Below are 219,403 nucleotides of genomic sequence, written 5' to 3'. Positions count from 1 at the left end.
ATACAGTACCCTCCACTAATATTGGCACCCTTTTGTAAATATGATCAAATACCTTTGTTTATCCTCTTGGTCTTTCATTCAACCAAAAAAATATAACCTTTTAATTAAAGTCAACCAATTGAAAGGATTTTAAAATTTTTAATTATAAAACAAATCTCAAATTGTGGCACGCATTTCATTTAATACTTTGTGCAACCTCACTGCTCTGATTCTTCTCCTATAATGTGTAATGAGGTTGGTGAACACATGGCAAGATATGAGACCATCCCTCCATGCAGAATCTCTCCAGGTCCTTCAGATTCCAAGGTACACGCTTGTGGACTCATCTTCAGCTCATCCCACAGGTTTTCTACGGCGTTTAGGTCAGGGGACTGGGACGACCATGGCAAAACCTTGATTCTGTGGTCAGTGAACCATTTTTGTGTTGATTTTGAGGTGTGCTTTGGATCATTGTCCTGCTGGAAGCTCCCACCAAGGCCCAGTTTAAGCTTCCTAACAGAGGCAGTCAGGTTTTGTTTTAATATCTGCCATGATATCATGTATCCAAACACGTTGTCCTGGGTCTTTGGAAGTAAAACTGCCCCACAACATCCAATATACTTCACAGTGGGGATGAGGTCCTTTTCTGCATGGCCATCTTTCTGCCTACGCTCTATGGTCTCATCTGACCATAGAACCCGGTCCCATTGAAAGTTCCAGTAACGTTCCGCAGGTACTTGAGTTTGACAGCAAAGGATTTGTTTATGGCAACCATCCCAAGCAGCTTGTGGTTATGTAGGTGGCGTCTGATCGTAGCCTTTTGTCACACATTTACTGTCTTCTCGTGTCATTCCCATAGTGATGGATGGCTATGGGAACTTGGCCTGTGTGTCACATTTATACCCCATTGAAACAAAGTCATGGCTTATCACTCGTATTCCTAATCACTCAGGTGAACTTAAAGTGAAATACAAATATGCTTCAGTTGGATTTTACTTAAGGATTTCTATGGGTGCCAATAATTGTGGCACATGTGTTGTAGAAAAATTGTGAAATAAAATAAATATTTCTCCCATTTTATTTCAATTAAAAGGTTAGATATTTTGAATGAAAGACCAAGCGGATAAACAGCAGACATATTTACCGAGGGTATATATATTAGTGGAGGGCACTGTAAACTGAGGGTTCAGAGAATGTAAATGTACCACACGATGGCAGCACTAGCTTTCAAATTACAGCTGTTCTGTATTTTCATTTACTGACTCGTGACTTGGGAGAGTTTAACGTCTTATGACAACAGAGGCTTATTGTGATTGCCAGGGCACATTTTTTAGAACAAGACAATGTCCCAATCCCTACCCTATTCAACCTACACTCCATGGCCAAAAGCATGTGGACAGGTGTTCATTGAACATCTCAATCCAAAATCATGGGCATTAATATGGACTCCCCTCCTCCCTTTGCTGCTATAACAGCCTCCAGGATTTTTTTCCTCACTAGATGTTCTAGCATTGCTGTGGGTACTTAAGCCACGAGCATTAGTCAGGCACTGATATTAGGTGTGGCTCACAGTCAGCGTTCCAATTCATCCTAAAGGTGTTCAATGGGATTGAGGTCAGGGCTCTGTGCAGGCCACAAGTTCTTCCACACTGATCTCGACAACCATTTCTGTATGGACCTCGCTTTGTGCACGGAGGCATTGTCATGGTGAATGAAACAGGAAAGGACCTGCCACAAAGTTGGAAGCACAGAATCATTTAGAATGTCAATGTATTCTGTAGCGTTAAGATTTCCCTTCGCTGGAAGAACTAGCTCGAACCAAGAATAACACCCCCACCAAACTTTACAGTTGACACTGCATTTCAGGCGGGTATTCTCCTGGCAAACCCAGATTCGTCTGTCGCACTGCCAGATAGAGAAACGTGATTCATCACTCCAGAGTCCAATGGTGGCGAGCTTTACACCACTCCAGCTGACGCTTGGCATTGCGCATGGTGATCGTAGGCTTGTGTGCGACTGCTAGGCCATGGAAACCATGAAGCTCCCGACGAACAGTTCTTGTGCTGACATTGCATCCAGAGGCAGTGTGGGACTGTGTGTGTTGCTACCAAGGACAGAGCTTGTGTGGCCTACCACTTTGCGGCTGAGCCGTTGTTGCTCCTAGACGTTTCCACATCACAGGGGCAGCTCTAGCAGGGCAGAAATTTGATGAACTGACTTGTTGGAAAGGTGGCATCCTACAACGGTACCACGTTGAAAGTCACTGAGTACAGGCCATTCTACTACTGCCTATGCTTGTCTATAGAGATTGCGTGGCTGTGTGCTCAATTTTATACCAGTCAGCAACGGGTTTGGCTGAAAAAGCCAAATCCACATTTTGTCCATGTCGTGTATGTTAAATGGTGTTGCATAGGTTTTTTTTTTTTTTTACCCAAGTGAAGTTTGGTTCAAGCTCTTGGATACATTGCAGTGAAATGTTTATTAATGTACACACATTCATAATATCTATTTGTGAGCAGATCCTTCCAAATAAGCCACAGTCACTATCCTGTTTTGGAAACGCCAGTCCCATCAGACGGTGATCATGTATATTGACTGTATCAATACCTGCGCTTGTCTTGAGTTCGGTGTGCTGGGGACTCTAATCAGAATCATGCATCTGATTATTTCCAGTAGTTCTGGTCACGATCCCTAGTAATTCAAGAACACAATTGGGGCCAGATTCCAACCCAAGTTAATTAAGCGCTTGTAAATGGAACGTAATTCCTTTCTTTTATGCACTTTTGTATTCTGACCTTGAACTTAAGTTTTAGACTAGCATTCTATTCACCTGCTATTCATTTGGGGTGGAGATCGAAAAAGCGGAGGTACACTATCAGTCAAGGGTTTTTCTTTATTTTTACTATTTTCTAGAATAGTGATTTCAAATCTATGAAATAACACTGATTACATGTGTTAAACAAATCAAAATATATTTTGGATTCTTCAAGTAGCCACCCTTTGCCAAGTGTGCAAAGCTGAGTGTGCAAAGCTGTCATCAAGGCCTTCTCTCAACCAGCTTCATGAGGTAGTCACCTGGAATGCATTTCATTTTGGAAGTCAGTCTTGTGGCAAGAACAGCTCAAATAAGCATTGCGAAATGACAGTCCATTACATGAAGGTCAGTCAATACAAAAAATGTCAAGAACTTTTAACATTTCTTCAAGCGCAGTCGCAAAAACCATCAAGCGCTATGATGAAACTGTCTCTCTTGAGGACTGCCACAGGAATGGAAGAACCAGAGTTCTCTGCTGCAGAGGATAAGTTCATTAAAGTTACCAGCCTCAGAAATTACAGCCCAAATAAATGCTTCAGAGTTCAAGTAACAGATGCATCTCAACATCAACTGTTCAGAGGAGACTGTGTCAATCAGGCCTTCATGGTTGAATTGCTACAAAGGAAACCACTACTAAAGGACACCAATAAGATGAAGAGACTTGCTTGGGCCAAGAAACACGAGCAATGGACATTAGACCAGTGGAAATGTGTCCTTTGGTCTGGAGTCCAAATTGGAGATTTTTTGGTTCCAACATCCTTGTCTTTATGAGACACGTGGGTGAACAGATCTCCATGCTCCATATAGTTGGAAATACACATTCGGAGGAGGTGGTGTGGGGGTGCTTTGCTGGTGACGCTGACTTATTTAGAAATCAAGGCACGATTAACCAGCATGGCTACCACAGCATTCTGCAGCAACACGCCATCCCATTTGGTTTGTACTTAGTCCCACTATCATTTGTTTTTCAACAGGACAATGACCCAACACACCTTCAGGCTGGGTAAGGGCTATTTTACCAAGATGGAGTGCTGCATCAGATGACCTGGCCTCCACAATCCCCCGACATCAACCAAATTGAGAAGGTTTGGGATGAGTTGGACCGCAGAGTGAAGGAAAAGCAGCCAACAAGTGTTCAGCATTTGTGGGAACTCCTTCAAGACTGTTGGAAAAGCATTCCAGGTGAAGCTGGTTGAGAGTGTGCAAAGTTGTCATCAAGGCAAAGGGTGGCTATTTGTTGAATTTTAGATAATGTATTTAGATTTTTTTTAACACATTTTTTGGTTACTACATGATTCCATATGTCATATTTCATAATGTGTCTTCTATTATTCTACAATGTAGAAAAGTCCAAATAAAATAAAATAACTTGAATGAGTAGGTGTTCTAAAACTTTTGACCGGTAGTGTATGTCTACAGACAAACCGTATTCTGATCTTAACTTAATTCTACCACCTTTAAGTGTGAGGAAACCAAGAATAAGGTCTATCGAACCTACCGGTTCCAAGTAGAAAAAGCATCTACTTAATTTTTTCCCTGATTAGAAATTACACCATTCTCCATGCACTGTAATTTACAATTTGATAAAATATATTAATAAACTGAGTAATCCAATTGGACAAGGGAATTGTAAATATAAATGACACTTGTTTTAGATATAGCGAGTGATCTCCAAAAGTATTGGGACGTTGACAGTTTGTTTGTTTTGGCGCTCCTAATCCAGCATTTTGGATTTGAAATTATATAATGACTGAGGTTAAAGTGCAGACCGTCAACTTAAATTTGAGGGTATTCTCATACATTTTGGGTGAAACCTTTAGATGACAGCACTTTTTGCACATGGTCCCCCAATTTTAGGGGACCAAAAGTATTCGCTTCCCTTGACTTTTTCCACGTTTTATTACAGCCTGCATTAAAAATGTATTTTGAGATTTTGTCATTGGTTTATACACAATACCCCAATAATGTCAAGTAGAGTTGTTTTTCAAGTCATTAAGTATTCAACTCCTTTGTTATGGTAAGCATGTCACTGTTAGTGTTAAACATGAGTTCTGAATGACTACCTCGTCTCTGTAAGATCCCTCAGTTGAGCAATGAATTTCAAACAGATTCAACCACGAAGACCAATTCCTCACAAGGAAGGGCATATCTCTTTGATTGTGGTGAAGCCTGTACATAATAAAAAATTTAAGGCACGAAACTAATTCTGTAAAAATGTGGCAATGTGTTATGTTTGAAGCCAGACCAATACAATGCATAGTGGTGGCTGCATCATGTTATGGGTATGCTTGTAATGGTTGAGGACTGGAGAGTGGAGTGCTAAGCACAACCTCCCTGACCCAGTCTGTAAAACCTCCATGTTTCAAGCAGACCACCATAGTCCCTGTGCCCAGGAATGCCAAGATAACCTGTCTAAATGACTATCGCCCCGAAGCACTCGCATCTGTAGCCATGAAATGCTTTCGAAGGCTGATTCACATCAACACCATCATCCCAGACACCCACCCAGATGACGCACTCCACACTGCCATTTCCCACCTGGACAAAAGGAACACCTATGTGAGAATGCTGTTCATTGACGTTCAACACCATTGTGCCCTTCAAGCTCATCACTAAACTAAGGACCATGGGATTAAACTCTCTCTGTAACTGGATCCTGGACTAGGCAACATGCAGCAAGTCTGGAACCAACAGGACACTGAATAGCTTATAGCTATAAGACTGCTAAATAGTTTATCATCTATCCCATCTATCCCATTACCTAGTCACTTTATTCCTACCTATATTTACAAATCTACCCCTGCACATGGACTCAGTACTAGTAACCTGTCCTGTGCAACCTGGTCCTGGACTTTCTGACGGGCCGCCCCCAGGTGGTGAAGGTAGGAAACATCTCCACCGCACTGATCCTCAACACTGGGGCCCCACAAGGGTGTGTTCTCAGCCCTCTCCTGTACTCCCTGTTTACCCAATGACTGTGTGGCCATGCACGCCTCCAACTCAATTGTCAAGTTTGCAGACACTATCGGTAGGCTTGTCTACCAACAACAACGAGATGGCCAACGGGGAGGAGGTGATGGCCCTCAGAATGTGGTGTCTGGAAAATAACCTCTCACTCAACGTCAACAAAACATAGGAGATGAATGTGGACTTCAGGCAACAGCAGAGCACCCCCTATCCACATCGACAGGATAGTAGTGGAGAAGGTGGAACGTTTAAGTTCCTCGGCGTACACATCACGGACAAACTGAAATGGTCCACCCACACAGACAGCGTGGTGAAGGCACAACAGCGCCTCTTCAACCTCGTCACCTACAACACTCACAAACTTTTACAGATGTACAATCGAGAGCTGTATCACTGCCTGGTATGGCAACTGCTCCGCCCACAACCGTAAGGCTTTCCTGAGGGTAGTGAGGTCTGCACAATGCATCACCGGGGGCAAACTACCTGCCCTACAGGACACCTACACCACCTGATGTCACAGGAAGGCCAAAAAGATCATCAAGGACAACAAACACCCGAGCCACTTTGTCTGTTCACCCCACTATCATCCAGAAGGCGAGGTCAGTACAGGCGCATCAAAGCTGGGAGCGAGACTGAAAAACAGCTTCTATATCAAGGCCATTAGACTGTTAAACAGCCATCACTAACATTGAGTGGCTGCTGCCATCATACAGACTCAAATCTCTGGCCAATTTAATACATTTAAAAGGTATCACTAGTCACTTTAAATAACGCCATTTTAATAATGTCTACAACCTACATTACTCATCTCATATGTATATACTGTATTCTATACCATCTTGCCTATGCCGCACGGCCATCGCTCACCATATATTTATATGTACATATTCTTATCCTTTACATTTGTGTGTATAAGTCAGTCATTGTGAATTTGTTAGATTATTTGTTAGATATTACTGCATTGTCGGAACTAGAAGCACAAGCATTTTGCTACACTCGCATTTACGTCTGCTAACCATGTATGTGACCAATACAATTTGATTCGATTCATTCCTTGTGTTATTACTTTTTCTATTTATTCCTTGGACTCTTATCATTTTCTCTCTGCATTGTTGGAAAGGGCCCGTAAGTAAACGTTTGACTGTTAGTCACGGCCATGTGGTTGTTGCTGTGGATCATTAGTAACAGTAAAAAAGACATGTAGGCTAATTCAATCGTTATGGAACGATGGTAACAGTTGGAACCCAACGAATGGCACAATACTTGGCTGTGTCATCACAGTATTGCCGGAACTGATCAGGTATATAGCCTACTATTGTACACTTCCCTCTCTTACAATTCTATGTACACTAATCTTCCAACATTACCTTGTGTTAAAGAACTGAATGTGGCAATTTTCTGAATGACTCAAACCACAGTTCTTTCTTTCGTGCGTAAAGGCTCTCCAAACCTGTTTTTTATGATTCGTAAACACTTTCCGAACCCTAAATAATCTACAAGATCTGAGTATTCTTAAATCGACCAATTGGTGCTGAAACAGACAAATATTCACATATTTAGATGGTTTTATTTAAATGATCCCTAACATTCTGTTCTCTCAATATATTCTATTGAGTCTTTCGACAAAATTCAAACTAAAAGGCACACCGTATTTAAAGTGATGGCTAATGTATTGAAAACCCTATTGAATGAAAACTCCACAAGAACATCTGTTGGCCAGGAAGTGGGATGTTAATTCAGCAGTTTAATTTATTCAGTGCGTGCAAGGGAACCACACCTGCAAAGCCCGGTAGGCACTTTCATAAGGTAAGTCGGTATACCAACTATTGAGAAGTGCGTAGGAAAGGTGTGCGTGAGAAATGCGCAATTTCTTAAAGTTGGAATCGGGCCCTTCTCCAAATTACTCAGTAGCTGCAAGAAACTGGACTGCTACTTTTCATCCCTGCTGATTTTCTCATTTGGACTGCAAGGAGATCCTGACGTTAATAGAGATACCATGATAGTACTACAATGTGATGCTGCAAGACACACAGTCTATAGTCATGGATGGTTGAAATTACTTCACAACCAGAGAATATAGATCACTATCACTATAATCTATATCACTATTCGAAGACTAAAATATGTAGCAAACTAAAAACAAAGATGTTCCATTAGTTGTTTGGCTGAATAATAAATATAATAAAGGCAATCAGATACAGCGCATTTGGAAATATTCCGACCCCTTTTTCCACATTACATTTCCAGTCTCATTACAAACGGTCAGAATACTTATGTAAATAAGATATTTAAAAAAAAATGTTAATACAATTGCAAACATTCTAAAAAAAAACATTTTTGCTTTGTCGTTATGGGGTGTTGTGTGTAGAACGATGAGGAAATTGTTTTATTTAATCAATTTTAGAATAAGGCTCTAACGTTTGTTCCATTACAGCCTTATTTTAAAATGGATCAACATAAATAAATAACATTCCATCAATCTACACCCAACACCCCCTAACGACAAAGCAAAAACAGGTATCTTTGCAAATTGTGGAGAAAGTCCAGGGGTCTGAATACTTTCCGAATGCACTGTATAATAGTATTTAACTAAATATATACACAGTATATACTGTACGTCAGTTAGTACATTTTGTGAAAATGTAAACGTATAATAGCTATGCATGACCCAAAACATCCCCTCCACCACCACCACCACTGTACCTCATATCCTGTCAACAATATAATTCAGAAGGACATCTGGAGAGACGGTGCCCCTCTGTGAGAATGTGGTTGTGTCTTCCTGTGCACCTCATCCATATTCAATGCAGAGGCAGCCCACTGAGATATTAGCATGAGGAGTTTGTAAGCTGGGTACAGCCCCAGCTTAATTATGTGACATCAATGCCAACCTAAGGACACGTCCCTGGAAGGAGGAAAGACCCCATCGGGAGATGGACAGTCGGACACGCCGTTGGAACCTAAAGAAAAAAACAGTGACGGAGTGGTATTACGACCGCAGTAAGCGGGGAAGGGAGTGATGGGAAATCTGTTTGCATGGAAGAGCTGAGGCAGACAGCTCCGTTCAGGAATGGTCGAAACTCCTTCCAAAGGTCGGGATGGGATAAGGATGGGTGGAATGGAAAAGTGGTAGGAAATCGGCTACTTCTAGTCATCAGCATTTGTTAAAAACAGGACGGGAACTCATGTGACACAAACGCATCTCTGCCATGATCACGGTTGTATTCCACCAACACTGCAATGGACTCCTGATCTGATGCCATCTGCATTCTGATGCTGCGTGACAAATAAAGGCGATTGGACCAAAATGGACCATGTATGTGTCAACACAACTGGTACAAAAGAAATGGTGGCAAATCATATCATACTGTGCATTTGCAAAAAAATATTGCCTTGGGCAAAGTGAAAAATTGAAACGCTCTACCTTCGAACACTATAAAAATCTATATTTGTCCCACTCCCACCCTCGTAGTTCAAGTGGAAACCACTTTGGCACCTTGATCCACATGAGTGTGTCCTTTGTCCGTGTCATTAAGAGTCAGTATCTCAGGTCCCAATAGAGAGTGGCATCACTCCCTCAATACGCTGTTCCGTCATTATCCTTCCCCTGGCCTAGTCCCTCATTTAGGGGGATAGAGGCACTCTGTTAGAGCAGTCTGGTTCTTGTGCCAGTGCGATTTCCACAGAGTATTGTGGTAGATCCAGCCTTCTCCCTAAAAGGCAAGAACAAAGACACAAAAACCAGATGAGCATCCGTGGTTCAATTGAGCCGGATTCACCTGGAGCCGGGCTCCTGCACCTTGGGACAAAGCACCCTTAGTGGAGGTACCAACAACCAGATGTATCCAGTTTTCAGGGATAGAGCTCATTCAACCTTGCTCCCTTTTCCACTGAAAACCGGATGTGGGACCTCCGCACAGGCGTTATCTTTCAGGTTAGGTCAAAGAGCCGAGCTCCAGCACTTCATGGGTCCAGAGAGACAAGCAGGGTACAAAGTCAGATAAAAGGTATGATCAACCAAGGTAAGGGATAAGATTGAACATATAGTTTTATATTTAACCCCGGCTCAACCTCCTCCTGGAACGGTACCTTTTTGCTGAAATATGTGGGTGTCCAGGGCGAGTTGTCTGCAGCTCTCTGCATCTCCTCCCTTCTCTGGCGCTCCTCTAGATGATGCTTGTGTTCCGTGGCCTCGTCCATGTTCCCCTCCTTCAGTGACTTGGTGACATGCTGCCATAACCGCCTACACAGACACATAAACAAAATGTATATAATTGGGTATCACGAGCCCAAGAGTGGACAGAGCATGACATTCCATTCCAAGACCTACAGCTTCTGAAATTGACAGTGCCCCCTTTCAACCAATCACAGAACAAACTGCTCTTCCCCATCATCCTGTTACAACTCTGAATGCGCTGCTAGTTGTCAGCAGACCCTTTTTCTGGCTTTTTAAGGTCATCAGAACCAAAGGACAACTAAACCCATTTCTTCACTGTATTAAAACTGTTGGACTCTTGACATGTTGATATAACCTGGAAATATATATACTGAACAAAAATATAAACACACAACATGCAACAATTTCAAATATTTGACTGAGTTACAGTTCATATAAGGAAATCAGTTAATTGAAATAAATTCGTTAGGCCCTAATCGATGGATTTCACATGACTGGGAATACAGATAGATATGCATCTGTTGGTTACAGATGCCTTCAAAGGAAGGGGTGTGGATCCCAAACATGCTCAATGTGTGAGATGTCTGGTGAATATGCAGGCCATGGAAGAACTGGGACATTTTCAGCTTCCAGGAATTGTGTACAAAAAGATCCTTGCTTACATGGGGCCATGAATTATCATGCTGAAACATGAGGTGATGGTGGCAGATTATTGGCACGACAATGGGCCTCAATAACTTGTCATGGTATCTCTGTGCATTCAAATTGCAATCAATATAATGCAATTATGTTCATTGTCCATAGTTTATGCCCATACCATAATTCCACAGCCACCATGGGCCACTCTGTTCACTGCGTTGACAATCAGCAAACCGCTCGCCCAACGTCTGCGGTTGTGAAGCCGGTTGGAAGTACCGTCAAATGGTAGAGAAATTAACATTCAATTCTCAGGCAACAGCTCTGGTGGACATTCCTGTAGTCTGCAGTCCAATTGCACGCTCCCTCAGAACTTGAGATCTGTGGCACTGCAGATTTTAGAGTAGTGCACCTGTGTAATGATCATGCTGTTTAATCAGCTTTTTGATATGCCACACCTGTCAGGAGGATGGATTATCTTGGCAAAGGAGAAATGTTCACTAACAGGGACGTAAACAAATTTGAGAACAACATTTGAGAGAAATTAGCTTTTTGTGCATATGGAACATATCTGGGATCTTTTATTCCAGCTCATTAAACATGGAACCAACACTTTACATGTTACTTTTAGATTTTTGTTCAGTTTGTTCATTGTGATACTTTTCCTCATGTTATTAAAAGGTATAATGTGGATTTTATAACAAAATGTCTGGACTTTAATCATGGTCAAATTTGGACTCCACAGACAACTTATTTCATCTTAGCGATTGTTTTTATTGATCAAAACTCCTTTAAACATTCTGTGAACACTTATGAGTGTTCAGTAAATGTGTTTTGTTCCCCGGGTCGACTGGGCGGTCCCAATGACATTGTCTGTCCGTTAGAGCCCGCCTTCTCAAAGAACCCCTATAAATTAGAGGTCTTACTAAACAGAAATCAGATCAGGTGCCGAAGGGCGAGGACACATCATTGGAAAATATGATCCCATCTTCTTGGAAACCACACGCAGATCAAGGAAGCCTTATCCAACTCAGACAGAACAATCCCCTAACAGGAACTCTGCTGAAACCGAAAAATGGATCACTCATTACGAACCACAGTCTTCCATACACTCAAAAGGGGAACTGAATCAAAATGATATTGCACCCGAGTGCCTTAAAACACTATCCGTTTGGACTGAACAAACAGAGCTGGACTGATAGAGACAGGGAGCCTATGCTTGAGCTCCGAAGAGGGCCTTCTTCGACTGAAAGCGCCAAACACCAGGACCCCTGACCGACCGTTTTTCCCTGTGTACCGCTCTATCACAACAGAAACTCAATTGAACCAGATGACAATCACATTCAAGTAAATACCTCATTGCATTGACGCTGTGTCTGTGTAAAAGTGGTGGCAGTAACTGATTATTGTAAGACTGACAGCCTAGCCAAGCCCACTGGCGACCCCTGGTGGATGAACCTATAATTTCACAGTTGTGAGGTTCTCATTATTTCCCTCTCAGTTGATAAGACCATCTCGCCCTCAAAAGTCTGGTGAATGTATGTACTGTAGTATTTTCTGAGTTCAAGTTCATGTATACTGACCTGTGGAGAATCTCACCTCGATAACTGTGTTGTATTCCGTTAGCCTATAACCCTGTTAACTACCTCATTTTCCAGCTTTAGTCTAGTGAATAAAGACGACTTTCAGAACGAGAATATAGTAACTGACGTTTTAAGACTGTTGTTGATATAGGATTGGTGCAACGGTTAAGGGTAACTACTGACAGAGTTAATTAAAAGGGACATTATGTAAAAACCCTTAGCGGTGCTCCAAATGAAGTACTAAACATTAGATCAATTCATTATTCCAGTAATTAGTCAATAAATTATCTTGAATATCCACAGCCAGCAAAAAACACACATAGGTAACAAGATGGCTACTGTTCAGTATACACCATAGCAAAAAACATTTTAAAACTTTCTGAAACGGAAAACACAAAATGTATATTTCTTATTGGACAAGTCCGGATAGTCCCTCCTCGTTTCAGTCCTGTTTACTTCTGTTTGGTGCCTAATGAACACGACCCTGGTCCACTAAGAAGGGACCGTAAATACAGCATTTTGGACCCGGGAGCATCTTACCTGGACTCATTCCGTCCCTGCTTTTCCACAGGCCGGAGCTTCTTCTTGATGATTGGCAGTTTGGTTGTGTCAATCACTTTGGTCTCCCCACTACTATAGGTGAACTCCAGGGTTCCGTTCCACTCCCCCTGGGCCTTGCACACAATAGTGTTGGTCGGATTGTGTTTGATCTCTGCAGTCACCCTGAGAGGAACATAGCAGCAATGTTCAGAAGATTCATTTTGTGGCAGCCCATCGTTGCTCAACATTACTCTTATGATATATTGTGCTGCCATAGTAATATTGAATGACAGTGAAGTCCAACAGTATTTGGACAGTGCCATGTTTGTTTACTTATTTAAATAAGAATAGAATGTTTGAAATGTATGTAACTTTCTCACTCATCATGATTCACAATTCACCCGTGATGATCCGTAATCATGGTAGCATCCACATTCACGTAGAAGTGTCGAGAAACATATTATATTCTTATTTACAATCAGAGTGGCTCCAAAATTAGACAACGCATTATACACCATTCATTTCTCGTCTGCTCAAAATAATCTGAAACGCAACCGAAAACAAACTGCAAATGCATCCAACAATTTTATAGTCAGAAGCTTGATGTGGTCATTTGCATGTTAGAAATATTGGACCAAATAACTTCACCTTTGACTACTTTAACACACATATAAGTGAATTTGTCTAAATACTTTTAGTACCCGAAAATAGGGGGCCTATGTACAAAAAGTGTTGTCATTTATTAACGGTTTAACCCTAAAAGCACCAACAGGTGATTGGAACAAAACTAAGGAGATGATTGTGGACTTCAGGAAACAGCAGAGGGAACACCCCCCTATCCACATCGATGGAACAGTAGTGGAGAGGGTAGTAAGTTTAAGTTCCTCGGCATACACATCACAGACAAACTGAATTGGTCCACTCACACAGACAGCATCGTGAAGAAGGCACAGCAGCGCCTCTTCAACCTCAGGAGGCTGAAGAAATTCGGCTCGTCACCAAAAGCACTCACAAACTTCTACAGATGCACAATCGAGAGCATCCTGGCGGGCTGTATCACCGCCTGGTACGGCAACTGCTCCGCCCACAACCATAAGGCTCTCCAGAGGGTAGTGAGGTCTGCACAACGCATCACCGGGGGCAAACTACCTGCCCTCCAGGACACCTACACCACCCGATGTTACAGGAAGGCCATAAAGATCATCAAGGACAACAACCACCTGAGCCACTGCCTGTTCACCCCGCTATCATCCAGAAGGCGAGGTCAGTACAGGTGCATCAAAGCTAGAACCGAGAGACTGAAAAACAGCTTCTATCTCAAGGCCATCAGACTGTTAAACAGCCACCACTAACATTGAGTGGCTTCTGCCAACACACTGACACTGACTCAACTCCAGCCACTTTAATAATGGGAATTGATGGGAAATGTAAAATATATCACTAGCCACTTTAAACAATGCTACCTAATATAATGTTTACATACCCTACATTATTCATCTCATATGTATACGTATATACTGTACTCTATATCATCTACTGCATCTTTATGTTATACATGTATCACTAGCCACTTTAACTATGCCACTTTGTTTACATACTCATCTCATATGTATATACTGTACTCAATACCATCTACTGTATCTTGCCTATGCTGCTCTGTACCATCACTCATTCATATATCTTTATGTACATATTCTTTATCCCCTTACACTGTGTATAAGACAGTAGTTTTGGAATTGTTAGTTAGATTACTTGTTGGTTATTACTGCATTGTCGGAACTAGAAGCACAAGCATTTCGCTACACTCGCATTAACATCTGCTAACCATGTGTATGTGACAAATACAATTTGATTTGATTTGATTTTGAACTGATGGCAAAATGACACTTTCTGTTAAACAGTAACACTTCTTATTTTATTCATCTTTCGTAACACAAGTAAATGGTTTCAATTGAATCCCCCAAAATAAGCATATCATTTAACATTTTCGCACATATAGTCAAATCTCACGTTTAAAAATAGACGGTTTTTTTAATGCGTTTTCATGTTTTGAACAGTTATTTTGATACATTTCATCCATAGCAACTTGCCATGAACATGTCTTTGTTATCCATTCAAAGTGTTGTGTTCCTGTGATACTCAGGAGGTTGAGAAATTGGCGATTGAGCTCATCTGACATAACGGTACAACCTTAAACAGCCACCGATATATTATCGATATGGACGCTGGTGCTGTCAGACTTTTAGCTCTAACTTTGGGATGCTATGGGCTATCAACTCAGTTCCAAATGCACCCGAAAGATGAGACTCAACTTGATATAGACACATCGACTGGAATCTAAATATGTATTTACATTTGAGTCCTCTTCGTTATACTAGTGGGTGCCACGTCCAAATCGACAATTTCCCAAATCTGGGGTGGCTCAATAACTATATCTTTTCAAGGTACATACATCTAGCTATATTCCAAATGCGGTGCTTTAATCACAAACTTGTTTTTATTTTATATATTAAGTCCATATTTTCAGGGACCATGATTATACAAAGAGAGATTATTTTTCGTTTTACACAGATATCAACCTTAAATTGTGTTTTTATGTCGGTAACTAGTTGCTTGACAAAAAATGTCAAGGATAAATAAAAAAGAGCATTCAAATAATCTCTCACACACACACACACACACACACACACACACACACACACACACACACACACACACACACACACACACACACACACACACACACACACACACAGACAGAGACCGAGAGAGAGAGACAGCGAGACAGAGAGACAGATAGACAGAGAGAGAGAGACAGAGAGAGAGAGAGACAGAGAGAGAGAGACAGCGAGACAGAGAGACAGAGACACAGAGAGACAGAGACACAGAGAGACAGATAGACAGAGAGACAGAGAAAGAGACAGAGAGACAGAGAGAGAGAGAGAGGGAGAGACCCACCTGTGTACCTTCCCTCCATAGAAAGGCTTGGTGTGGAATGTGACTGTGGCTGAGTATCCACTCTTGGCACAGTTGATGGTGACTTTGCCACCCAGCTCCACCCATGGCACAGTGAGGATGGAGCGGGCGTAGGCACAGGGCAGCGTGAAGACATACTCCTCGTCATGCTCCAGAAGGCATAAGGTACCTGGTGAGCAGAGAGGGAAAGATCAGGGTCAGGTCAGGTCAGATAAAGGTCAGCATCTTATTGGTGCTGGTCTGGTCCCAGGCTGTTTCCGCTCTCTTGGAACCTCTTTATAAAATTGTACAGTGCCTTGCGAAAGTATTCGGCCCCCTTGAACTTTGCGACCTTTTGCCACATTTCAGGCTTCAAACATAAAGATATAAAACTGTATTTTTTTGTGAAGAATCAACAACAAGTGGGACACAATCATGAAGTGGAACGACATTTATTGGATATTTCAAACTTTTTTAACAAATCAAAAACTGAAAAATTGGGCGTTCAAAATTATTCAGCCCCTTTACTTTCAGTGCAGCAAACTCTCTCCAGAAGTTCAGTGAGGATCTCTGAATGATCCAATGTTGACCTAAATGACTAATGATGATTACACACAGGTGGATTGTATTTATCAAGTCTCCGTATAAATGCACCTGCACTGTGATAGTCTCAGAGGTCCGTTAAAAGCGCAGAGAGCATCATGAAGAACAAGGCACACACCAGGCAGGTCCGAGATACTGTTGTGAAGAAGTTTAAAGCCGGATGCGGATACAAAAAGATTTCCCAAGCTTTAAACATCCCAAGGAGCACTGTGCAAGCGATAATATTGAAATGGAAGGAGTATCAGACCACTGCAAATCTACCAAGACCTGGCCGTCCCTCTAAACTTTCAGCTCATACAAGGAGAAGACTGATCAGAGATGCAGCCAAGAGGCCCATGATCACTCTGGATGAACTGCAGAGATCTACATCTGAGGTGGGAGACTCTGTCCATAGGACAACAATCAGTTGTATATTGCACAAATCTGGCCTTTATGGAAGAGTGGCAAGAAGAAAGCCATTTCTTAAAGATATCCATAAAAAGTGTCGTTTAAAGTTTGCCACAATCCACCTGGGAGACACACCAAACATGTGGAAGAAGGTGCTCTGGTCAGAGGAAACCAAAATTGAACTTTTTGGCAACAATGCAAAACGTTATGTTTGGCGTAAAAGTAACACCCTGAACGCACCATCCCTACTGTCAAACATGGTGGTGGCAGCTTCATGGTTTGGGCCTGCTTTTCTTCAGCAGGGACAGGGAAGATGGTTCAAATTGATGGGAAGATGGATGGAGCCAAATACAGGACCATTCTGGAAGAAAACCTGATGGAGTCTGCAAAAGACCTGAGACTGGGACGGAGATTTGTCTTCCAACAAGACAATGATCCAAAACATAAAGCAAAATCGACAATGGAATGGTTCAAAAATAAACATATCAAGGTGTTAGAATGGCCAAGTCAAAGTCCAGACCTGAATCCAATCGAGAACCTGTGGAAAGAACTGAAAACTGCTGTTCACAAATGCTCTCCATCCAACCTCACTGAGCTCGAGCTGTTCTGCAAGGAGGAATGGGAAAAAAATTCAGTCTCTCGATGTGCAAAACTGATAGAGACATACCCCAAGCGACTTACAGCTGTAATAGCAGCAAAAGGTGGCGCTACAAAGTATTAACTTAAGGGGGCTGAATCATTTTGCACGCCCAATTCTTCAGTTTTTGATTTGTTAAAAAAGTTTGAAATATCCAATAAATGTCGTTCCACTTCATGATTGTGTCCCACTTGCTGTTGATTCTTCACAAAAAATACAGTTTTATATCTTTATGTTTGAAGCCTGAAATGTGGCAAAAGGTCGCAAAGTTCAAGGGGGCCGAATACTTTCGCAAGGCACTGTACATGCCATAGAATACTGAAGAAGCTTTTGCAGAGACCACTAGGGAAATAAATGGCCACATCCTCTGCAAAATACAGTATTTCCATACCATAAATATATACATTCAGCCTCACTAACAACATGAATGGTGTGCATCATTAGCCAGGTCCCCCCCTGTTACTCAGGAAGAACAGAGGACGCCCACTGTGCACGACCCCACATCGCCCCATGCATTGATTTCTCTCCCTTTGTGATGTTCACAGTACCATCTTTTGGGATACGCGGACTGGATTCCCCATAAGAGAGGACATTAAAGTTAATGCACAACATCTCTTCACCTACGTCACCATAAACAGCCTGTTGGGTCATAAGGTCATGGGACATATATTTCAAATGAGCATTCCCACCAGCCCCTGCTCTGTGGGTTGCCCATCTATTGCTTTCATGTCTTACTCGTAAAACCAATTATCTTCCACTGCAAAAACACCTATGGGGGTTATCACTTAACCCAAGAGCAAACCATAGGAAAGCATAGAAAATGGCATAAGCATCTAGTCAATGCTATCGCCCTCTACTGTTAACTATTAGCTTTCGTATATGCAGTGCAATCTCCCTGAATGAAACCGGTTTGAGTTTGCAACCCTAATTACCACAGAACACATGATTAAATGAATGTCATGCCTGTGACATGCATGTATTACTATAATTGAGTCAGTAGAGAAATCATGTGGAAGTTCATCCCATGACTGGCTGGCATATACTCTTTTGGCTATATTACAAGTGGGGGGAAAAATGTATTTCGCAATCGATCCTTCTCCCCGACCCTCTGGTCTTATATTTAGATGCACTATTGTAAAGTGGCTGTTCCACTGGATGTCATAAGGTGAATGCACCAATTTGTAAGTCGCTCTGGATAAGAGCGTCTGCTAAATGACTTAAATGTAAATGTAATGTAAAATGTCTTACTCTGTCCACCTCTCCATACTGTGTATGCAATGTACTGTACTGTCCAATGTCACTGAATTAATACGGTCTTTGGTTGAGAGCATAAAAGGCACAAAAATCGAACATTTACAAACCTCACATTGACCCACCGTGCTGTCCATGACAACCCACAGCCACCGCAAATCACAGCAGGACAAGATTGTATCTGATACATGCTTACAGTACTCTCTTCTCCACCAAATATCATCTTACTCAGCACCAAGCAACGCAGCACTAAATATCGGCCGCTCCAAAAAGTTTGATCTTTTCATTAGAGGCGCATTACTCATCAAGATTCCAAACCACACAGGCCTCATCAAGATTCCAAACCACACAGGCCTCATCAAGATTCCAAACCACACAGGCCTCATCAAGATTCCTAACCACACAGGCCTCATCAAGATTCCAAACCACACAGGCCTCATCAAGATTCCAAACCACACAGGCCTCATCAAGATTCCAAACCACACAGGCCTCATCAAGATTCCAAACCACACAGGCCTCATCAAGATTCCAAACCACACAGGCCTCATCAAGACTCCAAACCACACAGGCCTCATCAAGAATCCAAACCACACAGGCCTCTAAATGTGAGAGGGTCACCGTCGTGCTTAGAAAGCAATCCCACGGTGAACGCACAAATCCTGTGGTATGATTCACCAGTTATTCAAAAATGTACGTCAAACATTTTCCTGGCATGGACAAGTAACAGGAATTTTTGTGGGAATTCAGGTAATCAATTTATTGTAAAATGTCAAAACGTTTTCTGAGAATGCATTCAAATATACATTTTCTAATGGTATCAAGGTTTTAAAAAATATATTTTGTGTAAAAATAAAGAAAATTATAAGTGCCTAATTTGCATAAATACATTGGAGGTATTTGCATATATGAAACATTAACATAAAGTGGTGGAACAGGACTTCAACCACCAAAAACTTGCTCTGTCTAGGCACCTCAAACTCAACTCTTGGACTTCAAAGCCTGTTCCGCTCCATTTTTTCATGGTTGCCCTCTAATCAGGGACTGATTTAGACCCGGGACACCAGATTGTTGCAATTAATTATCAGGTAGAACAGAAAACCAGCAGGCTCCGGGCCTTGTCGGGTAAGAGTTGAATACCCCTGGCCAAGGTCTACCTGCACCGTCTAGACTGCCTCATTAATTACTGTTGTTGTCATGTTCTGTTGCATAATTCAACAAGTGTGTGTCACAGCAGCCTTCGCTTTGGCTCCCCCTCCTGGCCAGCTCAGGCATTCAGCGTTGCCGTCCTTTTAGCTGATGCCGAACCTACTCCTGGCAAACGCCCTTCACTCATCAACCCTGGACTTGTGTAATGATGATGAGACACACCTGGTTCCAATCCCCACTCTATCACTATATACACTCCCTCTGCCATTTGCAAATGTTACTTGTTTTCCTGGGAGAAATCTCTTACTATTTCCTGAGTACTTTATATTTTGTACTTTGGGTTTGCCCTGTGCCTTTTTGTTTATGAAGATATATTTTGAGCACAACAGTGCTTGGGTTTCGTCCCGCTTTGATCTATGGTGCTTAAATAAATTCAGTAGTTCTACACCTGTGACTGCCTCCTGCCTACTCCTCTCTACACCAGTGACAGTGTGCCAATAGCAAGATAGAGGATTGGATTGGCTCTAGATTACACCTCTCTATACATACTTTATACTGTTTGCGAAACCAGAAATAATATCACTATGATCAGAGTGTTCATTTTCAGAAGTTTTAATTTCAGTGCATCGAATGTGTAAACATTTAAAATGTATTAAAATGATAAATCTTTTCAATTCCACAACACCCAACAAAATAAAGCTGTCTGTCTTTTGTGATGTGTCGAGAAGATGTGTTAAATGACCCTGTGCATCTTTCTTTTGGTGTTTTTCAGAGTCAGTAGAAAGGCCTCTTTAGTGTCCTACGTTTTCATAACTGTGACCTTAATTGCCTACCGTCTGTAAGCTGTTAGTCTTAACGGCCGTTCCACAGGTGCATGTTCATGAATTGTTTATGGTTCAGTGAACAAGCATGGGAAACCGTGTTTAAACCCTTTACAATGAAGAGCTGTGAAGTTATTTGGATTTTTACGAATTATCTTCGAAAGACAGGGTCCTGAAAAAGGGACGTTTCTTTTTTTGCTGAGTTTATGATTTGAACTCAATCATGTACGTACTTATGGTGTCAGCGTTTAACTTCTTATGGCTGGGGGCAGTATTGAGTAGATTGAATGAATAAGGTGCCCAGAGTAAACTGTCTGCTACTCAGGCCCAGAAGCTAAGATATGCATATTAGATTTTGGATAGAAAACACTCTGGAGTTTCTAAAACTGTTTGAATGATGTCTGTGAGTATAACAGAACTCATATGGCAGGCAAAAACCTGAAGTTTTTGCCTGCCAACCAGGAAGTGGGAAATCTGAGGTTTGTAGGTTTTTGCCTATCCAATATACAGTGTAAAATGTGGTCCAATTGCACTTCCTACGGCTTCCACTAGATGTCAACAGTCTTTAGAACCTTGTTTCAGGCTTCTACTGTGAAGGGAGAGCTAATAAGAGCTGTTTGACTAAGAAGTCTGGCAGAATGCCATGAGCTAAGTCATGCGCGTGGCCGTGAGAGCGAGCTCTGTTTCTTTTCATTTCTAAAGACAAAGGAATTGTCCGGTTGAAACATTATTGAAGATGTATGTTAAAAACATCCTAAAGATTGATTCTATCCATCGTTTGACATGTTTCTACGAACTGTAATATAACTTTTTTGACTTTTCGTCTGGACTAAGTTCCTGCACCTCATGAATTTGGATTTGTGAACTATACACGCTAACAAAAAGGAGGTATTTGGACATAAATGGACTTTATCAAACAAAACAAACATTCATAGTGGAACTGGGATTCCTGGGAGTGCATTCCGATGAAAATCATCAAAGGTAAGTGAATATTTATAATGCTATTTATGACATCTGTTGACTCCACAATCTGGCAGGTATCCGTATGGCTTGTTTTTGGTGCCTAAGCGCTGGACTCAGATTATTGCATGGTGTGCTTTTCCCATAAAGCTTTTTTGAAATCTGATACAGCGGTTGCATTAAGTATATCTTTAATTCCATGTAAAACACTTGTATTTTCATCAACATTTATGATGAGTATTTCTGTAAATTGATGTGGCTCTCTGCAAAATCACCAGATGTTTTGGAAGCAAAACATTACTGAACATAATGGATTTTGGATATAAATATGAACTTTATCAAATAAAACACACATGTATTGTGTAACATGAAGTCCCATGAGTGTCTGATGAAGATCATCAAAGGTTAGTGATTCATTTTATCTCTATTTCTGCTTTTTGTGACTCTCTTCGGCTGGAAAATTGGCTGTGTTTTTTCTGTGACTAGGCACTGACCCTAAACATAATCGCATGGTATGCTTTCGTCGTAAAGCCTTTTTGAAATCAGACACTGTGGTGGGATGAACAACAAGTTTATCTTTAAAAGGGTGTATAATACTTGTATGTTTGAGGAATTTTAATTATGAGATTTCTGTTGTTTGAATTTGGCGCCTCAACAAACCCGAAGCACATCAATTCACTCACCTTCCCCTATCATGGACACACCAATGGACATGCCCATGAACTTGCTTCTTGTCCACACATGGGTGTTGACACACATACTCCTCTCTGGGCACTCGCAGTAGAATCCTGAGACGGGCGGGTGGTGTGACACCTGCTCAGCCACGAAGCGAACCCGGTAACACTCAGTCCCCGATGGATCGTCCTGCTGTTGGGTGTTGTTGGGGCCCCTGGAGGCTGCTTCCCTGGGGCCCTGAGACCTGAGGGGCCTCACTCTGTCCCGAGGCACCTCCCAGGAACAGTGGAATGTCTCGCCCAGTGCCGGGTTGTAGGGCTTCTTGGCCACAGCTCCTTTGCGTCCCTCGTGGAAGGCGGTAAGATAGTACTCGACGAAGCGTACGATGCGGTCCTCCGCCGTGGCTCCAGCCGTGATGGACAGGAACATGTCCGGGTGGGCCATGAAGTTAGCGTACATCTCCAGCAGAGAGCGCTTCTCCAGGATGAACGTGGGCAGCACCACCTGGTAAACAAGGCGGGAGGCAACCGTTAAACTACATGAGGGAGACACTTCACTAGATTGCTGGTAGGGAACAGAAATAAAGAGGCGGACTCGTCATAACTCAAACTAAAAGCTATTTTTTTAGTGTCATTCCACTGCCGTTTTGATGCTATTGATGAATTTACTCAACTGAGAAGGCTAGTGAAATGTACATACCAGTACATAAACATGGCATTCCTATTCAGTGAACTGGTAAACATTGGCCATAGCAGCTCTAACATTCCAAGGGAAAACTACAGTGCCTTGCAAAAGTATTCATCCCCCTTGGCATTTTTCCTATTTTGTTGCATTACATCCTGTAATTTAAATGAATTTTTATTTGGATTTCATGTAATGGACATACTCAAAATAGTCCAAATTGGTGAAGTGAAATGAAAAAATAACTTGTTTAAAAAATAAATATTTCTTTGAAATACGAAAAGTGGTGCATGCATATATATTCACCCCTTTGCTATGAAGCCCCTAAATAAGATCTGGTGCAACAAATTACCTTCAGAAGTCACATAATTAGCTCAATAAAGTCCACCTGTGTGCAATCTAAGTGTCACATGATCTGTCACAGGATCACAGTATATATAAACCTGTTCTGAAAGGCCCCAAAGACTGCAACAAGCAAGGGGCACCATGAAGACCAAGGAGCTCTCTCCAAACAGGTCAGGGACAAAGTTGTGGAGAAGTACAGATCAGGGTTGGGTTATAAAAAAATATACAAAGCTTTGAACATCCCACGGAGCACCATTAAATCCATTAATTTAAAAAATGAAATAATATGGCACCACAACAAACCTGCCAAGAGAGGGCCGCCCACCAAAACTCACGGATCAGGCAAGGAGGGCATTAATCAGAGAGGCAACAAAGAGACCAAAGATGACACTGAAGGAGCTGCAAAGCTCCACAGCGGAGATTGGGGTATCTGTCCATAGGACCACTTTAAGCTGTGCACTCCACAGAGCAGGGCTTTACGGAAGAATGGCCATAAAAAAGCCATTGCTTAAATTAAAGAAAACAATAAGCAAACATGTTTGGTGTTCGCGAAAAGGCATGTGGGAGAATCTAAACATAATTGAGCTTTTTGGCCATCAAGGAAAATGCTGTCTGGTGCAAACCCAACACCTCTCATCACCCCGTGAATACCATCCCCACAATGAAGCATGGTGGCGGCAGCATCATGCTGTGGGGATGTTTTTCCATCGGCAGGGACTGGGGAAACTGGTCAGAATTTAAGGAATGATGGATGGTGCTAAATACAGGGAAATTCTTGAGGGAAACCTGTTTCAGTCGTCAAGAGATTTGAGACTGGGATGGAGGTTCACCTTCCAGCAGGACAATGACCCTACGCATACTGCTAAAGCAACTCTCGAGTAGTTTAAGGGGAAACATTTAAATGTCTTGGAATGGCCTCGTCAAAGCCCAGACCACAATCCAATTGAGAATCTGTGGTATGACTTAAAGATTGCTTTAAACCAGCGGTACCCATCCAACTTGAAGGAGCTGGAGCAGTTTTGCATCAGCTCCCTCCAGTGGCTAGATTTGCTAAGCTTATAGAGGCATACCCCAAGAGACTTGCAGCTATAATTGCTTCAAAAGGTGGCTTTACAAAGTATTAACTTTGGGGGGGTGAATAGTTATGCACGCTCAAGTGTTTTCTTTTTGGTCTTATTTCTTGATTGTTTCACCCCAAAAATTATTTTGCATCTTCAAAGTGGTAGGCATGTTGTGTAAATCAAATGATGCAAACCACCCAAAAATCTATTTTAATTCCATGTTGTAAGGCAACAAAATAGGAAAAATGCCAAGGGGGTGAATACTTTCGCAAGCCACTGTACGAAGAGAGCAGAGAGTGTTGGCTGTCTTAAAGAGAAATCATGACATTCCTACATAAATCTCTTCCGTGAACCAGTAAGTGTTGTGTTGGCCATACCAGCTCTAACATTCCAAGGAAAAGACATGAAGAGAGCGTCAGCTGTCTTACCCGGGTGAGGTCCATGCCCAGTTTGAGCTGGGAGAGGAGGTGCAGGATGATGCTTCGCTGGTCGTCCAACACTCCCAGGTCCTCCTCGTCATTGTCCTCCATGTCAGTCACCTCCTCACTGGGGCTGACGGCCTCCAACCCCGCTGGGTGCTGCTGAAACGACAAAGCCAAAAACACACAGACACAAGACTTAGAGTGATCTGACATACAGTGCCAGTCAAAAGTTTGGACACGCCTCCTCATTCAAGGGTTGTTCTTTTTTTTTTTTACTATCGTCTTCATTGTAGAATAATAATGAAGTCATCAAAACTATAAAATAACACACATGGAATCATGTAGCAACCAAAAAAAGTGTTACGCAAATCAAAATGTATTTTATATTTGAGAATCTTTGAAGTAGCCACCCTTTGCCTTGACGACAGGTTTGCACACTCTTGGCATTCTCACAAACAACTTCCTGAGGGAGTCACCTGCAATGCATTTCAATTAACTGGTGTGCCTTGTTAAAAGTTAATTTGTGGAATTTCTTTCCTTCTTAATGCATTTGAGCCAATCAGTTGTGTTGTAAAGGTAATTATGATGCAACTCTGATAGTGATACGATATGGATTACAATCATCATCCTGAATATTAAGCATCACTTCGTGTTAGACAGATAGACACTCAACCATGCAAATTGGCTGGGTTATTATTTATTTGGACATCGCATATTATAGTCTTACTCTTATCCAGACATCATACACACTAAATCACATCCAATATCACACACATCGACCTACTCAGATGTACTATACAGATAATATCTTGATTACATTTTCTGTGGCATTGGCTCACAGGCAAGGGAATAAAACCAAATATTGCTACATTTGTATCAGACATTTGAAATCTCTAATTTTGACCGTCATAATGCCTCTTACGGCAGTAACTTCACAAGCACTAATTATGGTAAATTTAGAATAGTGTCTAGCCATGGTAATTGGTGAAATAAGTATAGCCAGTTATAATTGTAACTGTTTAGCAAATGATAAAAAAGATCAGTCTTTATGTGGCTAAAAGAAAAGGAATATAGCATACACTGTTTACAAGAAACTCACTCTACATTCTTAGATGAAGTTGCATGGGAAAGGGTATGGGGCGGTAAATTAATTTTCTGTCGTGGACAAAGGAACCCTTTAAATACCAGGCAGGGAACACAACCAATTTAATAGTTCCATACACTCATGTTCCATTCATCACATCTTTACATTTCCTTCCCTAGAATGACGGTTCAGCAACATGCAGGGGTTCAAGGTAATCCTCAGAGAATTTCCCCGAGTGCACTGCCTGATTCCTTGCAACGGCTTAGCGCCTCCAGCACGGACTCACAATGCCTTCACAAGCCTTTGATATGGTTGATATGGTGCAGTGAACGTGGACAGGGTTGTGTCCTCCATTTGTGTTCCAGCATTCAGCTGGTGGCGAATCCAATATAGGTTAAAGAAGAGCCCCAGTGCCTTCGATATCTCAAAGGCACAAAGCATAATATATAATGTCAGAAAGTGCTCTGTGGCCAACCAAAACTGTCTTCTTCTCCTCCTTCCTTCCTTCTCCCTCCTTTTTCACTCTCCCTGCCTTTTTATTTTATTTTTTTTCAAACCATGTACAGTATGCATCTGACACGTGACAGACCGCAATGAAAAGTAAATGTAACAAAAAATGTCACCGAGTGTGGGACAGAACACGGTTCTCTGCAAATTACAGCCTGTGTGATGCATTATACAAACAGAATGAACCATTCCTTGGCAAATGCATACATGACTCACTCAGATATCAGGAGCTTTATACTACTTGTGTGGAGAACAGAGCACAGAGGTACTCCTAGAGCGACATGGCGGAGCGAGAACAGAGCACAGAGGTACTCCTAGAGCGACATGGCGGAGCGAGAACAGAGCACAGAGGTACTCCTAGAGCGACATGGCGGAGCGAGAACAGAGCACAGAGGTACTCCTAGAGCGACATGGCGGAGCGAGAACAGAGCACAGAGGTACTCCTAGAGCGACATAGCGGAGCGTGAAGAGAGCACAGAGGTACTCCTAGAGCGACATGGCGGAGCGAGAACAGAGCACAGAGGTACTCCTAGAGCGACATGGCGGAGCGAGAACAGAGCACAGAGGTACTCCTAGAGCGACATAGCGGAGCGTGAAGAGAGCACAGAGGTACTCCTAGAGCGACATAGCGGAGCAAGAACAGAGCACAGAGGTACTCCTAGAGCGACATAGCGGAGCGAGAAGAGAGCACAGAGGTACTCCTAGAGCGACATGGCGGAGCGAGAACAGAGCACAGAGGTACTCCTAGAGCGACATGGCGGAGCGAGAACAGAGCACAGAGGTACTCCTAGAGCGACATGGCGGAGCGAGAACAGAGCACAGAGGTACTCCTAGAGCGACATGGCAGACCGAGAACAGAGCACAGAGGTACTCCTGGAGCGACATGGCGGAGCGAGAACAGAGCACAGAGGTACTCCTAGAGCGACATAGCGGAGCGAGAAGAGAGCACAGAGGTACTCCTAGAGCGACATAGCGGAGCGAGAAGAGAGCACAGAGGTACTCCTAGAGCGACATAGCGGAGCGAGAACAGAGCACAGATGTACTCCTAGAGCGACATAGTGGAGCGAGAACAGAGCACAGAGGTACTCCTAGAGTGACATAGCGGAGCGAGAAGAGAGCACAGAGGTACTCCTAGAGCAACATAGCGGAGCGAGAACAGAGCACAGAGGTACTCCTAGAGCGACATAGCGGAGCGAGAAGAGAGCACAGAGGTACTCCTAGAGCGACATAGCGGAGCGAGAAGAGAGCACAGAGGTACTCCTAGAGCGACATGGCGGAGAGAGAACAGAGCACAGAGGTACTCCTAGAGCGACATAGCGGAGCGAGAAGAGAGCACAGAGGTACTCCTAGAGCGACATGGCGGAGAGAGAACAGAGCACAGAGGTACTCCTAGAGCGACATGGCGGAGCGAGAAGAGAGCACAGAGGTACTCCTAGAGCGACATGGCGGAGAGAGAACAGAGCACAGAGGTACTCCTAGAGCGACATGGCGGAGCGAGGAGAGGAGATAAAGAAACAGAGAGGGAGCAAAGAGAGAAATCACCAGGAGGAATCTGCCTTTGTCACCTGAATATTTCATTCCATGCAATGACACACACACACACACACACACAGTCCCGGGAGGTAGCATGCCCCAGAAGCAGAGGGATATAAATAGCTAGAAAGAGGAAAAAGAAGGAGGTGGGAGGTCTGTTGCGATTCACACTAACCATTTTTTTTTAACGGCTCTTAATAATGAGCAGAAATTCCTTGAGAGGCCAACTCAGTTCTACCTCTATCCATTGAGTCATGCAAGCAGGTCTACTCTCCTCAACACTGTCAACATGACATGTCGCTCGTCTCTGTTATTGTACAACAGAAACAGCCAAAGCATTCAGCTAGATAGGAATACCTTGTTGGCCGCCAATACCACTTGACTACCAGGTCACTAAATGTGTCCACTTGTTTTCATGGAATTGAGGTTTGGCACAAAGTCTTCGGGGTTTCTGCCTTCACTGTTTTAGGCTCTGACAGTTGGTCAAACTACAGAGGGATAGATAGCTCAGCAAAAGCACTTCACGGCATGGCTCATCAACTTCTATCCACAGCATTGATTTTTATCAGTGCAACAAACAAAATGAAAAAAGGACTGCATTCTGCGGTCAAATGGAGGCAGAGTAGACACTCCATTGGTCAATATCACAGAGACAGGCAAACTCATGTGTCAGGATGAAGGCTCAACGACCCGTAAAACAATCAAATGCTATTTGAAAGAAACACGCTGAGCGTCACTCTCCGTTCCATAAAACGTTAGAACGGACTTCAAAAGGTGTGCCACAAAATGTGCAAAGCACAGAATTAGCTCTTGCTGCAATCTCACTCTCTTTTACCTCGAAAACACTATCCCCCTCGGGCATACTAAATACTCACACACACACAGTCTAACTAACAGTCTAACTTTAAACACCCTCGCTTACGTTGCAGGGCTGAGAAGACACCGGCTTGCTCTCAGTACAGCTGGATCTCATCTCCGGTGTGCTGTTTGTGTATGGATGAAAGACGCGCCGATCACAGACACACAGTTCCACGCCAGGTGTCCACAATGTCCTGCTACAGTGTTTCTACCCACCGCCGTCACTGTTGCAGAAAGGGACGACTACAAAGACAACAAGAAAGTCTCCGGAACACAATGCTACCGTTAGAATGATGTTCAGTTAAAGCTCCTTCAGCCGTCTTCTCATGCCATTTGTAGAGAGCCTTTATTGAGAGGCTCGTTCTGCCGAGAGAACTTTGTGCAGAGGCAGAGTTGTCCGGCTGGAGAGAGACATGCGCTGTGTGTCGGAGGTTGTAAACACCCTAGTCCAGTGCGTGTCGAGGAGAGCGGAGTGAAAGTAATGGCACTGTATGACTGCATTCTCTCTCTCTCTCTCTCTCTCTCTCTCTCTCTCTCTCTCTCTCTCTCTCTCTCTCTCTCTCTCTCTCTCTCTCTCTTCTCCTCTCCTGGCTGTCACACAATGGTGTGGATCAGCCGGCTTAATTAAGCAGCAGTTTGGCAGCTCTGGAGACCTCATCAGCCCTGGTTCTGCAGGAGCTACTGTATCGCTCTTTTTCTCTCTCCCTTTCACACTCTTTATTTAGCACTTTCACTCTTTCTCTCTCTCATTTTTTGCGTCCCACAGTATGTCATTGAACACTGCAGGTCTTTTTCATTCATCCTTCCTCTCTCTCCTCATTCACCACACTGTTTTCTTATCACACGATCCCTCTTCTTAACTAGCTCCCTCTTCTGTTACCCTTCCCATGCCCCCCCCCTCTCTCTTTGCTCTCTCCCTCTCTTAAGGCGTCAGGGGAGTGTGTGGGCGGATAGCTGGAATAGGGAAAAAGTCTGGTCATGCTCTCACTTCAAAGGCAAACTCTTTCTTCCACTTGACTTGAGCAGATTAACCTTTTAGGTCCATTCAACATCCACCTTCATCCCTATCCTCTTCCTCCTCATCCTCATCCTCCACTTCTCCGCCAAATGTCATGACATCCCCCTGTTCCTCTGTCGCTGCTCCCCTCCCTCGCTCATTCCTTCCTCAAATACTGACCTTTTTGATATAATGGAAGTGTCCTCGTTTCACCTTCACCTTCTCAGCACACAACTAGCCCAGGAGCTTTTCTCCCCTCTGTTCCCCTTTGTTTCACATGCTGGAAAAGTCACTAAATTAGTTATTAGGTCTTTGGAAACGCAGTGAGATGTCAACTTTGTTGTGGTAAATGACATTTGATTTTCTTGTGTGCTCAGTCAGCCGAAACAACGTCTTCATTAGTTCTCAGCCTTTTATTTTTTTGTTGTTGTCTCTGAATGGCTCGCTTAAAACAGCTGCTTCCGTTTCTACGAATTTCAAACAAAAAGGAGCTAAACACCCGAAACTTTTGTCCGATAACAACCTAGAAAATAATGTCAACTCCGGGAGTGGAATCACCAGAGGCATCGTCAGAGAACGGATCAGCCTCGGAGCCCTCGACAGACACACCGAGAACTCCAGTTCATACTGTGCTGTCTCGCTCTGTTTGGATATTGACAGATATAACAGAAGCCGTGGGGTTTCACACCCTGGCACGTTGATCAGCACAGGCGGAAAAGAGCTGCGCTGTCTGCCCCTCCAACACTGATACATAGAGAGGAACCTGGATCAGATCGGAGCTGCTCAAGGCCCGTATTTATACTGATCTCGGATCAGGTCCTCCCCTTGTCCAAGTAAACTTATTCATCTTGATCTAAAAAGAAAAGCTGGTCCTAGATCAGCACTCCAACTCTGAGACGCTTTAGAAATACAAACTATGTCACTCCTGAGCCTATAGGCAAAACAATGACACATGTTATTGGATGGGTTAAAACAATTGATGACTATATCTTTAGCTGTCTATACTGTAAACGGTCTAATAAGCCATTATATATAAAGGAGCCACACAGGTCTTCTAATGGAGAGGTCATGAAGGGATGTAGGCTCTACTTTCTTACTTTCAAAAAAAGTGAGGAGAGTGCATCTTAATAAGATAGCAGGCATTGCTAGTGGGGAGAGGGGGATGAGCAGGGTAGTAGCAGCTGGGAAGGAAAGCCCTTGGGAAGAAGAAGAGTGGCAAGCGTGTTGGTGTTTTTAGATGTTGCATTTGGCCTAACAAGGAATTGCTATAAAAACAGAGCCAAAATCTAAGACAAAGAAAAGTACTACGAGCCCTCCAGGCTGAAGCAAAAAAAAAAAACTGAAAAAATAACCTGAGAAGGGAGCGTGGTTTCAACATGGCTACGTAAAAGACATGTTCCGAGGCCTCTCCGCTAAGGGTATATACTTTTATGTTTGAACCTTTTATCTATCAAAATGAGCACAGCTCCTGGCTCTAGCAACCTTTGGACGGCATTCTCGAATATGCCTGGAACTGGGAAAACCAGATGAAACGTTAAACAAGAGGACACGACGAAGACGAGCAACAAGATGGCGGATGCTAGCGTTATGGAGATGCTATTCACTATTTGCGCAGTAATGGCTACACTACGCTCTAGGGTTGAATGTCGGGAACCCGATTACCGAGCTTTATCATTTTCCTAGGATAAATACAGTGGGGAGAACAAGTATTTGATACACTGCCAATTTTGCAGGTTTTCCTACTTACAAAGCATGTAGAGGTCTGTAATTTTTATCATAGGTACACTTCAACTGTGAGAGACGGAATCTAAAACAAAAATCCAGAAAATCACATTGTATGATTTTTAAGTAATGAATTAGCATTTTATTGCATGACATAAGTATTTGATACGTCAGAAAAGCAGAACTTAATATTTGGTACAGAAACCTTTTGTTTGCAATTACAGAGATCATACGTTTCCTGTAGTTCTTGACCAGCTTTGTACACACTGCAGCAGGGATTTTGGCCCACTCCTCCATACAGACCTTCTCCAGATCCTTCAGGTTTCAGGGCTGTCGCTGGGCAATACGGACTTTCAGCTCCCTCCAAAGATTTTCTATTGGGTTCAGGTCTGGAGACTGGCTAGGCCACTCCAGGACCTTGAGATGCTTCTGTGTGTTTCGGGTCGTTGTCATGCTGGAAGACACTGCCATGACCCATCTTCAATGCTATTACTGAGGGGAGGAGGTTGTTGGCCAAGATCTCGTGATACATGGTCCCATCCATCATCCCCTCAATACGGTGCAGTCGTCCTGTCCCCTTTTTAGAAAAGCATTCCCAAAGAATGATGTTTCCACCTCCATGCTTCACGGTTGGGATGGCGTTCTTGGGGCTGTACTCATCCTTCTTCTTCCTCCAAACACAGCGAGTGGAGTTTAGACCAAAAAGCTCTATTTTTGTCTCATCAGACCACATGACATTCTCCTATTCCTCTTCTGGATCAACCAGATGGTCATTGGCAAACGTCAGACGGGCCTGGACATGCGCTGGCTTGAGCAGGGGGACCTTGCATGCGCTGCAGGATTTTAATCCATGACGGCGTAGTGTGTTACTAATGGTTTTCTTTGAGACTGTGGTCCCAGCTCTCTTCAGGTCATTGACCAGGTCCTGCCGTGTAGTTCTGGGCTGATCCCTCACCTTCCTCATGATCATTGATGCCCCACCAGGTGAGATCTTGCATGGAGCCCCAGACCGAGGGTGATTGACTGTCATCTTGAACTTCTTCCATTTTCTAATAATTGCGCCAACAATTGTTGCCTCCTCACCAAACTGCTTGCCTATTGTACTGTAGCCCATCCCAGCCTTGTGCAGGTCTAGAATTATCCCCTGATGTCCTTACACAGCTCTCTGGTCTTGGCCATTGTGGAGAGGTTAGAGTATGTTTGATTGAGTGTGTGGACAGGTGTCTTTTATACAGGTAACGAGTTCAAACAGGTGCAGTTAATACAGGCAATGAGTGGAGAACAGGAGGGCTTCTTAAAGAAAAGCTAACAGGTCTGTGAGAGCCGAAATTCTTACTGGTTGGTAGGTGATCAAATACTTATGTCATGCAATAAAATGCAAATGAATTACTTAAAAATCATACAATGTGATATTCTGGATTTTTGTTTTAGAATCCGTCTCTCACAGTTGAAGTGTACCTATGATAAAAATTACAGACCTCTACATGCTTTGTAAGTAAGAAAACCTGCAAAATCGGCAGTGTATCAAATACTTGTTCTCCCCACTGTATATGGCCTGAACACAGACTCCCCCAAATTTATGTCTGACATGACTTTATTATTTAATCAACTCCCTCAAAGGACTTGGGTTTATAGCAGGAGATTTTAACTGTACTGTGGGTAAACTGAATAAATCATCAACTGCTCTAGTCTTGAGTCATAGAGCCTGAAATACTCTTAGATGCATGTGTGATTCATCTGGTTTATAGTAGACATTATGGAGAGAGCTACACTACATGGCCAAAAGTATGTGGACACCCATTCAAAGTAGTATATTCGGCTATTTCAGCCACACCCGTTGCTGACAGGTGTATAAAAAACATTGGCAGTAGAATGGCCTTTACTGAAGAGCTCAAGTGACTTTCAACGTGGCACCGTCATAGGATGGCACCTATCCAACAGGTCAGTTCGTCAAATATCTGCCCTGCTAGAGCTGCCCCAGTCAACTGTACGTGCTGTTATTGTGAAGTGGAAATGTCTCGAAGCAACAATGGCTCAACCGCAAAATGGTAGGCCACACAAGCTCACAGACCAGAACCGGCGAGTGCTGGAGCATGTAGCATGTAAAAATCGTCTGTCCTCGTTTGCAAAAAAAACTGCCTCTGGAAGCAACGCCAGCACAATAACTTTGTCGGGAGCTTAATGAATTGGGTTTCCATGGCTGAGCAGCCGCACATGCCAAGCGTGGGCTGGAGTGGTGTAAACCTCGCCGCCATTGGACTCTGGAGCAGTGGAAACGCATTTCCTGCAGTGATGAATCACGCTTCACCATCTTGCAATACGACAGACGAATCTGGGTTTGGCGGATGCCAGGAAAATGCTGCCTGCCCGAATGCATGGTTTGGGCTAGACACCTTAGTTCCAGTGAAAGACAATATTTTTTTAAATTCTTAACCAACAGTGGCAGTTAACACAAATGGTAAGCTATCAGAAAGACTTATATATATATATATAAAAAAGACTTCCTATCGGAAGGGGCTGTCGTCAAGGCTGTCCTTTATCTCCTGCTCTGTTCTCATTTGTCATATACAGTAACCCCTGGCTGAGGCAATAAGGTCTAGTAATAACATCAGGGGCATCTATGTGAGTGACGAAGAGCATAGAATTTCATTATTTGCTAATGATGTGCTTTTATATATGTCTAAACCAGAGACTTCTGTCACCGCAGTAATGGACGTCATATCTGAATGTGGTAACCTGTCAGGGTACAAAATTAATGTGGATATATCCATGGCTTTACCTTTGAATATCCCCTCTACAGTCAAACGATATCTCCATTCCATTCCAAGTCTTAAAGACCTGTTCACTTCAAATGATATGCCTTTGCTCACAAAGATTAAACAGGACCTGGTTAACTGGTCTGCCCTCCCAAACTCTCTTTTTGGCAAGATTAAGGTGGTCAATGCCAAAAATATATAAATATATCTGGAACAATAAGAAACCTAAAACCAAATTGACCAAACTAATTAAGCCTAAGGATTTAGGAGGGGTCTCTGCCAAATCTGCAACTATATTACTGGTCTGCTCAAATCAAGCATATGATTAGTTGGTTCCTAGACAGGCTCAACTCACTTTGGGTTGGGATGGAATCAATAACATATCAGCCAAGACCAATAGCTTCCTTACCATTTATTAATAGCTTTGATAAGATCCAGGCCTTATCTGACAATTGTACAGTACATAAAACACTCTTAGCTTGGAAAGATGCAAGAAGACACTTGCAGATTCCAGACCATATTCAGTATCACTCTGGTCACCGATGTCCCGTAATCCTGACTTCCCCCCCACACATAAGGAGTAACGGACTTTTGGACTGGAAGATAAAGGGTATTGCTGACCTTACGCCTTTATTTACTCAGGACACTCTTAAATCATTCCAACAAATAAAAACCGATTTTGACTTACAAATAACAAATACTTTTTTTTAAGTACCTACAATTTAGACACTTCATAGAGGGTCAGAAGAAAGTAGATAAACAACGTTTTCAAATGACTGAAGTTGGAAAAAACGAGTTAACGAATCTTACTGTTCGGGGAGGTTTCATCTCCAATTGACATTCCATTTTATTGAACAGAAGTGTCACCCTATGATGAATTGAGACATGTTTGGGAGAGACATTGGACATGTGTTCGGTGAGGAAGACTGGACTTCGATCTGCAAAAGGGTCTACCCCAAATGCACCCCCATAAGCATACGATAACTACATTTTACCTGTCCCCCACATAATGTTTTCTGATGCATCAGTGTAGCAGAATCCACTTCTGTTGGAATTATATTAATTTACACTTCCAGAAGATCTTAGGTAGACAATTTGCTCTTTGACTCAATTTATATTTACTCAACTTTGATTGTAACGTTGTGTTTGACCCTGACTCTGAACGTCTGTTCAATACCCTTGTTAACTTATCCCAAAAATGTATACTGTTATTGTGGTCCACACCTGAAGTACCATCTGCTATTCTACCCCTAGAGAAACTTACCTTTGATTTACAACAGAAATCTGATCCATTTTGGAAAATCTGATCTCAATTGTGGTCCTATGTAGATAACCTCCCATAAATGCCCCATATTATAATTGTCGTGTTTGATTTTATGACCAACATTTTGTATAATGTTTTACTGAATCCTTATTCCTTTTATTGTACCTAGTCTGTGTGGTGCACTTTGCTTGGTTGTCTATGTAACCCCTGTTAAGATAAAATACAATTCTAATACAAAGATAATTACAAAAGAAAATCACCTAAGAAAACCATCCAGACAGAGAGTGAATGCGCGCACTCAACGCACACATCTCTCTCTTCACCCATCTAGCTCCATCAGCTCTCCAAAATTACAGTACCCCAGCAGATCTTCCACCCTCACACCCTTACTCGTCTGCCTCACAACAACAACAAAAATATACGTTCTGTTTTACAGTATATGTATTAGACTGACCTTTTTTAAGCTGCATGATTGGTCAGCGTGTCAGGCCAAATACAACATCTAAAAACACCAACACGCTTGCCACTTCTTCTTCCCAAGGGCCTTCCATCCCAGCTGCTACTACCCCGCTCATCCCCCTCTCCCCACTAGCAATGCCTGCTATCCTAAGATGCACTCTCCTCTCAGTCTCCATTCTCCACAGGCAGCAGCCCTGTCAGGACCACGGGTCCAAGCTGCAACCTCAAACAGCACAGGCTGCTACCCAACCAAAACAGACCGAGTGCCAACATGCATACAGAACAGCCCCCCAAAAAATGCACAGGGACATGTTACCTGCAAAATGAATGCATTTGAAATTTAGGCCATACTAATCTAACAGATCCAACGCCAAGACTAGAATGAGATCTACAATGATTACGGATGCATTGACTGCATCAAAGCCCATATCAATTGGGCTAGCTAGTATCAGACCAAGTAGAGCTGGGAGCAAGGCCTAGCTTCTTCATTTATAAATAATCATGAGGGGTTTCATCAGGGAGGCATTTCATGAGGGGACCTTTTCTCATACACACACAATTGTTTGACTAAACATATGCGCACACACACACACACACACACACACACACACACACACACACACACACACACACACACACACACACACACACACACACACACACACACACACACACACACACACACACACACACACACACACACACACACACACACACACACACACACAGACAGAGCGAGACAGAGAGAGAGACAGAGAGCTCAAAGACATTACACTGGACTGAATACCATTTTGTTACAGCGCATCATTCATTTCTCCCCATGTCGCAATTCAAATTAATGTGGCCGAAAGTTTGGGATAATGATTTTAGACTAGATTTTCTCATCAACATGATTATTTTTCTTAACCTTATGTGCTGCTCTGTGGTTCTCATTGGAATCACACAACTCATCATGACAAGTACAATGACAGAGTTCAGGGCCCTGCACAGGTCATGGCAGCTGAACTGACAATGAATCCATTGTTTCCATTTCTCCCACACAAATCTATGTTCTGTCTCAGACAAGCCAGCAGTTACGTAAAGGTTATAGTTTAACATTTTGACATTTCCAAAGTCCTAGTTGCTCTGATGTAAAAACCTGAATAAAGCCACACAAGAAGGATTAATTAATACATAACGATCACATTTTACAGCACACACTTGTACAAGCACCCCATATTCGAACAACAACTCCTAGCTAGAGGATTAGCGTACAAACATCACACCCTCAACCCCTTTGAAAACACAGGGCTGTCAAAACACAGTACAGAACCAAAACCTTTCTACTTTCTCTCAGAAGACACAGACAAATATAGACAGAAAACTCAAAATCAGAGACAGACAAAGTCGGTTGTGAGCCCTCTGAAGTCTCAGAGCCGTCTCAGCCAAAGTAATGAGCATTCTAAACACAGAGCGGGAGATGGTGTCGGAGCTTTGAAGTGAGACAACTTTGAGGAAGTGTTTCTAATTGTCAGGTGTCCTATTAGGTCTCGGTGACGAGGAGCATTGAGAGAGTTTATATAAGGGAGTGAAGATAAAGTACTCAGGATGAGTACTCAGGATCCCTCTACCCGTCCACCTGTCTGAAAGACGATAGAGGGAAGCGGCTGATGAAGAGGCTGTGACGTGCTTTCTGACAGGGATCTTGCTTACGGGGATACAGTTGCTTCTTTTTTTTATTCCCTCACCGAAATTAAAACCGATTAAGCCTCTGTTTATTTTACTCCCATAATGACGGTATATACTGTATTACCATGACAACTACGCAGTGAATGTTGTTTCAGATGTGACATCTCACGCTTGTACTTGGCAGTATCCATTCACTCACATCATCTTTTGCTACCCTCTACTGGAGAGGAATGATCACTGAATGTATTCGTGTGTGTGTATAGGTTCAAGTGCAATGTGCGAGGGCTGTGTGGGTAGGTGTAGGTGGGTGAATGTAATAAGCCTGTCAAATGCGTGTACCAAAGCCAATGTCTGCCTCGATGTATTTAGTTGAATGTTTTATCTTATACCCTGTGGGTTCCAAGTCAATAAAGGGGAAGATCATCCAAAAACACTTCTGGTCCCTTTATAAACACTTTCCCGAACGTTAGTCAGTACCCCAGAGAGTGTTTAGGTCCATTGCTTGAGTATTTAGATTTCTGTATTTTTATAACAAAATGAGACATTTCTGAAATGACCTCAAATGCATTAAAAACTATAGCCGTGTTTGAATACCCATACTAACATACTGTATACTTAATGAGTATATACTACATACTATTAGTTCACTTTACTGTAAACGAACGGTTTCCTTTCAGTTGAGCTTACTAGTGCCTCGTCTGTCTACCCGGAGTTGATGCTGTTGCTATGCAACATCTTGCTAGCGTAACAAATGACTAGCTATACATTTTGTGACTTGGGGTGTGCTCATAAATTAAATATGGAATGGCAGAGTGCGCTCAGAGTGGGGCGTTTAGCTCTCGGGGGTTCAGAGTGCACACTTGACGCTCTGGCCGAGGAGTAGGGTTGATTCGAGCATTCTGACCTTAAAACGGCAGTAAAGCACCCAAGCTAACTAGGTAACGTTGGCTAGCTTGCTAGCTCCTTCCAGACACAAATGAGAGAACAACTCAATGTGACTATTTTACTCACCCTAGCAGAGCTGGTTAGGCAGTTTTCATGTTCTCCAAAGCGTTGGTGACTGTAACTGTGGTGCTGGCAACAATTTAATTATGCTTTTTGTTTTGTATCGTGAGATTTTGAGTGAAAACCTCCTTCCATCAGCAAGGGCATTTGAAGATGAAACATGGCTGGGTCTTTCAGCAAGACAATGATCCCAAACACACCGCCCGGGCAACGAAGGAGTGGCTTCGTAAGATGCATTTCAAGGTCCTGGAGTGGCCTAGCCAGTCTCCAGATCTCAACCCCATAGAAAATCTTTGGAGGGAGTTGAAAGTCCGTGTTGCCCAGAAACAGCCCCAAAACATCACTGCTATAGAGGAGATCTGCATGGAGGAATGGGCCAAAATACCAGCAACAGTGTGTGAAAACCTTGTGAAGACTTACAGAAAACGTTTGACCTCTGTCATTGCCAACAAAGGGTATATAACAAAGTATTGAGATAAACTTTTGTTATTGACCAAATACTTATTTTTCACCATAATTTGCAAATAAATTCATTAAAAATCCAACAATGTGATTTTCTGGGTTTTTTCCCCTCATTTTGTCTGTCATAGTTGAAGTGTACCTATGATGAAAATTACAGGCCTCTCTCATCTTTTTAAGTGGGAGAACTTGCACAATTGGTGGCTGACTAAATACTTTTTTGTCCCACTGTAGTATGGTTAGTGTGGTTAGTATGAGCATTCCAACACAGCTTATGTGTACTTATCGTTACATAAGCAACAATTGGTGTCTCCGGATTGAAATTGCAAATAAATGTACATTTTTAATGTAAAAAGTATTTTTTTTAAAGAAAGACATGGGCTGTGTTCTGAGACCCATACTAACAACACTATGTACTATTTGTGACGTAAAATGAGTATGTAGTATGCTTTTTGGTCATAGTATAGATATAGTTAGTTCCCGGATTTCTCATTTGTGTCTGGAAGTAGCTAGCCAGTTAGCTTGTGTGCTTGACTGCAGTGCCGTTGTGATGGTCAGAACACTCGGATCAACCCTACTCCTCTGTCAGTGTTCACTCTGATAGCACCGAGAGGGGAAACACAGAATTTACAAACGACAATCTGACACAGTCAATTGCTTTCAGTCAGTAGGCCATTGCAAAACAATTACCAGTAGATCATTTGTAGAAAAGGTGACACAGTGTTGTTGATCACAAAGTCATTGTATTATCCTCATATTTCTCAACGGTAGGCTAGCTAACAACTAACGTCAAATGGATATATAAGGAAATTCTTCAAGACTAGTGCCAGCAGCTCTGCTGGAGACCAGTCCGGTGAGAAATTAAGATTTTACCAGTTCAAACAAACAAATTAAAACTTACTGATTAATGAGTATAATAACAACACATGTCAAAACACAGCAGACAAGGAGGGAAAGAAGATGGAGGGTGACAGGGCTGAGGGACCATGTCTGATGAAGGTTGGTGATAAGAAAAGCTAGTAGATGTTTAAGCTTTCAGTTAAATTTGTACAACAAATGGCAGCATACGTCTTACTTTTGTTAGGCATAAATCAATGATGTTCATGATATCTTAAAGGGTCAGGCGGAAAGAGAGGGTTAAACTTAAATATATTGTTTCTAATAATATTGTGTGTGTGTGTGTGTGTGTGTGTGTGTGTGTGTGTGTGTGTGTGTGTGTGTGTGTGTGTGTGTGTGTGTGTGTGTGTGTGTGTGTGTGTGTGTGTGTGTGTGTGTGTGTGTGTGTGTGTGTGTGTGTGTGTGTGTGTGTGTGTGTGTGTGTGTGTGTGTGTGTGAGATATATATCACACAAAAAAGTATTTTGGCTACATAGTACAAGCCATTGTTGTGCCTTTTGTTGGTGATGGATGGGGATAAAGTGGACATTATTTGAATAGAATTTAAGTAAGTCATATTAGATCATCAGTGTTTAACACAAACTATGAGACAGTTATACTTTTAGCCAAACTTGACCAAAAATAACCTTATTTTGATAGATTTTACACCCGCTGTTACTCTAAAAATACATGGTGAAAAGACGTTTTGGGGGCTTTAAAAAAAATCCTGGGGGAATATGCACAGACCCCCCTAAAAGAGGCTTAGCCCCCCTATCCATGAATCTCTAGTAACGTCCCTGGTATGTAGTATATACTTAAGTATGTAGTATACAATATCTTAGTATGGGTATTCGAATACAGCTCTACTTTGTGCTAGTGCTAATGTCTTCCATTAGGCTAGCACAAAGGTCTTTGGGTCTTTGGGCTTGCGCAAAAGGTCTTCCACTAAGCTACCTGGGGCAGCAGGTAGCCTAGTGGTTAGAACGTTGGGCCAGTAACCGAAAGGATTGAATCCCTGACAAGGTAAAAATCTGTCTTTCTGCCCCTGAACAGTTAACCCACTGTTCCCCGGTAGGCCGTCATTGTAAATAAGAATTTCTTCTTAACTGACTTGCCTAGCTAAAAAAATTATCCATATTGTCTGTAATTCGTTGATACTCTTGTTCGTGGATCTAAGATTGATAATTACGAAGGAGTGTCTTTACTATTGGTCTTCAAGAAAGGATGACAGGAAGTAAACAAAGAGATAGCTAGCACTAGTAGCTAGGCTAGCGGTTAGTAGTGGTTTCCAATCTCTGAAGTAAAGTAGTAGTTAAATAGTATTTCATTTATATATTCTGAAAACTCTGATCAATCTTTTTGATTACAGAGCCCTGTCCAGATCAATTTGGACCGCAAATACATGTGTTGTTCAGCCATTATCCATGTTTCAAAGTTACAGCAAAATACAGTTGAGTTTCTTTGCCTCTCTGGTATAAGGAATTGATTGAAATAGCTGTCATTATTCCTCTACTAGCAGTCTACTCTGTATACAGACTAGTGATGCAGGGGCTATTGTAGTATACCTGTCCGGGATTGCAATGGGTATTGGAAACGCTTAAACCCACCTGATTTCTGCAAACACAAGCACCTTCACTCACGTTTTTCCCCTGCACACTCTGGCCCACTGCCAGACGATGCGATGCTTTCTCTTTCAGACCACATAAAGAACTGATGTCAAATGCCATGCTTGTACTGCTTCTGTGTTCCTGAAGGACACAGATGAACAAGTCATCTGATGCTGCTCTAAAACAAAAAATAAGCATAGAGTCAAATGTTTACAGAAACTCCAAGAGCTATCCATTTAACCTTGGCTTGTGCATGTTTTGGGGTTACAAAGGCAATGCCACAGACTAGTCAAGGTCTGAAAGGACTTAAGATGAATACTTCATGGTCCCTCTGTAAATCTCTGTGCATTTAAGAGCCATCAAACCACATCTGCTGTGACACAGTAATGTATATGTCCTAGTAGGCTATGTTGAGTATGGCTGCCATAGAGTAAAAAGAACCTCAGCAAAGATGCTGTGGCTACGTTATATTTCAATGCCACCAGGTGGCAGGCTTGACACCAGCTCCTTCTGACAAGTTTATTCCTGCAGTTCTGACAAGCACATTTACCCTGTCATTCATTATATTCACCACATCTATCCGCTACCTCTATCATCTCAACTACTGAAAATCACTATATTTCAATGGCCCAAAAAAGAAAGGGAAAAAAAACACAAAAAAACACTTGAGATGAATCCTTTCCTCATATCTCAATCTCATTCTCTCCTTACTAAGGCAGGTGCAGAAGCTCTGTCTTCCATGATTGGGGCGAGAATGATGAAGAGCGAATATATGAGGGTGTCAGCTATCATTAGAAGATAAAAGTCTGTGTCAAGCTGGGCTAATGAGCCCTGGCAGTTAGCTCCATCTCCTGTCTGCCCTCTTCCTCGACAGGCCACTCCAGTACTAGACCCGCTAATGAAATTCTGATTTCCTATTTCAGAAAAAAGGGGTATTGGAGGAGTAGCTAGCTGCTAGTCTAGACACACAGTCTGGTTAAATTAGCAGAAAGTTGCGAGCTGTGATTGTTCTTGGTGGATTTCTGTGACCTACTGTATGAGTACATGTAGATATATAGACAAAGACTCTAGAGATGCAGTCTAGTCTAGATACACAGGACCGAAAGTCTTGACCTATGAACTCTCATGAAATATTTACTTTGGAGGTTGACCAATTAATCGACTTGGCCGATTTAATTAGGGCCGATTTAATTTGGGCCGATTTCAAGTTTTCATAACAATCAGTAATCTGCCTTTTTGGACACAGATTATGGCCGATTACATTGCAATCCACAAGGAGACTGCGTGGCAGGCTGACCACCTGTTACGCAAGTGCAGCATCAAAATAACCTTGTGGCTGCAAGGAGCCAAGGTAAGTTGCTAGCTAGCATTAAACTTGTCTTTAAAAAAAAAACAATCTTCACATAATCACTAGTTAACTACACATGGTTGATGATATTATTAGGTTAACTAGCTTGTTTGGCGTTGCATATAATCAATGCGGTGCCTGTTGATTTATGATCGAATCACAGCCTACTTCAACTTCGCCAAACGGGTGATGATTTAACAAAAGTGCATTCGTGGAAAGAGCACAATCGTTGCACAAATGTTCCTAAGTATAAACATCAATGCCTTTCTTAAAATCAATACACAAGTATAATTTTTTAAACCTGCATATGTAGTTAATATTGCCTGCTAACATTAATTTATTTTAACTAGGGAAATTGTGTCACTCCTCTTGTGTTCAGTGCAAGCAGTCAGGGTATATGCAGCAGTTTGGGCCGCCTGGCTTGTTGCGAACTTTGTGAAGATCGTAATTAATTTGCCAGAATTGTACATAATTATGACATAACATTGAAGGTTGTGCAATGTAACAGCAGTATTTAGACTTAGGGTTGCCACCCGTTCGATTAAATATGAAAAGGTACTGTATTTCACTGAATGAATAAACGTTTTGTTTTCGAAATTATAGTTTCCGGATTTGATCATATTAATGACCAAAGGTTAGTATTTCTGTCTATTATAATTAAGTATTTGATATTTGATCGAGCAGTCTGACGTTTTCGTCTTTTGAGCTTCTAGTCATGAAAACTATGCAGCCTACCCAATCACTTTTTATAGCTACTGTTTACAGGCCTCCTGGGCCATATACAGCGTTCCTCATTGAGTTCCCTGAATTCCTATCGGACCTTGAAGTCATAGCAGATAATATTCTAATCTTTGGTGACTTTAATATTCACATGGAAAAGTCCACAGACCCACTCCAAAAGGCTTTCGGAGCCATCATCGACTCAGTGGGTTTTGTCCAACATGTCTCTGGACCCACTCACTGTCACAGTCATACTCTGGACCTAGTTTTGTCCCATGGAATAAATGTTGTGGATCTTAATGTTTTTCCTCATAATCCTGGACTATCGGACCACCATTTTATTACGTTTGCAATTGCAACAAATAATCTGCTCAGACCCCAACCAAGGAACATCAAAAGTCGTGCTATAAATTCACAGACAACACAAAGATTACTTGATGTCCTTCCAGATTCCCTCTGTCTACCCAAGGACGCCAGAGGACAAAAATCAGTTAACCACCTAACTGAGGAACTCAATTTAACCTTGCGCAATACCCTCGATGCAGTTGCACCCTAAAAACTAAAAACATTTCTCATAAGAAACTAGCTCCCTGGTACACAGAAAATACCCGAGCTCTGAAGCAAGCTTCCAGAAAATTGGAACGGAAATGACGCCACACCAAACTGGAAGTCTTCCGACTAGCTTGGAAAGACAGTACCGTGCAGTACCGAAGAGCCATTTACTGCTGCTCGATCATCCTATTTTTCTAACTTAATTGAGGAAAATAAGAACAATCCGAAATTCCTTTTTGATACTGTCGCAAAGCTAACTAAAAAGCAGCATTCCCCAAGAGAGGATGGCTTTCACTTTACCAGTGATAAATTCATGAACTTCTTTGAGGAAAAGATTATGATTATTAGAAAGCAAATTACGGACTCCTCTTTAAATCTGCGTATTCCTTCAAAGCTCAGTTGTCCTGAGTCTGCACAACTCTGCCAGGACCTAGGAAATAAAGAGACGCTCAGGTGTTTTAGTACTATATCTCTTGACACAATGATGAAAATAATCATGGCCTCTAAACCTTCAAGCTGCATACTGGACCCTATTCCAACTAAACTACTGAAAGAGCTGCTTCCTGTGCTTGGCCCTCCTATGTTGAACATAATAAACGGCTCTCTATCCACCAGATGTGTACCAAACTCACTAAAAGTGGCAGTAATAAAGCCTCTCTTGAAAAAGCCAAACCTTGACCCAGAAAATATAAAAAACTATCGGCCTATATCGAATCTTCCATACCTCTCAAGAATGTTAGAAAAGGCTGTTGCGCAGCAACTCACTGCCTTCCTGAAGACAAACAATGTATATGAAATGCTTCAGTCTGGTTTTAGACCCCATCATAGCACTGAGACTGCAATTGTGAAGGTGGTAAATTACATTTTAATGGCATCGGACCGAGGTTCTGCATCTGTCCTCGTGCTCCTAGACCTTAGAGTGCTGCTTTTGATACCATCGATCACCACATTCTTTTGGATAGATTGGAAACCCAAATTGGTCTAAGTTCTGGCCTGGTTTAGATCTTATCTGTCGGAAAGATATCAGTTTGTCTCTGTGAATGGTTTGTCCTCTGACAAATCAACTATAAATTTCGGTGTTCCTCAAAGTTCCGTTTTAGGACCACTATTGTTTTCACTATATATTTTACCTCTTGGGGATGTTTTTCAAAAACATAATGTTAACTTTCACTGCTATGTGGATGACACACAGCTGTACATTTCAATGAAACATGGTGAAGCCCCAAAATTTCCCTTGCTAGAAGCATGTGTTTCAGACATAAGGAAGTGGATGGCTGCAAACTTTCTACTTTTAAATTCGGACAAAACAGAGATGCTTGTTCTAGGTCCCAAGAAACAAAGAGATCTTCTGTTGAAACTGACAATTAATCTTAATGGTTGTACAATAGTCTCAAATAAAACGGTGAAGGCCCTCGGCGTTACTCTGGACCCTGATCTCTCTTTTGAAGAACATATCAAGACCACTTCAAGGACAGCTTTTTTCCATCTATGTAACATTGCAAAAATCAGAAACTTTCTGTCCAAAAATGATGCAGAAAAATTAATCCATGCTTTTGTGTGTTTTGTAACTGCTATCAAACAAACACCAATTCTGACCACTCAATTGAAATCCTCGATAAATCACAGTTATAAGGGATATGATCATAGGGAAGCCAAAATATCACCATGGAAGCCCTAAGCCAAATGGGAGAGTCCAGATGAGACTGGCACCAGCACACATACTGTAAGGGTTGATTTGTCCTGTCAACACACACCAAGTCAACTGACCATGTCAAACATCCCTATTGATTTATCTAACATCCTCTGCAAAATGAGACAACGTGTGGAAATGACATCAGACGTAGCTCAATTGGCAAATGGACTGACATCAAAGTACATACACTACATGACCAAAAGTATGTGGACACCTGCTTGTCGAACATCTCATTCCACAATCAATGGCAGTAACATAGAGTTGTTCCCCCTTTGCTGCTACAACAGCTTCCACTCTTCTAGGAAGGCTTTCCACTAGATGTTGGAACATTGCTGCGGGGACTTGCTTCCATTCATCCACAAGAGCATTAGTGAATTGATGTTGGGAAATTGGCACTATACATTGGGGCAGGTAGCATTCTCCTGGCATATGCCAAAACCAGATTCATCCGTCGGACTGCCAGATGCTGAAACCTGATGCATCACTCCAGAGAACGCGTTTCCGCTGCTCCAAAGTCCAATGGTGGCAAGCGTTATACCAGTCCAGACTACACTTGGCAGTGTGCATGGTGATCTTAGGCTTGTATGCAGCTGCTCGGCCATGGAAACCCATTTCATGAAGCTCCAGACAAACAGTTATTGTGCTGACGTGGCATCCAGAGGCCGTTTGGAAATCGGTAGTGAGTGTTACAACCGAGGCCAGACGATTTTACGCAATACGCGTTTCAGCACTTGACCATCCCAATTTGTGAGCTTGTGTGAGCTACCACTTAGTGGCTGAGCCGTTGTTTCTCCTAGACGTTTCAACATCACAATAACATCACCTACAGTTGACCAGGGCAGAATTTTGATTAACTGACTTGTTGGAAAGGTGGCATACTATGACGGTGCCACGTTGAAAGTCACTGAGCCCATAAGTAAGGCCATTCTACTGCCAATGTTTGTCAGTGGAGATGGCTGTGTGCCGATTTTAAACACAAGTCAGCATTGGGTGCTGAAATAGCCAAATCCACTCATTTGAAGGGGTGTCCACATACTTTAGTATATATAACTACATTTGTAGGCCTTGTACATTTAAACTCAGTTTTTCACAAATCCTGACATTTAACCCTAGTAAAAATTCCCTGTTTTAGGTCAGTTAGGATCACCACTTTATTTTAAGAATGTGAAATGTCAGAATAATAGTAGAGAGAATTATTTATTTCAGCTTTTATTTATTTAATCACATTCCTATTTACATACACTCAATTAGTATTTGGTAGCATTGCCTTTAAATTGTTTAACTTTGGTCAATCGTTTCAGGTATCCTTCCACAAGCTTCCCACAATAACTTGGTTGAATTTTGGCACATTCCTCCTGACAGAGCTGGTGTAACTGAGCCAGGTTTGAAGGCCACCTTGCTCGCACACACTTTTCCCATTCTGCCCACAAATGTTCTATAGGATTGAGGTCAGGGCTTTGTGATGGCCACTCCAATACCTTGACTTTGTGGTCCTTAAGCCATTCTGCCACAACTTTGGAAGTATGCTTGGGGTCATTGTCCATTTGGAAGACCCATTTGCGAACAAGCTTTAACTTTCTGACTCATGCCTTGAGATGTTGCCTCAATATATCCACATAATTTCCCTAACTCATGATGCCATCTATTTTGTGAAGTGCACCAGTCCCATCTTTTTCCCCATGTGCACACCGTAGTCTGGCTTTTTTTATGGCAGTTTGGAGCAGTTGCTTCTTCCTTGATGAGGGCCTTTCAGGGTATGTCAATATAGGACTCGTTTCCTCCAGCATCTTCACAAGGTCCTTTGCTGTTGCTCTGGGATTGATTTGCACTTTGCGCACCAAAGTACGTTCATCTCTAGGAGACAGAACGCGTCTCCTTCCTGAGCAGTATGATGGCTGCGTGGTCCCATGGTGTTTATACTTGCGTACTATTGTTTGTACAGATGAGCGTGGTACCTTCAGGCATTTGGAAATTGCTCCGAAGGATGAACCAGACTTGTGGAGGTCTACAATTCATTTTCTGAGGACTTGGCTGATTTATTTGGATTTTCCTGTTATGTCAAGCAAAGAGGCACTGGGTTTGAAGGTAGGCCTTGAAATACATCCACAAGTACACTTCCAATTGACTCAAATGATGTCAATTAGCCTATCAGAAGCTTCTAAAGCCATGACATCATTTTCTGGAATGTTCCAAGCTGTTTAAAGGCACAGTCAACTAAGTGTATGTAAACAGTGAAATAATCTGTCTGTAAACAATTGTTGAAAAAAATACTTGTGTCATGCAAAGTAGATGTCTTAACCGACTTTCCACAAATTTCTTGTTAATAAACGATCGTTTTGGCGTGGTTGAAAGTTTTAATGTTTTAATGACTCCAATTTTAGCGTCTGTAAACTTCCGACTTCAACTGTATATCCTTTTTTTCACAATTTAAAATTAGATTGGCTTTTGGCCCAATATAATTGCCTTAAACATTTTACTCAGTCCTATTATCGATGTTTTACAAAGAAAAAGTACAGAGAATCTATCTTTGCTAAATGTTACCACCGAGCCACGTTCAGCGATTACACCATAGAGCCACATCAATCATTCTAAATTACAAGTCTGGTTTATAATACCTGCCGTAACCTCATGGTGGCATTTGTTCGTGTTGCAATTATTCTCAGCACGCATCAAGATAAAAATGTCCCTATCCCCCCCCCCTGCATTCAACCCTGATAATCTGATAGAGATGATGTGCTGACATGGGGTGTTTAATTAATCTAGCCTCGCGTGTCACCTGATCCCGTAAACGCTGCACGGATATGATAGCGCAATGGTAATCATGAGGCTGGAATTCATCTGTAATGACAAGAATTTATGACAAAGTAATGTTATCATTTTTACATTTGAGAGGGTTATTATGATCTAGCATGACAGCTAATATGTTAGAGGAGGCAATTTTATCAATAATCTCATTCTGAATGTAAATGATCATTAAACTGTGATGATGGAATAACAAAATGTCAAAATCAAAGTTCAATGTGACTCAAACGACAGAGCGATTTCTTTGACATTGTAACTCTACTGCTCTATTAGATATGAATTTTTCCTGACCAGGAAATAGCCCTCACTTTGTGCCCTATGCTTGCACACACACACGCACGCATGCATAACCCCCCCCCCCACCCTCAAAACACACACGTTAAACTGACTATCTATCATTGATACAGTCTAGACACAATTCAGTCATACCATGTAGCATTTTAACCCAGCATTTATAAAGCATCCTCCTGGGATCTACTCAATTCTAATTCATCTCCTTACTCTGTGACCCACTTATTTGACAGCAGCACTGTTAACATTTTCAGAAGCCTTGAGTGCCCACACCCCTCTGAGCAACAGTCATGGCAATGGAATTTCACAACAGAGGCTAAATGCAATCGCATCATCATGAGTCTTGGTTTTCATGGCCATTTCATCTTTTCATTGTTAGTACCATGTGCAGGGAAATGCTTCTAAGCAGTAAATGTGATTACATACTGTAGCTTTGTAACCAAGCCAAATCATCTGCTCCTACCTTTGTATATTACATATAAATGTTCAATAAGTGCCTTTCATTTGCATCACGCAAACTGCCTTTTTTGTAGTTTTTGAAATGCTCTAAGCACAGATATGCACAGCCATCACACCACAAAAGCTCAGCATTTAACACCATAGTACCCTCCAAACTCGTCATTAAACTCGAGACCCTGGGTCTCAACTAGGTCATGGACTTTCTGACGTGCCATCCCCAGGTGGTGAAGGTAGGAAACAACATCTCCACCCCATTGATCCTCAACATTGGGGCCCCACAAGGGTGCGTTCTCAGCCCTCTCCTGTACTCCTTGTTCACCCATGACTGCGTGGCCATGCACGCCTCCAACTCAATCATCAAGTTTGCAGATGACACTACAGTGGTAGGCTTGATTACCAACAACGAAGAGACAGCCTACAGGGAGGAGGTGAGGGCACTGAGACTGTGGTGTCAGGAAAATAACCACTCACTCAACGTCAACAAAACTTAGAAGATGATCGAGGACTTCAGGAAACAGCAGAGGGAGCACCCCCTATCCACATCGACGGGACAGTAGTGGAGAAGGTGGAACGTTTAAGTTCCTTAGTGTACACCTCACAGACAAACTGAAATGGTCCACCCACACAGACAGCGTGGTGAAGGCGCAGCAGAGCCTCAGGAGACTGAAGAAATTTGGCTTGTCAACTAAAACACTTTTGCAGATGCACAATCGAGACAATCCTGTCGGGCTGCATCACCGCCTGGTACGGCAACTGCACCGCCCCTCAACCGCAAGGCTCTCCAGAGGGTAGTGCGGTCTGCACAACGCATCACCGGGGGCAAACTACCTGCCCTCGAGGACACCTACAGCACCCGATGTTACAGGAAGGCCAAAAAGATCATCAAGGACAACAACCACCAGACCCACTGCCTGTTCACCCCGCTATCATCCAGAAGGCGAGGTCAGAACAGGTGCATCAAAGCTGGGACCGAAAGACTGAAAAACAGCTTCTATCTCAAGGCCATCAGACTGTTAAACAGCCACCACTAACATAAAGGCGCTGCGGCCAACATAGAGACTCAAATCTCAGCACACTTTAACCAGTTGGATTTAGGGGGCGCTATTTTAATTTTTGGATGAAAAACGTTCCCGTTTTAAACAAGATATTTTGTCGCGAAAAGATGCTCGACTATGCATATAATTGACAGCTTTGGAAGGAAGACACTCTGATGTTTCCAAAACTGCAAAGGTATTTTCTGTGAGTGCCACAGAACTGATGTTACAGGCAAAACCCAGATAAAAATCCAACCAGGAAATGCCGCATTTTTTAAAACCGCCTCATGCCAATGACTCCTTATATGGCTGTGAATGAGCTACGAATGAGCTTACGTTTTCCACGTTTTCCCCAAGGTGTCTACAGCATTGTGACGTCTTTTTAGGCATTTCCCTTGAAGAATAGCTGTAAGGGACCATATATGGCATGTGGTCACATAGTGTCTCCCGCAGAAAACCAGAAAGCCATTTTTCCAATCGCTTCTTATGAGAAACCAACTGCCTCGACGGATATATTATCGAATATATTTGTTAAAAACACCTTGAGGGTGGATCCTAAACAACGTTTGCCGTGTTTCTGTCGATATTATGTAGCTAATTTTGAAAAAACTTTGGTGTTATAGTTGTAGCATTTTTCGGTTGATTTCTCAGCCAAGCATGGTGAAGAAACCTACAAAAATTATATTTTGGGAAAAAAGGAACATTTGCTATCTAACTGGGAGTCTCCTGAGTGAAAGCATCCGAAGTTCTTCAAAGGTAAATGATTTAATTTGGTTGCTTTTCTTATTTTCGTGAAAATGTTGCCTGCTGCCAGCAGAGCCTAGCATAGCATTATGCCATGATAAACTTACACAAATGCTTGTCTAGCATTGGCTGTAACGCATATTTTGAAAATCTGAGATGACAGTGTTGTTAACAAAAAGCTAAGCTTGTGTTTGAATATATTTATTTCATTTCATTTGCGATTTTCATGAATAGGAAAAGTTTATAGGGGTATTTATGTCCGTTGCGTTATGCTAATGCATTTGAGGCTATGATTACACTCCCGGATACGGTTTGCTCGTCGCAACTGGTTAATAAATGGATTAATGAAGGTATCACTAGTCACTTTAAATAACGGCACTTTAATAATGTTTACATATTCTACATTACCCATCTCATATGTATATACTCTATACCATCGACCGCATCTTGCCATCACTCATCCTTATATTTATATGTACATATTTGTATTCATCTCTTTACATTTGTGTGTATAAGGTAGTTGTTGTAAATTTTGTTAGATATTACTGCACTGTCGGAACTAGAAGCACTAGCATTTCGCTACACTCGCATTAACATCTGCTAACCATGTGTATGTGACCAATAAAATGTCATTTGATTTGAATCAACAGTAGGTTGCATACTCAACTGCTGTACATACTAAAGTCAACTTATGAATACAGATATGCAGAGCAATTAAACATAATTTTAATTAGGCTTGAAGAACTGCACTAGACTTATGTGCACTGAAAATAGACCATCACCGTAAAGTAATACGAGCACATCTGATATGCAAATGATGTGCAGTAATGTGTGAAGATAGAAGTCAAACAAAACATGTACCATGACTGTCCCGTGAGGATCCAGATGGGTCGGATCAGCTTTGCAATGGATGACTTTGGCCAGACCCCCTCTCGCCCACAGGGGGGAGGAGAAGGGAGCTGCTGGGGGGGGGGGGTTGACAGTTCACACACTGTTGTAAATCAATGATTCGAACATTCAGCTATCTCCCTCTCCAAATTCACACAGGAATGTGCCTTTGTCTACACAGACATTTTTCCGCTGAAACTCTAACACGTTCCAAAGCAAATACTGGAACAATATTTCTAACATAGAACGTAAGGAACGGTCAGTGGCGATCTAAAGAATAATAATGTAATTTAGGGTTGTTAGGTCACTAGGGTAACAAAGGGTTCAATGGCGATCAAATCATAGCAGAGCTTCTAGAGAGCATCGGTCTAAGAGAAGTACACAAGCGCCAAAAATTTGAGAAAGAGCAATAAGAAGTCACCATGACTGGTCATGGAATTGCCGGAGAACAGCGCCGCCGAAATTAACACCATTAGTGAGGACGTGTAAACGGTCAATTTGCCCCCGCTCTCACTCAAGACCCTATCCAGGGGCCGCTTGATCAAGAAACAAGTCCCCGGGCTTTGACTATAGACTCAGATACAAATGTTACAACGCACAAGGTAAACTACATCACAACAGCCAATTCCAATCAAACTCCGATAAGTCGATCTGTTTTCACCATGAACACGAATGACATCAGACCATTGCTAACAATCACTCCACTTTGTGGGGAATATGACCACAACTCAGAGGTATGGCAACTCAGAGGCCATACCTCGAAACAATCCTTGACGACTGCTTAACCTGTGATTCGCTAATTGATTGGGGCTCGACAATATCGCTCATCTCGCAAACGTTATTCAATGATCTCAAAAGGGCTGGGAATCCAGCTAAACGTTGTTTAAAAACATAACGATGCGACACTAAAATTTGTGGTGCCTCTCACAACACGATTCATGCAGAAACTACACTTCCAAGACGTATCGCTTGTTCACCCCGTGTATGTTACCAACCTCGACATTGAACACCTGCTACTCAGAGCAGAATTGATGGATCGTTTGATCCCACTGATGGATTGGAAAAACAACCAATTGTGGTCAAAGGGTACCAGTGTCGTCTCCACTGATCACACTGTATTCTCCAAACACTGGCTGCAACAGTCAATGAGTATCTGTCGACAGGACCCCTTGGGAAACAAACGTCTCGACACCTCTTGATGCAGAATCTGACTCAAGCTGATTTTACAATATCTCGTCACAATTTTGATAGCCTTTAGCCGCACCCTCATCCGACTCCTCCTCTGTTCCTCGGGTGATGTGGAGGTAAACCCAGGTCCTGCATGTCCTGCTTTAGCACACTGCCAACCCTGATGTCCTTGCCGTGTCTGAATCCTGGTTTAGGAAAGCCACCAAAAATTCTGAGATTTCCATACCCAACTATAACACTTTCCATCAAGATAGAACTACCAAAGGGGGAGGAGTTGCAATCTACTGCAGAGATAGCCTGCAAAGTTCTGTCATACTTTCCAGGTCTATGCCCAAACAGTTCGAACTTCTAATTTTAAAAATGAATCTCTCCAGAAATAAGTCTCTCACTGTTGCCGCCTGCTACCGACCCCCCTCAGCTCCCAGCTGTGCCCTGGACACCATCTGTGAATTGATCGCCCCCCATCTAGCTTCAGAGTTTGTTCTGTTAGGTGACCTAAACTGGGATATGCTTAACACCCCGGCAGTCCTACAATCTAAGCTAGATGCCTTCAATCTCACACAAATCATCAAGGAACCCACCAGGTACAACCCTAAATCCGTAAACATGGGCACCCTAATTGACATTATCCTGACCAACTTGCCCTCCAAATACACCTCTGTTGTCTTCAATCAGGATCTCAGCGATCACTGCCTCCTTGCCTGTATCCGCTACGGGTCTGCGGTCAAACGACCACCCCTCATTACTGTCAAACGCTCCCTTAAACACTTCTGCTAGCAGGCCTTTCTAATCGACCTGTCCCGGGTATCCTGGAAGGATATTGACCTCATCTTATCAGTTGAGGATGCCTGGTCATTCTTTAAAAGTAACTTCCTCAACATCTTAGACAAGCATGCTCCGTTCAAAAAATGCAGAACTAAGAACAGATATAGCCCTTGGGTCACTCCAGACCTGACTGCCCTCGACCAGCACAAAAACATCCTGTGGCGCACTGCAATAGCATCGAATAGTCCCCGCGATATGCAACTGTTCAGGGAAGCCAGGAACCAATACACGCAGTCAGTCAGGAAAGCAAAGGCCAGCTTTTTCAAGCAGAAATTTGCATCCTGTAGCTCTAACTCCAAAACATTCTGGGACACTAAAGTCCATGGAGAACAAGAGCACCTCCTCCCAGCTGCCCACTGCGATGAGGCTAGGTAACTTAAATTAAATTAATAAATTTGTGATAATCGAATACCTCGGCTGGCCATGCCTTCCTCCTGGCTACTCCAACCTCGGCCAACAGCTCCGCCCCCCCCCGCAGCTACTCGCCCACGCCTCCCCAGCTTCTCCTTTACCCAAATCCAGATTGCAGATGTTCTGAAAGAGCTACAAAACCTGGACCCATACAAATCAGCTTGGGTGACAATCTGGACCCTCTATTTCTGAAACTGTCCGCCACCATTGTCACAACCCTTATTTACCAGCCTGTTCAACCTCTCCTTTGTATCATCTGAGATCCCCAAGGATTGGAAAACTGCCGCGGTCATCCCCCTCTTCAAAGGGGGAGACAGTTTGGGTCCAGGGTGTTACAGACCTATATCCATCCTGCCCTGCCTATCTAAGGTCTTCGAAAGACAAGTCAACAAACAGATCACTGACCATCTCGAATCCCACCGTACCTTCTCCGCTGTGCAATCCGGTTTCCGAGCCGTTCACGGGTGCACCTCAGCCACGCTCAAGGTACTAAACGATATCATAACCGCCATCGATAAAAAACAGTACTGTGCAGCAGTCTTCGTCGGCCTGGCCAAGGCTTTTGACTCTGCCAATCACCATATTCTTATCGGCAGACTGAGTAGCCTCGGTTTTTCTAATGACTGCCTTGCCTGGTTCACCAACTACTTTGCAGACAGAGTTCAGTGTGTCAAATCGGAGGGCATGTTGTCCGGTCCTCTGGCAGTCTCTGGGGGTGCCACAGGGTTCAATTCTCGGGCCAACTCTTTTCTCTGTATATATCAATGATGTTGCTCTTGCTGCGGGCAATTCCCTGATCCACCTGTACGCAGACGACACCATTCTGTATACTTCTGGCACTTCCTTGGACACTGTGCTATCTAACCTCCAAACGAGCTTCAATGCCATACAACACTCCTTCCGTGGCCTCCAACTGCTCTTAAACGCTAGTAAAACCAAATGCATACTTTTCAAACGATCGCTGCCTGCACCCACACGCCCGACTAGCATCACCACCCTGGATGGTTCCGGCCTAGAATATGTGGACATCTATAAGTACCTAGGTGTCTGGCTTAGACTGCAATCTCTCCTTCCAGACTCATATCAAACATCTCCAATCCGGCCTCCCGGGTGGCGCAGTGGTTAAGAGCGCTGTACTGCAGCGCCAGCTGTGCCACCAGAGATTCTGGTAATCATGAGGTTGTAGATTCGGGAGTTGTAGCGATGAGACAAGATAGTAGCTACTAAACAATTGGATACCATGAAATTGGAGAGAAAAATGGGTAAAATTCACAACAAAAAAAAACATCTCCAATCTCCAATTTCTTTGCCCATGGGAGAAATATATTTTGCCCCCCCAGTTCCTTTTTCAAAAACTTCATCTAAAATTGTTGAATGGGTTTCCTGTAAACAATAGATATTATATTCATTCTCTTTTAGCCAGGTAAATACTGATCGTCATTTCTTATTATCTGCTAGGCCATTACAATTGTAACTGGCTATACTTATTTCACCACTTACCATAATGAGACACAACTTTCTATTTATCAAAATATATGTTTGTAAACGTACCATTAAAACGTAACATGATGATTGAGTGTCTATATAGCTGTACCATGATATTTGCATTGCTACTAAGTAAACCTCCAATTGGTCCACAACATTCCACCCGCTAAAAGCCCTCCTCATCCCGAGCTGGGCCGCCATCCCAATGCCCGGAAGACCACCTCCGACCCCCGCATCCCATAGCCCTGAACAGACTGGGATCCATCCTACCGAATTGAAGTAGATCAACTGTCAAATGCATTTCTATCGCAACACACACACACACACACAAAAACATCTCCAATCCAAATCTAGAGTCAGCTTTCTATTTCGCAACAAAGCCTCCTTCACTCACGCCGCGAAACTTACCCTAGTAAAATGGACTATCCTACCGATCCTCGACTTCGGCGATGTCATCTACAAAATAGCTTCCAATACTCTACTCAGCAAACTGGATGCAGTTTATCACAGTGCCATCCGTTTTGTTACTAAAAGCACCTTATACCCCCCACCACTGCGACCTGTACGTTCTAGTCGGCTGGCCCTCGCTACATGTTCGTCGCCAGACCCACTGACTCCAGGTCATCTACAAGTCTATGCTAGGTAAAGCTCCGCCTTATCTCAGTTCACTGGTCACGTTGGCAACACCCACCCGTAGCACGCGCTCCAGCAGGTGTATCTCACTGATCATCCCTAAAGCCAAAACCTAATTTGGCCGCCTTTCCTTCCAGTTCTCTACTGCCTGCGACTGGAACGAATTGCAAAAATCTCTGAAGTTGGAGACTTATCTCCCTCACCAAATTTAAACATCTGCTATCTGAGCAGCTAATTGACCACCGCTGCAGCTGTACATAGTCCATCGGTATATAGCCCACCCAATTTACCTACCTCATCCCCATACGGTTTTTATTTGATTTACTTTTCTGCTCTTTCGCACACCAGTATCTCTACCTGCACATGTTCATCTGATAATTTATCACTCCAGTGTTAATCTGCTCAATTGTAATTATTCACTCCTATGGCCTATTTATGCATTTTGCACACGATGTATATAGATTTTTTTTCTACTATGTTATTGTTTATTGTTTACTCCATTTGTAAATCTGTGTTGTTGTCTGTTCACACTGCTATTCTTTATCTTGGCCAGGTCGCAGTTGCAAATGAGAACTTGTTCTCAACTAGCCTACCTGGTTAAATATAGGTGAAATATAAAATGAATAAATAAACAATTAAATCAGAAAACATTAGTCTATCAGGTTTTCATGATTTCGAGCCAGCAGTCTCCGTGAGTGAGCACTTTCACTCCTCCTTGGAGTCATGCGATACTGTGGATAAGATTAACTTCTCTTGTTCTTCAGACACTTCTGCAACTGTCTCAGGAATCAAAGCATCAATGTTCAGAGTGGAATGGATACATTTTTCACTTTGAGGATGGACTGAAACCCCTTACAGCGCAAATAATGGAGTCAGTCGTAACACTGACCCTGTGACGCCAACTGGTGAAACACTGTGCAATATCGCCGAAAGATATTCTTGTCCAAGTTAGCAGGTACTAGAACGATTGCCAAACGCAGACGCTGTGGTGAATGGTAGGCCACAACAGCCACTGAGCGTTTTGGAGCACAAACACTAGGAGATTTGGTTGAAAGGTTAAAGCCAATCTACTAACAACATGGCTGATGACAACTCAAACAAAGGGTCCAACCTTTTCGTTTGTACCTCGAAAATTCCAGAAAATTATGTCATGGCTTTAGAAGCTTCTGATAGGCTAATTGACATCATTTGAGTCAATTGGAGGCGTACCTGTGGATGTATTTCAAGGCCTACCTTCAAACCCAGTGCCTCTTTGCTTGACATCATGGGACAATCAAAAGAAATCAGCCAAGACCTCAGAAAACAAATTGTAGTCCGGTTCATCCTTGGGAGCAATTTCCAAACGCCTGAAGGTACCACATTCATCTGTACAAACAATAGTACGCAAGTACAAACACCATGGGATCACGCTGCCATCATACCGCTCAGGAAGGAGATGCGTTTTGTCTCCTAGAGATGAACGTACTTTGGTGCGAAAAGAGAAAATCAATCTCAAAACAGCAGCAAAGGACCTTGTGAAGATGTTGGAGGAAACGGGTACAAAATTATCTATATCCACAGTAAAAACGAGTCCTATATCAACATAACCTGAAAGGCCGCTCAGCAAGGAAGAAGCTCCAAAACTGCCATTAAAAAAAACTATGGTTTGCAACTGCACATGGGGACAAAGATTGTACTTTTTGGAGAACTGTCCTCTGGTCTGATTAAACACAAATAGAACCGTTTGTCCATAATGACCATCATTATGTTTGGAGGAAAAAGGGGGAGGCTTGCAAGCCGAAGAACACCTTCTCAACCGTGAAGCACGGGGGTGGCAGCATCCTGTTATGGAGGTGCTTTACTGCAGGAGGGATGGTGCACTTCACAAAATAGATGGCATCATGAGGCAGGGAAAATGATGTGGATATATTCAAGCAACAGCTCAAGACATCAGTCAGAAAGTTCAAGCTTGGACGCAAATGGATCTTCCAAATGGACAATGACCCCAAGCATACTTCCAAAGTTGTGGCAAAATGACTTAAGGACAACAAAGTCAAGGTATTGGAGTGGGCATCACAAAGCCCTGACCTCAATCCAAAATAAAATTTGTGGGAACTGAAAAAGCATGTGGGAGCAAGGAGGCCTAAGAACCTGACTCAGTTACACCAGCTCTGTCAGGAGGAATGGGCCAAAATTCACCCAAATTATTGTGGGAAGCTCGTGGAAGGCTACCTGAAACGTTTGACCCAAGTTAAACAATTTAAAGGCAATTATACCAAATACTAAATGAGTGCATGTAAACTTCTAACCCACTGGGAATCTGATGAAAGAACTAAAAGCTTAAATAAATCACTCTACTATTATTCTGACATTTCACATTCTTAAAGTGAAGTGGTGATCCTAACTGACCTAAGACAGGGAATGTTCACTAGGATTAAATGTCAAGAATTGTGAAAAACTGTGATTAAATGTATTTGGCTAAGGTGTATGTATGTATGTATGTAAACTTCGGACAACTGTACATTAATCACCAGTTTCTCCCCAGAGGTCCAGAGGTCATCCCTGTAGTGTAGACGAAGCTAGTGCCTTACAGCTGTAGTCTTATCATACCACACCCCCTCTCGCCCACAGAGGGTGGGGTTGACAGTTCACACCCTGTTGTAAATCAATGATTAGAACATTCAGCCATCTCCCTCTCCAAATTCACACAGGAATGTGCCTTGGTCAACACAGACATTCTCCTGCTGAAACTATAACATGTTCTAAAGCAAATGCTGGAACAATATTTCTAACATTGAACATGGGCAATGGTCAGAGGTGATCTAAAGAATGTCATTTTGGTTGTTATTTTTTGATGTCATTAAAAATGTTATAAAGGAAATACTGTAACCTTTAAAATATACACAATAGAATAAAATACACAATATCCTCTACATTATGTATGAAATATGAACAATGATGAAAGTGTTTTTGTTAAGAGAGTGATGTGATCTTAGAAACTATAAGAGGAAATTGTTTCTATAACTTTGTACAAGTGAGTAGTCACCGCCCCCTTGAGTGAGGTCAGAGTGTGTCAGCCTCACAAAATGCCCCTTCTGAATGAACTGTATAAAACAATGGGTTAAGAATTAACATATCAGACTAGAAAGGTGTCGAGCTGCAGCTCACATACAAGGTGGTTTGAACTCTGAAATCTCAACGAGGTAGAGACGATAGTCACCTCCCAGACAATCACTGGTACGGCTGATTAGCTGTCCTAAGTATCTAGAAAAGTGAACTTAAAATGGGACCATTCTACTATTCCTCTCAAATCACCATAGTACGCTACTCTCATCACCCAATGGGAACCATCGACACGGCTGGCTAGCTTATCTTCAAAGAGGCAGCTTCAAGAGCGAATGGAAATCAACTCTGTAGTTCTGAACAGAACTACACCATAAACCAAGACATTTATACGTAAATACATTCATGATTTCTTACTCCAAACGGGCGGTGGTTCGTGTGCAAAGTATATGATTACTGTGAGAGTAGTTTCTAAATGTATCAAAGTATTATGTCTCTGTCCCTCTCTCTCGCCCTTCCCATCTTTTTTGTAACAAGCCGCCATATTGTGTCAGTGCGCTAGGGACCTGATTTAATGTATTAAGTGTGTATGTTTATCCTGTGTTACCTTTTAGTTAGCTAGCAAATAAATAATTAAACCAATTTGTGTAGTACGGAATCATAAGGCTGTTTTTTTTACATACGCAGGTTACAGCTGTTCAGAATGATGATATGATACAAGATTATGATTAATCCGTTGACTGTTTATAAATGTGATAGGTAAAGACATTTAGAGTTTAAATCGGGAGATGGTAACTTTTTAAAGAACCGCTCTCGTGGTGCCCCAATTCCTAATAAGTTAATTGTTAGGTGATTAATTTAAATGCGTAACAATTAAACAAATAACAGTAATCAGATTCATGAAATTAAAGTCACGACACTTCTTTAAACATTCATTATGACTCTAGTTGTCTCTGGGACCCACTACACAGCAGATCCTCTGAGACTATATCCACTCCTTGCTCTGACGCAGGACATGACTAAGGTAAGGTGGGGACATACTCAGAATTTTTCAAAGATGCTGTTCAAAAGCACCACATGACGAAAACATGTGTACAGAGATGCACAGGGACATCCTAATAGGTGAGTTTACTGCACATGGAGAGTAATTATGATTTACACAGAGCGAGAGAGAGAATGATAATGAGACCGAGAGATAATGAGAGAGAAAGTGAAAAAATGAATTATCCCCTTACCTCAGCACCATGGGCAGGGCTTTTTTTCCTGAGGGCTGGGGAGGGCTCGGCAGAACGTAGAGGGGTTGGGCCGCCGTTCTTCAGGTGCTCCCCCGAGGGCAACTTTGGTACACTCCACACAGGAACACCATCTGCAAAGGGAGCATATGAGAGGGTCAGAACCAACTGATTTCTAACCACGTTTAGGGGGGTACACTGACAGCTGGGATCTATGAGCAATTGGCCAGATCTCAAGCTTCATTGATTTGTATTGACTGATATTGATTGCTCTGCTATGAGGTTGTTGTTGCAGAGAAGGAATTCAGGAAGGAGATGGTAGTGAGGTTGGGGGGATCTCGTGACCTATCCACATAATTCTCTATTTCTTTTCTCAATCAGATAAGCTTTTCCTTTCTAACACAAAACAACAGAGATAAATATCGGATTGGCTCACCTGGATCACCCTCATATCCCTATCTGCCACACAGAGACAACAGGAAATTAAATTTGAGTGCATGTCTGACAATGGACTTGCGGCGCTGACATACAGAATCTGACTCAAAAGGCCGTATGGCTCGGCACTCAAAATGAGAAACAAAATGTACTGTAAGAGCCTGCAGGACTGGTGAGCAATCCTTGTCCTGAGGGTCACCAGCCTGGTTGTTTTGTTGCTACTATTTTGTGAGAATATTTGCTTGTTGTTGGAGGTTGATTAATAGTTTTCTGTTGTAGCAGTGTTAATCTGAAGGCCGTGTCTTTTCATTTGACAAGGTGTTTTGTGTCTTTCCACAAAAAGGTCTAATTGAAAACACCATTTACAGGACTGCCGCAAGGAGGCTATAGAATATGGGAAGGAATGAAAAATTGAAGAGAGAGTAGAATAATCCCATTCTTCCACTCAGGGACGAGAGTGTGCAGTTTGCAAAATCATAGGACGAATCAAAGTGGAACAATGCATTCTGACGGTGGTCATTCGTAAAATGTGTTTGATATGAAATAGACCTGCATACTGTGTGAATACATTTAGGAGATTAACAAGTTACGTCTTTGTGTTGCGTTTGTGCCTATGATTTGGAGGTGAAAAAACGTGTGATTTTTTTTGTTGGTTTTAACACAATTCCTGACTTCCCAGAAATCAAGGACTAGAAATGGATCGGATGAGGTAATTGTAACCAGTGTATTGTTCCACTTCCACCTGCATGTCATTCAGTGGCCACCTTCACACTACGTGTGTATTGCTAAATCTTCGGAACATGATCCATCAGCGACATGGGACCGTTTCAGTTGTAACACTTTTGATGAGCACAAATAACTGACCAAATGAAAGACCGTGCAATCAAGACACTGCAAATAGTGTCTTGAGATGCTTAAGCTCTGCAGGGCCCACCTTGAAATATGATTCAGGTCTATAGTGTACACCCACACAAAGCTCAGCTACTTGTCTAGTATGCAGCCTACCTAACGCAAGTCTGTGCGATCAAAACCCTGCAAGTAGAGTGCTGCTAAGGAACCTGTTTCCAAGTTGCATTACAGTTCAAATTGGGTTAACGCTAATGCACCCGCATCGCTCTACCCTCTCGTATCCATTATTGAGGGACCAGTTGTGCTGAGTCGACTGGCGAGGTGCCCAGGGTCTTTCTACCTGACAGAGTGCTTTGATACCGCCTTCCAGGCAGGCTTCTGTTGATTTGACAGGCAGAGCCCTCAGTAGTGTGGGCAGGCAAACCATGCTGTAGCTGATGGTATCCTCCATTAAACAAAATACATGCACATAGGGGATAGTTCTGTATAAGAAGTAGCAGCACTGCTGAGGTCCAGCATTTTGCATTGCTGAGGTCCCTGGTTTGTTGCATTTTCTCTACGTAATGTATTAGTTAAAGGAACAAAAATAAGAGGAGACAGAAGTAAATGAAATATCTTTGTACAAACATAAAACATTAAATATTTTCTTGATGTGATGAAATTAGGGCTGTTATTCTATAAGCAGTTATGCAAATGTTATTCAGGATGACCATGATAGAGAGATAGGGATTGTAGGGAGAGAAATAAATACATTTTTAAAATATTCACTGCAGCTGTCCATTCTTATGGGGAGAAGGAAAAACATACATTTGAGCCAGGAATTAATCAGTTTGTCCTCCCCGATGTGGCAGTCAATGAACAGCTGTGAGCATAGCAATGGGAGTCCCACAATGAAGATGTTGCACGACCAGAAATGGAAGCAGCACCTAAAACAGTGTGTTTCATTGAAAACAGGCATGCATGTGAAATGGGTTGTGTTGCAAGCCAGAGGTATTGTATGGAAAACATTCATGCACTACACGTTTACAATGGCCTTCCATTACAGGGCTTGAACCTCAATGCTCCTCATTTGCGCTGTTTTACCCACCCAACTCTATGCCAATTTCCCCTCCTCCCATACAAGTCAAACGCATTCAGCGCTCTAATTCATTTCAGGTCTCAGTGTGACATGCCATTTGATTTGCCCCTTAGTTCCATTCTAATAGAGACATGGCACATATGCTAGTTCTTTCACGGTGGGGATAAACTCTTGGCCAGGCAATTCATTCCTTTATGGATTGTGATCTCCAAAAAGGAAACGCTCCACATTAGGCATTTCAAATAAGCCGCCAGCAAGCTGTTTAGAAGTGGGTGCACGAGGACAAAGAGAGCAATGAGCAGCCAGATCCTCCATGACGTCACTGAGTAGGCAGCCCAATATAAAGTACAGGGTTTGTGGAAGTTCCACAAAGACCCTAAAAGCTCCAGGCATACAGTACTCACAGGGCCAAACGGATTCAAAGGGGGTGGTCCATTGCGTTCGAGCCCTGAGGGACCGTGCCAGCCAGCCAATTCGTGGTCCGACCTCATGCTTGGCGCTTTTCGGGCGCCATGCAACAACGTGACCCTGCCCATGCAGTGGGTGAGGCAAGGGTTGGCCCAGGACAGTGTGGAATGGATTTTGACCCCCCGCCCGCCCGCCCAACACTCCAGTGCGCCACAGTCCTAATCTGGAACACATCCATGCCAGTGCCACCTTCATCCCGGTTACCCTTAAACCCAACACCCAAAACAACCCTTCTAGGGCGTGGGGTGTACATGCCGGAGCCGGGGTACAGCAGGTCCCCCACAAGACGACGCATTGTGAGCCAGGCAGCGGAAAGAAACTGGTTTGTACTTGCGGCCTGGCGGTCCCACTCCACACCACCCCCTGTCTGACGTACAGGGCAGGGTGACTGTTAGGACATAAATAAGGAGAACACCAGAGGAGAAGACATAAGGAGACAGAGAAACAACCTCCATCCCAACCCTCATTCCCACCCAAATCATTACATCTACTTGCACCAGAGGGAGGTTGGTTGTCCATAACTACTGCTCTAGAGTCAGCTTCAGCCACAACCTTATGCCAAATATAACCATGTATTTGAAAGATTGGGAAAAGCTGGAAGGTTTTCTTGAAAAAAAGGGGGCGAATTCTAACTTCCACTGAAGTCAACTTTTCAGTTAGTCTTCAGACATCAATGCATCTCCGAGTGAAATTGAGACTTAAGTGGAAGTTATGATTCACCCCTTAGTGCTGATCCAGGGAATTGAATGATCAATATGGGTGGAGAAAGCGGAGTCTATAGCAGGACATTAATTGAGTAGTACTTTCCACCTTCACCCATCCAAGCAAGTCCTTTTATTGTACATTCCAACACCCATCAACCCACCTCTATGCCCAAGAGGGGCCATAGACATACATGGAAGCACCCTAAGGCTGCAAGAGTTTTGCTTTGAAAGATCTTTATTGGATCCATGTTCTGGCACAGAGAGGGTTAACATGGCAGATAAACTGAGTTGTAGGCACCTTTGTGTATTTGGCATAGATGAACTCCAGTGGAAACTTTCAAGTGCATAGTTGTATTGTAGTAGTCTCTTTCATACACACATTCAAACATGACATGCACTGACTAAGGGACACAGATAAATGCTTTTGTTAACCTGTTGTAAACCATATTGATCATAAATACACACATAATTATTAGTTTAGGAAGGAATAACACCAATGCCATTCATCAAGACACAACAAAACAATTAAGGAAATACATACAACATCCATAAAACAAGAACCAAAACTACAAACTATGAAAAAACAACACGGATGCAACATTCAACAACATTTATGACAGACACTCAAGTTCAAGGTTCCGGTTAGATAAGGACAAGGGCCACAATCCACCTCCATGATCATGTGGCCCTTGCTGCTGCTGTCGGGGTCTGGAAGAGGGGACGGGGCCAACGGCAGGAGGGGGATGCCCGTGGCACACTCACCGGAGGGGGGACCGCGGGTGTGGTTGGGCTGGGAGGCCTGGGGCTGGCTGTGGGTTTGGGTCTGTTGCAGGATGTTCAGACACTCTCCCAGGCAGCTCAGGGTGGCGGCCGACGTGGCTTTGAGGAGCAGGAGGTCCTGGTCCAGGCAGGAAAGGTGTCCTCGCGTGGGGAGGGACTCGATGGACTGGACCAGGTTCTTCTGTTGACCCTCTGCTTGGCTCACCGCCTGAGGGAGGACAGGACAGAGTTAAAAGGGTTTGTGTCCATTTCAAATCAGAGTGGAGGGTGTTGGAGAAAATAGTGACCTTTTAAATAGATTGAAATCATGTGTTTGACTTGAAGAGCATACTCATTGACACCAACAGTGATCTTCTGATAATGAACTAATAAAAACACCTTTTCAGAGTAAGTTTCACATTTAGATACAATACATTGACACATTCATGTACCTCCTCAACTTTAGCTTGCCCTCCTCAACCTTAGCTGCCAACGTTATCAGTGACTAAACGTTGAAGAGGTCATATCTGACCGATGAATAGAGGATTATGTGGAATACGTGTTCTGCAGCTCTTCTCTCTCTCCCCATGTTGTTATGTTCTAGTTTCTGTGGGAACCGCTGCAGCTGCTCCCTCAGCAACAGATGCACTGACCTCACCGCGACCCTGAGAATGCCAGGGCAGCAGACACAACAAACTTTACCTTGGGAAATCTCTACGAATCAGCCTAGTGCGTTTCTATTAATATTGCTACATGCTCGGGAAATGCTCGCCAGAATATGCCGGATGTTGCTAAATAACCAGCTTCTGAATGAAGCCTCGGTAAGTTGAAAATGATGAAAACCTTCATATTTGGCTAACTATTCCTTTTAATATGAATCATTCCTTATGAATTGAATAAAATCAGTTTTGACTAACTACTGAGGAAATCAAAAAAAGGTATTGTGGTTTTCCCCCCATGAGTCATAGATTCATGGGGATCCCTGTATGGGGAGGCTGAAAAGGACATGAAAAGCCTGTAAACCATAGTGAAGGTTCTAGATAGTGGCTACTCTATGGGTATTTATTTTATCCTGCAATTGGTCACTATTACTCCTGACCACATGTATATATTAGTATCAATTTATATTGCTACTGGTCACCATTACTGCTGTTTACATGTGCCTTCAGAAAGTATTTGCACCCTTTGTATTTTTCCACATTTTGTTGTGTTACAGCCTGAATTCAAAATGGATTCCATTTATTTTCTCTCTCCCCCCATCTATTCTACACACAATACCCCATAATGACAAAGTGAAAAGCTGTTTTTAGAAATGTTTTCAAATGTATTGAAAATGAAATATGGAAATACAGAGTCAATACATGGTATAATAATTTTTACTGCTCTAATTACGTTGGTAACCAGTTTATAATAGCAATAAGGCACTACAGGGGTTTGTGGTATATGGCCAGTATACAATGGTTAAGGGCTGTATCACTGTAAATTTGTTATCGGCACTGACCTGTATATATCTTCCCATCTTATTCCCAATAGTTATACTATTGTGATATTGATTACTGAACTGTTGTGTAGAGCATGCAAGTTAAGCATTTCACTGTACTTGTGCATGTGACAACACTTGAACTAATGCATCTGGGTTGTTTATCATGCTTTAAATATTTCAGTGAATTAATATTGTATAGCTTCCCAAACACACAGCAGCCCACTCTTCAATGGCACATATGTTTTTTTCGCTGACTGACAGATTCAGTGAGCCATTACAGCCAGGGTTATATTGTGGTACTTCCACTGATACGGAATAAGTAGCTAATCCAACTACAATACAAACAGAACAAATGTGATGTTATTGATAGGACTAGCCTCTGGTAGATGTTTTTTTACAAACAATGAAATGAATCAGTGACAAAATGCTTTTATATGGGGACTGCACTGCAGTTCTACGTTCTCCTTCAAAAACACCTACGACTGACCCGCAGCAGGTCACCATATGTGAGTTAAGTAGCTGCAGGTCAGTGGATCAGTTGTAAAACAACTCAAATCCATCCCACCACTCAGACAGAAGCCCTGTGTCCTAAAATGAGGAGTGAGCCCTGACTTTCACTAGGATTAGCATGGGTTTAGTGTATAGAGGCCAATGGTGTATATAAACCCCGGACTGCTGATGCTCTGTATGGCCATTGAGCGGCTTTGAAGCCACTGGTCGGCCATATTGGCACTCCCCAGTCGGAGCAGTCCTCCATAGGAATGAATAGAATTCTACTGTATCTCAATTAAATGTCTCAAGGACAAAATTACATGTATTTAAGTACAGTTGAAGTCTGAAGTTTACATACACCTAGGTTGGAGTCATTAAAACTAGATTTACAACCACTCCACAAATTACTTGTTAACAAACTATTGTTTTGGCAAGTCGGCTAGGACATCTACTTTGTGCGTGACACAAGTCATTTTTCCAACAATTTGACAGATTATTTCACTGTATCACAATTCCAGTTGGTCTGAAGTTTACATACACTATGTTGACTGTGCCTTTTAACAGCTTGGAAAATTCCAGAAAATTATGTCATGGCTTTAGAAGCTTCTGATTGCCATCATTTGAGTCAATTGGAGGTGTACCTGTGGATGTACTCAGCCTCTTTGCTTGACATCATGGGACAATCAAAATAAATCAGCCAAGACCTCACAAAAAAATTGGAGACCTCCACAAGTCTGGTTCATCCTTGGGAGCAATTTCCAAATACCTGAAGGTACCACGTTCATCTGTACAAACAATAGTACACGAGTATAAACACCATGGGACCACGCAGTCGTCATACCGCTCAGGAAGGAGACGTGTTCTGTCTCCTAGAGATGAATATGCTTTGGTGCGCAAAGTGCAAATCAATCCCAGAACAACAGCAAAGGACCTTGTGAAGATGCTGGAGGAAACAGGTACAAAAGTATCTATAGCCACAGTAAAATGAGTCCTATATCGACATAACCTGAAAGGCCTGTCAGCAGGGATGAAGCCACTGCTCCAAAACCGCCATAAAAAGCCACACTATGGTTTGCAGCTGCACATGGGGACTAAGATCATACTTTTTGGAGAAATGTCCACTGGTCTGATGAAACAAAAATAGAAATGTTTGGCCATAATGACCATCGTTATGTTTGGAGGAAAAACGGGGGAAGATTGCAAGCTAAAGAACACCTTCCCAACCGTGAAGCATGGGGGTGGCAGCATCATGTTGTGGGGGTGCTTTGCTGCATGAGGGACTGGTGCATTACACAAAATATATGGCATCATGGAGGTAGGACAATTATGTCAATATATTGAAGCAACATCTCAAGAGATCAGTCAGAAAGTTAAAGCTTCGTCAAAAATTGATCTTTCAAATGGACAATGACGCCAAGCATACTTCCAAAGTTGTGGCAAAATGGCTTAAGGACAACATATTCAAGGTATTGGAGTGGCCATCACAAAGCCCTGACCTCAATCCTATAGAAGATTTGTGGGCAGAACGGAAAAAGCATGTGCGAGCAAAGAGGCCCACAAACCTGACTCAGTTACACCAGCTCTGTCAGGCGGAATGGGCCAAAATTCCCCAACTTATTGTGGGAAGCTTGTGGAAGGCTACCTGAAACATTTGACCCAAGTTAAACAATTTAAAAGCAATGCTGCCAAATACTAATTGAGTGTATGTAAACTTCTGACCCAATGAGAATGTGATGAAAGAAATAAAAGCTGAAATCAATCAATCACTCTACTATTATTCTGACATTTCACATTCTTAAAATAAAAGTGGTGATCCTAATTGACCTAAGACAGGACATCTTTACTATGATTAAATGTCAGGAATTGTGAAAAACTGAATTTAAACATATTTGGCTAAGGTGCATGTAAACTTCTGACTTCAACTGTACTTTCTTGTTGTACTTGGGGACAATAACATTAGTCGTCTCTAAATTACACCAAGGAAAATGTTATGTTTTTTTATTTAGCTCACATAATATAATGTAAAAGTATACATCCAGAGAGAGAGAGAAACAGAAAGAGGGAATCGTAAGAGAGAGAAAGGACTACAAGGAGAAAGAGATACAAAGGACTACAAAGAACCAGAAAGAACCAGGAGTCCAGGGCCATATAGCATAACAGTATTTCCTACAGAGCCAATACAGTATGCTGCATTGCTGCATCCATCTCATGTGGCAGACATGAGACTTCACACTCACGGTTGATTCAACATGACCTTGACATAGACAGAGAGAGAACAAGAGACAGACAGCCCATCAGTAAGAGATAGCCTGACTGAATTAGGCCAGTCTCCCTCGGTCAGGGACCAGGCCCCTTACTGAGGCCTACAGCCAAAGATACAACAAAGACTGTGTCCACCAGGGGTGGCCTCTATACTACAAACCTCTGCAACAACATCCTTCAAAATGGTGACTCACAATAACAATTCCCAGCGAGTTGTATACAGGAGTATGCACTTTGTATACACAGCTCATCTCTTTGTCTTAAGACTCCAGAGCAAGGACACAGAGGGTCCACAGGAGTGGACCAACTAAAATAGCCCGGTCCAAAACGACCACCAGTGTGGAGGTAGAAGCGGCGCAGAGACTGAAACTGCCTCCCTTCGTTTCCCACTTGGAGAGACGATGGGTCTAGAAATAAGCTGACCCGAACCATTGAGCCATGGCTGCCTAAATGCCTAGTGGTGCTGCTCTACTCAGGGGGAGTCCAGGTGTCTGATGGGTTCACGTCAGCCAGTCGTGACAGGCAGCACTGCTGGAGTCAAGTCATGTGGTCTAGTCTCCGAGCTGGTCGGATGGTGATGGAGCCTGCGAGTGAAAGGCAACAGCATGATGGCAGCACTCCCAGTGTTCACATGGAGGATGTGGTGGATGTCATCCGGGGGGGGTTTGATGCCTAGTGAGTGTTAGTGTGCCGTGTTTCCATAAGACTGAGCAGAGCTGTTGGCTCATGTAGAGATTTACTGGGGTGTGATATATGCTACTAGTGTTTACTACTACAGCCCACCAAGTCACAGCTACTTACAACTACACTAAGCAGCAGTCTACATCTACAACATACCAAACCACTGCCATTCTCATGGGATTTCAGACGTATTTGACCAATTGATTATCTTGTGTACCAAATGATTATTACAGGAGCTAGGAAAGTTAATTTAATCACGAGTGAAAGTTTGAGCCTAATCCTATATGTAGCAAAAAATATTGATGAGATGCCAATGGTGTGACAGTGACAATAGATGTTGCAAAGACAACACAAACTAATCTGGAACCACTGTCCTGTGTCATCTCATAAATCTCCCAGTAAGCAGGGCAGGACAGCGATGCCACCTCTCATCCCAGAGCCTCTACGAAGGTGTATAAATCTGCCTCCAGGCCCCAGCTCCATTCCCTCTCTGTCACTACCTGGACTGGTGCCAGCCCCCTTTATGGGACTTCATTTCCATCGTGAACAGAAAGGCAGCACAATAACATACAGATGAGGTGAGGAGGAGTGGGAGAGGTTGAGGGAGAAAATGGAGGGACGCATGGAATGAAAAATCAGGCCAAGGAAATAGGGGAATGTTACAGGGCTGTTATTGGGCAGAATGCAGGTTAGCATAACATTGAAACAGCATAGAGAAAGGAAAGACAACCCAGTTTCCTATAATATAAGTCCAAATTCAGAAGGGCCCAAAGAAGTGTTTGGGTTTTTTCAAAAGCAAAATTTCAGGTAACAAGTCTACTTTCCAAGTGGTGAGAAATGTTGCCACTCCTGCAGTAGTTCCATGTTTTTTTAAATACACCCTATCGTTCTCAGACAAGATCTCATATTAAACCGTTATTTTCAGTGTTGAGTGACGCAGCATAGGGCATCTGATCTGATTGAGTAATTGAAAGGGCATTATGAAAAATTGGCAAGAATGTCAAAAACCTGTAGTGCTGATCGATTTACCAAAATGTTGGTTATTTTTCCGTTCATTTTCTTTTTTTTACAATTGACAAATCGGATCTAACCTTAACTGTGCAATGTAGTAGGGAGTTGTAGTTTCCAACAGGCCAATATTTTACATAGTTTAGCGCATAAAACATGGTAATTAACAACCATAATCCATTGCGCATATATTTATCCTGTCTGTTTTTTTACGCTTGCTACGGAAGAGAAAAGAACGCGCAATCGCGAGGTGATAAAGAGAGCAGCTGTTGCTTCGCGAGGTACCTCTACCTGAAAATACATGACCTAAGTGATTGATAGCTGGTATTCAGCTGTCATAAAAGTATGCAAAATAGTGATTGTCAGACATCTCGATAGAGCTGCTGCCTATTCTGAGATGACGTGGAATGAAAAAATAATGTTTTAAAAAAATGTACAAAAATGAAATATTTTATTTAAGTAATGTGAATAAATAATAAGCAGTAATGGGCAGTCACTACCATCATGGGACATAAATTGTTTTATTCTGTGTTGTTACAGAATAAAACCCGCATAATGCATTTTTTAATTTTTTTAATAATCGAACCGAAACTACCTAAAAAAATAAATAGAAAACACTAAATCCCTCAGCACCAAAAACCTTCCACAGTCTGGTTTGAACACAATGCCTTTGAGGACAAATACGAGAGCTATAGTTTCACGAGGTGCCGTGGCTCCGTACTCCCCTCTGTTCATATTAACTAGCTGAGTCCCTGTCGTTTTAGGTGATCCAATTCCAGCAAAAATGTTATTACATGACTTACTTGCTATCCTGCTAGCCGGTGTACTATTCAACAATGCCCTTTTTAGAGCTCCAGGTTTCTGAGAAACTATACAAAGCCACCTTGTTCCAGAAGCAGAGCCTCAAAAGAGAGCAACCTTTGCTGTTGGCTCTCATACCTGTGCATCGATACGGTGTCCGGTAGCTACAATAGGAATGATATATTCTGAACATTCCTGTCCTTTACCCAGTGTCTCAGAGAGTGAATGGGGGGGAGCAATGGCACAGCGCACAAGTGTGTCCACGACCAACACACCATACACCATGCCAGTCTTGTCCTGGAGGCAGAACTAAGCGTTTTCCCCCCTAGATAGGCCAGCTGCAAAATTGGCTATATCGTAAAAATTCATGAAAACAAAAATGTGCTTTTTCGTCTTAAGGTTAGGCATTAGGGTTAGCAGTGTGGATAAGGTTCGGTTTTAAAATGAGGTTTTATGACTTTGTGGCTGTGCCAGCTAGGGATCACTCTGTAGAGCTGCCTCCAGAACAAGATGTATGACCAAAAAAAAACTCTAACCTGCAAATAATTCAGGGCGAAGACATAATAAATGAACAAACATAACAAAGCCGACATTGTTCTAAAGATCAGAGTATACACAATCTATCACTCATTCCAGTAATTTCCCATTTTACCCGATGTACCTACCGACGCTCCTGAAAAAACATATTAGTCCTACTTTTTGCAAAGATTAGACAAAAATCTGTTTCTCGTCTGATACTAGAACACGCTTTGTCATCGGTTTGGGAAGTCTTCCCATCAGCTGAAATGTCTTCAAGTCATCTTATCTATATAATTCAGCAGACAAGTACACAGCCCACTGACAATAGCAGGAACAAAACTAGACCGCTAGGGATAACTAAACAAAAACCTAGAAAGTCTTTCCAGGGCGAAAAACAGAAATTTGTGAATGAATGCATGTGAGCAATAGCCTGGTTAACCCAGATTGAATGCTGTGCTCACAATGATAAGTGCAGTGTTCAGTCTGATTTAACCAGGCTATCCGAGCATGAAGGCAGAGCAGATGTGGACCAGGCTGTGGCCGGAATTGGCAGCTTGGCAACTCCATGGGGTATAATTGATACAGTACAGGGCCCGCTTAGCACAGTCTGACACATAGAATTTCCCCTAAAGAAAGGAGACATACAACAAAGTACAGAGTGCGTTTTGGAGGATGACTAATGGCAATCGGAGGGGTTCTCAGTCACGAAAGTACTACTCCAAAATGTCCATGCAAATCAATGCCAAATTCCGCAATTGGTTACTCAACCATTTTAGCAAACACTGGAATTACCGGTATAATGCTCTTTCACCCTCTTCACTCCATAGGCACACCATCAGCTTGCGCAGTGTTTCCCCAAACTCGGTCCTAGGGACCCCAAGGGGTGGAGGTTTTGTTTTTTAACCCTAGCACCACATAGCTGATTCAAATAATCAAAGCTTGATGGTGTCATTATTTAAATCAGCTGTGTGGTTCTAGGGCAAAAGCCAAAACGTGCACCCCTTGGGGTCCACAGGACCGAGTTTTGGAAACGCTGAGCTAGCCTTTTAGCTAGCTTTCCCCTTTGTCGCATGCCATTTTAAGCAGTATGGATATATACAGAGAAATGCCAAGCCAGCTAAAGCTACAGACATAGAGCGCAGTGCAGTCATTGTTGATAGGGTCAGAAGCCTAGGCCCAACATTTTTTGTTGAACTCGTTGCACCAACGGCCAACCTGAGGGTAAGCAGAAACACTGAACACACAGGACAAGAAATATGGTGCAATATGAAAATAAGTTGTTGGGGTCGATGTTGTGGTCAATTTAAAATGACAGCGTCATGTACTTCGAACAGAAATATTCCCTATTGTGTACATAGTGTACATTTAAAAATCCAAACTCCACGGACGCCAATCTGTCTGACATTGTGATGAATTTGGCAGTCTCCCTAGCGCCTACGACAATGAATTATCAATACAGCCATGATGATGTCATCACAGAGGGACAGTTTCAGGTTCCACCCACCTCTTTGACCTCCAGTAGTCGGCCGGGATACTGGTTCTTGGCCCGTCGAGCAGCGGCTGGGGACTTGTGGTGGGTGATGGTCACAATGTTGCTCGGTGTGCCCGGGCACGCCAAGTGCCTCTGGATACCAGGCGATGAGGAGGTTGGTGGGAGGTGGGGGAGGAGGGAGACGCTACGGGACCTACCGGAAGACGAGCCCTGAGAGAGAAAGACACAAAAAAAAAAGTGTGAGGGATATGTGAACTGCCACACCACTCAGCTACTTCCTACTACTATTTTCATATTCACCTGTATCCTATGGTTTGCGAGTCAAACCAGGGGGGAAAAAAATGGGTTTAGCCTTCTTGAATAAGATTGGGTACGATATGAAAGCCATGTTGAGACCTATGCCTGACGACGGACAGCAAACCGAAGACTGCACCTTGTGGTTTCCTTAAAAAGGTCCACATTTCAGTCGTATGAGAAGAACCGTGACTAAACCTCAGCCTGGGCCTCCTGTTATTACAAACCCCAAACAAAAACCAGAGCAAAAGCTACCACCTTCCCAGTGAACTCAACTCCTAAATTAGCTTCAGGTTATTTCCCTCCTGGCAAGAGCAAATAAGGTACGTAGAGGTGAGCGAACAGAAATTTAAGAAGCCATCAACCAAACTTAAAAAAGTGGACCTTTGCCTTCGGTCTTCTTTATAGCTCTACACCAACAACAACAAAAAATCTAATCCGGTTCTCTCCTTCCTTCTGTCCCTCTTTCGTCTCTCCATTTCCCTGCCCTGTGTATACTGTCTGCCATGTCTCTCAGTCGGAACCCGTCGGAACCCTCAATCAATTTACAGCAGTTCCAGAGAGACAGCGCCCCTCCACCCTGGATACCAGAGGCCTGGGCACAGCACAGCACATTTGAGAGAGAGAGAGAGAGAGAGCAGAGGTAAGATAGATAAATAGATCAAATAAACGACTGCCTCCCTGAGCACTGCTCACCAGAGGAGAAACAACTCGGCTTCCATTTTGGAAGCAGCAATTCTCACTCCCAGGACCACAGAGCCATAATAGTCACAAACGGAATAAGGCACATTGTGACACTGCAGGAAAGTGCAGGATACTTTATTTCCCAATGGCCGTAAGTATGCATGTGAATCATTCATATTCTCACCCTAACGACGTTTCAAATCGCGAGACGGCAGCTTTCTGTGAGAACAAGACCATGAAGCTACAGCAGTGAGTAAATCAGGGGGGGGGGCACTCAGCATTTAGATGTGTCCAACAGCAGCTCAGGTCTCTCCTCTCTAAAACTGGCACAGAGTTGTAGGCGTTTCAGAAAACTGCAACAGTGAGAAGATGGCAGAGTCATGGAGACAGAGAGGGAGCAAATGAGGGGTAATGAAAACGAGTACTGAACCCAGAGAAAGAGAGAGAGAGAGAGAGCAAATGAGGGATAATGAGAACAAGTACTGAACCCAGAGAAAGAGAAAGAGAGAGAGAGAGCAAATGAGGGGTAATGAGAATGAGTACTGAACCCAGAGAAAGAGAAAGCGAGAGAAAAAGAAAGACAGAACCACCTGTATCACTGAAGCTGGGAGAGGAAAAGTTACTGTCATGCATGGCTAACGTTAGCTAGCAGATTTTACCGGGCTAATGTGACGCTCCATTAGCCATTACAGGATAGGTACTGTTTGTGGAGAAGCACAGAGAACTTGACCAACCTTATCCTGGCCATACAATCTTAGTTCTTGATTCAGCCAAACATGCATCTTCTAAAATGTGTGTGTCTAGTTGCAGGTGGTTCATTTGAATTTAGAAAATGCGCTGTTATTAAAACACTTTTTTTTTGCTCCATGAAGTAATCCAACAATGTGTTCGAATGTGTACAAATCTTTTCTCATTGATTGAGACAGGTGGGTCTAGAGCCCAAAGTGCCACATGTCACTCACCTGTTTCAATCAATGAGATAAGATTTTAAATAAACAAGATGGAGGCATACACATAAAAATGTAGCATTTTCTAAATTCAAACAAAGCACCTACAAATGGATACTGACATTTTTGAAGGTACATGTTTGGCTGACTCGAGAATGAATATAGTATCGCCAATTTAAGGTTGGCCGAAAATTCTCTGTGCTACTTCCAACATGACCTATCCTGTAATGGCTAACGGAGCAACACATTAGCCTGTTACAATCTGCTAGCAAGGCTAACTTACGAACCCTGCAAAGATTATTCAACCTTGTGAACTATGCAACTTGTTCTACCTTTCAGTGGATACAGAAACAACTTCTCATGAGGGTACAACAACAACAACAAAAAACTCTCCAATTTCTGCATTCTATTAGGTCTCCAATTTGGTAAGGGTAAAGATTTACCATCGCTTGGTTCACGCCTTTCCCTATTAGGAAACACTTGAGTGACTAACTCTACCTACACTGTACACATAATGCAATCACTCTCCACTTACACAGCCTCAGCAGTACTTCAACAAGCTCCCATTCCCCTCCTCCCAACAGGCACGTCTGCCCCTCACAGGTGTGCCCATACTGCTTAGGCTGACTTGGCCCGCCATAACAGAACGTGGGGTGGTGGGCACCACATAAGTCAGGAGACGGTATCAAAAAAAGGCAGAAATAATCTACTGAAATGCATCTACAGTGGGGCTGAGCTGGGCCGGTTAAGAGGAACCCGAAAGTGATGTATAAATGATATTCTGAAGGTTCTGTAGGGAATTACTTCCCACTAAAGAGCCGGGATGAGAGGAATTTTAAACATCAGTGAGAGTTATTTTAGAACACAGTAGAATCCGCTCTTCCACTACAGTGTGGTACAAAATGTAGCCTCAGGCGATGAGATGCCTTTCTACTGTTCTACTGTACAAAGAAAGTCATTGTCAACACACCAGAGAAAGGATTGCCATTTGTAACTGGTGACCGACACAATGAACGAAACGGTATGAAATGCGAGACAGCTTTTTGAATACAAAAGTTTAAATCTCCACCGAAAGCGTAAATAAGCAGCTAAACTGAGGAAAGCGCAGTTTACTTATCAGTTGTACACCCAGCACTGGCAATAATAAAAACTATAGAACAGAAATGGCCCTCATTCCCCAAGTGTATTTCGGCACTCAGGCTATTGTAGATTGTTTATGCTAAGCCAGGAATACATCTTAGACTTTGGAAGAGATGTGATACTGATCTCGGAGGCAGAATGGGAGGCTTAGACACGATTAGATACGGTTGTCTGTCACTATACAGGAACCCAAAAAAGCTCACCCGCTTTTGACAAGAGGGAGAAGAAAAAAACTCTTTTGGGGAGCCTTCCCCTTACTGATCCAAGTTAAGGAGTATAATTGGACTTCTGTCTATTCAACTGTGTAGCACTTTTTTGAAAAAGTGAATAGCTATACGCTGGGTGTGAGAGTTTGCAATGAAAGTTTTCAAGCTGGTATCCAAGAGCATAAAGGCTTTTTCTACACTTTCAAATATATGGAGGAGGGCAGAAAGTGAGAACCGGGACACAACGAGAGGTGAAGACATGGACAACCCTATAAGTGTATTTATGTCTACAGTATATAGAGATCTGAACATTTAGAAGGCAGGTGTTTGTACACTGTTGGTACAGGGTCAGTAGCTCAGGTGTGGACGGGTGCATCTTGACTCACCAGCCCCTCCTGGCTGCCTCCCGTCGTTCTCTCCAGACTCAGGTGCTCATCCGATCCCTTAAGCTTCCAGACCTAAGGCCAAACACAAAAAAAACATAGAACTCAGTACAGGGTCGTGTTCAGTAGCTGGGGAAATGGAAAGATACAACCTCAACTTGTCTAATAAGAAAAGCTCAGCTTGTTTTCCCATTACAAAACTTATGTGCCCTGATGAACATGACCCAGGTGCAAAACGGATAACGTTTCTTCCTTCCACTGTTAAAAAGGAACTGGTCGGCAAACTGCTACGCAGTAGGTTCTAAATCTTCACCGTTCCCTTCACAACCCAGCGACTTCCAAACCAGGCTGCCAAGGCCCACAGCAGAGATCCAGAGGATGGGGTAACTCCATAATGAGGCTGATACTCCACTGTTCCACTGTCACATGGAGACTGGCTTTAAAATGTTCCCCTGGACAGACCAACAATAGGGCTGTACGGGAGCGCCAGAGATGGTGAATGCATGGTCTGCTACCCTCGTATCTATTATACCAAGAGAGCAGGAGTCCATAACCAGCCGTACTGCCCCAAATTCTATTCACTCTCCAAATCAAGTCTACGTCGGCAATGGATTAACACAAACTCATTCACATAAGGAAACATGTCCGATTGTCTTTTTTGACAGGAAACAGGAACCATATTTACGAGAGTTATTGTGCCACGAGGCAGGGGTGGAGGAAATGGGGGTGATGCGTGATAGGAGAGCGCGAGGAGGTGCAGACAGGGAGAGCATTGTTTGTAGACCGCTGCGGTGCACTCACACAATCAGTCTGTAGACATGGGGAGATGGAGAGAGAAAACGAAGGGAGAGAGCGAAGGAGAGAGAGCGAAGGAGAGAGAGCGAAGGAGAGAGAGCGAAGGAGAGAGAGCGAAGGAGAGAGAGCGCGAATGAATGAAAGGAAGAGAAAGAGCAAAATATAGTATGCTGAAGAATAGGCCATTTGCCGAAACAAATTTTCCTACAAAAGGAAAAAAAAAAAAACTTTGCTACAAAAAACACAATATGCTGTAGTAAAAAAAAATATTTAAAAAATTTTAACTCTCAGGTGGCAGTCCGGATTCAACATGACCTTTACTTGAAGCTGACTTTCACAGACTTTTCCACACAAAAACGTTTATTTTATTTTATTAGAGTTCATAGGTTTGGAATGGTTCCACTTGAAAGTTATTGCCAGGTGGCACGTACCCAGGTTACCTCTCACTCTCAAACAGACAGAGGATCAGGGATGATACTCTATTTAAAGGGAATAGCTGACTCCCATAAGTCCTGCTGTAGCAGCCGCAGAGCCCTATGGGAGGAGATAGCAGGAGCGTTAGAAGAGTAGAGGAGGGAGGAGCAGGTGTACGAGCTGTGCCAAGATAAGATGGGATCTACAAGAGAGGATAATTCTGCAAGGTGATGGTGAGCATTCATGTCTACACCAGAATTACTCACCTGGTATACAGTGCCTCCATAAAGTATTCATACCCCTTGACTTTTTCCACATTTTGTTGCGTTACAGCCTTAATTTAAAATGGATTACATTGAGATTTTGAGAACTGGCCAAAAACACAATTCCCCATAATGTCAAAAGCGGAATTGTTTTTAGAAACATTTACAAATTAATTAAAAATGAAAAGCTGAAATAGCTTGAGTGAACAATTATTCAACCCCTTTGTATATCAAGCCTAAATAAGGTGCATGGACTCACTCTGTGTGCAAGAATAGTGTTAAACGTGATTTTTGAATGACTACCTCATCTCTGTACCCTACACATACAGATAATTGCAAGGTCCCTCAATCGAGCCGTGATTTTCAAACAGATTTAACCACGAAGACCAGGGGGGTTTTCCAATCCCCAGCAAAGAAGGGCACTTGTAGGTAGATGGGTAAAAACAAAAGAAAAGCAGACACTGAATATCCCTTTGAGCATGGGAAGTTAATAATTACACCCAGGATGGTGTATCAATACACCCAGCCACTACAACGATACAGGCGTCCTTCCAAACCCCTGAGCGGCAGGTAGCCTAGCGGTTAAGAGCGTTGGGCCAGTAACCAAAAGGTTGCTGGTTCGAATCCCCAATCAGACTAGGTGAAAACAAATCTTTCTTGCCCGAGAGCAAGGCACTTAACCCTAAATGTCACTCTGGATAAGAGCGTCTGCTAAATTACTCAAATGTAAAACTCAGATGCCGGGAAGACGGAAGGAAACCAATGGTGAATTTAAAACAGTTAAGAGTTTAATGGTTGTGATAGGATGGATCAACAACATTGTAATTACTCCACAATACTAACCTAAATGACAGAGTGAAAAGGAGGAAGCCAGTACAGACTAAAAAAACATATTCCAAAACATGTATCCTGATTGAAATGAGGCACGAAAGTAAAACTGCAAAAAATGACCTGAAATGCAAAGTGTTATGTTTGGGGCAAATCCAATACGTCACCGAGTATCAATGTTCATATTGTCAAGCATGGTGGTGGCTGCATCATGCTATGGGTATGTTTATCGTCGGCAAGGACTAGGGAGTTTTTTTAGGATAAAAAACAGAATAGAGCTTAGCACAGCCAAAATCCTAGAAAATCTGGTTCAGTCTGCTTTCCAACAGACACTGGGAGACAAGTTCACTTTTCAGCAGGACAAGAACCTAAAACACAAGGCCAGATATACACTGGAGTAGCTTACCAAGACGACATTGAATGTTCCAGAGTGGCCTAGTTAAAGTTTTGACTTAAAATTGTCTTGAAAATCTATGGAAAGACTTGAAAATGACTTGAAAATGACCAACAACCAACTTGACAGAGCTTAAATCCTTTTTTGAAGAATAATGTGCAAATATACAATCCAGGTATGAAAATCTCTTAGAGTCTTACCCAGAAAGGTGACTCAGGGGTGTGAGATAAATGAGATATTTCTGTATTTCATTTTGAATAAATTTGGTAACATTTCTAAAAACATGTTTTCACTTTGTCATTATGGGGTATAGTGTGTAGATGGGTGAGAGAAAACAATATATATTTTCAATTAAGGCTGTAAAAAAAAATACATATGTAATAAGTCAAGGGGTATGAATACTTTCTGAAGGCTATGAACGTTATCTACTGTGCCTGCTGTGTGCATTGACACTGCATGAACGCGAAGGAATTCCAAAATCCAACCACTATAGGAAAGAGCATTTGCTGTTTCAGTGTGCCAACAGTGCACCCAACAAGGGTTTGCAACAAAATCTCACAACCACAAAACCACAAAGCTACTTTCTCTCAAACAACTTCACTTCTCCCGCTATCGACCCCTACACTAATACCATAGGTGTCCATTCAAGCCATCTGTCAAAAGCCATATTTACAGCAATTTAAATTTCCTCCAAGGGGCCTGAACCCATGGAATTCAATCAATCGGCAGAAGTGGGAAATACCTGCGATGAGATTTGTAAACTCAGTGGTATATTCATCTCTAATATCCAGGCTGTATCACAACCGACCGTGATTGGGAGTCCCATAGGGTGGCGCACAATTTGCCCAGCGCCGTCCGGGCTTGGCCGGCGTAGGCCGCCATTGTAACTAGGAATTTGTTCTTAACTGACTTGCTTAGTTAAATAAAAGGTTAAATTAAAAATAAATTAAAAATTGCAAGTGAAAGTCAAGGCTTCCCTGTCACTGCACCGCTCTTCCTGAGGGACATATTCCAGGACCTAGAGCTTAGTAGTGACTGCAGTGTGTGTGTGTGTGTGTGTGCGCAAGCGCGTTGTACACACCTTGGCACTGCTGTCGGAATGGCGTCTGGCGCACGCTTGGAGTTGGTTCATCCAGAACTGCTGCTCTTTGGCGTCGGATGCTACGGAGACACAAAAGGAGCTAATTAATTGTTCATTTCCGATAACCATCATCGTCACAATGGGAGAAATAAGAAACTGTCATCATACGAGTTAATTGTCAGTTCGATATGTAGGTAGTCGTCACAAAATGTGTCATTATGTGTTGCATATCACTTTTCAGATTGACATCCAATTTGTGTCTGTATCAGCCAATGTGCTGATACAGGGTCAGGGTCTGATAATTGTAGTACATCAGTACTGTAGTGCATCAGGTTTGTTTACGTTGATCCCAAACTCCCTGTGTAGGGAGCTTTTAATCTACTGAACTTTACAATAGTATCTGTGTCCATATTCTACAACTCACTAAAACATATTCTAAGACACATTTTCAGATTGATGGAAAGCTTGATCTTTAACCTAAACTCTCAATGATGGGGGGGGGACAACAGTGTCTGTGCGATTAGCTAAAATGGCAGACATTTCACAGGCACAGAGGCAGCCTGCTATCCAAACACCAACCATGGAAAAAGTGACTCACTGGACCCCTTTTGTTTTACAAGACAGTAAACTGCCCTCCGAGGCCAGACACGTCAATAAGCCCGTTTCATTTCATTAACCGATTAATTGGCAGAGCCTGCTTTGTCCAGCCTGACATCTACAAAATGGTACAACCTCTTTCGACTAGCTAGACCAATTGGGGATATCATTGTGACTGACTGGGAAAACTTTACTTCAAGAGCAATTCAGCATCTCAACCTATTATTCAGTGAGATACTATCAAATTGTGTGTACCAAAGTCTCCAGTCTCCATGGTAACGCTCCAAGGAGAAAATAAGAACATTTCATTAGCAACGGAACCGAATATAGCAGCCTTGTCTGGACTCATGGAGTCCTTAATAGTGATTAACTGAAACAAATAGGCACGATCATGAACGGTGGAGTGCGGGATGCTGAATCTATTCATGAGAGTTGTCTCGAGAAAGAGTCATTTCTTGGAAGGGTAATGGCCTCATTTGAACACCGTGACGTGAGTTTCTGTCATTCACTTAAGGCCTACACTATTTTTCAAGCACCTGAAATTGTCGCTTGAGTGAGGAGGCAGGAGGAGGAGACACACCCACACTAACAAATGTCAAATGGGACACTTAGAACAGTGAACAGCTCCTCCTCTGCTCTCTCAAGAGAACGCTGCGTACATGTAGGCCATTCATAATGAAACACCTGTACCCAGCTGTCTGTTAAGACCCTTCCTCCCATGGGTTCCGCCGTCTAAATCAGCAGCATCTTTTTTTCCCCCTTTCAAAAACGTCTCAGTTCAGAATCTGCGACACATTTAGAGCAGCACTTATGGGGTCTTGATACAAGCGTTGCCGGGATTGTACATAATTAGCTAGCTGTAATGAACAGAGGTGGGTCTGGCAGTGCTGAGCGGTTATTGTTTATATGCAAATATGCACCTGTTTTGAATGGTGAAAAGGACACTAAAGTCACTAACATGAGCTACTTGCACACTAATCCTTACTTAGCGAAGACCAGGTCGTTCTTGTGCTCGGTCTAAAAAAAGGTAACCCCAAAAGACTGCCAATGTTCTGTTCAAAAAAGGTCCCTGGTTTGGAGTTGGAGGGGTGGCAGTTCCCTTCAGCTGATGGACGAGCCACGCTTGTTTTGGCAAACGAGAACAAGCAGCAGAACACAGTCTGACCCATTTGCAATGGACAGTCACATGCCATTTAAATAACACCATCTCTGCATTTCAATAAAGGGGGGGGGGGGGTCAAAGTACACTTCAATATAGACTCTAAAGAGAGGGCACTAATGTCTATCCATTGCCATTCAAGCATTTAACCATGACCATGTAATTATACCGATGCTAATTTCAGTGATCGAGTGGATGTTGTTGGCTAAAATAATAGTCTCATACTTTTGAGGGAGCTGGTGGGGGATCTGATTAAGGTGAATGGAGATAATATGACAAGGCAGCACTCTGAATATGTACTTCATAACTGATGGTTATTAAACATGACTGCCATGGGAGAGTAGGGATTATTGCAGTTGCTGGGAAGAACATAAACCCAGGGCTTATCCTACACAGTGCAAGCGTAAAAAATATATATCACTAATTTGTCTTTTGACCAATCAGATCCACTCTGAAAAAGATCTGATGTGATTGGTCAAAAGACCAATTAGCAGAAAAAAGATCAGAATTGGGCTACCTGTGTAAACGCAGCCTTTGTCACCAGATCTCAACCCAATTGAACACTTGTGGGAGATTCTAGCGTGGCGCCTGACAGCGGTTTTCACCACTTTCAACAAAACAGGTCCAGACACTTATGGACTCTATGCCAAGGCGCAATGTATCTATTCTGGCTCATGGTGGCCCGACGCCCTATTAAAAGTCAAACACATCGTTCAGCGAGCTGTGTTTTTGCTACCACCCGCTATAGACGTGTGACTTTAAATTGTCACTTGATTCTACGTGTAAAAATCGGTGTGCACTCAGTTTGCAAATTAAAGCTAGCATCTCTGAACAGAGTGCCAAGTACTCTCTGCCAGCAAATGCTATTGGTGTGTCTGAGCCCTGAGACACTTTATGTTGGTATTTCCTTTATTTTTGCCATCCCTAGTATGTAGAAGTAATATGGATCCTTATTCTGGATGAGATTGAATTTGTTCTAGGCAATATTAAATATTTCATAAACTGGATGGTTCGAGACCTGAATTCTGATTGGCTGATAGCCGTGGTGTATCAGACCGTATACCACGGGTATGACAAAACATTTATTTCTACTGCTCTAATTACATTGGTAGACAGTTTATAACAGCAATAAGGCACCTCGGGGGTTTGTGGTATATGGCCAACATACCACGGCTAAGAGCTGTATCCAGGCGCTCCGCGATGCGTTGTGCGTAAGAACAGCCCTCAGCCGTAGTATATTGGCCATATACCACAGGCCATCGTGCCTTACTGATTAATAATTCACAATAATGCCTGATATGCAGTCAGGCATCTCAATTAGCCCCCTTGAAAAGCCGTGAAAATAACTTGACCCTTCTAAACAGCCCTCGTGTCTTATTCCTGGCATCATCTGATCAACAGCTTTAAAATTTGCCATTTGATCATTCAAACAGGATATAATTCATGCTGGTTTCACCTTTTAATTTCATACACTCTGGAGCAATGAGCATGGCTCCGGGCAAAGCTCAAAAGATAATGCTCCCGCTTATTTGACTAAAACTAATTACCCTATGCTGCCTTGGTTGGATATCAGATGAAGCCTGTGCTTTAGCGTCTGTATCAAATCTCACATTATTCCACATGGCTTGAATACGACATTCTTAAATTTAACTCAAAATGTTTACTAAGAGTTGAGATCAAATGTTCGACCAAGGACACCTGAAGGGAGATTATTGGCTTGCAGAAATATGCACCTTCTCCAGTGACTTGACGTTTGACAGTTTGTGAAGGGGGATTCAAGGACATCCTCATGAAAAGGAAAGGACACATTCACAGCTGGGCTGTACAAACATCACCTGTAAGGCACTACTACTAGAGGTCTGTTGTTGCAGAATCACCAAACAGGAAATGTGTTCCTGGTTGAACCTTGAACTTCTCCCTTCCCAGTAGAAGCATGGGTTTCCATGACAACCCGTAAGAGATTTAAGGTGCACCTACTAATTCTTAGTCAAAGACTCATGAAAGGTTGCTACACTACAGGGTGGTGGGTATTCTTCCCCGCCATTTGGCTTAATTCAAATGTCACCATCCCAATCAGAGACTTGTATGCCACTAAGTATAGTGTTTAGACCTTCCAAAAAAAACATACACCAAACTAGCTTATTTGATAAGGATAGTAATTTAACCTTTTTATTTAAGCTGCATCTAGTTCCATCCCTACATCAATAGATGGATCACTGAGTCACCCACAGATATAGGGCAAGTTATTCTGATACCTCCCTTGGGGAATGTACAGGGACATTCCACAAACTAAAGCGACAGGGAGTCTCTTGCTTCGACAGTGGACTAGGGCCGGGACAAACTGTGATTACAAACTGCGATTAGTATTGTGGCAAGGAAACGAAACACAAAGCGGATTCAATTTCTTCAGGTAAACAGCCCTAATGTTGGAAACAAACATCATTATTATTTTGTCATCCAGTGTCACATTTCTTCTTCTTTTTCTCCGAGCTGTAGCACACTATATTTTACATACAGCAGGTTTTTTTTAAAGGACCAAGAGTTTGGTCTGCTTCGTCTTTTCATTTTTTTGCCATGGAAAAAAATATTGAGGTACTGGTATCATCCCACCCCTACTTCTGACAGAGCGAGCCTGTAGCATAGTGGCCAGTTTAAACCCAATGGTTTAGGCCTCAACTGTAGCTCATAGAGGAGAGTGTCCCTTTTGACAGGATGTATCGACTAGTACAGTTACGATGTTCAAACTTTCAGCAATGCGACAAGGCATCTTATATAGAATGCCCGTGTAGCCCACTCATGCAAGCTCAAGAGAACTCCTGTCAAGTGTGGGAAATGGAGTTGGCAAAATGAAAGTTAGTAATTTGACTCGTGAAATATTCATGAAGCTAAGTTACAACACCACAGGTTCAATTCCAAAACAAAGACTGGGTTGTTGGGAATGTTTTTTCCCGGTGCACAATTTAAGCTGCTTGAAGTGGTATCGCTATATTGCGCAACCGCAAAACGCCCACAAGGCAATGCAATCTTCCCACTGTCCCCACGCAATCTCCCTGAATACCCAACCTCTGACTAATAAGGGTCCTTCTGTAGCTCAGTTGGTAGAGCATGGCGCTTGTAACGCCAGGGTAGTGGGTTCGATCCCCGGGACCACCCATACGTAGAATGTATGCACACATGACTGTAAGTCGCTTTGGATAAAAGCGTCTGCTAAATGGCATATATTATTATTATTATTATTATTATAAGGGTTAGCGTACCTCTGAGCTTGTAAAGCTCGCCATGGAAGGAGTTGACGATAAACATGTGTGGTGCCTCATCACTCTGGACAACCGACGCACCAATCAGAGGCAGGGAGCCCCTGGGCTTCTGGCTCTTGCCATGTTCATGTACAAAGTACTGCAGCTGTCCCAGCTCTGGGTCCAGCACAAAGTACCTGTAGGAGAGGGTGAGAGAAAGGGAGGGAGGGGAGAGAAACATTTATATTAGCATTTATTTGTATGTTCTCATCATTGTTTAATGCTAATTCTATTGCTTTAGCAGTAATTGCAACCGCTAAGTAATATAGTGATGATTGATACAGGATGGGTGAAATCCCCCACTAAATTCCTCTCACCTTTCATGCAAAAAGCTTGCCAGATATACAGGAGCTCTTCATTATAGAAGCGTCAGCCACATTACTGAGCGTATTAAGAAGTGACATCAACACCTTCCCACCAACTAAATCTCAAACTACCCAAGTAGTTGTTAGTGTATTGGTACCATGAGTGGAGCAGCTGGAGCCCACAGCTTGCGGAGTGGAAATTTAACAATCAGACAGGTTTGGAACCTTTGATGAATAAATGCCTCCTAGCTTAGGCCTAATTGAAATACAGTCAGAGCCTGAGAGCCTGCAATATGACACACACACAGAGCAAGTAAAGGACACACACACGTCCTGGCTATGGGACATAGCCTATTGGACGGACTTGTCACAACAAAGCATTCATGACATAGATAGCGGGTCACCCTGTTTGGTTGGCTTTCATTGTACGGCCATCTAAACCAGGAAGTGTTGTTAACCGGAAGTTATCTTGCTGCCAATCAATCGCCTCGTTCCGTGCGCTATTAGAGGAGCAGCTCTATTGACCAGGCTTTGGAACAAGCCGAGTGAGCACTTACTTACTGGTCAATACAACCCAATCCTCCACACTGCCACAGCCGAGAGAATCATCATAGACCGTTTTCACATTGACGGATGGCAAAGGGATATTTTCGAGAGGTATCGATTCTCGAGAGACAATACCGTTGTGTAAAACTTGGAAAAAAAACATCATGTCTCGAGCGCTACCTCGGGAGGTCGCGCACGGCACTGGCCCAACAATTGCCGCCCTTTGAGCATGGCATTGTAATCAGAATTGTCTCGTTGAGCTGAACACTACTGCAGTATAAAATGGTAATAGCAATGGTTTTTTTATACAGCTGAAATGTTTTTGATAGTAGATCATACAAATATAATGTGTTTTTTCAAGTTGTAACATTGCGTGATGATTTTTGAGGTGGCACCACAGGTCCCAGAGAGGGGAAGTAGTTTTGCTGGGGCCCAGAGCTTTTCCCGTTCTGATAGGCTAACTTCACCAGGTGAAACTCTGAACCCTAGAGGTATGGTAGGACATAGACATAGTCAGCCATAAAAAAATAATAATTAAATAACGGTTTTATATGAGCATGGCCCAGATTCTTTCTAATCGGGTCAAATGGTTAAAAATCCTGGAAAAAGTTCTGGCCCTAGGGAGGATGAAAACAAAGTCCTGTCAAACAAATCATGAGGCGAATCAGTCAAAAAAGCAGTACTTTGTCCCTCTTTTTATTAACGCTTGTGTCAATATTTTACATTTACATTTAAGTCATTTAGCAGACGCTCTTATCCAGAGCGACTTACAAATTGGTGCATTCACCTTATGACATCCAGTGGGACAGTCACTTAACAATAGTGCATCTAAAACTTAGGGGGGGTGGGGTGAGAGGGATTACTTAACCTATCCTAGGTATTCCTTAAAGAGGTGGGGTTTCAGGTGTCTCCGGAAGGTGGTGATTGACTCCGCTGTCCTGGCGTCGTGAGGGAGTTTGTTCCACCATTGGGGGCCAGGGCAGCGAACAGTTTTGACTGGGCTGAGCGGGAGCTGTACTTCCTCAGTGGTAGGGAGGCGAGCAGGCCAGAGGTGGATGAACGCAGTGCCCTTGTTTGGGTGTAGGGCCTGATCAGAGCCTGGAGGTACTGAGGTGCCGTTCCCCTCACAGCTCCGTAGGCAAGCACCATGGTCTTGTAGCGGATGCGAGCTTCAACTGGAAGCCAGTGGAGAGAACGGAGGAGCGGGGTGACGTGAGAGAACTTGGGAAGGTTGAACACCAGACGGGCTGCGGCGTTCTGGATGAGTTGAAGGGGTTTAATGGCACAGGCAGGGAGCCCAGCCAACAGCGAGTTGCAGTAATCCAGACGGGAGATGACAAGTGCCTGGATTAGGACCTGCGCCGCTTCCTGTGTGAGGCAACTCTGCGGATGTTGTAGAGCATGAACCTACAGGAACGGGCCACCGCCTTGATGTTAGTTGAGAACGACAGGGTGTTGTCCAGGATCACACCAAGGTTCTTGGCGCTCTGGGAGGAGGACACAGTGGAGTTGTCAACCGTGATGGCGAGATCATGGAACGGGCAGTCCTTCCCCGGGAGGAAGAGCAGCTCCGTCTTGCCGAGGTTCAGCTTGAGGTGGTGATCCGTCATCCACACTGATATGTCTGCCAGACATGCAGAGATGCGATTCGCCACCTGGTCATCAGAAGGGGGAAAGGAGAAGATTAATTGTGTGTCGTCTGCATAGCAATGATAAGAGAGACCATGTGAGGTTATGACAGAGCCAAGTGACTTGGTGTATAGCGAGAATAGGAGAGGGCCAAGAACAGAGCCCTGGGGGACACCAGTGGTGAGAGCGCGTGGTGAGGAGACAGATTCTCGCCACGCCACCTGGTAGGAGCGACCTGTCAGGTAGGACGCAATCCAAGCGTGGGCCGCGCCGGAGATGCCCAACTCGGAGAGGGTGGAGAGGAGTGGAGAGGAGGATCTGATGGTTCACAGTATCGAAGGCAGCCGATAGATCTAGAGAATGCTGTGCTCATTCTCTGCAACGTGGATGGATGGAAATCGCCACACAATGCAACAACAAAAAGTAAACACTGAGTGTACAAAACATTAACAACACCTCCCTAATATTGAGTTGTGTGCCCTCATTCTTCATACATTTGGATAAAATAGATACATAATGCCATTTTACCACCATCTTTATATCACTAAACATAATATCATAGGAGATACTGTGTAAAGCACTAACTGCAAGCTCAAGTCATGTTAAATAAACAAAAAATCTAGACAAAGCACACTAATTGGACCGAGTGTTCTCTACTACACCGGCTCTGACGCTCGTCAGATGTGGCAGGGCTTGCAAACTATTACGGATTACAAAAGGAAACCCAGCTGCGAGCTGTCCAGTGACGTGAGCCGACCAGATGAGCTAAATACCTCCTATACTCAGGTCGAGGAAAGCAACACTGAACCATGCATGAGAGCACCAGCTGTTCCGGATGACTGTGTGATCACGCTCGCCGTAGCCAATGTGAGTAAGACCTTTAAAACAGGTTAACATTCACAAGGCAGCAGGGCCAGATGGATTACCAGGACACGTACTCAGAGCATGCACTGACCAGCTGGCAAGTGTCTTCACTGACATTTTTAACCTCTCACCGACCCAGTCTGTAATACATACGTTTCAAGCAGACCATCATAGTCCCTGTGCCAAAGAACGCCAAAGTAACCTGTCTAAATTACTATTGCCCCTGTAGCACTCACAAATACTTTGAAAGACTGGCCATGGCTCACATCAACATCATCATCCCAGACACCCTGGACCCACTCCAATTCGCATACCGCCCCAATAGAGCCACAGATGATGCAATCTCTACTGCACTCCACACTGCCCTTTCCAACTGGACAAAAGGAACACATGTGTTCATGGATTAAAGCTCAGCACTAAACTAAAGACACAGGGATTAAACGTCTCCCTCTGCAACTGAATGCTGGACCTCCTGACAGGCCACCAGCAGTAGACCTGTTCAGTCCCTGGATGGGAGACCAGATGCTGCTGGAAATGGTGCTGGCAGGCCAGTAGAAGGCACTTCTTGCTCTGGTCTAAAAAAACGACCAATTCTCCAGTGCAATGTGTAGGGTGCAGTCTTTCAGATCGGACATTAAACAGTGTCCTGACGCTGAGGTCACTCAAGATCCCATGGCACTTATCTTGGAGTCCTGGCTAAAGTCCCAATTTGACCCTCATACCATCATGGTCACCTAATCATCCACAGCTTCCAATTGACTCATTCGTCCCCCACTTCTCTCGCCTGTAACAATTCCCCAGGTCTTTGCTGTAAACGAGAATGTGTTCTCAGTCAACTTACCAGGTTAAATCAAATAAAAACTGGTGAAGGTGGGCAACAACACATCCGCCACTCTGACCCTCAACGCGGGGACCCCTCAGGTGTGTGTGCTTACGCCGCATTCAAACCAACTCGGGAAGTCAAATCATGACGTCAGTGATCTTAATGTTGGAAAGTCAGAGCTCTACAAAAGAGGAGCCGAGTTGGAATTCTGAGTTGGACGACTGTTCAAATAGATTTTTTTTCCCCAGTCGGAGATAGTTTTTTGTCCAAAGTTCCCAGTTTTTTGTCCAAAGTTCCCAGTTGTTTTCAACACTGCATAAGTCCCCTCCTGTACTCCTTGTTCACCCACAACTCAACATGGCTGTAGTGGAGCAGGACAAGAGCTTAAAGTTCCTCAGGTGTCCACATCACTAAGAACCTATCATGGTCCAAACACACCAAGACAATAGTGAAGAGGACACGACAACACCTCTTCACCCTCAGGAGGCTGAAAAGATTTTTACATGGGCCCTCAGATCCGCAAAAAGTTTTCCAGCTGCACCACTGAGAGCATCTTGACTAGCTGCATCACTGTTTGGTATGGCAACTGCTTGGCATCCGACCGCAAAGCGCCACAGATGGTAGTGCGTACTGCTCAGTACATCACTGGGGCCGAACTCCCTGCCATCCAGGACCTCTATACCAGGTGGGGTCAGAGGAAGGCCCTAAAAATTGTCAAAAGACTCCAACCACCCAAGTGATAGACTGTTCGCTCTTTCGCCACACAGCAAGCATTACCGGAGCGCCAAGTTTGTGACCAAAAGGCTCCTGAACAGCTTCAACCCCCAAGCCATAAGACTGCTGAACAGTTAATCAAATTGTAATGGTTTTGACATGAATTGAGGTTATGGTTGGTTAGGGGTGCCAAGTATGTCATGCCTAGCAGAGAAAAAAAGTTTGATTTCTCCTTTTGTTTGAGAGTTGGTCTCATGTGTCAGTCAAGTCTACACCAATGCAAAAGGACTTATGTAAAAGTCAGCGTTGTAAAAATTTGCTTTGCATAAACACTGAAAGGAATAACTTTTAAAAAAAATGTTATTTTGCGTTGGTTGTATTACGAAAATAAACGACCACACAAATAATACATGTCGCAACAGTCTCAAAATAATAACAACTTAGGTTCACTTGTAAATGTCCCGCACCTCAGGCATGAAATAAAACTGTCCGGACAGGTAAATGGTTGAGTGAAATCCAGGTGACCTCAGTCATGCAATTGTCCTAAATAAACAGTGCATGAAACTAACATACCAAACCCAGCACCATAAACACTCCCAAACACAATTCAAATTATTAGGACTCACAATAGGCCTACTGTAACAACTTGGTGTTTAACACACACACACACACACACACACACACACACACACACACAGTGGAAACCACAAGGAAAACAAATGCAATTCTGTATGGTTAAAGTTGTCAGTCAGTCGAGTCCATCAGTTGGACTCCAGCTGAGAGAAAAAAAAACAGCACCCAGACCCGGCTTTGATCAATGGAACTCTGCATCCTGCACAGCACACCGTTCCAAATGGTACATTTGCAGAGATATGATCATCGCACACACACACACAGGAGACTTAAATAGAACCTCCTTATGTAACCCAAATCCTCCATATTATACTCTCAGATCCTAACCAAGCCCGGCCATAGCATAGCTACTGAAAGGTGTACAAGTGTCCAGAAGAACAGAAATCTTATAATGAAGTGTGTCCTGCGAGATCACACCAATTTTAGAGCAAAAGATATCCTCCTCTCTGCAACACATGCGATACATCATGAAGACCTGAATGTGACCAGGACATTGGTTTTTACAAAGTACAGTAATATTATAGTGACTACAGCCAGGTAACCTTTCTGCCAATGTCGTTAAACGTGACAGAATAAGTATCTGAAATGTTCTTGCGACCTTTTCCCCCACATAATTCAAATTAAAAATGTGAAGCAACGAGTGAAATGTGAAAGTGCAGCGTCATATGCAACAACAAAAATTGTTCATCCGGGTTGTTTTTAAATGATTTCTCCTCCTCAGGTCTGTGCCGTCCCATTGGAAACCAGCCTCGAGTTTCGCTACACTGGGGACTAGTTCTACTTCAAAAAAGAAAACTTTTTGGAGTTGTGGTAAAACAGAAACCCTGAAAAAAAAGGTTGGCTTACCACACATTACCAAGCGGACACTTAAGTCCAAGTTCTACAACAGACTCGACAGCTTAGCTTCCAGCCCACAGTATAACTGCAACTTTATTGGATGGCACCCCGCAATTGAAGTTGCAAGTAATGAGGCCCATGTGATGTGGGAGGTCCTTCAGTGTCTCTGTGTCACTGTCCAGTTTCTCAGAAAGCTTTCATCTGATCATTGGGGCCTAAGAGACTGGGGAGCCGTAATGGAGGGGTAACCCTAAAGCACATGCAGCCTCTCTCTCAAGGTGACGGTGTGTTGCACAATTGGAGGACCTAGTTAAGGGATGGGCAACTTTGTTGGGGGTGGGGGCCACACCCCAAAAAAAATCTGAACTTATGAGGGACCGCAGTTGAACACAGGTCTGCATACGCACATCCATATATATCCCCCCCACCAGAGATACAAAATGTTTGTTTGTATATATATATATATATAAATAAACAGCCGTTTCCAGACGTTTTTGTAGCTGGAAACGGCTGATTTTTAATGGAACACCTACATAGGTGTAGAGGCCCATTATCAGCAACCATCACTCCTGCGTTCCAGTGGCACGTTGTGTTAGCTAATCCAAGTTGATCATTTTAAAAGTCTAATTGATCATTAAACCCTTTTGCAATTATATTAGCACAGCTGAAAACGGTTGTGCTGAGTTAAAGAATGGTCATTTCCAACATTAACGATGTCTACACTGTATTTCTGATACTTTTAAATGGACTTTTTTTTTTTAGCTTTTCTTTCAAAAATAAAGACATTTCTAAGTGACCCCAAACATTTGAACGGTAGTTTTTATAATAATTGTACATTTCGTGCAATTCAACACTTTTTGCCATGGCATGTAGAGAAAATGTTGCCGTTTTAAAGCAAGGGTGCTGCAAATACACACATTTTGCCATAGGGTGGAGAGAAATGTTTGCAGTTTGACTAACAAAATTAATGAGGGCCCACCGGTCGGTAATTAGACCATGATAAAAAAAGGTTTCGCTGGCCGCTAAACTAACTTAGCAATTTAAAAAATATTAGCCGACATGGGCTAATTGACTGACATAAGAGAGAAACTGCTACTGCGTAACCAAATTTCAAAATTGCACCTCACGTATCCTACTATTCTAACTCACAACAGTAAGTTGAAACCCTGACAGAGTTCCCAGACAAACACATGGAAACTAAGTATTCAGTACAATACACCTACACTTGAAAAAATAAAAAAGCAAATCGACATTAACATGATCACCCAACACACAGCGCAAACATGGCACAGACCCACTCTCAGTGAAGCTCACAAGCACACAGCATAGCCAAGTACATAGCCCGACAATGTTTATGCTCTTTCACAAATAGAAACAAGGATGTAATTGACAGACCTAGTATTACAGCAACACAGTCGCCCAATTTGTGTATTCTGTGCCATTTTTCAAAAACTGAGGCATGGTAGATTTGCTGGTGGAAAACATGTCAAAAAAGGACATTTTCCTGCAGCGGCATACTTTGGACGTTCTATTTTTGGCTTCCCCCCCAAAAAAAAATTGTGGGGGGGGGTCCAAAAACGTCACACAAACTAAGTCCGACCATCTTTAAAAACTGCAATTCTCGAGGCCATGAGATCTGTGGTGAAGGGAAAATACACTGCTGGCTTTTGAAGCCTATAGCCGGTGTCACATGTACCGTTACAGTATGCTTTACTTGGTCCATTATGACACATCAAATAATGTCAAGAATAAGAGGGCTATACTAGCAGAAAATAGTTGAAGTGGCACACACCGCAACACAACAGTACAGCAGGAAAAAGCCTTCAACTTGGTTGCTCTCATTATTTACAAGTAGCAGGCAGTTGAGCACACCACTGCCAGGATTCAGGTAGGTTCAATAGGCCAGCATTATTCTCCCTTGACAGAAGAAAACAAAATGACACGGATCAGTTGAGTTTTGGAATGGGATTTCAGATCCTCTTCAGCTCACTGTAGCTTACCGGTCTTATTTCCATGTACACATTTACATGGGCCCTCAGACATGGCAACATGGCAACAACCCAGATCAATGAACCAAAAACGAATTTTAAACTTGAAAGCCAAGACACCCAGCGTCCAGCGCTCTTTTTAAATTGAATATGGGACAGTTACCATGAACTCCAAATAACCAATTTGCTTCTAATACAACAAAAAAAGTCATTTAGAAATAAAGTAGTATTTTGTTCTTGTGGAAGAATCATCTTGAAACCCAACTCCTCGTGGAGTTTTACACTGCTTGATGTGTAGTACAAGCTAACCTTTTGAAAGAGGTAGATCATTTGTGCATATATGCACCTCACTCAGGTTGTGGTGAGAAAGGGCACATACCCTTCAAACACCTTTGGGTTTGAATCGATAACCACTATGAATCCATAACCACTCACCTCGTTCTAAAACACACCACATGTGCCAGCCCAAATACCTGGCAGTCCTCATACACTACACTGTTCCAGTGTATGAGCCCAGGACTGGGAGTCTGGGACACACGCATCACTGTGTAGGGGCAGCTCAGCCAGGCTGGTGCATTTGGAGGTGGACTGGGGACAGAAGGCCTGGAAGAGCAGCCATCCTAGCTGAGTGTTTGGGGCTGTGAATAAGATGCCATTTGAAAACAGCCACTATGTCAAATCACCTGCTGCTCTGTTCTCCTCTACCAAGCTTCCCACTCTCTCCGACCTCTTTCGCCGACCATACAGTACACCGTATGTGTTCTAGCACACTGCTGTCCCTCAGCTCATCTCTGCAGCCCTATAGATAGTGGGCCACACTGCACAGTGATATCTCACCATGAATAATACCAGGATTCCCTGTTTACAACTGTTGGGAGTGTAAAGTCCCACAGAAGAAAATACTAGTTTGTTTGTCATCATACTGGCCATTTTTTACTGTGAATTTGATGTATGAAACAGAATCCCCTTTGGTTCTCTTTTTGTCAAGAAGTGTATTCAAGTGGCCAATTAGGCACTATGACCATAAACCTTTTCTCTGTCATGACGACTTCTTCGTCCAGAAACAGACACCTCGCAAGTTGTCAACTGGCAGCTTCATTAAACAGTACCCGCAAAACACCAGTCTCAACGTCAACAGTGAAGAGGCCACTCCGGGATGCTGGCCTTCTAGGCAGAGTTCCTCTGTCCAGTGTGTGTACTTTTGCTCATCTTTTTATTGGCTTTTTTTGACACGTGGCTTATTCTTGGAAACTCTGCCTAAAAGGCCAGCATCCTGGAGTCACCTCTTCACTGTTGATGTTGAGACTGGTACTATTTAATGAAGCTGCCAGCTGAGGATTTGTGAGGGGTCTGTTTCTCAAACTAGAAACTCTAATGTACTTGTCCTCTTGCCGAGTTGTGCACCGGGGACTCCCAATCCTCTATCTATTCTGGTTAGAAACAGTTTGTGCTGTACTGTGACTGGAGTAGTACACAGCGTTGTACGAGATCTTCAGTTTCTTGGCAATTTCTCGCATGGAATAGCCTTCATTTGTCAGAACAAGAATAGACTGACGAGTTTCAGAAGAATGTTCCTTGTTTCTGGACATTTGAGCCTGTAAATCAAACCCACAAATGCTGATGCTCCAGATACTCAACTAATTGTAAAGAAGGCCAGTTGTATTGCTTGTAGTAACCATAAAAAGTGTTAAACAAAGCAAAATCTATTTTATATTTGATTTTTTAAATATTTGAGATCATCCGTACTCTGCGTCTCACAAAGGAATCAAAAATCTCAAATTTGGACTCATCAGACCAAAGGACAGATTTCCACTGGTCTAATGTCAATTGCTTGTGTTTCTTGGCCCAAGCAAGTCTCTTCTTCTTATTTGTGTTCTTTAGTAGTGGTTTCTTTGCAGCAATTTGACCACGAAGGCCTGATTCACTCAGTCTCCTCTGAACAGTTGATGTTGAGATGTGTCTGTTACTTGAACTCTGTGAAGCATTTATTTGGGCTGTAATTTCTGAGGCTGATAACTCTAATGTACTTCTCCTCTGCAGCAGAGGTAACTCTGGGTCTTCCTTTCCTGTGGCGGTCCTCATGAGAGCCAGTTTCATCATAGCGCTTGATGGTTTTTGCGACTGCACTTGGAGAAAGTTCTTGAAATGTTCCATATTGACTGACCTTCATGTCTGAAAGTAATGATGGACTGTTGTTTCTCTTTGCTTATTTGAGCTGTTCTTGCCATAATATGGACTTGGTCTTTTACCAAATAAAGCTACCGTGTCACAACAACTGATTGTCTCAAGCAAAGAAATTCTAAAATGTACTTTTAACAAGGCACACTTAATTTAAATGCATTCCAGGTGACTACCTTATCAAGCTGGTTGAGAGAATGCCAAGAGTGTGCCAACCTGTCAAGGCAAAGGGTGGCTATTTGAAGAATCTCAAATATACTTTGATTTGTTTAACACTTTTTTGGTTACTTCATAATTCCATGTGTTATTTCTTAGTTGTGATGTCTTCACTATTATTCTATAATGTAGAAAATAATAAAAATAATGAAACCCTTGAATGAGTAGGTATTCGAAAACTTTTGACCGGTAGTGTACATACACACACATTTTTTGTCTGCAAACAATGTCAAATAAAAAATGTAAAAACATGGAGTTAATAAAGCCGCATACAAACACATTCTCTTTTTTCTTTCTTGAGTAAGGCAGCTCCAAAATGCAGGTGTTTCAGCCGAGCTCAGTTCTTTGTGGTGGTGTGGCAGGCAGCAGAATATACAGAGCGTAGGGGTTGGTAATGTTCTCTAGTTACGCTGTGATTGGCTCAGTGTTCTGTCACTCATGGGGACACTATGTCACTGAAAAATCTAAGGGTAGAGCTTGAAAATTCAAGCACCATGGGTGCTGCCATAGAGTTACATTGGAAGTGCCCATTCAAGATGGCTCAAGGTCATTGGCCACAAAATACATTTTGTCAAATCATGTTATATCTACTGTAGCTTTGATTGGACTGATCAAGTCAACATCATACTTTCAAAATCTTAGCTAGCAGTCATCACGAATCAAGTCGACAATCTACGGGCAAATCCTTTTCAAATTAAGAGAAATTATAGATAAAACAACCATGAATATTACACAACAAGCACAGCACAGCAAGATGAGTCCAAAAATATCTGGTATGCAGCGGCATAAATTATGTAATATGCTAGGGCGATATGTACACTGTAGCTAAGAAAGTAATACTAAGTGTATGTTATGTAGTGAGCTGTTAGTAGCCCATGTGCCTCAACCTCATTTTGTCTACCGTTCTGACTTGGTGGTGAACATTTAGCCTATTTTAGAGAAATGTAAACATCAAATATTGTAAGAGGTTTCCTTGTCTGCTTAAATGCCCCCTTTATTTATCCTACGGTTCTGACTTGGTGTACAGGGAGAATACTGTAAGATAGCCAGGTCTAGCGGTGGTAAGGTGTTGGGACAGCTTTACGTAGGCCCTAACAGTTTGTGGGCACTGTTTGTCACCGTTATAGTGCAATTAATGCATTGTTTAGTGTTGTGTTGTGTCTTTTCTGGCATGCACCTAAAAAATGTTGGGTTGGGGGGGGGTTTACCCCACCAAGATTTACCAGCTAAAAATCGCCACTGGTTGTAGAGAATGCCTGTCCCAGTATCTATGCGTTAGAGATGTTGGCTATGCAAGGCCTACAAATGCTAAATCATGCATGAGGAACTTTATTGTTATCCAATATGCACAGGCTCTGTAGCTGGCAAAATTACAATGTTTCAATTGTCTAGTCTATGGCTGCAACCTTGTAGCCCTTGAAACAGTGACACGTTATCACTCCACACACCACTGACCTTTGCAGTGCAAGGTGGAGGAAAAACTAACAGCATGCATGCACCAAGGAACATTACACTTTATGACACTACCCAGAGACGTCAGTTCAACGTCTAGTTTTGATTTACATTTGAGTGAGTTGTCAACCAATGTGAATTCAACGTTTAACCAACAAAAAAATCTCAATGTCATTGGATTTAGGATAAAAGTTTGATGGAAACCATGACGAAACGCCCTTACATTGATTACTTTTTGCAAATCCAATCGGTTTTCCACGTCGATTCAATATCACATAGATTTATGGGGCTGAAATGACGTGGAAACAACGTTGATCCAACCAGTATTTGACCAGTGGGTAAGAACCTCATGATTTAAAGTGCTGCTTACCTGTTCTGCCATCCTTGAATTAAGTTTGTGTATTTGCTCAACACTCCTTCTAACTGACGCTTACACGCTTGCTGAAAATGCATACTGTTTCCTAATAAACCTCCCCGACTCACTCCTCCACCGGCCCCGTTCCCAAGCGAAGCCGAGCCGGGGCTGTGAGAACCAGCTCGTCCGATCTTTCTCCCCGAATTCCCCTTGTCCGAAAGCAGTGAACCAGAGTTCGTTTTATTTGTCCCAGGATGCGGACTGCAGATCGTCTTCTCCATACTGACGACGGGACAGACGGTGTCGAGCACAGCAATGAGATTTTTTTTGCTAGAACATTGTGGTTAACACAGTAATGTATGTCTACTGGCCTAAATCAAAAGGTTAAATATGTAATATTCATGTTTCCCTGGTGATTTGAGCGTCCCTCTCTGCCCAAGAAACCAGGCATAATTTCCCGCATGAAGAGCACTGCTGTAGTTCCCTTGCTGCCGTGGCGCTCTAACGTTGACGTTTCGTTGGGAAATCACAGTGCAGACACCCCCTCTCCTGACTCTCTCAGCCAACCCCCTCATATAACAGTCCAATCTTATTACACATCACAACCAAGAAAACGGCTACAGAATGCCCCGAGGCGCACCGCTCACCATCATCATCATTCCCAAAATAGCTGAATAATATTATTTTCTAGTAATTCCAATCAGCTATAGAACAAATTCACGTGTTATTCATCCATATGATGTAGGCCTAAATAGGCTAATGAACATTTTATTTTATTTTATTTTATGGGGTAACCTATCTTAATCACAGTAAATGAGGGGTATTGTCAGACATACCGTATCTGACAATAGGGTTCGAATTAAATTGTAATTTTCCATGAAGAAAAATTGTGTGACTTCAGCTCTTTGAAAGTACTGTTGTGGTAATGTAAGACGTTTAAAACGTTTCACTTAATTGAAGCGGTGAAATATAGTCAAAGTAAAAGAAAATCTGAAAATATCTGTCTGGTCTGATTACTTCGACAGACTACTATATCAACCTTATTACTTTGGAGTGTGGAGCAGTTGGATCGCATATTTCAACACAAATAAGACTACTACACTTTTATACACTCTTCTACTAGACTACCGTAATATATGTAATATTTACTCATAAGGAATTAGAAAAGTTTTAGGCTATCATTTGGAGAGAAATATGATGGTGCCTCTAGTGGAAGGTTGTTTTACAGTAGCTACAGTAACCTCCCCTCAACCATACATTGACAGTGCATTCAGAAAGTATTCAGACCCCTTCCCTTTTTCCACATTTTGTTACATTGCAGCCTTATTCTAAAATAGATTGAATATTTTTTCCCCCTCATCAATCTACACACAATACCCCATAATGACAAAGCAAAAACTGTTTTTTAGACATTTATTCTAATGTATAAATACACAAAAAAAGAAATACCTTATTTACATAACTATTCAGACCCTTTGCTATGAGACTCGAAATTGAGCTCAGGTGCATCCTGTTTCCAGTGATCATTCTTGAGATGTTTTTACAACTTGACTGGAGTCCACCTGTGGTAAATTCAATTGACTGGACATGATTTGGAAAGGCACACACCTGTCTATATAAGGTCCCACAGTTGATAGTGCATGTCAGAGCAAAAACAAAACCAGGAGGTCGAAGGAATTGTCCGTAGAGCTCCAAGACAGGATCGTGTGCAGGCACAGATCTGGGGAAGGATACAGTATCTACTGTAGATATTTGGTTGGACTGATCATGTCAACATCATACTTTCAAAATCTTAGCTAGCAGTCATCATCATGAATTAAGTTGACAATCTACAGGCAAATCCTTTTCTATCCTTGTCATGTGAAGAGAAATGACGAAGAGAAATTATAAATAAAACGTATCGGTGCTCATCGACCATTGGACATGAACATTACACAACAAGTTGGAAATCGCAAATTCAACAATGAGTGGTTTGGAAGGAATCAGTGGCTAACAGCAAGTATTGCAAAGCAATCACCAGCCTGCTATTCAATGGAGTGGGAGCGTGGTCCAAGTCTGGGTTTAAGGGTCTCTTTTCTAAGCTTAAAAGGATAAACATTCAATTCTGGCCATGCTGTCAATCCAGCATGACTTCTGCCACGTTCAAAACAACTGGAAACTTGGAACTGGGAAATCTCAGACCTCAGTGAGTTCAAGACAATAGGGAACAACCTACGACTGGGAAAATATGTTTTGAATGGATATCCAACTAGGAATTCCAAGTCGGGAACTCGGGCCTAAAGATCACTCATGTCATGATTCAACCTTGTTTTTTTCCGATATCCCAGTTGTTTTGAAAGCACTATAAATCCAGAGAATGACCGAATTTAATAACAATGTTTGATGACAAGATTCACCCACGAAGGACTGCCGAGCCACCTTCCTGTTCAAGTGAGCACAGCACAACAAGGTGTGTCCACAAATGCATTGTATGCTGCTGTATAAATCATGTAATATGCCAGGGAGATATGTATACCGTAGCTAAGAAAGTAATACTGAGTGTGCGTTGTGTAGTAAGCTGTTAGTAGCCCATGTGCCTCACCTTAATAATTTGGTCCCTTTTCACCTCATAACTTAACATACTGTTCTGACTTGGTGGTGCACATTTCTCCTATAGCCTGTTTTAGAGAAATGTCATCATTGAATATTGTAAGAGCTTTCATTGTCTCCTTATACGCCCCCTATTTATCCTATGGTTCTGACTTGGTGTACAGGGAGAATACTGTAAGAACGGCCCATGTTCTGAACTCTGTCGCAGTACATTTTAAAATTGCTGGACAAATATACAGATTGACTTCGTCTGTCCAAGCTCGCTCATTAATTTCTTAATTGAAATGACAGATTGCCTCTTATCCTCTCGTCATCCCCTTATGCCATAGTTTGTACATCTCAATTGTCAGTAGAAACCACATTTGCTTTAAGCAAGTCAGCCATATCAGCTATGTTTTTTTAAAGCATTAAATGAGGCTGAATGAACTGTTTCGATGCCAGGCAAGGCTCCGCTGATAGCAAGGTGTAGCAGTGGTTGGGACTGTTGGGACTGCTGTAGGCCCTAACAGTTTGTGGGCACCATTTTCACCGTTATAGTGCAATTAATGTTGTGTTGTGTAGTGGCTTTGCTGGCATGCATCTACAAAAAAGGGTTCACTTTGCCCCACCAAGATTTACAGGCTAAAATAGGCACTGGTTACTTCACAATACTAACCTAAATGACAGAGTGAAAAGAAAGTAGCTTGTACAGAATACAAATATTCCAAAGCATGCATCCTGTTTGCAATAAGGCACTAAAGTAAAACTGCAAAACATTTGGCAAAGAAAATAACTTTAACTACTGAATACAAAGCATTATGTTTGGGGCAAATCCAACACCATACATCACTGAGTACCACTCTTCACATTTCCAAACATGGTCATGGCTGTATCATGTTTTGGATATGCTTGTCATCAGCAAGGACTAGGGAGTTATTTAGGATAAAAAGACTCGGAATAGAGCTAAATCCTAGAGGAAAACCTGGTTCAGTCTGCTTCCAACAGACACTGGGAGACAAATGCATCTTTCAACATAAGTCCAAACGTACACTTGAGTTGCTTACCAAGACAACATTGAATGTTCCTGAGTTGCCTAGTTACAGTTATGACTTAAATTGGCATGAAAATCAATGACAAGACTTCAAAATGGCTGTCTAGCAATGATCAACAACCAACTTGACAGAGCTTGAATCATTTTTCAAAGAATAATGTGTCAATATTGTACAATCCAGGTGTGCAAAGCTCTTGTAGATGTACTCTCCCACTTGATTTGGATGGAAAGGCCGAGTCAAATGGAATGTTTTACACTTACCTTATAAAGCTGGAGGTGTCGGACAACCTCATATGAAAATGTCTTTCTGGGCCACACAACCTCGTTCACTTAAACAATGGACAGCAGACTGTCCTTGTGCTTGGAGTAGTATTGAAGACATAAATGTGATGCCCTATGATTTCAAAATATATTCACTACTTTGGGTCCAAGGCTGTAAAGAAAACAAAATAACAATCAAATGGATTTTCAATTAAATTTGTGCTTGGAAAAATGTACTTCAATTCATGAAATGGAAGAAACCCATAACGCCAGGCACCCTTGTGTGGAACAACCCCACATTACCTCCAGCATTTAATGACAACACCTAAGTCCTGGTTCTTAAGTGGCATTGTGAATTTTGAACATTATATACTATGAAGACTCTGTACTGTCATTCAATAAATTCAAAGAAGAAATTGGGTTAAGTTCTTTCAACTAAGAACTCTTATTCAATCGCTTCAACAGAATCTGGATGAACCTAAAGCTTTTAAAAAGCACTGAATGAAGATGCAATGCCAAAGAAGTTGATTGCAAAGGTATATCAAGAGTTGATTTAATGTATACCTGATAGCTCAGAACCTATAAGGAAGAAATGGTAAACAGATCTCAAGGAATAAATTGATGAGAACTATTGGTCAAATATACACTATGGTTCAATAGTTTGGGGTCACTTAGAAATGTCCTTGTCTTTGAAAGAAAAGCACATTTTTTTTGTCCATTAAAATAACATAAAATTGATCAGAAATAAAGTGTAAATATTGTTAATGTTGTAAATGACTATTGTAGCTAGAAACGGCTGATTTTTAATGGGATATCTACATAGGCATACAGAGGCCCGTTATCATTAACCATCACTCCTGTGCTCCAATGGCACGTTGTGTTAGCTAATCCAAGTTGATCCTTTTAAAAGGCTAATTAATCATTAGAAAACCCTTTTGCAATTATGTTAGCACAACTAAAAACTGTTGTGCTGATTTAAAGAAGCAATAAAACTGGCCTTCTTTAGACTAGTTGAGTATGTGGAGCATCAGCATTGGTGGGTTCAATTACAGGCTCAAAATGGCCAGAAACAAATAACTTTCTTCTGAAACTCATCAGTCTATTCTTGTTCTGAGAAATGAAGGCTATTTCATGAGAGAAATTGCCAAGAAACTGAAGATCACGTACAGCGCTGTGTACTACTCCCTTCACAGAACAGCGCAAACTGTCTCTAACCAGAATAGAAAGAGGAGTGGGAGGCCCCGTTGCACAACTGAGCAAGAGGACAAGTACATTAGAGTGTCTAGTTTGAGAAACAGATGCCTCACAAGTCCTCAACTGGCAGCTTCATTAAATAGTAACCGCAAAACACCAGTCTCAACATCAACAGTGAATAAGCCCCATGGCCCTGGTCAAAAGTAGTGCACTATTTAGGGAATAGGGTTCCATTTGGAACGTAGTTCCAGTCTCCCTGTGGAAGATGCAGTGGCATGCTGGCTTTCATACCTTTGATTTACCATGGGTTCTTGACACAAGAGGACTGTGTCATTCATTGCTCAGTCTTTCTGTTCATCCCCTGCATTCATAAAACCCTTCATTCCTCTGCTAGCAGTCGTAATGTATATTCATGGTTCCACCCTTCACCCGTATAGGCATGCATACACAAATGCACACACACCTTGTCAGTATGCAGGTGTAGTAGCCCCGTCTAGTCCATTGAGTACTTACTGTGGACTGTGCTGGGCTTTGTGAATAATGCATGTGTAGAGCAAACATCCACAATCTTCGGCAGGCCTCACATGACCAGATGTTATGTCTTTCAGGGGGCTGCATGACCCAGATAACAAAATGACACTAAAATTAAAGTGATTATGACTACGTAAAGATTAAATCCCAATATTACGCTAACTGTTGTCTGGATTTCATGTTCTACTCCCCCAAAGAGAGAGAGAGAGAGAGAGAGAGAGAGAGAGAGAGAGAGAGAGAGAGAGAGAGAGAGAGAGAGAGAGAGAGAGTGTGTAACGTAGACGCAGGGAGTCAGGAAGCAGGTGCAGTTAGTGAGTTTAATGATAACGAACATGGAACGATACAAAACAAGAGAATCATCTGACATGGAAACACAAACAATACTACCTGATGACTGACAAAACAGAGTGCTCGATAAATGGTAAGTAATGGAGGTAGTAAGGAAGTCCTGGTGTGACTGATGATAGGGCGCAGGTGTGTGTAATGATGGTTGCCAGGATAGCGGGAGTAGACGTAAAAGAGGGAGAGATGAACCTGGAGAAGAGTGCCCTAAGCAAGCTGATCCTGGGGCTCTGTTCACAGACACAAACAGACCCCACAGAGCCTCAGGACAGCAACACAATTAGACCCAAACAAAATCATGAGAAAACAAAAAGATAATTCCTTAACACATTGGAAAGAATTAACAAAAGAACTCAGAACAAACTAGAATTCTATTTGGCCCTAAACAGAGAGTACACCGTGGCAGAATACTTGACCACTGTGACTGACCCAAACTTAAGGAACAGACTCAGTGAGCATAGCATTGCTTTTGAAAAAGCCACCATAGGCAGACCTGGCTCTCAAGAGAAGACAGGCTATGTGCACACTGCCCACAAAATGAGGTGGAAACTGAGCTGCACTTCCTAAATTCCTGCCAAATGTATGACCATATTAGAGATAAATACTTCCCTCAGAATATACAGACCCACAAAGAACTTGAAAACAAATCCAATATTTGATAAACACACCTATCTATTTGTGAAATAGCACAGTGTGCAGTCAGCAGCAAGATTTGTGACCTGTTGCCACAAGAAAAGGGCACCCAATGAAGAACAAGCACCATTGTAAATACAACCCATATTTATGTTGATTTATTTTCCCTATTGTACTTTAACTATTTGCACATCGTTACAACACTATATATACACATAATATGACATTTGAAATTACTCTATTCCATTGGAACTTTTGAGTGTAATGTTTTACAGTTCATTTTTATTGTTAATTTCACTTTTGTTTATTATCTATTTCACTTGCTTTGGCAATGTAAACACATGCTTCCCATGCCAATGAATTGAATAGAGAGAGAGAGAGATTCCTCAAGTCGCCAGACAAGGACAGGGATAGCATCAGACAAGGTGTCTGAAATGGGATCACGTTGACTGGGATTCTGTTCAATTTCAGCCACCTTCCTGGATATGTACGTAACTCTTACTGAGCCTTATATACATGTTATCCTTGTTCCTTTTCTATTTGGCTGTTGTGTACAGAACATACATTGATGCTTGTAAGAAATGACTGTACAATGAAGATTACTTACACGGCACTTCGGTTATCACTGCAGGTTTGCAAACCAACAGAGACCTTGAGGTTGTCTCAGTTGCTGCCCGTGTCAGGCACCATATAACTCCTTTACGGGCACAGACCTTGCCAACAAACTTTGAGAACTGGCAGTCCCTGAAATGGAACATTCAGACAGTTGATGCTACTCTAGAATGGCCCATATAGTCCATGGATAGAGGGCCAAATATCCCATATTTTTCCACTTTGGGGTGGCAAAGTCTATTAAGATTTTCATGAAGGTCCATGTCTGTGGGTTATATTTTGGTACGATAACCACTTATCGGAGGTAGCTGGCTAAATGTGGTTATCCCTGGCATTAATATTATGACCAATACGTGGTTAGTTGGGCCAACAGGAATGAGGGTATGACATTTTATTACCAGGGGAAATCTTTGAAAACTAAGGACATTTAATAAGGTATAAACAAATTAAGGTATGAAATTATAGGAATGGTAATGCTATCTTCAAGGGCCCATCCTGGGAGGTCAAAGGTTATACATGTAAGCATTTTGGGGTATATCAGGACAGAATGGGCAGTATTGGGATGAACTCTATTATCACATGGTACTCACGGTTTCCCAAAGTCATAGAGCACACATCCATCAAATCCCCATAGACAAACATTGGCAGTAGAATGGCCTTACTGAAGAGCTCAGTGACTTTCAACATGGCACCAACAAGTAATTTGGTCAAATTTTGGCCCTGCTATAGCTCCCCGGTCAACTGTAAGTACTATTATGATGAGGTGGAAAACACTAGGAGCAACAACGACTCCGGCGCAAAGTGGTAGACCACACAAGCTTACAGAACAGGACCGCTGTGTGCTGAAACGCGTAGCACATAAAAATCGTTCGTCCTCGGTTGCCACATTCACTACCGAAACACAACCCTGCCAAGGGGTCTACCGGTCGTGGTCGGCTGCGACAGCCTGGGATCGAACCCGGGTCTATAGTAACGCCTCTAGCACTGCGATGCAGTGCCTTAGACCGCTGCGCCACTCGGGAGACCCGCTCTGTCTTTGTATGGTCTCTTTGGCAGAGATTGTCATGCAGGTGAAAGAGGACCCAAAAGCGACTTGGCGAAAACAGAGTCTTTAATCCAGTAAAGTAAATACAATCAAAAAACACAACTTTCACTCGAAATGACGAGGACAAACTGGAGACTCGATCTTGAACAGCAGGTGAACAGCAGGTTGCCTCGGGAAGGCACTTGAACCAGACAGACTCAGACACCTGCTCACCACGCAGCATCTGAGGAAAACACGACACGACAGGGCGATACACAAACACAGCACGGTGAATTCTAGACAAGGAACCGACAGGGCAGAAACGGGAAACAAGGAGAGAAATAGGGACTCTAATCAGGGAAAAGGATCGGGAACAGGTGTGGGAAGGCTAAATGATGATTAGGGGAATAGGAACAGCTGGGAGCAGGAACGGAACGATAGAGAGAAGAGAGAGCGAGAGAGTGAGAGAGGGAGGGGGAGAGAGAGGGATAGAAAGAGGGAAAGAACCTAATAAGACCAGCAGAGGGAAACGAATAGAATGGGAAGCACAGGGACAAGACGTGATAATAAATGACAAAACATGACAGTACCCCCACTCACCGAGCGCCTCCTGGCGCACTCGAGGAGGAATCCTGGCGGCAACGGAGGAAATCATCAATGAGTGAACGGTCCAGCACGTCCCGAGACGGAACCCAACTCCTCTCCTCAGGACCGTAACCCTCCCAATCCACTAAGTATTGGTGACCCCGTCCCCGAGAACGCATGTCCATGATCTTATGTACCTTGTAAATAGGTGCGCTCTCGACAAGGACGGGAGGGGGGAGGGAAGACGAACGGGGGTGCGAAGAAAGGGCTTAACACAGGAGACATGGAAGACAGGATGGACGCGACGAAGATGTCGCGGAAGAAGCAGTCGCACAGCGACAGGATTGACGACCTGGGAGACACGGAACGGACCAATGAACCGCGGAGTCAACTTACGAGAAGCTGTCGTAAGAGGAAGGTTGCGAGTGGAAAGCCACACTCTCTGGCCGCAACAATACCTTGGACTCTTAATCCTGCGTTTATTGGCGGCTCTCACAGTCTGTGCCCTGTAACGGCAAAGTGCAGACCTCACCCTCCTCCAGGTGCGCTCACAACGTTGGACAAACGCTTGAGCGGAGGGAACGCTGGACTCGGCAAGCTGGGATGAGAACAGAGGAGGCTGGTAACCCAGACTACTCTGAAACGGAGATAACCCGGTAGCAGACGAAGGAAGCGAATTGTGAGCGTATTCTGCCCAGGGGAGCTGTTCTGCCCAAGACGCAGGGTTTCTGAAAGAAAGGCTGCGTAGTATGCGACCAATCGTCTGATTGGCCCTCTCTGCTTGACCGTTAGACTGGGGATGAAACCCGGAAGAGAGACTGACGGACGCACCAATCAAACGACAGAACTCCCTCCAAAACTGTGACGTGAATTGCGGGCCTCTGTCTGAAACGGCGTCTAACGGGAGGCCATGAATTCTGAATACATTCTCGATAATGATTTGTGCCGTCTCCTTAGCGGAAGGAAGTTTAGCGAGGGGAATGAAATGTGCCGCCTTAGAGAACCTATCGACAACCGTAAGAATCACAGTCTTCCCCGCAGACAAAGGCAGACCGGTAATGAAGTCTAGGGCGATGTGAGACCATGGTCGAGAAGGAATGGGGAGCGGTCTGAGACGACCGGCAGGAGGAGAGTTACCCGACTTAGTCTGCGCGCAGTCCGAACAAGCAGCCACGAAACGGCGCGTGTCACGCTCCTGAGTCGGCCACCAAAAGCGCTGGCGAATAGACGCAAGAGTGCCTCGAACACCGGGATGACCAGCTAACTTGGCAGAGTGAGCCCACTGAAGAACAGCCAGACGAGTGGAAACAGGAACGAAAAGGAGGTTACTAGGACAAGCGCGCGGCGACGCAGTGTGCGTGAGTGCTTGCTTAACCTGTCTTTCAATTCCCCAGACTGTTAACCCGACAACACGCCCATAAGGAAGAATCCCCTCGGGATCAGTAGAAGCCACAGAAGAACTAAACAGACGGGATAAGGCATCAGGCTTGGTGTTCTTGCTACCCGGACGGTAAGAAATCACAAACTCGAAACGAGCGAAAAACAACGCCCAACGAGCTTGACGGGCATTAAGTCGTTTGGCAGAACGGATGTACTCAAGGTTCTTATGGTCTGTCCAAACGACAAAAGGAACGGTCGCCCCCTCCAACCACTGTCGCCATTCGCCTAGGGCTAAGCGGATGGCGAGCAGTTCACGGTTACCCACATCATAGTTGAGCTCAGATGGCGACAGGCGATGAGAAAAATAAGCGCAAGGATGAACCTTATCGTCAGACTGGAAGCGCTGGGATAGAATGGCTCCCACGCCTACCTCTGAAGCGTCAACCTCGACAATGAATTGTCTAGTGACGTCAGGAGTAACGAGGATAGGAGCGGACGTAAAACGTTCTTTTAGAAGATCAAAAGCTCCCTGGGCGGAACCGGACCACTTAAAACACGTCTTGACAGAAGTAAGAGCTGTGAGAGGGGCAGCAACTTGACCGAAATTACGAATGAAACGCCGATAGAAATTAGCGAAACCTAAAAAGCGCTGCAACTCGACACGTGACCTTGGAACGGGCCAATCACTGACAGCTTGGACCTTAGCGGAATCCATCTGAATGCCTTCAGCGGAAATAACGGAACCGAGAAAAGTAACGGAGGAGACATGAAAAGAGCACTTCTCAGCCTTTACGTAGAGACAATTCTCTAAAAGGCGCTGTAGAACACGTCGAACGTGCTGAACATGAATCTCGAGTGACGGAGAAAAATCAGGATATCGTCAAGATAGACAAAAACAAAGATGTTCAGCATGTCTCTCAGAACATCATTAACTAATGCCTGAAAAACAGCTGGCGCATTGGCGAGACCAAACGGCAGAACCCGGTACTCAAAATGCCCTAACGGAGTGTTAAACGCCGTTTTCCACTCGTCCCCCTCTCTGATGCGCACGAGATGGTAAGCGTTACGAAGGTCCAACTTAGTAAAGCACCTGGCTCCCTGCAGAATCTCGAAGGCTGATGACATAAGGGGAAGCGGATAACGATTCTTAACCGTTATGTCATTCAGCCTCGATAATCCACGCAGGGGCGCAGAGTACCGTCCTTCTTCTTAACAAAAAAGAACCCCGCCCCGGCCGGAGAGGAAGAAGGCACTATGGTACCGGCGTCAAGAGACACAGACAAATAATCCTCGAGAGCCTTACGTTCGGGAGCCGACAGAGAGTATAGTCTACCCCGAGGAGGAGTGGTCCCCGGAAGGAGATCAATACTACAATCATACGACCGGTGAGGAGGAAGGGAGTTGGCTCGGGACCGACTGAAGACCGTGCGCAGATCATGATATTCCTCCGGCACTCCTGTCAAATCGCCAGGTTCCTCCTGAGAAGTAGGGACAGAAGAAACGGGAGGGATGGCAGACATTAAACACTTCACATGACAAGAAACATTCCAGGATAGGATAGAATTACTAGACCAATTAATAGAAGGATTATGACATACTAGCCAGGGATGACCCAAAACAACAGGTGTAAACGGTGAACGAAAAATCAAAAATAAATAGTCTCACTGTGGTTACCAGATACTGTGAGGGTTAAAGGTAGTGTCTCAAATCTGATACTGGGAAGATGACTACCATCTAAGGCGAACATGGGCGTAGGCTTCTCTAACTCTCTGAAAGGAATGTCATGTTTCCGAACCCATGCTTCGTCCATGAAACAACCCTCAGCCCCAGAGTCTATCAAGGCACTACATGTAGCACCCGAACCGGTCCAGCGTAGATGGACCGACAAAGTAGTACAGGATTTTGATGGAGAGACTTGAGTAGTTGCGCTCACCTGTAGCCCTCCGCTTACAGATGAGCTCTGGCTTTTACTGGACATGAATTAACAAAATGTCCAGCAACTCCGCAATAGAGGCACAGGCGGTTGGTGATCCTCCGTTCCCTCTCCTTAGTCGAGATGCGAATCCCTCCCAGCTGCATGGGCTCAGTCTCTGAGCCAGAGGAGGGAGATGGTTGCGATGCGGAGCAGGGAAACACCGTTGATGCGAGCTCTCTTCCACGAGCCCGGTGACGAAGATCTACCCGTCGTTCTATGCGGATGGCGAGAGCAATCAAAGAGTCCACATCTGAAGGAACCTCCCGGGAGAGAATCTCATCCTTAACCACTGCGTGGAGTCCCTCCAGAAAACGAGCGAGCAGCGCCGGCTCGTTCCACTCACTAGAGGCAGCAAGAGTGCGAAACTCAATAGAATAATCCGTTATGGACCGTTCACCTTGGCATAGGGAAGCCAGGGCCCTAGAAGCCTCCCTACCAAAAACTGAACGGTCAAAAACACGAATCATCTCCTCTTTAAAGTTCTGGAACTTGTTAGAGCAATCAGCCCTTGCCTCCCAGATAGCTGTGCCCCATTCTCGAGCCCGGCCAGTAAGGAGTGAAATGACGTAAGCAACCCGAGCTCTCTCTAGAGTATGTGTTGGGTTGGAGAGAGAACACAATCTCACACTGCGTGAGAAAGGAGCGGCACTCAGTGGGCTGCCCGGAGTAGCAAGGTGGGTTATTAACCCTAGGTTCTGGAGGCTCGGCAGGCCAGGAAGTAACAGGTGGCACGAGACGTAGACTCTGGAACTGTCCAGAGAGGTCGGAAACCTGAGCGGCCAGGTTCTCCACGGCATGGCGAGCAGCAGACAATTCCTGCTCGTGTCTGCCGAGCATGGCTCCTTGGATCTCGACGGCAGTGTAACGAGCGTCTGAAGTCGCTGGGTCCATTCCTTGGTCGGTTCCTTCTGTCATGCAGGTGAAAGAGGACCCAAAAGCGACTTGGCGAAAACAGAGTCTTTAATCCAGTAAAGTAAATACAATCAAAAAACACAACTTTCACTCGAAATGACGAGGACAAACTGGAGACTCGATCTTGAACAGCAGGTGAACAGCAGGTTGCCTCGGGAAGGCACTTGAACCAGACAGACTCAGACACCTGCTCACCACGCAGCATCTGAGGAAAACACGACACGACAGGGCGATACACAAACACAGCACGGTGAATTCTAGACAAGGAACCGACAGGGCAGAAACGGGAAACAAGGAGAGAAATAGGGACTCTAATCAGGGAAAAGGATCGGGAACAGGTGTGGGAAGGCTAAATGATGATTAGGGGAATAGGAACAGCTGGGAGCAGGAACGGAACGATAGAGAGAAGAGAGAGCGAGAGAGTGAGAGAGGGAGGGGGAGAGAGAGGGATAGAAAGAGGGAAAGAACCTAATAAGACCAGCAGAGGGAAACGAATAGAATGGGAAGCACAGGGACAAGACGTGATAATAAATGACAAAACATGACAGAGATAGCTCACATCTAGAGAAAATTAGAATACATGTAAAAAAAAAAATGTAGAGGGCATTTTCAACGGAATCTCTACTCATCTTAAGTCTGCCTCTTTTTCACCTTATCAAATTATCTCATCTTTTAAGATCGCCCCATTTAGATTGGAAATTAGACAGACAATTACATTGACTAGTCACTTTAACAATGCCTCTTTAATAATGTTTACATATCTTACATTACTCATCTCATATGTGTATACTGTATCTTATACCATCTATTGTATCTTGCCTATGCCGCTCGGTCATCACTCATCCATATATTTATATGTACATATTATTATTATTATTATTATTTATTTTTTCACCTTTATTTAACCAGGTAGGCCAGTTGAGAACAAGTTCTCATTTCCAACTGCGACCTGGCCAAGATAAAGCAAATCAGTGCGACAAAAATAATAACACAGAGTTACACATGGGATAAATAAACATACAGTCAATAACACAATAGAAAAATCTGTATACAGTGTGTGCAAATGAAGTAAGGAGTAGTGGTGAAGTAATTACAATTTAGCAATTTACACTGGAGTGATAGATGTGCAGATGAGGATGTGCAAGTAGAAATACTGGTGTGCAAAAGAGCAGAAAAACAAAAACAAATATGGGGATGAGGTAGGTAGTTGGTTGGATGGCCTATTTACAGATGGGCTGTGTACCGTTGTAGCGATCGGTAAGCTGCTCTGACAGCTAACGCTTAAAGTTAGTGAGGGAGATGTAAGTCTCCAAATTAATTCCAGTCATTGGCAGCAGAGAACTGGAAGGAAAGGCAGCCAAAGGAGGTATTGGCTTTGGGGATTTGTAAGTCGCTCTGGATAAGAGCGTCTGCTAAATGACTTAAATGTAAATGTAAATGGGATGACCAGTGAAATATACCTGCTGGAGCGCGTGCTACAGGTTGGTGTTACTATGGTGACCAGTGAGCTGAGATAAGATGGAGCTTTACCTAGAAAAGACTTATAGATGACCTGGAGCCATGGGTTTGGTGACGAATATGTAGCGAGGACCAGCCAATGAGAGCATACAGGTCGCAGTGGTGGGTAGTATATGAGGCTTTGGTGACAAAATGGATGGCACTGTGATAGACTGCATCCAATTTGCTGAGTAGAGTGTTGGAGGTTATTTTGTAAATGACATCGCCGAAAGTCAAGGATCGTAGGATAGTCAGTTTTACGATGGTATGTTTGGCAGCATGAGTGAAGGATGCTTTGCAGCGAAATAGGAAGCCAATTCTAGATTTAAATTTGGATTGGAGATGCTCAATGTGAGTCTGGAAGGAGAGTTTACAGTCTAGCCAGACACCGAAGTATTTATAGTTGTCCACATATTCTAAGTCAGAACCGTCCAGAGTAGTGATGCTAGTCGGGCTGGCGGGTGCGGGCAGCGATTGGTTGTAGAGCATGCATTTCATTTTATTAGCATTTAAGAGCAGTTGGAGGCCACGGAAGGAGTGTTGTATGGCGTTGAAGCTCGTTTGGAGGTTTGTTAACACAGTGTCCAAAGAAGGGCCAGATGTATACAGAATGGTGGCGTCTGCGTAGTGGTTGATCAAAGAATCACCCGCAGCAAGAGCGACATCATTGATATATACAGAGAAAAGAGTCGGCCTGAGAATTGAACCCTGTGAAACCCCCATAGAGACTGCCAGAGGTCCGGACAACAGGCCCTCTGATATGACACACTGAACTCTATCTGAGTAGTTAATGAACCAGACTAGGCAGTCATTAGAGAAACCAAGGCTGTTGAGTCTGCCGATAAGAATACAATGATTGACAGAGTCGAAGGTCTTGGCCAGGTCAATGACGACGGCTGCACAGTACTGTCTTTTATCAATGGTGGTTATGATATCGTTTAGGACCTTGAGCGTGGCTGAGGTGCACCCATGACCAGCTCGGAAACCAGATTGCATTGCGAAGAAGGTACGGTGGGATTCGAAATGGTCAGTGATCTGTTTGTTTACTTTGCTTTTAAAGACTTTAGAAAGGCAGGGCAGGATGAATATAGGTCTGTAACAGTTTGGGTCTAGAGTGTCTCCCCTTTCCAATCTTTAGGAATCTCAGACTATACGAAAGAGAGGTTGAACAGACTAGTAATAGGGGTTGCAACAATGGCAGTAGATAATTTTAGGAAGAGAGTGTCCAGATTGTCTAGCCCAGCTGATTTGAAGGGTTCCAGATTTTATAGCTCTTTCAGAACATCAGCTGTCTGGATTTAGGTGAAGGAGAAGCCCGGGGAGGTGGGAGGGGGTCTTGGGCCAGTTGCTGCGAGGGGTGCAGAGCTGTTGGGGTAGCCAGGTTGAAAGCATGGCCAGCGGTAGAGAAATGCTTATTGAAATTCTCTATTATCATGGATTTATCAGTGGTGACAGTGTTTCCTATTCTCAGAGCAGTGGGCAGCTGGGAGGGGGCACTCTTATTCTCCATGGACTTTACAGTGTCCCAAAACTTTTTGGAATTAGTGCTGCAGGATGCAAATTTCTGTTTGAAAAAGCTAGCCTTTGCTTTCCTATCTGACTGTGTGTATTGGTTCCTGACTTCCCTGAAAAGTTGCATTCCATTCTTTATTATTTATTACCTCCTTTATATTTGTGTGTATTAAGTAGTTGTTGTGGAATTGTTAGATTACTTGTTAGATATTACTGCACTGTCGGAACTAGAAGCACAAGCATTTCGCTACACTCGCATAACATCTGCTAACCATGTGTATGTGTCAAATAAAATTTGATTTGAAGGAAGCTACAATCTATCTGTAATATTAAAGCTGATCTACTCCCCTCTCCCAAAAATACAAAAATAAAAGATTGCCTCATTTATTATGTAATTTAAATTGGCCCCATATACTGAGGCAAAGGTTAAGGTCAAAGTTGTAGTTTACGAATGATCTTAGTCCCTTCACCTTGAAGTCAGTCTAGGTAGCCCGTCCTGTAAAGTTAGGATTGTAAATGGAAAACATGGCTGCCTTTTCAGCTAATGGATGTCGATAGGAAGCTCCATGACAGGTCCTCAGTTATGAGTGTTAGTTTGTTCTCTGTGGACTCTTATCTCCCAATGAACAAGAACAGGTTCCCAATTAGAGCTTCCTCTCGACACCTCAGTCAGTCCTAATCTGTGTCCAAAATGGCACCCTATAACCTATACACTGAGTGTACAAAACATTAGGAACACCTTCCTAATATTGAGTTAAACTCCCTTTTGCCCTCAGAACATGGACTCTACAAGTTGTCGAAAGCATTTCACAGGGATGCTGGCCCATGTTGACTCCAATGATTCCCACAGTTGTGTCAAATTGTCTGGATGTCCTTTGGGTGGTGGACCATTCTTGAGACACACGGAAAACTTTTGCAGTTCTTGACACGCTCAAACCGGTGCACCTGTCACCTACTACCATACCCTGTTCAAAGGCACTTCAATATTTTGTCTTGCCCATTCACCCTCTGAATGGCACACAATCCATGTCGCAATTGTCTCCAGGCTTAAAAATCCTTCTTTAACCTATCTCCTCCACCTTTATCTACACTGATTGAAGTGGATTTAGCAGGTGAGATCAACAAGGGATCATACCTTTCACCTGGATTCCACTGGTCATGGAAAGAGCAGGTGTTCCTAATGTTTTGTACACTCAGTGTATAGTCCACTACATTTGAACAGGGTCCATATATAGGGAATAAGGTGCCATTTGGTACACAGCCGTACACTCTCCACAAGCATGCACCTTCAAATGTGAAGATGACATTTAATTGGCCCCTTGATTTCAAATGTATAATTTTCTGAGGGTGGCGATGATGACCTGCTAATGACTGGCTGGTGAGACTTGTCTCTGTCAAGAGGCCCCAGTAAGTCATGATAATGGAGAATGAACGGTAGACAAATGGCCTAATGAGAGGAGAGCTTTGACGTGACTAGTTACGAATCACATAATGGTGAGATAATAGACATTACAGGTAAAATATGGAAATATTTGAGGTAAAACACCTGAAGTAATCAAACCACCATTAGTTTATAACCACATTTATTTGAGGTCATATTTTTAATGATACATGACTGATAATAACAACAGTCCATTTTATAATGGTTCCAGAAATATTTTCTGCGTGTTTTTCAGTTTATCCAAGCAGTCACTTCTGAAGTGCATCACATATTCTGGGTTTACATGCTTACTTACTTGCATACATTCGAGGAAAATGTCTGCATTCAAAACTCATTAACTGCTTGATTTCTGTAGACATGCTGTTGCTTGAAGAACATTAGAGACATCTACTGGCCAGAGGTAGGATCAGTTGAATAATGGGAATGGATGGATAAGGTTTGTTTCAGGTTGAGTCTTTAACCATTTGTGACCTTAGAATTATTAATGAAATAGGCACTGTGCAAAAATCCACACAAAAGTAAACTACTTGACACAGCTGAGAAAAACAGTGGCCCAGTGTTATTCTGATGGTACTTGGAACGCATTTATAGTATTGTTAGGTTCATGTTTGGGCTCCCAAGTGGAGCAGAGGTCAAAGGCACTGCATCTCAGTGCTTGAGGCGTCACTACAGTCCCATAGGGCGGCGCAAAATTGGCCTAGCGTTGGCCGGGTTTGGCCGGGGTAGGTCGTCATTGTAAATAAGAATTTGTTCTTATCTGACTTGTCTAGTTAAATAAAAAATGTAAAAATCAAAGTTTCAGATGGGGTATCTCATACAGTCTCAAGTCTGTAATACAGATACGATTCTTCTTTGATAATAGATAAGAAATGGAAGGAGCAGACACTTTATTCCCTTTCTGTCTGCACATAATGAGAATTTCAAGTCTTGTTCCAGTTCCATCTGTGACAGCTCCATCAATCTGAAGGGCAGAGATGTGGCTGAACTAAGTGGCGTCACTCTCCCCTCCACTTTATGAGTCCTAAACGGCACCCTATTCCTATGGGGTGCACTTATTTTGAACAGAGCCTATAAGGATCTGGTAAAAAGAAGTGCACTATATTAGGAATAGGGTGCCATTTGAGACGGAATCAGGTGGAGTTTTTAGGTAATGAACCTTTATGATCCATGTCATCAGTATGCTGAAGGGGACATTTATTCTGAGGGCCCCACTGTCTGGATCAGGATTGGGCTGTGTGAGTGAGTGAGTGAGTGAGTGAGTGAGTGAGTGAGTGAGTGAGTGAGTGAGTGAGTGAGTGAGTGAGTGAGTGAGTGAGTGAGTGAGTGAGTGAGTGAGTGAGTGAGTGAGTGAGTGAGTGCGTGCGTGCGTGCGTGCGTGCGTGCGTGCGTGCGTGCGTGCGTGCGTGCGTGCGTGCGCGTGAGTGAGTGAGTGAGTGAGTGAGTGAGTGAGTGAGTGAGTGAGTGAGTGAGTGCGTGCGTGCGTGCGTGCGTGCGTGCGTGCGTGCGTGCGTGCGTGCGTGCGTGCGTGCGTGCGTGCGTGCGTGAGTGAGTGAGTGAGTGAGTGAGTGAGTGAGTGAGTGAGTGAGTGAGTGAGTGAGTGAGTGAGTGAGTGAGTGAGTGAGTGAGTGAGTGAGTGAGTGAGTGAGTGAGTGAGTGCATGCGTGAGTGAGTGCGTGCGTGCATGCAATATAGGCTACTGGGCTGATTTACTGAGAGTAGCCCTGCCTTTCCCCACTCAAAGACATTACATTAGCATTGATCCTCCGCTCCACCCAACATTAAAATCGAGTAGATTAAGAAAGTAGTAGGCTGTAAGGCTAACCTGCCTATTGCCTAATGCAGGGGTGGGCAATTCCAGTCCTCGAGGGCAGTGGCGGTTCCAGCTAGTAGGGCTCCCTGAGCGAACTCCCCCCAACATTTAAAAAGATATAAATATACAAATATTTGTCACTCGAGCATCAATACATTTACCCATCCCCCAACACTGTCAACCAAGAGTCAAGACTAAACCAATTCACCTCGGTGGTGTAGCAGACTGGTTTTATATTATTCTTAACGATTTCGCACAAACCAGAAAAAAAATAAAAAACATGTCTGTGAAACTATATATTCACAGTATTATGAATTAATTGTTTATTCAGTAGCATTTTATAGTGTGACTGACTTTACTAATTGCATTAATATTGTACAAAGTTACAGGTGAACTATTTGATAGATTCCCCTGCTCCCACAACCTCAGGCTTCCAGTGGGGAGACCTGAGATCAACCTACCCCTGCTCCCCTCCCCATCTCGTACTTTTGAGTGGGAGACTTTCCCAGGCAGTGACCTGCCCAGCTCACAAACTAGAATCAGGGCGCCCACTCCAACAAGGTTAATTGACCCACAGTCCCACACGGTGACATGATATCATTGACGTGATGTACAAATGAGCGATAGAAAACCGCGCAAATGTCACCATTCTGATTTTTTTTGTGTGGGTGCCCCGTGCCACCCCTGGCAAGATGCCGCCCTGGGCGGGTGCCCATGTCACCTATACCTAAATCCGCCACTGCTCGACAGCCAGTGTGGTGTCACAGTTTTTCCCCAGCCCCAGCTAACACACCTGACTCCTATAATCAACTAATAATGATCTTCAGTTTAGAATGCAATTTGATCAATCAGGCTCTGGAGGACTGGAGTTGCCCACCCCTGGCCTAATGTATGATTATTTTTGTGATTAAAATAGAATGTCTGCCTTTTAATTTGATTTAATATTCTGAATATTAATCACACAAATTAAAGGTATATTAAACACCTCGGATGCTCAGCGTTCAACAATACAGTGCCTTCAAAGCTCATCAATAATCTAAGGACCCTGGGACTAAACACCTCCCTCTGCAACTGGATCCTGGACTTTCTGACGGGCCGCCCCCAGGTGGTAAGGGTAGGTAACAACACATCCGCAACGCTGATCCTCAACACAGGGGCCCTTCATGGGTGCGTGCTCAGTCCCCTCCTGTACTCCCTGTTCACTCATGACTGCACGGCCAGGGACGACTCCAACACCATCATTAAGTTTGCCGATGACACAACAGTGGCAGGCCTGATCACCGACAACGACGAAACAGTCTATAGGGAGGAGGTCAGAGACCTGGACGTGTGGTGCCAGGACAACAACCACCCCCTCATCATGATCAAGACAAAGGAGATGATTGTGGAAAAAGAGAACCGAGCACACCCCCATTCTCATCGACGGGGCTCTAGTGGAGCAGGTTGAGAGCTTCAAGTTCCTTGGTGTCCACATCACCAACAAATGAACATGGTCCAAGCACACCAAGACAGTCGTGAAGAGGGCACGACAAAATCTCTTCCCCCTCAAGAGACTGAAAAGATTTGGCACGGGTCCTCAGATCCTCAAAATGTTCTACAGCTGCACCACCGAGAGCATGGTTGCATCACTGCCTGGTATGGAAACTGCTCAGCCTCCGACCACAAGGCATTACAGAGGGTATTGCGAACGGCCCAGTACATCACTGGGGCCAAGCTTCCAGCCATCCAGGACCTCTATACCAGGTGGAATCAGAGGAAGGTCCTAAAAATTGTCAAAGACTCCAGCCACCCTTTTATTTCTTATTCTTATCCATATTTTTTTTTTAAAACTGCATTATTGGTTATGGGCTCGTAATTGAGCATTTCACTGTAAGGTGCATGTGACTAATACAATTTGATGTGATTTATATTAGGATTAATTTGGGGGCATTTGATGGATGAGACCTCACTCACAGACCGAAAGAGTCCTAAAAGAAATACATTCTTATCCAATATCAACAGAATTCCCAACCACGTGATGCCGCTGAATAAACTACTCATCCCACAATGCTACACAGCTGTGGAGTTATTTTGTCCAACCACGTCGTGCACCTACCCGCTGACAAAGTATTTTGATTGGTGTGGCTGCCTCGGGACGGTTGTTGGTAGGAAGTAGCCTACAGATTCTGCCTGCACTCTCACTCAGCTCAATACCGCTGTAGAAATGTGATGGATTAGAGAAATATGTGCCTCGGTTGTCAATATGTTGTTCCCCGGCGTTTTCTATGCGCTTCTGGCGGGGTTTCTCGGGGCTGTCGCATCTTCATCTGCAAAGCTGTCACTTGGAGCCGATTACCTAAAAGGTGTATGTGAAACGGGGCTACGAACATGGGGAGAGCAGCGGAAATTTAGACAACCTGACGAAACTACCGCTTGTGACTGGGTGAGGAATCGCCGCCGTTTAAATGCCTGAATTATTAACGTGATGGGATTTGGGTGGCTTCTGAATAATGTAGATGTCAATTTGTTAGCAAAGCAATTCGTCCGCGAGTAGGGAAGTTTGGGTTTTCCAGTGATGAGTTTAGGGGTCCAGATTCCAGCTCTTGCGCTCAGCATCTCTCTCTGCTGGACAGGCGCGTGCTGTGTGTCAAAGCTCGTGTCGTACACGCGTGATTGAACGACATACCTAGTGCAGTATTACGTCATATATGTTTGTGTTAAAGGAAGATATTTTCATATGTGTACTCAATCATTTTATTTATTGCGGCCAAATGCGAGTCTGGTTTAACATATGGGCAATTTTCCATTCAATGTCAATATCGTATTGTTAATTGGGCTGCTTGAAATGACCTTCATGACGTTGGGTACGTGGTGACATGATTTTAAGGTTGATTTATTAGCCATATTATTTATTTGTATAGCCGTTAGGTAAATGCAAGTGGGGGAAGAAAATATATATATATATATATATATATATATATATATATCAAGACAAATAACTAAAATAGGCCCCAAATCCATGGAATGCAGCTCAACTATTTGACGTGACTATAGTCCAAAACAACGTTGTTTTCATTCATGTTGTTTGTGTGTGTTTGCTTCAGCTACACATCCCACTGAGGCTGATTTGTGGGGGGCTGCTCTTCGCCTGTAATGCTGTGATGTGGACGTTCCTCGCTAAGGCGCTCCGGTACTCTTCCTCCTCCACCCGAACCACTGTGACCACTACCGCTTCCAACTTCGTATCTTCCGTAAGTACATGTTTCCCTGTGGAAAAGACACTTAGTAAACACTTGTAAATAATGTATAGGCCTAATAGCCTACAAGTGTATGGTTTGAATTAATAAGCGTAACACAGATTTCCCTTTTTAAGTGTTGTCAGAGAAGTGTAATGTATGAAAAGTGTAATGTATGAAAAGTGTAATGTATGAAAAGTGTAATGTATGAAAAGTGTAATGTATGAAAAGTGTAATGTATGAAAAGTGTAATGTATGAAAAGTGTAATGTATGAAAAGTGTAATGTATGAAAAGTGTAATGTATGAAAAGTGTAATGTATGAAAAGTGTAATGTATGAAAAGTGTAATATATGGTGCACTAAATTAAAATGCCTGTATTGTGCCACAGGCCTTTTTGGGGCAGCTTATCTTTGGGGAGACCCAGATTGCGTTGTGGTGGGTGGGAATCTCCCTCACGTTCTCTGGCCTCCTGGTGCTTCAGAGGGCGGCCCCCAACGACCGAGCCAGGAAGGACGAATGACAACCTGTCGCAAAGGCACAACTCATTAAGTGATCTAGAAAGAAACCAGCAATGCAACCTATAGCCTACTATCTGTGACAAACTATGGCATTTCTCGGGTGAACGGCAGCCATGGCAACTTTGGAAGGGAAAGCACTGTCAAAACATACCATGTAAGGAACAGAGAGTGATTTATCGTTTGAAACACTTTGGAAGGGAAAGCACTGTGAAAACATACCATGTAAGGAACACAGTGATTTATCGTTTGAAACACTTTGGAAGGGAAAGCACTGTCAAAACATACCATGTAAGGAACACAGAGTGATTTATCGTTTGAAACACTTCGACATCCTCGGCCATGTGTGCTTGCCATCGATTCTTCACCATGCTTACCACGCTCCGCTTCAGATCACAAAAGCTTTCATTTTGCTCACCTGTCCTAAGATGACCCGAGCTGTAGACTTCCACACCAACATTGCGTCATCGCATGCTCAAGGTGATGCGTGAACCCGAAGTGATAAGTCTCACAAATGCTGCTTACTGCTAGACATGCGCAAAATACAGCAAACGCATAGATATTCTCATCACTTACTACAGTATCACGCATGACGTGTGTCATGTTTATAGCCAAATATATTGAGGGCTTGACCCTCACACATGTTTTGTGGATTCTGAGGTTTGGCCTTGCCTGCCTTTTTTATAGCAAATGTCTAAAAGAAAGTTCCTAACAAGGTCTAAACCCAAGTAAGTCGAACCAAAGTACACAAATCTTTTGATCCTGCCTGGTATCCACTGTAACCACAGCAAGGCTCTGTCAATGCAATGTGAAGTCAAACTGCTAAAGTGGCCCGAAAAAATAGTGACCTTCTCAGCTGCCTGTAAAGTAATCCGGTTTAGTTCACTCCAAAATCAAAATAGGGAAGACATTTTCAAACCTCAAAAGTGGTCTAATGTTGAGATGAGACCAACTCCAATGAATGGAAAGTATAGGCACCGTCTAACTTAATTTTGAGAGGTTGCCTGTCTTTCCAATTCATTTGGAGTTGAGGTACAGAGCTGGATCTACACAGTAGACCGCCTGGACTTCTTGACATTAGCCCACGTCTGACCTCAACTTAAATGTTGGAGTGAACTATCGCTTATTTCCTTTGGCAGAAGGGACTTAATTCTGACTTAATAGGATGTCCAAACAACAGTTACTCCAATATGTCCTTTTAATTGAGTGCCACCAGCTTTTGTGTTTCAGCTGTAGACCCGTGTCACATATAATGTCCATCCTAGTTTTCCATTGCAATTAAACCCAGTTTGATGTTATCCTCGGGGTAAGGGAACCGTCCCGTAGCACAGTCCCTCCCTCTGCATCTTCCAAGACTTCCAAAAGGTCAAACGTTGCTGTGGGGTTTTCGAACCAAACTACAGAAAGTGGTGTTCTATAACTAGCATGTTTGTACTCCAACAGTGTACTTCCCTGACATTCCTTAACACTGTGATGCGCTGTTGTGGAAATGGGCTTTGTGCGTAATACCGACAACAAACGTTACTGTAGACAGGAGTTTGACTTTACAACTTTACTATACGATCAAACTTTGCTGTTTTTTTTTACACATCAAATGCATGCAACAACTAATAGTAGCTACCTGTATTCTGACTGTATCTATTAGACGATGATGATGTGTCTGTATAAATGTAGAACGCACACTATGAAATCGATTCTCCTTCCAGTTGCAGTACATTACAGACTGCAGGTTGTGTGTGTAATGTAATCTACTTCCCTGGCAATGTGACGATCTATGCTATTGAATCAGGACGGGAGAAATTGGTGCCGAACATTTCTCCTGTGTTCTCAAGTCAGATAAACATTTACCTGTGACGCCACCGTCACCGAAGGCAAGAGGAATCAAATGCATTAGAATAGTGGTTACATGAAACTCCTTGTTCGCCAGCCCCTGAATGGGTCACATTTGTTTGAACGAGTATACTGTAGATATGGATATTATAAACTGTAGAGATTAGTTTGGGAGGTGCATATGACTGACCTGATAAACTCTGTGTTCCTGATTAGTGCAGCACGGGGGCTCTACAGGAGGAATAAAGAAAGGGAATGTATTATAAATAAAAATGTATTAAGAATCCTTGAAATGGTTACTTGGACAAGCCACCTCTCCATCCTTTGAATATGTTGCTCTTAGGAAATTGTGTATGATAAGTGAGGAAGTCTCAGAAAATGGCTGTTAGCCAATCGAATTAGATTGCACATACTGCTGCTGTGTCTGTGTGTGACAAACTGTCATAATTTCTTGGACAACAGATGCAGAAAGAAACAGGTGTTTGGGCAGACCTAAATCTTTTTTTATTTATAAACCATATCTAGTCTAAAAACCTATTTTAAGCTAACATTTGTAAGTGTCAATATTTTCAATTTGACGGTGCACAATGTTGAATAAACCTCATCTAGGAAAGTGAACTTATGTTGATCTAAAATTAAACAACCATCAATGGAAAGAGATCCATATCCAGGCAGCATTTAAGATTACAGTCCAGTAAACTTCTCAGATTAGCTAATAAATTGACTCTGACAAAGGCCAGTGTGCTATTAGCCTACCAAGTAAAGCATACAATAAATTGAAACTGTACAGAGAAAAGACATGAAAACATAAAAGGTAATGCAGAATGCAACACTTACACTCCCGATTCCACAGATACAGTATAGTGTCTACCTGGATACAGTCTTAAAGGGGATAGTTCACTCAAACTCACTAAAAAACATTGAGTGAACAATCCCTTTAAGACAAATTAATGTTGACAGAGGACCATTTTTGAAAAAACAATACATTTATTGTAAATTTCCATATGAAAGTAACTTAAACTTTTGCATTCAGATAAACATTTCAAAGAGATGCACATTGGGAATCATCTATTTACAGCAAGTGTGTGTGTTAAGTGTAATGAGAGAATACCAGTCCCTTTGTCATAACAGAATAGGATAGATTTGACAACTTCCCAGCATATCCTGTGTTAATGAGTAGGATGCGGTCTTCTGATCTGATTGATAGTAATTAAAAAGGTAGCCTGAGCAAATTGACATTGCCACAAGCAGCACCACAGATATTGAGATGAGTGAGATGCAAAACTTCACTCTCACACAGTACCTGTGCATGGGGTCGCAGCAGTATGGAGTTTAGCCTCGCTCTTCCAACGAGCTTAGTTGCAGAAATTGACCCACTATGCGGTTTACTTTGCATCTGTGTCATATGGCGGAGTCCACCTTTAATGAAAGGGGCTAGGGTAACATGAGCTTTAAACCAGCCTCTTCCTAAGGAACCTCGTATACCCTTATTACACCCGTCTCTCCTCAAAGAGACTCTGGCACAGACGGACATGAATCAGATTCAAGAACTTCCCACTCCAGTACACAGATCTACAAATTATTAATACATGCCTGTGAGGCATACTGATATTGTACATGATCAGCTGATAATTAGTTGGAAAGGCAAACTGGAATGAGCTGAAAAAGCACATTTTAAATGATAAAATAAATCAGTCTGGTTGGAGAAGCATTCATTCTGATAAGATAGTTAACTTTTAAAAACCACAGTATTTGATAGTCACTACATAGAGATAATAAGGGTTCATCAGTTCAAGCAGGAGATGGCAGTATTGAGATGTAGGTAGTTTAGAGTGTACCACTTTAAAATAAAAAATGGGCATCAAATCCAAAAGAGACAGTAGTAGATTTGATTGAAGCATCTTTAAAAAGTCACCCATTCGGTAAAAAAGAAACTACTTAGAAAAGGTGACTATCACAATACAAGTCACTAAAAGTAGCATTTACATTCAATCTTAATTGATTCTTTAGAATATAGCACAAATCTACAAACGTGGTCCATACACACTTCAAATGGCATCCATGCCTTGCCAATGCACTCTGTATTCTACATTTAATTAGCAAACAATTTAGTTTGATGAACACAACCATTGTTCATACAGTGAGGGTCGTAAAACCAGAGAACATGTCAGCAAATATATTCCACATAAATTAAGCTGTGTCTCAAATGGCACTCTATTCTCTACACAGTACATTACTTTTGACTACAGCCCTGTGGGCCTGGTCAAACGTAGTGCACTCTATTGGGAACAGAGTGCCATTTGGGACACAAGGCATAGCCGTTCTATTTGTCACCAACAGCCCATGTTCTTTCTACAGTAAGGCTCGTGAACACAATTGATTGTGTTATCATTTTCTCTTGATTGTTTGCAATCGATGCCTAATTGCCCCGAGGCAATCTACTTCGACTGCTATGTATCTAGGAGACCGGTCTGTGTCTAAGTTTGAATTAGTTAGCATTGTACACAATGGTGACTTTAAAAAAAAAAAAAAGGACTAGGCAGTATGGTCTTTCAGTCTTCAATGCACATGTTCCACTGGCCTAAATTGCATCACCAATGTTTGCTCCACAAAGCTTAACTGTGCCAGATTCATAAACAGAATGTCAAGCCGATAACCTGTTTTTTCGACATGACATTTACAAATTCCATTCAGTGAACACAGGGAATTACACTTAGAAGCATGCTTCTGTTAAAAAAAAAAGTTGAAAATAATATGTACATTTCATTGACCAGTTTAGTTATTGGGTGACCAATTGAAAAATCTCAGAGGGCATCGTGATCATTTTTCTATAGAAACAGTTGTCACATACACCAACCAGTAAGACATCATGCCACACAGTGGAACAACAGAACCATCCACGGCCACCAGCCGGTTTCACAGTTGGACTTTCAATCCATTGTTGTTCCCAATCTCATCTTCAGCCTGTCCTTTTGGAGGGGACCCGTCCTGCACATAGACATGACTGATAGCCAGTGACAGGAAGCAAATACCCTATTCAACTTAAACTTGAGATTACAAAAATCTTCTTTACCCAATTTCAATTGTCTTATACGGCAAAGAATCTGCAGCTTGCAGGAAAAGATTTGGCTGTTCTAAACCGCAAACGTAATGCCTTATAGGCCGTTCGTACTCCAACAGTGTGGCGCTGGCACCAAAAGCTATAGCTTACACCATTTAGGCTACATTATGGAAAGGCAGAGGTACTGCTACATTGGAAGACAAAATCTGCCTTTCGGAACTGATTGGCTTTTCAGCGCACGAAAACCATATGAATTCAGCTCATGCGTTTGCTTCGTTTAAGCCTAGTCCTTAAACAGGAAATGACAAAATACAGGAAATACTTTGGTTTAAGAGCATTTCCATTTCCGTTTCTATCCCAAAGGCAAAGCCCAGTTTTTAGCCAGCTCAGATACAGGCTCTGGCCAGGTTACATCAGTAAGTGCTTTCTTCAATGGTAAAACGTGAGAAAAGCAGAGGGGCATTTTACAGTTCATGGTTTTGTAGGGCTTGGCAGTGATCGTAAACAGAAGGGAAATATATATTACTTCATACAGATATCCAAATGTGTGGCAGGTATTCAAAACAAGCAGAAAAAAATATTTTTTTCACAAAGAAGAAAAATGACCAAAAACAGAAAAGAGAAAGGGTCATAAGAGTTCATGCTCAGTGAAGCCAGGCGGTGGGAAGACTATCGCCCCGTACGCGTCATCAGTCCGCACCCTGAAAGACAAGCTGGTAGCACGGGTGCTGGAGCATGGCTTCCCATCTCAGACAACGTACTGGTAATAGTCTGCCTTCCCGTGGTCAGGTGTTGCAAAGGGACTTAGCCAGGCTATAGAGAACGGATGGCCAAATACCACCCTCATGTTCATCCACCTTGTCCTTTTAGCCCATCTCCTCTCCTCCTTTTTCAACTGCTCTATGCCCTGTAGATAAGATCCAAAAACATGCAAAACGTCAGCAACATAATCCTGACTATTTACCGTATACTTCTTCGGGACAGTTCTCTTAAGACCCTCAAATAAAGCTACAGGCAATATGAATCTAAGCACTAAGCAGCAGGGTTGGGGTCAATTCCATTTAAACTCAGGAAGTAAACTGAAATTCTAATTCCAGTTTACTTCCTGAATTGAAATTGACCCCCAACCCTTGCTAAACAGCGACCGTTAAGAAGGTAGAGAGGAGCACTGAGTGAGGGAGTGAATGGGAGCAAAGGGATGCTGGTGGTGTTCAGTTCACTTACTGTCTCATCGGCACAGATGGAATGGACCTGGGACCCAAACATCACTGAGGTAAAAATGAGGAAGAGGAGTCCCTCAAAGCAGAGGAGGATGAGGAGGATGACGGTCGCTGGAGGAGAGAATGTACTGCACTCTTGGGAGGGCCGAGGGAAGGAGGGAGGAGAAGGGAGAGAAAGGTTTAAACTGGAGGGCACTGATGGTCTGGAAGGAGGACAGGTGCACTGGATTCCCTCTCATCAGGTAAGTATTATCTTAGGACTCAGAGGACAGGAAAGGTGAGCCAAAAGTTGAAATCTTGTATCAGGTAAATTGACCAATTAAGTCATGCTCTAACAAAGTGAGCCAATCAAAGGATGTGAAAGGAGAACAATCTGGGTACTGGAGAGGAAGACAACATGACACTTGAAGAAATGGAAATAAATAGTTACAAATGGAAACCACAACACCAAATCCATTAAATGTGTTTCTCTGTTGCAGACTTGCCACACAAAGTTAAAAACAGTATGGTGGATTTGGCATAGCATGCTAATACATAGCGAAAAACAGCATGGTACTCACTCGTCCAGTCTGACTCAAAGCAGAAGATAAAATGAAAGGCAACCATGACCAGGGCATGGAGTGATATCAGTGCAATGTACATCTGAAGGGAGACAAAGAATATCGTAGTAGCATTACATTATTTAACCGTGTCGTACTCTTATTTTGAAAATGCAACTCTTATTTTGTCAAGATTTTGAATAATGTGATGTATTGGTGAATGTGAGGGAAAGTTGACAGGTTTTGTAGGAGGAGATGGATAGTTGAATTAGTCAGCGTTAGCTAAGAGGTTTGAATGCTTGGACACCAGCTACATCTCATGTGAGGGAGTGAACAACGGTGCGGAGTGAATGTATGTTTTGAGTAATATGAGCATGTCGGAGTCGCTCGAGGCTACATCTCATGTGAGGGAGTGAACAACGGTGTGAAGTGAATGTATGTTTTGAGGAATAGGAGCATGTCGGAGTCGCTCGAGGCTACACACTCACTGTGAAAAGCACAAAGAATTTCTGGTTCTTCTCTCCTACGCAGTTGTTTACCCATGGGCAATGGTGGTCCATCTTCTTGATACAGCGTTTGCACACACTGCGAGGAGCACGCACACGAGGAGATGACATGAAAGCAGGGTATAGCCACATACAGAAGAGGCCTGGAAATATGGTCCAAACCGTGACCTACACACGCTGCTCCTTCTGGGTGCATGAAGACCAGCCAGAATGCATAGTTAATTATCAGTCAACTCAAAACACACACCAACGCAGCAGAGAGAGAGAGGGGAGAGACCCACACCACCCCTAGTTGCACGGTACACACTGTCTGCATCCCAAATGGCACTCTATTCCCTATATAGTGCTCTACTGTTGACCAGAGCCCTATATAGGGAATAGGGTTCCATTTGGGACAAACACCATGTATACATTGGAGGTGAGAGACGGGAATAACCTCTAAGCTGGACTGTACTCTCCATCACACAAGGGAGTCAGGGGACGTATATTGTCAGTCTGCTACCCTCAGATATCTCAACTAGGCTCTGAGACATCATCAATCGATCAATCATCTGCCCTATGGAGCTGCAAAGGCTGCAATATGCTTAAATAGAGGTGCTTGGATACCATGGCATTCTCCGAAGGTGGAAAAAGTGTATAGTATAAATATCATGATACCATCCTGTACGTCACATCAATTGACATTTATTTTGATCAAATATAAATACCAAGTGTTGCTTCTTTTTCCTAATTCAACTTTGTTTTTTAGCCAGTTCCGTCCCTTGAAACTAGGTTCAAAGCACTTCAAAGTCCGGGGAACTCCTTCTTAGCCATCTAGTAAGTACCAGTGGGTATAGGTAATGCAGCAGGACTGAGGCTGAACAACATTGGTGGGAAAGAACATTTGAAGAAAACAAGTGGAATTAGGACTGGGCTCTCTAGACCAGTCCTGTACAGAACCTGCAGTGGTGAGCTCTGTCGGGCTTGATACTGCAACACTTGGGACATTTGTAGACCACCTGACCGGGCTTGAGCTGCAGGCTCTCTATAAACTCCTTGGTCGCGTTCCCTTTAGGCACCGCACCCTGGGAGAGAGGCACGGGTTAGGACAGGGGCATTCAATCATACCTGAAAACCAATACACAGTTTCGAAGTTCTCTACAAGCAGGTTCTCTTGGGAAGACAACTTATTTCAAGATTGAAAGCTCAACATTTGACAGTTTTCGCCTGAGTCCCCACTCAATAACATCTCCTTTCTCCTGAAGTGTGCACTCGTTCACTACTGCCCACAAATCTAAAAGCATTGGATTGGTGGAGGCATGGGCTAGTGGGAATGTCCAAGAAGAAAAAGAAACGCACACCTATTAAGACGTGGTGCTGGCTAACGGAGTAGAAACTCTAGGAGCTCAGATGCAAAAATGTTATTACCAACGTTTCGACAGCCAAGCTGTCTTCATCAGGGTAGTGGGAATGTCCACCATATGATTTTTAATTCCAGTAATTTCCTTTTAAATCAGTGAAGGGACGTGAACAAGTGCACACTTTTGTGGGAAGGAGAGACAATTGGAAGAAAGCTACAGAATCACTGACAGACAGAGACAGCCAGACTAACCGGGTCTGTGCACATGGCCCGGGCGTGCGAGGCCAGGGCGAGGAAGGCGAGGACACTGAACAGTGCACCGTTGATTAGACTATAGAGCAGGTTCTTGGCAGGCAGCAGCACGACGAAGAGCACCACGAACTCGGCATAGAACACCAGGCACCAGGTGATGACGCCGCATACGATGCCGCAGCAGTCGCTGATGAACCACATGGTGTCGGAATGGGGGAGGGTTGGGGGAGGGGCGCAGTGCTCGGGCTGCAGGTAGCCGGCTTGCCTCTCGATGTCCCTGCAACGGTTTGCTGGGCTCTTCCTCATTCTAGAGCGGCCGCAGCTCTCGCCGCATGCTGCGGGGAGAGAAGGGTTTGGGATGGTTAGGGATAGTCTACAAATACAGGTGTGTCAATGAAGTGATGTCTGACGTGCCAATGTTGCATCGCATTTCCTGTGTCGTTGGTATGAGCTGTCGTTGTATTGTAAATATATAGAGGGGGAAGTGAAAAACTACAGGTGTATAGAGAAGAGAGAAGGAAGTGAGGCGTCAATGTTTCATTTTCTGTGCAGACAGTATTGTTGGAATGTGGTCTCTTTTCTGTTATGTTTGAACGTGGTGTTGTGGACTGTAAAAAAAAATGTAAAAAAATTAAAAGGCTAGACACCTAGATAATGTGCCGTCTTTTAATATAAACTTATCTGAACCGTGGCGACGTATCAGCTTTGACATGCAAATCAATAGTCTGTGCAAACAGACGATAACTGACAAAGGGAGTGAGGGAAGAGACGGCGGGGGAGAGTTTATGAAGTCTGTTTAAATATTCTGAAGTCTTTAATTCAATTACCCTGGTCAAAATGTCCCTGGGGTCAGTTTTGGCCCACATTCACTAGAAACAGGAAGTCAGGGTAATAAAAATAGCCTATATGTCCAAACTTATTAAGAAACAGCCTTACAAGTTAAAAACAGCTGAGTATTCCTAAAATAAACACCACTGCCTTTCAAATGTATTAAAATCAATCAAATGTGTTTTACAAACAGCATTTTGTCAAAAAGTGCTCATACAGATACCAGCATAAAACCCTAAAGTGCAAGCAATGCAGATGTAGAAGGACAGTGGCTTTCATCCATCCACATGGCCAATTCACTGGTATTTTCTGTGTAATCTCACTTTTATGATTAGCCATACTAGCTTAATTGAGTATTAGCCAAATCGGCTTACGGGTAACCCTGATGCAACTGACATATTCCTGCCAAAACCGTTTTTATATCAAGTTTGTAAAAGCCCACTATTCGGGCATCCCTAACAGCGTTGTCTGCGTTAGGGGAGCTTTTATCCGGGGTAGGCAGTCATTGTAAAATACGAATTTGTTAACCTTTATTAGTCAGTTAAATCAACATTTTAAAAAACAATGAGGTACCAATGACATTAGTGTTGGGTGATGTCCAAAAGTTGTTGACATACAATTTATAAACTGGGTGGTTCGAGCCCTGAATGCTGATTGGCTGACAGCCGTGGTATATCAGACCGTATGACATAACATTTATTTTTTACAGCTCTAATTATTAGCAATGAGGTACCTCAGGGTTTGTGGTATATACTGTGTTGTGTCGTGCCTAAGAACAGCCCTTAGCCGTGGTATAGTGGCCATAAACCACACCTCATCGGGCATATTGCATCAGAACAACCCGTAGGTGAATCAATGTTGAGAGATGACGGAGGGTGTCACTCCCATAAAGTGAACAAACTGTTCATTGAAACCCAATAAGTCAGGAACTTCACAGAAAAGTTGTACTATAAACATCTCTGGCCGCTGCATAAATCCAGTGACAATCTGTTACCAAGGACGATGCTACATAATGAATTGACTTCTAGCTGCTTCGGGATTTGTACACAAGCAAAAGCACTTTCAAGAAAAACACTGAGGCAAGCATCGATTAGCTATTATCTGCTAAAACACAGCTCTTTTGTGGTTGACTAGAAGTGGGAGTGTATAAACTCCACCACTGAACGACATGCTGCTGTTATCCTGAAGAAACTGATTGACTATAGTATCGTCTTTGTCTTACAGCAGAAACTCCTTTCACAAAAAAACTGACATTCTATTTTGCCATTCAAGACAGCAGTAATTGACAACAGTCACCCATTTAGCCCAAGTCTCTGAATTCAAGCGAGACTCCAGTATCAATAAACATAATGTCTAATAGATAAGACACTAAACAACTTCAATGGACCAATTAACCATTATGGAAGATTGGATTGTGAGCACTACACTGTATGAGCTCTATACAGCTGAATGTTTAATAAATGATTTATGGGGCTGCAGGACGCCCTGCTGCTTGGATGCCTCCAACAGTAATTAATACAACTGAGGAATGATGGCAGACACAGAGGAAGAGAGCACAGGATAATGGGAGTGAAAGCTGGGAGTTGAGGAGGGATGTGGCTCAATAGGATGAAATAGCAGTTCATTAACAGGCTGGTGTGATTTACGTTAATAAGCCGCTACTGGCAGCCCCCTTGACTTACATAAGCATGTCTAGGGTCTTATCTAATAGTCTAGATTTAACGTAGTAAGCCTTTGTTATTGTCGATCACAATGATCAGTCGTGCCCTTAGTTTAATTGTTAAAATGTTGTATTTCGATTAACAATAAACAGCTAATTGTTTTATCAAGAACCTTGTATAAAGTTTTTCAGTATGGAAATCCCAAAGCAGATAAGTACCGTTACTCTGGCGCACGAGAAATCCGAAATAATTTCTGCAGTTGAAGAGATGCAATCCTCGGCAAAAGGCCGGCAGATGGCGATATTGATCTGGTACTGACGGTATTGCAACCATATCTATTCATTTGGAGATTTTTCTAACAAAAAAAATCCACTGACAGTAATAGCAAAATGACCAAATTGGAATAAAAATGGTAAATTAACCCGTCAAGTCACAATCACCGTTATTGAGCTAGAATTGCAAAGTAACATGGATTCATTAGCTAGCTATACTCATGAAAATCCTCTCGATTCTGTCAGATTCAGAATCTAATGCTAGCTAGCTAGGTAGTAGGCAGACACTAGGCTACTTTACTGTATGTGGGAGACACCAGGGGATTGGGGGGGAGGCACTGTGTAGTCTAGTGCATGTGTGTGTAGTTAGGTCCAAGGATTAGCGTTGTTTCACATATTTGGTGGCTTGATTTAGCTAGTAATAAGCTTGCTCATTTAGTTAGCTAGCGAGGTAACGTTTAGAAACAACCATGATCATTTCAACTCACCCCTTTCGTGGTCGAGGAAAGAATTTTCAGAGAACAGTCCTCTTTTTGATTGTCTGGCACGCTAACGTTAGCTAGGGTACACCATTCACAACAGCAAGTCGTAGTTGATTGTAGATAGTTAGGTAACTAGTTATCCTTGCGAGCGTGGGGTTAGTTGGCAGTACACCCCCTTGATGTGTCTCACGATTCACACTTAACGTGTCGAGTCCATCGTTAAACTACAAAACCATTTGATTTCGATGTTCCGGGTATTCATGTGGAAATTTCACGTATTCACGTGCAGACCTCCTGGTTGGGTGGGTGCCCTTTTCCCTCATTACTTAATCTAGAAAGATCTTTGGCAAGCAAGGAACAAACGGAGGAAAAAACAGGAAGTGCCCTGCCTTCCGTGCACAAGATTTATATGAGCTCTCTGGCGTTCCAAACACCTGAGGTTGCCCCTTAGTTAACAGTATATTTGTTGCCTCTGCTAGGAACATATATCTCTACCAATCTACTTAAAACCGACCTAGGATATCAGTGTAACTAATAGTTTAAAGGCCGACAGGTGGCAATATAAATGAGTCGTTTCATTTTACCGTCCAAAGCAAACGCATGCAGCTGTCTATATAGTGTATACATATCCCCCAGTGGAGCAGTTCGTACATCAAACATTCTCCAATCAGGATGGAAATGCATTGATTTCCTCCTTAACTCGATTTAATTGCAAGAAGGAATAAGGAATGTAAAAAAACGTGGAAAATATACATACTTTCTTTATGAAATACTTTTTCACCACCATGCTAGTGGCTAATGCTACTTCCTGATGATCTGCCCTGTATTCAGCCAGGGGCAAACAACAGACTACTGCAACCTGATTGGCTGAATGCAATACACAACATCTAGGGGTGTATTCATTATAGAAACGTTTACTGTTTAATAGCCAAACGGAAGCAGACAAAACTGGGAGGGACCTACCTGAATTTGTCCAATAGAAACTCTCGTTTGCGTTTTCCATTTGGAGAACCTTTTGCAACAGAATCAGCTTAATGATTGCACACCAGGACTAGCATTCCTAGGCATTAGGCACTCTAGCACGGTTGTGGAAAGTGGTGTTTTACAAAGAAAGTACGCATATTTCCCCCGCTTTCTCGCCATTAAATCGAGTTGAGGAATACATGTTTTATGTATGAACCAGTCCATGGGGGATAGGAGTGTATAGCTGGCTGCATGTATTCCATTTGGACGGTAAGATGAAACTACTCAATATCGCCACCTGCCGGTCTTTGGGCTCTGTAGCTAAGTCAATTTAAACTCCAACTGCACGATAAAGTAGTCCTAGTAAATATATTTTCCTCGGCTTTGAGAAATAGCTATTACTGTTTTGTTCATCAAAATATGTCCAAATTAAACATAGCAGTAGTCGAAGAAAACGTGTGTCCCACGTGTTCTCGCACACCCCGAGAGCTTCTGGTCAGCGGGGTGGTGGCATCGGGATCCTTATCTCTCCCAAGTGGTCATTCTCTCTTTCTCCCCTTACCCATCTGTCTATCGCCTCCGTTGAATTTCATGCTGTCACAGTTACCAGCCCTTTCAAGCTTAACATCCTTATCATTTATCGCCCTCCAGGTCCCCTCGGAGAGTTCATCAATGAGCTTGATGCCTTGATAAGCTCCTTTCCTGAGGACGGCTCACCTCTCACAGTTCTGGGCGACTTTAACCTCTCCACGTCTACCTTTGACTCATTCCTCTCTGCCTCCTTCTTTCCACTCCTCTCCTCTTTTGACCTCACCCTCTCACCTTCCCCCCCTACTCACAAGGCAGGCAATACGCTCGACCTCATCTTTACTAGATGCTGTTTTTCCACTATCCTCATTGCAACTCCCCTCCAAGTCTCCGACCACTACCTTGTATCCTTTTCCCTCTCGCTCTCATCCAACACTTCCCACACTGCCCCTACTCGGATGGTATCGCACCGTCCCAACCTTCGCTCTCTCTCCCCCGCTACTCTCTCCTCTTCCATCCTATCATCTCTTCCCTCTGCTCAAACCTTCTCCAACCTATCTCCTGATTCTGCCTCCTCAACCCTCCTCTCCTCCCTTTCTGCATCCTTTGACTCTCTATGTCTCCTATCTTCCAGGCCGGCTCGGTCCTCCCCTCCCGCTCCGTGGCTTGACGACTCATTGCGAGCTCACAGAACAGGGCTCCGGGCAGCTGAGCGGAAATGGAGGAAAACTCGCCTCCCTGCGGACCTGGCATCCTTTCACTCCCTCCTCTCTACATTTTCCTCCTCTGTCTCTGCTGCTAAAGCCACTTTCTACCACTCTAAATTCCAAGCATCTGCCTCTAACCCTAGGAAGCTCTTTGCCACCTTCTCCTCCCTCCTGAATCCTCCTCCCCCTCCCCCCCCCTCCTCCCTCTCTGCAGATGACTTCGTCAACCATTTTGAAAAGAAGGTCGACGACATCCGATCCTCGTTTGCTAAGTCAAACGACACCGCTGGTTCTGCTCACAGTGCCCTACCCTGTGCTCTGACCTCTTTCTCCCTCTCTCTCCAGATGAAATCTCGCGTCTTGTGACGGCCGGCCGCCCAACAACCTGCCCGCTTGACCCTATCCCCTCCTCTCTTCTCCAGACCATTTCCGGAGACCTTCTCCCTTACCTCACCTCGCTCATCAATTTATCCCTGACCGCTGGCTACGTCCCTTCCGTCTTCAAGAGAGCGAGAGTTGCACCCCTTCTGAAAAAACCTACACTCGATCCCTCCGATGTCAACAACTACAGACCAGTATCCCTTCTTTCTTTTCTCTCCAAAACTCTTGAACGTGCCGTCCTTGGTCAGCTCTCCCGCTATCTCTCTCAGAATGACCTTCTTGATCCAAATCAGTCAGGTTTCAAGACTAGTCATTCAACTGAGACTGCTCTTCTCTGTATCACGGAGGCGCTCCGCACCGCTAAAGCTAACTCTCTCTCCTCTGCTCTCATCCTTCTAGACCTATCGGCTGCCTTCGATACTGTGAACCATCAGATCCTCCTCTCCACCCTCTCCGAGTTGGGCATCTCCGGCGTGGCCCACGCTTGGATTGCGTCCTACCTGACAGGTCGCTCCTACCAGGTGGCGTGGCGAGAATCTGTCTCCTCACCATGCGCTCTCACCACTGGTGTCCCCAGGGCTCTGTTCTAGGCCCTCTCCTATTCTCGCTATACACCAAGTCACTTGGCTCTGTCATAACCTCACATGGTCTCTCCTATCATTGCTATGCAGACGACACACAATTAATCTTCTCCTTTCCCCCTTCTGATGACCAGGTGGCGAATCGCATCTCTGCATGTCTGGCAGACATATCAGTGTGGATGACGGATCACCACCTCAAGCTGAACTTTGGCAAGACGGAGCTGCTCTTCCTCCCGGGGAAGGACTGCCCGTTCCATGATCTCGCCATCACGGTTGACAACTCCATTGTGTCCTCCTCCCAGAGCGCTAAGAACCTTGGCGTAATCCTGGACAACACCCTGTCGTTCTCAACTAACATCAAGGCGGTGGCCCGTTCCTGTAGGTTCATGCTCTACAACATCCGCAGAGTACGACCCTGCCTCACACAGGAAGCGGCACAGGTCCTAATCCAGGCACTTGTCATCTCCCGTCTGGATTACTGCAACTCGCTGTTGGCTGGGCTCCCTGCCTGTGCCATTAAACCCCTACAACTCATCCAGAACGCCGCAGCCCGTCTAGTGTTCAACCTTCCCAAGTTCTCTCACGTCACCCCGCTCCTCCGCTCTCTCCACTGGCTTCCAGTTGAAGCTCGCATCCGCTACAAGACCATGGTGCTTGCCTACGGAGCTGTGAGGGGAACGGCACCTCAGTACCTCCAGGCTCTGATCAGGCCCTACACCCAAATAAGGGCACTGCGTTCATCCACCTCTGGCCTGCTCGCCTCCCTACCACTGAGGAAGTACAGTTCCCGCTCAGCCCAGTCAAAACTGTTCGCTGCTCTGGCTCCCCAATGGTGGAACAAACTCCCTCACGACGCCAGGACAGCGGAGTCAATCACCACCTTCCGGAGACACCTGAAACCCCACCTCTTTAAGGAATACCTAGGATAGGATAAAGTAATCCTTCTCATCGCCCTCTTCCTGTCCCCCCCCTTAAAATATGTAGATGCACTATTGTAAAGTGGCTGTTCCACTGGATGTCATAAGGTGAATGCACCAATTTGTAAGTCGCTCTGGATAAGAGCGTCTGCTAAATGACTTAAATGTAAATGTAAATGTAATGTTTCATGAGCTGAAATAAAAGATCCCCGAAATGTTCCATATACCCAAAAAGCTTATTTCTCTAAAATGGTGTGCAGAAAGTTGTTTACATCTTGTTAGTGAGCATTTCTCCTTTGCTAAGATTATCCATCCACCTGACATATGTGGCATATCAAGAAGCTGATTAAACAGCATTATCATTACACAGGTGCACTTTGTGTTGGGGACAATAAAAGGCCACTCTAAAATGTGCTGTTTTGTCACACAACACAATGCCACAGATGTCTCAAGTTTTGAGGGAACGTGTAATGGCATGCTGGACTGCTAGAATGTTTACCAAAGTTTTTGCCAGATAATTCAATGTTCATTAATCTACCATAAGCTGCCTCCGTTGTTTTAGAGAAGATGGCAGTACGTCCAACCAGCTTCACAACTGCAGAGGGGTCTGCTGATGTCAACGTTGTAAACAGAGTGCCCTATGGTGGCGGTGGGGTTATGGTATGGGCAGGCATAAACTATGGATAACTAACACAGTTGCATTTTATCAATGGCAATTTGAATGCACAGAGATACCGTGATGAGATCTTGAGGCCAATTGTCGTGCCATTCATCCGCCACCATCACCTCATGTTTCAGCATAATAATTCACAACCCCACATCGCAAGGTCTGTACACAATTCCTGGAAGCTAAAACTGTTCCCAGTTCTTCCATGGCCTGCATACTCACCAGATATGTCACCCATTAAGCATTTTTGGGATGCTCTGGATCAACGTTTACAACAGCACGTTCCAGTTCCAGCCAATATCCAGCAACTTCACACAGCCATTGAAGAGGAGCGGGACAACACTCCCCAGGCCACAATCAACAGCCTGATCAACTCTATGGGAAGGAGATGTGTCTTGCTGCAGAAGGAAAACATTGGTCACACCAGATATTGCTGGTTTTCTGATCCATGCCCTTACCTTTTAATTTAAGGTATCTGTGGCCAACAGATGCATATCTGTATTCCCAGTCATGTGAAATCCAGATTAGGGCCTAATTTATTTATTTATATTAACTGATTTCCTTATATGAACTCTAACTCAGTAAAATCTTTGAAATTGTTCCATATTGCATTTATATTTGTTGTTCAATATAATTGCCATAGGCCTCGGGCATGTGCAATTAACATTGATTTACCGACTGGACCCATCCTCTGTTAATTCAATGTGTAAGGTGATGAGAACTGCGCGAGCTCGTTATCTATGTCAGCCAATTCCAACTAAATAAAACGTATAGCTGAAACTGGTTCCGGCTGCTCACCTCACGTACGCCTGCTGCTGAGGAGAGAGCGAGTGAAATTAACCTTGGCCTACCTAGGCTGCTGTTGATTGCGAATATATAGGCCTTTTTCATTTAAGTAAAACCAAAGTTACAGGTGAACGAGTATAGTGAAAAGAAGCAGTCAAGGGGAATGTCATCCGTGGGGACAAGTTTTAATATTGTAGTGGACAAAGATGAGAAGAACGTTGTCACGGCCAAATGGACTGTCTGCATCTCGCTATTCAGCATTGATGCAATTTTCAAACTTTAAAGTATGTATTTTCGTATTTATTATGTATTATTATTTATTATTATGATTCAGTTAGGGCTGACCCCAATTAGTCAACCGAGATTGTTTTAGTCGAGCTTTGCGCCCATCTCAGGAAACGAATCAATTGCGGAGGCCTAGACTAAAAGCCCCTTTATGCTTAAACCAATGTATTCTTGATCCAAAAATGTGGTAGGAGGGAGGCTCCATGTGGAGGGTTTGACGCAATTGCTGAGCCTCCAGAGGCATTCAGAGGTCATCCTGTATGAACACAAACTCACTTATATGACAACAGCTCTGCGAAGCGCAAGAAATATGAATGCTCTGAATTCTGCGAAGGCCACATCATCATAAATGCTGCATGGCCAATGCAGACGTTGGATTGACAATGCGCCCAGCTGCACGTCTCCAGTGCGCTCTCTCCTGCCAATTTGCGTTCATTAATTGTTTCATAACTTCATTGAGTGAATTGTTTGCGTTTGATTGTTAGTGTATTTCAATTCCCAATTACATAGTAGTACATTTACCGTAGTAGTACGTTACCGAATGTCTAATCTACAATGTTTGTTACTTTGGATAAAGTCATTTATTTGAAGGCATTCAGTATTATTATTCCAGTCTTCCGGTTGTCATTATCGGAGTGGACACATTGTTTGCAGAGTACACAAGCTATGCTAACCGTATGAGAAACACGTTTTCGTTTATTTCATTCCTTTTACGAGTTTTGTCAATTTAGTCATTGTCTTTTATTTGTGGTGTACGCCACACTGTAGGAGAAGGTGTGTTCAGTGGCCAGCCTGATCATCTCTGTCACACACAACGGGACGGTCAACTGCGTCAGGAAGGTGGGAGGCAGCCTGGACCCAGAGAGCATCTTTGAGATGACAGAGGTGAGAAAGGACACATGCGCTCCTCTTCATATCTGTCCTCTCTCACCCCAACAAACGTATTAGCATTGAATGTTCAGCTGTATCAAGGTTTAACCTTATCAGCACATCACAAAGTTGTTTACACAATTACACCCTTTGGGGGAATTTTGTGCAGAGGAAATTCATGAAGTGTGTGTGTACAGTTTATTTGGTTTATGTGAATGCAATGCAATGTATATGTATACAAGTGCTGTATACCGGAGAACACTACACGCACACATCCACACACAGTCTTGTACAACTAACCTAGTGGGGGCACACAATTCAGTCCCATCCAAAATCCTTTTTTTCCGTAACCCCTAAACCTAACCCGTACCCTTACCCTAACCCTAACCTGAAAACGTAACCTTAACCCTAGCTGCTAACCCTCACCCTAAACCTAAGCCTAGCTCCTAACCCTATACCTAATTCTAACCTTAACCCCCTAGAAATGGTATTCGACCTTGTGGGGACAATTTTTGTTTGTTTACTATTCTGGTCTCCACCAGTATATTTACACTCACACACACATATTTCTATGCTCTGTTGTATATCTCTACAGACAGGGAAACGGGTAGGGAAAGCCCTCATGGAGCTTCTCCAGAAGGAGAGTCTGGGAAAGAAGAGACAGAAAGTAGGCTTTAATTATTTTTTTTAACTATTAGGTTATGCAACAGTGTTAAATTTGTCTGTCTTCCTTACACTTCAAAGCAGGGACATTTTGAATCACCGATAGAAATGACCTGTATGAGTATTTTGATGAAAGGTTAATGATGTTTACTTGAGTGCTGAACTAAGGTGGAGGCGGCAGATGGCAAACATGTTTTTTTACCACTACTGAGTTTACAAATAATGACCAAATTCAACACGTGTAACTTGAGCAGTGTGTTCTTGCCATTCAAATGGCTCCAATAAAAACTAATCCTCTTACTTTTGTCTTCCAGATTGGTCAGGATTACACGAATGTTCAGCATTTAAGTGAAGTTAAAACCGTAGAGTACTGATACGGTATACCTCTATAACTGAATATCTTTTTTCTGTAATTGAGTAGATACTCTTGACGGCGATAGTCACTGTGTCCTATTGTCCTTTTAACACGTGTCAGATTCGTCAGAGGAGCATAAAGTGCACATCCAAAAGAGCAGATGTGAGACAGGACCATTTCCACTGCCTAAGAACCGTGGCCTGGAGCATATGATCTACTTTGCCAGAGAGGAGGCCGGTCCAAAAAAAAACGTATGTTTACTACTTTACCATTTAAAAACCTGACCAAGATCCTGAGTAAAAATAACAAATAAAAGCAAAGAAATTAAGTTGCATGGCAATAATACCAAAGACCAATGACTTTAGTTGACCATAATGTGAGTAAGAGATGCCATTTGACTCAAATTTGAACCACTACACCCTATTGTTCTTTTTCAAAGTAGAGGGTGGGACCACTGGGACATCCAGAAATCAGATAAGGATGTCACAGTGCATGTGATGTCTGGGACTGAGAGTATCAGGTTCTGAGGTTAGACAGCTCCAGCTCCAGGCAGCAGTTTTCAATTACACTGTTTTTTCCTTTTGTGGAGGACTTGAGGACATAAATTGCTAGGCTCCACATTGAAGCAGTCATTCAACAACAGACCTAACCATGGAGTTCAGAAGAACCTGTTTGGTTTTTGGAATACTCCTCTTGGTGGACTGCTCATTCCAGCAGGCTTTCTCTACGAAGAAAATGGTTAAAAAGGGTAGGTGGTGGGTGCCTCGCACTCTATATAATGGTCAGAATGATATTTATGTCCAGTGTTTAAATTATTTTTAAAATCAATCATTTTGAATCTGAGAGAAATTAAATGTTTGTTACACACAGCTCTCATTGTTCGGAAGATTAACTATTTTGAGTAAAATAGGATTTTATTAGTCTTGCCAGAACATTTCCTGCAATACACATCAATAATTTCAAGCAACACATCTGGCATTGCCACCTCACTGGAGCAGTAGCCTATTGCTCAAACTTTGCGTCATCTTTGAGTCCATCCTGTTCCCCTCCCCCGTTTCTGTTCTGTCATGCTCCAGATGAAGGCAAAGGCGCAGCCATAGAGGAGCTGCAGAAGCAGATCAATGACATTGTTCAGGATCTAAATATTATGAAGGAGCAACAGGCTTTGCAGTCAGGTGAGATTCACACACACTGGTATTGTTCAGGAACTTTTGGACATAAATAACAGTATCGGTTTCTGTTTTAACACTTCTAAAGACGCTCTGACACTACAATTTTCACTTGGCTCCTCAGTTTGTTTGAAAGGGGTCAAGGTTCATGGCAAGTGTTTCCTGGCTGAGCCGCTGAAGAAAAGCTACCACACAGCCTTTGACGACTGCATTGCCCTGGGGGGTGTACTCGGTACCCCCTTGTCCAAGGACCAGAACGACCAGCTCAGCGACTACGTCCACCAGAGCATCGGCCCAGGCGAGCAGATCTGGCTGGGCATCAGCGACATGGTGACTGAGGGCAACTGGATGGATCAGACGGGTAACCGCATCCTCTACAAGAACTGGGACTCTGATTCCAGATCCCCAAAGACAGATCGTTCCCAGAACTGTGTCATCCTCTCGGAGGCCACTGGTGGGAAATGGTTAGACAAGAACTGTCGTGAGGAGAAGGCCTCTGTCTGCGAGTTCAACATAGTCTAAGGCGTGCAATTTGTTAGTTGCATTTCCCATGCTTGAATTATATTTTTTGTTCGCTACCATGTATTCTTTTCCACAATGTACACTTTGGTTTTAAATTCAACCCATGAAAATGTATATTTTTTAACATTTGGAACAAGTTACTGACACTTTTCTAGAGCTGATAAGGTTATCAAAAATGTTGGAGAATTCTTTGTAAAACATGGTGGTTTCTTGGACACAGATTAAGGATTATCCAAGGACTAGGATTAATCTGTGTCCGGCGAAACTGTCCCAATGACAATGACACATTTTCATGTGAATTTTCACAAGTATGAGATCCTTACATTACCATATAGAATGCTTTCCTATCTAATTTACAACAATTATTTCAGAGTGCTAGCCCTTTGAATACTTGTTTGTTTTCATCACAAGATGTCTAGCCTGAACACATAAAATCTCAATAAAAATTATGAAATTATAATAGGGGCTTGTCTAAGAAAATGTAAAGACATTGAAAACCCAACTATTACACATTACTGAACAAAGAAAACGTCTTAGGAAGACACGTTCATTTAACATGTATCAAATCTTGTAGCGGGAAAAGTGACATTTAAAAAATATATATATTTTTAAACCTTCGAACAGATGAGACAAAATTGAACAGATGAGACAAAATTGTAAACAGAGGTGTATTACCGCAAGAGGATTGTCATAATCTGTTGACCCTTGGCATCTTGCTAAAGGTTTGGTTGTTTCCCTTAAAAAGTCACTCTTGGTAACTACTTCAATGAAAACCTGCCATACAATCATCCTGCCTTCCGTGGTTGAAGTTCCTGTGGTTATAACAAACTACAAGCCAGGACTTTAAAGGTCACAGGTTTTAGCCAAAGGATGGAAGAATGTCACTTTTCCCATCACAACAAGACACCTTCTGAAGCAATATTTTTTTGGATTGATTCCCTTATCTATCCTAGATACAGTATTATTCACAATATCACACTGTACTCAGACCACTCAAAAGGAATGTCTAAGGAATTTAAAAATAAAAAAAAATGGCAGAGAAATGTATAAAAACACATATTTACAGAGGAAAAACCCTTGCCACAAGGCATAAACAACACTAGGTACAAAACAAGCAGCCCGGCTCTTAAACCCATAACACACCAGTGTCCAGGGCAACATTCAATATATACTAGCATATAAAACTATTAAAATACTATCAAGAAATATACACAAAAACCAAGTAGACCAGTAATGTAAACACAGAAGAGCAGCACCGTGTGTCATTTCAGAAATTACTCTCTGGGAGCTTGGAGGAAACAGACTCAGGCTCCAGTGAAAGACAGTAATAGTAATTTGTCTGATGGTCTTGTGCAGTAGGCACAACACCACTAATAGAGACGCCCTGAATGTTACGCAAAGGCACATTTTACACCCCATTTCTCCACTGCAGTGAACCTGAAACACGTTGAGCTATGTGAAATGAGTAACAGTAGTCCATCTCACAGTACCGCCTCACGCTAAATGGATTCCTCCCCCTTCGAGTCGATGAAGGTCTCTGGATCTAGGATTTGGTTTGCCCCCGACAATCTAATCGTATTAATGTCCCCAGTGCTCTTGAACGTGTAGAGCTCATTGTCTACCATCCTGCGGTCCATGAAGCCCATGCTGTCCTGGCGGTCAATGGGTGTGCGAGGTCTCGACGGGATGAAGGTTTCCGACGGGTCCAAGAAAGGTCTATACTCGTTCATCTCAGGCACCAGTTCAGGCTCATGGTCTGCAGCCGTCTCTGTGATCTCTGGCACTCCATCCTGGAGCGCCATGAACGTCCGATAGGTGTCGACCGGCTGTCCTTGGAAGTGGTCCTGGATGGCGCCCACGTAGCTGGGCTCGCGCAACAGGTGGCTGTACACCATGGTGTCTTCGATGGAGGCGTAAATGTGAGACTCGCTGTCCGACCGAGTTTTGGGGAACACATGATCGCCTGGGATGAAGATATTCCCTTTCCCTATGCAGATGGAAGCCTCATTGACCATCGCTCTTTTCTTCTTCCTGCAAAGCACGAAAGAGGAATACAAATGGTTGAGTCAAGAAGACATCACACTATGGGGGAGAGGGGGGGGGGGGGGGGGGGGGGCAAGTCATAAAATGACCTCAACATCAAAGCTATATATGGATTGTTTTGGTAGGTGTTCTCACCTGAACACCAAGAAGACTGCCAGCACAATAAGCATAAGGAACAGCACTGCTCCCACAGCACCCAGGATGCCGCTCAGGAGCAGCTCTACAGAGGGACACACACAAGAAGGACAGAATCGTGATTTACATATGGTAAGAATGAGACAAATATAGCTGCAAGTAGCAATAAAATGAGGTGCTGGCGTATGAGCAGGCTGGAACACAGTTGCATAGACGCATTATAAACCCTTCCTTGTAACAATTAAAAACACTCATCCTTGATGTATTGCGTTGCTTTTCTCAAATGTACTAGAGACAGTAATACATGCTGAGAGTTAAGGTTCACACCTGAATTGCATGCAGTTTCATTAAAATGTTGTTATACATACACAGGACCTTCAGAAAGTATTCAGACCTCTTGACTTTACACATCTTGTTATAACTTTACTCTAAAATTGATTAAATTGTCCCCCCCCCCTCATAAATCTACACACAGTACCCCATGACAAAGCAAAATAGATTTTTAGAAATGTTGGCTAATTTATTCAACATTTAAAAAATGAAATATCACAAGTATTTACACTCTACTCAGTACTTTGTTGGAGCACTTTTGGCAGCAATTACAGCCTCGAGCCCATTCTTCTATGCAGAGCCTCTCAAGCTCTGTCAGGTTGGATGGGGACCATTGTTGCACAGCTATCTCCATGTCTCTCCAGATGTTAGATCGGGCTCAAGTCCGGGCTCTGGCGGGGGCCACTCAAGGACATTTAGAGACTTGTCACGGAGCCACTTCTGCATGTGTCTAAGCTATGTGCTCAGGGTCGTTGTCCTGTCCGGAAGGTAAACTTTCCGAGGTCCTGAGTGCTCTGGAGCAGGTTATCATCACTAGTCTCCCAGTTTGTGCAGCTGAAAAACATCCCCACATGATGCTGCCGCCACCATGCCTTACCATAGGGATGGTGCCAGGTTTCTTCCAGATGTAAGTCGCTCTGGATAAGAGCGTCTGCTAAATGACTTAAATGTAAATGTAAATGTAACGCATGGAATTCAGGCCAGGGAGTTCAATCTTGGTTTCATCAGACCAAAATAAATGTTTCTCATGGTCTGGGAGTCTTTAGGTGCCTTTTGGCAAACTCCAAGCAGGCTGTCATGTGCCTTTTACTGAGGAGTGCCATCTATCTGGCCATTCTACCATAAACGCCTGATTGGTGGAGTGCTGCAGAGATGGTTGTCCTTTTGGAAGTTTCTCTTATCTCCACAGAGGAACTCTAGAGCTCTGTCAGAGTGACCATCAGGTTCTTGGTCACCTCCCTGACCAAGACCCTTCTCCCCCGATTGCTCAGTTTGGCCTGATGGCCAACTCTAGGAAGAGTCCTGGTGGTTCCAAACATCTGCCATTTAAGAATGATGGAGGCCCCTGTGTTCTTGGGGACCTTCAATGCTGCAGAATGTTTTTGGTACCGTTCCCCAGATCTGTGCATCGACACAATCCTGTCTCGACGTGCTACGGACAATTCCTTTGACCTCATGGCTTGGTTTTTGCTGACATGCACTGCCAACTGTGGGACCTTATATAGACAGATGTGTGCCTTTCCAAATCACGTCCAATCAATTGAATAGACCTCAGGTGGACTCCAATCAAGTTGTAGAAACATCTCAAGGATGATCAATGGAAACAGGATACACCTGAGCTCAATTTCAAGTCTCATAGCAAAGAGGTTGAATACTTTAAATAAGGTAGTTCTGTTTTTTATCAAATGTGCAAAAACTATTTAGAATAAGGCTGTCATGTAACAAAATGTGGAAAAATTCAAGGGGTCTGAATACTTTCCGAAGGCACTGTGTGTGTGTGTGTAGAGAGATACATCTCAACACCTGCTTTGAAACAAAGAGAAGTTGAGTTATTAGGGTTTGATTGAGAGCGCAATATTTATTTCCTAGAAAGTTGTGATTTTCTCTTCCATTTCTTGACATATCGCTGAGCTTTTTTCACACTTAGAGGGATGAACATATATTCTGAGTTGAGTCAAGCAGAGTCAATACTGTGTTGATGATTATGAGATCATCAAGTACCCCTAATAATTCCCATACGTGTGTATTGATGTCATTTACGATATAGACATCCAATTAAAACAACTATTATTGTTTTCTTTTTGCCCTCAAATTTTAGATCACTTCAGAGTTGTTGAAATAACCAAAAAGGTCTTGTGAGACGAATGCTAGAATTATGCAGATATCTTAGCACAAACATATTAGGTCACAACTCTTATCGTAACATTACAAACAGGACCCTTACGGCTAGTCTTCTGCAGGGTAACCTTGCTGAGCACACTGAAGTGTCCGTTCTCCGGCATACAGTTGGACATGTTGAGGTAGAAGCTCTCAGGGACCATCAGCTTGTCCTCTGCCTCCTTATCCTCCCTTCGACTCAATAGCTCCTCTGGAGAGCCCAGGGTCTGCACCTTGATGAACGTGTGCCCCTTGCCACACTTGGGCTGGCTGATGTTGGTCAACAGCAGGTCGGCCTGGAGGTGGCCCGGCAGATTGATGATCCAGGACACGGTGGAGTATGGCTTCATGCCGCTGGGCCAGTTTGGGGTGGCCAGGAGGGCAGGGGAACCCATTCCGGGCTGGACTGTATATATGATGCTGTCTGAGGGACAAAAGGAAATGACGAAGAACAATACATTTTCAATACAGTTTGAACACAGTGGTTGAAGAGAGTGAAAATGTCATTTTCCATTGAAACCATTGTTAAAACAAATCCCCTTGCCATTGCTGTATGTCTGTGCCCTCTTGTGGATGTAACACAAGGAACCATAAAAAGGTAAGTGAAGAGAGTATTAAAGTAACTGTCCAGTGTTTCCAGACATCTATGAAATATGTCCTACAATTAACTACAAAATGAGTGAAATTGTTTTCCGTACAATTTGTTTAATTAATTAAGTTAAAAAGCAGCTTTTCTGTGTTGGAATGGTGGTGGTGTACCCCCAACAACAGAATGGTGTGGGCTTATAACGGTGATTAAAAATATTAATTAGAAATAGACCGCTGATTGGTCAGCTCATCCTCCTCATGCGTATGACATCATACTCTGCAAAAAGCATTTTTGAAACGGTCTGTTTGAGATACAAGTTTGAAGTGAATTTATGCTTTGGCCACCAATAGAGGTACAGGATGAGTCAACAACATTATTTGGGTATGAGTTAACAGAACTGTCAAGTGAGATTGTAACTGAAGTTACTTAAAAAAAAAATAATAATAATGAAAAAAACAACAACTGCAAAACCAGTTAGCATACCTGAGATTCTTTCACTGAAGGACACATTGAGGAAAGGCCCTTGAATCAGGCTAAGGTCCTTCGCTGTGGCAGTAATAGAGACGTTGGAGTGCACTTGGATTTTGCGAATGATGCCTTCGGAGCAGAAGTAGCCAATGGAGGACCCATCACCCTCTGCTATGTGAAGGGAGACACTGCCATTGCACTCCTGCCCTGGCAGGGACTGCCTGAGGTTTCCTGTGGGGGACAGTAAATCCACGGTGCCATATACTGGGATAATGAGGTGCCAGGTGAAGCTTTGAAGTAGCGTAGGGAGGCACGTCGGCATTTTAGGGACCGTGAGGAGAGTCCCAGTCACGGAGCACGAGTCTAAACTCCGGCATCCTGGAATAGATCCACAGAGGCTTGAGATATTATAATGGGTTTACATACATTCATATTCTTAGTCCATCACATCTTTAGATAAACAAAACACAAAGATCATTTGTTCTAGCTTTGTCACAAATACACTCTAATAAGAAGCTTAAGTTTCTATGTTTTGGAGGCAATACATGCAACGCTAATGTATGTATTGTTACAGTACCTATGGTTTTTACGGCTGTCAGACGTAGGTCTTCACTTGGACAGTCCAGGAAAGAAAGCCTGGCTTTGGTCCTTGAGGGAACTGTGATCTTCTCCTGGAGCACAGAGTCCTTCCTCATCTCACAGTAGGGGTCAGATCCCCTCTTCTTAAAGTGGAGGACTAGCCCTTCATCCTCGGACAGATTTACAGTGCAGAGAACTGACCAGGGAATAAAAGACAAACAGGCACAATCATCTTCTGAGAAATAGTTCACCGATCACCACTCATTTAATTTGATTGAATGAATGAATGATCAGGCTAATTTTAGGCTACAATATGTTTTTTTAAACATTTATAATGGAAATATTAGTATTATATTGGTTTGGAAAACTCTAGGGTTGGTTTAACAGATTGCATGTATAGAATAAAGAAGCATTTTTGTTGTATCTTACAACACAAATCATGTCATAACAATTTATGATTGCCAATAGCCTTTGTACCTGGATGGCCGCTCCTCATCACTGAGACCCTAAATTTGAGGGACAGGCCCGGTTTGGTCCTGTCTGTCTCACAGTTAAATAGGGTCATGGTGAAGCTGCCCTGCCTGTGTGTTGGCTGGGGGTCCGCCAGGGTCTTCTGGATGCCCACCTTCCCACGCGCCTTGTGGTACATCACCATCACTTCCTTCTTCTGGCAAAGAGACTCTGTGTGATTCAGGAAGTTAACCGTGTAGTTATGCATGCCAGGCACCGTGAAGTCCCACCTCATCAGGTCGTCATCAGGGAAACCTCTAGGGTAGTTGGCTGAGAGGAAGTCTGTATCTGATACCCCTCGAGGTAGGTTGACTTTTACCACAGCCAGCACTGGAAGGAAAGGGGTTAAATGAGGTATAATGACATGACAAATTCTGTAAAGGGAAGTCTACCGAATACATACAAGCTAATAGAGATTAACTCAGTGACCTCAACAGGCATTTATTTTTTATGGCTCCTCCAACAGCTGCCAGACACTCACTTTTAATTTCCGGTCCGACGGTGACCTTGAAGTCCAGCGGCTCCAGCTTCCTGTCCCCAGGGACCTGCAGGGACACCCGGCCCTTGTACAACACCTGGATCCTAGTGATGCTGCCGCCTGGGCAAAAAATGCCGATGGTGGCGAGCCCGGTGCGCTGATACGTGATGATGGTGTAGGTATGCTCGTCAGGACAGGTCTCAGAGGGTAGAATCTGTCTCATTCCCGGCGATGGAAAGTCCAGCTGGAAGGAAAGGCCAGGTGGAACTTTCAGGTCCCAGGTGAAGGTTCTGTTGAAGTCTGGGAAGAGGGAGGACTCCGTCTGGACGATGTTCCCGCTGCAGGTGATCTCTGTGCAATCTGGAGGAGGAAAAACATTGCATTAGTGAAGCTAACCGATGAGCAGCTTTTGCACTGTCGAGACTATTTCATTGGGTCCATTGTGTTAGGCATGCTCAATCAAATGCTACTAGAAGTCAGGTCAAGGGGCCAGGAAAATGGGTCTGAGGCGTCTTACCAATCTCCCTGTTGATCTCCACACTGAAGACATCTTGTGGCTGTGGGCAGGTGAACTTCACAGAGGTGTTGCGGGCAGCTCTCAGGACGAGTTCTTTGGGGTTGCAGGTAGGCCCCTCCCCAACACACACACTGCACTCTTTGGCTTTGGTGTTTCTGCTGATGGTGACGATAGTGTCTGGCTCTGGAGTCACGGAGATCATCCGGCTCTCTGAGGAAAATTTGAAACGTAAACACTAATTTATAGATCTGATTTCAACAAAAGATAATTCCCTGTACATACACTTCTCACATTAGAGTTAGACATGAACAGAACATTTGAAATAGCTTACGTTTCTTTATTGGTTTGGCCGTGAATATAGAGGAATCCACCTCTCTGCCTTTTGGAACTTGCAAAGACACTGTGGCTTGGCTCGGTATATGAAGGTGAGCCACGAGGCCATTCTTGCAGTATGTCTGAGTTTTGACCTCTCGTTCAGTGTTGGTCCTGGTTACAGTGTACTGGTAGCCATCTTGACACAACTCTGATTCAGTCATCTCCTTCAGCCTGTCAACAGGGAAGTCCAAATTCATAACGGTCTTCTCCGGCACACTTAGGTCCCAGACGAGTGTTCTAATGAACTCTGAGAAGAGGGAAGGCTGAGCCACACCTGTGGCAGGGCTGCAGGTGTCATTGGTGCATTCTGGGTAAAATAAAATCACATAACAGGTAAGACCGGAAGAAACCTAAACAAAACCTGCTTAACGGTTCACCCTTGGGGCCAGATCTAAAAGGTAGCCTTAGCTGTTTTTATGCAGCATCTTCGCTGACAACTACCACCCCAGGATGTCAACTTCTGAAGCATCTGCCTGTGTTGTACATATTTTTGACTGTGTAAATACGGCAATACTGGTTTGATCGAATTGAGCTGGCAGTCTAAAATGAAATCCAATACTACAAAGTTTCTCTAGACTCACCGATTTTCCTGTGGATCTGGATGACGAAAGCACTTTGTGGTGGTTCAGTACAGTTGAAGAGCAAGGTGACATCCTCATCGGGGACCAGGGCCAGCGATGAGTGACAAGTCGTCTGGGTGTCATTCTTAGTGCCATTGACCTTGCATACGGAACACTGTTCCAATGGAAGGAGCAGTGAGGACGACACAGTCACAGTAGCATCTTTGTCAGGGCGGATGGTCATGCGCAGACATTCTGAGTGAACAGAACGAAGAAAAGGTTATTTGGAATATTTTGCAAAGTCCAAACTGAAAAGGCTAGTTCACTACTATGTCATTGTATTGAGTAGTAAAACTGTTGTTGGAGTCAATGAACAGGCTAAGAGTTTTGAGCTAAAGGTAACAAATATACATGGGAAAAAAGATTATAAAACAGTGACTTAGTAGTTAAGTTTCACTGAACATTGGGAGCAGGCTAGAAGCTATTGTCATATCTGGACTTAAGGCTGCACCAGTTATTTCACAAATACACATCCGTACAGAACACTACATGTTCCTTCAAAGGAAAATATGAATGGAGGTTCTGGGCAATTCCACAATAACGGAATTACGCTTTCACTTAGTTTTATTTCACTTAAAAAAATGTATACCAATCAAAAACCATTGATTTCAAAGTTTAACAAACCATACAACTATGCACAAGGCCTACTTTGAACAATTTCCACTGAAAATGTAACAAAAACTAATTTAGTGGAAGAACTGTGCAGATGTAAACTTTGGTAACGGAAATATGGTCAAATCTATTTTTATGTAAGCACATTTTCCAAAAACTCTTAAATATCCGCTCCGAATAAAGATTCAAAGATGTCTTCAGAAAGAATGGGGTGTCAAACTCTGATTTAAAAAAATATATTTTGGTTATTGAACTACAGCAAGTGAATTGGATCTATACCTGGTAACGGAATTATGGTAATGGATTCCTGGTTTGTACTACACAGAAATGCCAAATTATGGATATGAATGTCATTCTCCTCATGCTTCACAAGTTTGGGCATCACACAGCAGAGCACAGTAGAGTACTGTGCAATACAGCACAGTAGGGTAGAGTTCAGTAGAGTGCAGCAGAGTACAGTGAGCCCAGTACAACATACTGTACTCTACTTCTTTACTGTACTCTTCTGTATTGTACTATACCGGTACGCCAACCAAACTTGTGAAACACGCCTATGATAGTCTGGTCCGTCTGTAGATGTTAACATCGGGGTCAGGAAGGGACCAAATTGCAACTACTATTCAACATCCATGAACGGTCGGTGCTCAGTGGTTGAGGGTGCTGGTTACAGTAAATGGAAAGAGAAGGGGCTCATGGTAGGTGTCAGTAAGAGCTGGGAGAAGTGACATTAACTGGAGAGTGAGAAAGGCAGAGAGGGAGAGAGAGAGAGGGAGGGGTTGTCCAGACTTGACAATTTAAAAACTCTTGTGGTTTGACCACCAGACAACAGAAAATGCCAACTGTGGTTTGTGACTATTTTGATTTCCCATTTTAGCCAATTCAGTTGCAGTAATTCTTTACGTTTGGTAACGGAATTACGAGTTTTAATCACTTAATAATTCATAAACAAAATGTATGAGTAAAATCACTAACTAATTGGTAGGTCTGGCATTACTTGTTACTTCTGTTAACTTACATTATCCTGCCTCTTCATGAAGGAGAGAAATTAGAAAATATCTTAGATGTGTGGGTTTTTTGTAACAGAATCACAAGGCAATATTTCTTAAACTTACAGAAAGTTTATAAAAAAATGTAAAAACTAAAATATAAGTGTTGATATTAGTTGGCAGAGGTCTTTACGTCAACGTTAGTGTTTTGAAGTATTTCTGATACCTTTTAAGACCCCTTTTCCATCTGTTTATCCATGAATCTTTCATTTTTAAGTTGTAAAATGGTTGAAAAATGCCTTAATTCTCCAAAAATAGACTATTAGCTTCCATATGTCACCTAACTTGACATACCTAACTTGACATGTTCCAATCAACTATGGTGCTCATGGGTCCTGTTTGTTTTTTTTTACCCCCTTTTCCTCCCCAATTTCGTGGCATCTAATTGGTAGTTAAAGTCTTGTCTCACCGCTCCAACTCCCGTACGGACTCGGGAGAGGCGAAGGTCGAGAGCAGTGCGTCCTCTGAAACACAACCAAGCTGCACTGCTTCTTGACACAATGCCCACTTAGCCCGGAGGCCAGCCGCACCAATGTGTTGGAGGAAACACTGTGCACCCGACCCTCCATAGGAGTCGCTAGTGCGCGATGGGACAAGGACATCCCTGCCGGCCAAACCCTCCCCTAGCCCGGACGATGCTGGGCCAATTGTGCACCACCCCATGGGTCTCCTGGTCGTGGCCGGTCTCGACAGAGCCTGGACTTGAACCCAGAAACTCTATTGACACAGCTACTTAGACCACTGCGTCACTCGTGCGCCACTTGAGGCCCTCATGGTTCATTTTTAATGGAAATGCCCTTCTGTTGCATTCAAATTGTCAGGAAGTACGCTGTATCAAGTCCTGTGTCAGATGACTGGTCTATGCCCAAACTTACCATGGTAGGATCTCTTTCGTCTTTGAATAGCATATCGACATATGAACAATTCAACATTAATAACATAACCAAACAATGAAATACACTCTACTGGCATATCCAAGTTCCAGAGTGGGGATCTGATGCTTTTACAGTTATAATATAATATGTAAGCAATACCAACAGAGTATCCTCTACCAGGCTTTCACCTTTATATGAAAGACTGTAGAAGTTCTTGTCAGAAAGAGGCTTAAAAAGGGATAGTTCACCCAAATTACACATTGGCTTCCTTACTCTGTAAGCAGTCTATGGACAAGGTATGAAAGCAATCCATGCCTTGGTTTAAATTCCTTGGCACGGTTTCCACATGCTAACGTTTGAGTATTTGTGGCACAAATCCAATTCAAGTTATGGGACCGATATTAGCCTTTTTGTCCATAGATTGATTACAGGGTGAGGAAACCAATATGTCATTCTATAATTTGGGTGAACTATATCTTTAAAATAAGTTAGAGTATCTGGAGATGGAAGCGAAAGCGAGACATCCGGCTCCCTTTATCTAATAGGGGCGGGGCCGCTCTGGTCTGCTTATTTGGGTACATTCAGTTTGCAGAACGGTTTGTACTGAACAACACGTTACCCCAAAACGTTCTTGTACACTCTTGAACAGACAAAGGTATGTTTGCACAGTTCTGTGGGTGTGCCTTGAAGCAATGAGTGACGTATTTAAAAGGCAGCGGTGCATTGCGGCCCACAACCCAAACCCTCTCCGTTTTTCAACTGGTCTTTCAGTACAGCACCATTTCCATTTAATTGAACGTTCCACTACGTTTTTCTGTACTGGATACTGGAAGCCGAGGTTACCAACAGAGTGAATGAGAAAATAGATTAAAAATGTTCGCCCTCTGCGGGTGATTAGCAGGATGTGCAATGATACAAGTAAACAGAGGGCTGTGATTGACATGGTAGGCAATTTAACCAATTTCTCTGTAAAAAAATGGACAACTACTTTTTCTATATATTGTGTAACAATTTTAAAGTTATCAGATATTATCATGTTTATATTTATCAATATTAATTAATTAATTAAGAAAATTGTTATTGCAATCAAAATACTACTCATATTACAGAGCAAAGCGGAAAAGCTTAATATTTTTGCTTTTGCTTTGCAGCAACTGGCTATGTAAAAGGACCCATGAGAACCAAAATGCAAGAGTCTATATTTTTGCTTTGCAGCAACTGACTATGTAAAAGGACCCATGAGAACCAAAATGCAAGAGTCTATATTTTTGCTTTGCAGCAACTAGCTATGTAAAAGGACCCATGAGAACCAAAATGCAAGAGTCTATATTTTTGCTTTGCAGCAACTAGCTATGTAAAAGGACCCATGAGAACCAAAATGCAAGAGTCTATATTTTTGCTTTGCAGCAACTGGCTATGTAAAAGGACCCATGAGAACCAAAATGCAAGAGTCTATATTTTTTTGAATGTAAGGTATATCAAGCAGATGGAAAAGGGTTTTAGAAACATCTACCAGAAAAAGTCTTAATACATCAAAACACTATATTGTTGAAGTTAAGACCCTTGCCAACTAATATCAACATTTATATAAACTTTTGCAGAAATGATTTTCCTCTTGTAGATTTAATAAATATTTTGCAACTGCACATGGGGACAAAGATCATACTTTTTGGAGAAATGTCCTCGGGTCAAGCCGAAGAACACAATCCCAACTGTGAAGCACGGGGTGGCAGCATCATGTTGTGGGGGTGCTTTGCTGCAGGAGGGAATGGTACACTTCACAAAATAGATGGCATCATGAGGGAGGAACATTATGTGGATATATTGACGCAACATCTCAAGACATCAGTCAGGAAGTTAAAGCTTGTTTGTAAATGGGTCTTCCAAATGGACAATGACCCCAAGCATACTTCCAAAGTTGTGGCAAAATGGCTTCAGGACAACAAAGTCTAGGTATTGGAGTGGCCGTCACAAAGCCCTGACCTCAATCCCATAGAAAGTTTGTGGGCAGAACTGAAAAAGCGGGTGCAAGCAAGGAGGCCTACAAACCTGACTCAGTTACACCAGCTCTGTCAGGAGGAATGTGACAAAATTCACCCAACTTTTTGTGCGAAGCTTGTGGAAGGCTACCTGAAACGTTTGACCCAAGTTAAACAATTTAAAGGCAATGCTACCAAATACTAATTGAGTGCATTTAAACTTCTGACCAACTGGGAATGTGATAAAAGAAAAGCTGAAATCAATTACTCTACTATTATTCTGACATTTCGCATTCTTAAAATAAAGTGGTGATCCCAACTGACCCAAGACAGGGAATTGTTACTAGGATTAAATGTCAGGAATTGTGAAAAACAGTTTAAAATGTATTAAATGTAAAATCAAGTCAGTATCTGGTGTGGCCACCAGCTGCATTAAGTACTGCAGTGCATCTCCTCCTCATGGACTGCACCACATTTGCCAGTTCTGTGCTGTGAGATGTTACCCTATTCTTCCACCAAGGCACCTGCAAGTTCCCGCAAATCCGCAAATGAGACAAAACCGTGACTCGTCAGTGAAGAGCACTTTTTGCCAGTCCTGTCTGGTACAGTGACGGTGGGTTTGTGCCCATAGGCAAAGTTGTTGCCAGTAATGTCTGGTGAGGACCTGCCTTAAAACAGGCCTACAAGCCCTCAATCCAGCCTCTCTCAGCCTATTGCAGACAGTCTGAACACTGATGGAGGGATTGTGAGTTCTTAGTGTTACTCGGGCAGTTGTTGCCATCCTGTAACTGTCCCGCAGGTGTGATGTTCAGATGTACCGATCCTGTACAGGTGTTGTTACACGTGGTCTGCCACTGCGAGGAAGATCAGCTGTCCGTCCTGTCTCCCTGAAGTGCGGTTTTAGGCGTCTCACAGTTTGGACATTGCAATGTATTGCCCTGGCCACATCTGCAGTACTCATGCCTCCTTGCAGCATGCCTAAGGCTTGTTCACACAGATGAGCAGGGACATCTTTCTTTTGGTGTTTTTCCAGAGTCAGTGGAAAGGCCTCCTAGTTTTCATAACTGTGACCTTAATTGCCTACAGTCTGTAAGCGGTTAGTGTCTTAACGACTGTTCTACAGGTGCATGTTCATTAATTGATGGTTCATTGAACAAGCATGGGAAAAAGCGTTTAAACCCTTTACGATGAAGGTCTGTGAAGTTATTTGGATTTTTACGAATTATCTTTGAAAGACAGGGTCCTGTCCAGTGTTTGTTATTTTGCCCATCTTAATCTTTTCTTTTTATTGGCCAGTCTGAGATATGGCTTTTTCTTTGAGACTCGGAATTCCGTAGTCGCCTCTTTACTGATGACGTTGAGACTGGTATTTTGTGGGTGCTGTTTAATGTACCCGCAACATTAAATATCAATAAGATATTTATTATCTAATGTTATTTTAAAATGGACAAAGTGCTTTTATTTTAAAAAACAAGGTCATTTTTATTAAGTGACCAAACGTTTGAACGGTAGTTTATATCAAACTAAAAACGAGTGACCACTTTCTTTCTTCAGTTTAACGACATATTTTGCAACATTGAGAATGGGAAGGCCACACTCAATACATAATTAGCAACTGAACGTTAACGCCTGCTTGCTAAGTTTGAAAGAATGTTTTGAACGTTCTCTCACCTGACAGGTTGAGGAGCAAAGTCACAATTCCCAGGAGCGCTCGAGCGCATTTTTTTGTGAGCCGCATGTCCACTGATAAAACAACAAAGAGATGTGCCTAAATGATTCCGGATAAATGTTATCAAACCCACGATATTTGCATTTTGAAAAATCTCAGGTTAAAACATTCGATGGCGGTGACAGAGCAGTAACTTCCTGATGTACATTACCTGTTACACACAGAGGGCGTGTACGCTACCATAAATGCTACCATACCTGTTGAAACTTGACCGAATAGTGTAGTTGACAGGCTGGTCTCATAGACGAGACGTAATATAGTAAATGAAAATCCAGGACACTCAAATTAGTATGATACAGTATGTTGAGTATTGGTGTGGTTACATAACAGAGAGATTACTTAAGGCAAAAATAAAAGCAGGGTGGTTGATCTGGTGCATAACGTGAACATATAGCAATTGTTTTTGTTTTTTACATTTTAGTCATTTAGAAGACGATATCATCCAGAGTGATTTACAATAGTGATTGCATACATTTTCAAACTTTTTTGTCATACTGGTCCACCCCCCATTTGTGTTCCAATCTCATCATGGACAACTTTAGCATTTTAGCTAATTAGTAACTCTGCATCTACTTAATCATTTTAAGCTACAGTACCAGTCAAAAGTTTGGACACACCTACTCATTCAAGGGTTTTTCTTAATTTTAATATGTTCTACATTGTAAAATAATAAAACTATGAAATAACAGATATGGAATTATGTAATAATCAAAAAAGTGTTTGAGATTCTTCAAAGTAGCCACCCTTTGCCTTGATGACAGCATTGCACACTCTTGACATTCTCTAAACCAGCTTCATGAGGTATTCACCTGGAATGCATTTAACAGGTGTGCCTTGTTAAAAGTTCATTTGTGGACTGAGCCAATCAGTTGTGTTGTGACAAGGTAGGGGTGGTATGCAGAAGATAGCCCTATTTGGTAAAATACCAAGTCCATATTATGGCAAGAACAGCACAAATAAGCAAAGAGAAACAATAGTACATTATTGCAATAAGACATAAAGGTCAGTCAATCCAGAACATTTCAAGAACTTTTAAAGTTTCTTCACGTGCAGTTGCAAAAACCATCAAGTGGGGGCGGAGCTTGCATGTTGGAGTGAACGGCTGTGTGTGAGAGAGGCTCCTGCAACTTTTATGCGAAACAATCTAACTTAACCTGGACACCAAAATCGAGGGCACTATTCGACCTGTGGCTTCGCAGCAGGGGTGTAGCCAGAATGTTTTGGGGGGATAGGCATAGAAAAATTTGGATAGGCATTTTTTCTACTTGTTTATTAGATTTATTTTGCGATGTGCACCGTATATTATTTAGTAATACAATTGTTTTATACTAGTGCATAGTACTTGGAGCAACCTCGTTACATATACAAATAATTACCCATCCCAGCATATTAAAACAAGACAGTAACTTTAGACCAGTTGCCAACTTGCCAACAACATAAAACTTATCTTCAGGTGCACTTTAATCTCGATGGGCAAACAAGCCTATATTCGATGTTACCATTTATACCATGGCGGGCAGTAGTACTATAGTAGTAGTACCTTACCTTTAGTAGACTTATCATAAGGCGTGACCTACATCACAAGGCGCAGACGGCGAGGCTTTGAGTTGAATATGGTGATGATTTCATCATAATCCAATGGATCTGTCAATTCACACTCAAAAGACAGCAAACTGAAGTGGTTCAGCCAGCTGCTTGTCATTGATGTGCGAAGACGATTTCTTATCCTAGTTGTTGTTGAGAAAAGTCTCTCCACACTGCATGATGTCATTGGAAGGGTGACAATGAGCGACTCAACTACTGAATAAAAACAGTGAATTCAGCATCCTCAATTGATATTAATGATGATCGCATGTGGTCTTCAGATGCACTTTAAGGCCGCAGGTTTGAGATTCTTTGGAAAAGGAGGCTGCCGATTGCATAATCCCATACAGTGAGGGAAAAAAGTATTTGATCTCCTGCTGATTTGTACGTTTGCCCACTGTCAAAGAAATGATCAGTCTAGAATTTTAATGGTAGGTTTATTTGAACAGTGACACAGAATAACAACAACAAAAATCCAGAAAAACGCATGTCAAAAATTTTATAAATTGATTTGCATTTTAATGAGCGAAATAAGTATTTGACCCCCTCTCAATCAGAAAGATTTGGTGTCTTTTATACAGGTAATGCGCTGAGATTAGGATCACACTCTTACAGGGAGTGCTCCTAATATCAGCTTGTTACCTGTATAAAAGACACCTGTCCACAGAAGCAATCAGTCAATCAGATTCTAAACTCTCCACCATGGCCAAGACCAAAGAGCTCTCCAAGGATGTCAGGGATACGGTGAATTTTAAGTGAAATCATCTGTCTGTAAATAATTGTTGGGAAAATGACTTGTGTAATTGCCAAACTGACTTGCCAAAACTATAGTTTGTTAACAAGAAATTTGTGGAGTGATTGAAAAACGAGTTTTAATGACTCCAACCTAAGTGTATGTAAACTTCCGACTTCAACTGTATATTCTGAACAATAAATTATCAACATTTCATCAAATCTGTCAGCCTTTCCTTTCTTACTTGGACCAGTCGGCGCTGTGAATTTGTACATTCTAACGCGCTCTCAATTGTAATATTTGAATCGACCTTCTTTCTTTCTGCCTGTTCTTGTTCTGTATGTCATTTTGTATTATTTACTTTGTACCTAGATCTCTGGGTCTTTCTGTTTCTGTCTGTTCTTTTGTGTTTAGATAGGAATTGCACACATATTTTATACCTATACACCATTCTTGTGGGTGTTCAATAAAGAATATTTGAACATACAAACCATCAAGCTCTACAATGACACTGGCTCTCATGAGGACCACCACATGAGAGGAAGACCCAGAGTTACCTTTGCTGCAGAGGATAAGTTCATCAGAGTTACCAGCCTCAGAAATTGCAGCCCAAAAAAATGCTTCACAGAGTTCAGGTAACACACACATCTCTACATCAACTGTTCAGAGGAGACTGAGTGAATCAGGCCTTCATGGTCAAATTGCTGCAAAGAAACTACTATTAAAGGACACCAGTAATAAGAAGAGACTTGCTTGGGCCAAGAAACATGAGTAGTCGACATTAGATAACCGGTGGAAATCTGTCCTTTAGCCTGATGAGTCCAAATTTGAGATGTTTGGTTCAAACTGCAGTGTCTTTGTGAGATGCATGGTAGGTGAATGGATCATCTCTGCATGTGTGGTTCCCTCCGTGAAGCATGGAGGAGGTGTGGGGGTGCTTTGCAACTGACACTGATTTATTTAGAATTCAAGGAACACTTAACCAGTGTGGCTACCACAGCATTCTGCAGCTATATGCCATCCCATGTCTGTCATAGTTGAAGTGTACATATGATGAAAATTACAGGCCTCTAATCTTTTTAAGTGGGAGAACTTGCACAATTGGTGGCTGACTAAATACTTTTTTGCCCCACTGTATGTGTATTTTCATAATGTTGATGTCTTCACTATTACTCATAATAATGCAATGGCATCAAACCATGTGTTTGATGTATTTGATACCATTCCACGTATTACACTCCGGCAATTACCACGAGCCAGTCCTCCCCAATTAAGATGCCACCAACCTCAGGTGTTTGCAAATACTTAGCATGTTAGCTAACCCTTCCCGTAACCCTTCAACCTAACCCTAACCTTAACCCCTAGTCTAGCTAACTTTCATCACGTAGCTGACTTTAGCCACTACAAATTGGAATTCATAACATATTATACGTATTGCAAATTCGTATCATTAACCAGTAACATATAATACGAAATGGAGGATGGACATCCACAAATTAATACATACCGTGCTAAACGTAACATATCGTACTACACTGAACAAAAATATAAACGCAACATGTAAAGTGTCCCATGTTTCATGAGCTGAAATGAAATATCCCTAATGGTCCATATGCACAAAAAGCTTTTTTCTCTCAATTCTTGTGGACACATTTGTTTACATTCCTGTTTGTGAGCATTATCTTTGCCAATATAATCCATCCATCCACCTGACAGGTGTGGCATATGAGGAAGCTGATTAAACAGCATGATCATTATACAGATGCGCCTTGTGCTGGGGACAATAAAAGGCCACTCTAAAATGTGCAGTTTTGTCACACAACACAATGCCACAGATGTCTCAAGTTGAGGGAACATGCAATTGGCATGCTGACTGCAGGAATGTCCATCAAAGCTGTTGCCAGAGAATGCAATGTTAATTTCTGTACCATAAGCCACCTACCACGTCATTTTTGAGAATTTGGCAGTACATCCAACCTGTTTTACAACCGTATGGCGTCGTGTGAGCGAGGGGTTTGCTGATGTTCACATTGTGAACAGAGTGCCCCATTGTGGCGGTGGGGTTACGGTATGAGCAGGCATAAACTACGGACAATGAACAGAATTGCATTTTATTGATGGCAATTTGAATGCACAGAGATACCATGACGAGATCCTGAGGCCCATTGTCGTGCCATTCATCCGCCACCATCACCTGATGTTTCAGCATGATAATGCAAGGCCCTATGTCACAAGGATCTGTGTACACAATTTCTGCAAGCTGAAACAGTCCCAGCTCTTCCATGCCCTGCATACTTACCAGACATGTCACCCATTGAGCATGTTTGGGATGCTCTGGATCAATGTGTACGACAGCGTGTTCCAGTTCCCACCAATATCCAATGCCTTCGCACAGCCATTGAAGAGGAGTGGGACAACATTCCACAGGCCACAATCAACAGCCTGATCAACTCTATGCAAAGGTAATGTGTCACGCTGCATGAGTCAAATGGTGGTCACATCAGACACTAACTGGTTTTCTGATCCACGTCCCAACTTTTTGTAAATTTAAGATCTATATTCCCAGTCGTGAAAAATCCATAGATTAGAGCCTAATGCATTTATTTCACTTGACTGAAAAATCTTTGAAATTGTTGCATGTTGTGTTTATATTTTTGTTCAGTCTAATTTGAGTGTACCATAATTTTGTTTACAATGTAAATCCAGGTTGTTGTTGAAGCCTTGAGCTGATACGTCGATGGAACCTCATCTGACGTGACACCCCTCTCTTTGTTTCGGGCTTTACTGATGCCCTACATTAATTATAGTATTTCATTAGTTGTGACAAGACTGCATTTTTAAAGTAAGTCTGTGTGGCTGTGTCAGTTAAATTATATTCTGAAGCATTACGGTAATAATGTGAAGATAGAAACCCTAGAAAGACCACACGAGGGCAGCAACATACAAGTAATCGTCACTAATTAAAGTGTTTCCAGATTTCTGTTAAATATGACCTATAATTACTTACAATATGAGTGAAATTGTTTTCTTTCCAAAAAAGTGTAATTAAGAAAGTTAAAAAGCAGCTTGTCTGTTTTGGAATGGTGTGTGCGTATACCGGTCATTAAAAATATGAATGTGGGTAGTAGACTGCTGTTTGGCCAGCTCTTCTTCCTCTAGACTGATGTTTGGCCAGCTCTTCTTCCTCTAGACTGTTGATTGGCCAGCTCTTCTTCCTCTAGACTGCTGATTGGCCAGCTCTTCTTCCTCTAGACTGCTGTTTGGCCAACTCTTCTTCCTCTAGACTGCTGATTGGACAGCTCTTCTTCCTCTAGACTGCTGATTAGAGGAAGAAGAGCTGGCCAGACTGTTGATTGGCCAGATCATCCTCCTCTGGAGTATTACATCATAGTCTATGAGGAAATAGCAATACTTCTTTTAACTGTCTGTTTGAGATACAAGTTTGAGGTAGAGTTTTCCTCGAAAGTATGCTTTGGCCACAAGTACAAGTATAGCACGAGTCAACAACACTATATGGGTATGAGTTAACAGAAAATTTACTTTTTAAAGTGTGATTTTCACTGAAAAGTTACTTTAAATGAACAGACTGTCAAAACTTCACACGTGTTAAAGCATGAAACACACTGAGAATCTCACAGCCAATAGACTGCCAATAGGTACTTATCACAGTGGGAGGCTGTTCCTTCTCTTGCTAGAACAAAAGTGGTACCTGCTGCGTGAGGTGTGCCAACCCGGTAGCAACAAACCTACCGATTAGGGACAAGAACTGTGACTTGCTTTACTCTCCGGAGAAGGGTGCCTTTGAAAGGAGTGAACTGGAGTGGTGTTACGTGTTGAGGATGGCCAACTGTAGTTGTGTGATACCCGTCGTTTGGTGCAACGCAGACCCAGTGGAGAGCGTGGTGAAACAGAGAAGACACTGTCTGTACTACTGAGTTTTGATGTAGCGTTTTTACCAGATAAAGTCTAGTTAGGATATGTCAGTTATCCCGTGACATCTTTTGTCCTGAACCCATTACGGTGTTTTAGGTGTCAAGCTTATGGTCATGTGGCAGCAGTGTGTAGGAGGGAGATTCCTAGATGTGAGAAGTGTGCAGGAGGACATGAGACCAAGGAATGTGTAGCATCTGTGTAAAAAGTTGTGTTTGTAAACTGTAGGGGCACCCATGGTGCTGGAGATCAGAGGTGTCCAGTGAGAGAAACGCATCAGAGATTTTGACGTTTGTGGCCATGGTTGTCAACTGTACCGCAGGAATGAAACGTAAATCACAGAGGATAGATGTTGTGGTGACAGCAGCAGAGAAGTACTTGGGTGTATGAGATTTTACTGCAGAAGAGTTACAAGGTGTTTTGAACGATAGTGTCCTGTCCTCCCAGGCTGCTAGCCTGGTGTAGGATCTGATAGGGCCAAAGTTGTGGAATAGTGATGAGATTTTAATGGGTGTAGGGTTACTTGGTAGGGCATTGTTTCCCCCATACTACAGAATAGTAAACTAACACACAGCCAATACAGTAGGTGATGGCATGCTCCTGTAACATTTGTTTGCGGACCGCCATATTACCAAAGAAGAATTAATCCACGGATGAGCCAGTCACACTTAATATGCAATGTAGACTATGGGATGGTGGATAGCTAAGTACTTCCTCCAAGATAAGTGTCCACTGTGTGGCTAGTATTGTCATTGTAATTAAATCCCAATGGATTAGCTAGTTTCCATGAAATAGCTGCCGAGTTAGTGCAGTGTCCTTATGTTGCGCTAGCTAGCGAATATGCTAACAGACACTAGCTAGCTAAACATTTGCCTATGGGCTGGCACCTTCGGGATTATGGAGATTGAATTCAAGCATTTCTTTGTCATCTTGCTAGGTAGTTATCTAGCGGTGGACATCTGGCTAGTATCAACAAAGATTTGTATAACTAACTCAAGATAGACCAGAGCCTGTCATTTCCAATGGGTGCAAATGAATCACAGTGAACAGGACATGCAAGGTCAATGAGGTGGGCAGAGCCAAGCACAAGCTAGAGAGATCCTATTGGCGCGGTCTAGCATGCATTTGCATATTTCCATTAGGGAACGCCTACTATGTGAAGCACGTGTGTGCAATAACTCAATACGCCCTTGCACTCCCTCTAAATATATATATTTTTAATTGTCAAAGAGTATAGTCTACATACTTAGTCCATTCTGTTTGTAATAGATTGTAGTTTTGGAAATAGAAAACTGTATTGAGATAAACATTTTCATCAATGAGACAATTTGCAGAATGTTGGCCAAAATCCATCTCGCTCCATCTTCTCCCACTGCTGGCCACTAGGCTTCCTCTCTTCACCATATTTGGTAGTGAGTGGAAACGCCAATCGGATGCTTCACATTTATATATCTGGTGAAATATCTTGCTAATTGTTCTATCTGTGGTATCAACAAAGGTTTTCTACAAAACAACAACATTCGTGCACATACCTTGGATTCTAGACCCTGAGCAATACGCACAGATAGGCATTGCCAAACAACTGAGATTGAGATTTGCACTATTGTTAAGTGACTGTCCCACTGGATGTCATAAGGTGAATGCACCAATTTGTAAGTCGCTCTGGATAAGAGCGTCTGCTAAATGACTTAAATGTAAATGTAAATGTAAATTTAAGTCTGTATGTTGGCCGCAGCCTCTCTATGTTAGTGATGGCTGTTTAATAGTCTGATGGCCTTGAGATAGAAGCTGTTTTTCACTCTCCTGGTCCCAGCTTTGTTACACCTGTACTGACCTCGCCTTCTGGATGATAGCGGGGTGAACAGGCAGTGGCTCAGGTGGTTGTTGTCCTTCATGATCTTTTTGGCCTTGCTGTGACATCGGGTGCTGTAGGTGTCCTGGAGGGCAGGTAGCTTGCCCCGGTGATGCGTTGTGCAGACTGCACTACCTTCTGGAGAGTCTTGCGGTTGAGGGCCGTGCAGTTTCCGTACCAGGCGGTGATACAGCACGACAGGATGCTCTCGATTGTGCATCTGTAAAAGTTTGAGGGTTTTTGGTGAAAGGACACACTTCTTCAGCCTCCTGAGGTTGAAGAGGCGCTGTTGCGTCTTCTCCACGCTGTCTGTGTGGGTGGACCATTTCAGTTTGTCCATAATATGTATGCTGGGGAACTTTTTTTTTAAATCCACCTTCTCCACTACTGTTCTGTTGATGTGGATGGGGGGGGGGGGGGGGGGGTTGCTCCCCTTTGCTGTTTCCTGAAGTCCTCGATCATCTCCTTGGTTTTGTTGAATTTCCTGACACCACACTCCGAGGGCCCAATCCCTCCTTGTAGGCAGTCTCGTATTGTTGGTAATCAAGCTTACCACTGTTGTGTCGTTTGCAAACTTGATGATTGAGTTGGCCACGCAGTCATGGATGAACAAGGAGTACAGGAGAGGGCTGAGAACACACCCTTGTGGGGCCCCAGTGTTGAGGATCAGCGGAGTGGAGATGTTGTTTCCTACCTTCACCACCTGGGGGCGTCCAGTCAAAGTCCAGGATCCAGTTGCACAGGGCGGGGTCGAGACCCAGGGTCTCAAGCTTAATGATGAGTTTGGAGGGTACTATGGTGTTGAATGCTGAGCTGTAATCAATGAACACCATTCTTACATAGCTATTCCTCTTGTCCAGATGGGATAGGGCAGTGTGCAGTGTGATGGCGATTGCATCATCTGTGGATCTATTGGGGCGGTAAGAAAATTTGAGTGAGTCTAGGGTATCAGGTAGGGTGGAGGTGATATGATCCTTGACTAGTCTCTCTAAGCATTTCATGCTGACAGAAGTGAGCACAATGGGATGATAATCATTTAGTTCAGTTACCTTAGCTTTCTTGGGAACAGGAATAATGGTGGCCATATTGAAGCATGTGAGGACAACAGACAGGGATTGATTGAATGCGTCTAAACATACCAGCCAGTTGGTCTGCGCATGCTCTGAGGACGCGGCTAGGGATGCCGTCCCAGACGGCAGCCTTGCGAGGGTTAACATGTTTAAATGTTTTACTCACGTTGGCCACGGAGAAGGAGAGCCCACAGGCTTTGGCAGTGGGCCGTGTCAGTGGCACTGGATTGTCCTCAAAGTGAACAAAGAAGTTGTTAAATTTGGCTGGGAGCAAGGCGTCAATGTTCGCGACAGGGCTGGTTTTCTTTTTGCAATCCGTGACTGTCTGTAGACCCTGCCACATACGTCTTGTGTTTGTGCCGTTGAATTGCGACTCTACTTTGCGCTTTCAGTCACAGCGCTTTCAGTCACTGAGTCAGCGTATACGTCAATGTTGTTGTCTGAGGCTAACATATCCCAATTCATGTGATGGAAGCAATCTTGAAGCGTGGAATCCGATTGGTCAGACCAGCTTTGGATAGACCTGAGCACGGGTGTTTCTTGTTTTAGTTTCTGCCTATAGGCGAGGAGCAACAAAATGGAGTCATGGTCAGATTTGCCGAAGGGAGGGAGTGGAAGGGCCTTGCATGTGTCACGAAAGTTAGAGTAGCAATGGTCGAGAACACTACCAGATCTTGTAGCACATTTGATATGCTGGTAAATTTTAGGTAGCCTTGTTTTCATATTAGCTTTGTTAAAATCCCAAGATACAATAAATGCAGCCTCAGGATATATGGCTTCCAGTTTACATAGAGTCCAGTGAAGTTCTTTCAGGGCCGATGAGGTATCTGCTTGGGGTGGGTGACTATAATCGAAGAGAATTCTCTTGGGGGATAATGCGGTTCGGCATTTGATTGTAAGGAATTCTAGGTCAGGTGAACAAAAGGACTTGAGTTCCTGTATGTTATGATTGCACCATGAATTGTTAATCATAAGGCATACACCCCCGCTCTTCTTACCAGAGAGATGTTTGTTTCTGTCGACGCAATGCATGAAGAACCCAAGTGACTGGACCGACTCTGACAACATATCCCGAGTGAGCCATGTTTCCGTGAAACAGAGAATGTTACAATCTCTGATGTCTCTCTGGAAGGCAACTCATGCCCTAATTTCATCCACCTAGTCTAGAGATTGGACATTGGCGAGTAATATGCCCAGAAGCGGTGGATGGTGTGCTCTCCTTCTAAGTTTGACCAGTAGTCCGCTCTGTCTGCCTCTCCTGCGGTGACAATGTTTTGGGTCGGCCTCTGGGATTAGATCCCATGTCCAGGGTGGTCCAAACAAAGGATCCGCTTCGGGAAAGTTGTATTACTGGTCGTAATGTTGGTAAGTTGACGTAGCATTTATATCCAATAGTTCTTCCCGGCTGTATGTAATAACACTTGAGATTTTCTGGGCTAACAATGTAATAAATACATTAAAAAAGAATTACTGCATAGTTTCCTAAGGACCTGAAGAGAGGCGACCATCTCTGTCAGCTCCATCTTGTTCATTTTATTTGTAATGGAAGTGAGAGTCATGATCAACAGCTATCTCAGGAGAATCAAAGAGTTGGAATACAAACTAAATATACAAGGAGCTCCAAAAGTATTGGGATAGTCAAAATGTTTGGTTGTTGTTTTGGCTCTGTACTCCACTTTGGATTTGAAATGATACAATGACTATGAGGTTAAAGTGCAGACTGTCAGCTTAATTTGAGGGTATTTTCATACATATTGGTCAACCGTTTAGAAAGTACATCACTTTTTGTACATTGCCCCCCCCCCTTCCCCATTTTAGTGGATTTAAAAAAAAGTATTAATCCAAGAGTATATTTTAACAATTGCAAACTGCTGTTCCACGCGGTATTTTTGTGTCAGAATTTGATTATCAGTGCTGCATTCTGCTGTTGTCTTTCGTTTTGTTGTTTTTATCCAATTCTTTTGCAATCCCCCCCCCCCACACACACACACATTCTGTCACATTTTGAATGTCTTTGTTTTATCCTTTTCTCTCCATAATCCTTATTTTATTGCGCTGTGCCCTTGATATATCCTTTCCTTTGTGTTGCAGTAATTGCTGCTGTAAATCAATGTAAGAGGACTTGAATAGCTGAATTCATTTCAGGGGATTCGTTGTATTGTCAACATGGATGATCGAAATGAGAAGTTATTCATTGTTTCGTTATTTTATATAGATTTAATTACAATAACAAAACAAACATGGATACATTTAAGATATTGCACTGGAACGAATGATAAGCAACTACAACAAAATGTCAATAAATGCAAGCAGTAATACATTTCAAATCAAGTGTTAGTCGTGAAACTCTTACTTACAAGCTCTTAAACCAACAATGCAGTTATGAAAAATCCCCCCAAAACTAAGAAAAAAGTAACAAATCATTAAAGAGCAGCAGTAAAATAACAATAGCGAGGCTATATACAGGGGGTACGGGTACAGAGTCAGTGTGCGGGAGCGTTGTACATGTATTTTTTTAGAGTTACTTTAACTTTGATTTAGGCTCTTACCATTGATGTAATCTAGGCTATTCTCTTATGCATAATTCCTCAACTGTCTGATCTGGGCTAACTACTGTAGCTGAGCCTGCATATGATCTTACATAACAGACTGATTGATTTCCTGAGCATGTATCCTAGTAACATCCACTTTGATGTTATCCAGAATTTACGATGAATTTCCACCCGGGACGACGGGTTGAAGCTTTTTACATCACATCGGGTAACTCTCATCAACTCAATCCCGACTGTCAGCATCACGGTCTGACTGCGGTGACCTCCTTCTCTCCTTATTTCCTCTCTCTCTCTTCCAATTAGTGGGACGTAGGGATGAGGGGTGGGTGACCGGCAGACGGGAGTCTTCTTTAAACGCCTTTTATTAGGTCGGCCAATATGGTGTGTGCCACTAACTCCCCTTACGGGATTTAATGTAATTATAGGATTACAGTTGTCGGACAGCACTGCAGCCGGGGAATACTTACTACCAATGGAGGTGTTTTAAGTGTATATACACTGATTCACTGCGAGGTCATCTTTAAATAACGGAACCATATAAACATTATTAATCCTGACTTTTTGACATCGATTAATCAACTACATCGGAAGCTACATACAGAACAACCTTCGAGGTAGTATCTCGAGCGCATTTACGCACGACGGGAGGTACACAGTCGCTCTTTATTCAGAAGATGAAATCTCTCAAACCGACACAGAGGGGGATATAAAGCATTACTGCGGAATACCAAGGATTTGGTAAGTTTGGAGGACGATTTTTTTAACATCCTTTGCACCCAGGTTTAAAACAAGGAGTGCGAAATTGTGGGGAACGTTTGGAGTGCAAACGTACAGCTATGTGCAAAGGCATAGTGTGCATGTTACAAACCTGTTAAGGATGTGACCCTTTTTTTCAATTTTCGCCTAAAATGGCATACCGAAATCTAACTGCCTGTAGCTCAGGACCTGAAGCAAGGATATGCATATTCTTGATATCATTTGAAATGAAACACTTTGCAGTTTTTGGAAATGTGAAATTAATGTTGGAGAATATAACATATTAGGTCTGGTAAAATATAATACAAAGAAAAAACATAATTTTTTGTACCATCATCTTTGAAATGCAAGAGAAAGGCCATAATGTATTATTCCAGCACAGGCTCAATGTCGATTTTTCACACTAGATGGCAGCAGTGTATGTTACAGGTTTTAGGCTGATCCAATGAACCATTGCATATCGGTTCAAAATATTGTATCAAGACTGCTCAAATGTACCTAATTGGTTTATTAATACATTTTCAAATTTCATAATTGTGTGCTCTCCTCAAACAATAGCATGGTATTATTTCACTGTAATAGCTACTGTAAATTGAACAGTGTAGTTAGATTAACAATAATTTAAGCTCTAGCATTTTAACCCCATTCCTGAAAGCTAAGACTCTCTGGAACATGGACATGCCTTCTGTTTTCCTCTATGATTAATTTGTCGCACGTAAGAATGTAGTTGAATAGCCCTGTCATGGCCCTTCTAAGGACAGCCGTTCCATTCCCTGTTTTAATTAAATGATTCAATTTGTGCAAAATGATGGAATTCACATGCCATTTCTGTTGGCACGGAAATCTCTCCATAATGACTATGCGTCGATGGTATGTTAACTTTTTACGATTAGGGAAAGTAACCATGAGGGGAGGACGAAGCCTGTGTAAAATGTAATCCAGTAAATAGGCTACGTGGTTGAGTTACATAACCTCTATACATGATGTCATAGAAATATACAAAGTAGACCTGTTAGTAAGCTACATTTCAATAAAAACATCTATTCGGATTTGAAAGCAAAGTGAGTCACCAGGAATATGCTATACAAATTCAATCACAACGTATGGTTATTATATTTTTTATGAACATCTTGCTATGTCCTTTTTGACAGAACTGTTGCCAGAGCATCAAACGAGAGGACGATTAGGAATCTTGCCAAAAGCAAAAGCTCTTCTCTGTTATGTCTGTCTCCTCTTTACCGGAATGGAAACAGCTCCTGCTGGAGCGAAAGAGGAGGGAGGAGGAGGAGCGAGAGAAGAGAGAAAAAGAGGAGGAGGCCAAACTTGCCAGCATGCCTGTTTGGAAGCGAGGGATCATCCAGAGGAGAAGAATGAAACAGGAGAGTTTCGGGGACAAGGAAAGAGAGGGCCCCCTCCAAATCAAGGAGGGCAGGTCCCCTTCTGATGCTGTGAGTGACCCAGACAGCGCTACACTGGTGCAGCTGGGAAGTGAATCACCACTCAGCCCAGACGTCACAGGGCCTTGGCTGGATGAAGAGTCTAAACCGCAGAGTCAGGTGTTAAGGGAGACCATCACCCCTGTCCAACAAAATCCATTCATTCGCACGCATGGCGGGTTGAGAAGGGGAAGAGAAGAAGAGATGGCTGGGAGATGGGCCATGAGAAAGGGAATGAGCAGGAAATAGAAGTAGGGAGAGAGAGGGAAAAGGAGAAGGAAAGAGGCCATGTCAAAGGCCATGATGGGGAGTCTGGGAGGGGAAGAGATATAGAATTAAAACTACAGCGATACAGGGAACGGAGTAGGGGCAGAGAAAGGGACAGAAGTGCCGGAAGAGAAACGAGCCGGGACACCGTGAGAGACAGGGAAAGGGAATGCCCGAGAGGGAGAAAGGAGGAGGAGAGGGAGGAGGGAGACTCAGATCCTCAAAACCCCAAGTACCCCCATCCACTAGTCCCAGGCCTTCGTACCATCAGAGCAGACAACATCATCATTATTGAACAGGACAGAAAGGGCAGTGATGAAAGGAGGGGTAGAAGGAAAGAGTGGGAGAGGGAGGTGATGGAAGAGGAGCAGGAAAAGAGAGACATAAAGATGGACCTCAAGGAGTTTCTTTCTGGTGGAGGGAGTGTCACGGAGATCCGAACATCAGAGGTATTGGTCATTAAACCCTTAGCTGGCACTGAGGACTGCAGGAGTGTAAGTCTAAAAGGGGCAGGCAGGGAAGGAGATGGCAAAGAGAAGGGAGAGAGAGAGGCAAAGTGCAATAAAGATGGAAGAAAGGACTGTGAGAGGGGGCTGGAGAGAGAGGTGGCGTGGTTGATGATGAAAGATAAAGAGAGGGAGAACTTGAGGGAGAAAGACCGACCACGAACACACACAGCTTCAGAACAAGAGGATAGGAGATGGGGTGACACAGCTGACAGTATCCACAATGAGAGAAGAGTTAGGGTGAGTGAGCTGCTGAGTAAATTTGGGGAACATACAAAGAAATTCAGGGAACATCCAAAGCCCCCGTCCCGGTCTAAAAGCTCAGATTGTTTCAGCCGGCCTGGCAGGGACAGAGACAATTTTGGTCTGGACGAGGACGATGATGGAGACAGGAGAGGGGAGGCGAAACGTGCAGGATTCAGGGGTGTGCCCAAGCGGTCATTCAGCTTCTCTGACCAGGTGATATGCACAAAGGAGAATGGCATGCAGGATGAGGGGAACCATGATAGGAAGGTGGTGGAGAGGACATGTTCAGACAGGAAGGTGGTGCCTCGGGGAGATGTAGTGGAGGGGGAATGGTCAGAGAGGGGAGGCAAACAGGGGGGCTGGACCCGGTTTTCAGATAAAGAGCGGGTGGGGAAGGATAGAGAGGGATTCATAAAAACAGACAGGGAGGAAGAGGGGCAGCCTGAGAGACAGCCTGCGTTGGAAAGTAACATAGGGAAAGAGACTTACCATGGGGTCGAGATTGTAACACGAGTGGAGTTAGAATATCGTAACACGGGGACAGAGAAACTAACACAGAATAGGTGTGAGGAGGCAGGGTTTACAAGGGCCTCAGTTAAAAACACAGAGGCCTCATTTGCGCAAGGAGTGCCCATCAAACATGATGGGCGAGAGAGAGCAGTGGAAAGAGAGGTAAAGCGAATGACAGAAGAAAGAGAGAGAGGGATGGAGAGGGCGAGGAGCACAGAGAGAGAGGTGGTGGTTGGAAGACAGGCAGAACCTCAAGTGAGGGACAGAAGGGGGTCAGAAGCCATTAGAAGAGGATCAGATGCAAGGGATGCCAAGAGGATGTCAGAAGTAAGGGAATGCACAATGTCAGTTGAAACAACTCAGCAAAACTGTGTGATCACCCTCTCTGTAGACAGAGCCAGTCCTCCTCAGTCTGTCGAAAGCCATTACAGACGTGTCTCAGCATTGACAGAGTGTTCAACCACCTTGCTCAGCGCTGTGGCACACAGAGGAACAGATTGGCGTAGTAGTCAAGGAGCGCCAGGGAACCATTCAACCCAGTCAGCACTATCACAGCACCCGGGGGAACTTATCAACAAGACAGGGAGAGTCGGAGAGACAGCCAACGAACTTGACAATCACAAAAGGACCCAATCATTAACTGAGGATGGCAAATGTATGACGAGGGAGGACACAGAGAATGTGCGAGGGAGAAAAGCTTACAGGGTGCCAAGTGAGGTGAGCAAGGAGAGCGCACACTCACCTGGCACACACGTGCACAGTCACGTCTGCCCCGAAATGTCCGTCCAGGAAGTGACCCCTGAGTCTCCCAAGTCTCCAATGCACGTTGCCACAGTTGGAATCCCTCCAACGCCACTTGAGCGACACATACCCAGGACAGTGTTCTACGGTGTGGGGGAGGTATTAGAGAACAAAAGGCCAAGCCTCCAAAGCGACGACGACCAGAGCTGCGAAGGAGAGGGAGGGAAAGGTGTGGAGAGGCGGGATAGTTGGAGGATCGGCAAGCCTTTGTCTCGTATCGAATCCCTGCGAGAGAAAATCCGGCAGAGGGAGAAGGAGAGGCTGAGGAACACGGAGGGAGCGGTAGCAACAGGGGATGATGGAGATGCGACTGAGGAAATGAAAAGGGCTGGGACTAGAAGGGTTAGAAGAGCTTCAAGTTCAGATAGGTGTGATGAAGGAGAGAGGGGGGACGAAATGGGGCGAGAGAGACAGAGACAGGAAGGCTCTGCACAGCAGACAACATCCACTCAGTTTTACGTCACACAGGAAGCGAGCGTGTCAAAAGCCGACCCTGAGCTTCCTGTTCCTCTCTCATTCTCGCAATCTGTCAAAGGAGAGGAAGAAAGCGATCACACGATCGAGAGAGAGGAAGATCCAATAAAACATGTAGTAGATGAGTTACGGTGTGACAGGGGTCGGCAGAGAAAACAGGACACCAGAGGCAGAGGAGGAGAAGTAGGAGAGGATAAACTCTCGGAGGAAGAGGACAGGTTGCATTATCTGCCTCCTTCACCCTCTCCTTCACCCTCAGACTCTTTCTCCCCCTCTCTTGCTGAGATGAGCCGGATCTATAACCTGAAAACAGTGGGGTCCAGGACGGCGGTGTGCATGAGCGAGAGGACCGTGGATAGGCCTATCCCTATACATACACCCAACGTACAGTCCCGCATATCAGCAGAACAACAGGAGCCAAGCAGTCTGGAGAGATCCGTTGGGATGCTGACACAGAAGCAGCTGTGGGGTGGTGGTGGGGCATCTGGAAATAAGGCCTCTTGTGATGAGAATTCCGGACTTCAGAAAATACAGCGTCAGGTGGAACAGCTTCAGTTGCGAGAACAACAGGAAGTACAGAGACTATCACACGACGACAACGCAGCACAGTCGACTTTTAGTAAAAAAATTAATTTGAAAGCTAAAGAGTCTGAAGCTCAGCAAAGCACAAGGATATCACACAACCAGTCTAATGAGGAACCTCAACAGATGCATCCGAGGCAAAAGGACCAGCAAACACCTCTAAATCCCAGAAAATGTCAGTCTAATCCGCAGTTGCACTCTGAAAGGCCTCCTCAACCCAATCGTGCCCGATCCATTACCATCAACTCCAGATCTCTCCTGACCCCCTCTCCCTGAGAACTCATTACACCCAGACCAGGGAGTCCCACCCAGCACATTATCCTCCCCATGCTCACCCTCCCCACCCCAGTCCCCCTCCGTCTCTCCCTCCCCTTCACCTTCTCCGATCCATTTCACCATCAGAACAGGCTCTGGAGGCCAGCAGGCCAAGAGGGGCACCACCATCACCATCACCCCAAGGAAGCCTGTTGGAGGGGCAGCCGTGGAATCGGTTTCAGTATCCTCAGGACCCTCAGTCAAGACGTCTACCAAGTCCCAGATGCCTGTCCTAACCGAGATAGTAGAGAGAGGCAAGAAGAGATACCCCACTACGGAGGAGATCGAAGTGATCGGCGGATATCAGAACCTGGATAAGTCTTGCCTGGTCAAGACTCCCAAAGGGAATCCCAAAGGGGTGAGTGTAGTGGGGTCATATGCCTGCAAATTGTATTGATGATGTATCAAATCAAATCAAATGTATGTATAAAGCCCTTCTTGCATCAGCTGATGTCACAAAGTGCTGTACAGAAACCCAGCCTAAAACCCCAAACAGCAAGCAATGCAGGTGTAGAAGCACAGTGGCTAGAAAAACTCCCTAGAAAGGCCTCTTGTAGTGATGATCATATCTTGTAGTGATGATCATGGATCCTCTCCCCTAAGGTTGGATTTAATAAAGACCAAAAAACAAACTAACAAAAAAAATAGCAGAAAATGGCTTCAATAGACTATCAATATGTTATGGGTGTACTGTGACTTTCAGAAAACTTCACCTCCTCCCTGCCTGCCTCCATTTGAACCTCCAGTCCTCAGAATGCCCCCCCCCCCATCATCATGTAGAATCCCCTTTCGCTAGCATTAGGACATCCCGTTTGATTGCACTGAGGAGTTAGAACACGTCGACTGAGCTAAGCCTGTTAAAGCCTTATCAAGCACGACATCAAGATTCTCAGCTGTAAAGTCACCTACTAGTAGCGGTGGCTCTGGTCTCGTTTAGTAATAAACTAATTATAAACCCTGTATAAATCATTTGTTAGGGTAACTGTAATGTCTAGTGCTAACAGTCAATTTCAAATGAGCATTCATGTAACACTTGAGAGAGCAGAAAAAGTGGAGAGGAAACCACAATGACAGAGCCACTCAACCAGAGGACTCCTCCTCCTCCCTATCTCTTTCTGTCTGTCTAACTTGAAGTTTTGCAGAGAGGAGCTATGTGGGTTGTGACTCAATCGTCACTTCTTTCTGTTTCATCTAGAAAGACAAGTTATCCCACAATAGATTAATTGCCCCCCCCCCTCTCCCCATTGCAACATCCTTTTTGTGCAATGAAATGAAAACAGTCGGAGCAATAGCCTGCTAGAGAGAGGTTGCTTCTGAAATGGCTCCCTATCATCTACAATGGCACCCTATCCCCCATGGGCCATGGCCAAAAGTAGTGCACTACATATGGAATGGGGCACCATTTCAGACACGGACAGTGTCTTTTGGAGTACTTTAATTAGGACACCTCCATAACAAAGTGGCTCATCAGAGCAGAACTAAAGACCAGGCTTGGCAGTCTTCCCCACACGAATGGAGCTTTAGAATGGGAAGAACGGGAAAGTTCAAATGGGATACCTAGACAGTTGTACAGCTGAATACCTTCAACTGAAATGTGTCTTCCGCATTTAACCCAACCCCTCTGAATAAGAGAGGTGCGGAAGTCTGGTGTAATCTGTTTATATAGCGAGGTAGACGAGAATATGCATATTTAGAGCAATTACGGTATACAGTATACACTGAGTATACAAAACATTAAGGACACCTGCTCTTTCCATGACATAGACTGACCAGGTGAATCCAGGTGAAAGCTATGATTCCTTATTGAAGTCACTTGATAAATCCACTTCAATCGTTGTAAATGAAGGGTAAGAGACAGGGTAAAGAACCATTTTTAAGCCTTAAGACAATTAAGACATGCCATTTAAAGGGTGAATGGGAAAGTCAAAATAGTTAAGTGTCTTTGAACAGGGTATGGTAGTAGGTAGCAGGTGCACCATTTTTTTGTCAAGAACTGTTATGCAGGTGAATGAGGACCCAAATGCGACTTGGCGAAAACAGAGTCTTTATTCCAGTAAAGGAAATAGGCAATACTCCTGGACAATCAGAGCAGAAAACATAACATAAAAAAATTAATTCCACTCGTAGTGACGAGGACAGACTGGAGACTCGACCATTAACTGTAGGTTGCCTCGGGAAGGCACCGACCGTAGCAGACTCAGACACCTGCTCACACGCAGCATCTGAGGGAAACAAGACACGACAGGGCGAGACAAAGACACAGCACGGCGAACAATATACAAGGATCCGACAGGATAGAAACGGAAAACAAGGGGAGAAATAGGGACTCTAATCAGAGGGCAAGATACGGAACAGGTGTGAAAAGACTAGATGATTGAGTAGGGGAATAGGAACAGCTGGGAGCAGGAACGGAACGATAGAGAGAAGAGAGAGAGGGAGGGAGAGAGAAAAAAGGGAACGAACCTAATAAGACCAGCAGGGGGAAAACGAACAGAAGGGAAAGCAAAATGACAAGACAATATAAGACAAAACATGACAGTACCCCCCCACTCACCGAGCGCCTCCTGGCGCATTCGAGGAGGAATCCTGGCGGCAACGGAGGAAATCATCAATCAGCGAACGGTCCAGCACGTCCCGAGACGGAACCCAACTCCTCTCCTCAGGACCGTAACCCTCCCAATCCACTAAGTATTGGTGACCCCGTCCCCGAGAACGCATGTCCATGATCCTACGTACCTTGTAAATAGGTGCGCTCTCGACAAGGACGGGGGGGAGACGAACGGGGTGCGAAGAAAGGGCTTGACACAGGAGACATGGAAGACAGGATGGACGCGACGAAGATGTCGCGGAAGAAGCAGTCGCACAGCGACAGGATTGACGACCTGGGAGACACGGAACGGACCAATGAACCGCGGAGTCAACTTACGAGAAGCTGTTGTAAGGGGAAGGTTACGAGTGGAAAGCCACACTATCTGGCCGCAACAATACCTAGGACTCTTAATCCTACGTTTATTGGCGGCTCTCACAGTCTGTGCCCTGTAACGGCAAAGTGCAGACCTCACCCTCCTCCAGGTGCGCTCACAACGTTGGACAAACGCTTGAGCGGAGGGAACGCTGGACTCGGCAAGCTGGGATGAGAACAGAGGAGGCTGGTAACCCAGACTACTCTGAAACGGAGATAACCCGGTAGCAGACGAAGGAAGCGAGTTGTGAGCGTATTCTGCCCAGGGAGCTGTTCTGCCCAAGACGCAGGGTTTCTAAAAGAAAGGCTGCGTAGTATGCGACCAATCGTCTGATTGGCCCTTTCTGCTTGACCGTTAGACTGGGGATGAAACCCGGAAGAGAGACTGACGGACGCACCAATCAAACGACAGAACTCCCTCCAAAACTGTGACGTGAATTGCGGACCTCTGTCTGAAACGGCGTCTAACGGGAGGCCATGAATTCTGAACACATTCTCGATGATGATTTGTGCCGTCTCCTTAGCGGAAGGAAGCTTAGCGAGGGGAATGAAATGTGCCGCCTTAGAGAACCTATCGACAACCGTAAGAATCACAGTCTTCCCCGCAGACAAAGGCAGACCGGTAATGAAGTCTAAGGCGATGTGAGACCATGGTCGAGAAGGAATGGGAAGCGGTCTGAGACGACCGGCAGGAGGAGAGTTACCTGACTTAGTCTGCGCGCAGTCCGAACAAGCAGCCACGAAACGGCGCGTGTCACGCTCCTGAGTAGGCCACCAAAAGCGCTGGCGAATAGAAGCAAGAGTACCTCGAACGCCGGGATGACCAGCTAACTTGGCAGAGTGAGCCCACTGAAGAACAGCCAGACGAGTAGAAACAGGAACGAAAAGAAGGTTACTAGGACAAGCGCGCGGCGACGCAGTGTGCGTGAGTGCTTGCTTAACCTGTCTTTCAATTCCCCAGACTGTCAACCCGACAACACGCCCATAAGGAAGAATCCCCTCGGGATCAGTAGAAGCAACAGAAGAACTAAAGAGACGGGATAAGGCATCAGGCTTGGTGTTCTTACTACCCGGACGGTAAGAAATCACAAACTCGAAACGAGCGAAAAACAACGCCCAACAAGCTTGACGTGCATTAAGTCGTTTGGCAGAACGGATGTACTCAAGGTTCTTATGGTCTGTCCAAACGACAAAAGGAACGGTCGCCCCCTCCAACCACTGTCGCCATTCGCCTAGGGCTAAGCGGATGGCGAGCAGTTCGCGGTTACCCACATCATAGTTGCGTTCCGATGGCAACAGGCGATGAGAAAAATAAGCGCAAGGATGAACCTTATCGTCAGACTGGAAGCGCTGGGATAGAATGGCTCCCACGCCTACCTCTGAAGCGTCAACCTCGACAATGAATTGTTTAGTGACGTCAGGAGTAACGAGGATAGGAGCGGACGTAAAACGTTTCTTGAGAAGATCAAAAGCTCCCTGGGCGGAACCGGACCACTTAAAACACGTCTTGACAGAAGTAAGAGCTGTGAGAGGGGCAGCAACTTGACCGAAATTACGAATGAAACGCCGATAGAAATTAGCGAAACCTAGAAAGCGCTGCAACTCGACACGTGACCTTGGAACGGGCCAATCACTGACAGCTTGGACCTTAGCGGGATCCATCTGAATGCCTTCAGCGGAAATAACAGAACCGAGAAAAGTGACGGAGGAGACATGAAAAGAGCACTTCTCAGCCTTCACGTAGAGACAATTCTCTAAAAGGCGCTGGAGTACACGTCGAACATGCTGAACATGAATCTCGAGTGACGGTGAAAAAATCAGGATATCGTCAAGGTAGACAAAAACAAAGATGTTCAGCATGTCTCTCAGAACATCATTAACTAATGCCTGAAAAACAGCTGGCGCATTAGCGAGACCAAACGGCAGAACCCGGTACTCAAAATGCCCTAACGGAGTGTTAAACGCCGTTTTCCACTCGTCCCCCTCTCTGATGCGCACGAGATGGTAAGCGTTACGAAGGTCCAACTTAGTAAAGAACCTGGCTCCCTGCAGAATCTCGAAGGCTGATGACATAAGGGGAAGCGGATAACGATTCTTAACCGTTATGTCATTCAGCCCTCGATAATCCACGCAGGGGCGCAGAGTACCGTCCTTCTTCTTAACAAAAAAACCCCCGCCCCGGCAGGGGAGGAAGAAGGCACTACGGTGCCGGCGTCAAGAGACACAGACAAATAATCCTCGAGAGCCTTACGTTCGGGAGCCGACAGAGAGTATAGTCTACCCCGAGGAGGAGTGGTCCCCGGAAGGAGATCAATACTACAATCATACGACCGGTGAGGAGGAAGGGAGTTGGCTCTGGACCGACTGAAGACCGTGCGCAGATCATGATATTCCTCCGGCACTCCTGTCAAATCGCCAGGTTCCTCCTGAGAAGTGGGGACAGAAGAAACGGGAGGGATAGCAGACATTAAACACTTCACATGACAAGAAACGTTCCAGGATAGGATAGAATTACTAGACCAATTAATAGAAGGATTATGACATACTAGCCAGGGATGACCCAAAACAACAGGTGTAAAAGGTGAACGAAAAATCAAAAAGGAAATAGTCTCACTGTGGTTACCAGATACTGTGAGGGTTAAAGGTAGTGTCTCATATCTGATACTGGGAGATGACTACCATCTAAGGCGAACATGGGCGTAGGCTTCCCTAACTGTCTGAGAGGAATGTCATGTTTCCGAGCCCATGCTTCGTCCATAAAACAACCCTCAGCCCCAGAGTCTATCAAGGCACTGCATGTAGCACCCGAACCGGTCCAGCGTAGATGGACCGACATAGTAGTACAGGATCTTGATGGAGAGACCTGAGTAGTAGCGCTCACCAGTAGCCCTCCGCTTACTGATGAGCTCTGGCTTTACTGGACATGAATTGACAAAATGTCCAGCAAGTCCGCAATAGAGGCACAGGCGGTTGGTGATCCTCCGTTCCCTCTCCTTAGTCGAGATGCGAATACCTCCCAGCTGCATGGGCTCAGTCTCTGAGCCAGAGGAGGAGATGGTTGCGATGCGGAGAGGGAAACACCGTTAACGCGAGCTCTCTTCCACGAGCTTGGTGACGAAGATCTACCCGTCGTTCTATGCGGATGGCGAGTGCAATCAAAAAGTCCACACTGGAAGGAACCTCCCGGGAGAGAATCTCATCTTTAACCACTGCGTGGAGTCCCTCCAGAAAACGAGCGAGCAGCGCCGGCTCGTTCCAGTCACTAGAGGCAGCAAGAGTGCGAAACTCTATAGAGTAATCTGTTATGGATCGATCACCTTGACATAGGGAAGCCAGGGCCCTAGAAGCCTCCCTACCAAAAACTGAACGATCAAAAACCCGAATCATCTCCTCTTTAAAGTTCAGGTAATTGTTAGAACAATCAGCCCTTGCCTCCCAGATAGCTGTGCCCCACTCTCGAGCCCGGACAGTAAGGAGTGATATGACGTAAGCAACCCGAGCTCTCTCTCTAGAGTATGTGTTGGGTTGGAGAGAGAACACAATATCACACTGGGTGAGAAAGGAGCGGCACTCCGTGGGCTGCCCGGAGTAACAAGGTGGGTTATTAACCCTAGGTTCCGGAGGCTCGGCAGACCAGGAAGTAGCAGGTGGCACGAGACGAAGACTCTGGAACTGTCCAGAGAGGTCGGAAACCTGAGCGGCCAGGTTCTCAACGGCATGACGAGCAGCAGACAATTCCTGCTCGTGTCTGCCGAGCATGGCTCCTTGGATCTCGACGGCAGTGTTACGAAAATCTGTAGTCGCTGGGTCCATTCTTGGTCGGATCCTTCTGTTATGCAGGTGAATGAGGACCCAAAAGCGACTTGGCGAAAACAGAGTCTTTATTCCAGTAAAGGAAATAGGCAATACTCCTGGACAATCAGAGCAGAAAACAAAACATAAAAAACGTAATTCCACTCGTAGTCACGAGGACAGACTGGAGACTCGACCATTAACTGTAGGTTGCCTCGGGAAGGCACCGACCGTAGCAGACTCAGACACCTGCTCACACGCAGCATCTGAGGGAAACAAGACACGACAGGGCGAGACAAAGACACAGCACGGCGAACAATATACAAGGATCCGACAGGACAGAAACGGAAAACAAGGGGAGAAATAGGGACTCTAATCAGAGGGCAAGATACGGAACAGGTGTGAAAAGACTAGATGATTGAGTAGGGGAATAGGAACAGCTGGGAGCAGGAACGGAACGATAGAGAGAAGAGAGAGAGGGAGGGAGAGAGAAAAAAGGGAACGAACCTAATAAGACCAGCAGGGGGAAAACGAACAGAAGGGAAAGCAAAATGACAAGACAATATAAGACAAAACATGACAAGAACTGCAATGCTGCTGGGTTTTTCACGCTCAACAGTTTCCCGTGTGTATCAAGAATGGTCCATCACCCAAACGAAGTCCAGGCAACTTGACAGAACTGAAGCATTGGATTCAACTTGGGCCAGCATCCCTGTGGAACGCTTTCGACACCTTGTAGAGTCCATGCCACGTCAAATTGAGGCTGTTCTGAGGGCAAAAGGGGTGGTTCCTAATGTTTGGTATACTCAGTGTATATCTATTGTTAAACACTTAAACCTTCATGGCTTATGTACTGTACTTTACTCAGACAGCATGACTTTTAATATAAAACACTTTGCTATTGTATAGGCATTTAGCTTATCAGCCCCTTTTTTTCATTTAATTTTCTGTACATAATGCAAGATGCTACACAGATCCTTGGCCTGAGTCACACCATTGCATTGCAGGTTACTCCCTCTGACAGATCCTGTCTTTCAATGAGTCTGCCCTTGTTGCCTTTCCGACAAGTCTTCCTTTGTATTTTCCTGTTTCTGCTGAGTTTGTTTTGCTGCATTGGAATTTTGGCAAACACTTTTGACAACGTTGACCTCTTGGCATATGACAGCAGCATTTGCCAATGTCATCCTTCCAAGTCTTGTTGGAAATCTAGGCTAAGGAATTAATGATTGACTTGTTCATTTAGCCATGGCAGTAAAGTTGAGGAAGCTCTCACCATGTTTATTGTATAGTTTTCGCAACATCGACTATTGATACTGTCCTACTGTAACCTAATTTCCCATTTAAAAATTGTCATCGGGCCCAAATTTGGTGCGATTGAAGAGGAACAGTCTCTCATTTGTCAGTGAAACAGGAGGGTGGGGTTAAAGAGAAGTGGAGTGAGGGGAAACTCAACAACCTTGTGACTCCCTAGCCGAGACACTGCATGACCGAGTCCCAAATGGCATCCTATTCCTTACATAGTGCACTACTTTTCACCAGTGCCCTATGGGCCCTGGTCAAAAGTAGTGCACTATACAGAGAAAAGGGTGACATTTTGGACCTATCACTGGATATTTCCGCTTTCAGGCCTGTTTACTTCCTCTGAACGATAGAGACAGAGAAATAGAAAATAAGATGTCTATTTCACCAGCCACATTGGAGGGTGGTCAGGGCTACATAGTGCGAGCATTTCACTTGCATTTGTGAATAAAAATATTCAAGTATGATCACATTTATAGTAAAATAAGTACACTGAACAAAAATATAAATGCAACATGTAAAGTGTTGGTTCCATGTTTCATGAGCTGAAATAAAGGATCCCAGACATATTCCATATGCACAAAAAGCTTATTCCTCAAAAATCCCTGTTAGTGAGCAATTCTCCTTTGCCAAGATAATCCATCCACCTGACGGGTGTGGAATATCAAGAAGCTGATTAAACAGCATGATCATTACACAGATGCAGCTTGTGCTGGGGACAATAAAAGTCTTAAATGTACAGTTTTGTCACACAACACAATGCCACTGATGTCTCAAGTTTTGAGGGAGTGTGCAATTGGCATGCTGACTTCAGGAATGTCCACCAGAGCTGTTGTCAGAAAATGTCATGTTCATTTCTCTACCATAGGCCTCCTCCAACGTCATTTTACAGAATTTGGCAGTACGTCCAACCGGCCTCACAACTGCAGACCATGTGTATGGCATTGTGTTGTCGAGGGGTTTACGTACGTCAACATTGTGAACAGAGTGCCCCATGGTGGCTGTGGGGTTATGGTATGGGCAGGCATAAACTATAGACAATGAACACAATTGCAATTTATCGACTGCAATTTGAATTGCAGTCGATACCCGGGGTAGGTTGTGCCAAGAGACCACTTTTTCTGGACAAGCTATGTTTTCAAAACTATTATGTTTACATGAATTCTGATTATTTCCAGGGATACACAACATCCTGAAATATATGTAGAAACAGTTGAAGTCAGAAGTTTACATACACCTTAGCTAAATACATTTAAACTAAACCATTTCTTACTTTTAATCCAAGTAAAAATTCCCTGTTTTAGGTCAGTTAGGATCACCACTTTATTTTAAGAAAGTAAAATGTCAGAATAATAGTAGAGAAAATTATTTCTTTCTTTCATCACATTCCCAGTGGGTCAAAAGTTTACATACACTCAATTAGTATTTGGTAGCATTGCCTTTAAATTGTTTAACTTGTGTCAAACATTTCGGGTAGCCTTCCACAAACTTCCCACAATAAGTTGAGTGAATTTTGGCCCATACCTCCTGACAGAGCTGGTGAAAATGAGCCAGGTTTGTTGGCCTCCTTGCGCGCACAAGCTTTTTCAGTTCAGCCGACACATTTTCTATAGGATTGAGGTCAGGGCTTTGTGATGGCCACTCCAAATACCTTGACTTGTTGTTCTTAAACCAATTTGCCACAACTTTGGAAGTATGTATTTGGAAGACCTATTTGCGACCTGTCAGGATTTGGCCAGGGTTGTTCCGGTTTTTGGTCACTAGATGCCCCCATTGTGCCTTTTGACCTTCTGTTTTCCCTTGATCCCCATTATTATTTGCACCTGTGCCTCGTTTCCCCTGATTGTATTTAAACCCTTTGTTTTCCTCAGTTCTTTGCTCTGTGTTTGTATGTTAGCACCCAGCCCTAGTACTCTGTGAACTCTTGTTGATCCCGGTGGACTCTCTTGTGGAATTCTGTTTTTTTGTTCTTGTTTGTTTGTTTTTGAGTATCTTTTGAGGCTTTTTGTGCTTTAACTTCCACCTTGTGGATTTACCTTTTTTGTCTTGGAGGATCTTTGTTCTTGTGGAATTCCTTTCGAGGTTGTGGAGTTACATGTTTTCCTGAAGAACTTCACTTTTTACTTCATTAAATACACCGTCTCAAGTACTGCTGTGTCTGCCTCATCTTCTGGGTTCTGCCGACTATTTGTGGCTCAGTTGGTTAAGTGACTGTTTCTCACTCCGGAGACCCGGGTTCGTAACCGGGTCCTGACACGACCAAGCTTTGAATATGTCTGGGATCCTGACTGATGTCTTGAGATGTTGCTTCAATATATCCACATAATTTTACTTCCTCATCAAGCCATCTATTTTGTGAAGTGCACCAGCCCCTCATGCAGCAAAGCACCCCCACAGCATGATGCTGCCACCCTCGTGCTTCACGGTTGGGATGGTGTTCTTCGGCTTGCAAGCCTCCCCCTTTTTCCTCCAAACATAACGATGGTCATTATGGTCATTATGGCCAAATAGTTATATTTTTGTTTCATCAGACCAGAGGACATTTCTCCAAAAAGTATGATCTTTGTCCCCATGTGCAGTTGCAAACCGTAATCTGTCTTTTTTATGCCGGTTTTGGAGCTGTGGCTCCATGCTTGCTGAGCGGCCTTTCAGGTTATGTCGACATAGGACTCATTTTACTGTGGATATTGATACTTTGTGCCTGTTTTCTCCAGCATCTTCACAGGGTTCTTTGCTGTTGTTCTGCGATTGATTTGCACTTTTCGCCCCCAAAGTACGTTCATCTCTAGGAGACAGAAGGCGTCTCCTTCCTCAGCGGTATGATGGCTGCGTGGTCCCATGGTGTTAATACTTGCGTACTATTGTTTGTACAGATTAATGTGGTACCTTCAGGTGTTTGGAAATTGCTCCCAATGATGAACCAGGCTTATGGAGGTCCACAATTATTTTTCTGAGATCTTGGCTTATTTCTTTTGAGTTTCCCATGATGTCAAGCAAAGAGGCACTGAGTTTAAAGGTAGCCCTTGAAATACATCTACAGGTACACCTCCAATGATGTCAATTAGCCTATCAGAAGCTTCTAAAGCCATGACATAATTTTCTGGAATTTTCCAAGCTGTTCAAAGGCACAGTCAACTTAGTGTATGTAAACTTCTGACCCACTGGAATTGTGATACAGTGAATTATAAGTGAAATAATCTGTCTGTAAACAATTGTTGGAACAATGACTGTGTCATGCACAAAGTAGATGTTCTGACCGACTTGCCAAAACCATAGTTTAACAAGGAATTTGTGGTTGAGGGATCGAAAACCCATTTTTAATGACTCCAACCTAAGTGTATGTAAACTTCTGACTGTATATTATTTAGAAAGAACATTATATTTCCCTTGATTTAGTGATGCTGAAAGTAAAAAATTGCTTGACATACCCCACTCTGCCCAAAATACATTTTGTGTTTGAAAGAATAAATGATGCAGTGTTGTTTATTAAACGACTATGCTGTAGGATGTGGATTATTCCTCATCATGACTCCATTTCATGATAATCATTGCTGTAACTGAATGGACAGATACTGTGACCGATCTTCCAAGTACATCCAAACCTAATTGGATGCATTATTATACTTACTTCCATTTACAAAATAGCCCCCAACACTTTACTCAACAAATTGGATGCAGTCTATCACAGTGCCATCCGTTTTGTCACCAAAGACCCATATACTACCCACCACTGCGACCTGTATGCTCTCGTTGGCTGGCCCTCGCTTCATACTCACCGCCAAACCCACTGGCTCCAGGTCATCTACAAGTCTCTGCTAGGTAAAGCCCCGCCTCACTGGTCACCATAGCAGCACCCACCCGTGGCACGCACTCCAGCAGATATATCTCACTGGTCATCCCCAAAGCCAATTCTTCCTTTTGCCGCCTTCCTTCCAGTTCTCTTCTGCCAATGATTGGAACGAACTGCAAAAATTACTGAAGCTGGAGTCTCATATCTCATATCTTTTTCTACAGTATTATTGACTGTATGTTTGTTTATTCCATGTGTAACTGTGTTGTTGTAAGTGTCAAACTGCTTTGCTTTATCTTGGCCAGGACGCAGTTGTAAATGAGAACTTACTCTCAACTAGCCTACCTGGTTAAGTAAAGGTGATATAAAAACTCAGTCCACACTGAGTAATGAGAAAACCCCCCAAAATTGTTTCCTTTGTGTCAGTTCGGGACCTAATCCTGTAATATACTCAGAGCGGTTAAGCGCAGCTCTCCTTTACTATAGTCGTCCTGCTGTAACCCTTTCGTAGCCTATTGGTGCTTCCTGGCCACCTGTTGCTCACGTTGCTGAGACTGTTTGACGTCAGCTCCACCGAGCACCTGCATCATCTTACAGAGGGGGGTGACTTACGCTCTCCTCGTCATCCTTGTTCAGATCCTCTGTCTCCCCTCTCTTCAATCCCAAGGCTCCCTTGTCATACAGTATCTCCTTCTCTCAAACTAGACCGAGGTACCATTCTCATAGACAGTGGCTGCCCCACATGTTGTGTCAGACATTTTTATGAGTATTTGTAAAGGTTCCGATGTGACTGTGGTGATTAGCGATTGGCACAGTGTGCTTCCTTTCTTCCTCTCTCTCTCTCTGGTTCTCTGTCTCTCCTCCATGTTCTCCCCTGCTGTGTTAGCCTGGGTCAATCAGTTCAGTCAGGGATTAACCTTCTGGGTCTGAGCTTGATTCGTCCAACGTCTCTCACACCAGGTTATTATTGGGAGTGTATGGTCAGTCAGTTTGTGGTGAATATAAATGCACTACGGTATAGATGTACTACACCAACCTGTAATATAATGTACTATAAAAACCTATAATATAATGTATGAGGCAGAGGCCAGGTTTTCCTACTGTTCGGTGCAGGCAGCAATGTTATTTACACCAAAATAATCTCTCATATCCGTGCTAAGTAAACAAATTGTAGGTTTACATACATTTTTGTCAGGAAGGGACTGACTCAGTACAACTTAATCATGCCGTTTTAATGGGTGCCTTCCACATCACCCTTTCATACTAAATAAGGGCAACAATGGGAAAGTACAGGTTATTTCTTGCTATTAATTGTTCTTGAAGCATGTCCATCCTGATTAAGTAACACTGCAATGTGGTCAGGCTGTCTGTAAGGGTGTGTCTCTATTGGGTGCACTGTACTAAGCCTCTCTCCTGTGTCTGTCTTGTCCGCCCCCTCCAGGTGAAGGTGTGCTTCGACGAGACCCAGCTGGAGCAGGTTTTTGAATACCCATCAGAGGCCTCTATGATAGCCTTTACCCCCTACCCCATACCAGGTCAGGAGAAAGGGAAGGAGGATGAGGTGCAGGAGGAAGAGGAGGAGGAGGAGGAGGAGGAGAGAGGAGTTTTTGTGTCCGGGACCAGCAGGAACGTGGGAGCAGCGGCTGGCCTGAGAGTGCTGAGAATAGGTCAGTATATGTCACTCCCTTCCATTTAGCTGAATACCTGCGTACACAGGGTGTATTCATTAGTGCAACCCATAGCAAAACATTCTGCAATGGAAAACTTTTTGCAACAAACCAAGCGTTTCTTATTGGACAAGTTCAGTTTAGTCCCTCTCCGTTTTCGTCCATTTGCATCCGTTTGGTTCCTAGTGAATACACCCCTCAGTTAGTCATAAAATGTGGTTGTCCATTCCATACCTGTATCTGAATTGTGTCTCATAACTCCTCTTTATCTCTCCATTTTACAGATGAGTCTTGCCATCGGTAGACGTCAGCTCGCCAAATAGCCCAAGTGATGTTTCATATTAGATTTTTGTTTCCTGTATTTTGTTTATTTAAAATGATATAATTAATGTTGGTAATCTTTTTTGATGTTCAATGTTTTATTTTACTTAGGGTCAGGGACTATTGGTTTTGAATTTTAAAAATGATGGTTTTGAGCAGTTTATGAGTTGAATGATGGCGCATGTAGCGGAACCTGACTGGACTTTTTATTTTACTTCTCTATTTCAAGGTAGAAGTGCAAAGGAAATATGAAAGCACAGTACATATTGTAGCCTATAAGTTTGAATATATAAAAGTGTATTTTTACCATCAGATGTGTACTGTTGGGGGATGATCACATGTCAATGCAAGTTAGTGGATTACTACAAAAGTATTGTAAAAGGGTCCGGTCAGTTTAGTTTTATTTAGCTTAGTTCAACAACACAATGGCCCTACTGTATATAAACGTTGCATCAGCACTGTAACGATTCAGGCTGCATTCCCTCTAGGGCACAACTTTTGACCGGCCCTATTGGCCCTGGTCAAAAGTAGTGCACTATAAAGGGATTAGGATATCATTTTGGACGTATTCTCAGTGACGCTTATATCATCTGGTCCCTGTGCCTGCTTGATTTGCTCATACAGATGATATAAAGATCAGGTCATCCACAAGTCCAAATACATTTTGAGTCTTGTGAACATCCCTTAACAGTGCCTTCAGAAAGTATTCATACACCTGGACTTATTCAACATTTTGTTGTGCTAAAGCCTGAAATCAAAATTGATTAAATCAATGTTATTTCTCACCCATCTACACACAATAGCCAATAATGACAAAGTGAAAACATGTATTTTTATTTTTACATTTTACATCTAATTTACACTTATTCATTCACACCCCAGAGCCAATACATCCAGCTCTTTCAAGTTGTTTGTTAATCATTGCTAGAAAGTCATTTTCAAGTCCTGCCATAGATCTTCAACCCTATTTAAGTCAAAACTGTATCTAGGCCATTCAGGAACATTCAATGCCGTCTTGGTAATCAACTCCAGTGTATATTTGGCCTTGTGTTTTAGGTTATTGATTCAGAGGGAATGGGTTAAATGCAGAAGACGCATTTCGGTTGAATGCATTCAGTTATGCAACTGAATAGATATCCCCTTTCCCTTATTGTCCTGCTGAAATGTGAAATTGTCTTCCAGTGTCTGTTTGAAAGCAGACTGAACCAGGTTTTCTTCTAGGATGTTGGTTGTGCTTAGGTCTATTCCATTTTTAATTTAATAAAAAAATATTTTAAAAACTCCTTAGTCCTTTCCAATGACAACCATATCCATAACATGATGCAGCCACCACCATGCTTGAAAATATGAAGAGTGGTACTCAGTGATGTGTTGTGCCTTATGGCATTGCATGTTTTGGGATATCTTTATTCTGTATAGGCTTCCTTCTTTTAACCTTTATTTAACTAGGCAACAGTTCACTCTGTCATTTAGGTTAGTATTGTGGAGTAACTACAATGTTGTTGATCCATTCTCAGTTTTCTCCTGTCACAGCCATTCAACTCTGTAACTGTTTTAAAGTCAGCATTGGTCTCATGGTGAAATCCCTGAGCAGTATTTTCTATTAAAATTGTTTTTAAAAAATATATAATAATTACAAACATAATTTCAATTTGACATTAAATTAGGTATTTTGTGTAGGCCAGTGACATAAGATCTCAATTTTAAATTCAGGCTGTAACACAACAAAATGCGGAAAAAGTCGAGGGGTGTAAATGCTTTCTGAAGGCACAGTAGTTTCTGGCAAACCATGGCTATATGTAACATGATGACAATTAACTTTTGTTCAATTACGGTTTCTGTTTGAACCACAAAGTGGATTTAAGCGAGACTTAATGCACATGATTGAAAAACCTGACGATACATGATGGAATGATCACCATTACAAGTTTTTATTTTTAACCACTAGTGGAATTAATGTAGTAGGATGAAAAACAGTAGTCTATGTACTGTATCTATAGTACTTTGACTGTATAGTTTTGAATGGAAAAGGTATTATGTTTGGGTCTCTGGTGTTATTATGTAAGACTACATACAGCACGTGTGATATGGGTGGGGAAAAAAGACCATGATTTTCAGACATTTTAATATATAGAATGGTCCTTTGGAGTATGGATTGTTGACGTATATTTGACATTTGTATATAAAAGCATAATTGACCAATAATTCATCAAAGTTGACGGTTTGGCCTTACCCAGGTCTCCTTTAAGACTCCCTAATGATTTATCTGTAGGTGCTACAAAGAAAACATTGGTGTCATAGGAAGCTTCACCGCTTGCTTTGTAATATGAGTAGCATTTTGTTTTCAATAACAATATTCTTATTAATTTATGAATATTGAAAAAATAATTGATTTAGCAAAATGTTTAATATATTGTTGAACGTAATATACTCTACGGACATATCAAAGTTCCAGAGTGGGATCTCTGCTATTTTTAGAGTTATGATCCAATTTGTAACAGAGTGAATGTGAAAATGGATTCAAAATGGTCACCCTCTTCTGGTGATTTGCCGGATGTACAATACATTAAAATATTAGACAAATTCAAATTGTATATTTCAATATTTATGTTTATATTTTTCAATATTCATTCATTAATAGGAAAATTGTTATTGAAATCAAAATGCATCTCATGTTGCAGAGCAAGCGGCAACGCTTCATATTACACCAAGTTTGGCTTTATGGAGTCTTAAAGGAGGCTTGGGTAAGTCCAAAATGTAATAAATATGCCAACTTGTATTATTTCTCAATTAAGCTTTAGATACAAATGTCAACAATACTTCCTCCAAAAGGACCATTCTATGGATTAAATGAAGTGAAAATCCCCCAAATCATGGTATTTTTGTTGGTCCTAGTTCGTGACGAATCACCCACATCCAAAATGAGGGCACAAATGTTATCATGGTTCCATGAGATGCTGTAATCTCAATTTTAGGTGCTCTTTTTTATGTGAAAGAATCTATCTGAAGAATATCATATATATGGTATATCTGATTTATGCTCCCATGTGTGCAATTTTGATACTTTGTTTTATTCTTTCTGTTTTCTATTGCGGTCGAAGAAGCTGGCTTCAAGAGAGAAAAACATCTAATAAATGATTTGAAATGAAAAGTGTCATGATGGGTTGTGTAGATGTGACTATGCATACATTTATGTTTCAATTATATTTTGTGAGTATGAGATATTTTTATGTCAAGGCCAACATAGTTCCTGTTCCCAAGAAACCTACGCTAACTAAGCTAAACGACTACCGCCCGTAGCACTCGCTTCCGTCATCATGAAATGCTCTGAGAGACTAGTCAAGGACCATATCCCCTCCACCCTACCTGACACCCTAGACCCACTCCAATTTGCTTACCGCCCCAATAGGTCCACAGACGACGCAATCACAACCACACTGCACACGGCCCTAACCCATCTGGACAAGAGGAATACCTATGTGAGAATGTTGTTCATCGACTACAGCTCAGCATTTAACACCATAGTACCCTCCAAACTCGTCATCAAGCTCGAGACCCTGGGTCTCGACACCGCCCTGTGCAACTGGGTACTGGACTTCCTGACGGGCCACCCCCAGATGGTGAGGGTAGGTAACAACATCTCCACCCCGCTGATCCTCAACACTGGGGCCCCACAAGGGTGCGTTCTGAGCCCTCTCCTGTACTCCCTGTTCACCCACGACTGCGTGGCCATGCACACCTCCAACTCAATCATCAAGTTTGCAGACGACACTACAGTGGTGGGCTTGATTACCAACAACGACGAGACGGTCTACAGGGAGGAGGTGAGGGACCCCGGAGTGTGGTGTCAGGAAAATAACCTCACACTCAACGTCAACAAAACAAAGGAGATGATCGTGGACTTCAGGAAACAGCAGAGGGAGCACCCCCCTATCCACATCGACAGAACAGTAGTGGAGAGGGTAGAACGTTTAAAGTTCCTCGGCGTACACATCACGGACAAACTGAAATGGTCCACCCACACAGACAGCGTGGTGAAGAGGCCTCAGAAGGCTGAAGAAATTCGGCTTGTCACCAAAAGCACTTATAAACTTTTACAGATGCACAATCGAGAGCATCCTGTCGGGCTGTATCACCGCCTGGTACGGCAGCTGCTCCGCCCACAACCGTAAGGCTCTCCAGATGGTGGTGAGGTCTGCACAACGCATCACCGGGAGCGAGAGACTGAAAAACAGCTTCTATCTCAAGGCCATCAGACTGTTAAACAGCCACCACTAACATTAAGTGGCTGCTGCCATACATGTAAAAAAATGTATCACTAGCAACTTTAAACAATGCCACTTAATATAATGTTTACATACCCTACATTACTCATCTCATATGTGTATACTGTACTCTATACCACCTACTGCATCTTGCCATCTTTATGTAATACATGTATCACTAGCCACTTTAAACAATGCCACTTAATATAATGTTTACATACCCTACATTACTCATCTCATATGTGTATACTGTACTCGATACCATCTACTGCATCTTGCCTATGCCGTTCTGTACCGTCACTCATTCATATATCTTTATGTACATATTCTTCATCCCTTTCCCTTTAGCTGTTGTGAAATTGTTAGGTTAGATTACTCGTTGGTTATTACTGCATAGTCGGAACTAGAAGCACAAGCATTTCGCTACACTCACTGGACTGCTGCAATAATTTACAGTTACAGAGCAGAGGTTACAGTGTTGCTGTCCAGACCAATTATGTATATACACACTGGATTACTGATGCTGTGTATTGAGTTATTAAAGTGACTTATGCATAGATAATAACAGAGAGTAGCAGCAGCATAAAAAGAGGGGGCAATGCAAATATTCTGGGCAGCCATTTGATTAGATATTCAGTCTTATTTTTATTTTTTTCACCTTTATTTAACCAGGTAGGCTAGTTAACTGAACACTGATGTGTCATCGGCAAAACTTAATGGTGGTGTTGGAGTCGTGCATTTGTAGTTCATTGTGGTATTTGTAGTTCTTTATGATAGCCATAATAGTAGTTAGCATTTCATTTGGGGGGGGGGGGTAAATATAGGCAAATATATTGATAAAAGTCACCTTGTCCTAATGATATTTACACAGTTATCAAAACGTCACGCCAGGATAAGCTTACTATTAATGTTAAAAGTCATAGGTGTTACCCCATACATTTGGGGGCGTCAATACACCATAGTTGGGTGTAGTTATTCCTATAACACCACCGAATAAGAAGAACATTCTCTGAGCCACACTTACAGTCCAGTTGGAGGCGGTAATGCACCTTAAAGTTGGTTGCCAACCGCCATATAAAATCCACAGAAGAAGAAGAAGAAGCAGTAAAACGTGTGAGTAGCTTCAAAGATTTTGTAAGTAAAGCAAGATAGACCACAGCCTGTCATTTCCAATGGGAACAAATGAGTCATAGCGGGCAGAACAAGCAAGTAGGTGGGCAGAGCAAAGCACGAGCTAGCGTGATCCCATTGCCGTGTTCTAGCATACATCTGCATATGTCCGTTAGGAAACGCCTATCCTGAAGTGCGCGTGTGCAATAACTCAATTCACCTTTGTGCAACAACGCGAGTTAAAAAAATTTTTGGCAAAGGGTGAAGTCTACAAATCGTAGTCCACTCTTTTCATAGCATATTTTAGTTTTGGGAACGTAACTGTATTGAAATCAAATGTTTCATCGATTACAACATTTGCAGAATGTCAGCCAAAATCCATCTCGTTCCAATCCTTTTACTACCATATTTGGTATGGAGTGGAAACGCCAAGCGGATGCTTCACATTTATACATCCGCTGAAATATCTGTCTCATTGTTCTGTAGGAGCTCTTTGGGTTTGGCTTACGGAAACATTGGACACGTGTCGATTTAGCTGTGTTATTTTAGCTACAGAAATTAATCTGAATTCTTTGCGAAAGTCCCAAGATTTCTCACCACTGCTCTGTAGGGACCGTGACCGCTGGCGTTTGCCATTTTCTGCCATGTCAAAGCCCGTCAAAGTTTCCAAACCTGGAACGATAACTTTTTACCAGTTGGACAATAACAAAGTCTTTGACACCCCAAAATTTATGCAAGGACTCGAAGAAAACTCTCCTGTCATTTGTCGTTAGCAAGTTAGATAGCTGGCTACATTTGAGCAGGTTATCTACTTAGGAAAAGTGTACACTAGATATTTTTTCCAAAACACTTTCTCGGTCACTTGTTCAAGAAATTTCGCGCCTTTGATCCAGTAAAGGAGTGGCTCGTGAGTTGAGATGATTTTGAGAAAAATAACTGCGAGAACATGCAGAGTTTGGCTGTCTAGGGTGAGTCGTAAGCTATCTGAATAGTTAAACCCTTTTAAATTGTAATACTGTGGCATTTGGAGGTTGTTTTGGTATGGGGAACCTCCCCCATACATACTTAGACTTCCTATTTAGGTATGTTCTGGCTGGTCATGTTTTGATTGGCACATCACTCGAACGCCCTTATTTTTCTGCATCTTACCAGAGATATTTTAAACTGTCCAGATGTCTATGGAAAATTACCTATAATTAATTAATTACAAAATTAGTTAGTTTTCCTTCCCATAAAAAATGTATTTATGCTGTGTTCATGACCAAGTGGAAAGGTGGTATTTACCACATACGTCCTCGAAAAATCCACATGAACGCTCTTCTCCCATCTACTAAGGAAATTACTTTTCTGCAGTTAAATGCAACAATTTGTTAATTAATTTGTTTACAAGCATGATAGCTGTACTTTTAGTTTCTCAACTAGTTCAAAGCATGTGAATGCCTCCAACTGGTATTTCAAATCAAACGTTTTTGTCACATGTGCTGACTACAACAGGTGTAGACCTAACCGTGAAATGCTTTTTACAAGCCCTTAAGCAACAATGCAGTTCAAGAATAGTCAAGAAAATATTCACCAAATAAACTAAAGTAAGAAGTAACTACACTGCTCAAAAAAATAAATGGAACACTAAAATAACACATCCTAGATCTGAATGAATGACATATTCTTATTAAATACTTTTTTCTTTACATAACTGAATGTGCTGACAACAAAACCACACAAAAATGTATCAACCCATGGAGGTCTGGATTTGGAGTCAGAATTAACACTCAAAATTAAAGTGGAAAACCACACTACAGGCTCAAATCAAATCAAATTTGATTTGTCACATACACATGGTTAGCATATGTTATGGCGAGTGTAGCGAAATGCTTGTGCTTCTAGTTCCGACAATGCAGTGATAACCAACAAGTAATCTAACTAACAATTCCAAAACTACTGTCTTATACACAGTGTAAGGGGATAAGGAATATGTACATAAGGATATATGAATGAGTGATGGTACAGAGCAGCATACAGTAGATGGTATCGAGTACAGTATATACATATGAGATGAGTGTGTAGACAAAGTAAACAAAGTGGCATAGTTAAAGTGGCTAGTGATACATGTATTACATAAAGATAATAATAATAATATGCAGTCGATGATGTAGAGTACAGTATATACATATGCATATGCATATGAGATGAATAATGTAGGGTAAGTAACATTATATAAGATAGCATTGTTTAAAGTGGCTAGTGATATATTTACATCATTAGGCTGATCCAACTTTGATGTAATGTCCTTAAAACAAGTCCAAATGATGCTCAGTAGTGTGTGTGGCCTCCACGTGCCTGTATGACCTCTCTACAACGCCTGGGCATGCTCCTGATGAGGTGGCGGATGGTCTCCTGAGGGATCTCCTCCCAGACCTGGACTAAGGCATCCGCCAACTCCTGGACAGTCTGTGGTGCAACTTGGCTTGGTGGATGGAGCGAGACATGATGTTCCAGATGTGCTCAATTGGATTCAGGCCTGGGGAACGGGCGGGCCAGTCCATAGCATCAATGCCTTCCTCTTGCAGGAACTGCTGACACACTCCAGCCACATGAGGTCAAGCATTGTCTTGCATTAGGAGGAACCCAGGGCCAACCACACCAGCACATGGTCTCACAAGGGGTCTGAGGATCCTAGGGGTCTGAGGATCCTAATGGCAGTCAGGCTACCTCTGGCGAGCACATGGAGGGCTGTGCACCCCCCCCCCAAAGAAATGCCACCCCACACCATGACTGACCCACCACCAAACCGGTCATGCTGGAGGATTTTGCATTCAGCAGAACGTTCTCCACGGCGTCTCCAGACTGTCACGTCTGTCACATGTGCTCAGTGTGAACCTGCTTTCATCTGTGAAGAGCACAGGGTGCCAGTGGCGAATTTGCCAATCTTGGTGTTCTCTGGCAAATGCCAAACGTCAGGCACGGTGTTGGGCTGTAAGCACAACCCCCATCTGTGGACGTCGGGCCCTCATACTACCCTCATGGAGTTACATTGTGTTGTTTAAGTGTTCCCTTTATTTTTTTGAGCAGTGTATAACAAGGCTATATACAGGTGGTACCGGTACCAAGTCAACGTGTGGGGGTACAGGTTATCCTAGGTAATTTGTACATGTAGTTCGGTTGGTAGTGCGTACTGGGCTGTACGCACTACCCTCTGTAGCGCCTTACGGTCAGATGCTGAGCATCTGCCTTACAAGGCGGGGATGCAACCGGTCAGGATGCTCTCGATGGTGCAGCTGTATAACCCTTTGAGGATCTGGGGACCCATGCCAAATCTCCTGAGGGGGAAAAGGTGTTGTCATGCCCTGTTCATGACTGTTGGTGTGTTTGGACCGTGATAGTTTGTTGGTGTGGCAAGCATTTTTGAGGTGTTTTTTAAAGTGTTTTTATTTTTGTATTTTTTATTCCTTCTCTCCAATTTATGCTTTGGCCACTGATACGAGTATAGGATGAATCAATAACAATATTTGGGTAGGAGTTAAAACAGAATATGATTTTCACTGACAGGACACTCAATTACTTTAAGAAATGAGGAGATGGGGAAAATCAATGAGGAGATTCCATTGAACTGTCCATGGGTATTGTCTTATCTCAAAAATGGATGGATTGCCTATTTGCACTGTAAAAATATCCTGATAAATCACATTGGCTACTTCTGGGCTTGAGTCAAGCTGGTGCTACCAAACTTGCCACATTGAATAAAATATTCTGGACCCACAGTGAGCTCGGGACAGACACAGCTGTAGGCTATTTGCTCAAGGGATAAGAATTCATCCGGTAGGCCTATTTGTATGGCGTTTCTACTGGATCAGAGTATGACTTTTTCCCCTTTCACACTGAGTGGTTATCAAGCGCTGGAAAGACTGTAAGATGACAGAACTTGTAAATATAATGAAATAAAACAAACTTGGTTCTCACAAGTGCAGCATAGGTTGTGCGCTCTGCAAACAAAGTGTCTACTCCTACAATGAGAACGATAAAAGACTGGAATAATAACATTTTGAGTTCATTAACAGACATTACCATAACCAAACAAACATTGTAGATTTAGATCATAGGAATTAATGGTAAATATACTACTGGTGATATATGGAATGGGGGAATTGATAGATTCAAATTGATTGTTAGGGTCTATCTAATCGATTGGAATCCAGACTGCGAGTTGAAGATAATTACTAATACTCTTAGTAAAAGTATTTGACTGACCAGGTCTCTCCAGATCTCCCAACAATTCTATTTCTAGGGTCAATCTAATATTAACTTTATGCTAACTCTACTTGAGGGCAATACCAGAACAAATGGTCTATTGATTCTGTATCTTCACAACAAAATCTGCAGAGCTGCGATGGTTGTATGCCCCAATTATCAACATTTTGTTGGTGGCAAGAATTCTGTACAATGATTTTAGCTGAAAAGCACGAGTCTTGAGTCTTGCAGCGTTTTACTCATACACCCTGTGCCATGGAATCGTTACATCATAAATATCTTCCCAGCTATTTTGCAATCTGTATGGCACAGCTGTTAACGTCCTGGTCCTCAACTGAAACTGGTATACTTTCCTATTTGTTATTTTTGTTCCTCAGATCCTTTATATTGGGCAGACAAACAAGTTCCCTACCTCCCACTGCCACATGCTGCCTCCATTTTTTGGGGTTATGCTGTAATCCATCTTGGATTGAGCACACCTTCCCATACAATTCCGACAGCTCCATGAAAGACACAACTCTACCGTTCCAATTTACAATATCATGTAAAAAACAAAATACCCCTTTCAAACATGTTTTCCATAAGTACAGGTAATTTATCAACCAACACATTTCAGTTCAACCATAATATTTGTTGTAATATTTGTTCCATCCAAAATGAGTCATTTTTAAACAATGGATGAGCTTTTCTTAGTAATCTACTTGAGAACCATTTTGGGTTCAAGTAAAGCTTTTAGAGAGTGGTTTAGTGCTTTTATATTTAATAATCTCAACCCAACCAGACTAAGGAGTTAATCAGGGTAATTTCCCATAAATAGATAGCTATTTACCTCTCCATGGTTATAGGATCTTGTCTATTTTGACTAGTTTTCTATTGAAATTCATTGTGGAGAGCTTGTTTTATGTATGTATGTATGTATGTATGTATGTATGTATGTATGTATGTATGTATGTATGTATGTATGTATGTATGTATGTATGTATGTATGTATGTATGTATGTATGTATGTATGTATGTATGTATGTATGTATGTATGTATGTATGTATGTATGTATGTAATATAATAATAATAATAATATATGCCATTTAGCAGAAGCTTTTATCCAAAGCGACTTACAGTCATGTGTGCATATGTATGTATGTATGTATGTATGTATGTATGTATGTATGTATGTATGTATGTATGTATGTATGTATGTATGTATGTATGTATGTATGTATGTATGTATGTATGTATGTATGTATGTACAGTTGAAGTTGGAAGTTTACATACACCTTAGCCAAATGCATTTAAACTGTCTTTTTTCCACAATTCCTGACATTTAATCCTAGTAAAAATTATTATATTTTGTGAAGTGCACCAGCCCCTCCTGCAGCAAAGCACCCCAACAAAATGATGCTGCCACCCTAGAGCTTCACGGTTGGGATGGTGTTCTTCGGCTTGCAAGCCTCCCCCTTTTTCCTCCAAACATAACGATGGGCATTATGGCCAAACAGTTCTATTTTTGTTTCATCAGACCAGAGGACAATTCTCCAAAAAGTACGATCTTTGCACATCTTCGTGTGCAGTTGCAAACCGTAGTCTGGGTTTTTTATGGCGGTTTTGGAGCAGTGGCTTCTTCTTTGCTGAGTGGCCTTTCGGGTTATGTCGATATAGGACTCGTTTTACTGTGGATATAGATACTCTTGTACCTGTTTCCTCCAGCATCTTCACAAGGTCCTTTGCTGATCTGGGATTGATTTGCACATTTCGCACCAAAGTACGTTCATCTCTAGGAGACAGAACGCGTCTCCTTCCTGAGCGGTATGCCGGCTGCGTGGTCCCATGGTGTTTATACTTGTGTACTATTGTTTGTACAGATGAACGTGGTACCTTCAGGTGTTTTGAAATTGCTCTCAAGGATGAACCAGACTTGTGGAGACCTTATTTTTTTCTTCTGGGGTCTTGGCTGATTTATTTTTGTTTTTCCCGTGATGTAAAGCAAAGAGGCACTGAGTTTGAAGGTAGCCCTTGAAAAACATCCACAGGTACACCTCCAATTGACTCAAATTGCCTTTCAGAAGCTTCTAAAGCCAAATAATTTTCTGGAATTTTCCAAGTTGTTTAAAGGCACAGTCAACTTCTGACCCACTGGAATTGTGATACAGTGAAATAATATGTCTGTAAAAAATTGTTGGAAAAATTACAAGTAGATGTCTTAACCAACTTGCCAAAACTATAGTTTTGTTAAAAAGACATTTGCGCAGTGATTGAAAAAGACTAGTTTTAATGACTCCAACCTAAGTGTATGTAAACTTTCGACTTCAACTGTATGTGCTATGAGTACCAAGTATGTCTACTTCACCGTCAGCCCATTTTATAGGTAAACTGCAGGGTAATGTAAAAGTTTTTAAATACATTTTTTAAAGATCCGATAAATTTTCTGGCCTCGCTGGACCATATTATGTATCTAGATTTTCCTTGAGACATTGCAGGGTTCTAGCTTGCAGACTTAATATAAAGCTTGAGTCATCGGCGTACATGGACACCTTTGTTTTTAAATCTTGGATTCTAATCCTCTGTTATTTGATCTGATTTTAATAGCTATAATTTTGATGACCATTTCAAAATCTTCTATGAATACCAGGCTTGGCTTCTTAGATGTTTCATATTCGTGTATTTCTAGTAGTTATCGTAGATTATCTCCAATATATCGTCCATGTTAAAAACCTGTCTAATCAGGATGAACAATACGTGGTAGAAACCTTTTTTAATTCTGAGTGCTATGCATTTTGCTAGTATTTTTGCATCGCAACATTGAAGTGTAAGAGGCCTCCAGTTTTTTTCCATCAAGGTCTTGTTTCAATAATAGTTAAATCAGACCTTCCTGCTGAGTACCTGACAGACTCCCAGTTAAATAAGCTACTAATGGAGCTTTGAGTATATAAACAAAAGGCTTGATATACCTTGGAGCACGGTGAGGATGGACGAGTTTCCTTCTAGTAATTACAGTTGGAGGAGCGTTCAAGTGGATATTTCCCAGTCATATGCTGGTATTTACCAAATTACAAGATGTTGTGAATGCAGCATTAGTCGAGAAACCTACCTATTTTCCCTCGAAAGGACATAATGTCACGATTTCAAAGATCTACGATATTACAGAGAACAAGTTTATTTCACATCTTGGAAAATATTTGTCATGTGCTTCTTATTCACGTAATTCATGCTAATGTTGGGTTTTTGAGCTAGCGCCTAGAATGCAACGTTGACAACGTAGGGTAACGTACACAATGACCGTTAGTACGAATCAAATGGAGTTTTTCCAGATCCTACTGTCCCTAGGTGGGTGACCCCGAAATACCCCTGGGTGACCCAAATAACAAATGTTGAAACTTAACTGTTGTTCAAATATCAACTCATCGTATTACTCAACATTGTTTATCTGGACATACATGTAGGTTGTGTCTGGATCCAGCCAGGAGAGATGCTTCTCCTCCTTGGTGCCCGCCCAGCCGGTGCCCCGCTGGCCCAGACTCTGCAGGGGTACCTACGAGCCCTGGAGCCCCTGATACCTGAAGAAGAGCTTGTCCACACCCGCAAGAATATCCAAAAGTTTTGCGGAGAGGGGGGGACTCGGTCCGCAACTTCAAGAGGGACTAGAGAGACGAGCTAGACACTCCAACAATTGGGTATGCAAACAATGTGGGAAATTATGCACAATTTGTAACCGACATAAATAGACTGAGATAAGAAAATATCAGTGGAGTGCGTGATTTTGGATGACACTTTATAGTACCCACAATGCATGGTGCTAATTTGAGTTTCACTCTTTCCACAGCTGCCCTCCTTTCTGAACTGTACTGCATGATTGATAGTTGTTTTGCTGTTGTCCTTTCCCCTGTCCTCTACTGTAGATATCTGACTGGTGGGTGCAGTGGGCGTACCTGGAGAGCAGACAGCCCCTGCCCGTGCATTCTAACCCGGCCATCTCCCTGCCCAAGCGGGACTTCTCAGACTGGAGGGGCCAGCTTGTGTGAGTGCCAGTCAGCAACATACTGGCATACCTGTATGCACTATGTGCCTGTGAGATACTAGAGGAGTAGGCTGGTTTGCTGAATGTACACAGTCACCAGTGTTGACATGATCTGGTTGGATGATGTTGTACACTCACTCAGCATTTGTACCTGTGGATTTGCTGAGTACAGAGTGAGAACAACTTTGTCGGTCCAACTGCAGACAGGTGGTTTTAAATCAAAAACGATTGTATTTACATACGTTTTCAGACCGTTTGCTATGAGATGCAATATTGTGCTCGGGTTCACCCTGTTAATTGGAGTCCACCTGTGGTAAATTCAATTGATTGGACTTGATTTGGAAAGGCGCACACCTGTCTATATAAGGTCCCAGAGTTGACCGTGCATGTCAGAGCAAAAAGTAAGCCATGAGGTCGAAGGAACTGTCCGTAGAGCTCCGAGACAGGATTGTGTCGAGGCACAGATCTGGAGAAACATTTCTGCAGCATTGAAGGTCCCCAAGAACATGGTGGCCTCCATCATTCTCAAATGGAAGAAGTTTGGAACCTTCAAGACTCTTCCTAGAGCTGGCCACCCAGCCAAACTGAGCAATCAGGGGAGAAGGGCCTTGATCAAGGAGGTGACCAAGAACCCAATGGTCACTCTGACAGAGCTCCAGAGTTCCTCTGTGGAGATGGGAGAACCTTCCAGAAAGACAACCATCTCTGCAGCAATCCACCAATCAGGCCTTTATGCTAGAGTGGCTAGACCAGTGGTTCTTAACCTGGGTTCGATCGAACCCCAGGGGTTCGGTGAGTCAGTCTCAGGGGTTCGGCGGAGGTCAAGACACACATCCGATTCATGTGATTCGTGATGACACGCTCCGCTTGGCCATCATTGGCTGCAGGTGATCACGCTACATTGCTTGGCCTATCTGTGCTGCAGGGAATTTGGTGCGCTCAGTAGTCGACTTGTGACTGTCGTGATGTAACGTCTTGTGATTTCTTTCTTAATGTTCTCGGCTTTGTACCCATCAACAAACCGATCCTCACAGCATCGTACGAAGTTGCTTACCTGGTCGCAAAGCAGGGCAAACCACACACCATTGGTGAAACACTCATAAAAACAGCTGTGTTGGTGATGGCGAATATCATGCTGGGAAAAGAGGCTGAAGTTAAGTTATCCCAAATTCCTCTTTCAAATGACACCTTCAGCGACAGAATAGAGGACATGAGCAAAGACATCTTGGCTCAAGTAATTGCAGATCTGATTTCAAGCCCGGCAAAATTCAGCCTTCAACTCGACGAGACCACAGACGTTTCCAATCTAAGCCAGCTTGCTGTATTCGTGCGCTATGTGAAAGACGACGTAATAAAGGAAGATTTTTTTTATTTTGTAAGCCTCTTACAACAACTAAGGCAGCCGATGTGAAGAAACGTGTGGATGACTTCTTCAAAGACAGCAATCTTTCGTGGGATATGGTTTCTGCAGTTTTTTCGGACGGAGCTCCAATCATGCTGGGAAGAGAGACTGGTTTTGGTGCGCTAGTGAAAGCCGATGCACACACATCATTGTTACGCATTGTATTCTGCACTGGCATGCGTTGGCAACAATAACCTTGCCTCCAAAACTGGCAGAAGTATTAAAAATTGTAGTGGAATGCGTGAACTATGTGCGAACTAGTGCTCTGCGGCATCGCATCTTCAGTGAGCTGTGTAAAGAAATGGCCTCTGAATTCGAGGTACTTCTATACCATTCTAACGTTCGGTGGTTATCCTGGGGACAGGTGCTGAATCGTGTTTTTGCCGTGCGTGTGGAATTAGCCCTGTTTTTGTAAGAGCACCAACATTGTCATGCAGATTGCTTCACAAATTCTGAGTTCATTCTCATTTTAGCGTACATGGCTGATATCTTCGCAGCTCTCAATCATCTCAATCAAAAGATGCAGGGCGGTGGAGTCAACATCATCGAAGCGGAGGAAAACCAGAAGGATTTTTTAAAAAAGCTACCGTTATGGAAACGCCGAACAGAGAACAATAACTTTGCAAACTTTCCCCTGCTGGACGACTGTGTAAGTAAGATCGAAGATGTATCTGGAATCGGAGACAATTCTGTACCCGCGGAACTGAAGCAAGCAATTGCCACGATGAGCTTGCAAAGTCTCTCGACGGATACTTCCCTACAAGAGTCATATCCAGCATGGGCGAGACAGCCGTTCACGTTTAGTGTTGAGACAACAGATGTCAATGATGAATACCTTGATGAAATCATTGAAATTCAGCAGAGCCAGGTTCAACAACAACTCTTCAGAACAACAACGCTTTCAACGTTTTGGTGTCAACAAATGGTAACGTACCCTGTTATTGCTAAGAAAGCTCTGGAGATTTTCATACCGTTTGTTACAACATATCTTTGCGAGCAATCCTTTCCGAGGATGCTGGACATAAAAACGAGGAAAAGGAACAGACTTTGTTGCGAAAATGACATGAAAATGACATGAGAGTGGCACTTGCCAAGGTGAAGCCGCACATTTCTGAACTGGTCTCTGAAAGGCAACAGCAGAAGTGACACTGATTTGCAGTAAATATTCATTATTATGTTTTTGTTTTTATGTGAAAATCATGTTTTGATGATTTTGTTCTTTGAACACAGTGATGTTGATGCACGGTTCATTTTGTGCACCAGCCAAATATATACCTATGTTTTGAAATTGAAAAAATCATTGTATTTTTCCAATTAAGAAGGGTTCGGTGAATGCACATATGAAACTGGTGGGGTTCAGTACCTCCAACAAGGTTAAGAACCACTGGGCTAGACATAAGCCACTCTTCAGGAAAAGGCACATGACAGCCCGCTTGGAGTTTGCCAAAAGGCACCTAAAGGACTCTCAGACCATGAAACAGGATTCTCTTGTCTGATGAAACCAAGATTGAACTTTTTGGCCTGAATGCCAAGCGTAATGTCTGGAGGAAACCTGGCACCATCCATACGGTGAAGCATGGCGGTGGCAGCATCATGCTGTGGGGATGTTTTTCAGCGGCAGGGACTTGGAGACTTGGCAGGATCGAGGGAAAGATGAACGGAGCAAAGTACAGCGAGATCCTTGATTTAAAACCTGCTCCAGAGCGCTCAGGACCTCAGACTGGAGCAAAGGCTCACCTTCCAACAGGACAACAACACTAAACACACAGCCAAGACAACGCAGGAGTGGCTTCGGGACAAGTCTCTGAAAGTCCTTGAGTGGCCTAGCCAGAGCCCGGACTTGAACCTGATCGAACATCTCTGGAGAGACCTGAAAAAAGCTGTGCAGCGACGCTCCCCATCCAACCTGACCGAGCTCGAAAGGATCTGCAGAGAATAATGGGAGGAAACTCCCCAAATACAGGTGTGCCATGCTTGTAGCGTCATACCCAAGAAGACTCAAGGCTGTAATTGCTGCCAAAGGTGCTTCAACAAAGTACTGAGTAAATAAACACTTGCAAAAATGTCTAAACCTGTTTTTTGCATTGTCACTAAGGGGTATTGTGTGTAGATTGATAAAGGGAAAAGAAACTATTGAATCCATTTTAGAATAAGGCTGTAACGTAACAAAATGTTTGCAAGTCAGGGGGTTTGAATACTTTCTGAATGTTATTTCATACATCTATATCCTATCTATAGCTGTAGGAAATATGAGGAACTTTGAACAGTTCCACCCCCATTTTATGATAATGCACAAAGTAGTATGTTGCAAGGTGAAGTTTGATTTGCATTGAACAAACAGTACTCTGTCTGGGCCGTTCTCTAACATCTTTTGTGTCGACCCAGGTTTGCATCCAAGCTGATTGCTGCTGCACTCGATTTCAAAAATGTAGTAGACAAGTAAGTGCCATTTCACGATTGTGCTCTACATATACGCCGTCTTAGACCTGAAGCCTTAATATTAGCTACATATTACTGACCAGTTTTTCCAAGTCATGTTTCACCAAATGGTGAACCATATCAATATTTGTATCCTAGGTTGCAGAAACTCTCACAGCTATTTTAGGGTTTTAACCTTTTATCTCTGTGTTGGCCTGTATGCTTTGGTTTATATACCCAGTCTACATTTATTACGGGATACTGTCAGTAACTGTATCTGTATGCTCTCTCTGTCTCTGTATCTCAGTGGCCGTTTGCCAGTGGAGTATATGCGGGGCCAGCCACTCTGTATGGAGCTCTTTCCCCTCCTCTTCTCATCCTGTCGGATCCCAGGCCGCAAACACGACACTATCACCCATCACAGCCGTGCCCGCCACATCACAGTGGTGAGGAACTACCAGGTGAGCTTGACCCACAGTATGCATCAGAAGAGGATTTAACGTCTTTTTTTTTCAAGATGAGAGCTGCTACACAGAGCGAAGGGGACAGCTCCAATTGATCCCATATTACAGACTAATAAACATGGCAATGATACATTACATTTCCATTTAAGTCATTTAGCAGACGCTCTTATCCAGAGCGACTTACCCAATCAAATGTATTTTATTAAGCCCTTTTTACAACAGCAGTTGTCAAAGTGCTTTACAGATACCTAGCCTCAAACCCCTTAGAGCAAGCAATGCACACTCACAAGCAAAATGGCTAGGATAAACTCCCTAGAAGGCTCAGAGCGATGGGTGGCTTGTCCTCTTCTGGCTGTGCTGGGTATAGATTTAAGAGTGCATTTAAGAGTACGTTAACGTTTAAAAGTAATTCAAGACATTGAAATATTCATAGATGACCAGCCGGGTCAAATAATATTCATGGTGGCAATAGAGGGCAGAGCATTTTCTGCATAGAAAAAGCCCTAAGGGTTTTTTCGGGCCTCCTAATTCCAGACTAAAAATATATAATAACTGGGACTGGGACAGCTATAAATCGTCAAGCTAGGTAGTCCTGAGGCACGGTCCTAGGGCCCAAATCCTACGGGAGGGGAGTTAGTGAAAGCATGCCTAAGACCAGGTTTGTGGCGTTGGACATTTGAATGTTGGTCAACTATTATTCACATAAGTTTAGCTATGCGCAAATGTTTGTTTCATAATGTAATTAGCTGGAAAACACTGTCAAAAGTGCACTGTGTATGCACGCAGGTTTTATGTCACATAGATGAAAATATCCATTAGACATTTAGAAAGGGAGATCTAAAGATGCAACAACTAGCATGGTTTGCTAGTATGACTATTGTGCCTTTGGCCACTGGACAATGAAAGAAAGTTGATTTGAAAATCAATAGAACATGACAAATGGGCAACTGGTTTAAATGGCATGTGGAAGTCTAAAATAATTGCCTCCGCGTTTCTATGGTCAGATTTTTGTCTAGGCTACTTTGAATCACCACTTAAGGAACAGCCTACACACCACTTAAGGAATATCAACAGGCCACTCTCTTACTACCCTGAAAACAAAGGCAGAGTATAGTCCATGAAGATCTCCCCACCTCATTAGCCAGAGGAATAATTTGATGGAATTATTTGGTTCTAGTCAATATTCTAGCAGCTGTATTCTGCACTTACTGAAGTTTATTTAGGCCTAGTGCCATATCCGGGCAGCTTGAAAGTAGGGCATTGCAGTAATCTAACCTTGAAGTGACAAAAGCATGGATTAGCTTTTCCACATCACAGTTCAATTCTCTATTCTGTCCTGCCCAGTTCTTTCAGATGGACGTATACAATAGTGATGGCTCTCGGATGACAGAGAGCCAGATCCACGCCCAGCTTCTGCGAATCAGGGCTGAGTCCTGGAAGACTGACAAGGAGCCAATGGGCATTCTGACCAGCGAGCACCGCCAAACCTGGGGCCAGGCCTACAGTCGCCTGCTTAAAGGTAGACACGATAGACACAGCATTATACTATACATACCCATAAACATACCCAGAGTATGGGACGTTCCAGGGCGTGTGACGCAGAGGATCACACTGTTTTCAAATACATGTTGCTAGTATGTCCGCACGGGCGCGCAGTAACCCCGAAAATGCCACGCAGCTCCCAGTGACTGCCGTGCAGAGCACAGATGAAATATCAGCCCACGGAAAGACCCACGAGATTGAACTTCACTCAACTTCCTAGAGTTTCCCCTGTTAACACCACCAATGTTTCCCTTTACAGTGTCAATTGTGATAGAATCAATGCAATATTAGTCACTTTCAATGCAACTTAGTGAAACAACTTAACTATGCAAGATATTTTGCTGGATGCAGAATGCTTCGGAGTAGGATTACATTGCGCACTACTCAGTCCTTATTAATCTACAGAGACTGGTGGGCGTAACTGATCAGAGCTGCAGTAGGCCCGTGTGGATCTGTGCCATTTATTTTGTACTGGACTGTGTTTACAGCTGGGTTTGTGAGTAGATGTGGTTGTTTTGAGATCATGTGCACATTTTGTTCATATCTTTTGCTAGTTAGTGAGTTATTAGCTCAGTTATACATCATTTGTAGTCAGCAGTGGGGGAGTGATTGCTTCCTATAAGAGCACAAAACGTGTACATTTCTAGACATCTGAAAAGAAAGTCTGGTAAAGAGCTTTTTTTTGTCTTAAAGGGGCCGTGTTGTATTTTAAGACAGGCTTGAATAAGCTTTGTAGCCAACAGGCAGAGGGTATAATAATAATAATAAGACATTGTATTTTGTAAAGTGGTTTCTTGCATCAAATAACGCAACGATTTTCAGTCACCTCCTTGTCTGAAGGACAAGTGGATAAACAGGTTAATGTTAAACCCTGCATGTTTTTTCAAAAGTCTCTTGGAATGTAAGGCTGAATGATAGAACAGCTATTTCCATGTTAAAATGTTATGGGATGCATTTTCTCGGTTGTTTTTGATGGTAGGCCCACATTATGATCAAATGGCAACAGTAGCCAACTTGGCCACTGTTAAAACTGTAACTAAAAGCAGGTACAGCCTCAGTGTTCACAGTAAACACGCGCTGGAAGTTGCAAAGAATTTTCACTACGTTCACGCTCAGCAGACCTGAAATTTGCTCAGTGGTGAAAAACATTAGAGGGAACATTGGTCGCTACGTCTCTGAAGTCATAAATTATTGTTATCTTCAGTAAGGAGTGCTTTACCTCGTAACCTTTTTTTTCATGCTCTCCCTCTTTTCCTTACCCAGATAAATTGAACAAGGAGTCAGTGCGAGCAATTGAGAAGGGACTTTTCACCTTGTGTCTGGACTCTCCAGTCATGAGGGTCTCAGATGATAAGTATGAGCCACAATATTTTTTTCTCTCAGCCTGTCTTACAATTTTTTTTTCAAATTGAATGCAAGTTGCTGTACAGTCTGAATACTTTTTGCTCAGTTATGTTTGACACACCAGGGACTTCATGACTAATTAAATTGAATAATCCAAAACGCATCAGTAATCAATGAAGTTCTCTGTTACTTTGACTGACAGGTACTCTAGTCGTATGGCAGCTCAAATCCTGCATGGGGGCGGGACACACTCGAACAGCGGCAATCGTTGGTTTGACAAAACACTGCAGGTGAGTGGAGCAGTAGAATTATCCAAATGACCCAACCAGTCATAGATCCCATAATTGATGAAAAGTGTATTGAAAAGTCCATATGGGCTGGGCACCAAATGCTGTATAACACTGAAATAAAAATAAATCAATAAACATAAATGATAATGGACTGAGCAACAATTGTTGGTAAACTAATTAGTTACCTTTCTCTTCCACTATTCCTCCTCCTCTTGTAGTTTGTGGTGGGTGAGGATGGCTCATGGGGGCTTCTGTATGAGCAGGCCACGGCTGAAGGTCCACCAATAGCCACTCTTCTGGATCACATTCTACAATACTGGTGAGATGAGACAGGGGAGGGTCTTATCTACTTTTGCTGCATTACTTGCGCAATTACATACTGTATGTATACGGTATTCACGTCAGTTTTTTATGATTTCAAAATACTTGAAGTTGAAGTCAGTTGATAAAAAAACACACAATGCCAATTAACATTTACCCTCGTTCTTCTCTCTGCAGTAAGAAACCGGACCCAAAGAAAACCCCTTTGATCCCACTTCAGATGCCCAAGAAGCTTTACTTCAACATTGACCTTGAGATTAAGCGAGATATCGAGCATGCCAAGCAAAACCTTGATATGTGAGTTTGCATACCCTATGCATTTGTCATGGATTGTTTCATTACTCTTGTGTTATTATATATCATAGTCTTTATTTGGTCTAAATATGTGACTCATTTCAGGAAACCAGGCATTTGTCGTGCGTCACTACACAGGAGATGCATTTGAACGTACTTTTATTTTTATCTAAATGCTTTTTTAATAACAAACTTGTATGCCATCTGTAAATACAAATACAATTGGGAAATTACAAGCCTAGTTGTTGTAGCCATGGAAAATGTCAGGAACCTTCCCGCTAGCAATGATGGGCTGGACATGCAGAGAGATGAATTCGGATTGGTCTGCCATGTAGCGCGCTTCTGTCTTTAACATGAGCTGCTCAGTATGTGTAGGTAATCCTTTCTAGTGCTTCTTTTTTGAAAGATATCACAAAGAACTGCAAAAGTTTTGCTAATGCTCTACACTTTCTGGAGGACTGAGTTTTGAAATCAGTACCATGTCCGTTGGAAACCGAGTTAGGAAAATTCTGTCATTTGATTGCAAATATGCGGAAGGAGTCAAAAGGAGAACACACCAGGCCCCCAAGCGGCGCAGCGGTCTAAGTTGTCACTACAGGCGCAGGTTCGATTCCAGGATGTGTTGCAGTCGGTCGTGACCAGGAGACGCATGAGGTGGCGCACAATTGGCCCAGCGTCGTCCGGGTTATGGGAGGGTTTGTTCTTATCCCTTTGGGCTCTAGCGACTCTGTGGCAGGCCGGGCGCATGCACGCTGACTTCGGTCACCAGTTGTACGCTGTTTCCTCCGACACATTGGTGCAGCTGGCTTCCGGGTTAAGCGAGCAGTGTGTCAAGAAGCAGTGCGGCTTGGCAGGGTCGTGTTTCGGAAGATGCATGACTCTCGAACCTTCGCTTCTCCCGAGTCCGTACGGGAGTTGCAGCGATGGAACATGACTAACTACCAATTGGCTATCACGAAATTGGGGAGAAAAATTGGTAAAAAGCATTGCTTTTATTTTACATATTAGTTAGTAGGCCAAACTGTTTTCCGTGAAGACCGATTTTCGTGATGTCTTCTGGTCTGACAAACAGCTCTGTAGCTCTGCCACTTTCCACCTCAGATGTTGAAGTGCGAGATAGTGCTGGATTGACACGCAGCCCATACAGAAAAAAAACAATCAATAGCTTAAACTGACAGATTTTGATGGGGATTTTTAAAATTTTCATTAGATTGACGCACAGAATTTTTATATGGTGCGCATACTGACTGGTTCACCACACCTCCGACTACATTCCTAACACTGAGTGCATAAGTGTAGTTGGTGATACAGTACTACAATGACAAAGATAAGAAGCACCCGGCCTCTGTGTAGTCTATGTTTGCTTTGCTATGAACTTCAACACGACTCAGCTGAAATGAAAGTGACATGGACCAAAGCAAATGGAGGAGTGTAAACACGATTAGCTGCCCTAAGTGTTGATGTAACCTTGACAAAACACGGTCAGCAGAGTAAGGCTTTGTTGCCTTCTGACCTACTCATTCTATTTTAAGTAATTGTTTGTGATCTGAGCTGGCTGTGTTTACCTGGGTTCAGCACATTTGCTGCCATCCTGTGGCTAAACTGACAACTGTCGATACATTTCTATCCCAACGGAGTGAAGAGTCATAGAGTCATCTTTATAATTTGAATTCAACAACTAACCTGGGCCTGTATTCATAAATTGTCTGAACAAGAGAGCTGATCAGTTCGATTCATTGTAATCTGATGCTTTATTAATGGAGTATGAATTTGTCTCCACCCCCCAGACTGATCAACGACCTGGATATCCGCTGCTTCAACTTCCAGAGGTTTGGGAAGGAGTTGCCCAAACAGCACAACCTGAGTCCCAACGCCTTCATCCAGGTGGCACTGCAGCTGGCCTACTACAAGTGAGCTCATAGGAATCACTTGCAAAGGGCATTCAGCCTCAAACTAGGATACCGAATGCAATAATAAGGAAATGATGTGTGCAGTTCATGTTTTCAAACTGTGGTACTGATTTTCCTAGACATGCTAGTACATTTTCACACAAGAAGCATTATATTCTCGTGGTTAATAAATGGGACAATAAATATTCTTGGCAGCCAATTCTGACTGGAATATCTGCATTTTCAATTTTGTAAATGAGTTTTGATTAACAACAATCACTGTGTCCAAATTCAATACTTGCGTTGCGTTCAGTACAACAGAACTGTTTGCAATGTTGAATTCAACTGAAACGGTACTGTACTGAATGACCAGTTGAAAAAAACATTGTGATTATGGTGGCCCAGAGGGCAGTTACCATACATATGGTGTGCTGCACGAGTTTTGCTATTTCAGATGGTCACATCCAGATTGATAAGGCCGCACCCACGAAAAGGGAGCAAGCATACTTTACAGGTTATTGATGAACGGTGCACACCATTTTGGGGAAACGTGTCATTCAGTTCAAAACGTCACGCAACACCGCAAATGTTAAAGCAAACTGAACGCACCCCTGCTCTCCCATTTCTCCTTTTCTCCATCAGAGTTCACAATGAGGTTTGTGCCTCCTGTGACATTGCCTCCCAGAGGATGTTTCGAGGGGGGCGCACAGACTACATCCGCTCTCCCACCAATCAAATGCTCAAGTTTGTGCTTACCTTTGATGACCCCTCTATCTCGGTGAGAAGCATTTTACTAAATAAAATAAATTATTATTACCATAGAGAATCAGACCAAAGTGTAGGCTACCCTCTGCCTGTTGGCTTCTTTGCATATTCAAGCCTGTCTCAAAATACAACACGAACCCTTTAAGGCTCTCCTGGAGGATGGTTGGCCACCCTTAGTAGCCTATATAAAATATTACAACCAAATACTTTCTTTATAAAATAATTCCCTCATTCAATGAATTAGGGATCAAATGACTAAGGTAGGCTACTTCAAGGCAAGGTAACTATTAGATGTTTATCTATAATCTTGTAAGGCTAAAATATTCCAGAGATCTAATTGACAGAATGTGAGTTATTTGTCTTTTAGGCTCATTTGAAGAATATTTTTAACAATGTTGATTACAGGGGAATCACAGCTTTTCAACCGTGTCAGGTTTATTTCTCAAGTCCCAATATCGAGTGCTTGAGAGATGGTTTTACAACATGAGTATGTAGCATTGGTAACGCACCCGTTTGTCAATTGCGTGCCTGTGAAACATTTTTTTTAGGACATGACAATGACATTAATTACTGACAACTTTCCAGGCAACACAATATCTAGTTAGCCTGTTTTTATCATTATTATGTTGCTATGTCTCTCTCCTCCGGCCCACTCGCACCGACATACGCAGGTGACAAACCATGGCTTTTCCAGGATTTTTATGACCGTACGAACCCTGTTTGCTGACCATAAATGAGCGATAACTGGGTAAATAACTTACAAACTAGCAAGGAATATCAACAAATGTGCACTGACAATGATCTCAAAAGCCCATTTCGCCACCACAGGTGATTAGAGAAGTTTTTGTTTGCAGTAAGTCTGTTGTATTATCCCAAATGGACACGGTGATTTACAAATCGTTAGGAGTTTAGCTTTAATGGGGGTTTGTGTTGTGCCTTCGCCCTTATCAATCTCTTGTTTCGTGGGTGGCTGAGAAAAGCAACCTACTTGAAGTTATTAATAAAGCCAACAATACATGGCAGCTTTACAGGGGGTTTCTATTAATTGACATTGTTGATGCGTCTTGATGCTCTATTTGTGTGTTGCAGAGAGAGGCAAAGCTTGAATTACTCAGAGAGGCCATAGAGACCTACGTCACTCTAACTGATCAGGTGACTACACCCAATGCTTCTGCTGCCATCGTCTCAGTAATTTGTTTAACTTTTCTGTCATCTAATTACTTCTGACCTTTTTCTAAATTAGGCGCTCAAAGGACAATCCATCGACCGCCACCTGCTGGGCTTAAAGCTTCAGGCCATCGAGGAGGGACTGAGCGTGCCCAGACTGTTCATGGACACCGCTTATGGGCTGGCCACCCACTGGAAACTGAGAACGGGACAGGTAAAGTACAACTCCATTGGAAGTGGACAAGATTGCAACATTCATTCCAATGACCGGATATAATTATGTAATCTAAAGGTGAGTGTCGGATAATGCAATATTATATCGGGTCTGTGTCCCTCTCTCTTTACATGTAGTTTAGTATGGTGTTTTTGTGTGCACTTGTAGTTTATCAAAGTCAACAGGTAATCCTGTTTACATCAGGCATTTGTCATTGTATTCAAGTCATTCATGTAATAAATTCATTTGAATGAATGGGCTATGCATATTCATTCTTAATTGGGTATCGGCTGAGTGAATTGTTTTTTAAAGTTAAATATTTGTATGGTTTTCATTAATGATATGACATCATTTCATTCTTCAGGTGGGGAGAGGAAAGGTGGAGGTGTAACATAAATTCTCAAAAAGGACTTCTTTCATACTGCCATAAGCAATCATTGGGAAAGGGGGGATATCTAGTCAGTTGTACAACTGAAATGTGTCTTCCCCATTTAACCCAACCCCTCCTGAATCAGAGAGGTGTGGCGTGCTGCCTTAATCGACATCCACATCTTCGGTGCCGGGGGGGGGGGGCAGTGGATTAACTGCCTTGCTCAGGGGCAGAACGACAGATTTTTACCTTGTCAGCTCGGGGATTCAATCCAGAAACCTATTGGTTACTGGCCCAACGCTCTAGCCACTAGGCTACCGGCCTCCATAGTGAAGGAGCCAACCCCTCCCTCCCGGAGACCCATGCCTGTTCCCCCAGAATGGTGTGGGCGTATATCTCTAAATTAAAAATATTAGCGCAAATAGACTGCTGATTGGCCAGTTCATTCTCCTCAGGAGCATGACATCATCTCTGAAGAAAGAGCAAGCATCTGTTTGAGGTACAAGTTTGAGTATAGGATGAGTCAACAGCATTATTTGGGTTTGAGTTAACAGAATATGAACTTTTAGAAGTGAGATGTTTATTTTAACACAATCATCTCCTACGTCAGTAATGTTTGAATTGGACTCAGGCGTGGCCGCTCAATCCCCTCTCTGGAGTTGCGCTCCCAGCACATGCCCTCCCCCTCAACTCCCGAACCCAGACATTGAAGATGTTGATAAATATCTTTGTTTGCAGGTGAACTAGGTCACGACCAGTGCAGAGAGCCGCATGAATAAGGGTCCCCTGGAAGAGGGCCAAGCAGTCCTGGCCGCCAAACAAATACCCAGCAAAATGTTTGCTTGAAAAAATATATATAAATATAAATAAAATACCAGTCCAAAGTTTAGATACCTAGAATGCCAAGTGTGAAAAGCTGTCGTCAAGGCAAAGGGTGGCTACTTTGAAGAATATCAAATATAGAACATATTTTGATTGGTTGAATGCTATGATTTTTGGTTACTGCATGATTCCATATGTATTATTTCAGTTGTGATGTCTTCACTATTATTCTACAATGTAGAAAATAGCAAAAATAAAGAACACCCATTCAAATTAGTGGATTCGGCCATTTTGGCCACACCCATTGCTGATGGGTATATAAACTCAAGCACAAAGCCATGCAATCTCCATAGACAAACGTTGGCAGTAGAATTGCCTTACTGTTGAAGAGCTCAGTGATGTTCAATGTGGCACCATCATAGGATGCCACCTTTCCAACAAGTCAGTTTGTCAAATTTCTGCCCCGCTAGAGCTGGCCTGGTCAACTTCAAGTGCTGTTATTTTGAACTGGAAACGTCTAGGAGCAACAACTGCTCAGCCACGAAGTGGTATGCCACACAAGCTCACAGAACGGGACGGCCGAGTGCTAAAGCACACAGCGCGTACAAATAATTGGTCCTCGGTTGCAACACTCACTACCAAGCTTCATGAAATGGGTTTCCATTTCCGAGCAGCTACACACAAGCACAAGATCACCATGCGCGATGCCAAGCGTCGGCTGGAGTGGTGTAAAGCTTTGTGATTGAGCCCTTTTACCAGAATAGTGTCCACGGTACTGGAGTAGGGCTGAGTTATAAAGTTGCTAAACAAGTTGCAGATCTGCAAGTGTATGTGTCATATATATATATATATTTTTTAAGGCTTTTACCTGATGTTTGGCAATTTATTTATTGGTTAACACCTATCGTCTTGTGGGTACCATGTTCAGAAATGTTTGCAAGACACACATTTAGGGAACTATTGTGCAAACCAATTTAAAGTAAATTATTTGATCTGTAAAAAATGCTTTTATTTTGCCACATATGTGAAAGTAACTTTATACCCTGTCTTCCTTCTCTTCTCCCCAACTTCTCAACTATATTAAACCCCTTACACTAGGTGCCTGCAAACACGGACAGTGTAATGTGTTTCGGACCTCTCGTCCCAGACGGATATGCTGTGTGCTACAACCCCCAGTCGGACCATGTCCACTTCTCCGTAACAGCCTTCAACTGCTGTGAGGAAACCCAGGCTGAGACACTGGCTGCCACACTGCACAGCACCCTCTGCAAGCTCCAGGAGCTACTGCAGCCTACTGTATAGTGCTGTGCTATCTGACACAACAGGAATGTGTATTCATTAGGCAACAAATATAAGAAAACCAGCTATTGTCCGATAAGAAATGCTCATGTTTCTTAACTTTTTCAGTTATGTGCCCTAATGAATAAAATCCAGGACTTAAATGAACAACGTCTGAGGTGCTAATGCTTTGATTAAAAAGGAATATTTGGCCTTTGTTGTATGTGCTAGCATTAGCTTGATTTGCTGCTAGGTTTATGTTACTGTTTGTACTTAAGGGCAAATGAATACTATTGTTAGAACTGTTTTATGTCCCTACTTTTTAAGGCCATAGCAGACTACTTAATAAGCTAGGTTTGTCTGGCTAGAGGTTTGTAATGCTTTATTGACCGGCGACTAAATAGATTTCACTGTATGTTATCTAATACCATCTGTGTTTTGTATGCCATTTGGAATCTTGTTTGCTGCAAATGCTTTGGCAGTCCAATGAGAATGTCGGTCAACCATCCAGTCTGTCTATTACTTTTCATTTTGTGGGCAGATTCCTGAAAAAAGACCAAATGTTAACAAACTATGCCTGTATCTGCATATAGCTGGAGCTCTGAGTACTGTTGCGCTCTCCCTGGATGCACATAAGTTCTGTGTTTCTTCCTGTGCTTTTGTAAGGAATGAAATCCTGCAATTTGGTTCAGCCGAGCTCTATTCATGACCCAGCTTGTCCAGTTTTGTTAGTAAACTCATGCAGGTTCAGCCCTAATTTATGTGCTCTCTATCACCTGGACCTGCATGGCAAATTGTCCAGGAACACAAGGAAAGGACAATAACCAAGGACTAGTCAGCCATACCCCCTCTGAGGGGAGAAAATGTACATCTCTCTGAGTATTCAGAGGACTCACTATTGAATGTGTGATTAATACCAAACATGGATACTATAGTATTATTATTTTATCAAACTTCTTCTCTGAGGATAACTGGTGCTTTCTATACTGAGCAAAAATATAAACGCAACATGTAAAGTGTTGGGCTGAAATTAAAGATCCCAGAAATGTTCCATATGCACAAAAGCTTATTTTGCTCAAATTTTGGCCACAAATTTAATTACTTCCCTGTTTGTGAGCATTTCTCCTTTGCCAAGATAATCTATCCACGTGACAGGTGTGGCTTATCAAGAAGATAATTAAGCAGCATGATCATTACACAGGTGCACCTTGTGCTGGGAACAATAAAAGGCCACCAATGTGTGCAGTTTTGTCACACAACACAATGCCACAGATGTCTCAAGTTGAGGGAGCGTGCAATTGGCATGCTGACTGCAGGACTGTCCACAAGAGCTGTTGCCAGAGAATGTAATGTTAATTTCTCTACCATAAGCCGCCTCAAATGTTTTTTAAAGAATTTGGCAGTAAGTCCAACTGGCCTCACAACTGCAAACCACGCGTAACCTCGCCAGCCCAGGACCTCCACATCTGGCTTCTTCACTTGCAGGATCGTCTAAGACCAGCCACCCGGACTGCTGATGAAACTCAAGTATTTCTGTCTTCAATAAAGCCCTTTTGTGGGGAAAAACTCCTTCTGATTGGCAGGTCTTGGTTCCCCAGTGGGTGGGCCTGGCCAGGCCCACCCATGGCTGCACCCCTGCCCAGTCATTAGGGCCTAATGAATTAATCCAATTGTCTGATTTCCTTATGTGAACTGTTAACTCACT

At 43.1% G+C, this 219,403-nt stretch overlaps 8 protein-coding genes and 1 long non-coding RNA gene across 12 annotated transcripts; 6 read left to right on the top strand and 3 right to left on the bottom strand.

The window, feature by feature from the left end:
• Positions 1 to 8,252: 8,252 nt before the first annotated feature.
• On the bottom strand, positions 8,253 to 99,423 carry LOC124043660 (oxysterol-binding protein-related protein 10-like). Of its 2 annotated transcripts, none has more exons than XM_046362463.1 (13): positions 98,850 to 99,423; positions 86,256 to 86,431; positions 81,243 to 81,322; positions 77,471 to 77,542; positions 73,826 to 74,023; positions 65,079 to 65,304; positions 60,786 to 60,916; positions 24,648 to 24,800; positions 22,141 to 22,636; positions 15,656 to 15,842; positions 12,698 to 12,880; positions 9,851 to 10,004; positions 8,253 to 9,474 (listed from the first exon to the last, which is right to left on the bottom strand). In XM_046362463.1, exons 1-13 carry the CDS (start codon positions 99,113 to 99,115, stop codon positions 9,382 to 9,384), a joined length of 2,415 nt encoding a protein of 804 aa, XP_046218419.1. In that variant the 5' UTR covers positions 99,116 to 99,423; the 3' UTR covers positions 8,253 to 9,381. The 2 variants fall into 2 exon arrangements, with proteins under 2 accessions (XP_046218419.1, XP_046218420.1); XM_046362464.1 differs by having other exon boundaries at positions 24,648 to 24,797.
• Positions 99,424 to 120,226: 20,803 nt separating this feature from the next.
• Positions 120,227 to 124,138, top strand: LOC124043659 (transmembrane protein 42-like). The gene is made up of 3 exons (XM_046362462.1): positions 120,227 to 120,584; positions 121,246 to 121,392; positions 121,767 to 124,138. Exons 1-3 carry the CDS (start codon positions 120,405 to 120,407, stop codon positions 121,896 to 121,898), a joined length of 459 nt encoding a protein of 152 aa, XP_046218418.1. The 5' UTR covers positions 120,227 to 120,404; the 3' UTR covers positions 121,899 to 124,138.
• A 549-nt stretch (positions 124,139 to 124,687) lies between these two features.
• LOC124043657 (palmitoyltransferase ZDHHC3-like) lies at positions 124,688 to 134,747 on the bottom strand. Of its 2 annotated transcripts, none has more exons than XM_046362461.1 (7): positions 134,641 to 134,747; positions 130,641 to 130,975; positions 129,989 to 130,113; positions 129,032 to 129,128; positions 128,565 to 128,646; positions 128,009 to 128,139; positions 124,688 to 127,691 (listed from the first exon to the last, which is right to left on the bottom strand). In XM_046362461.1, exons 2-7 carry the CDS (start codon positions 130,944 to 130,946, stop codon positions 127,533 to 127,535), a joined length of 900 nt encoding a protein of 299 aa, XP_046218417.1. In that variant the 5' UTR covers positions 130,947 to 130,975; positions 134,641 to 134,747; the 3' UTR covers positions 124,688 to 127,532. The 2 variants fall into 2 exon arrangements, with proteins under 2 accessions (XP_046218417.1, XP_046218416.1); XM_046362460.1 differs by lacking the exon at positions 134,641 to 134,747 and adding an exon at positions 133,890 to 134,509.
• A 5,719-nt stretch (positions 134,748 to 140,466) lies between these two features.
• LOC124043656 lies at positions 140,467 to 141,689 on the top strand. Its single transcript, XR_006840359.1, has 3 exons — positions 140,467 to 140,583; positions 141,164 to 141,235; positions 141,546 to 141,689. It is a non-coding gene; the product is annotated as an uncharacterized LOC124043656 (long non-coding RNA).
• Positions 141,690 to 142,110: 421 nt separating this feature from the next.
• On the top strand, positions 142,111 to 143,737 carry LOC124043655 (tetranectin-like). Its single transcript, XM_046362459.1, has 3 exons — positions 142,111 to 142,334; positions 142,663 to 142,761; positions 142,880 to 143,737. The coding sequence occupies exons 1-3, from the start codon at positions 142,238 to 142,240 to the stop codon at positions 143,275 to 143,277; spliced, it is 594 nt and encodes a 197-aa protein (XP_046218415.1). The 5' UTR covers positions 142,111 to 142,237; the 3' UTR covers positions 143,278 to 143,737.
• Positions 143,614 to 158,247, bottom strand: LOC124043654 (CUB domain-containing protein 1-like). 2 transcript variants are annotated; one of them, XM_046362458.1, is made up of 12 exons: positions 158,192 to 158,247; positions 157,983 to 158,054; positions 151,761 to 151,994; positions 151,136 to 151,486; positions 150,805 to 151,014; positions 150,291 to 150,647; positions 149,777 to 150,139; positions 149,298 to 149,495; positions 148,736 to 149,098; positions 147,731 to 148,087; positions 145,456 to 145,540; positions 143,614 to 145,308 (listed from the first exon to the last, which is right to left on the bottom strand). In XM_046362458.1, the coding sequence occupies exons 2-12, from the start codon at positions 158,047 to 158,049 to the stop codon at positions 144,777 to 144,779; spliced, it is 3,117 nt and encodes a 1,038-aa protein (XP_046218414.1). In that variant the 5' UTR covers positions 158,050 to 158,054; positions 158,192 to 158,247; the 3' UTR covers positions 143,614 to 144,776. The 2 variants fall into 2 exon arrangements, with proteins under 2 accessions (XP_046218414.1, XP_046218413.1); XM_046362457.1 differs by lacking the exon at positions 158,192 to 158,247 and having other exon boundaries at positions 157,983 to 158,178.
• Positions 158,248 to 170,071: 11,824 nt separating this feature from the next.
• On the top strand, positions 170,072 to 175,046 carry LOC124044386 (zinc finger CCCH domain-containing protein 13-like). The gene is made up of 4 exons (XM_046364039.1): positions 170,072 to 170,499; positions 171,669 to 173,359; positions 174,272 to 174,565; positions 175,017 to 175,046. The coding sequence occupies exons 2-4, from the start codon at positions 172,169 to 172,171 to the stop codon at positions 175,044 to 175,046; spliced, it is 1,515 nt and encodes a 504-aa protein (XP_046219995.1). The 5' UTR covers positions 170,072 to 170,499; positions 171,669 to 172,168.
• An 829-nt stretch (positions 175,047 to 175,875) lies between these two features.
• Positions 175,876 to 190,577, top strand: LOC124043653 (phostensin-like). Its single transcript, XM_046362456.1, has 3 exons — positions 175,876 to 176,012; positions 188,939 to 189,164; positions 189,449 to 190,577. Exons 1-3 carry the CDS (start codon positions 175,878 to 175,880, stop codon positions 189,466 to 189,468), a joined length of 381 nt encoding a protein of 126 aa, XP_046218412.1. The 5' UTR covers positions 175,876 to 175,877; the 3' UTR covers positions 189,469 to 190,577.
• A 4,766-nt stretch (positions 190,578 to 195,343) lies between these two features.
• Positions 195,344 to 218,748, top strand: cratb (carnitine O-acetyltransferase b). The gene is given in 16 exon segments (XM_046362455.1): positions 195,344 to 195,828; positions 202,544 to 202,698; positions 202,700 to 202,774; positions 203,000 to 203,118; positions 206,906 to 206,959; positions 207,246 to 207,399; positions 208,747 to 208,921; positions 210,208 to 210,298; positions 210,491 to 210,578; positions 210,797 to 210,897; positions 211,077 to 211,196; positions 212,981 to 213,103; positions 213,725 to 213,860; positions 214,937 to 214,999; positions 215,091 to 215,228; positions 217,519 to 218,748. Coding segments are annotated over 15 exon segments (1,770 nt in total). The 5' UTR covers positions 195,344 to 195,828; positions 202,544 to 202,569; the 3' UTR covers positions 217,723 to 218,748.
• The last annotated feature ends 655 nt before the right edge of the window (positions 218,749 to 219,403 follow it).

Source organism: Oncorhynchus gorbuscha, linkage group LG09 (assembly GCF_021184085.1).
Source record: "Oncorhynchus gorbuscha isolate QuinsamMale2020 ecotype Even-year linkage group LG09, OgorEven_v1.0, whole genome shotgun sequence".
Taxonomy (NCBI): Eukaryota; Metazoa; Chordata; class Actinopteri; order Salmoniformes; family Salmonidae; genus Oncorhynchus; species Oncorhynchus gorbuscha.
This window is presented reverse-complemented; position numbering and strand designations above follow the sequence as displayed.

Excerpts from the sequence above, each read along its gene's own strand:
- LOC124043660 (XM_046362463.1), bottom strand. The coding sequence starts at position 99,115 with ATGGAGAAGACGATCTGCAGTCCGCATCCTGGGACAAATAAAACGAAC. Across the intron at positions 86,432-98,849 it reads ATTCAAGGATGGCAGAACAG|GTACTTTGTGCTGGACCCAG; the intron begins GTAAGCAGCACT and ends CCTCTCCTACAG. Across the intron at positions 74,024-77,470 it reads GAGGCAGCCAGGAGGGGCTG|GGCTCGTCTTCCGGTAGGTC; the intron begins GTGAGTCAAGAT and ends TTTCTCTCTCAG.
- LOC124043659 (XM_046362462.1), top strand. The coding sequence starts at position 120,405 with ATGTTGTTCCCCGGCGTTTTCTATGCGCTTCTGGCGGGGTTTCTCGGG. Across the intron at positions 120,585-121,245 it reads AAACTACCGCTTGTGACTGG|CTACACATCCCACTGAGGCT; the intron begins GTGAGGAATCGC and ends TGTTTGCTTCAG. Across the intron at positions 121,393-121,766 it reads CTTCCAACTTCGTATCTTCC|GCCTTTTTGGGGCAGCTTAT; the intron begins GTAAGTACATGT and ends ATTGTGCCACAG.
- LOC124043657 (XM_046362461.1), bottom strand. The coding sequence starts at position 130,946 with ATGAGGAAGAGCCCAGCAAACCGTTGCAGGGACATCGAGAGGCAAGCC. Across the intron at positions 130,114-130,640 it reads GGGCCATGTGCACAGACCCG|GGTGCGGTGCCTAAAGGGAA; the intron begins GTTAGTCTGGCT and ends CCTCTCTCCCAG. Across the intron at positions 129,129-129,988 it reads GACAGAGCTCACCACTGCAG|TGTGTGCAAACGCTGTATCA; the intron begins GTTCTGTACAGG and ends TGCTCCTCGCAG.
- LOC124043655 (XM_046362459.1), top strand. The coding sequence starts at position 142,238 with ATGGAGTTCAGAAGAACCTGTTTGGTTTTTGGAATACTCCTCTTGGTG. Across the intron at positions 142,335-142,662 it reads GAAGAAAATGGTTAAAAAGG|ATGAAGGCAAAGGCGCAGCC; the intron begins GTAGGTGGTGGG and ends GTCATGCTCCAG. Across the intron at positions 142,762-142,879 it reads GCAACAGGCTTTGCAGTCAG|TTTGTTTGAAAGGGGTCAAG; the intron begins GTGAGATTCACA and ends TTGGCTCCTCAG.
- LOC124043654 (XM_046362458.1), bottom strand. The coding sequence starts at position 158,049 with ATGCGGCTCACAAAAAAATGCGCTCGAGCGCTCCTGGGAATTGTGACT. Across the intron at positions 151,487-151,760 it reads CCAGATCCACAGGAAAATCG|AATGCACCAATGACACCTGC; the intron begins GTGAGTCTAGAG and ends TATTTTACCCAG. Across the intron at positions 145,309-145,455 it reads GCAGTCTTCTTGGTGTTCAG|GAAGAAGAAAAGAGCGATGG; the intron begins GTGAGAACACCT and ends CGTGCTTTGCAG.
- LOC124044386 (XM_046364039.1), top strand. The coding sequence starts at position 172,169 with ATGGGCCATGAGAAAGGGAATGAGCAGGAAATAGAAGTAGGGAGAGAG. Across the intron at positions 173,360-174,271 it reads GGTTTTCAGATAAAGAGCGG|GAAGTGACCCCTGAGTCTCC; the intron begins GTGGGGAAGGAT and ends ATGTCCGTCCAG. Across the intron at positions 174,566-175,016 it reads TGAGGAACACGGAGGGAGCG|ACTCTTTCTCCCCCTCTCTT; the intron begins GTAGCAACAGGG and ends CTTCACCCTCAG.
- LOC124043653 (XM_046362456.1), top strand. The coding sequence starts at position 175,878 with ATGCCTGTCCTAACCGAGATAGTAGAGAGAGGCAAGAAGAGATACCCC. Across the intron at positions 176,013-188,938 it reads CCAAAGGGAATCCCAAAGGG|GTGAAGGTGTGCTTCGACGA; the intron begins GTGAGTGTAGTG and ends CGCCCCCTCCAG. Across the intron at positions 189,165-189,448 it reads CCTGAGAGTGCTGAGAATAG|ATGAGTCTTGCCATCGGTAG; the intron begins GTCAGTATATGT and ends TCCATTTTACAG.